The sequence below is a fragment of the Myxocyprinus asiaticus genome, chromosome 6, assembly GCF_019703515.2.
Source record: "Myxocyprinus asiaticus isolate MX2 ecotype Aquarium Trade chromosome 6, UBuf_Myxa_2, whole genome shotgun sequence".
In the NCBI taxonomy this organism is placed as follows: domain Eukaryota; kingdom Metazoa; phylum Chordata; class Actinopteri; order Cypriniformes; family Catostomidae; genus Myxocyprinus; species Myxocyprinus asiaticus.
Window position 1 is genome coordinate 32,830,438 of NC_059349.1, and position 243,793 is coordinate 33,074,230.

A 243,793-nucleotide genomic window follows, 5' to 3' on the forward strand; every position below is an offset into this window, starting at 1 on the left:
TTACTTACCTGCTGCTGAATGTAAGCTGCCCTGACCACAAGTATATTTACAGTGTACAGAGCGAAAAGCAAAAACACTGGTAACTTTAAAAATCAAAAAAACCGTTTAGGCAAACATGGTTGTAGAAATATTAAGAAAGTACTAAGCGGGATCTTATGACTTAACAGCAGGAACAGTAAATTAACAGTAGCGAAAAAGAAAATTAGCTTTTGAAATTTCGAATGCTGTGAAAACACGCACAGATTTTATCCGATGATTAAACAAAACCTTACTTACCTGCTACTAAATGTAACAGCCCCAACCACGAGCGCATTAAAAGTGAATGGAGCAAAAACTGAAATGCATTGATACTTACAGTGCATCCGGAAAGTATTCGAAGTGTTTCACTTTTTCCACATTTTGTTATGTTACAGCCTTATTCCAAAATGGATTAAATTCATTATTTTCCCTCAATTCTAAAAACAATACCCCATAATGACAACATGAAAGAAGTTTGTTTGAAATCTTTGCAAATTTATTAAAAAAATAAAATAAAATAAAAAATAAAAAAAACCCACATGTACATAAGTGTTCACAGCCTTTGCCATAACACTCAAAATTGAACTCAGGTGCATCCTGTTTCCACTGATCATCCTTGAGATGTTTCTACAACTTGATTGGCATCCACCTGTGGTAAATTCAGTTGAATGGACATGATTTGGAAAGGCACACACCTGTCTATATAAGGTCCCACAGTTAACAGTGCATGTCAGAGCACAAACCAAGCCATGAAGTCCAAGGAATTGTCTGTAGACCTCCGAGACGGGATTTTATCGAGGCACAGATCTGGGGAAGGGTACAGAAAAATTTCGGCAGCATTGAAGGTCCCAATGAGCACAGTGGCCTCCATCATCCATAAATGGAAGAAGTTTGGAACCACCAGGACTCTTCCTAGAGCTGGCCGCCTGGCCAAACTGAGCGATCGGGGGAGAAGGGCCTTAGTCAGGGAGGTGACCAAGAACCCAATGGTCACTCTGACAGAGCTCCAGCATTTCTCTGTGGAGAGAGGAGAACCTTCCAGAAGAACAACCATCTCTGCAGCACTCCACCAATCAGGCCTATATGGTAGAGTGGCCAGATGGAAGCCACTCCTCAGTAAAAGGCACATGACAGCCCGCCTGGAGTTTGCCAAAAGGCACCTGAAGGACTCTCAGACCATGAAAAACATCCAACCTGATGGAGCTTGAGAGGTCCTGCAAAGAAGAATGGGAGAAACTGCCCAAAAATAGGTGTGCCAAGCTTGTAGCATCATACTCAAAAAGACTTGAGGCTGTAATTGGTGCCAAAGGTGCTTCAACAAAGTATTGAGCAAAGGCTGTGAATACTTATGTACATATGATTTTTTATTTTTTAATAAATTTGCAAAGATTTCAAACAAACTTCTTTCATGTTGTCATTATGGGGTATTATTTGTAGAATTTTGAGGAAAATAATGAATTTAATCAATTTTGGAAGAAGGCTGTAACAACAAAATGTGGAAAAAGTGAAGCGCTGTGAATACTTTCTGGATGCACTGTAAATTAAAATGTAATGTAATTAGGCTGACATAGTTTTTAAACTCGTGATGAGCTTTGAAATTTGGAACATTGATAAAGCCCCAATGCTTGAAAGTCCCCATTGATTGAAACATGGTCCAAACAGAGATAAAAGAATAAATGATTTACGGAGAGACATATAATATGAATTTCTTCACTGTAATGATGCCTGAATGAATAAAACATAAATATATTGTGAAATTGGAATCACGCCCCTGTATGACTTGATCATATAAGATAGCAAAATGCATTGCTGGTAATGAAATTATCTGATGAAATAAGGAATGTAATGACGGCGCCTACCGCTAGGTGTCAGAGGCATGTGACAACAGTGGTGCTTCCTTATCTGAACGGAGTGATGAGACCCTGTACAATAAGCACTGTGCATCATGACATGCATGAACAATAGATCTTTATTCCCCGATAGGGGTACAGTCGGGCATGCAACACGGTGAATGAATATGCATTTTGAACCTTAACTGAGTTACCCTCATGGCGATCACACTGTGAACGTGTGATCACCAGCCATAAGCTATGAGAGCCAAATGCTCTATTGAAATGAAATATTGGCTCTTGATTTTGATATTGATGCAGATAAGGGTTATGATGAAAAGACAACATTGGCAACAGAAAGCCTAGAACGATAAACCATCCTCTGAATGCATTTAATGGATTTGATTGAGAACTTAGCTTATTTCTGATGGGAATCAGCTGCTGCCTTGAGACAATGATTTTGATGGACTTGGCAAGGAGCGTGCTCCTTCCGCACCGGGTCATGCATTCCGATTGCGGTAGATGCGGTGGCTCTACTGAGGGAGGTCTCCTATGTGACTGAGATATGGATGAAGATCCGCGTTTGCTGATGCGGGGCAGAAAGTTGAGGTGAAGCTGCGGCATCGTTGGGGAGGGAAAGCGGGCTTCCCAAGATGTTATGTGAACTGGTGCACCTGTGGCCTGGAGAGATCGGAGTTGACGGAGATGTTAACATGTCTATTATCATTCCAAGTGGGCCGCAATCCCACTGACAATCCGGAAATTGGAGACGCATGTTGCGGCGAGGAGCTGCTGATCCTGGATAAAAGGTAAGGAGCAGTGACTAATACATGTCCAGAGCTGGATGTTAGCTCATCAGGGAGCGATTCTGACTCGATGTCAGATGTAGTGAGCTATAGAATGATGTTGCCCTGTTGACACACTGAAACAGAAATGTGATAGATTGTGAACAGGCTTATAAAGCGATGGCTGACGCATGATTGGCTAGAAGTAACCTAGCTAATGGTGCAATGATGTACACCTGTGAGTCTTCTTGCTAGAACTACGCTGCGCTTACATTTCTTGCTCTGTTTTCTAAATAAAATTTTTTTTATTGATTCACATATTGAAAACAGAAAAACAAAACATATATACACAGAATGGCCCCACCCTGGCCCCAAACAACATCCCAGTGGTCATACATGATTATAGACACCCACAAAAAAAAAAAAACATATATATATTAATCACATCCAGAAATGCCAGATATCTGCCCCATTTCCCCACAAACAAGTTCAAATTCCCCAGTCTTCTAAATGACCCTTCTTCAAAGGCTGCCACCCTCCGCATGTCCAAGCACCACTCCTGAAATGAGGGTGCTCCAGCCAACCTCCATCCCCTTTAAACTATCTGTCTGGCGATCATGACACTGGTTAGGATCCAACTCTTTATGTGTCTATGCTCTACATCGATGACCGCCCCATTGCCCAACATACAGAGTCTGGGGCAAAATGAAACCCGAGTGCCCAATACATCACACACAAAACTCTGAACCTTCAACCAAAACTCTTGGATCTTAACACACCCCCAAAAGAGATGGGGTTTCCATCCTCTGATTGGCATTGCCAGCATGTGGGTGTGTCTTTAAGACCAAGCCTATACAATCTAGAGGGGGTCCAATAGAATTGATGTAAAATCTTGAATTGTATAAGGCGCACCCTTGCATCTCTAGATGCAGACTTGACGTTTTTAGAATCCTAGCCACACTCCCTCCTCCAATACCAAGTTTAAATTTTTCTCCCATAATCTCTTCATAGAAGTTAAAGCTCCAACCCCAGACTCTGAATTAGCAGGGAGTAATACACTGATGCCTCATGACCTTTTCCAAAAGCAGTAATCACCCCTCCCAGAGTGTCTGCCACTTTAAGGGGGTGTACGCTACTCCCAAAAATTGTACAGGGCAGGTGGTGCATCTGTAAATACCTAAAGAACTGACATCTGGGAATCCCAAAATGTTGAACCAAATTTTCAAAGGATCTCAACACTCCAATCTCATATACGTCACAGAGCGTAGTAACCCCCCTCACAATCCACTCTGACCAGCAAAAAGGGGACTTATTAATACATAATTTAGGTTCAGCCATAAGCTCGAGGCAACATTTAAATAAATGTCCAAATTAAACACTCTGGACACTCTTGTCCATACTGAGTGCAAATGCGACAAAACCAGGGAGGGGCTCTCTCAGGTGGAAGTGACCAATGAGCCAAATGTCTGAGACTGAACGCATAATAATAAAACAATATCTTGGGTAGGCCTAGCCCACCATTGTCAGTCGGCCTAAACAGCTTACTGAAATGTAATCTGGGACGTTTCCCATTCCAAATGAAGGACTTTGCTTTGCTATCAAATTGCTTGAAATAACAGAGGGGGAACATTTATAGGGAGGGACTGTATCAGGTAGTTGAATTTTGGAATACAATTCATTTTAATAACATTAACCTTCCCAATCATCAATAAATGTAATGAAGCCCACCTGCCCACATTGCTCGAAAACCTTTTTATTAAAGGGTCAAAATTAACTCTAACTAAATCACACAAATTTGCTGGGAATAAAATACCCAAATACTTAATGCTACTAATATAATAATACCTAATAACACTACCCAACAATAACATAATAATACCTAATAACACTACCCAACAATCAAAAATAACTTGTTTAAATGACTGGCATCCTGTTGCTCTGACCCCCATCATCAGCAAATGCTTTGAGAGACTAATCAGAGATTATATCTGCTCTGTGCTGCCTCTCTCTCTTGACCCGCTGCAGTTTGCTTACCGCAACAACCGCTCCACTGATGATGCCATTGCATCTACAATACACACTGCTCTCTCCCACCTGGAAAAAAAGAACACTTATGTGAGAATGCTGTTTGTAGACTACAGCTCAGCATTCAACACCATAGTGCCCTCCAAGCTAGATGAGAAACTCCGGGCTCTGGGCTTAAACAGCTCGCTGTGCAGCTGGATCCTGGACTTCCTGTCAAGCAGATGCCAGGTGGTTAGAATAGGCAGCAACATCTCCTCATCACTGACCCTCAACACTGGAGCCCCACAGGGCTGTGTTCTCAGCCGACTCTTGTATTCCCTGTACACACATGACTGTGTGGAAACACATAGCTCCAATGCCATCATTAAGTTTGCTGATGATACGACGGTGGTAGGTCTGATCCCTGATAATGATGAAACAGCCTACAGAGAGGAGGTGCACACTCTTACACACTGGTGTCAGGAGCACAACCTCTCCCTCAATGTCAGTAAGACAAAGGAGCTTGTGGTGGACTTCAGGAGAAAAGACAGAGAACACAGTCCCATCACCATCAATGGAGCACCAGTGGAGAGAGTCAGCATCTTCAAGTTCCTGGGTGTCCACATCACTGAGGAACTCACATGGTCCATCCACACTGAAGTCGTTGTGAAGAAGGCTCATCAGCTCCTCTTCTTCCTGAGACGGCTGAGGAAGTTTGGAATGAACCGCCACATCCTCGCACGGTTCTACACCTGCACTGTAGAGAGCATCCTGACTGGCTGCATCTCCGCCTGGTACGGCAATAGCACCGCCCACAACCGCAAAGCACTGCAAAGGGTGGTGCGAACTGCCAGACACATCATCGGAGGTGAGCTTCCCTCCCTCCAGGAAATATATACAAGGCGTTGTCTGAAAAAAGCTCGGAGGATCATCAGAGACTCCAGCCACCCTAGCCATGGGCAGTTCTCACTTCTACCATCAGGTAGGCGGTATCGCAGCATCAGGAGCCGCACCAGCCGACTTCATGATAGCTTCTTCCCCCAAGAAATCAGACTTCTGAACTCTTGATCTCCCACGATCAAATACATCAGCACTGCACTTTATTACCCTTACTCTTATATCTCACACCGGACTGTCATAAATTATATTATTATTATATTATATTCTCTCTTAACAACTGACTATCAACCGACAGCTGAATGTCAATACAGTACAATACTGTACATTCTATATATACTATATATACTTTTTAATATATTTTTATTTTTTATTTTTATTGAATAATGTGTATCTATATAGTGCGTATTGTATACTGTACAGTGTATGTTATTATTTGTATATTGTTGAGTGTAATTATGTGTATATCAGATGTTTAAATTGTGTTGTGTTAATTTGATGTTATTGTAAATTGGTACTGTCTCATCACTGTCACGACTGCTATGTTGATCGGAACTGCACCCAAGAATTTCACACACCATTGCACTTGTGTATATGGCTGTGTGACAATAAAGTGATTTGATTTGATAATGCTCTGTTTGGGCCACTGAAATGTGCCTGGCTGAAAAGCCGTTATCGGGCAGTATGCTGTCAGAGCCAAAGCTTCGGATTTAGACCAATGAACTCTGTATCCTGAGAACTTAGAAAAGTTAATAATTATAAATTAATAATTCTGTGGAGGCAAAGCATAGATCTAGAAGGGTCAGAGACGAATAATAAAATATAATCTGCATAAAGCATCACCCGCCATCACCCCTGGAAAATCATCCTCCTTTCTTATAATGGCTGCTAATGGTTCCAGGGCAAGACAGGACAATAATGGGGAAAAGGGCAACCCTGCCGGGTGCCCCTATCCAGAGTAAAGTAATCTGAAATTATTCCATTTGTTTGTACCGCCACTACCAGTTGTCTATAAAGTAACTTAATCCATCCAATAAATGTACTCCCAAACCCGTACATTTCCAAAATCTTAAAAAGATAATCCCATTGTACCATATCAAACGCCTTTTCTGTGTCAAGTGAGATGGCAGCAACCGGAGTCTGATCATTCACCACTGACCACATGATATTGATTAAACGCCTAATGTTATCAGAAGAGTTGTGGCCCCGAATATACCCCACCTGATCTACAGTTGTGCTCAAAAGTTTGCATACCCTTGGAGAATTGGTAATATATGTACCATTTTTAAAGACAACATGAGTGAGCAGGCAAAACACATTTCTTTTATTTCTTATGGGATTCATATTCAACTGTAGGTTATAACAGAATGGCACAATCATAAAATAAAACATGGCAACAATGAAAAAAATTAAATGACCCCTGTTCAAAAGTCTGCATACCCTTAGTTCTTAATACTGTGTATTGCCCCCTTTATCATCAATGACAGCGTGCAGTCTTTTGTAATAGTTGTCTATGAAGCCTCAAATTCTTGCAGGTGATATAGCTGCCCATTCGTCTTGGCAAAATGCCTCCAGGTCATGCAAAGTCTTTGGTCGTCTTGCATGAACCGCACGTTTGAGATCTCCCCAGAGTGGCGAGAAGGTCCAGAACCTTCACCTTTTTCTGCTGTAACCACTGGAGGGCCAACTTGGCCTTGTGCTTAGGGTCATTGTAGTGCTGGAAAGTCCAAGAGCATCCCATACGCAGCTTTTGTGCAGAAGAATGCAAATTGTCTGCGAGTATTTTCTGATAACATGCTGCATTTATCTTGCCATCAATTTTCACAAGATTCTCCGTGCCTTTAGAGCTCACACCCCCCCAAAACATCAGTGAGCCACCACCATGCTTCACAGTGGGGATGGTATTCTTTTCACTATAGGACTTGTTGATGTCTCTCCAAACATAGTGCTTATTGTTGTGTCCATAAAGCTCTATTTTGGTCTCGTCACTCCAAATTACAGTGTGCCAGAAGCTGTGAGGCATGTCAAGGTGTTGTCGGGCATATTGTAACCAGGCTTTTTTGTGGCATTGGCACAGTAAAGGCTTCTTTCTGGCAACTCGACCATACAGCTCATTTTTGTTCAAGTATCGTCGTATTGTGCTCCTTGAAACAACCACACCGTCTTTTTCCAGAGCAGCCTGTATTTCTCCTGAGGTTACCTGTGGGGTTTTTTTTTTTTTTTTTGTATCCCGAACAATTCTTCTGGCAGTTGTGGCTGAAATCTTTCTTGGTCTACCTGACCTTGGCTTGGTATCAAGAGATCCCCGAATTTTTCTCAGTGCATCCACGTGAGAGCTAACAAACTCACTGACTATTTATACACAGGCACTAATTGCAATTTAAAAAGCCACAGGTGTGGGAAATTAACCTTTAATTGCCATTTAAACCTGTGTGTGTCTCCTTGTGTGTCTGTAACAAGGCCAAACATCCAAGGGTATGTAAACTTTTGATCAGGGCCATTTGGGTGATTTCTGTTATCATTATGATTTAGAAAGGGGCCAAACAACTATGTCATGATAAATGGCTTCATATGATCACTATCCTTAAATAAAAGACAGTTTTTTTGCATGATCAGTAATATTTTCAAAATCAATGCCAAAATGTAACAATTTCTGCCAGGGTATGCAAACTTTTGAGCACAACTGTATATGTATAAGAGATGTCATAACTTAATCAGTTAGCCAAAACCGAAAAACTCATCACTGTCACGATGTCTCATCACTGTCACGACTGCTATGTTGATCGGAACTGTACCCAAGAATTTCACACACCATTGCACTTGTGTATATGGCTGTGTGACAATAAAAGTGATTTGATTTGATTTTATTTGAAAATTGTGGACAATATTTTAACGTCTAGCTGGATCAGGGAAATTGGATGGTAACTCTTACACTCGCTTGGATCTTTGTCCTTTTTAAGAATCAGACTGATCCGGGCTTGCGTCATGGTTGGCGGAAGCTTTCCATTCTTTAATGATTCCGTATAAACTTCTAGCAAATGTGGAGCCAATTCCGTTGCATAAGATCTAAAAAACACAGCGCCAAAGACATCTGGCCCCAGAGACTTGCCTGTAGGCAAGTACCTCACCAAGCTCCTCCAAGGTTATCTCAGAATCAAGATAATGTTTTTACTCATTCTTCAGTTTAGGGAGTTCTAATGGTTCCACAACATTTCTAATATCTTCATCAGTAGAAGAAGATGTGGAATCACAACCCCAATTCCAAAAAATTTTGGACAGTATGAAAGATGCTATTAAAAACATAAATTAGTCATTTGTAAATTATAATCACCCTTTGCTATATTGAAAGCTCTACAACTAAACATTATATGATGTTTTTCCCTGTGAATTTCATTTTTTTTTTTTTTTTTTTTTAAATGCACAGTAATTTCAAATCAGATGATTGCAACGCGCTCCAAAAAAGTTGGGACAGTCGAGTGTTTACCACTGTGAAACATCACCATTTCTTCTAAAAACACTTATTAAGCATTTGGGACTAAAGACACAAGTTTGTTGAGTTTAGAAAGTGGGTCCATCCATTCCATTATGTAGGTCTTTAGCTGCACAATTGTACGGGGTCTTCATTGCTGTATGAACATTGCACATTCCCAATTGGAGACAGTTTAGGACTGCAGGCCAACCTACCACCCACACTCTCTGCTCACACAGCCATGCACTTTTGAAATCTGGGCAGTATGTGGTTTGAAGTTGTCCTTCTGGAAAATGCAGGGACATCCCTGGAAAAGACGGTGCTGGATGGCAGAATTTTTTACATATCTGTCTGCATTAATGGTGCCCTCAGAGATGTGCAAGTTACCCATGCTATGGGCACTGACACACCCCTGACCCATACAGACACTGGCTTTTGGACCTGATGCTAATAACAGCTTGGATGGTCCTTTTCCTCTTTGGCCCAGATAACACAACGGCTGTGTTTTTCAAAAGCTTTTTTAAATGTGGACTCTTCGGATCAAAAAACGTGGTTCCACTGTTCTACTTTCCATCTATGATGAGACCGAGACCAGAGAAGTCAAGTCTTAACTTGCATCTGTGGATGCAGTGGCGAGTGGTGTTGACTAACAAAGGTTTACTAAAGTTATCCCAAGCCCATGTTCATGATATCCATTACAGATGAATGCTGTTTTTTAAGAGTGACATCTGAAGGATCAGAGATCACGCACATTCAGAAAAGGTTTTCGTCTTGCCCTTTACACACTGAGATTTGACCAGATTCCTTGAATCTTTTAACTATATTGTGCAATGTAGAGGGTGAAATGGCCAAACTCCTTTCAGTTTGTCTTTGGGGAACATTGTTTTCAAAGTGCTGGATTATTGGCTGAAGCATCTGTTGGCAAATTGACAAGTCTTGAATGATCCTTGCACTTGAAGGACTAGGCTGTTTTTGGAGGCTGCCTATATACTATGACACGATTGCCTCACCTGTTTAACATCTTCTGTTTCACATCACCTTGTTATTTCAACTTGTCAAATTGTTATTCTTAAATTGCCCGTCTCAACTTTTTTGGAGTGTGTTACAATTGTCTGATTTGAAATGACTGTACATAAAAAAGGTAAAACATCATATTATATGTAGTTGTAGTGATTTAAATATAGAAAAGGGTGAATATAATTTACAAATCACTCCTTTTTGTTTTTATTAGCATTTTTCATACTGTCTCAACTTTTTTAGAATTGGGGTTGTATAAAGATCAAGATAGAATTCTTTAAAGGCGTTATTAATATCAATGGCCGAGGTAAATATTTCACCACCAGCAGATTTCACTGAGGGAATGGTAGAAAAAGACTCTCTCTGTTTTATGTATCTAGCCAAAAGCTTCCCTGCTTTGTCCCCCAACTCAAAGTATGACTGTCTTGCCCTGAATAGCCAAAACTCCACCTTCCGTGACAAAATAGATTATATCTGTATTTCAATTGGGTCAATTCTCTGAGGCCATCAGATGACATTCGGCACTTCAGCTCTGCCTCTGCACTTTTAATATTCCCTTCCAACTCCACGAGTTCTCATGCTTTGGATTTTTTGATGAATGAGGCATACTGTATGATCCGACCCCTAAGAACCGCCTTAAGTGCCTCCCAAGCCACACCCACAGAGGGTACTGAGGACCAGTTGATCTCCATATAAACACTGATTTCAGCCTTTAACATTTGCTGTAATTCAGGATTTTGCAAAAGAGACACATTAAAGCGCCAACTATATGATTTATTTTTCTCTGTATGTGGCAACATCTCTAAACTCACCAGGGCGTGATCTGAGACTAAGATGTTTCCAATTAAGCAGTCAACAACAGATGAAATGAGGGACTTAGATATATAAAAAAAATATATTCTAGAATAAACCTTATGGACTATAAAGAATGTATAGTCCCTACCAGATGGGTTCAAAAGTCTCCAAATATCTGTAAGACCAAGATTTTTACACATCCTTTAAAGCGTCAATGTTGCTCTAGGGGGCTTACACACTTTTGCTTCACTATAATGAGTCCATCAATAGATTAAAGTCTCCTCCCAATATTATATCATGAGGGGTGCCAGCAGCTTACAACATCCTTTCAAGATCTATAAAAAAGCCCTGATCATCAGTGTTAGGTGCATAAATATTAGCCAAAATCAACCTTTGCCCCTGAATTTCTGCTAAAACAATAATGACTCTTCCTAATTTATCTTTACTCTGTTTGAGGCCTTTGAATTGTAGATGTTTACTTATCAGTGTAATGACTCCCCTGCTCTTACTTGAGCCAGCACTAAAGGAAACATGCCCACCCCCATATCTTCCCAAATTTTTCAGCTTCCTGCAGTGAAAGATGTGTTTCTTGAAGAAACACTATATCATATTTCATACATTTAAGAAAAGAAATAACCTTCCTTCTTTTTATTGGGCGCCCCACCCCATTCACATTCCACATGGAGAGAGGCATTTTTCTAATTTTACATATTAGAAAAAATTTATTGTGTGTCAAAAACAAAATGATAAAGACCACATTCCAACATTAGTGCAACAGTCAAACCCCGAACTTTCCCCAGAACGAGACAAACAGAAAAAAAGAAAAATGTGCGCATTAACCCCGCACATGACAGCGCCAACCGGCGTTCATCCCTCTAAACTCAAACAGTCCATGTACGCCTACAAGAGCCCCCACGACAACTTTGCCGTAGGATTGCTCAAATCCGGTGTTTCTATACAAATTTGTGAGAGAGAATTATATAACAGAAGAAAATCTATAAAACAAACTCCAGCCAATAGGCAGAATAAACACAAAGAACGTGTAGATTTATCCACATAACTGTCCTGAAGGTGTGTTCCTCTTTTGCGCTAGTGGAACCAGCACAAAAAAAAAACAACAAAAAAAAAACAGGCTGTCAAACGAATGTTCAGTGAGCTCACTGTTACATGAGTGCAGCAAATGACCTAATCACTCCAATGTCCTGCAAAAAAATACTCCACAAAACAAACCCAGCCAATAGGAGGCATAAGCACAAAGAACGTGCAGATTCATCCACAACACTGTCCGGAAGGAGTGTTACAGACCCACTCACTCCACTGACTCCATGAAGGACATCGCCCTTTGGCAACATGTAAATACTTTGCGGCCATCCTTAGCATCTATTCTAAACCTGGCTGGGAACATCAGTGCAAAAGCGACTCTCCGTTGATGCAAGAGTTTCTTGAAGGAGTGTTACTACACAAAACAAACTCAAGGCGCTAGGTTGAAACAAAAAAGGCACCCAGCTTCCTCGGACGGTCAAGTGAATGTTCAGTGAGTCAAGCCCACTCGGCTGCAATGTGAGAATCACACAATGACTTACTCAATCCACTGACTTTATGAAGGACAATACTTGTTGGGGACATGTAAATACTTTGCGGCCATCCTTAGCATTTATTCTCAATTTAGCCGGGAACATCAGTGCAAAAGCAACCTTCCGTTGATGTAAGAGTTTCTTGCATTCCTTGAATTGATCACGTTTCTCTCTTGTCGAATTCGCAAAGTCTGGGAACAAGAAAATGTTGTGGTTCTTCCAAGAAAGCCTTCCTTTACTCCTCGCCTCGCATTAACAAAAGATCTTTATTGGATGATCTCAGAAATTTGGCCAGAATTGATTGGGGCCTGTCTCCCTCAGCGGATCACCGAGCCGGAACCCTGTGAGCTCACTCGATTTCCAGATTATGGCCTGTTATGCCGAGCAGACTCGGAAAGAGCCCATTCAGAAATTCCACCATATTCTGACCCTCGGCTTGCTCAGGAATTCCAGCAATTCGAACGTTGTTCTGTCAGTTATGATTCTCCATATCTTCCAACTTTTCCCAAACGCGTTCCAAGTCTGCCTTGGCCGCTAGCGGTTTAGCAGCTAATTCCCTCTCTGATGACTCCAGATAATCGATCCATTTCTCAGCATCCGCCACTCTTGTAACCACCTCAGTGAATTTCGTCTCCATGGCAGTGATCGATCGACGTATTACAGCAAGCTCCTCCATGTCCGCAACAACCTTCGTCAGCATTGCTGACATGTTCATCAGTTGTCACCGAATTTCCTTCACCTCACTGGTCAAATTGACTCCCGGGCTTTCGGCCTGCTGCTCGGGGGAACAGTTAAGAATCAGGGTGTATCGAATCTCACCAGTTTATGACACAAAAGGTATTAAAACTAGCAAAGTGCATAGAGCTCGCCATTCACACGTCCGAACCTCACATGGCGCCACGTGACTCCATTTCTCGCTCTGTTAAAGAAGTGTGATCTTTTCACTTTGTGCAAACTTTTCAAAAAACAAAACAACAACAACTGGTTTTTAGAAATAGAAAATCTTTTTTTGGATATCAAGTATATTTCTTCTGCTGTATACAGTTTTGATGCCTTCGAATTTAAACTAATATCTACCTATTGTATTTTTAGGTTGTTGGTTTAAATATAATATGAATGACAGATACTGACACTGTCGCTGCTAATGTAACTACTGTACAATTTTATCTAGACTGTGAGGTCTGGAGCAATAGAGCTGTTCAGCTTGTAGACCAAAAACCCGGAAGAGAATTTGCAGTGGGTTCCCTCTGGATTTTCCTATGGGTTTTTTTTTTTAATGGGGGTTTTCAACTTATGAGTCAAATCTGTGGTCTGCGGTAAACATTACTTGACAATACATGCACACCTAACATCTTCTGGAAGCTGGTTCCAGCTGCAGGTGGTATAATAGCTAACACTGTCTCACCCTGTTTTGAGTGAACCCTTTAACTGACTTGTCCTAATGATCTGAGAGGTATGTTAGGTTTATATTCAACAAGCATATCTGCAGTGTATTTAGATCCTAGGCCATTGAGTGATTTATAAACAAGATTCTTGTTCATGCATTCAGGTCTTGACTGGATACAAAACATCTAATTCTCACTAAATTGTTTAGAGGATAGTAGGCTGATTTAGTAATTGCTTTGATGTGACTACTGAAACTAAGGCCTGACTTCAAAATGACACCAAGATTCCTTAATTGTTTGTTTGTCTTTAGACCCTTGGAGTCAAGGTATGTGTTCACCTTGGTAATTTCGCCTTTATTGCCAAATACAAGGACCTCTGTCTTGTCATTGTTTAACTAAAGGAAGTTTCAGCACATTCAACTGTTCTTTTCATCAATCCACTGGCACAGAGAATCTTGGGGCTCTAGTCATTTGGCAATAGGGCTAGGTAAATCTGGGTGTCATCTGCATAGCTATGGTATGCAATGTGGTTCTTTTTCATAATTTGGCCTAGTGGGAGCATATACAGATTGAACAGGAGTGGTGCAAGAATTGAGCCTTGTGGGAATCCACATGTCACTCAAATTAATAGTTGCCTATGTTCACATAGTAACCCCTCTCTTCTAGAAATGACCTGAAGCAGCTGAGGACTATCACAGAGAGCCCTACCCAGTTTTCCAATCTGTCTAGGAGAATGTTGTGGTCAACAGTGTCAAAGGCAGCACTGATATCTAGTACTATTAGCACTGATATTTTGCCTGATTCAGTATTTAGCCTAATATGATTATGTATCTTTGTTTTTTTTTTTTGTTTTTTGTTTTTTCTTCTCCCAATTTGGAATGCCCAATTCCCAATGGGCTTTTAAGTCTTTGTGGTCACGTAGTGATTTGCCTTAGTCCAGGTGGTGGAGGACGAATCCCAGTTGCCGCCGTGTCTTAGATCGTCAACCCGCGCATCTTATCACTTGACTTGTTGAGTGTGTTGCCACGGAGACATAGCACGTGTGGAGGCTTCACGCCATCCACCGCAGTAACCACGCTCAACTCACCACGCACCCCACCGAGAATGAACCACATTATAGCGATCATGAGGAGGTTACCCCATGTGACTCTACCCTCCCTAGCAACCGGGCCAATTTGGTTGCTTAGGAGACCTGGCTGGAGTCACACAGCACACCCTGGGATTCGAACTAGTGAACTCCAGTGGTGGTAGCCAGCATCTTTACCACTGAGCTACCCAGGCCCCCATATCATTAAGTATCTTTAAGAGTGCAATCTCTGTGCTTTAATGCGGTTGGAAACCAGACAGGAAATTGTCCAAGTGGCCATTTGTGTTTAAGAATTTGTTCAGCTTATTGAAAACAACCTTTTCAATGATGATGCCTATGAAAGAAATATTGGTCTGTAGTTGTTTAATAGAGTTATCCAGATTGCTCTTTTTTAGAAGGGGCTTGACAACTGCAGTTTTAAGGACTTTGGAAACGTGCCTGAAAGGAGTGAGGTATTGACTATTTGTAACCTATCTTTTTTCAGACAGTTAAACACATGGGATTAAATTATAAAACCCCATAGGAAAATCCAGATGGAACCCATGGCGAATTAGACTTCTGGGTTCGCCTACAAGTTATGTAATGGCTGAACAGCTCTATTGTAATATTAGTTATGAAATAAAAATGGTTACCTACAACAGTATATTAAAATATTAAATCTTTAACATGCACATTGAACATTATTTCACAAGCGTGAAGATTGTTTAGGCTATTACTCATCACCTGATCAGTATGTTTTAGAACAAAGGATTATAATAGACAATAATAGACTATAACTATAATAGACATAACTAAGTATAGATAATGTTCACATAACTTAAACTTGCGCTTTAGACACACTATTCCTGACAGCTAAAAGAAATTATTAAGGTGAAAACTATTCACATATTGAAATATTACTTTGAGGTGCACTGTAAAAAGTGTTTTGACAGGTAACCTAAAAAATGTGCTTCATGTGGTAACATCTAAAAAAAATTTTTTCTAGACAAAAGGAATTTAATGGGTTAAATAATTTTAAACATCAAGATCTTTGAGGTAACAATTACAGGTAAACACTTTTTTCAGTGTGTGCTCACCATAACACTCTATAACACTTAATGAATAAATGATTGAATGAATGTTACATTTATATAGCACTTTTCTGACACTACACTCAAAGCGCTTTACACAGTGAACAGGGGACTCTCCTCAACCACCACCAGTATGCAGCATCCACCTGGATGATGCAACAGCAGCCATAGTGCGCCAGTACACTAACAACACACCAGCTATTGATGGAGAGGAGAGAGAAATGTTATCTTTTTCACTGTAATTATATTAATAGTACAGTTACTTTTGACACATACTGTATGATTCATATACCAAGAGATGGCATGCAGATTTGAACTAGGCTTTGAGTTATGAAGTAAAATGTAAAAACACACTTAGTGGTCAGCAGAGGAAAGACTTGCCTACTTTCCATGTAGCCTTAGTCTATTCCAGTGTTGCCTCTGTTGATGTCTGTGCAAGTCCACTTTCTGTCTACAAGCATTAGTGTCTGGAAGCTGGTAAGAAGCCCCATTATGACTTACAGGTACTCTAACAAAAGCTCACGGGTCAGTTATCAATTCTTCCTTCAGACCTTCACTGGTACAGAGCAAGGCCTTGACCATTCTAAACACCTTCCAAACTGCACAGGCAATTCAGGTCAGGCAAGTCAGACAAGGTTCACCTGCCAGTTGTAATGCCTTTTAGAGTTACAAGTACACTCTGGGGATGTAAACCTATTCAAAATATGGCACCCTCAGTTCACTTATCTGCTAAATCAAACCATTTACTTGCTGTCTGCACAGTCTTATGCTGACTGTGCCTTTCTTGGAAAATGGACATTTGAGAACAGTGGTTATTCATTTTAGAGTGCTATCTAGCCTATAGATTTCAAGATGAGTGGCAGGGGAGATAAATCAATCAGATCTAGACTGCTATTCTAGTTATGATCTCTTCAACCTGTTATTTCCACTCACCATCCACATTAAATGTGTGTCCTAATGGTTGGGCATTTTTGAGCTCTTTCACTTGCAGGGCAGACCATGCTAGACCATGTACAGCAAAGCATGTGTGTTATGACTCTCTTGTCGGGAAGATACCTGTATATCATTGGCATGTCCCTGTATGAAATTATATAACATTGGTAACAATTACACTGGTTTACCTACTTCAACCATTGATTGATAGTTAGCTCAAAATTCTCTACACTCCATGGGTACAAGAGGGTGTTTCTTCAACTATGGACTCTCTAAGTCCTGTGGGCTAAGAAAATAAATACCTTTTTCATGCACCCACTAGTAATCCAACAATTTTTATTTTATTTTATTATTATATATTTTTTATTTTTTTCATTTGTATTTTTTTTTTTTGTGCTTTTTTTTTTCTTCTTCTTTTTTTTTTTTTTGCATTTTTTGCATTTTTCTAAAACGTTGCAAATGTTTCCACCACAATGTCATTCCCCCAACATTTCAAATGATATATTGTGTTTAATAACATTCTGTGGTGGACGGAAATGACATCTAAAAAAATGTTTTGGAATAAAATGGCAGACTTCTTTGACTTGCTAAGGCTAATTTCAAAGCAGGCATTTTATGTATTTTAAATACACAGAATTAAATAATTATTTTGCACATTTTGCATAACTCGATAAAGTTACAGCGAAATCACACACTATAAATTATATTCTGTTCACAAGTGATATTTACCTTGATTTTCTTCATAATCACATCTAATTTCATCTAATCTCTCAAGCATGCTCTTCGCTGACTGGCTCTTGGTTATCAAGTACATAAATTCTTCTGTGTAACCTAATAATTTGCACAACTGTATATATTATTATGTCACTCATATTTTTTTTAAATGCAATTATTATTATTTTTGTGATGGATTTTCTTATTTTAAGATTGAAAGTCAGAGTCAGGGACAAGGGGAAAAAATATATATAAAATATGTACATAAAATAAATATAACAAATTAAGACATAGTTAAAAGTTTCCACATCAGTTTATCTGACCTTCATATTACAAAAAGAAAACAAAGTTCTGTTAGTTTTAATAAAAATCAACCCCTGGGACATCAAAGTGCCTATGTTGAAGCAACACACATAAATTAATTTGAGCCAGCTGTGCCTCTTTAAGTGTTTTAATTATGATATTATGGGCTGAAGTTCCAAAACATCATGGATTCAAAGTCAAGGAAGACAGTATAAAATCTACCATGCTCATGCTTGAACTATCAGTCACAGTTTTGAGGCTGTGACATGCTCATTTATTCCCTGCCTATTTATATTTCTTGTTCATTTCTGTGTTCTTCATGTCTACATTGTCTGTTTACATTTGTATTTATTCTCTACTACAAGTTGTGTACTGTTTGTCCTTTTGCATTATATTCCCTGAAGGAACAACATTTAGTTTTCTTTCTTTTTTTTTCTTTCTCTCTCTCTCTCTCTCTCTCTCTCTCTCTCTCTCTCTCTCTCTCTCTCTCTCTCTCATTGCACTGCTATGTTTTAAAAAATGACAATAAACTTGATTTCTGATTGGGTGAGATAATACCTGCATCCACCAATCATAAAAAAACTCAACCAAGAATACACTTCATTAACAAAATTGTTGGTGATAAAAACATGCTTCTTCAAATTGAAATGTCCTCAGAGATGTTATCTTTCTTGAATATTCAATAAAAAGACCCCTTGCAAGAATCGGTCACGAATCAAACATTGATTTTACATTTTGACAAGACTGCATGGCTTTGAGCGTATCGTAAGTCACCCTATCCATTCCACTAGCTCTGTTATCTGTAAATTGTGCAACTCAGATTCAAACTCTGCTCAAGTAAAAGGAGAGGTAACAGGTACATAAACCAGAATACTTGTCAATATATCTGTTTGCCACAGTGGGGGTAGAAGATAGTTCCCAGATAGTACACATATACATCTCTGATAATAGTTTAGGCAAGTGTTAAAACCACAGAAAAAGGTTGTTGTAATGACAGTTTCTTCAAAATGCTGGTAAGGCTTAACACTCTAAGTCCAAATGTTCTTAAAGGAATAGTTCAACCAAAAATGAAGATTCTGTCATCATTTACTCACACTCGTGTTGTTCCAAACCTTTCTTCTATGGAACACAAAAAGAGAAGTTTAGCAGAATGTTCAAACTGGTCTTTTCCATACAAGCATACATTGATCAGTAGAATTGCTTTTCTTTGTTGCTGTTTCCATAACTATTTTTGTTTTAAGGGAACAAGTTGTTAGCTCTCCGCCCAACCCCCAACCTGGAAGACCAGGATGTGCACTTTGTCTGGCCTTTACTTTTTGACCTGTCCAGCTTCCGTGACCCTACCAGGAGACCAGCTCCTGCTGGAATAGCAAGCCAGTAGGCATAGTGGGCAGTAAGTATAGGTTTATCAGGGGCTGTCAAGTTCCAAAAAGACCAAAACGCACCATAGAAGTACTATAACAGTAGTCAATAATACAATATATTTGGGTAAGAAACTGTAGTCTTACAAATCTAAAATGTAATTCATTATTCACTGAAAATCACGCCTTTCAATATAGCAAATGTTCTCCCAAAAGCCTGCTGCACCACTATAATTCCTACATTGTTATGAAGATCAAGGGTAACTTTGATTCATTCTCTAATTTCAGGGGAAATTTTACCAGCATTAAAATAGCTGCAATGTTAGCAAATGCCCCTGTTACATGGAAATTTTGATCCATAAACTAAACAAGGTAACAAATGTCTAACAAATGCAAGAAAAACTACTTACTCTCTGGTATATGATCAGCAGTAAAGTAGTTGTTTTTCTCCATGTCAAAGGGGAGAAATTTGTCCATGATCTTTTTATTGGAGCCTTCGGTTAAATTGGCAAGCTTGCAAATATATCAGACAATGTTCCACTTTGCATATAATAAATGCCCATGTGCAGTGCAAACCTATTGGTTTATTACAATTTCAAATTTCATTGCAATAATGAACACTTATAAAATGCTATGTCAGGAAAAAATATGCTTACATGCTGATATGGTAACATCTAAATTAAATGGTTTTATTCAAGTGAAAAATATTTAATATTCAAATATTTAATATGATTTTGATACCCACATCTGAAGACATGGATTTAACTATTGGAGTCATATGGATTGCTTTTATGTTTACTATATGTGATTTTTGGAGCTACAAATTTCTGGCCACCATTCACTTGCATTGCAAGGACATACAGAGCTGAGATATTCTTCTAAAAATCTTTGTTTGTGTTCAGCACAAGAAAGAAAGTTATACACATGAGGATGGCATGATTGGGTGAACTGTCCCTTTAAGGTTTAGATGAATGGGAAAGATCCTTAATGTACCAATTCGAGTTGCCACTTTATACAAAGTAACTCCAAATAAATAAATCTGATATATGTTTTTGATATGAAATAATTGGTTAAAATGCAAAAATAGATCAGACTGTGTATGCAGGATATTAAGCAAATGATATACACTCACACACACACACACACACACACACACACACACATACACTCTCAGCTGTCATGTCTTGTCTTGTAGACAACTATTAAGGCAGACAGTTATAGAGCGAGGGTCGAGGTGTGTGCTGGTGTGTTTATTCAGTGTGATTGAGCTGGTGAGAGAGAGCTCTCTGCCTCACACCTTACCATCCGTCATCAACTCAGCTTTCCTGCACTCATCAGACGAAAGAACCCCTGGCTCAAATTTCATAATCCTGCTCTTTGCATGTGCAGGCACGTCTCAAACCCACGAGAACACCAATCTCATATAAATTAATCCATTGATCCTTTCTGTGCACATCAGTCGCAGGACAATTTAGAAACAAATTTATAGGATGTCAAGTGCGGTGCTCAATACTCTAAATCAATAATTAAAGAGTGATTTTAAAATGAAAAAAGGACCAAAAAAAATTTTTTTTATTATTATTTTTTTTTAATAAACCAAAGCAGCTATTCTTGGATTATGATCAGAGAAATCTGGGCTCTTTTAAAATGACTACAACTAATATCCAGTGGCAAATACTGAGGCTGAATCTTGTGTGAAATGACAGGCAGACTAAAGAGGTAGATGCAATTTTAAGCCTTTTTCATTTTGGTCCTCAAGATGAATGTTCGTCATCAGCAATCAAAGGTGCCTACTGTACATCCAAAAACAGCTTTGATATGACTTTAGGATTTTCTTTTCACTTTATGTCCTTCCTTTATTTCTTTGTAATGCATTTATAAATTGAGAATTAACATACCAGTAAACACCAGTATATGATATCCTTTTAGCAAAGCTTTGGACTTCAAGCTTTTGGTCTAATTTCTGTTTATTGTGGGAACACTGCAGTTCAAACATGCATTAATAAAGTGCTATCCAATCATATTTATCATGTATCTTTTATGTATTCAGATAATTAACACATTCTATCTGGGGACTGAAAAAGATGCAACCAATTAAGATTAAAATTTGATGCAACATTATATGATAAGCAAGCTGCAATTATATTTCTTAAGGTTAAAATAAGCTTGTTAGTTGCTTTGATTAAAAGTTGTGAATGCATTGAAGCTGGCTGAGTTTTGTGAAAAAAAAATTAAAGAAATGAAATCTTTAATTTGGAGCAAGTTCATTTAATCCGACCAATCACACAGCCAGAGTAAGAGTATATAAACAGCTGCTTATCTCTACGTAGCTCTGAGATTTTCCGGCATGGAGAGTTTCTGGCATTCGGCACCCCCCATTGCCCACGAACAGACCCATACAAGTGACTCATCGGATTGAAACTATGCTGCAAAGCATTTGCCTTCCTCAGAACTGCTCTTCTGTCTAAATCATCTCGTTTCAACAGAAGTTGCCACTGCAGCTCATTCGTTTCACAGCATCGACTGCTACCACTTTAAGTGCTACTTTTACTCTGTCTTTCCTCCTAATCTCTATTCGCAGGAGCAGATCATTGTGTGAAGCTGCTTCCGCAGCTGGCTGCTTCGAAGCTGTACACATGTGAAACAGCTCTCTACGACTGTTCATATGTTCTCATCTAAACTTTCCACCCGGAGTGGCCCGTTCGCGTGCAGCTGCTTCCGCAAACTGGCTACTTCGGTGCCTCATACATGTGAAACAGCTCCATGCGTATGCTCATATGTTCTCTCATCTACTTTTCCACCCACAGCGGTCCATTGCGAGAGCTTGCATCCGTGCTGCTCTGGCTTCACGCTATTCAAGCACTATTACCGCTCTATTCGAATGCGTGAAACAAAGATTAACTTTTTATTTCAACTATCATGTTAACACTCCCAGCGTTTCAATCCAGTTCTCCCGCACAGGTGATTCCTGCTAGCCTCATTACCTCACTGTGCAGTTCGTTTTGGGCGTGATCCATTCAGTTTCTGTTTGTCAACTTCTAAAATGAATATCACGATCGTTCTCCCTTCAAAATGCCCTTCGGAGCTCGAATTCGGCTTCGCAAGAGGCGGATCACGCGCCGCGTCCCAACTCATTCATAATCATTCCGCAAACTCATCTCGCCTCTCAATATTCAAGCTCGCCGCACAGCCCCGATAACACGAAGCAAGCGCTGCTACAAACTTCCACTCATCTCTACACTATAACATAACTTTCCCTCCTCCCATCAGGATAAACGCTTCACGCAGGTAAAATCAATCTATCATTTTCTTTTACAGACAGTCTTCTCTACTTTTGCCTGAATCATTGGATTGCAAACTTTTATTTACAAGCTTGACCATACAACTTAATTGCTGCATGATTTTAAAAACGTTCAACAATCTGTCATAATTTTACGCTCCACCCAATTTAAAGTAACCCGAACAATTCAGCTCGGCACCTTGCTTTATACTCCAATATTTCAGTTTTTCGGTAGAATTTATTACAAGTCATCAATATAAACAAGTCGTTTTATTCACCACACTACTGCAAATGGTGCTCTTATAGTATAAATTAAATCCAACTCTCAGGCACAAACTCCTACGATTTCATACATCCTCATCAAACGAGACGAGTCACCCCGTGCCAGTAATATAGAGTCATAAAATGACTCGCATTACATTGGAAAACAATCTACAAAGCTCCAAAGCATACACGTAAGTTAATAAACATCAGACTACAGTATTCATCTGGGCACTCAGTTTCAGGTGCTTCTAATTTTATGATAAACCAACTTTAAATTATGTTGTTCGTATGCACACGCAAGCATGTTTCCTGACATTGTCTTACATATGTTCCCAACATTTAATCTAGCAACTATTACGTTCAGGCATCCGTAGACGCTATGTTTACCACATTACCATGTTTTCTGTTGGCTCGACACATCCCTAAGCAGCACAAATGTTCTGTCCAGGTGCCGCAACTGTGGCATCTTTCGGGCCGTGCGACTAAACCTCCCACTACACCACAAACAGTGCAATGCACGGTCCAAGCGCCGCCACTGTTCACGTGCCACAACCACAGCACATCTTTCAGACCACGCGTCTCAGCCTCTATGGCTCCGTAACCCATATTATGTCACTCATACCAAATGAACCATCACCCACCTAGCAACTGACAACAATTGGGCTGTTTCAGGTCTTCCCTAAACAGTTTACTATAAGCCTGCATCTCCGCATCAATCAATTTAATTCGAACAAAGCCTACCATTCGCCCTCACGTCGAATGCCATGCTCAATCCAGTCATACCGCAGAGTGAGTTCTTGCTTAATTACAGCATAAACTTTTCACATGAAAACATGGGCTCTTACTGTTAAAAGCCACATGAGTCCATGCTAGAGGATTCATCCGTTTATCCTACCATCAAATGCTATGCAGGCCCACACCTGCAGATCCAGCCGCTCACAGCTTCGAGCGAGCTCAGTAAAATTTAGCATAAACATTCTCACACGAATCGCATGCTCTCCCATTAAATGCTGTGCAGTCGTGGATTCACCCCATTCATATCACAAATGCCCATGCAAGCATTCATCCTGACATTACCCCACACATGTTCTATACGCCTTAGTTTTTCCATGCAACCTGTTCTCTCTGACAACATCTAACCCACTACCCCTTCCTATCCATGGGCCACTAGAGCAGATTCCCACGTGAGGCTGCCTCCAATGGAGAACCCCACTCCAGACCCATTCCCCTCTTCACTTTAACCCCTCCTTTCTACCATTTAATTTCCCCAAACACCGCAAAAACACTAGACGCAATGTTCATCGTTGGCTTCTTCGGCTTCCTTTGCTGTTCAGAAATCACTACCACAACTAAATTTGACCTAAGATTTCACCCCACCATTTCAGACCTTCATATCATAGACAACGAGACAATCAGATACTTTATCAAACAAAGCAAAACAGATCAGACCAAAAAAGGGCATCCGATTTTCATTTTCAATCTGCCAACTCCTATCCAGCCCTTCCAATCGTTAGCACACTATCTTCATTACAGAAAATCCCTTACCAGAACCCCTCTCGATTGCTTTTTTAGATGATAAAAACCATGCAGTTTCCCGATTCTGGTTCCAAAAACACCTCAAATCCGGCATCCCTGAAAAACTATACTCTAGCCATTCATTCTGCATCAGTGCCGCAACCACAGCAGCCCAAAAAGGGCTGCCCGGACAACCAGTAATCCTCTCAGCAGTCCAAACTGTCCTTTGTAGTCTTCTGATGTCTGATTTCATAGCTGAACCAAACCAGACAGTTACTGAAGTGCAGAGGACAGACTCAATGACTATTGAGTAAAACTGTATCAGCAGCGCCTGTGGCAGGTTGAATTTCCTCAGCTGGTGAAGGAAGTACAACATCTGCTGGGCCTTTTTCACAATGGAGTCAATGTGGGTCTCCCAATTCAGGTCCTGTGAGATGGTAGTGCCCAGGAACCTGAATGACTCCACTGCTGCCACAGTGCTGTTTAGAATGGTGAGGGGGGTCAGTGTTGGGGTGTTCCTCCTAAAGTCCACAATGATCTCCTCCGTTTTGAGCATGTTCAGCTCAAGGTTGTTTTGACTGCACCAGACAGCCAGCTGTTCAACCTCCCTTCTGTATGCAGGCTCATCATCATCTCGGATGAGGTCGATGACAGTGGTGTTGTCTGCAAACTTCAGGAGCTTGACAGAGGTGTCCTTGGCGATGCAGTCATTGGTGTAGAGGGAGAAGAGTAGTGGGGAGAGCACACATCCCTGGGGGGCACCAGTGCTGATTGTACAGGTGCTAGAAGTGAGTTTCCCCTGTCTCACAAGCTGCTGCCTGTCCGTCAGGAAGCTGGTAATCCACTGACAGATAGACATGGGAACAGAGAGTTGGTGTAATTTATTCTGGAGTATAGCTGGGATGATGGTGTTGAAAGCTGAACTGAAGTCCACAAAAAGGATCCTTGCATATGTCCCTGGTCTGTCCAGATGTTGCAGGATATGATGCAATCCTATGTTGACTGCATCATCCACAGGCCTGTTTGCTTGATAAGTAAATTGAAGGGGATCTAGAAAGGGTCCAGTGATGTTCTTCAGGTGGGCCAACACCAGTCTCTCAAATTATTTCATGACCACAGATGTCAGGGCGACAGATCTGTAGTCATTAATTCCTGTGATTTTTGGTTTCTTTGGGACAGGAATAATTATTGAGTGTTTGAAGCAGCATGGGACTTCACACTGCTCCAGTGATCTATTGAAGATCTGTGTGAAGATGGGGGCCAGCTGGTTAGCACAGGATCGAAGACACGCTGGTGAGACGCCATCTGGGCCTGAAGTCTTCCTCATCTTTTGTTTCTGAAAGACTCGGCTCACATCATCTTCACAGATCTTAAGTGCAGGTTGAGTAGCAGGAGGGGGGAGGAGGGGGGTTGCAGGAGGTGTTGGTGTTCGTGTGAAGTGAAGGTCAGAGTGGGTGTGCGGTGTGAGATTGGGCCTTTCAAATCTGCAGTAAAACACATTCAGGTCATCAGCCAGCTGTTGGTTCCCTACAGGGTTGGGGGTAGGAGTCCTGTAATTTGTGAGTTGTTTCATGCCAACAAAACTTGTTTTCAGCTTCTCAGAGTATCTTCTTTTATCCACTCTGATTTCCCTGTTCAGTGTGTTCCTGGCCTGATTGTACAAGACTTTATCCCCAACCCTGTAAGCATCCTCTTTGGCCTGACAAAGCTGCCTGAGCTCTGCTGTAAACCACGGTTTGTCGTTGTTGAACTTTAAATAAGTCCTAGTAGGAATGCACATATCCTCACACAAACTGATATATGATGTAACAGTGTGAGCTCGTCCAGGTCTGTGGCCGCAGCCTCAAAAACACTCCAATCCGTGCAATCGAAGCAGGCTTGTAGTTCCTGCTCTGCTTCATTGGTCCATCTCTTTACAGTCCTTACTACTGGCTTGGTTGATTTTAATTTCTGCCTGTAGGTTGGAAGAAGATGATCCAGACAGTGATCAGAGAGTCCCAAAGCTGCTCTATGGACAGAGCGATATGCATCCTTTATTGTTGTGTAACAATGATCCAGTATGTTCCTGTCTCTGGTGGGGCATGTAATGTGCTGTTTGTATTTGGGCGGTTCACGTGTTAGATTTGCTTTGTTAAAATCCCCAGGAATAATAATAACTGAGTCTGGGTATTGTTGTTCTGTGTCTGTGATTTGATCAGCCAGCTGCTGCAGCGCCGCATTCAAACACGCGTTTGGCGCGATATACACACTCACCAGAATAAACGAGGAAAACTCCCGCGGCGAGTAGAAAGGTTTACAGTTAATAAAGAGCGCTTCCAAATTAGGACAGCACATCCTCTTTAATGTTGTTACATCTGTACACCAACTTTCATTGATGTAAAAGCATGTTCCGCAATGGCTTCACTCAGCCAGGTTTCTGTGAAGCTCAAGGCAGCAGAGGTTGAAAAGTCCTTGTTTGTGCGGGTGAGGAGATGTATTTCGTCTGTTTTGTTAGGAAGAGAGCAGAGATTCGCTAAGTGATTACTTGGCAGCGCTGTTCGAAATCCGTGCCGAAGGAGTTTGACCAGTGCACCGGCTCGTCTCCCTCGCCTGCGTCTCTTGAACAGCAGAGCTGCGCCGCCAACTAAAATGTCTAGCAAAACATCTGAATATTCAAAAACCGGGAAAAGATTGTCTGGTACATGCTGTCGAATGTTCAGCAGTTCGTCTCTGTTAAATCTGACTGGAAAAAGATACTAAACACAGGACATACAAACAAAAACAACAAAAGAACTGAGGAGCTCCACACCGAGGCAGCCATCCACGGCGCCATCATGATGATCAATGATGTTGATGTTCATGATGTTCCCGACCAGGGCCAGGAGGGGTCGCTTGATTATATGTGTCAACCAGGCCGGCGCCACCATTTGGACTCAGCGGGGGTCTCTCCAGCCAGTCTGGGGGCCCCCGTCTCAAAATGCTAGTTGGGCCTGCCACAATGCTCAAAGGCCCTCCTGTTCGAATTGCAGCAGTGAGTTCTCCTGTTCAAAAGCAAGATAACTCATGTTAATTCATATCATGGGCTCCCCATTCGAAATGCTAGGAGAACTCCCCCATTTGAAATGCTAGGAGGGCCCCTCCATTGTGTCTGAAGGGGGAGCCAGGTCAGTCAAGACTGGCTAGGATCCACGCCTCCGCTCATGCCGATCCTGCCCTTTCACAGGGGAGCCCCCGTTGCAGACTCCTCCAACACAATCTATTCTAGGGCTCTCCCATTCGATCAGCAGCGGGGTCTCCCGCCCGAACACAGCACGAGCTATCCACATTTATTCGTATCGTGCTCATCCATTCGCGGCCGGGTTGACTCCCCCGTCGACTGCTGTGAGCGCCCTTCCTGTTCAAATGCTGGCTTGGCTTGCTTGCTTGAGCGGCTGCTGATTCTCCCACGGAGCTTGCACCGTTCTCTGCAAGAGCCCATCCATCGAACCAAGCGCGAGGCTGCCTCCATCCATCAGGATCAGCAAGTGCCCCCCCGCCCCCCCCATGCATCTTGTTGATTTCGGGTTTATCTTTTGAGGGATAAGATATTCCATATAAATCACATCCCCTTCTAAATCCAAGGCTCCACAGCCAAAGACTCACTGTCCTTCTTTAGTTACTTTTTGGGGGGTATTCCAGCTCAGGTCACGTCTCGAGCCCTTCGCTCCAGACAGCAAGCAACATGTGTTTACACTATCCTTAATACAGGATTACATTAACTGTAAACTACTGAAATGTAGTTTTATTAACATGGTTCGGGAGGAGAAAGTTCATTTAATCTGACCAATCACACAGCCAGAGTAAGAGTATATAAACAGCTGCTTACCTCTACGTAGCTCTGAGTGTTTCCGGCATCCCACCACCTCCCCAACTCCTCCTATCTATTCCATCAATACTAATCCAGTCGGGTCAAGTCTCAAGCCTCGAGCCTGCGAGCCACACATGTTTATACTATTCTTAATACAGGATTACATTAACTGTGAACTACTGAAATGAGGAGAGCAACTACACTGGAAAAAAGTTAACCTAAAAATGTTATTCACGTGTTAACATCTTTCATGTGCTAGCTAAATTAGCTGGTTTAATTCAAAAATTTTATTGAACATGTCTGAATCATCCTGATTACATTAGGTTACACCAACAAAACTAATTTTAAGCATTATATCAGGTAGAAATACAGTATCTCCTTCTATCACGATCTTGCAGAGATAACAGAGAGGCTCAGGACCCAAGCGCAGAGTAATAATAAGGGAATTTATTTAATAAAAAAACACAAACTCCCACAAGGGGGAAAAAACAAAAAACATAAACTACCCCAAAGGGGAAATCACATAGTAAATAATCCAGGCTGGGGTAGGGGAAACTGGAGATAGGACCGACCGGACCGGGTAAGGATGGGGGAATAAACTGACTGACAAACTAGACCAACAAACACACACGACCGACTGGAACAAACACATGACGAACTGGCACTGGACAGCAGACAAGAGGAGACTTAAATAGGGAGAGAAATTAACAGATTAACAAGACAGGGCAGGTGTGACTAATAAACTAATAATGGGCAAACAAGTAGGCGGGTATGACGTAAGACAGAGAGACATGCGGCGATACAGAAACAAAACAAAGCCACATGTTCTCACAAGACGACAAAACACCTGAATGGCATGAGCACAGATCGGCAAGACAATAAGGCAATATATGCTCATGCCAACTGACAAACAAGATGAAAGAATGCATAGTAGCGCCAAACAAAGCGATGCTATGCATTCTCACACTAAACAAAACCTGAGCATACATCGCGAGGCAAACGCCACGCGATGCACGCAACAGGCAACAAAAACAAGACAGGACATCTGTGCGAGAGATCGGCCACACACAAACCCGAAACCTCAGACTGAAGTGTCCGAACCTCAGCACAACGTGAAGACAGCTTGCAACCCGGGCGCGCAGCACAAAGCGAGTGCAACATGCATCAACAGTTGTGAGAAACAGACTCAAAACATGCATGAGTTTGCGGATCCCGATACAGACCAAAACCGAACCAGACAGGAAGTCAGGATTCAGACATATCATGTACTCCGGACATGAAACAAGACAGGGTGAAGAGCGCATGGCAGAGAATTGAACCGAAACTGTGCACTCACACAAAGACAGACAATGAAACACAAGACAGACATGGGACAATGATGCCACGTTCCTGTCAGACAAAACCCCAAACTGACAGAGTGACAGGACCGTGACACTTTCACCATGAAATGAAAAATTTCTCATCATTTACTCACCCTTTCTTTCTTCTGCAGAACACAAAAAAAGATTTGTAGAAGAATATCTCAGCTCTCTAGGTCCATACAATGCAATGCAAATACAATGGTGACCAAAACATTGAAGCTCAAAAAAGCACATAAAGGCAGCATAAAAGTAATCCATACAATACCAGTTGTTTAATCCATGTCTTCTGAAGCGATCTAATCAGTTTTGTGTGAGAACAGGCCAAAATGTAACTCTTTTTTCACTGTACATTTTGCCATTGCAGTCTCTGATCATGATTTCAAGCTCAATTACACTTCCTTGTGCTTGACGCATGTGCAGAGGCAGTATAATCGAGCTTGAAATCATGATTGCCAAGGAGACTGTAAATGTGAAGGTTTATAGTGAAAAGGGAGTTAAATTTTAGTCTGTTTTCACTCAAAAATGATTGGATCGCTTCAAAAGACATGGATTAAACCACTGGAGTTTTATGGATTACTTTTATGCTGCCTTTTATGCTTTTTATTACTTGCATTGTATTTTTCTGAACTGAGAAATTCTTTTAAAACATCTTCGAAAGGGTAACATCACGTTTCTCCTGAAGGTAACAACTGCAGGTTACCATTTTTTACAGTATAGAAGCTAAAGGCTCAATAGTAAATTTGGTGTTTGGTGTCAGTTTCAATATTTGTGATGTCTAGCTCTGTGGAATCTTTGCAACCTCAATAAAAGAATGTTTATATCTCATAAATATGACAAAACATTTTGATTTATTCACACTTTACTGCATCAGTACAGTTTTATTATATAGACTGAGCTTTTTATCAGACAGTCAGTGACCGAAAATACAGTTCATTGCAGTGTATGGTAGTATAATATATTTATATTAGTTATTAATGTTGCTGATGACCAGATTTTGATCAGCTTAGATAGTAAAATATTTAAAAGCATACTCTGATACCATTAGTTTGGATTGATGCTGTTCTTTAGATAGAATATTTTAATTGTAGAGAATGAGTACTTCATCTGTCATATTTTTTTTAGCAACAAAGCACAAATAGGCACATCATAACCTTAATTTAAAGTCATTATCTTCTATTGTCATTTTGTTAATCGAATCATCACTTGTGCAGTATGAAATGCATCAAATGAATTATTTTGCCTGTGATACTTTGAAATATGGGCAGCACACAATTTAGCCACCTTGAAATTCATCCAAGCTGACAGTTAATCTGGCTTGATAAATGAGGTTGAGTATGTCTTTTGAGATTTCTGAGATTGATAAAGATCTTGTTTCTTGTAGGTAGCTCTATTCTATAAGAGATTTATGAGATTGTTGCCTTAAAGCAATATTATACCAGATTCCAAGTACTTCTGTATAATTCTTTTTTTTTTTTTTTTTTTTTTTATAGTCCGAAAGTGCTGCTTTTTTTTTTTTTTTTACTTCTTTTTACTGTTCAGTATCCTGATGGCTTGGACTTTTAAACTGGAAGGCTGGCCTTTGTTAAGACCTTTTGTAAAGATCATCAAGAGGCACAGAGTCTCTCCCCATCAATAGGTCAGCCATAAGACAGTAGACAGCGAAGACTGTGACGACTATTGTGAGCATATATGATGGAATCCAAAGAGCAGCAGGGATATTTCCTCCCCAGTGGTGAGAGGGCCAGTTTCAATGGACAATCACTGTGAGAGATTTTCTGCTGGAGACAAGGGACACAATGGCTGTGTAAAGACAAGTACATTCACCAGAGAAATGTTACTCTGTAAGAAAAGAGTTTGTGGCAAGCCCGAGCCTTAATTGATGGCAGGAGGCAAAGATAATGTTTTAAAGCGATCGTCTCAAGCATTTTGTTTTATTATTATTATTTTCCTTGAGGTTCACTTATAATGTTAGCATTGCACAAAACACATTCATAATGTAGTATCACATGACCTTTTTCAGTCCTGTTTCTGGCATCTGTCTGAAATGCTCTGTCTCTGTGTTATTTCCCCTTTAAGACTTCAATATAAAAGCCCAGTGTTATGATTGGCTAACATCTTTAAAGAGCAAATGCCCCCCACCATAACATGTGTCGAAAATGTTTTTCCAAGTATAAAGGAATGAAAACATGCAAGCGGTTTACAAAATCCCCTAAAAGCTCTCAGTCCAGGCTATCATTAATAGCTATACTGTACAGCACTTGTGATTTTGACCTTGGCATGATTGTTGGTGCCAGATGGGCTGGTTTGAGTATTTCTGTAACTGCTGATCTCCTGGGATTTTCATGCACAACAGTCTCTACAGTTTACTCAGAATGGTGCCAAAAACAAAAAACATCCAGTGAGCAGCAGTTCTGCAGATGAAAACGCCTTGTTGATGAGAGAAGTTAACGGAGAATGGCCAGACTGTTTCGAGCTGACAGAAAGGTTACGGTAACTCAGATAACCAATCTGTACAATTGTAGTGAGCAGAATCTCAGAATGCACAGCATGTTGAACCTTGAGGCAGATGGGCTACAATAGCAGAATACCATGCCATGCACTTTATTAGCACCATAGTGTTCCTAATAATGTGCTCAGTGAGAGTATGTCCAAATTTATATGAAGCAAGCAATCAAACTACTACAGTTGTTTGACTGAAATAATAGAAAACTCAACAAAGTTGGCACACTGTTCCTGCCTGATATAAGTATTATAATACTTATATCAGGCATAAATAATTTGGTGATAAAATAATGCTACACAAAGCTAACAACAGTAAACATAATCAGTAGAGTTGGCACTGCTCCATCTTTCAATATAAGTTTCTTTGCAAAGCCTGAATCTTGGTTCCCTATCTGTCACTCACTCGACGTTGGTGTCGATGTAGTGACACTAGGGGTCACTCTTGGGAGCCCGAGACACCTCTGGTCTTTGATAAAAGGCCAATGAAAATTGGCGAGTGGTATTTGCATGCCACTCCCCCGAACATACGGGTATAAAAGGAGCTGGTATGCAACCACTCATTCAGATTTTCTCTTCGGAGCCAAACGGTCATGCTCGCTGAGCTGAATACTACTGTTCATTCACCTGCTGGATCTGATGGCGCATTTCAGCGGCTTCTCCCTCCTCTGCACTGGTGCACTGCAGAGAACGCCCCTGGGCGCTTCGGCAGAAAAACTAGAGAGTATATTTTCTGAAAGAGCATTTTTCCCCTCTAAAAGAGTATATATTTCTCTAAAAGAGCGCACACACGGAACGTCTTTTTAAAGAAGCGTCTTATTAAAGATGCTTTTCCGATTGTGTGTTATTCCTGGTTGTGCTCGTTATCTCTCGCCTTCTAACGGTCACGATCACTGTCTTTCATGTCTGGGCACTGCTCACGCGGAGACAGCGTTCGTGGATGGTCACGTTCTCATTGCGAGAATATGTCAATGGCAACGTTGCGGTAGTGGCTCGCCTTCGTAAGAAAGCGAGCCACCCCAGAGGCTCCCGCCTCGGTCCTTTTACCCACGGGTTTGAGGCCAGCGCGGCTAGCACTGGGGCGATTTGACCCCAATGGGACCGCCTCCGCCGGGTATCCCCCCGCGGACCTCCCATTCCCCAGCACGCTCGTCTGCCCCGATCGGGCTTCCGGGTGAGTCCGCCGGCTCGTCTCACGGCGAGTTCGACCTCTTATTCGGAGCCCACGAAAGCGATGAGCTCTCGAGCGCAGCATCGGAGGGTGGGCTCGTCCAGTCGGAAGCCTCAGCTGGGCTCCTCCCTTCGGGGTCGATCGCCCACTCACAGGCTGACGCGGAGATGACGACATACTTTCCCGGACAGCCGCGAGTGTCGGTTAGAGTGGATTTCACCGCTCTTCCCTGAACCCTCGTGGCTCTGTGATCGGTTCCTGGGCTCGCGGCGCCGCTCAAAGCCATGCCCCGCCCCGTTCCTTTCTTCCCGGAAGTGCATGAAGAGCTGACAAGGTCGCGGGAGGCACTTTTTACTGCCCGGTCCCGATCTTTTCAGCTTCCCCGCTCTCACTACCCTCGATGGTGGGGCGGCCAAGGGTTATTCGGCAATCCCCCGGTGGATAAAGGCGCTCGCGGTGCACCTATGCCTGCAGAGCGCCGCCACCTGGCGCAGGTGCCCAAAGCCCCCGTCCAAGGCCTGTAGGTTTACATCGTCTCTGACAGTCAAAGCCTACGGTGCCGCTGGACAAGCCACCTCCGCCCTGCACGCCATGGCTCTCCTGCAAGTCCGCCAAGGCGCTAAACAAAAACTGCACAAGGGTAGTTCCACTACCCTTTGATGCAGGAACTGCGCTCGGCGACCGACCTCGCTCTCCGAGCGACGGAGGTCACGGCGCGGTCTCTCGGGCGGACGATGGCCACACTAGTGGTCCAGGAGCGCCACCTTTGGCTCAACCTGGTCGAGATGGGTGAGGCCGACAGGACACGATTCCTTGCTGCCCCCATTTCCCAGGCGGGCCTATTTGGCGACACCGTCGAGGACTTTGCCCAGCAGTTCTCGATGGTAGAGCAGTAGATAGATGCTAGCCGGCTTATCCTGCCCTGGCGCAGCTCAGGATCCCGCACCCCATCTACTCATCGCAGAGGGTGTTCCCCCTGCGGTGACTGCACCGGCTCCGCCGCAGCCCGGCCCCGGCGTGGAGCCCACCGCAGGAAGCCGGCACCGAAGAACCCACGGAGGTCTTCGAAGTGCCCCTGAGACAGGCGACCCAGGGACAACGAAACCCGCTGCTCTGGAGCTGGTAAGCAGATCTTCGTCTTTTTGTTACCTTTTGCATTTAATTGCGCTGCATGCCCAAGTGGCTGCAGTACTCAAGAGCTCAGCAAGAGTGGTTTCCTTGTTTCCTGGGTCACATATCCGGTGTGTACGGCTGGCATCACGACCACCGTCCACCACTCCATTTGGCAGGTTGGCGCTCCAGCGGTGGTCTCCCGCCCTGAGCGCCCAGCTGTGGCACAAATCCGCCCCCGATGTGACAGTCTTCACGGGTCACGAGGACAGACCTCTTCCTCCCCCACCCCAGGCTGTTCTGGGGGTGGTCACAAGGAGCCAGGTAAGTGCTTCGATGTCCTCGGACTCAGCACGGCCACGATGTGGTGTGGCACCTCGAGCTCCGCCCCGCCACGAGGCCCCACCTGCCGGTACATCTGATGACGTTGTCCCTTTGGTCCCCCTTGCACGGAACTTGGATGCATGGCTTGCGCTTTCCAGTCCGCTGCGCGATTCACTTCGCCGGGCATCCGCCCTGGTCCAGCGGTGTCCACTTCACCTTGGTGAAAGACGGAAACGCTGCTACCTTGCGAGGAGATCGCTACCCTCCTACGGAAGGACGTGATAGAACCTGTCCCTCCAGCCGAGATGAAGAAGGGGTTTTACAGCCCCTACTTCATTGTACCGAAAAAAGGTGGTGGGCTGCGGCCAATCTTGGACCTGCGAGTACTGAACCGGGCTTTACACAGACTCCCATTCAAGATGCTGACGCAAAGACGCATTCTAGCGAGCGTTCGGCATCAAGATTGGTTCGCGGCGGTAGACCCGAAGGATGCGTACTTTCACATCTCGATCCTTCCTCGACACAGACCCTTCCTGCGGTTCGCGTTCTTTGTATCAGTACAAAGTCCTCCCTTTCGGCCTGTCCCTGTCTCCTCGCGTCTTTATGAAGATCGCAGAGGCTGCCCTTGCCCCGTTAAGGGAAGTGAGCATTCGCATTCTCAACTATCTTGATGACTAGCTAATCCTAGCTCACTCTTGGGACATGTTGTGCGCACACAGGGACTTGGTGGTCTCACACCTCAGCCTACTAGGGCTTCGGGTCAGCTGGGAAAAGAGCAAGCTCCTCCCGGTTCAGAGCATCTCTTTCCTCGGTTTGGAGTTGGACTCAGTCTCTTTAACAGTGCGCCTCACAAAAGAGCGCACCCAGTCGGTTCTGGCCTGTTTGAAGGCTTTCAAACAGAAAACAGTGGTTCCACAAACTTTTTCAGAGGCTCCTGGGGCATATGGCATCCTCGGCGGTGGCCACCCCGCTCGGGTTGATGCAAATGAGGCCGCTTCAGCACTGGCTCCAGACTCGAGTCCTGAGACGGGCATGGCGCCACGGGACACACCGCGTGGCCATTACGTCAGTCTGTCACCGTCTTTTCAGCCCTTGTTTTTATGAGCAGGTGTTCCCCTAGAACTGGTCGCCAGGTGCGTCGTGGTCATGACAGACGCCTCCAAAATGGGCTGGGGCGCTGTTGGCAACGGGCACGCAGCCGCCGGCCTCTAGACGGGTCCGCGGCTGTGTTGGCACATCAACTGCCTCGAGTTACTGACAATTCTGACAATTCCCAGCCCTGTCGTTGCTGTGTCCGGTGCGTGCTTTACGTATCTATTTCGATTGCACGCAGAGCTTTAGAATCTCTGAGCAGCTCTTTGTCTGCTTTGGTGCACAGTGGAAAGGAAGTGCTGTCTCCAAGCAGAGGATCGCCCACTGGCTCATTGACGCCATAACTATGGCATATCTCGCTCAAAACATGCCGCCCGCGGTAGGGCTACGAGCCCATTCTACCCGTGGTGTAGCGGCTTCTTGGGCCCTGGCCAGAGGTGCCTCTCTAACAGACATTTGCAGAGCAGCGGGCTGGGCAACACCCAACACCTTTGCAAGGTTCTACAACCTCCGGGTGGAACCGGTTTTGTCCCAGGTAGTGGCACGCAACACAAGCGGATAAGCCCGGGATAGCCGGCCGGGTGTATCGCTTGCACATAGCGCCTTCCACCTCCTTTTGAGCTGAAGACATGCGCTGTTAATTCCCAGTAGTGTTCACAAAAGTTGTTCCCTGGTTGACTTCCTCCGAGCCCTGTGGCAGTCGAGTTTTCGGAGAGACTCACTGCCGGCCCAGTACACGCGCTAAGAGCCCGGTTCTGGGGTAAGTGCTCCGCATGTGGCGGTTCCCTGTAAGGCTAACCCCATGCGATCTATATCTTCCGCTAGTTCGTTCCCCTACTGGCAAACTGCGTCTTCCTTGGGCAGAGCCCCTTAGTCTCCATGTTGTAGTAACTCCTCCCCCATTGGGCAGGATCTACCTTGAAGGCTCTCCACATGGTTGGAAAGAGCATGTGATTGTATTCTTCCACTTAAATATACCCCCCTCTCTTGGGGCGAGGTGTGGTCTCCGCGGTGTCCTCCCCTTGGGAGGGACACCCCCCGACTAGACCTGGCGGCCCAGTCAGATAATCCCCCTTCTTTTTTAGGGAGTGGAAAAAGAGAAGGGGAAAGAGGCCACGACTGCGTTAAGCCTGTCTCTATCTCTGGGTAGTCGACTTGTCCCCAAAAAGGGCCGTTCGACACTCATAACTGTGTTGTTGGAGGTTACGTGTCGACCTGGTGCGCTGGCTATGAGGCACACAGCAAGTCTGCCCACCACACACCGCCAGTTCACGTAACACAGTTCAGCCTTGTGGCGTTTTGTATAGGGACCCCTAGTGTCACTACATTGACACCAACGTCGAGTGAGTGACAGATAGGGAACGTCATGGTTACTGGTGTAACCTCCGTTCCCTGATGGAGGGAACGAGACGTTGATCCCTCCTGCCACAACGCTGAACTACCCGCTGAAATGGCCGGACCTTATATCGGCTCCTCAGCGTAAAACCTGAATGAGTGGTTGCATACCAGCTCTTTTTATACCCGTATGTTCAGGGGAATGGCATGCAAATACCACTCGCCAATTTTCATTGGCCTTTTATCAAAGACCAGAGGTGTCTCGGGCTCCCAAGAGTGACCCCTAGTGTCACTACATCGACACCAACGTCTCATTCCCTCCATCAGGGAACGGAGGTTACACCAGTAACCATGACGTTCTCAAAGAATCCCTAAAGAAATGTGCTGAAAAAACATATAATCCCATATTGACGCATTCAGGAACATTGTTTGAATAAGCCACTCATTCCTAACTTGGGATCATTTGAAAGGCTATGAAATTTTTCCACAACCAGAAACACAACAATATTTGGGGATCTAACTCGACATCTTAATATTTTCGCTGGTTAAAAGCTAACTACAACAGTACCACTTTCACTGTTGGATTACAGCCATGATGATTACACATGTTGTGGAGGTACTATTTAAATAAATACCACATCCTGTCTTCACTGTGTGGCCAATTTCAAAACAAGTTGTGTTTGCAGAGTAAAAACAATAAATGCTCTTTTTTGCAACCCAATCTCACAGAATAAACGTCACTACAGTATAACAACATTTTCGCAAACTGAGTTTTACTTGCCGCATTTTATGTTTCAACGCAGTTTCCTCCTAAAATTCACACTAGAGGTGCTACAACAACTGTGCATTTTATTCACTTTTACACAAATCACAAATTACAGCGGCTGATTATTAAATTTATTTTATAAACACGTATTTTTTGCTCTGTTTCTCGCACACTGCCATGTTATGATATCGAAATACTTTTACTCTAAAGCATCATTTAAAAAAAAATCTTCTATGACAGACACACCTACATTTACACACTCATTCAAGTGTGATTAACTTTCGCGGTAGCTCACCTGATAGACAGCCAAGCACAAAGGCTGACAAGTGAGCCGAAAGTGTCATAGAAGTGACATGAAATGACATGGTTGCTTCAGAAAACGTGCTTTTTTATCAGAATCAGAATCAGAATGAGCTTTATTGCCAAGTATGCTTACACATACAAGGAATTTGTCTTGGTGACAGAAGCTTCCAGTGCACAAAAAATACAGCAACAAGACATAGATAATAGTAATAATAATAATAATAATAATAATAAAATAGAATAAAAATAAAAAGTGGATAGAAAATAAAGTATATATAGAAATACACATTGACAATATATATATATATATATATATTGTCAATGTGTATTTCTCTCTATATATACGTATGTACAGTATACTGTACAAATACAAATTTGCGACAAGAACACTATTGGTTAGGTTTAGGTGTTGGTTTAGGGTAAGGATGTCTGGTTTGTTCACCTCTCATTTATCTTTTAGGAAACTATTGGTTAGGTTTAGGATAAAGTTTTAGCTTAGGGAAGTGTTTTACTCATTAAAACCTCCATCTAAATTTCACCTTAAAAACCTTGTCTGATTGCCACATAATTTCACTCGCTTTTAGCCTTTTATTATTAACCTCTGATTATTACAAATTATTTTAAATGTTCCTCTGACCTATCCAAAACCAAATATGCAGATATTATTGAAGCTTTAACCATCTGTTTTACTACAATTTAGGCATGCACTTTTTGGAAATGTGATTGTTCGCCATAGTAACGATGTTTCTGTTCAAAAGTCAATTTGTAGAATTTTTTTATAAAATAAATCAAAACAAGCAACTGGCAGGAGTGCATTTTTAGTGTATACACTTGACAGATAATCTTAGCATGTGAAAATTAATTGCATTTATTCATGTTTTATATCTGGGGTCTTTTCATGAAGAACTATTGAAGCATGTTATCAAGTTGAAATTTTAGTTAGAACCAACATTTGGAGAAGTCACGAACTATAAGCCTGACTACTTCAATGTAATTTATAATTTTCAAGCTATTAAAATGGCTTTGGGCTTTCACAGACCCGAAACAGAACATGTTGATGTGTTAATGTTTTGCAATATTGTAATGTTTGAAATTTTGTAGCTCTTAAGATTTTTTTAAGCTCTTAAATGACCATACTATTCCAAGCCAGCAACACTGTTGTGTTTGCCTCCTGTTTCAGCGTTAAGGGGGTGGACTTGAAATTTGAGAAACCAGAGGTATCATCGCCCTTATACAGTGTACAGTTAAATAGGCTGAAGTGTTTGTGTCAGTTAACTGCTGAACATAAGGCCTGGAGGGGAACAAATGGGTAACAGTAGCTTCATATTCATTGCCAGCATAAATGTTGAGATTAAAATTTCATAATCTGTTTTAGTGTAACCCTGCCCACATGCTCACTTCATGTTTGTGGAGGAGATGTTGTCATGTTCAGGAAGTTTTCCAGAGGGCTGATCATATTTTAAACAAACCTCGCCCTCTAAATTTTTAATATACAAAGATTCATAAATTAATCTTTCATTATCTGCAGTGTAAAAGTTGGAGCATTCTGTTGTTACCTTAATGAGCTGTTACATGCAGTTGTTACCTGATCTAACCTTTAAAAAAAATATTTTCATTGGTGTAACCTAATTTAGTCAGGTTGATTTGGTCATATTAAATTATGCTTTTTCTTGAATCAGTGTTAATTTAGATGTTACCACATGAAGCACATTTAGGTTACCTAAAAAAACGTCCTGGTTACTTGCGTAACCTCATTCCCTGATGGAGGGAATGAGACGTTGTGTCGATGTAGTGACACTAGGGGTCACTCTTGGGAGCCCGAGACACCTCTGGTCTTTGATAAAAGGCCAATGAAAATTGGCAAGTGGTATTTGCATGCCACTCCCCTGCACATAGGGGTATAAAAGGTGCTGGTATGCAACCACTCATTCAGGTTTTATGCTGAGGAGCCGAGACAAGGTCCGGCCATTTCAGCAGGTAGTTCAGCGTTGTGGCAGGAGGGACACAACGTCTTGTTCCCTCCATCAGGGCATGGAGGTTACGCAAGTAACCAGGACATTCCCTATCTGTCACTCACTCGACGTTGTGTCGATGTAGTGACACTAGGGGTCCCTATACAAAACGCCACAACTGGCTGAAATGTGATACGTGAACTAGCGGTGTGTGATGGGCAGACCACTGTGTGCCTCGTAGCCAGCACACCAGGCTAACACGTAACCTCCCCCAACATAGTTATGAGTGTCAAACCGCCCTTTGGGGACAAGTTGACTACCCAAAAGATAGAGACAGGCTAACCCAGTCATGGCCTCTTTTCCCCTTCTTTTTTTCCACTCCCTAAAAAAGAAGGGGTATTATCAGACTGGGCCACCAGGTCTAGTCGGGGGGTGTCCCTCCCAAGGGGAGGACACCATGGAGGGGGGGATATTTAAGTGGAAAAAATGTCACATGGTCTTGACAACCATGTGGAGAGTCTCAAGGTAGATCCTACCCAATGGGGGAGGAGTTACTACAACCATGGAGACTGGGGCAGAGGAGCTCTGCCCAAGGAAGACGCTTTTGCCAACAGGGAAATGAATTAGCTGAGGATATACATCGCATGGGGTTACCTTACAGGGAACCACCACATGCGGAGCACCTACCCCAGAACAGGGCTCTTAGTTAGCACGTGTACTGGGCCGGCAGCGAGTCTCTCCGAAAACTCGACTGCCACAGAGCTTGGAGGAAGTCAACCAGGGAACATAGTTTGTGAACGCTACTGGGAATTAATGGTGCACGTCTTCAGCTCAGAAGAGGTGAAAGGCACTATGTGCAAGTGATACACCCAGCCAGCTATCCCGGGCTTATTCGCTTGTATTGCGTGTCACTACCTAGGATGAAACTGGTTCCACCCGGAGGTTGTAGAACCTTGCAAAGGTGTTGGGTGTTGCCCAGCCTGCTGCTCTGCAAATGTCTGTTAGAGAGGCACCCCTGGCCAGGGCCCAGGAGGCCGCAACACCCCTGGTAGAATGGGCTCGTAGCCCTATCGGGGGCAGCATGTCCTGGGCGTGATATGCCATAGCTATGGCGTCAATGAGCCAGTGGGCGATCCTCTGCTTGGAGACAAAGCTTCCTTTCCGCTGTGCACCAAAGCAGACAAAGAGCTGCTCAGAGATCCTAAAGGTCTGCGTGCGTTCCAAATAGATGTGTAAAGTGCACACCGGACACAGAATCGATAGGGCTGGGTCTGCCTCCTCCTGGGGCAGCGCTCGCAGGTTCACCACCTGGTCCCTAAAAGGGGTCATGGGAACCTTGGGCACATAGCCCGGTCGGGGTCTCAGGATCACGTGAGAGTAGCCCGGACCGAACTCCAGGTCCAGGTCAACTTTGCTGACACAGAACACTTGCAGGTCTCCTACCCTCTTGATGGAAGTGAGCACAGTCAGGAGGGCAGTCTTCAAGGAGAGTGTCTTAAGCTCAGCTGACTGCAAGGCTCAAAGAGAGCTCTCTGTAGACCCTGAAGAATTACAGAGCGTTCCCATGAGGGAACGAGGCGCGGTCTGGAGGGATTCAGGGATTCAACCGCTTAGGTCTTCCACGTCCCATCCAGGGGCCATACATGGAGATTCCAGAGGTCTGGTCATGGGTGCCAGATGGTGCCCCATCCCTGAGAAAGAAGGTCCTTCCTCAGGGGAATTCGCCGGGGGGGGGGGGGGGGGCTGTCGTGAGGAGTGTTAGGTCTGAGAACCACGTCTGGATGGGCCAGTAGAGTGCTACCAGGATGACCTGCTCCTCGTCCTCCCTGACCTTGCACAGAGTCTGTGCAAGTAGGCTCACTGGGGGAAACGCATATTTGCGCAGGCCAGGGGGCCAGCTGTGTGCCAGCATGTCTATGCCGAGGGGGGCCTCGGTCAGGGCGTACCAGAGTGGGCAGTGGGAGGATTCTTGGGAGGCGAACAGGTCCACCTGTGCCTGTCCTAATCGACTCCAAATCAGCTGGACCACCTGAGGGTGGAGTCTCCACTCTCCCCTGAGGGTAACCTGCCATGACAGCGCGTCCGCTGTAGTGTTGAGGTTGCCCAGGATGTGAGTGGCTCGCAGCGACTTGAAGTGCTGCTGGCTCCAGAGGAGGAGACGGCGGGCGAGTTGTGACATACAACGAGAGTGCAGACTGCCTTGGCGGTTGACATATGCTACCATTGCCATGTTGTCTGTCCGAACTAACACGTGCTTGCCCTGGATCAACAGCCGAAACCTCCGCAGGGCAAGCAGAATTGCCAACAACTCGAGGCATTGATGTGTCAATGCAGTTGCGGGCCCGTCCACAAGCCGGTGGCTGCGTGCCTGTTGCAAACAGCGCCCCAGCCCATTTTGGAGGCGTCTGTCATGACTATGACATGCCTGGAGACCTGTTCTAGGGGAATACCTGCCCGTAGAAATGAGAGGTCGGTCCAAGGGCTGAAAAGACGGTGACAGACCACCATGATGACCACGTGATGTGTCCCACGGCACCATGCCCATCTCGGGACTCGAGTTTGAAGCCAGTGCTGAAGCGGTCTCATATGCATCAACCTGAGCGGGGTGTCTACCGCTGAGGATGCCATATGCCCCAGGAGCCTCTGAAAAAGTTTGTGGAACCACTGTTTTCTGTTTGAAAGCCTTCAAACAGGCCAGCACCGACTGGGTGCGCTCTTTTGTGAGGCGCACTGTTAAAGAGACTGAGTCCAACTCCAAACCGAGGAAAGAGATGCTCTGAACCGGGAGGAGCTTGCTCTTTTCCCAGTTGACCCGAAGCCCTAGTAGGCTGAGGTGTGAGACCACCAAGTCCCTGTGTGCGCACAACATGTCCCGAGAGTGAGCTAGGATTAGCTAGTCGTCAAGATAGTTGAGAATGCGAATGCCCACTTCCCTTAACGGGGCAAGGGCTACCTCTGCGACCTTCGTGAAGATGCAAGGAGACAAGGACAGGCCGAAAGGGAGGACCTTGTACTGATATGCCTGACCCTCGAATGCAAACCTCAGGAAGGGTCTGTGTCGAGGTAAAATTGAACGTGGAAGTACGCGTCCTTCAGGTCTACTGCCACGAACCAATCTTGATGCTGGACACTCGCCTGAATGCATCTTTGCATCAGCATCTTGAATGGGAGTCTGTGTAAAGTCCGGTTCAGTACTCGCAGGTCCAAGATTGGGCGCAACCCACCGCCTTTTTTCGGTACGATGAAGTAGGGGCTGTAAAACCCCTTCTTCATCTCGGCTGGAGGGACAGGTTCTATCGCACCCTTCCGTAGGAGGGTAGTGATCTCCGCATGCAAGGTAGCGGCGTTTTCGTCCTTCACCAAGGTGAAGTGGATACCGCTGAACCTGGGTGGGTGCCTGGCAAATTGTATCATGTAGCCGAGTCGGACAGTCCAAAATAAATCCTCACTGATCAAGGCACTACCTTTATGTCACGAACACTATGTGAACTATACAAATTGTTAGGTATTGAATCAATTCACACCAGTGTTTACCACCCACAAACAGATGGGTTGGTGGAACAGTTTAATAAAACCTTAAAAAATATGATTCGCAAGTTCGTACACGAGGACGCTAGAAATTGGGATAGGTGGCTCGATCCCCTGTTATTTGCAGTGCAAGAGGTCCCACAAGCCTCCACAGGGTTTTCCCCATTTGAGCTACTGTATGGGTGTTGTCCGCGCGGCATGCGTGACATCATATGGGAAGCTTGGGAGGAAGGACCTTCAAACAGTAAAAATGAAATTCAGTACATTCTTGATCTTAGAGCAAAACTCCAGACCTTGGGTCAATTAACACAGTATAATTTGCTCCGAGCTCAGGAACGTCAAAGTCGCTGTATGACAGGGGCACTCGACTATGGGAATTTGCACAGGGAGATAAAGTGCTTGTATTACTGCCCACCTCAAACTCTAAATTACTCACCAAGTGGCAAGGGCCCTTTGAGGTCACACGGTGAGTCGGAGATCTCGATTGTGAGGTTAAGCAAACGGATAGGGGTGGAGCATGTCAAGTTTACCATCTCAACCTCCTAAAATCATGGAGGGAGGTGGTCTCTGTAGCCCTAGCAATGGTAGTCCCTGAGAGGGTGGAGCTTGGGCCAGAGGTGACTCTCAAACCAAATTCATTCACCCCAGTCCCTTGTGGAGACCACCTCTCACCATCGCAGCTCACAGACATGGCCAAGTTGCAAACGGTATTTGCAGATGTGTTCTTGTCTCTCCCCGGTTGCACAAACCTCATAGAACACCATATCGAGACCACCCCTACGGTGGTGATTCGTAGCCGCCCCTATCGCCTTCCTGAACACAAAAAAAAGGTTAAGGAGAAATTAGAGGCTTGATATGGCGTGATAGAAGAGTCGCACAGCGATTGGGCCAGCCCGGTGGTTCTGGTGCCTAAGAGCAATGGGTCGGTCCAGTTCTGTGTAGACTATCACAAACTGAACGCAGTGTCTAAATTTGATGCGTATCGAATGCCTCAGTTTGACGAATTGCTTGATCGGTTGGGCACGGCTCAATTTTATTCAACACTAGACTTAACAAAGAGTTACGGGTAGATCCCTTTAAAAAGCCATATCTTGCTCTTATCTTATCTTTTTTTTTCACCAATTCATGACCCTTCTGTTCGGTTTGTTCAGGGCCCCAGCCACATTTCAGCATCTCATGGACAAAATCATCAGACCCCATACAGCATATGCCGCTACATATTTAGATGATATTATTATATATAGTAATGACTGGCAGCATCATATGCAACATCTGAGAGCTGACCTGAGATCGCTGCGACAGACGGGTCTCACGGCCTACCCGAGGAAGTGTACAATTGGGCGGGTGGAAGTTCGGTATCTGGGGTTCCACTTGGGCCATGGGCAGGTGCGTCCCCAGGTTGACAAAACCGCAGTGATCACGGCCTGTCTGAGGCCCAAGACCAAAAAGGAAGTGAGACAGTTTCTGGGGCTGGCTAGCTACTACCGAAGGTTTGTGCCCAGTTACTATGACATCAACCACTGACTGATCTTACTAAGGGGGCCCCCGACCCAGTCCAGTGGACGGAGTCGTGCCAACAGGCTTTTCTAAAGATAAAGTCTGCGCTTTGTGGGGGAGCGCTTTTAAATGCTCCTAATTTCTCTCTCCCCTTTATTTTGCAGACAGATGCATTGGACAGGGGGCTGGGGGCAGTGCTCTCGCAGGAGGTGGAGGGGGAGGAGTGACCGGTGCTGTACATTAGTCGTAAGCTCTTGCTGAGAGAGTCTAAGTACAGCACCGTGGAGAAGGAGTGTCTGGCGATCAAGTGGGCTGTCCTCACACTCCGCTACTACCTGCTGGGGAGGGCCTTCACCCTCTGTTCAGATCACGCCCCACTCCAATGGCTCCACCGCATGAAAGATACCAACACACGGATCACCCGTTGGTACCTGGCACTTCAGCCATTCAAATTCAAGGTGATCCACAGACCAGGAGCGCAGATGGCTGTGGCTGACTTCCTCTCCAGAAATGGGGGGGAGTTGGCAGGCTGGATATTGCCCTGGCCTGAGTCGGGCGGTGGGGATATGTGGGGATGGGGGTGTGGTAGTGTGTCTATCGTGTGTGTCTCGTCACCTGGGTTGTATTTATCTCTAACACCTGTCTCTTGTTATAGTGATGACAGAGGGAGACTCAAAAGCCGCACCAACTCACCAGTGGAGATAGAGAGAGAGCACGAACTCGACGCTTACCGAGTGTTTCCATGAACTGACTGAGTGTTTAAAAAGAAAAGTTTATTTTGTTATCTAATTGAGTGTTTGAACCTACATGAACAGACGGTGTTCAGAACCTGAGGCCGAGAAATCAAAGTCTTGCCTGCACTGCTTCATTGCCTCCTGACTCCTCCATTGCCCAAGAGAACAGAACTGATAATACAATTGTATTTTGTGGACTGCCTGTATAAACAAAGTAATGTACATGTTTACTATTTCATAATTACTTTAGAGCTTTTCTTTTCATCGTCTTTATTGTGTTTTGAGGATTGATCTTGAGCTTTGAAATGGGATATTTGCGGGGCTTTTAGTGACAAAGAGCCTAAAATCTGATGGGTTTTGTTTAAAACCCAGCCATGGTAAAATTGCAGCACAAACACATACAGTCTCACTGGCATTTAACTAGAACCCTCTCTTTGTCACTTATGCACACTCCACACTACGTAACACTCATGCTGAAACACATAAACTTATGAAAAAGTAATTCATGTAACAACTTCCCCAGAACACCACAAAATGCGGTTGTAATACAGTGAGAGAAAGGGAGGGACAAAGAGAAATTTTTAAAAAGTAAGAAAAGCTAGAAGGTTGCATTGGCATTAAAGCCATTGTTGTTCATCCCCATTCTGTTGCCACCTCCAAAGTGATTAAGCATGCAGTGAGCTGAAGGCATGGCGATTAGCCACTGTTACTACATGTCAGAACAGGACAGTGTGTGGGACTCTGTGGGACACTGGTAAGCTCAGGCCATATCGACCCACTATGGAAATCCCACTAATAAGAGTCAGGGAGTTAGCACACCCGCCCACACATCTGCAGTCAGACGCTTATACTGATAATGCAATGTTCTCATGGGGTGGGCTTGCGCAGGATATGGCCAAATTCATTTCAAATGTTTTCGCAGATATCTGCAAATACTATTTTCCATCACAGTTACAAGGTAGTTAACAAGCTTTCTGTTATCAACACAAAGAATCAACACACTTCTAAATGTTACATAACTTCTTTTTGAGTTTAATTTTCTTCACACAAATTCTGATATTGATATACCATTTCAAAACAGCCAAAGCATCTTCAGTTTTTAAATGCAAATAACTGCAGAGCTGTTGATTTCTTTCATGCAGAACAATGATGTTTACAGAGAGATCTTGAAAGTCCTAATAATAGAAGCTTAGACACACAAGTCATCTTCACAATTTCATTTGCATTTGGCATTATACACTAAAAAATCTTAAACTGTGCAATCATTATCTGTAGGAGCTATTTCTATGTGATCTGATCCATAAAAATTACTTTGTTTTTACCTACCCTGCTGAAAAAAAGCAGTTTAAACCAGTCTCAACTGGTCTCCTAGCCTGGTCAGGCTGATATTTTGGCTGGTTTTAGAGGAGTACTTTTCAGCTGGTCAGTCACCCAGCTGGAAAACCAACTTAAACCAGCTAAGACCAGCAAACCAGCTTAGGCTGGTTGACAGCATGTTAATGTAGTCAAGTAAATTCTCCCATTTTGAATAATATTTTTGACTAATAATAATAATTGTAGTAATAAAAATAATAGACTTTATTTGAATATAGCACCTTTAAGGGTAGCTTCTCAAATCACTTTATATAGGAAAAGCAAGATATAAAAATAAAAAGGATAAAGAAAAGAAGATAATATTATGTCCAAAATGTAAGCATGTATATAAAAATATATATATATTTTATAATAAAACAGAATACAAAAATAAAGCAATCAAGTAAAAGCTTTTCAGAAATAAGTTTAAAATAAATAAATAAATAAATAAATAAAAGATATTCACCACAAAAAGCACATTTTTAGGTTACATGACAGAACATTTTTTATAGTGTAATTTCATTGTAAACCCTGCTCCAGTGTGTAGACCAGCCTGCAGCCAGACTTCCCCACTGTGTCTTTCCCTCTCCAAGTGGTTTGATTCGATTTCAGTGAGGGACTTATACAAACAAAAACAAAAAATTTGGAAGTACACTTTCTTTCAGAAATGCAATGCCTTTCAAGTTTACTCACCCCCCTGCCTGATTATGTCCCTGTGAGCCCCTCAACATTCACATCTGTGGGAGGAAAATTTGCGACTTGCGCCCCCTTTCATCTACTTATTTATTTATCTTCTGATGCCCCCACAGATAAATGTATTATACATTTATTAAAGGAGTAAGGGATTATTTGTCACTGTCATGGTTGTTTATCTGGGAACTGGATGTGTCATAAGGTTGCTAGCGTGTTAACATATTTGATGTCCCAAGTGGGAGCCTCTGACATACGTGTGCTTAATGTTTCGTGCAGTTAAGTGGTGTGTAAAGTCATTTGGCAAAAACAAGCGCACTTTCTCCTCTGCTTGCAGGCACAGCTTTGTGCTGTTCTTATAAGATCTGCTGATTTCATACCCTCAGATCCAGCAAGACATATTATAAAGATATGACTATACTATTATGAAGAAAAATCCAGCTAACACTTTACAATAAGGTTCTATATGTTGACATTAGTTAATGCATTAGGTATCATTCTTGACAATGAACAATAAGTTTTACAGCCTTTATTTATCTTGGTACTGTTCATTTATTAGAAGGCCTACATGTTAGTTCATAATACTTTAATGTTAATGTATGCAACTTTTAATGTTAAAAATGTATTAGTTTGTGTAGAAATGCTGTAAAATAAATGTTTATTCACTGTTGTTACCTTAAAAAGTAATTTCTACTCAGTCTAACCCTTAAAGATTACTTTCGTTGCTGTATACTAATGAAGTCAGGTTGATTCAGTCATATTATGTAACATTGTTTACTTGAATAAAACCAATGAATTTAGATGGTACCACATGAAGCATATTTTTGAAGTTACCTGGCAATACATTTTGGTAACACTTTACAATAAGGTTCCATTTGTTAAAATTAGTTAACTACATTAGTTAACATGTAATGAACAATACTTTTGCAGCATTTATTAATCTTGGTTAATGTTCATTTCAGCATAAACTAATACATATTTCATTTTAAAGTTGTATCCATTAACATTATTTAATGCATTATGAACTAAAATCAACTAACAATTAACAATTGTATTTATAGGGGGCCTGGGTAGCTCAGCGAGTATTGATGCTAACTACCACCCCTGGAGTCGTGAGTTCAAATCCAGGGTGTGCTGAGTGACTCCAGCCAGGACTCCTAAGCAACCAAATTGGCCCGGTTGCTAGGGAAGGTAGAGTCACATGGAGTAACCTCCTCGTGGTCGTGATTAGTTGCTCTCGTTCTCAATGGGGCACGTGGTAAGTTGTGCGTGGATCGCGGAGAGTAGCATGAGCCTCCACATGCGGAGTCTCCGCAGTGTCATGCACAACGAGCCACGTGATAAGATGCGCAAACTAATCAGAAGCGGAGGCAACTGAGACTTGTCCTCCGCCACCCAGATTGAGGTGAGTAACCGCACCACCACGATGAGGACCTACTAAGTAGTGGGAATTGGGCATTCCAAATTGAGAGAAAAGGGGATAAAATAAATAAATAAAACAATTGTATTTATATAAACTAACATTAACCAATATAAATAAACACAATGTTCATTTTTAGTTCATGATACCTCACTGTAAAAAAAAGTTGTTTTTTCAACTTAAAAAAGTGTTTGTGCTGCCTTACAATTTTTAAATTGTGTCAACTTAAGAGGGAAAGCTGTTTAAACAAAACAAAGTTGACTTAACTCAATATAACTTGTTAAACAACCTTAATGTAATTTTTTTTCTCCCCTTTTCTCCCCAATTTGGAATGCCCAATTCCCAGTGTGCTCCAGGTCCTCGTGGTGGCGTAGTGACTCCCTCAAGCCGGGTGGCGGAGGACGAATCTCAGTTGCCTCCGCGTCTGAGACCGTCAATCTTCACATCTTATCACGTGGCTTGTTGAGGGCGTTACCGCGGAGACATAGTGCATGTGCATGCTATTCTCCGCGGCATCCACGCACAACTCACCACGCGCCCCACTGAGAGCGAGAACCATATTATAGACCACAAGGAGGCTGCCTCATGTGACTCTACCCTCCCTAGCAACCGGGCCTATTTGGTTGCTTAGAAGACCTGGCTGGAGTCATTCAGCACACCCTGATTTCGAACTCGGGGTGTCTTAATGTCATTTTTAGGTAAACTTGACTTTCTTTGTTTAATCAACTTTATTCTAATTCAGTTCAAATTGAATACAGAAGTTAAATTACTTATATTATCATTTAATATTATTGATAACCATACTGTATGTTGCTGATGATCAGTTGATGATCAGAGACCAACATCTTATTCCATATCATATTCAGATTTAAGCTTGTCAGGGAGACACATATGGGCCTCAACACTTTATACGCAAATCACAATGATGCTGACAATCACTGAACGCGCCATTGAGTAAAAAGATGAGCTTAACTTGACAAATAACTGAAAGTGACAACAATCACAACAACCAACAGCATACATAAAAGCAGTAAACAGTAAAAAAAAAAAAAAAAGACAGTAACACCGCAATTTTCATTATTTATTCATGCTGGACATCCGAAAACATGAAAAGGTGTGATGTGCGTAGTTCTCTTGACTTATATTTTTGACTGAAGTTCAAAAACGTATCACAAGTTTAAACGTATCAAAAACTTGGATAATTGAGTTTTCTCAGCAAGATCAATCCAGGAGTTATTCTAACCCTACATTTTAAGTTATGATAATTAAAAGGCAAAATCATTTTTTACAGTGACGTTAACAAATGGAACCTTATAGTGTTGTTAGTTCACGTTAACTGTTGTTAAACTGTAGAACATTATTGTAAAGTGTTACCAAAATTCAGCTCTTACAGTTAAGACACATGTAGCTTATGAGCAAATGGGCGCTCAAGAATGATTAATTGGCCCATTATGCAGTTGTATTTTAAAGCAATATTATTATTAATTCAATGTATTCATTTATGCATAAAGTTAGGAATGTTCTTTTTCTGTCTGCTTATTATTTGTTCCTCTGTGTATGTCTGTCCATCTGGTCATGTTTGTTTTACTGTCTCTCTATGAATTGCCCATGGGTATTAAAGTAGAACCACCTGAAAATGTGTTTGTAAGTGGATTAGATTGTCTGTCTTTGTGTTGTATTTGTTTGTGTGCGAATGAGAGAGGTGAGGGAGACTGTGTTTGTGTTATTTTGTCTGTAAATGTCTATCTCCTCCTTCTCCTCCTCCTCCTTGGAATGAATCATCTATCCGTTGCATTTTGAGAAAATTGTAAGTCAGGACTAAGCTGAAGAACACTTTTAAAGCTTAATTTTAGATTTAAGAATTTCACACCCGCTTCTTCATACTGCACTGATTGTCTTGGGTGTTTCCCTTTCCTTTGCCCATTTATAAACATACAGGTACTGTTTCTCACAGTGTCTAATCAAATGAGACCATCATGGTAAGCTTCTTCTGCTCTAGTGTATTACACAGCTTTGAGCATTGGTGAACTGTTAGATCTAAGAACAGTTCTCACTTGAAAGTTCACCTGGTTTTCACCTGTTTTTTTTTTTTTTTTTTTTTTTTTTCTATGCAAATTAGAGCTTTCTGGGAAGTTCAGCTTTTCAGTAAATATTACAAACACCAAAAATGGAACAGCAGAATCTACACTGTAAAAGGGGTAACCTTCAATTAGTTTTGTTGGTGTAACCTAATGCAGTTAGGTTGATACAATGATGTTAATTCGTGATTGTATATTGAGGTGTATAATCGTCAATCTCTGTAATGAGATTTTGTTAACTCACCCAGAACGTCCATTTTCTTTTTATTATTGAGCTTCAAGAAAACTTTAGTCTTTATTTGTCTAATTGGGGTATCACTGTTAAAAATGTTTTGTCAGATAACCTAAAAAATGTGCTTCATGTGGTAACATCTAAATAAACTGGTTTTATTCAAGTCAAAAATATTATTTAACCTGACAAATTCAACCTGACACATTAGGTTATGCCAACGAAATGAATTTTATTAAATGAAGATGAAATACAGTATATCTTTAAGGTAACATTTTTATGTTACCACCTTGTACAGTTTAGCCACTAAAATAAATGACTTAAAATGCCTCAATGCACCAATCAGAGAGTGATTATTCAAATGAAAAGTGTTATTATTGTAAATAAGTTCATAATGCAGGAAAGATTTCACCAGAGCGAGCTGCTGGATCTGTGATGGCCAGTTGCTTAGCAACGCTACCTCATGGCCATCTGTTGAGCGTGCTGTCAAAGCCCCTCTTAGATCACGCAGGGGGGAATTCCTCTATAGTGCTACTGAGCTGTGGTAAATGAAGAGAGATATGCAGCAGACATGAACCTCGTGCAGTTTCAAAGTGACCTTACGTGAAATCTCCACACATAAGACTCTGTCCAGCAGCTTCAAAAGTTCCCTTGACAATGAAGGTGATTGTTTCAGAGATCAAACATCTTTGTGTTGTTTGTTGGGGTTGAAGGGGCGTTGGGGGTGTTGTCATTTATCTTGCATCAGGAGACAAAACCTTTGTGGATTTGAAGGACACATGTTGGTAAAGTGCCTCTGAGAGGCTGCTTTCCTAAGTGCATCCTTATCAATTATTTACATTGGACCTGAAATAAAAATGTAATATTCATACAGACAAATGTCCTTTTTTTGCCACTCGTCCCTCGGAGATTGGAGAAAATGTTATGCATTTCCGCGTTAATGAAACTGATGCGGAGAGCTCTGTGGTCGGTCTCAGAATGAGTTTCATCACAATATTCTGCAGTCTTATTATCTTACTAATGAGAAGATTGCTTCCACACTTGTCCCATTTTGTTGTTGCTTTTGTGGTTTGTTTTAAATGAGCCACCTTGCTACTGAAAACAAGTAACATCAAGTCAAAATCTTTATGAGCCATCGCTGAGAGGCCATTTCAGGTGTGGTAGCTATCATATGTGGAATCTTTTGCATTTCTCTAAGACTACGTCCACATTAATCCGGAACTTTTTCAAACATTTTCCAAAAGTTGATCATCCACACTGGAACATCTGAAAACACTTAAATCCCCTTACTGCACATGCCAAAAAACAAAAAACAAAAAACAAAAAAACATAGAAGTGTGGCCCTGCGTCATTTCAGTCAGGTGTATTTATTTTCCGCCTCTTTGATTTTTTGAGTCAATAGTGAGGAAATGCACAGATTTTTTAAACGGACATACGAAGAGGTGGAATTATTACTGCTTAAAATCCAAGAATATAAAGTTGCCAAGGCAGGTGAAAATATAGACTGGGCAATGTGCAGGTTACACAAAATAACATTTATCTTTAACAGTGCTATGCATGAGGATAGCATGCAGGTACAACAACGCCACTAAAACGTGAGCCGCTATCTTGATTGTTTTGGGTTGAATGGATTAAATGACTGTGTCACATGATGACAAAAATGTCATTGTTTTCAAACATTTCCATTTTCCCAGTCCACACTACAACACAAATACGCTGTTTTCAAATTCATCCATTTGGGAGAATGTTTTTGAAAAGTTCAGTTTTCGCTGGACAAAAACTCCATCTCAGTGTGAACGGAAGGCCAAAACATATAGAAAAAGATGTGTTTTCAAATTTAAATGGATTAATGTGGACTACATCTACATGCCCATAATGCAACCACATACAGTTTTTTTATTGCTTTGCTAGCCTGCTGTTTTCTCAGGTGGTGAATTGTCAAAACTTTTTGGTACAAAAATTCAAGCACATTTTAACACAGCTAGTTGTTTATTCAAAACTTTACATTTTGTTTCATTAGAGTAAATATTTCCTTTCACACAACCATTATTTCAACATATGTTTATTGTGACTTGTAAAGAAAACATTTGGTTTATTCACCATTTGTCATTTTAACAATGTTTCATTTAACAATTTTCAAATTGCCCTTGGAGGTGCTAAATTAGGAAATGCATCACCAAAACGAATTTACATAACATCAATAAAACCTGTAATATCTATACTATGTGTAATACACATTGTATAGATTTTTTGTTTTTTGTGGTCACGCCCTTCTTTTTAAACTAGAAAAACTTATGCTGATGAATAACAAAAAGTGTGTTTAATCAAGTGCTTATCAAAGTTGCACTCTTCATTTGAAAATAAAATAAAATTAACAATGAAGTTTTTGCCACTAGGCCTACATTGCCTGTTATTTTCTATATAATTTCTGTGTTGCAAATATATATAAAATAAAGCATTTAAATTATGTACTTTTTGTATTTATTCAGAAAATAGACATTTCAGAACTTCCCCACACTTTAAAAAATACTGGTGTTATCAAAAGATTTGATCAATGAAGACATTGTGCATACTGGCTTAAATTAAATTTCTAAACAGCAGTCAGATGTTTTACTGTATTCAAGACTGAGAGAACCAAATGATAATTTTTTTAAGAATCAACCATTGAAAAATGTATATCGGTTGACCACTAATCTGAATATAGGGGACTTGTTCCCCTCAATGTCTATGGTCTTTACGGCCCTGCTAGGGCACCCTCTGTGTTATTTAGCAGTTCCAAGGGATTGGCACCAGAAAATTTGTCACTTAAAACTGAGTTTTATTTTATTAAAACTCATTTATTTAAGGGCTCAGAATGGACACAAAGCAAGAACAGCATGACATTTAAAAATTATACTTATCCCTTCACATTGTGGTCCATGTTTTGTGCTTGCTGCTACTGTTGCACAATTACTATTTAATGACACACTGTGGGTAATCTTTTGTGATTTTACTCACAGTTTACTGACATGTGAGGACGTGAGTGGAGTCAAAGTATTAAACGCGTAGTTGTTCTTTGCCGTAATAATTGTTCTGCCTTTGTCTTCGTCAATAGAGCATTAGTCTGGAAGTTTTACAGACCTTATGATGTGACAATACATTTTACCAAGTAATTTTGAGGCAACTAAATGCCTTATATTGGCATTGGTCTTCCTATAAAGATCAGTCATGTCTCATTAAACTTGTTTCTGAATTAATGGTGAAAAGCAACTTTTACTTACATTCACGACAAGAGCATATCTGACTCTGTAATTCGGAAGTAGAGTGAATTGTCTTTGATACCAGTTCCCTCTGTGTCACTGGCAGTTATTAGACTCAGGCCTGTGTATGTTTGTTATGTAGGCAGTGAGTGGGATAACTAAAGAGTTCTCTGTATAATTAGATTTCACTTCATGCTCTTGAGCACCGAAGATTCTCTATTCTTCAGAATAGGAGAGAAAAAGTAAAGGAAAAAAAAACTTTTTATTGCTTGTTAGCTCATATATGACTATATGAAAAGTATAATTTTTCAATGTGGTTTACAGAGGAGGAATTTAATATCATGAGGGGTCTAAATGTATATAACATTCTATCAGAAAGGACTCTGGATGATTGGAACTATTATGAATGTAGAGAAACATATAATATTTGGCGTAAGCCCCATCCTACTCAGATACTCAGATACTTGCTTGAACCATCAGGTCCTGCTGGAGGTGATGACGGCAGGGGAGCGGGGCTTACCCCTGCCCAGGACAGACCTAAACTGGAGATGGGGTGGAGGTGGGTGAAAACAATGGAAGTAAGCAAAGAATAGAGACAGGTTTGTAGGTTTATAAAGCGGAGGCTGTATTGTGATTGGATGAGATGCCTGATTGAAGGAAAGTCTAAGGTTCGGAGACTCATCGGAGGTGAGCTTCCCTCCCTCCAGGGCATATATACCAGGCGGTGTGTGAAAAAAGCTCGGAGGATCATCAGAGACTCCAGCCACCCGAGCCATGGGCTGTTCTCACTGCTACCATCAGGCAGGCGGTATCGCAGCATCAGGACCCGCACCAGCCGACTCCATGATAGCTTCTTCCCCCAAGCAATCAGACTTTTGAACTCTTGATCTCCCATGATCAAATACATCAGCACTGCACTTTATTACTCTTACTCTTATATCTCACACCGGACTGTCATAAATGATATTATTATTATATTATATTCTCTCTTAACAACTGACTATCAACCGACAGCCTGAATGTCAATACAGTACAATACAACCTACTGTACATTATATATATTCTATATATACTTTTTTTTTATTGAATAATGTGTATCTATATTGTGTGTACTGTATATTGTACAGTGTATGTTATTATTTGTATATTGTGTTGTGTGTAATTATGTGTATATTAGACTTTAAATTGTGTTGTGTTAATTTGATGTTATTGTAAATTGGTATATGTCTCATCACTGTCACGACTGCTATGTTGATCGGAACTGCACCCAAGAATTTCACACACCATTGCACTTGTATATATGGCTGTGTGACAATAAAAGTGATTTGGTGATTTGATTTGATTTGAGGTTCCAGAGTCTTCCTGCCAGAACTACCGCTTACGCTTCCATTTCTTTTGATATTCCTTATCTATTAATTTAACAAATGCTTTAAGTTTTATAGCCTTATAGTGTTTTATAGCCTTATGGATATGTAATTATCAGTTATATTATAAAATAAAATATATTTAAAAATGCTTTTAATTGATTAAAAAAATAAAGCTTTACCGGATGTTTTACCTTTAATTGAATGCTTGTGATTCTTTCCTTGGTCACTGATTGCATCTTAATGCTGTTCCATCATGCCCTTCTATGCCCATGATTAGTATGCCGAAAAGGTCCCATCTGTCGAAGTGGGGTGACTGGTCTTAGGGTGGTGGGATTCCCCAGGGGACACTGGGATTAACTACTAACACCAGTGACACATGGAGCCCACTAATAAGGGGAGTAGAGTGCACATGCTTCCCACAAGACAAGTGTGGTGACAGCCAGCACTGCCCTACACATACAGCCACCCCCCCCCACCCCCCCCGACCACATCTCTATTAGATTTACTGAGGGGCTGCATCTGCTCTCTGACACAACAAAGGATAGCACCCTAAATTATGAGGGGGGGGGGCTGGCTGTATGTGTAGGGCAACTGGGTGTGACCATGTGACTATATGCCACATTTTGATAGGCCTTGGTCATGGGCCCCAGGTGTGAACATGAAAGCCTGATTTAATTAACTTTCAGGGAGGGACTGACCCCTCATTTGTATGTGTATGTTCTGGTCCCCTAACATGTAAGTTGTTTTTTATGCACCAAATACAAATTGTTTTGAATTGTCAGTAAAGGTTTGCTTTGTTTTGGGGGTGCCCCCCCCCCCATATTTTTAGAAACATTATTTCCATTTTTGTGTTTTCTGTAAAGTTTGAAACATTTACAACCTACCTGCCAAGTAAGTGTTACATTAATGTCTTAATTTAGCCTTTTCGGTTGCAAAAAATCTTTTCAAAAGACAGCCTTTTTAAAAACAACTAATTCAGAAACATGTTACTATATCTATATTTTTGCGTCTCAACTTTATGTATCATGGCAGTTTCCTTGTGAAATTAACACTAGGTGCTATAACAACAATGACTTTTATTCCCTTTCACACAAATAATGAGTAAAAGGGCAGATTATCAGTTCATAAATAGCTTTTTGTCCTGTTCCTCACACAATGCTACCTTATGTCTTCAAAACACTTTTATATTATACACTGTAAACCCTAATGCTCAAAATAATTAATTGTTTTTAGAGTAGGGAAAATGAAATCATACAAATTAGTTCAAATAAATTAACCTTGATGAGAATTTAGAACTTTCTATTTCTTCTGAGTTCACAAAACTGACACTTTTTTAGTAATATGAACTTAAAAGGAACTTAAATTTAACTGAAACTGGGCAGGGAATTTCCCAGCATGCTTTGCATGGCACTTGAAAGTGAAAGTAAATGTTAAAATTAAGTGTTTTATAATGTGTCTTTGTGCAAGATTAATTTAAAGGGGGATACTTGTTAGTGTTTAATGAATAATTGTGTTATTTAGAAGAGTTTATGTTATGTTAAAGATTTTTGGTGGTTACCATTACGGTGAATAGTGGAGCTTGTGCTTAGGTTGGGGTCAGGTACTACTAAATATTCTCTTACAGTATATTGCTTTACTTGTTAAACAATTGCTATGCTAATCTTAGCATAGTGATTCCAGTTAGTAAGCATTCAGCATGCTAGTGTTCACCAGTGTTGTCTCCCTCTGAAAATCTCCAGAACCACCCTCAAAAGTCTAAATTATTAAAAGAAAAGTCACTAAATAAGAAAACTCACTAAATATAGGCCTATGTATGTATGTGTATTTTATAAAAAACATATAAAATGGGCACAAAACTGACAGCAGCAGCTTTAAAACAGGCTTTACATAAATCTTCTAAGTGGTAAATTGATTGATCCAAGTTCAGCAATGTAAAGGGCTAAGGTACATTCAGTCTCAGAAACAGACAATTTACTAGTGACGCAAATGAGTCCATACGCACCAGCTATTGATTGGAAAAGGGTTTTGTACTCGCGATGTGCTTAGTGATCAATGCATATTTTGGTAGATCTGACTTCTTAACACATAGTATGACTTTGTGTGTTTAATAATTAATTATAAAAGTATATTTAAAAATAGCCAAAATAGCACCTTGTCGCAAACATCATAAGTTGCAGCAACAAAAATTGCTAAATTTGGTGACAAATTCCCCAAATTGGCAACACTAGCTAGTTCTAGTTAGGTTCCCTCTACTTAGTAATTTTAAGTTCAGCCAAAGAGTTAAATTGAAAATTAAGTGCCATTAAATGTGAGTTAGTTTACTGAATATTGTAAGTAAAGGGCAATTAACATAATCTGAAAGTTCTATTAACTTAAACTTGGGAGTTTATTAAAATGATTGTCTCAAATTATTTTTATTAAGTTAGTTCTGCTAACTTATTAGGGTTTACAGTGTTGCACATGTCTTTTTAATGTTTGCATATTATAACCAACTACATTTACAGACTTGTTGGAGCAGTAGCTCAATTGATAGTGTGCTGCACTTGCAATGCAAAACACTAGGGTGTGAGTCCTGAATAACGAGTCGACACGCGAGCCGAAACTGTCATTGCAGCAACAAACAAAAAAAATGACATGGTTGATTCAGCAATTGTATTTTACACATCAGATTTGCTGTTTATGACACTATCGGTTAGGTTTAGGTGCATTGATATGTGTAAGGACTGTAATATCATTTCACAAGAATGTTGCCACAGTCACATTATTTTCATGAGATCATGCTCTCCAGTCTAGTTTCTTCACAAAATGCCCAATACCTTCATTTTAAAGTAAATGAGAAGTACTATGTAGTCTGTTGGAATATCAGTAACAAAATGTTTGCCTGGAAGCAAATGTACATTTATTCATCTCAGTGTTACATTCAGTTTATCACCCCCTGTGCTGACTTTTGGGAGAAAATGTTCTTTATTATCCAACATCTCACTCACAGTGTATCGGTAATCTGTCACACGTGAGTGGATATCTACTATGGGGGCAGTCCCTGAGGACTGGGCTATTACGGCTGATATGAAACAACCTCCCATGCAACATGGCAATCAACGCCAGGTTTTGGGCTAGATACATGCTGAGCATTTACTTAATTAGGATTTATGCGTTCCTGTATAAATCAACCAGAAATAGTGTTTGTGCAAGGTTGGGTGCTTTGCCCAAAATAGGAACAAGCACTTCTGATTTTATGTTATTAAGACTGAAACAATGTTCCCTCATATCTTGTTTACAGTCTAAGGCACTTAGAAGTGTGTATTAAAATAGAACTTTGCTGACAAAGGGTGTTCATGAACAAGGGATCAATATTTCTGCCTCTGCTTTAAACTAGGGGCATTTGTCTTTGTGGTTCAAATTGTTTAACCCTGTCTGCCAATGTATTAACTAAGCATTGACTTGGGGACCATTGTGACTCACTCAAAGTCATCCAGAGAGAAGCTTTAGGTCTTTATTTTCAAAAGGAAAGGCAGTCTTCTGTATATCCCCATAGATTTTGTGATGTTGGGGTCATTGATAAGAGGCCAATTGTCACATTTAACAGAGACATTTAAACTCACACTGCTGTCTAGCAATAGTGATCTAATCGATGCTAATGAAGCTGGCCACATTCCACAGAAACATCACTGAAGGAAACATTGTCCCACAGTACCAATAGCTGGTTATTTATAAATGGCTTATTCATTACATAGTTATTACATTGATAAAACATCATTAATGTTTCATATTAAAGTATTATATATATTAAATATAATTTAATATTTAAATTAATTTTTATTTGTAAAGAGGTTGTAGATGATTATGAATGTGGAAACATGAGGCGCAGACCTCATTTGTTTTTTTTCCCATGTTGTCAGTTGTAAAACTTGATTATCAAATGGCTTTAGTGTTATGATAGACACAACTAAAACATAGCTTAGAGGAACATTAGCTCTGCTGCAGGAGCTTTCATGTTCACATGTCAGTTTGCATCAAATGATAGACAGCTATTGCTCCAATCTTTGTTTTGCCTTTAACTGACAGTCAGTTAACTCACAAGAAGAGACCAAGTTAATGTGAATTTCCTTCGGCAAGATATACTTGGATCCAGAGCTGGCCTGGCCTGTATAGATGATAAACGGTAAAGCCCTTCAATTTTTAACACCCAAATCAGAATAACGGCGAATACCAAAACAAAAACACATTAAGGAAACAATGAGCTCTTAATTATCACCACATAACAAATAACTTACAGTGACAATAACAAGAACATGAATAAAGCAACAAACAGTAAAGCAGTGACACAGTAATTCACATCATTTTTTCATGGCACGGTGCATTGGTGAGATTTTAAATGCTGCAATATTCCACACCTTGCCCCAAAATGCTCACATTTGACAGAAAAGGAAAAAGTTTAGTCTGTTGCTAATTTTTGTCTTTGGTGTGTTAATGTTATGTTAGAAACAGCATGCCTACTGATGCCGTAAAGATGTCAAGCAGAGTGAAAATATGTGCATTTAACCTGCAAACTAACTAAACTTTCCATAAATATCTGCTCTTTAAGATGTCTGTGTGTACAGTTTTAACTTAAAAAGAATTGTTGAGCAAACTTAAAAATTCAATGCAACAAGATGCAGTAAGATTTTTGAGTTCTCTCAACAATTGTCCTCATTATTGCTTATAGTCAGTGTGAATTTGTTTGTTCATTAAATGCAATAATTCTTGTTGAGAGAACTACTAATGTGTTGTTCAGCCAACTACCAATTTGTAATATGAGAACTTTAATTTTGTCACCATATCAATTACTTTTATATGAAGTTAACTGAAATCTTTGCCTCTGAAGGGAGGTCTGTCTTGATAGGCTCTGTCTTGCAAGGCTTTTGTTTGGTTGCACAAAATCTGTTTTAACTTAGATTCATTTTTGTACATAGTCATGCCCCGATTGTTGTTAGTTCACATTAAATCCATAAACACTTTGACATACACACTGGCCAGATAATCTAAAAATGTACTTTATAACATCAAAATTAAATGGTTTTATTTGTCAAAATTAATTAAATGTCAAGTATTTAAGTGCTTTCTCTTGCAGTTTTTCTCAATTGCTAAGACACATTTCCTGAAACCTATAACACACTTCTCAAAACGATAACCACAAAATCAAAACTACAAACTCAGTTGTTGAAATCTCAAATTTTTAGGACAAAATCAAACACTCTATTCAAAACTAATTCAAACTTTCCCTTCAAATGGCTCACAAAACTATCAAATACACTGATTCACTAAACATTCATTACACACTCTGGGATATTTTAAAAACAATACAATAACAACATCTTCAGTAAATTAAATAATTAATTATAACACATTTTGAGCAAAACTTAAACACTGTAAACTTCAAAATATATTCCTGATTACAGAATGTTACAGACAGTAAAGGTGCAATACATTATTTTTCTGTTTTTGATGGAGGATTTGATTTTTGAACAGCAACAGCGAGAGAGAGAATATTAAGTTGGTATCACTTCGCATTTTCTCCTGTGACCCCTAGCGGGGCATAGGCTGCCTACAAGTGTTCTCCAGGCATCTCGATCCTGGGTCAGTCACTCCAGCTGTCCCCAAGTGAAACCCATTTTCTTGGTGTCCTCCTCCAGATCGTGGCACCAGGTGTTCCCTGGCCGGCCTCTTTTTTCTTTTCCCCTGTGTGTTCCAGGTGAGAGCTGTGCTGGATGCAGATCTGAAGAGGGTGTGGCCAATCCATCCCCAATGCCTTTGGAGGATCTCTTCTTCCTCTTCCTCTCCTCAGTCTTCTTTAAGGTCTCTGCCGAGATCTACTCCTTATGGTTGTACTTCTTGGGGCCCAATACTTCCTGGCATTTTTATGTTATAGCCTCCTTTAATCCCTGCAACTCCTTGTCTATTGTCCCTTTCTCTAACTCTTGCAGGATCTAGAACTTTTTGAAGAGCATGACCTTGAACTCTTCAGACTTGGTTGTCTCATTCAGAAGCGTGGTGTTATATCCCTGGCATTCTTCTTGCTGTGTCCAATTCCTCCTCAGCTTGAGCTTCAACCGGGCAACCAGAAGATGAGTGTCTGAAGCAGCATCGGCTCCTTGCTTGACGTGCACATCTTGAAGAGGTCTCCTGAACTTCTTCCCGATGCACACATGGTCGATTTGGATCTCCATCAACATGGTTGTTGATACCCAAGTAGCCTTGTACATCCTTATGTGATGAAAGAATCTCTTGCCGATAACCAGGTTGCTTGTGGCACAGCGTTCGATGAATCATTCCCCATTGTCATTCATCTCGCCCATACCCTGCTACCCCATGACCTCTTCGTAGCCACTGTTGTTGCTGCAGATCTTGGCATTAAAGTCGCCCATAACAACGACAATGTTCCGTCCAGGGCAGCTCTGGATGGTGGTCAGAAATATGCTGTAGAACTCCTCTCTGTCGTCTTCCTCGTGACCCAAATGAGTATACTGTGAAGAAAGTCACATTTATTGTTCTTGAGCATCTTTCCGCTGGGCTAGATCAGGCCAAAGAACATCATCAACATCACATGCAATGTTAGTCTGGGCCAGGCAGTGGGGGAAGAACACTTTGATGTCATCAAAAGCCTTCTCTATTGCATGCAAAAGGTTTTCTCAATGGTAATAATTTCTAGCATATACTTTTGAGAGCCATGCCAAGAAGAACTCCTCTATGGGGTTGAGGAATGGGGAATATGGTGGGAGAAAAAGATTTAAAAATCTGGGATTGGCAGTGAACCACTTATACTCTGTAGCAGTGCTGTGGAAACTGACATTGTCCCAGATTACAATGTAGCTTTACTGTTGAGACTGGCCTGGCTGTATCTGTTCTTGCTGAAACAAACGATCTTGGAGATCATCAAAAAATGTCAGCAGATGTGCGCCATTGCATGGAATCAAGGTGGCATGGTTGTGGAGTACCCCATGTTGGCTGATGGCAGCACACATTGTTACATTGCTGCCACAGTGACCATCCTCATTTGCCCGGTGGCCAATATTGTTCCACCCTCTTCTCCTCCACCTCTCCCTCTTCCTCTTCCACCTCCATCTCCACCTCCACCTTTCCCTCATCCTCTTCAAACTCCATCACTCCTATTCCCTCTCCATCTTTATCTAACTTAACCTCTCTGTGTTTTTGGAATCCATTTTTTTCCTAAGCCAGTATACTCACCTGTAGCCTCTTTTTTTTTTAATTCTGAGACAACATTCTGATTGGTGTGTGAACAATCTTGCTTAATAGTGTTCACATGGTGAGAGATGTTGTGATGACATTGTCAAGGTTTTTGAATGCTATTGCTTTCTACATGCTCAAAAATGCTGGATTTGTGTTGAGTTTTGAAAAATGTCTTAGATGTCTTCATTCTTGTTTTCCCATGCACACGAGTGACTGCTCCAAACATGTTTATGCTAATCGAAGGAGGCTCCATATTAATGGGATAGAATTCAGTACTAGAGATGTGGGTAAATGGCTGCAGAAGGAGGGAGAGACTACACGAAGAGAAATGACAGAACCCACATCATAGCACAGGCAGAAATATGTCCTGCTGTTGGGATGCTTGGATCTGGCCTCCTTAGGGAATGTAGTCTGTCTTTCACAGGTGTGAATGAGGAACCTTATGGAACATTGCCCCTTCTCAGTCTAATTCTCACTCCGTCTAGCTTTTTTTTTTTTTTTTTTTTTTTTTAGCTCATTTGTCAAAGACTTTGCTGCTTACCTTTGCTTTAGTAAAATAGCATCTGTTAATCTGACAGGGTATGGCTGACAGCAACATGTTTTCCTCATATTGTTTACAAAGGGAGAAAACATATTTATCATTACATATACAGCAGTATACCCTGTTCAGGATAATATCAATGTTTTTATTAAATAAAATCATTTAAATTCAGTTTTTATATGATAAACATTTCATTCATCAACAATGAGAGGGAAGATAAAATACTAGATAAATGAGACTATTTATCAAGTCTTTTCCAAGACTAGTCAAATAATGCAAGCATTAGCATCACCCAGAAGTGAAGTATAATTATTTACAGTGGTGAAGTACATTAAAATAGCACATAGAGATTTGTTTGTTTGTTTGTTTGTTTGTTTTGTTTTGCTATTTATACGATATCTGTCATACAAATGATAAGAAGTTTAACAGTGCAGGTCAAAATCCTCTGTGTTTGCTCTTTCACTCAGTTCTCCTCATCTTCCTTCATTATTTATATCTTTGTGTGCATGTGAGTAATTGGTTGACCTTGACTTTTGCCCTAAACTTCCTGCTGACAGTTATGCTTGATAAGTAGAGATTATTTTTAGGGCCATGGACTACTATTGTTCCTCCTGTATGCCTCCCCTTCCCATACTTCTGTATTGACAGGTTGAATTTATTTCTAGTCTTGAGGGAATGTGAAGACTTATTTTATAATTATGTATTTTCCCTTCCCCAGAACCTTAAAGACCCCATGAAATCCCTTAAGGAGTCCAGTTTTCTTTCCTGTGTTGACACATTTCCTATATAAGTAAGGAGGATATATATATATATATATATATATATATATATATATATATATATATATATATATATATATATTTTTTTTTTTTTTAAGTTAATTGTCTTTAGTATACATCACAGTCATGAATCATGATTTGCTTCTTGTTATTGGTAGTCATAAGTAGATTGTATGAGAGGGTGGGACATTTTCATTCTAGAAAGCATTTGATTGGACAAAAATTCTGAATTTAAGCGGTTTTCACATGACTCGTATCGGGGCATCAACGCAATCGGGTGCATTTTCCAAAAGCATCGTTAGTGGTCGCAAGTTCCATCGTTACCAATGTAGTTCAATGATTTGGTGTTTCTCGAAACTGTAGTTCCAACAAACATTCTTAAACAGCATCACGAAGTTGTGTGGTTGGAACTACCTCTTTACTCTTTACCTGTGGTTAGAAGCATAGCTCCTTGTTAGTTTCACCAAGGCTTCTATATCTTTTTTCCATATATATTTTTCAGTCTGTCAAGCCTTTGACCAAGTTTACATGCACTTAAGAAAAATGCTTATCCAGGGTTTTTGCAGAAAATGTTGTTCTGAAATGTCACATAAATGCGAATGAGGCCATTTAAGGGATTAAAGGTTGTTAAGAGAAAGCGCTTTAACACACACGGCTTCTGTCAGAGAACATGGCTTATGTGTCCATGTTAATGCATTAGTGGCTTTCCTATAGGTTTTTGAAGAGTGCACATGTGTGTATGTGCTCAAGTGTGTTGTTGGAATCCTGAAGTCTGATGTAAATGGAAACCCCACTATTGCAGCACAAGGTATCTGTCACATTTACATGCTTTGTGTCTTTAGCAGCTTTTGTGCATTTAACAGCTTTCTGGAGTACCAGTAAATAAGCTTTTATAATTTGATATCCACAGAAGTTATTACTTCATCCCCGGCGTAACATCAGTAATGACAGCTCTATATTGTTGAACCAACGTGGTTCGAACGATGGATGTGCTACATAGTTACTACAGTTTTGGGAAATACTCGTGACTAGCTAGGTAGATTCTCCAGCGATGCATGCAATGATTTTCTTTGGTAATTGGGGCAACATGATCACACATGAAGTCGGCATGATGTTTCCAATAGTTTCGGTACCCTAGGATCGACTGTATGCCGACGCGCTGACATGCAGCATTCTTATCAGACATGTTTGCAGTGGTTTCGCTGTATTTATCTTTCCACCTGGCGTGATTGGCAGCACATTGCATCATCTGTGTGGGAGACTAGGGTTCAAAGCCAGACGGTAACGATGTTTGAATAATCAATGACGAGCATGATACGGAGGTTTTACTTTTCCCTCTAACATTACTTTTTTACTCCACTAATGGTTAAGGTTTGGGTTTGGGTTGGGGGGTAGAATCTATAAATATAAGTGTGACGAGGAGGAGGGCGGGGACTACACATGCCCGGCCCCCAATCGGACTAATCAGCCGAGGAGAGGGATAAGTGCAGTGGGATGTGGCAGTTCGAGAGAGAGAGAGAGAGCCACACATTCATATTTATGTCTTTTTTGTTTCATTAAATATTATTTTGACCATTCAGATGGTTCCCACCTCCTCCTTTCTCATTTTAACCTTGTTACAATATGATTTTCTCTTCATTGTATAACGTCCTGTAAAGCTGAAAACAACTTGCTTCACTACTAGCTTTTGGCGACCTCTCCTGGACATAAATGGAACTCACACGTGCCGGGCAGTGTTTAAAAATTTCGGTCAACGTATACCAATTTTGACAAAAGAAAAGTCGGTCTACTCTTTCCGATTTCACTGTGAGATCAGGCTGAATTGGGGAGGTGTTTTTTTTCTTACATAAGCAGATGTGGTGAGATAAGTGGGTGGGTCGCCAAGAAATGTCTGGATTATTTCACTCATAAAAGAAATTGGGGACAGATGCTCCACACAGCTATCACAGAAAGAAGTGTCTGCTTCCCTGATGGAATGCTGAGTCACTTCTCAATTCCCCTTGTTGAGGGATGTGCCAAGTACATACGTATTTTACCTCTCATCAAAATCAGGAAGCAAACAGTAATGTTTCCAACACATCTTCAATCCTCCGAGAAGCCCACTCTCTTTGGATGTCTTTGTCTTTGGCAGCCTACCCAATGAGCAGCCTACCTCTATCACTGTCAAAGAAAAGCTTTTCTGCAAGAAGACGGCTGTAACGCTCAGCTGATATTGGTATGAAAGTTTGTGGGGGGTGAGCTAAAAAAGGCGAGCAATACTTTTTCATCTCCTTGAGCAATGAACTGCAGATACAGGAGGTTTGTCATTGATGGTGGGTTTTTAGCTGTTCTTGGTGGGTTTTAATGTTCTGGGAAAGTTGGGATATACATACACAATACAAAGCTGTGCATGTTTTTCTCTCTAAGGAGGCTTTATTTTACAGATTTGCCAGAACAAAGAGGGAAAGTTACAAGCTGTGAATCCTTAACTTCATCAGCTCAAATAAACTGATGACCGAGTACAACACCATGGACAGTGCCACAAGCTTTCCAACATTCTTATTTTTACTGCTCCTGGAAATATGCAGATGGAGAGTTTGTTTCAATCACCTCCACATAATCAACAAAGCAGTCATGACCGACAGTAAAGTGAAAATATAACTCCAGAACGTCTACAATGTAAAAATAGGTGTGACTCATCTGTGATGTCTTAACATAGGACCCACACACTGCAAAGCTCAGTCTGTTGTTTCAGGTAAACTTGCATCTTCTGCCACTCACTGTTTTGACATCTTTGGTTCTTCCCACCAGGCTTTAGTTTTCCCCTGTTCTTTCCTGTTTGATTCTTGCATGGTATCCGTCAAACTCCCGGGGCTTAGCAACACTTAATTTCCTGGTATCATCCACAAATACAGCACTTTTCCCTTTTGCATCAGGGTTAGGAGCCAATACCTGGTTGCATCATTTACACATAATGAACATAAAGCACAGCTTGATAAAAAAGAAGAGAATTCCAACTTCAATTCCAGAATTCCAGCTTCCAGTACTTCTGTTTCAAGAAAAAACATTGCATTTAGGGATAATCACCAGTCAGTGTCATTGTGAGTTACGTGTCATTGCTCTCTCCTCTGTGAAAGTGTGCCCCACCAATTCCCAGAGGAAGGCAGCGTGTCATAGTCAGCTTTCTGCTCTTTGGCAGATTTGACAGCAGTACCAGCTCACTAAGAGGGACTATTGAAACACCAAGCTAGTTCACTCCTGACCAGAGTGGAGGAAGACCAGCCCCTTGGCCTTTCAGTCGACACTTCTGAATGATTGATAGTACTGGGGTGACTGCATTATCTTGTAGGTTGCCTAGTCTTTCACAGAGTGACCTGCTGGGGTGTCGCTTTCTGAGCCTATGGTTTGACCCACAAACAGTGAGTTAGTAGCTACTTTCTGGTGCCAGAACAACACTTTTGGCTGTGCTTAAAATCAGTGGAGGCTGTGCCTCCACAAATATTTATTCCACATGAATGTAACACCTACAATTAAATGAACGGTTCTAATTAACAGTTGTTCCAATCAGGGCTTAAATTAGGCCGGGAACCAGAATCCCTTTCCGATAACAGGGAGAGCTCATCAGTGTACGGGAGCATAATTATTAGCAAAAATTATGATAATAAAACCTAGTGCAATCTTTTATCGGTTTGATCAATTTTGTTTTACACATCAGCCTCCCTGGAAAGTTCCCTCACAGTCTACCACTGCTCAAAATAAAGCTAAAGTCGCACAAAAATATACATTTTTCTTAGGCACCAACCACCCACCCCCACCTCCCCAATTACCAAGGCCACAGATTTACATTTGACATGTTGTGTGACTCCAAATTACTCCTTAAGGGAGCATGTTCAGGTGCACACACACACACACACACACACACACACACACACACATGGGCATTGGTATAAGTCTGTCACATTTCACAAGCAATGTGGGGCATACAATAGAAAAGACTGGGGGTGAGTGTCATTCTCAATGAAGTCACCCTCTTGGAAAACCATCTTAGCCCCCACTTCACATCCATATACGTGGCAGCTTCTGCACCTCAGGAGTATGGTGATGGGGCAGCAAGAGGGGGTATATAATTGGGGTGGGGGGGTACAAGTACAGGGGGGCAAGTACGGGGGGGCAAGTACAAGGCTAAGATGGAGCTTCCCAGCATGATTCCTGTGGGGCTTCTGATTTCACAGCTTTAATTGAAGGAAGGAGGGCTCTGCTGTGAGTTGGTTCCTTCCTTTGAGGCCCCTCTACAAACAGACTGGTAATTTTATTTTTTTAACACAGCCTATCCTTGGAGTAGAGACGGCTGAACCTGGAAAAAATGAATGTGCAGTTTACAGAAGATTTTGTATAACAAACAGATCTGAAAATTCTTCAGATCTGTAACTCTTCAGGCTCAGCTAAAGCTATGTCATGTAGTAGTATATAGAGTATAATCGGAGATGTGTTGTCTATGGTATTCCAAATAAATGGAGTGAATAGTCAATAGCAAAATCACTTAAAGTTTTCTCAGTCAACATCAAACACCCATAACGTAGTACGCATGCTCGCCTAGAAATACACAAACACACGTATACACGCAGTCCTTTGTGGCCTGTTGCTCAGCAACACTTCCCTGATTAGGTTAGCTGACTATGGGAGCAAGGATCTGCCATCTGAATGGACCACCAGATCAGATAATGGAGTTGGAGCCACACCCTCGGACCGGTCCCACGGGTTGAGTTCCTCTCTCAGCCTTTGTCTCTCAGTCAGAGTGAATGTGTACCAGGGCAACACTACTATACAACAGGGATGTCTATTTATATACATGATAGCTTGAGAGCAATCATGGAAACTCCCACTGTAGAGCGCAGAAACGTCCCTGTGAAGACTCCTGTGGAAAACTGAGGAATTGTGTTTTCTTGAGTGTTATTTGTTCCACTCAGAGGAACGTGTTTAGATTTATTCTATAGTTTAATATGTGTTGTATCCTTAAAATAGTCCTTGTGGTTTCCTTATAGGCCTTTTATATTATTTAGTAGGGCAAGTAGTGTTTCCATCATCATCTAGTAGGGTTACAAAGTGATTCCATTAGCACTTGTCTCCAGATCCCCTTTGAGAAGCAGGATTCTCAATGGCTTTTTCAGAGCACAGTTATCACTAGTGCCTTACAGTTTATTATGAGATAAACAACAAGTGACATCTTGCCCACTATGACTGCACACATAGCGATTGACTAAGGATGTCCTCCCAGAAGGAGACATGACTAGAGGATGGCTGGAGGCAGGAAAGAATTGTGTCAGAAGTATGAGAAGAGACTGTGTAGTGATGTCTCTACTGACTCTTTAAGTTGAACATGCTTTCTTTCTGGATGGACAGAAGAGAATATTGTGATCAGAGGAAACTTCTATACCAGTGATGATCATTTATCTGTCTGTAGTAAACAAGGCCTATGGCCAAAGTTATTTGTAACATATACTTCTATATCAAGAGCCCTGACCTGTTGACTATGTCTCTTCTAGGTTGGTGTTTCATTGGCTTAAATGGAAAACTGAATGTCATTTTAGTCTTTTTTTATTGTATTTTTTTTATTTTATTTTTTATTTTTTTACAAATCAAGCTCAGTCAACGGCATTTGTGGCAGAATGTTGATTAATACAAAAAGTAATCGACTCGTCCCTCGTTTAACCCTTGAATGCATACTTGACATTATTCCTTCCCCTGTACTTCATCCTTTTTTGTGCCCATACCTCTTTAGTATTCCTCAATCTCTCTCTTATAAATACAAAATAATGCCAAAATTGCCAAAAATCTAAAATGTTATAATGGTTTAAGTACCAAAAGTGTATAGGGTCATTAGAGACCCCAGGTGTTTTTTTTTTTTGTTTGTTTGTTTGTTTGGCACATCTATAAATTATATTTGTATGATTATTTCACTATATAAGTTTACTATAACAGGATATTTATTTCTTTGTTTATTACAAGAGAAATAAATACTATATTCATACAAATAAATATGTTGATTTTCTGTGCAACAATGGTGAATTATCAGTATTACATATGCGTGTACACATACATGTTATACGTGCTATTTCTTACTCAAGGTGACACTGATGTTTCAGTGATTGACTTGATTTACATTTGTCACTGCTATTTAATGAAGAAACAACATGGAGGTAAACTATAGCAAGTACAACACATGAAAAGAATGAGATGATTATTATCATTTGGGTGTACTACTGAAATTATGTAAATTGTGCATCTATTCATCTGTGCATAATCTGGTAAAAGCTGTAACTTTTATCACACTAAAATCATGTTAACTCATATAATGTTTACGTCTTGTGGCGATACATTCGAAACAGTGTGTATTATAATGTTTATAGTCTGTGTCTATTCACTTCTGTTGTAAGTGCCTTTCTGTACCCATAAAAATAAATGAGATGAGTCAAAATTATGATCAATACTATAATTATTATTTTTTGGTTATTAGCATTATGCAACAAATGCTGTTGATTAAGCTTAGTTGTCATTAATTTAAACAGTCCTTTAAATATTCTTTTTGAAGCTTTAGTTTCACTTTGTTTTGTGTTACTTTTAAATTCTTACCTAAAGTAAGATTTGACAAAGTGACAAAAAATGTACTGGATGGTGACAATGAAAATGTATAATGTCTGTTTCATTTTTAATAACTCACAGACTTACCTCTTTAGTTGACTGGGAATGATTCCAGACTGTACCTTGAGTGGCAGTTTTCAACCATGTGTAAATTTAATGTATCTTCAGTGCTTTGAGCCTTGATCCACCTTAATAGCTGGACAACACAGAACTTGTGTAATCTCCTGTCACCACTGTAGTTTTGTTGATAGATATGGCTTACATAGCTGTTCATTGAATTGAGTAGTTTTGGTTTTTCAAACATATGTGAATGTTTGTGTTTGTATTTATTTATAGTACAATAAAAATGGTGTCCATGTATGCTTATGTATGCATATGTCTTCCTGCCAGTGTTTAAGTGGGTGGTTCACTGATGGTTGCTTGTGATCTAGCTGCCCAGGTTTATTGACATAATGTTCTGAATATTGTGAGTATCGTTAAAGTCATGTCACAAACACTCAGCTCACCCACAGTGATATATAGAGATACAGAGTATCTGAATTATACTAATTACACATCTTGAACAGCAGTGAATTTGCTCTATCATTAGTGTCACAGCATGAACCTCCTTGAGTGGTTGTGTGGATAAAAGTGGCCTTATCAATCAACACACGAACTGTGTGTTCACATGGGCTGAGGCATTTATAGCGGAACGTTCCAAAGATTAGACATCAATTAGAAAGTGTTGTTTACAAAAATTTATTCATACAAATCTTACAACACTTTTTTTAACATTTAAAAATGTCACCCCCTAAGGAGTTATATGTATGTGTTAATAAGATGATGTCACTTGCTAATAATCACTTGTCACAAATAATGTTTCAGGTATAGATAAAACTTTCACATTAAGGCTTTTGGCGCTTTCAGAAATGTACACAACAGGCTGTGCTGTGGCCTGGGTTCCATCAGGTTTTCCGCTCACTGTCAAAAAACCCTCAAGCAATGCAACAAGAAACAACACAAAACCTATCTATTCTTCATGGACCTCTACACAAGTTGGGCTACAATGTGATAGTTACTGAGTAGAGCGAAACAAAAACACGTGCTTGCCACATTTACACATATTCATCAGCTTAAACAATCCAGACAATTAATACTTTTACCATGTACACCAGGTCAGTAATAGATTTGATCACAATATATGCTGGCCATGCTTTTCAGCTCTAATTAAATTATTCGTTGAACCAAGTTTCAATAAAAGGAGAGGGAAAGTAAAGATGAAGTCAGTGAAATGAAACCTAATAGTTTGCAGCATTGTAGGGCCACTAAAATTGCCATCCATGATAAGTGGCGATTTTTTTTTTTTTTTTTTTTTTTTTTATCATAAGTTGTCACAAGGCACCTAAGCCAAAATTCATATCATATTTCATAACATCATTATGTCCACACATTTACACATACATTCACTCACCCACCCACCTAATACAAACACACACAGTCCTCTCAGAGACACATCCATACTCACATGAAGCCTGGGGGACAATGCCAAATTGAAGAAAGATTGATTTCATGCCTGGGACAACGGTTTACATATTGAATTAGTGGATGAATAAGACCTGATTTCCACATCAGGAAAAATATACTGAATGCAATGCAGGCGTAAACAAAATATGTATGAATAAAAAAACAAAAAACAAAGAAAAAACAGAAAAACCACTAGATGATTTTGCAGTGTGTCCCTTCCATAAGTCTAGTGTCTGTCCCTCATCTGTACATACAATACAAGAAAAAGTCTGTCTTGAACATGCAATAGCTCTATCTGGCCATAAAGGTAATGAAAATAACAATGGTCAGTACGAGTTTCACAAGGCCTACCCCCTTGTTCTTACTGGTCTCCTCATTCACTCTGTCTCACTTTCCCTCACATTCCCCATCAGCACGAATTACAGATAAGCATTAACACAATTTATTCTAAGTCTACAATGAGGTGTTGAAATTGTTATGCATACTTTATTCTATCTCAGCAGAATTAAGGAGCAATTGTAGCCTCTAAGACAGTACCACCACTGAAGAAGGTTTCACAACTCATGGACATGAGGGTACCATCCACTACATTTGCTGCAGATTACACAAATGGAGAGATTTCACTGGGTTTTTTTTTTCTTCACTGGCACATTTTTAACACAGTCTTAACACAAGATTTTAATATTGTGGTGTGGTTAAATTATGTCATTATTTCAGCCAATGACTGATATCGGTTTAGTCTAGCTACAGTGAGCATTCACAGCTTCTGCGTTACAAGGTGTAAGATCCGCAAGTCAGAATCAAAGCTATCCAAAAAGGTTTTGAAAACATGCATGAGAGAGCAACACGCCAGTTCCACAACACATTTTAGGGGCTCAATGGAGGATGCATTTAAGAATGTTAGGGCTTGTTTGGTTCTGTTCAATTCAAAATTCAAAAGCGTCTTCCTCAGAGGTGGATCTATTCTGATCGCTAATGGAGGGACCAATAAAGTGAGCATGGAACAGATTAGAATGGAAAAATGTAACTGCATGGGAAACAAAGAAGTGCAAAGGACATGCATGCATACATTATAAGTATAGCATGCAGAGAGATAAAAAAGAGATATAACTCAGTGAATTAAACAGTAGAAAAAAATCCAAAAAAAAAAAGTATATCAACACTACAGTTACTCCAGTGTCATGATTTCCAGTCAGGCATTCTGGCTACTGGCTCCAGTCATAAAACACAGGTGAGACAATCACATTCCATCTGGTTAAGACAAGGTGATTTGAAGTACATTTCACAAATGTGTGGGCTAAGAAAGAGGGAATGAGCCAGCTACTATATATATTCCTTTCCAACTCAGTCACAACAGAAACAGCCCTGTACTTTACAGAGCATGTCCCATTTCATCCCTGGGCAGACTTTGAATAAAATAAGATTATGCTTTTTTATCAGATTACAAAAATAAGTATAACATTCAGCACTTTGATTGTCTTTTTAAAATCTATTTATTTTCTGCATATGATGATGAATTTGAAAAGATATCAGGCGCATAAACTTTCAAGGTGCACATTTTTTTCTTCTTCTTCTTCTTCTTCTTCTTTTTTTTTTTTTTTTTTTTTTTTCTTATGGTTTTTGTTATCTTTTGCTTTCAACATTTATAGCTAAATACATGAAACTAAACGGTTGGTCCACAAAGTATAACTGTGCAGTTTCAAGTGCTTTTGTACAAAAAGAAAAACAATGTTATTAGTAAAATATTCATTTTAATGGCTTTACTTCATACATAAATACATGTTTAAGGAACACAGGCGCGATCCACTGATTAATCAGTTATATCAGAATGACTTTGATTTTGGGATTGAATGTACACATGGGAGGGCAGTCGGGAGTAGTTTTGTCAGCGCTACAAATAAGCATATCGGCGTCCTTTGTTTTTAACTCTCTGTCTGTACCTTCGTCCCAGGACCGCTGCTAAATACTTTTTGACAGCCATCTGTTTTCGGTAGCGACTGTAAATATCGGTGAAGATCCCGTCCGAATGCCTTTTTGATAACGGTTCCGATTCGTCCTCCTCGCTGCTTCCTCCGCTGCAAATAAATGAACTATTATTAGTCTTCTGTCTGGTATAGAAAATGTGTTAACAGGTTTCAGTACACAATAAATTCTCATGGCGATGCAAACATATTTTTAAATTCTATTGTCTATTTAAAAAGTATCATACTTTTTTTTCCCGTTAACGTTACAACGAATTATATTAGCTACAAATCGAAGTAATATCCCGCAGACAAGCCTCATAAATTATGCATGTTGGAAATGAAATGTATTCTGGCAGATTGCCTCTCGACAGTTTTTCACTAAAAAATAGGCAACATTTTCAAGTAGCACATACAATTACAAAACACTTAATTTATTATGTTTCATCTATGAAAAGTTCACAATGAAATTCCACGCCCTTGCGAGCCCACAGACAAAGGAAAAAAATAAGACACGAGAAAGTCAAGACAAGACATCGAGACCACCTCCATTGAAAATAAGAGGGGGAAAGCAAAGATGACGGCAGATAAGCGCTTAAAAATGCCCTTACCCTACGCGAACTGCCATCAGAGAATGCAGATATTTTCGTGCAGATAACTGAACCAGGATGTCCCTCAAGGCTCTATCTAATAATCCATCTGCATGCCTTTCCGTTCTGAGATAAAACGCCAAACACATAATATCAGTGATGAAATACCACAGAACACCTTCAATTTATGATTTTTTTTTTTTTTTTTTTTTTTTTTTTTGCAGAGCAATCAGTCTGATTTAATTATATAGCCTACCTCTCTCGGTAAAACGCGAAACACTACTTTCGATTTCCCTAGTAAATCTGTCAATCGATCCGTCTACCTATCTATCTATCTATCTATCTATCTATCTATCTATCTATCTATCTGTTTGTCTGTCTGTCTATCTGTCTGTCTGTCTATGCTATGCTATGCACTTTGATACAAATATCAACAGCAAGAATAACAAAGAAAAAAGCAAAGGGAAAAAAGCTGGGAATCAAAACGAACAGACATAGCGGAACAACATAAATAGACAGAACGACTTTGTTCTCAAATAAAGCAGGTGTGAAATAATGTACCTTTTCTCTGGTGGATAGTATAGAGTGTATATGTCATCCGTGAGAGATGGAGGACTACGTATAGCAATTTGATCAGTGCCAAAAGCCAGGTCGCTTAACGAGTTTCCGTCTTCGTCAAATACATCATTCTCTAGTCTGAAATGAGAAAATAAAAAAATAAAAAAAAGATTCAATGCATTGAATAAGTCCCTATTTAGTCACCAAAGTAAGATGTCGACAAAAATAAATAAATAAATAAATAAATATGCGTGTTTTATTTATTATTAAATTGTAGCTACCCTAAATTATAAAATTGTTTTAGTACGAAATATGAATAAAATAAACAGGGAGATGATTTAAAAAAACAATCATCATATTTAAAACAGGTTTATGGATCGAACTGAATCTTAAAAATCATTTCAGTGACAGTCAAGTTAACAGACTGTCTTATCATTGTAATTTTATTTGTTTATTTATTTTTTTATTGTATTTTTTTTTGGGGGGGGGGGGTAAATGAGAGAATAGTCAGTGCCTATTTTATATTAATATGGAATTTTAATAAATCTCTTGTTTTCAAATGAGAGATTGTTTTAAGGCGACCTTTCGCAGTTTTTCTTTTAATAATGATAACGTTTTCTAGCCTATAAGCTATTAGATAAAGCTTTGCCCCAAAACGAGTTTTGATGTTGACTTGTGAAAGGTACCAGATATTGTCATTATAATCTTACAACAGTAAAATTACAGGTCTCGCACTGAGCATTCTCATTCGTTTTCCTTCGGTTTGTACAGTGACGCCACTGTACCGTCATCTTACTGGCAACCCGTTACATTCATTGGCTTCTCATTTTCATACAAGCTGCACTGCATCTGCCTGTCCCGATGGAGAAATTCCTTCTTAGCAATGCGAATGCCCTCCCACATTGCTCTTGCACTGTAGCCTTGCGTAAACACTCGGGGGGAAAATCTCATTAGGCTGTTACTATTTGAAGCCTTGAATGGAATAATACAACAAAGCCCATCATTTTCTACTTTAGTCACACAATTATGAGGTTTTATTATGGATAAACCCCTTTTCCTTTTTTTCTGAGTACCGTAATGTTTGAGTGAGGAATCCGGAGATTATTCATTTCATCAGTCGAGTATTTAGACTGGAGAATAAAACTCCTCGTAGGCTACTGTCCGTAATTTTTGTATGAAATAAAATCCCAAACGTTCAGTAGAAAAGCATACAGATACATATACATATACATACCTCATCTTGGGAAAAGTCATCCCAATAGGCGTGCAATAAGCGCTGTAGTGCATCATGATTCCATAGATGAGCAACGCTAAAGTCGCTTTACTAGATCTGGCCATGCTGTAAAGATACAAGAAAGTTAAATCAATTAAAAATATGTCATTAAAACACTACAGACACGGCATTCGTTGGTTATTCTGACGCGTTATAGGTAGCTATCTATATTCGACATAAGTAACATGCAAATAACTTATTGTTAAGAAAGCTGATAAAAATCCAGACCGGCAAAACAGGACCAATATTACTTTTTTAATCGTATTTTCCGTTCGTAAGATGACATTTGAAAAGTTTAAAGAATGCCATGCATGCGCAACAGAATCCTTCTCGCGATGAGCCAAACGACAGAACCGGGAGAAAAAAATAAAAAATAAAAAAACGAAAATCCAGGTGTGTGGGTGTCTTCGTATCATAAATCCTTGGTTTAAACCGAATAAAAGTGTCTATACCCGCAAATTGAGGATTGTAACCTACCTATTGCAGAGTAGGTAGATAGAAACGCTGCTAGATGCGACTCGGGTGCGGCTGTGATTGTGTGAGAGAGATAGAAATCTTTCTCACGGCACCTCTTCCCTGAAGCGCCACCGTCCTTTTCTTATGTGCTCGTCAATTCAACCCCTGCACTTGTCTTTTATACAATAACCAATATAAACAAAATCACGTTGGCAAACAAAACTTCGTTGAAATCAGCTGCGCTCGTTTGTCTACATGTCTTTGTTCAAAACTTTTTCTCCTGTGGTCCGATTACCTCGGATTTTTATCCAAGAATAGGGAGTCTTGCCTTTTTTCAATAAGTCACATTAGGTATGCCATAGACGTCATCAACCCTTCCTCCCGGGATGTAATAGTAGGCTACCGTTCCTTCCTCGTCGATGAACGAGTCACAGACATAAACCTCAAATGGAACTTTACTCAAAGCGTAATTTCTGGAGAAAGGACCGTTTACAACTTTTTATCTTTTCTTTCTTTCTTTTTTATTTTTTTATTTATTTTTATTTTTATTTATTTATTTATTTATTTATTGTTTGTTTGTTTGCAACTTTACATGACAATGTCAATTAAGATCAACTGTCCGTGGGTGGTGAGGTCCCAACCCACATCAGTCACTTCATACAGACACTTATTAGCACGCACTGTTGAGCTGAGCAATGAGTAGACAATAGAGGTTGGACACGACAACAAAAAGATCCATGTTCAAAAATGCCACATTTGTCACAGGATCAGAGGCTGGGAGCTGTCCACCACTGTGGTTCTGAAATTTGCTCATGAATGAAACCACAGTCCACTCGTATTTGACTTCCCCTACTGGATTATTCTATACTGACTCAAATAGACTGTTTGTTGTTCACACAATTCCTGATAGGCCTACTCTTTACTTTATGAAACAATTAAAAGACAAGCTAATGGCACATGCGTCATGGTCTGTTCTTAGTTGAACGGAAATGAATGCATTTGGCATCTTGTTGCAGTATGGAATACAAACATATAGGCATATTTTCATCTTCCACTTATACCCTAAATATATACGTATGTAAGTATCTTTATATCAGGCTAACAAGCAAGGAATTAGTCAAGCAATCTACTTTTGTTTTAGTATTGTGAACAACCTGGATTCCTGATGCATTGACTTGCTTTTTCCCGCACACTTGTGACGAACACTAGAGTCGTGCTCCACCTATTAATGTAGTTTGAATGAATTCATATGTGCGTTTAGTGAACTCTGACGTGGTATGACGAAACTAGAAGTCATCGCTAGGTATGTATACTCACTCCTCCCGTTCATAGTGCGTGATTTAGTTGAAGAATGAATACGCGCGTTTTTACCTCAATACTGCCACCACGTGGTTCTGATTTGAAAGAAATCACAAAAGCTTCCTTGTTCCCAAATTTTGTTTTCAGTAGAGCATGAGCAGCTGTGGACGAGGTACAGCCACGAGAAACGTGATTGTACTAGCATGAATCATGTTTTAGCTATGCCTTATCGTGTTTAGCATTTGGCCATCCAAATACAGCATTTATCCAGTGATACAAAATTACAGCATTTATCCAATGATACACAATAACAGTATTTGAGTTTGTTTCTCTAAAATGGCTTTTTCATTTCTCCCCAGGTCAGTATGAATGTGTCGTCTATAAACATTGCTAATAAATGACATGTTAATATGCTCAAGACAGAACTTCATGAACACCAGATTCCTGTCATTTTATTTCTGTATCTGGAAATTAGCATGGGCCTTACACTATTCTTTAGTTTTCTGGGTATGGTTGAATGCAGGTATATTGTATTTGCAAAGTGTGTATCGGTCCTATTAATACTGTCAGGGTTGGGGAGTAACGGAATACATGTAACGGGATTACGTATTTAAAATACAAAATATAACTGTATTCCACAATTTAAATCATTGGTATTTAGAATACAGTTACATTCAAAAAGTATTTTGATTACTGAAGAGATTACTTTGCATTTTATTGTCATTTGTTTCATTTAATATTTAGTCCTTTCAGATGGAAAACATTTATACATATAAATGATGCGATCCAAAGTGCATTTGAACAGCGGTGAAACACTTTCTTATGAAGTGTTACATTCATACGAGCAGACAGAGAAGTAAGTTTGAAGTAAGTTTGGAGAACAAGAAATAGAAATAAACCTTGTGTAAATTGTCAGCTTTACGCTAAGCTAAAATGCTATTTCTAGCCATTTTTCATGCACATGTTACCAGGCATGAACATATTTTTTTTATCAAGATAATTCACGTTGGATCATAATTTCTTTTTTTCTAGTAAGACCTTTGATATTAGGGCAACAATCATATTCTTGATAATAATTTTTGTATTGTTTTCCTGTAAAAAATCTAAAAATCCTTAAAACAAGATCAGTTTGATTGATCTTGTTTTGGAAACAACACTGCATAAGATATTTAGGTTTTTCAGAGAATGTATTTTTAACATGTGTATTTTGTCTTACTGTACTGGCAGAGTTTTTATAGTCAAAACAAGTGAAAAAATCTACCAGTGCTGAAGAAGTAATCCAAAGTATTTAGAAGACGTTACTGACCTTGAGTAATCTAAAGGAAAATGTTACAAATGACATTTTACAGCATGTATTCTGTAATCTGTAGTGGAATACATTTCAAAAGTAACCCTCCCAACCCTGACTACTGTATATTATTTTAATACTCTTTAGATGCCAAGACTAGGGTGTTTTAAGGTCACACATAAAGACACATTTGCAGGAAAGTGAGGAAAAACATGAACTATGAACTACTGTAAATTAAGCGTCTAAGAGGTACCGGAACACATGCTATTACGGACATTGTGTGAGTCAAGAGGAATAATTATTTACAGTAAAGCTATTATGTTGCTTCCTCTGGGTATACTACTGTAACCAATGAGATTACATATGTCAACTGGGAGTGTAAGTATTGATGTCCTTAATTACAGCGGGAGGCAGTTACTGTTTCGTCACAATGTCATTTAAATTGTCTAAATGGTGATTTATGGATTCCCCAATGAATGGATATGCCCTCTCCATGACGTATATATGTAGGCCTGCCTATAATGCTGTTGCTTTTGCTTCTGGTTATTATTCTGATTCAATTTATATAAATGATTATATAATATTTAAATTATAAAATAAATTATATACAAACATTTTATTAATAATTATTATATATTATTATTAAAGTTACATTTAGGTGTGTAGAGTTTTAAAATGCCACTAATCTGTGCAAACACAGGTAGTTAATGGTCAAAGACAAAAGTAGGAGTATTTTCATTTCTCTCCTGCTTTTTAGAAGAAAAATAATAATTAATTCCCAAGTTTATTAAGACATTTTGCAGGAGAATAAAAGGCCATCAGTCTGTCAGTTGAAGCTCAAACAAAGGTAAATGATGATCCAACAGGACATGACCCAAAGCACATTTCTGCTCACTGAGTTCTGACCTCAGCCCGATCAAAATTTTACATGAACTCAAGAGAGCAATTAATTCTAGACATCCCAAGATTATTGGGATGAAACAGTTTTGTAAAGGGTAATGGTGCAAAATTCCTCCTTGTCATTGTGCAGGTCTGATCTGTGAATACAGGAATCATATGGTGAAGGATATTGCTTGCATTGGTGGGTCAACCAGTTATTAAAGGTGCACTCAGTAATGTTTTCTGGTTAAAAATGCTTTAATTTTGAAACATATTTATAAAATCATGAGCACTCACATAAGATGTAGACACCAGTCATATCAGTAACCTTATAAAAGCTGTTTTATTCTACATGGGGGCTGGCATGTTCAGATCACATGATTAGCTGAATACTCACTTAACCCTTAAGTGCATTGGAATTTCACCAAACACTCTTACATCTGGTCCTTTGATACCTGGCACTTATATCTATCACAAATGGGTCTTCAAAATGCCCAGATAGTGTACATTTTTCAAAATATATTCAAGATAATTTGAAAATAATGTAATAAAATATATTTTGATGTTTTATTTTTAATGTATCAAAGAGATCATAGAACTGAAAAAGTAGATCCGCACACTGTAATACTATTCCCATTTATTGATTTTAAAACAACAACAACATTTTGATCAAAATGATGCAACAGTATAATGACCCAAAGCACCCTTCTAGTGTGGCCCAATCACTGAGCCACTGGCGAAGATCATTTTGATCGAAACGCTATTGTTGTTTTTAAATCAATAAATGGGAATAGTACAACAGTGTGCAGATCTTCTTTTTCAATTCTGTTTCAGTGCTTTTTGCCTTGATCCGGTACCTGCTGAAGAAGTGTTGGATGTGTGTGCATTTTCCCTCATTCAAAGAGATACAATTGCAATCAAAATTATTCAAACCCCCTGACCAGCAATACATTCTGGTGATGTGAATTAAAACATATCAACTAAAACCTCAGTAAACAAAGAAAGTTTTTAATACACATTTGAGTGATTTTGAGAACAAAGAGTTCAGTTTACCCAAATTTTAAAATAAAAAATAACTAATTCTCTCCACAAATGTCATGTCAAAAATATTCAACCCCCAAAGTCAATCATTTGTGGAGCATCCTTTATCCTTAATAACAGCAAATAAATGTTTCAGGTAAGTGATCTCAGGCTTCGGACACCTCTCTATTAGAATTTTTACACATTTCTCATGAGCAAAAGCTTCCAGCTCATTGACATTCTTTGGTTTCTGTGCTGCCACTGCTTCCTTGAAATCCCAACAAAGGTTTGCAATGGGATTTTAATGATGGACTGAAAGGGCCATTTAAGGGCATTCCACGACCTATCCCTGAACCAGATTTTGGACAACTTGGATGTATCCTTGGTGTTATTGTCTTGCTGGAAAGTCCAGTGATCACCGAGCTTCAATTTACACACTGAAGGCATCAATTTTTTTGCCAAAATGGCCTGATACCTGAAAGAATCCATGGTGGCAGTCACATAGTCAGGATAGTTGTTTCCTGCAGCCGCAAAACACCCCCATAACAGGACTAACCCACCTCCATGCTTGACTGTGGGGATGGTGTTGTTCTTGTCATCACCTTGTCATCTTACTCCAGACGTACTGCTGACCCATTGGTCTAAAACTCATTTTCAGTTTAGTGTCATACATCTATAAAACCTTCTTCCAGGACTCCACAGGTCTTTTCTAATTACTTCTTGAATATTCAAGTCAACATTTCCCTTGGTGAAGTTTTGCTTTCTTCCACAACCCAAGAAGGTTGCTGTTGTACCATATTTAAAAAATGTATGAATGGTGCTGCCAACTTTGTCTATTGGAAATTGAAGTGCCTTGGAAATGTACTTTTAGCCATGACCTTTCTTGTGTAATGAAATTATCTCCTCTATTAGCTTTTGAGACAGCTTATTTTTAATTGCATTATTTGCATAGAAATACATTTTTGCTTACAACGCTAAACTTAAATTTTAAAACTTAAATAAGTGCCATTGCAGATTGATGACTTAATTTTGTTTTAAAACAATTACTTGTGTAGCCTTACATATTTAAGAAACAGCTACATGCAATAGGGGTTGAATAATTATGACATGGCTGTATTTAAAAAAAAAAAATCCTGCTATTTAGAAATATTAGGTTATATATTCACACTATGACTTTGAATGTGTCACTCAACTGATATAGGTGTCAAGTTTAAAATTTCTGGGTCATCAGAAAAGCTTACCTTTGTAAATCCTTACTGTCTTGGGGGGGGGGGGGGGTTGAATAATTTCGATTGCAACTGTAATACAACAAATCAGGACAAATCTAGAACAGGATTCACTACTTTCACACTGAAATTTTATGAGACGCAACTTGCTGTCAAACACATATTGAGCTACACATAACACAAAAGATATAAATAAGCTACACATATGTATTTTCTCAGGCACTTTTTGAGTCTAAATAGACACACAATTTGCACAATTTCAGTAGTGCACCCAAATGACAGTAGTCATATCATACTGTTCATGTGTTAAACTTGCTATAGTTTACTTCCACTTTGCTTCTTCATCAAATAGCAATGTCAAATGTAAATCAAGTCAATCACTGACACCATTCACCATTGTTGATAGTTCATTGTTGCACAGAAAATCAATGTGATACAATATTCATTTGTATGAATATTGTTCTCATGTATCTTGTAATAAACAAAGAAATAGATATCCTGTGATAGTAAACTTATATAGATATGAAATAATCATAAAAACATAATTAATGGAACTGCAAAAAATAATGACCCTATAAACTTGACTTTCGGCACTTAAGCCATTATAAAAATAAAAAAAGTGTTGCAATTTTGGCCTTTTTTTTAACACTGTTTATAAGAGAGAGAGAGATTGAGGAAAACTAAAGAGGTGTGGACATAATAAAAAAAAAAAAAATGGATGAGATGCAAGGGGTGGAATGAGGTCTGGGGTTATACAGACCCGAGATACGTGTTTAAGGGTTAATCTCAGTAACCGCACTGTTATTGGACGTTTTCACTAATGAATTAAATGAATCATGGCTAACTGTAAATAGTGAATTTCACATAGGTAAAACTGAGTTATTCAGTTTGAATGATGCTGCATCCATGTCCTAGGTGTCAGTGTAAGTCCAAGATGAACTACAGTAGCCCTGCATAATAACTGGGTGCACCTTTAAATCAAAGGGTTTACTTTTTCCACCTAGCACTGAGAATGTTTCTATAGCCTGTAAACAAAATAGGCTTTATGATGCATACACAATGAAATAAGCGATATATATATATATATATATATATATATATATATATATATATATGCGAATATAGATACATAACAGAAATGGAAAATCTAATGGGTCAATTCTGTTAGTTTAGGACAGGTGCAATCCTGACATTTTACAACAATAAGGCTGTAGTGTGATAAATCTCCACTTGATGTCAGCATTTACCAACGGAGTAAGCTTTCAGTTTTCGTAGTCACCAAATGGTGTTACAAATTTACTTAGAATTTTCAAAAATGAATAATTAAATTTTTAACGAATACTCAATTGACATTAGTTACTTTAGTTAATGAAAAAGTTTTAAAGAAAAGTGGGGGGAAATCAGTAGTTAGTTGTTCATCTTGTTACGGGACACAGGCCCTCTGTCCCAACGTAAACGAATGCTAGAAAGCTGCAGTCATTTAGCCCACAGGCAGGGGGCGCCATGAGACTAATCCAAACACTGGACGCCAGGAATTGGCCAGTGTTTTTACTAATCCAGGCATATAGAAAGCTGTAGGCTATATTATCCTTTAAAAGATCACTGACTCAGGTTCTCTTCTCGACTTGACAAATGAGAAACTGGGATTTCTTGCTTTTACCCATTCCCGGTGGCGGCCATATTGTGGGATGCGTGGTTGCAAGTTAAACCCAATTCAGAGCGGAGGGAGGAGGCACATCTGCGGGAGTCCGTCATGCGTCCTAGAGCTGTCTTTTGTCGTGTAACATAGCCACACAATCTCTACCGGTTCCGGTTTAAAGGTTTTTGTTTGCCAGGGTTGATTACTGTTAGCCTACTATTTTTATACTGTAGCAAAGGAACACAATCAAGTAACGTGACTGGATTAATAATTTCTATCACGGATTTCCCTCTGTTGAGCACAGCAGTTATTGATCTCGTCTCGTGAGGTGTTCACATGGTAAAGGAATGGGACAGACTGTGATTTTCAAGTTTAACACAAAAATACCACACTGAGTGCCCCCCCGAAACAATTATTGAGGACGAAGTGGTCGGGAGGCGTATGTAACCTCAAGAAAAGAGAACCGAATCGGGAAAGGTAAGGAAACAGATTCGTGCTCGGTTCCTTTCTTGAAAGTCGAGTCAAATGGCCTAGTCTTCGAACGCATTTGATTTTGTGTAAAACGAGTCGGGTAGTGCTTGAAAACAACAGCGGGGCGCTTAATTCTGCGGGTTTCCCCTCAAGTTGAGAACAAATCTCTGCAGCGGACACTTTTTAATTTTGCCGAAACTAGTTTTATTTCTCGAAAGAAGTTTTCAAGCCGTCGAGCAATCGTGTTTGTTTCGGCACAGCGCGAGAATGAAACGTGGCTCCTCAAAGTTCCCACCTGAACTAGATTTCCGTGGAAACGATATTCGCGAATAAACACGGGTTCTTACGAACATCAGAACACCAACCTACGATTTAGTCTCATTTCTGTCTGTTTACGAGGAATTTCGGACACATTTCAACAATGCAGGCCTCTAGTTTACCTAGAAGTCACAGGGAACATTGAACGATTCTTGGACGAACGCGCCTGAATTACTCACTTTGATACATAGTAACGTTTCTCTCTCTCTTTCGATGAACTGTAACATTTCTTATTTTTGTGTTTTTTTTTTTTTTTTTTTTTTTTTGCTTTGAATGATCCATGACTTAAAACGGCCCGTGGACAGTTGTGAAATATTAACACTGGTGCCGTAACATAGATTTGTAACATACATTTCAGTTGTTTACACTGAATAATTAATGCAAGCATGTCATAACAAAGCAGTGTTTGTGGTTTCATGCGTGCGCAAGCGCTAGAATAATCCTTTTCCAGTAATCCTTCTGTGAGCGCAACCACTGCCCCACTGGCTGATGCTGACTTGACTCTCAACGAAGGGAATGATGCCACCCTTCAGGTTCCTGATCTGTTTCCATTCGATCCTGTATACCACTTACTATCAGTGCGTGCAGAGTATGTCATGTTGAACTTATAAAAAACCGATTCTATCTAGTAAAGATGATTTGCATGTTTGATTGCATATGTGAATTTTCCATTTTAATTTTAGAAACCGCAGACACACCACATGACTTGACTAAACCAGAACAACATAAAGCAGTGGGGAGACTTTGAAAATGTTGCATTTAATGGATTTTAGACTCATAACTATGGATATAATGGAATTTTTATTTTCTTTGGTTGTTTTTGAACTGGATATGAGAAGTGTGTATAGAGTGCAATGTTGATGTCGGAATAGTACATGTTAAAAAGGCCAGAAGTGTAGTGGTATATACTGGAAATACATTGATTAAAACTTCTGTCCCTCTGAGTCTAGGCTATACATCCCTTCTCCTCATGACCATCTTTTTCTGTCCTCTCTCACCCCTCACTCCAGCCTTTGACAGGCACAGCAGGTGGCTTTTGTGGTATGAATGGACTCGGAAGGAAGTTAGTCCCTCTACTTGCTTGGCTGTGATTGGCAGCAGCAACAAAATACCATGGTGATTAGGCCATTCCGCAGTGCTTCGAGCGTGACAGAGCAACTACAGTGTTACACTTTATGTTCAGCAGCCAGTCTTAGCCAAGCTCAGTATTTACAAACACAGCATTTTCACTGAAAACCCACCTTTAATAGTACTCAGGGGCACTAGTAAGATTTTTGTGCTATTTAGAATGTCGGGGCTGTCTGGCCTTATGAGATGTTTGACATTCTTCATATGCTATAAAGTAGGAACTTATCGGTTTAATTTAGGTGCTGCGATCCAGTCAGCCTTGTTTATGATGTATCCAGTGCTATGATGCGTTCGAGCTGCGCTGTACAATTGGGAAGCACATTTAGCGCTTAAAAAGCGCTTTTGAGATAAACCACTGAACGTCATAAGGGAGAACCCACACACTGGATCATCTTTTATTATCAAATAAGAGCAGTCTTCATTTTAGCTAACCAGTGCGAAGTGGCAAATATATCACACAATCATGCATTAAAAGACTCCGGGGTTCTGCTGGGCCTTCTACAGCAGAATTAAAACTTACTTGCAGATCTCTTGTAGAACAATCATTTTATATGTAATACGTTTGTTGGATTGCATTTAAGGAATGTGCAGCAGCCAGGTCTACAGATTATGAGAACACAGACTGTGATCAAGGCTCAACAATAAAGCTGGCCCAGAGTCAGTTTGGTGGAATTGACACTTGCCCAATGTGACCAGTGCTGCGTTGTATGTATATACTTCTTATATTCATTGATCTTGAAAAGAGGTTTAACACCTTGCATGATTTAAACTTGTCACCAAGCAATAATCATCTAGCTGTCTAACATAGATGAGATTTTGTTGAAATTGCAAGAATTACTTGGAATATTCTTGGAACCATTAATAAGAAGGGGCTGAAAATTACAAACCAATCAGTAATGTTTTACAATGTAGGTCATTATTTTCTAGTAGGGATGGGAATCGTTAGGAATTTAATGATTCCGATTCCTCTTAACGATTCCGGTTCCTTAACAGTTTCAGTAACGATTCCAGTAATTCTTTTAGTACCTTTTTTAAAAAGAATTATTTGTAAATGAGAAATGCAATTCTTTTGTATTTACTACCCTCTGCTATCTGTAACCAAATGATGAGATCCTTTCAGATTTCTACAGAGCAGATATAACAAATCAGAAATAAATGTAATACAGTTCAGTTTGTAGACTTTTAAAAGACATAATTACAATCCAGTAATAGATCCTAACTATATTTTAAATAAATCTAAACCAACAAGAAATGTAATGGCATAATTCATTAATTTATTATTTTATAAAATTCCACTTATTACAACAACTCTCAAGAATCTCTAATTATACATTGTCATACTCATATGATTAACTGCACTGCTTGATTTAAGTCTCACAGGTCAAAACAGTAACAGTTCCAGAGACAGTTTAGACTGTGTTTTGTAGCTAATGTTGTACTTCAGGCTTGTGAGATTTCAACAGTTCTTATTTAATTTTGAGTTTACTCAAAATTAACTTTCACATCAGTATAAGTTTACTTGTATACTGGACTATAAATGGAAGCACTGTATGTTTTGCGCTGTGGATTCAAAAGAACCAGCTCATTAGAATGATTCTTTCAGGAATCGAACGATACCTAAAGTAGGGCTGCTCGATTATGGCAAAAATCACAATCATAATTATTTTGGTCAATATTGAGATCACAATTACTTAACACGATTACTCATTGACTTTGGAAACATAATGCATTTTTTGAACTTAAAAAAAAAGTATTTTTAACAGTGGATTTCCTTGAACTGGAAATGTAAACTGCACTGGGCAGGGGATGAGGCTATTGTCAAATGCTAATTATTTTGTGTTACATATGGTAGTCAAATAAAGGAAAGCCTCCATTGCCATCATTTACAGCAGGGATGCTTACACTTCTATGGAATGAGATCTACTTTTTCATCATGTTATTGCAGCAAGATCTACCATGTACAATAAAGGCTATATATTATGACAATACCAAAATTTCAGTAGTCGGTAGTGGAATTTAATGATTCTCAATACCAGCTTCAATACCGCAACAAATAATAACACTAACTATCTAATATGTTAATTATGGAAGAATGGTTTCAAGTTCTTAAATAATTATTCAAGACTAGTAAACAGTTAGTAATAAAATAACAATAAAAAAAACAGCAGTGAATAGAAATAGATTAAAAATAATAGAACAAAAAATACAAATTAAGAAAATTCAGTGCTTTTTTAACAACTTTTAAAGTTTTTAACAGCAGTTTCAAGTATTCAAGTAAACATTCAGAATGAAATGCTACATAAAACTACTACTGGTCTTCACTGTATGATTATAATACATTAATACTTTTTAAAGCTACTAAAGTTATTCAGTCAAGAACAGTGATTGTTTTCTCGTTTTTTTGTTATAGTTGTTTGATTATAATGACACACTACAATAGACGGCAGCAGGTCCTCTTTTTTTTCTCCGCTGTTTACGTTAGACATCACTCTCTGTGTTTACATGAATACCTCACCAAGATGGGCTTTTTGGCTGACTTTTGAAATGTATTTGACCATTCTGGTGTGCATTAGTGCGAGCATTTTCGGAACACGCGCATGTTCAGCACACACACATACGCTGCCTGTCTATCAAACAGGGCGGAGCTGTTACTAGATCACAGGCGAATTATAAAATTACGTGCTCTGGATTACTTTCAACAGCAGAATAAGAATATGACCTTTCTAATAAGTGACAGGCCTAAGCTATCACAAATATAGCCAGTTATTTTTTAGTTATTGACATTTTAATCAGTCTGCGTGTCCAATCGGGCAAGTAAAATTGTCTTTCACTTGCCCCTTTAAAAATTAACTTGTCCCAGACAAGTGGACAAGCGTTAATGTCGAGCCCTGATTAAATATTGTATTCAGCATTCTCCGATAACAATTGTTTCTTCTGCAGTATAGCTCCTAAAGTAAATGTACATTGTTTTAAAAGAGTTTAGATATTATTTTGGAAAACAAGCCAAAAAAGACAACTCAACTTATTTTGTTCCAGTGCATAATGGGCTAAATCCATCTTTAACTCACAAAAAACAAACTTTCTCTTCTTAATAGAGCTGCGTATCGCTGATTTTCTTAATGATAAGATACACACAGTTAACGTGACATATTATGATTCACTACATTGCGAGCCATCACGTTATAATCTAGCTGCAGTAACCGTGCGCAAGTGACAAGCGTCCCCACGCCAGAGTGTGCATCAGCCAGGAGAAGATTCAGTCTCATCCCCGGTCACTTAACGCAAATCATTGACGCGGAGCTGACCGCACAGAGAAATGTCAGTTTCGGAGTTTATTATCATAACCCGCTTTCTTATTGTTTGAATTTTAATTAAGCATGCTTTAAAGATATAACGTCGGGGTGTTTCATTGCGAAGCAGAATGCAGCACAATAATCATTTTATCTCGATTATTTTGTTTTCATAATCGTTAGAAGTCAAAATCGTAATTGAAAATAAAATTTGATTAATCGGCCAGCCCTGTCCAGAAGCGCATATGTTGTGTGCTGTAGATTCAAAAGAGCTGGCTCGAGATCAGGAATCAAATACACTGGTAGAGCTGTGTGTTTTACTCTGTAAACTGAGTCAGTAGAGGGCAACAGAGATGTGCTGTTGGAAACACTGTCAGAGTATTTCAGGATGGTGTTCCAGCCGCGTCGGCAGAAAATTGCATGCAGGAGAACCGTTAATGGAACCGAAAGTAACGAAGATCATACGATTCCAGTATTTTTTAAAGAATGGAACCGGTTCTCGGTTCCCAACCCTATTTTCTAGCAAAGCTCATTTTTTTTTTAAATTAATTTATTTATTATTTTTTTTTTTTTGTGGAAAGAAAAATTATTTTTTGTGGTGCATGTACCATTGCAGATAGTGAAGTGAGTACACATTCAAACTAACGTGTATGGCTCTGTGGAATGGGGGATTTGTTGCCCTTAATCCATTTGATCTGACTAGTGCTGACATGGGGCCCTGTGTTTCATGTCATGTGGCATTCTGCTGCAAACATGCCTGACCATCACTTACCATCATCACTATACAGCCGACATGATCAAGTACCCATGGCCATCTCTTCTTCTCACTCTCTGCAGTTAAACTCTCATTAGAGCAGTGGGGCTGACACTTCTAACCGAGCACTTTCAAAGCCTCTCATCAGCACTGAAGGGATAATGAGACATCTCAAATCTCATAATTAGGGTGTTCATATCGAGCACCTCAGAGTATTTGATTAGAATGTGGGTCAAATGATCAGTGTGTAATATGATTTACCCAGGGTGAAGTGGAAGCGTCATTATTTCTGATATAGCGAGAAAAGCACAGATGACATCAGTAGTTCCAAGGATAGATAACTTCTTTTTCATTTTGAAACTGCTTATGTACTTTACATGCTGTCAGGAATTCGATGACCTCAGTTAGGTACTCTTGGATTAAAAATGGAGTGAATCACAGAAAGCTTCAGGGAGCTTGTGTAATCCAACCTCATTGGATTCAGTGTGATTCCGATTCCTGGTAACCTGGAATGTATTATTATTTTCTGTGGTAGTCTATCGATTGGATTGTATATTTTCAGCAGCTATTTTTATTGCTGTAATCATAATTAATTGAATTATTTGATATCCCTGTAATATATCTTGGGCCCTTGTGCAGTTGCTCAGCTGTTCTGTTCATAGACTGCAGTCAAAACCTCATGTGACCAACCTGCTTATCAGTTTGGCTTGATTTACACTGCCTAACAGATGTGTGACCTACAACAATTGAGCATGCCCAATGAGATTTATGACCCTTTGCCTGACCTCATTGACTGTAAAGGTCTTTGTAATGGATAACTATAAAGGGTACACACCCTGAAGCCCTGCTTCTCTAGCCTTCTCTAGTAACAGGCCCAGACAACAAAGGTAATACCATAATTGATGTCAATGAGCTTCAGTAGTTTAAAACAGTACTTTTGGCCTTTATTTTGCTCCCCAAAACTGCATGAATTGCTTCATGCTCATTTTTAATGGTTTTTTGCCTTTAAATTATCCTCATAATTGCACCTTTTCCTCTTATAATTCCATAGTTCCAGAATAGTTATTAGCAATAAGACATATAGTCAAATGGTATGGATTGGGTTTAGGTCTTCAGTTGCAGAACCCTTCAAAATTATTGTTTGGCAGTACTTACAGTTGACCCATGATGTTTGAGAACATATGTTGAGGGGAAGGGAGTTTTACACACTTTGAAGGGCAACTTTATCACCCATTTGTTCAGTCTTTTTTGGGGTATCCCAAAATAAACCCAGGATTTACCCCTTTGTGTTTTTCTTTGTGCAGAACTTGAAGGATCAGATTTAGACCAGCTAAGTAGACATGCTTTGTGTTTGTGTTGCCATCAAGATATTCCTGTGTTTTTAAAATTATTTTATGATGTCATCATGCATCAAAACCGGCATTGATTGGGCACTTTGGCATTCTTATGACCTCACACGGTTTACACTTAACACTTATAATAGCTCTGCAAGTAAACCTTATGTGGGAACATCGAGGTCCAATTAAGTGCCAGCAAAATCACCTTGCTGTCCTCTTGGAGATTAGACAGTGGAACTAGAAGGATTACATACTTTCAGGACTCAGATCAGGAGATTTAAAACGAGGAGCCCCTTACACTGGGGCATTAGACAGACTATGTAGCCCAAGACAGACCACTGGCATTAAAATAAATGGGAGAAATTGAAACGTCCAACGGATGCAGAAAAGGAAGTCCCGCCCTGCAGGCAAAAGAGACACTTATATTTTAGATACAGACATCGCTTGTCAGTCAACTTGAGATTGAGAACAGGCATGCGCATTAGCTGAACTAGCCTGAACAATTGTGTTTTTTAGCATGATCTAAGCTAAAGCACAATATATGATACCATTGTTGTCATGTTTTACTGGCGATTTTAAAAATGTTCTTTAATTGTTATCTTGACAAACTGCTTTAAAGATTTCGGCCTTTCCCTATTCAAGTAGACAGGAGCTGTACATTTATGCCACTTGTTTACATAGAAATAGCTGCCCAGCCTGCCCGGGAGCATTCCAAAGATGACCGCCAAATACACTGACTTGCCTTGAATGGGACTTTGCCTCAGATCCATTTATTCTGGTCTTATGTTTAGGCAAACCACACAGTGAATAATCACTAAGCAGCTCTTAAAGCTCATAATGAGCCTAAGCTTCTATCCTGTGGTAGTGTTGGGGAATATAAGATTAGAGGTAGACCATTATATCGGTTTTACCAATTAATTAGTGCTGAATGTTGCTTTTTGGAACAACCGGTTATCTGCAGAAAATCTATGGCGAATTTTGGCAAGGTTTTATTTTATTTTATTTTATTTATTACTTTGTGTTCCTCTGTGGCCGGCACTTGAGGATGCAGTTAAAACACCTTGGTTCTACAGTATTACAGCAGCATCTAGAGCTAAAATAACAAACCTCTAGTTAAATAACTATCACTAACAGACAATATTCGTCCATATTTTTATCCTCCCTTCAATGCAAATTTGGTTATTTTAATTTGACATATCAAGTGTTCTTAATTGAAGCAAGGGCGTGAAAAGAAAAATGTGACTATATGGTAACGTACCCTGTCAGCACATACATTTAGTCTCCAACTATATATATTGTGAATAATAATAATAAATAACCTCATATTGTGAAATATGTATATACAAATTGTTAAATTGGTGAAGCTAAATTTGGTAAATGGTTTAATATAGAGCATCGCAACAGAACCAAGTCTCTATCATTTCAAATTAAGAGTCCTGAAATAAGTGAGTGTATTTTGGGCTTGTTCATAGTCCTGCATTATTTTCCAAATCCTAATTTTTTTCTAGTTAATATTGGGATTTTAATTTCACCGTAAACTGCATCTGGGATTTTATTTAATGTGGACTCTCGTAGATGTCTGTGCCCATTATTATTATTTTTTACATTCTGTAAATCGATTTTAAAAACTATGAGCCGATTAATCGGTTATTAGCCTTTTTCACCACCTTAGATATTAGTATCAGCAAAATCCACTGTTAGTCAACCTCTAGTAAGATGGTCTTTAGCTTTCTCTTTAATACGAATATTGGCCTTACACAGATTGTCAGGTTGGTTTTAGGGCCTTGTTTTTTTATGCTTTTGTCTGTATAACCCAGCTTGCTCCATTTAACCTTAGTGACCGCTTTAAGACAAACCATTTGTATAAATAGAATATTGTACTTGTTTGTGTTTGGCTATACAGTGCAGAGTTCATTTGAGCATGGAGAATGAAGCCCATCCGTCCATGTCACTGATGTGTGTACACACATATAATGCTCTTTCAACCCTCTATAGGGACAGACCTTCCATTGTATGCCAACAATCCTCACATCTGCGAATGACATGCTGTCTCTGCCTCTCATCACCCTCCTCCTCTGCCATATGCATATTTCTGCCATATTTCACCCTTTTGCATATATACCCTTCCCAATCTCCCTGTCACTCATGCAGCTTTTCACATAGAGGGCTGTTTGCATTAATAGAAAGCCCACCATACCACATTCAGGTACAGGGTGGTATGGTGTTCTTTGCTAGTATGGTCTTCTCTGATAGGACACAGAGGGAGAGGCGAGTCATTGACAAGGTTTGGAGCTCATCCTCATGTCTCTCAGCCTCCTCTATCAGCTCTGTTTGCTTGTCACACACTGAGCAGCAAGTGGCTCTCTTACAAAGCTCAGATTGTGCTCAGAGGCCACATGCTCTGTGCAGTTTTTAGTCTGGGTTCAACAGCATTGTAGAGTGGTGCAATGTGGTGCGATAAAACTTAATCCCTTCCATCATAATCATCTAAGTTGTATACACTGCAAGCATGTGACATCACTACTGCAATCATAATGGGAGTGATCTAGTTTTGGCACATCATGACTCATGCCACTCGCTCTTAGTGTAGATATGATGTCATCAACATTGATTCTAGCAGAGGTCAATGTTCTCTGAATTGAATGAAGCTCAAGGTATAAATGTAAATCTTCCCCTCATTGAAAGGTTGCCACAGTCTCCTCAGGCACAGCCTTTGAAAGTATTATATGGAATTATGGCTATTGGAAGCAGATGGTGCAGTACCAAGTTTTATACGAGTCCATCAGAGGTCAGGTTACTCCCTGCCAGCGACTTCTCTGAGCAGGGATTGACCAAAGCCTGTGCTGGCTTGTTTATAAGGAAAACGTGTAGCACACATCATAGGCTTAACCTGTCCTGAGGAGATGACACCTTTCTGCTTCCTCCCATGTCTCCTCCCTCGTCACCAGTCAGAGGTGTGGAAACAGCACGTGTCAGGATTGTTCTTCTCACTTTAAGCTTAAAAAAATCTTCCGTTCATTCTTTTGCTTTTTTTTTTACTTTTCCCTCTTCATTTTGGATGACACAACCTCATCATCGCAAACTTTTTTCTTTCCACTCTTTCTGCTCTTCATGCTTGTTATTTACTTTTCTTAGTTTTTACACTTAAATGGTCATGAAGAATCTCAAAAAAATGTTTTTTTGAGATGTTAACAGATATGTACAGGTTGCACATCATTGAAATCAATGATGTTTATTGGTAAGGGGAAAGTGGTTATTTTTTCTTTTTATTGAGCCATTTCGTTCTTCAGGTTTAAAAACAAAAGTTGAAGAAATGTCTCAAAATATGAGGTATATGTGTAAATTCTGAGTTGTGGTTGGTAGTAGAGTACACTAATTCGTCATTCGATTCTGAGCATTTCTCCATATGATTCATGAGAAGGAATGTTTCCATCCAAACACAGCACTGCCTCATGCATGAGCTGGCATTACAGCAGAGAATTCGAACTCATTCAGGTGCAAGACTTCAGCAGCACTTGCGAAACAGAAATGAGAGGAGCTTTTACACAAAACTCCATAGTGAGATCGAAATCACTCAACAGAATGGACCGCAGTGCGTAACTGCACAGAAGCAAGCATGTTTGGGCGGCCGCAGATCTGCTTCTCTAGCGCTCCAAACATGAAGCAGCTGTTTATGAGGGGGCTGTTCTGTTTAGACGGCACGCTTATCCATTGCGGCTTCTCCGTGCGTTTGATCATGGACAGAATAACACAATGTCTTGTTCAAAAACAGAAGACAATGATGAAAACGGAAAACACTCTTTTTTTGTATCCTTCACATCATGCGAAAGTTTCCGGGATCTAGGCTTGCATGGTTTACCTGCGTTACGTCATGACAGTGGAGTTGAAATACTGTTGTCTGTGTTTGTTTCTCTTCTGTATTTGAGCGCATGGCTCTGTTGTGTTTTCTGTCTGCCATGCGTTCTGCTCGGGTTTGGGCTTTAACCAGGAATGCCTCATTGATCTTTCTCAAAAGGTTGAATAAAACATCCAAATCTTTTTGCAGATTTGCAAACTGTTCTATTGTCTGCACTTTTCACATGATTGATATACAAACATTCTTAAAGCAAGATATATTTACTTGACAAGTAAAATAGCAGAAGATATTAAGTCTTGTTTTCTGAGAAATCTAACCAAATTTAGTGAGATTTATGCTTTAAATAACTCAATAAATAAACTATTTGCCAATGGGGTAAGAGAAATAAACTTAATTCAAAGGGAAAACCAGTTTTATTTTTCTTACCCCATTGGCAGATATTTTTTCTTGTTTTAAGCATAAATTTCACAACATGTTATCAGATTTCTCTGAAAACAAGACTTAAATATCTTTTCATTTTGCTTAAGTAAATATATCTTATTTTAAGAATGTTTAGATATTTTTACTGAAAAACGAGACAAAAATACTAATTAAGAAAATAATTTATAGCAGTGTAGCTCTCAACCCCCTTCCGTCTTTTTTCAGTCTGAGGTGTGAACGATTAGTGCTGAATTGGGGGGTTTCATGACACTTTAAAGCCCCCATGAAATTGTTTGATGAGTGGTGTCTTCCTGTGTTAACGTATTTCATGCTGAAAGAGGAAGTTTGGACATACTGAGGCATTGTCCCATTTTTTTTTTTTTTTTTTAGTTACATCACAGCCATGAACCATGATTTGATACTTGCGAGTCAGCGGTTGTTGGTACTGGGTGAGTGACATTATTCTAGAGAGCATCTGAATGGACAAAAATCTTTAGTGCAGGATGAATTATCAATTTTTTTGGTCTGTTTTCCTGGAACAGAGCGAGACTGTACATTTTAAATACATATATCTGCTAAAAGGGATTTTTTTTTTTTTTTACGTTTAGGAGTACTCTAAAATATAGATGACTTCAAACGTAATAGACATGACTTCAGTAAGTATGGGAATCATTAGTAATTTAACAATTCTGATTCCTGATTGCGGTTCCTTAATGGTTCCATTCTTTTAGTACTTTTCAGGGAGAAATATTTGGAAATAAGAAATGCAATTCTTATTATGTTTCCTGTCCTCAGTAGCCTGTTACTAAGTAATGAAATCAATTAATATTTTAACAACAGATTCTTGCAAAAGGTGTGTTTACACAGTATTTTAAGATATTTTATTAATTCATTATTTTTTTTTAAATAAAATACAATTACAAAAAAAAAAACTCAACGGATCCCTAACTACACCTTCATTTCAACAACCATCCAATAATTACTCTAAGTATCACAAGCCTTAAATACACAAAACACGGTAACAACTGTTGGTTCATTTCAAGTGATACATGATGAAATTATTGAATTGCGGTTCAGTAAGTTTATTATTCACTAAAAAGTAACCCGTGTAAGAGTTATTCGGTCATGCATGTTTAGGAACTGTTGATAGAACCGGCAGCCATGAAAATGTTTTGTTAATATATATATTTATTTTTTTATTTTTTATTTTTATGGAACTGGTTCTTAGTTAACAACCCTAGTCTTCAATTCTTGAGTTCTTGTTTGATCTTCTCTACCCCTCTCGAACACTAAGAAGAGCTCACTCTATATCTGGTTGTCTGTCATCATCTGTTTCTGTCATATACAAAAATGAAATTTATCGGTGTACTCTGTGTGGTGGCCCTGCTGTGCCTTGGAACTATCTTCTCAGGGCCACCTGTTTCTTCAAGGCCTTGCCCACATTCCTCATTCCCCTGCACGTGTGCCTGCGCCATGCAGAGAGCGGCTCAGACAAAGAGGCCTGGCAGAAACACAAGTTGGGATGGGTTGTCTGGAGATTATACTGTCATCTCTCTCAAACTCTTCCTCCAAGGGCAAAGCCCTCCTATCATATTGACCAAACAGAGCAGTCAACATGTCCAGAACTCCTTGTTTACTGTAAAGGGGTGTGTTCTTGTGGGTTGTTGGAGGCATGGATCAGTGACCTAGTGAGTTTGGCAGTGTTGCTTGAACAAAGCCTGTGTGATTAACTCTGAGATGTTTTGGTGGCTGTGCATTTCTATGGAATGACGGCTAATCTGTTGAAAGCGGTTTTGATTTGGCAAGTAAGAGAAAGCAGATGCCTGTACAGTTTTGTGGTCTAATTTGAGCTTTTCCCCAGAATAATTCCATGTTTGTCCTCTGTTTATGCCCATTCTCATCCTACTTGCTAAACCTTTCACCATGTTTATTAAAATGTAAAAACAAGCAGTCATCTGTGAACTTTTTCCTTTCAAATCATATTTTGAGCATCCACCTCAATGATGAAGTTTTCCGTGCTGAAAAGTCAGCTTATCTGCCTTTTGATGTTTCAAGTGTGCAACAAACAGACCAAGATTGTAGCCAACTCGCAGCAACTTTTGGTTAGCTATGTGCACAACTGCACGAGTATGTGTGAGAATAGAATTTTGTGATTGTAGCTACAGCTTAATCATGTTCTTACATGAACATGCAAGCCACTGTAATCAAGCTTATCTCCTAGCATTCATGAACACAACGGATGTAAAGATTAGGTTTGGGATTCATAACTAGAATCATTAAATTCCCATTCCTAGTCAAAATTTACACTGAAACATTACTTAAACGTTAAGACATTTGTAAACTTAAAAGATTAGTTCTTTCTGTCAGAAAAACAACTGTTTGTTTTTTCAGAGGATCAACTTGTGACCATATATTTGTCATATTCCTGAGATTGCTGGCAATCTCAACTCTTGGATGTGATGTGTTTTACCACAACCTCTAGCAAAGTTTATTTTTACTGCTGCTGTTACAGTCGCTTCTTTTGCAAAAATGTAAACCGTCATGACTGCTAATAAATGTTAACTCCTCTCTCGACAGGCTTGACTATGGGCTGTGTCAAGAGTAAAGAGGACAAGGGTCCTACACAGAAGTACCGACCAGATCCCACCAATCCCACCCCTGGGTCACACTTGGGTCTCTACGGACCAGAACCCACTCAGATCGGCCAGTCTCCTTCCGTAAAGGGCCCCACAAACAACTTCAACAGCCGCACGTCTGGGCTCACCCCATTTGGTGGCTCCTCCTCTGTCATCACACCATTCGGTGGGGCCGCCTCCTCTTCCTTCTCCACTGTTGCCGTGAGCAACCCCTTCCCCGGTGCCGTCACAGGTGAGTGGATAAAAAAAACGATAAGAGCACTGCCTGTATCTCTGTGAAGTAGTTTTGTTCGAGGAAACAAGAATTCCTAAGAAACTATATCAGATCTTTGATACCATGGCTTGCCTCATGGATCACAGGGTTTGTCATTCTCCATTCCAGGGTTTGTGAGCCCTAGAGCCCTAAACAAAATTTGTGACTGGAAAGAAGCTCTTTATTGCTTTACTACATCTACTGTATTTTCCCCTATAAATCAACCTCTTATTCACTTGTCAAATCAAATATCATCTACCCTGACTGCGGTCCTAGCTCATTCAAAAGCTCAGGGACTTTGGGTCACCATAAGGAGAAATGTTGTTTTTGATGTTTGGTTGCTTGCAGATGGTAAGCACTTTTATGGAATAATAATGAATAATAAATCTCTTTGACTCAAAGGGGCTGGTTATAAATGTGATGTGTGTCTACACCAGAAAAGAGAAATAATTAGATCTTTGTCTGTGCTTTGTAAATGGAGTAGTTGTTATCAGTTGGTTTCTAAATAGTGTAATTATTGCACCGTGTCCTATCACATGACAAGTGCTGCTCACAGATCTTCTTTTATAGGCCGCTTTAATATAATAGCCCTCGGTTGAACGCTCAGTCCAGTGTGGCCTGATGGAAATCATCTCCAGGGAGAATCTGGAGAGTTTATATCAATGTCAGTCAAGTACTTGTCAATGTCAGTGAGTGGGCAGAGTACATTACTCTGCATACTAGGGCTGGGAACCTAGTACTAAATTTAAACATTATGGTCTAAAGGCGCTCTGGAACCACGATAACTTATGTGGCGCCTCATGTTTACTCACATGCGGGGAAAAGAGGAAACGTATTCAAGAACAGCACAGAAAGATTAGATATGGTGTAATCAGCACTGTTATTTTGTTGCGCTGCTCACTAGAGACGATGAGAGGGCGCAACCGCCACCGTGATGTCTTATAGTCCAGATGGAATCAATCCCGGAAAGCGGTGACTGGCATAGTGGGGACATTAGCAACTTCATACAGTCTGAGGCTGCGTTTCCACTGACACGGAAGAAATCCGCTCAAAGCCACTCCCAACGCTAGGGAACAGCTTGCCCCACACTGCTGTCAATTCTACAATCCACCTCGCAAGCGTGGCACTCCGCTTCCATAGGAAGGAATTGATCGCACACCTTCGCTCACCACATACAAGTGGAAACGTACGATAAGAAAGCTGAAGTGCTTGCGTTTTTAGCAACATGCACCTGATCGTCTAGGCTAAAAATCGAAAACTACTCAATAGCTAATCATCGATATCTTGGAGTTTATCACGATAAATATCAAGATTGTTTTATTGCCCAGCCCTAGTAGAAAATAGATACATATTTGGTTTGCTCATGTGGGTGGGCATGAAACACACCTTTCCACTGATTGGTTCATCATCAGTTCCTCAATGCAGTGCAACAGAATGATTATCCACTGCTGCTCAACTTTTAATGCAACTACATATTATCTCTCTCTCATTAAGCAACTGGACTAAGGAATGTCTGTGACACAAACCGTACTAGTCAGGGAAGGGTCTATAGACAGGGCTTCGTGCCAACATTCTTCTGCGTAGGCATGGGTTCTGCAACTCGTGTGCCAAAGAAATATTAGTTGGCTGTTTTAGAAATAGCCTATCGATGTCCCTTGCATCTGCACACAAAATTTCTTAGCCTACATCTCAGACACAGCCTGTTTTATTTAGCTGACGGCTATCAAAATCTCTATCAAAAGGTGTGGCGAAGCTGCTTACAACGCAATCCATTGACGTTGTAGTGAAGCACAGACCAGTATGTGGATTGCATTGGCTTTTAAAAGTGTTTATAAAAAGATTGCAGATACATTGTCCAGGTTATTACATAACTCAGATGTTTGAAGCGCTGATTGCTGTGTAGGTAGGCATTACGAATAATGTAGTAGGGTGACCAGTCCCGAATTGGAATTTTTTTTTTTTGTCTCATTTCACTTATTTGTCCATTTTTTTTTGTCCAAGTAGAACGTTAGTATCACTAAAATAGTACTCTTTGGCGCGTTTCCCAAAAAGCATCAAAGTAGTAAAGATTTTGTAAATTAAAGAGGGATTTTAACTGCTCTAAAGTCATAAGTACAACTTAAATGTATCTTTCTCGCATTTTTACAGTTTATCAGAGAATAAGGAACGTGTAATAACTTGTATTGATATATTTGGATCATTGGAAAGCCATAGCCAGAAACAAGACTTTGGGTGTGCCAAGGGAAAACTATGTTCAAGGACTGAAGTACAAAATAGTAAACAATTTTTGTAACTTTAACAACAATTGGCATTCACAAATGTAAAAAATGTTAGCGCTAAATTTCTTTTCCATTTAGCTCCGTGTTACATTATAATGAATTTATTAGCCTAAACAAATTGACACTTTTATCAATGGAGTTGGTAGGCCTGTTAATGTATCCAAATATTAGGCTTAATATTTAGTCATAAAATGTGATTAAATTATTTTAGAATGTTACCTAATTATTTTCCAAAATCCAGAAGGCAAAGGCACAGGTAAATGAAGGGACAGTTTGCACTAACTGACAAAAAGTACTACCCCAGGTTTTACTAATTCAAAAACGTAATTTGGGAAAAGAAAGAAATGTGTGGTGTATTTTATGAAATAGAAAAATGACAATACCATGTGCATTGAGTTTCCAGCAAAAAAAAAAAAAAAAACTTTTGGCAACATTAGAGACCCTTATTATGATTCACATTGCATGCGTTCACATACATATATTTCTATCATTAATCTCTATAAAGTTGAGCATCAATCTGAAACCCCATCTTACCAAAGTCATCATTATTTATTTAATTGCTGTGATTGTCATTAACATTCGGCATCTTGACAAGGTTACATATAATTTCCATGTGTGTCAGTATTTCTACATTATTGTCATGTTGAGAAGACAAACTCCTGGACATATTAGCCAAGGTTTCAGCATTGGACCGAACAGCTCCCGTAATGAAGCATTTAAGTTCTACTTTATAACAAGCAATCTAAGTGCTGTTTTGGGAAACAGGCATACTCCTATGTAAAATAACAAGCGGCTTTAATTAAGATGATCATAAAAGTTTAAGCTGCAGCTTATATATAAAAAAAAAGATAAAAAAAAAAAAAATGTATGTCTGTCAATTACATTTCTGATTTTAAAAATCCTCGACTGTGTAGAAGTCCTTGGTTTTTTGGAATTATACTTCAGCACCGGACATTAATACGCAGATATTGACATAGTTCAGGAAACGCAAATAAATAAATAAACAAGGCTCAGTTTTCACAATGGTACAATATTAAATAAAAAAAAAAATATGTTCCAGCAAATCATATTATTGGAATAATTGCATCTGATATATTAATTTAATAAACTGTGGTCACCCTACTTTATTATGCCTATGTCTGCCTACATGGCAATCAGTGATTCAGGGCTGGTTCTAGACATTGAGTTGCCCTAGGCAATTTCTTTTGGAGGCACCCCGAAACTTATTTTTATTATTTAATGTGGCATGACATCAACAAAGTGATAGCTCATTCAAATAACTGCTTTAACCATCTGTTTAAAGCAGTACTCTTAACTGTTTTTTGTTGTTGTTGTTGTTAGCAAGCTTTGACAAATCTAATCAAAAGTCAAGTAGTTTTCGACTAGAGTTCTTCCACAGAGGTGTTCATTATTGTAGCCTCTAAACAACATTTTGTTGTCTGATAAAGTGATAAAAACCTGTGCACCTCATAAGAGCTGCCAGCCCATCTGAATGGATTTTCTGACAGCTCTTGCAATTTATGCTGCAATTCACATCATGCTTGCTGTGAATGGTCTGTGGCCATTTCATGCTGTCTGAGACTGAGACTAACACTTTGTATTGACCAAATTAAATTCACCTTCAAACATTCTTGACTTAATTGTTTAGTGTTTTACAGAAACTAAAATAGAGTGCAAAATAATCAATCCTATATCCATACTACATTTTGAAATAATAATAATGACATATTTGCATTACTATTAATATTCATGTTCAGATAAATTCTAGCCATTTCTGAAACTCCAACACACCAAAGAATATGAATTTTCCTATTTCCTGCTTTGTATTAAACACTACAAGAATGAATACAACCATTTTAATAAATATTTTTATTAACATTAATTATAAATTATATTCATTATAATGTTATTATATTAATTATACATTATCTGTCGACTACTAATATGAAAAGTCTTTTAGAGGAACACTTGGCATGGTTTTTCTACAAAAAAAACATGTAGAATTCAGTGTTACTGTGTCAAAGTTCAACATCTTTAAGCTTGTTCTTTTCAAGTCTCACATCTAGATAAAGGACTCGCATGCATGACTTGATGGGCAAACAGAATAATATTTTGATTTTATTTGATCGCCTCTCAATTTCTCCTGCTCTTGTTTTTACGTACAGTTCATTAAATTATGGATTGCGTCTCTTGAGTGCAGCTACGTGATACAGTGCAGAGGGAGCATTACCCCCACCCAGAAGCCGTGTCCGAGATTTTGCGATGGCAAAATAGACATCAGACGCATTTTGCACGTTTTTTTGTTGCAACGCTGTCAATATGCTACATTTGTGGATTTTCCTAGATAGACAAAGCTTATCGCTCACATGTGAATGGATTCAAATTTCTAATCGCAAGTTTTTAATTGCAGATGTGAGCGCACTGCACAGCTCTGGGCCTTGTTTTACAAAAGCATTGTAAGACTAGATCGTAGAGTACATCTTACGATTCATCTTAGTTTTGCTTATTTTCAAAGCCATCGTAACTTTAGTAGCTACTTGAAAATGCTCGTAGATTTACAAGTGCTCTGGAGTAATCCTACAGAACTAAGAGCATCTTAATAGACAAGGGCTGGGTTTCCCGATAACGTTGCAACTTAAGTTTTAAAAATCATCTTAACTGATGTTGCTCGTTATTTTACGATAGAGTAATGCCTTTCCCAAACCAGCTTGTAGATTGCTCGTTACAAAGTAGAATTTAAGTGCTTCATTACGGGAGCGGTCCAGTCCAAAGGTGCTGATCAGTTTAGCCAGTATGTCCATGAGTTTATCTTCTCAAAATGAAAATATGTTGGAAATACTGACAAACATGCAGTTGTTTGTGACCTTGTCGAGGTGCAAAAATGTATTACCTAACTATTACAGGATTTAATTAAAGAAATTAGGCATCATTATCCAATTTGTTACTGCCTTGTAAAAAGACTATAGGTGAGCCAGTTTGAACTCTTGGGTGCAGTTCCGATCAACATAGCAGTCGTGACAGTGATGAGACAGTACCAATTTACAATAACATCAAATTAACACAGCACAATTTAAACATCTGATATACACATAATTACACTCAACAATATACAAATAATAACATACACTGTACAGTATACAATTCGCACTATATACACATTATTCAATAAAAAAAAATAAAAAAATATATAAAAAAGTATATATAGAATGTACTGTATTGACATTCAGGCTGTCGGTTGATAGTCAGTTGTTAAGAGAGAATATAATATAATAATAAAATAATTTATGACAGTCCGGTGTGAGATATAAGAGTAAGGGTAATAAAGTGCAGTGCTGATGTATTTGATCGTGGGAGATCAAGAGTTCAGAAGTCTGATTGCTTGGGGGAAGAAGCTATCATGGAGTCGGCTGGTTCAGGTCCTGAAGCTGCGATACCGCCTACCTGATGGTAGCAGTGAGTTCATGGCTCGGGTGGCTGGAGTCTCTGATGATCCTCCGAGCTTTTATCACACACCGCCTGGTATATATTTCCTGGAGGGAGGGAAGCTCACCTCCGATGATGTGTCTGGCAGTTCGCACCACCCTTTACAATGCTTTGCTTTTGTGGGTGGTGCTATTGCCGTACCAGGCGGAGATGCAGCCAGTCAGGATGCTCTCTACAGCGCAGGTGTAGAACCGTGTGAGGATGTGGCGGTTCATTCCAAACTTCATCAGCCGTCTCAAGAAGAAGAGGCGCTGATGAGCCTTCTTCACAACGACTTCAGTGTGGATGGACCATGTGAGTTCCTCAGTGATGTGGACACCCAGAACTCTCTCCACTGGTGCTCCATTGGTGGTGATGGGACTGTGTTCTCTGTCTTTTCTTCTGAAGTCCACCACAAGCTCCTTTGTCTTACTGATGTTGAGGGAGAGGTTGTGCTCCTGACACCAGTGTGTCAGAGTGTGCACCTTCTCTCTGTAGGCTGTTTCATCATTGTCAGTGATCAGACCTACCACCGTTGTGTCATCAGCAAACTTAATGATGGCATTGGAGCTATGTGTTGCCACACAGTCATGTGTGTAAAAGGAATACAGTAGTGGGCTGAGAACACAGCCCTGCGGTGCTCCAGTGTTGAGGGTCAGTGATGAGGAGATGTTGCTGCCTATTCTAACCAACTGGCGTCTGCTTGACAGGAAGTCCAGGATCCAGCTGCACAGCGAGCTGTTTAAGCCCAGAGCCCGGAGTTTCTCATCTAGCTTGGAGGGCACTATGGTGTTAAATGCTGAGCTGTAGTCTACAAACAGCATTCTCACATAAGTGTTCTTTTTTTCCAGGTGGGAGAGAGCAGTGTGTATTGTAGATGCAATGGCATCATCAGTGGAGCGGTTGTTGTGGTAAGCAAACTGCAGCGGGTCAAGAGAGAGAGGCAGCACAGAGCAGATGTAACCTCTGATTAGTCTCTCAAAGCATTTGCTGATGATGGGGGTCAGAGCAACAGGACGCCAGTCATTTAAGCAAGTTATTTTTGATTGTTTTGGAACAGGCACAATGGTGGATGTTTTAAAGCATGTGGGGACTACAGACAAAGAGAGGGAAAGGTTGAAAATGTCCATAAAAACACCAGCCAGCTGGTTCGCGCACGCTCTGATGACGCGGCCCGGAATGCCGTCTGGGCCCGCGGCTTTGCGGATATTCACCCGTCGGAAGGATCGGGTTACATCCGCTACAGAGACGGAGAGTGAACTAACCTCTGTAGCTTCAGCCGCGAGAGCTCTCTCCGCGAGGGCGGTGTTATTTCCCTCAAAACGAGCATAAAAAGTATTTAGCTCATTCAGGAGAGAGGCAGCGGTGTTCATGGCGGAGTGTTTATTCCTTTTAAAGTCCGTGATGATGTTAATTCCCTGCCACATGCTTCTAGAGTTAGTGGTGTTAAACTGTCCTTCAGTCTTGTTCCTGTACTGGCGTTTTGCGGTTCTGATAGTTTTTCGGAGGGCATGACTGGCTTGTTTATGCTCCTCCGCGTTCCCGGAATTAAAAGCGGAGGTCCGCACATTAAGTGCCGCGCGAACATCGCTATTAATCCAAGGTTTCTGATTCGGATAGATCCGTATTGTTCTGGTCGGAACCATGTCCTCTACGCACGTTCTGATGAAACACATTACACTATCAGCGTAAAGCTCGATGTCGTCATCAGAGGCAGACCGGAACATCTCCCAGTCCGTGTGATCAAAACAGTCTTGTAGCATAGAATCTGATTGGTCCGACCAGCACTGGATCATTCTGAGGGTGGGTGCTTCCTGTTTCAGTTTCTGCCTGTAAGCGGGCAGAAGCAGAATGGAAGAGTGGTCCGATTTGCCAAATGGTGGGCGGGGGAGGGATTTGTAGCCATCCCGGAAGGGAGAGTAGCAATGGTCCAAAACCCGGTCCCCTCGTGTGTTGAAACTAATGTGCTGGTGGTGTTTTGGTGCGACTGATTTTAAACTGGATTTATTAAAGTCCCCGGTCACAATGAACGTGGCCTCAGGGTGTGCGGTTTCCTGCTCACTTATACTCCCATACAGTTCCTTGGTTGCTCGGTCTGTGTCGGCTTGTGGGGGAATGTACACAGCTGTGATAATGACCGCTGTGTATTCCCTCGGTAGCCAGAATTGTTGACACAGAAGCATGAGAAATTCCAGATCAGGAGAGCAGAAAGACTTGATAGAATGTACGTTCCTCTGATCACACCAGGATTTGTCGATCATAAAACATACACCACCTCCTCTGCTTTTACCTGAGAGGTCTTTCGCTCTGTCCGCTCGGTGCACGGAGAACCCCGTGGGTTCAATGGCTGAGTCTGGAATCTCCGCAGACATCCAAGTTTCCGTAAGGCAGATAATGCAGCAGTCCCTTGTATCTTCCGCGGCCATGCTACCCAGACAAAGGGCTCCGCTTGCGTGTTTGTAAACAGCGGGTCGGCATTGAGAAATTTGAAGTCCGGTTTACGGTGTGAAATTGCTGAACCAATGTCCAAAAGTGTTTTTCTGTCGTAGACAATAAGGCAGACAACATCCAAGATAAAAAACATAAGAATTGTGAACAAAACAAACAAAACACTACTATGTTGTGTCGGAGCTCGCAACACAGCAGCCATACTCGGCGCCATCTTGAGTCCAGGAATTAAGGCATATTTATTTAATTTCTAAACTGCGTGGTCACATTACTCACATGTTGTCTTAATCTGTTTAAGAACATCTTTCTATTGCCATTACAATTATGCTTATCAGTGAAGGTTAATATAATGTTGTACTGTAAATGTAAATGTGATAGGTCATGTAAATTTAGACCTATCATGTTGCATGACTGTGGAGACTGTTTATTGATTTCATAGCGATTTTTTCAACACATTTTTATACTCTGAAATAGTTTACAATGGCTTTCCAATGATCAAAATATATTAATACAATTTATTAAATGTCCCATTGTCTTTGATATACTGTGAAAGATGCCAGAAAGATATGTTTAAGTTGCAGTCAATAGACTTAAGTGTGGTTCAAGAGCGTTAATTTATAAACGTTTTTACGAACTACTTAGATAACGATGCTTTTGCGAAACATGCCTTAGAGATTAAGTACTAAAGTGCTACTAATGTCCTACATAGTGCTTCAGGAAACCCAGCCAAGATTAATAATAATAATTCATAAAATAGATATAAACGGATGATGTGGCAAGCGCAAGTGTCTAGTTCACTTTCAATGAGAAGCACGTGGAAAGCGGCAAATCGAGGTCTGTTTTGCTAGCAGTGCGCAGGCAGCACGCAAGCAGTGGTCATACACCAAAAATCCTGCCGCTTTCACGCGCACGGATCAAAAATATATATATTTTTTTAAATCATACATTTTACTGAGCTCATAGCACACTGCTGAAAACGTGGAAGTGGAATTTCCAGAGTTATATTATGCCTCAAATCTCGTAGAGGTTTTAAAAAGTTTGAGTTGGTTTGCCTGGTAAAATAAAGTGTAAAAATTAAATTTAGCTAAAAAAAAAAAAAAAAAAAAAGGAAAGGAAATTAACAGAACTCAGTGGGTGTCATGAAGCTCTATGCTAGTCATAAACCTTACACAAAGTATTTTACTTAATTCTAATGAAATTATAAATGGCAACAAATAAAACATGATTATGATTTGCAAAATAATAAGCAGATCACAGACATACACAAATCAACAATAAACACAAATGCCATTTATCATTCATTTATGTCATGTTTTATCTCAAATTTCATGTTCTCATCTGATTATGACTTAACTGAACAACTAATGATTTGATATAACTACTATAAAATATACACAGTTAAAGAAACAATGTGAGCCCATTCTAAAATCTGTTTGGGCCAACTGTATCTAAATTTTACAGTAGAGTGTTGCCAGGGCACTTCTCAATCAGGTGAGGTAAAATAGGTACAGACTATTTCTTTCACATACAGTTGAGATTAGAAGTTTACATACGCTTAGGTTGAAGTCATTAAAACTCATTTTTTTAACCACTCCGCAGATTTCATATTAGCAAACTATAGTTTTGGCAAGTCATTTAGGACATCTGCTTTGTGCATGACACAAGTAATTTTTCCAACAATTGTTTACAGACAGATTGTTTCACTTTTAATTGACTATCTCAATTCCAGTGGGTCAGAAGTTTACATACACTAAGTTATCTGTGCCTTTAAGCAGCTTGGAATTGTGGACCTCCACAATTCATCCTTGTGAGCAATTTCCAAATGCCTGAAGGTACCACATTCATCTGTACAGACAATAGTACGCAAGTATAAACACCATGGGACGACACAGTCATCAAACCGCTCAGAAAGGATACGCATTCTGTCTCCTAGAGATGAATGTAGTTTGGTGCGAAAAGTGCAAATCAATCCCAGAACTGACCTTGTGAAGATGCTGGAGGAAACAGGTAGACAAGTATCTATATCCACAGTAAAACGAGTTCTATATTGACATAACCTGAATGGCTGCTCAGCAAGGAAGAATCCAATGCTCCAAAACCGCTATAAAAAAGCCAGACTACAGTTTGCAAGTGCACATGGGGACAAAGATCTTACTTTTTGGAGAAATGTCCTCTAGTCTGATGAAACAAAAATTTAATTGTTTGGCCATAATGTCCATTGTTATGTTTGGAGGAAAAAGTGTGAGGCTTGCAAGCCAAAGAACACCATCCCAGCCATGAAGCAGGGGGGTGGCAGCATCGTGTTGGGGGTGGGGTTGGGTGCTTTGCTGCAGTAGGGACTGGTGCACTTCACAAAATAGATGGCATCATGAGGAAGGAAAATTATATGGAAATATTGAAGCAACATCTCAGGACATCAGCCAGGAAGTTAAAGATCGGTCGCAAATGGGTCTTCCAAATGGACAATGACCCCAAGCCTACCTCCAAAGTTGTGGCAAAATGACTTAAGGACAACAAAGTGTATGTAAACTTCTGACCCACTGGAATGTGATGAAAGAAAGAAAAGCTGAAATAAACCATTCTCTCTACTACTATTCTGACATTTCACATTCTTAAAATAAAATAGTGATCCGAACTGACCTAAGACAGGGAATGTTTTCTACAATTAAAAGTCAGGAATTGTGAAAAACTGAGTGTAAATGTATTTGGCTAAGGTGTATGTAAACTTCTGACTTCAACTGTACATTGCAAGTCTGCTGCTGCCTCTGTGTGCGTGTAGGTGACATTGTGAATTCTTGTTGATTGTAACTATGGCAATAGCCGCCCCTGAAATCGCGACTCTAGCACCACCTTGACTGCACAAAAAGCTTCCACTAAAGCGGCAGCCGCGTGGCAATTTTACCGCTTGCCGCATCCCATGTGAAACGGCCTTTACCTTTTTTTCAGACTTCTGGTCGATTGTCTGGCGTAATCAATGTTGATGTCTACACCGGGTGCGCAATGCGCCATGACAGCTTGTAGCTGTCTACACTGGATGTGTCAAAGCGAACGTTCTAAAAGCTGTTACACACTAGCAAGCTTTTAGAACATTCGCTTTTACGAGTATCTTGTTCATTTCCAATGAAAGGCATGCGGAAAGCGGCAAATCGCAGGTGGTTTTTCTAGTGGTACGGTGGCGGCATGTAAGCGGTGCTCATGCACCCAATATCCTGCCGCTTTCACGTGACCGGCTCTTCGTGACAGGTGCCCTGAGAGGTAAAATATTTAATCTTTTTCTGAGCCTCTGCAGCAGTCATTGAATTCACATGAATGCCTTATTATTCACAGCCAATCATACAACAATTTACTGAGCTCATATCAGATTGCTTAAAACATGGAGGAAAAGATACATGTAATTAAAATTACCAAACTACATGATCCTTTGAAAATCTCATGAAGAGAGATTATTTTAAAGCCAGGTCTTGGGAGCATATGAGTGCACAAGTAGATTTGCCAGGTTAAAATAATCTGCAAAATGAAACCTAATTTTACAATGAACTGATTTCAGTGGGTGACATGTTGTCAATGCTAATCATAAACCATTCCCAAAAATATTTCACTTAATCCTAATGAAATTATAAACAACAAATAAAAGTAAATGCTACTCTAAATTTGCATCAGGTTTTCTTGTTGGCAAATCAAAGATAGACAAATCAACAATAAACACAAGTGCCATTTTTATTTTATCATTTGTTTATCTCATGTAACAACCGATTATGATTCAACTGACTTCTATTATTTAACTGACTATCTGCTGATTTTATTTAACTACTATATGAAGTGCAACAGTTAATGAAACAAAGTGAGCCCAGTTTAAAATCTGTGGTCAACTGCATCTTAATTAAACAGTTTTGACAGGGCACTTCTACTTGAGGTACGGTAAAACAGATCCAAAACGACTTTGGATAATGAAACTTGTTTAATTATGTTTTTAGTTTCAGGTTTTAGTTAATACAAATGTGTGTATGTGACTTGGCACAATGGAGTTCTTGTTCATTGTAATATGGCAACGGCCGCCCTGAAACCGCAAAGCGAGCACCGCCTACACTGCACAAAACGCATGTGCAATGAGGGAGCGAGAGCTTTATATCTCTTGGCATTTCTTTTCATTTATGTACGTTGTTTTGCACTATTTTCTTTGTATGCCATTTCTTTCTAAGCTGCCATTGCTTCTAAGCACTTAAAACTGAAACGGAGAGCACTCCCAGCCAAGTGCATTGATCATGAGAAACAAAGGCTGCGTGCTTTTCCGATAACTATGGGTCTTAGCTCTTAAGAGCATTCTCTACATGCGAAGTTGCGAACGTTCTTTCCCTTTTCTCTTGCGTTTTCCAAACCTGCACTTAACACAAACTTAAGTGCTTCTTTGCTGTCCATTGTGAAGTGCTGAAATCTGACCGTATAGTGTCGCTCATTCATAGATTTGTGCATAACTTTATAAATGCTTGTAATTTAGCTCACTGAGAAATGTTAAAATGTATTTTCTTAAATAATCAAACGAATTAACTATATAATTAAATACATAGTTTTGTAATTTTTTTATTTTATTTTTTTCTTGCTGGAGACTACGCTCTACTGTTTTTACACAATCATTGCTTTGTTCATCAAATGTGTGTTTGCAATGTTTCATTTATCATTTATGGGTTGACCATCGGGGTGCAAGCTTCTAGGGTCTGTGAAGATATAAAAAGTATAAAGAGGTTTACGTGTTGGCAGGCCTATTTCATGTGCACAATAAGGCGGTGAAAGCATTAACATAGGGTAAATGTACAAACATTAACTGATTAATTGGTGATCTGCGCTTTGCGCCCAAACTGATCATCAGTGCATAACAATGTGTGCGTGACAGCGCCCTTCTGTGTCAGAGAGGAAGATAAGAGTCTGTAAAGAGAAGGAATATGGGAAGACGCACCAAGACAGACAATTCCCCGCAGATACAGTATAACATCGACATCATTCCTTCTGAATTTAATATCATGCGACCACTTTGTACCAACTCGTGCACAAAGGTAGGCCTGTTGTTTATTGATTTAGGCTTTTATTATTTTTATTGTAATATTTTATTTTATTTTCTTGTTTCTGCTAATTTCTTTTCAAATTGAAAACCAAACCATCAAAACGTACATGGCTGTTCTCTCTGTCTGTAGCTTTGGTCTTCAGCAGTCAACACCCGATCGCATTGCACCACCTACTGGTGAGAACGAATAGCATCAGATTGAGATTGTGCATCAGTACTCTGCTGCTTTTCCTGCAGTTCCCAGATGTGGAAGTTTGAATTTCCAACCGAATTTGAACCACTGAATTTGAGGAAGCTAATTTTGTTAAGCGAAATGGAACAGGCTGAAATTTACCTGTCGAAAAATCTAGATGGTATTTTCAAATGAACTGAATATTTTGAAAACAAACTTTGGAAGGTGAATATTTATTGTTTAAATTTTAATAATGAAATTAGTTGTGAAATGTTTCCAAATTAAATATTCAATGTTTAAAAATACAACCATGTTAAATTCCAGCTGCCCAAAATGCAAGCACTGTAAATTCAACGCTTTTAAATGCAAGTACTGATAATACAATGCATTTATTTTTTCAATTAGAGCAATTCACCATGCTTATATGCTTCAAAGACTTAAGTCATAAATTTAGCTCCATAGATTAGGGGTGCCCCAATCGATCGGCCACTGATCTAAATCGGCCGATCTTCGTCTTAAGTCTGTGATCGTCAATTGGCCGATTGTGCCTAGAATCAGGGCCGAACTTTTTTGCAGCATGCAGGGAATCACACATACAATGCTACTCTAAAGAATGAGCACTTTCTCAGACCTTGAAGCATGACAGTGTGGTCTCTGGAGGGTGAATTGTTGGCAATACTAAGTATTCACAAATGTAAACTTTCAGACATGCTGCTTTTCAGGTCAATATGCCATTTTGTTTTTAAAATTTTTTAAGAATTACACTGCATCTCTTACAATGTGTAAGAGTTGCCCATTTTCTAGAGTCATTACGGTAGTAATTCTGACTGTGAGCACGGAGAGGATAAAGAGACTGCAAACGGGTATAAAAACGAATTAAACAACAAATAAACATGCGTATACAAATCCGAGTATATGTGATGTAACATGAATCGTGACAATCAGACGGTTTAAGCGCTAGAGACTGAGCGATCATGAGCGTTTTCAGCTTCACTCCCTTCAGTATGCTCACTCATAGTGTCAGTCAAACATGTGGCACTCAAGGTCCTCTCAATATCTCATCAGTCACTTAATCTCAGCACTATTCTGTGAGGATCCCAATTTAAATCAGATCAATGTTGGTCACATTACCACTAATCACAGCAATTACATTTTAACCATAATGGCACCAGGTCTTCACGCATTTGCTTAATAATTAGTGATTTGTGTTCACTAAGCAAAACACCAAAGACCTTAAACAAATCATAGATATTAATGATTTCTCACTGGAGAAGTTTTAGAGCTTGTAATGGATATATTTTTCTTATTTTTGAATGCATCTCTGCTGTGTGTGTTGCTCTCATGGTTTTTGATTGCCAGTATGTCACAGTGACCTTTTGATATTGACAACAGAACTATTCATAACTGTTTCAATACAAATAAATGTTTGCAGTTCACAATTAATGTAATTTTGGTAACTTTATAAAAAGGTTCCATATGTTAATATTAGTTATTGCATTAGGTATGATGAACAAACAATGAACAATATATTTTTACAGCCGTTATTAATTATAATGTTAGTTAATAAAATTACAATTGTTCATTGTTAGTTCATGTTAGTTCATAGTGCATTAACTAATGTTAACTAATACAACTTTTGTTTTAAAAAATGTAATAGGATATGTTGTAACCAACATTAAGTTCATTAGTTCATGTTAACTACAGTAATGTTGTTAAATTATGTTAACAAATGGGACCTTTTTTGTAAAGTGTTAACATCATTTTACTGTGTGGGACATAAACATATAACTGCACAATATAACTTGCAAAAATGTGGCAAAGGGCACTTATTGAAAAATCGGTATCTGTATCAGCCGATCTTAATGTTAAAAAATCGAAGATCGGAATCGGCCTCAAATTCCCTGATGAGTGCACCACTAATGTTGATTACCACAAAAACTTATTTTTACTTGTCCCTACTTAAAAAAATATATATATAAAAAAAAAATAAATAAAAAAAAAAAGCCAAAATCTGGGTAATAGTGAGGCACTTACTATGGAAGTGAATGGGGCCAATCTGAAAATGTTAAACTTAAAATAGTATTTTTTTTAAGGAGGGACAAGTAAAAATAAGTCAAAAGTATAGACACAACACATAAACAGTATACGTGTTAACATGATTTTAGTGTGATAAAAACACTTACTAACCTTTTCTGTGTAAAGATGCATCCAATTTTGCAACTTTGTTGCCATGATGAAGTAACATAGTCCTACAGTGACAGTAAAATTACAATTTAAATGACTTTAGTGCTAAAATAATATGCAAGTTTTAACAGAAGAATTAATTTGTGCTTTTGTAAAATTTTAATCTTCACATTTCTGCCTTTCAACCCTTCCAAAAATTGGACCCATTCACTTCTAAGTGCATCATCGTTACCTCAATTTTAGCATTTTTTTTTTTTAAAGAAAAGGTGGGATGAGTAAAATGTTTTTTTTTTTTTTTGTGGTGATCAACATTATGCCACAAAAAATGTCAATTCAGTTTAACTCGTATAAGGCTTGTAAGACTTCAGTCAGGCAGCGGTTGTTCATATGACAATGTGTAGTTAAAGACACACATTGAGTTTTTATATAAATCAGTGGATTTATATAAAAAACACTGAATGAATAAACATAATTTATCCAATAACTACACACACACACACACACACACACACACACACACACATATATATATATATATATATATATATATATATATATATATATGTGTAGTTATTGGATTACATTTATGCTTCTAAAAAGTCTTAGAGAAGTTGTAAAAAGCCTGTGTAACATACCTTTTGAAATAATTACTTTTATTTCTGATTTGGTATATCTGGTCTCTCGAAATCTGAAATGATTTCATTATCTGGCAACAGACTGCTGAGGGCAGTAAATTCAATAAAAAAATAAAATATATATATATATATATTCCTCAAACGTAAGAATCGTTAATAGAACAGTTAAGGAATCGTTAGTTAATCGTTAATAGGAATCAGAACCAGAACCAGTACTGTGTATCAGCACACTGTTGGTGCCAGGCTGCCTTGAAGCCATATTCTCATAAACTTGTGAGAATCGCTATGGGGAGGTATAAACACCTGAAAAAGAATAGGAACTCACAAGGCCTACAGGATGGTGACTTAAAGAAATATCTTCAAGTGTATGAATTAATGAATAACCCCATATGGTGAAAACCAGATGGAAGTTAATCTCAGCCTGAGAATCTGTATGAACCATATAAATACACACAATCTAAATGTAACCCTATTTAACAAAATGTATTCCTTATTGGAAGTGCTTGTGGGGTTTAAGTGCCTCGCTCCCTTGAGGAATTGAAAAATAGAACATGTCTGCCCATGGAGGAGCCAGCCTCCAGGGGGTGGAATACCAACGTAGTTGCTACCTTAGCGTCGATGTGGTGAGATCCACGTCCAGCCGCTCTTGGAGGAGTGCAAGGATCTCAGCTATAAAGCAGTTCACTGAGTCTTCGCCACGTGAAGAGCACCAATTTGTAAACACATGCCACTTAGGGCATAGAGGCTTCTCACAGACAGTGCTGTAGCTTGCAGAATGACATTCACCCTGGCGAGGCATGGCATTTATATAAGCTAGCACTGTCATGATGTCTGATCGAATCAGAACATGGTTATTCGCTACCTCGGAAAAGCCTTCAAGGCTAGAGACAGCTAGTATTTCCAGACGACTGAAGTGCTTTGTGCCGAAGGCTGGCCGCCTGCCGCACAGTGCGCCTCAGCCTGATTCTAGCATCTCAGATCAAAGCCCGCCATCTTACTTTGAAATGGAAGACATTGGCTGTAGAACCTTTGTGTACGGCGCAGTTTGGAACAAGCTCTTTCGCATTCTTTGTGAGGAGATTGTGAGTTCCTGCGCGCAACATAAGCGCATCCCAAGCCGGGACCATCCTTTATTAAAACATAACACACAGAAGCAACATTCTATGTAATATCCCAGTCCCAACTAACACCGGCCAGGAGGGGGAGAGAAATGAGAATGTTTGTATGTCTCGTTTAGGCATCATGAGTGCTTTTCTCTTTTTTGTAAGAATCATTCTTTATTTATCATCACACAGAAACAACATTTCATGTAACATCCCGGCAAACACTGGTGCGGAGTGAAAGCGTGTGATGTGTGTGCGTCTCGTACAGCGAATGCTTTTTCTTTTATGTGAGAACAATCACATGTGAACACCACACACATAAACATATTTGTGTATCATCCCAGCGAACTCTGTTGGGGAATGAACAGCATATGAATGTGTGTCTCAATATTTGCGACAAGCACATTTCAGATTAGTTTATGTGAACACAGTACACAGAAACAGCCTGCGTAAAGCCTCCTGGCAACACCAGCAAGGAGGGGAAGCGAACAGTATGTAAATGTGCTTGTGTGTCGAGCATGCGCACTGGTAGTGTATATATGGAAAGGATGCAATATCTCCTGCTGGAACACTGCGGGAAGTGGGGGTGTCTCGCTGAAGCGCTGCGTTGCTCAACAGTGAGCGTCTGAAGCGAAGAACCTGTTCACCGAGAAACGTCTTCGATGGCGAGGCAGATAAAATCTTTGCCGGAACACTTCAGGGGAGGAGTGAGTCTTTTTATTGCATGCGCTGAGTGGTACCGGCAATGAGTTGTCCTGTCTACACCTGCAGAGAAGATCCCATCTGCTGAAGTAGTGTATCTCGATGGCGAAGCATGGAGGGCTTTCAAGACGAGAGATTCTGTCGCTGTCTTGAAGGAAGAAAATTCTGAAGAAATGGTGGTTGCGCAACTGCTTATATAGGCCAACTGCACGCCTAAAGGGGCGGGGCTCAAACACCATTGCCGATCTCAGGATTGCCGTTATTATAAAAGGGCTTCAACTAAGTCGTCGGAAGGAATTCCCCGTAGCGATTCTCGCAATGAACTGTATCAAAAGGGAACCCATTGTGTATGTAGTCAAGACAGGGAAAGCTGGCTAATGATAACTGACTGCACAGACAACTGAGCCAGAAACTAAATCAATGGACGCTCATTCAGCATGTCAATAAATACTTAACTAAACTCTTAAGTGGCTGAAATAGAATCGGATTCTTCAATTTTGAATGAAAAATTAAGTTACTTGGGACATTTCTCAATGCATCAGCAGCTAACTAGCTCTTGGTATACTTTTATTGTGTCTTTGATTTGTTGTTGATGTTACACATTCAATCTGTATTGATTTTCTTGCAGGCGGTGTCACTTTCTTTGTGGCCTTATATGATTATGAAGCCAGGACATCAGATGATCTGTCCTTCAAGAAAGGCGACAGATTTCAGATCATCAACAACACGTGAGTTCCTCACTTCTGCTCGTACGCTCACATACACCCTGGGGCAGCACAGGTTGAGTGTATCATGCCGTGGTAAAGTAGATGATCCAGCCACAAGAATTGAATTGTGCTGGATTTATGATGTGTTTTTTTAGTTTTGTTTTTTTTTTTCTTCCTTTTTTAATCCATCATTGTGTTCTAAACTCATAGAGGGTGAAATCTGTCTGGGTTAATGCGTTTCCATAATGGGCCATCTGTACAACCACCAGCCAGGTTTAGCTTTCAGTAAATGCTCACAGCTCAAATTCACCTCTTGTCTGAGTGTGCAGGTAGGTTTGAGTCTTATTGTAAATTAACCAGGGCTCGGGACAAAATATGCCCCATGAAATACAAAATGTGGTGGCAAAAATCCCTCCATAACATTTATTTGTAACATCTGATATATTTCTTAATATTCAATTCTAGTCATAGCTAAATACAAATTATCGCATAATTTGAGTTTCAAATTGAGAATTTATGTTATTGAACAGACTAAGTTGAGGTCAAAGACAAAAGGATGAAAAACGGTGTATTTAAACACCCAGCATAACCTAATAAATGTTAAAAATGCCCCTGAAAATCAAATCCATGGAGCAGATATCATCTATTAAGGCCACTGCACACCTTCTACGAAATCGAAGAACGAATGTGTGTGTGATGTCATTAGAACAAAATCTGGCCAAAATGAAGATGTTTTTGCATTAGTTTTGGTAGTTCGTAACAGCTCGCCAGGGCGAACTTTCAGGAAAACTTCTTACCGGCTGCTAAACACCTTACTGCCATTGGTCCACATCATAGGTAGGTGTGTCCTGGAGCTCCACCTACTTTGAGAGCGACAACTAATTCCCATTCAGTCAGTTAAGATAAGCCAACATGAACACACTGGCGTGCAGAGCTGGTGCAATTTATCTACATCTGTACGTTCGTTCACAGTTTTCCAGACCATCACATGCAATTTTTGTTTTTGTTTGTTTAATTAGTCTACAAATGGAATCAAATCAACTCAAATACTCTTAAATGCCTATCACTCTGTTGTTTGATATACTGCTTTACTCATGTGCCATCTGTAGCCAAAAGCCATTAACACATTTGCCAAAAAATTAGGATATGCCTCTTATCGTTATTCTTTTGTATTCTGCCCACTTTTATACACCAATTTTTGCATTAGTATCAATGTCGTCATAAATTACAAAAACGGAGTGTAATCGGTGCATATTCTGGCCACGTATAGCATGTTGCCGTGTTTTCGCCATGATTTCAGAATGTAAACAAGACAAATTACACATTTTCTACTGCCTATATTACTTTAAATCATCACCGATGAGTGATCTCATGTGAATTCTACTCATAGAATGAGGCATAAAGTCACTGATAACACATTATAATGTCACATTAGTTAAGGTTTTACATGTAGTCATGTGCATCCTCATTTTTACATGCTCCTCTAAACACCTTCCCCAGCAGCGTGGGAGGTGTCAATGTTCGCAAACAGTACATAGTTTCTGGACTGTTTCGAACTTCTCCGTGAGTGTGCTGGAGCCTTTAACGGAGAAGGGGTAATTAACCCAAAATTTTGTCCTCATTTACTCTCCCTAATGTTGTTCCAAACCTGCATGACTTCTTCAGTAATACAAGAAAGGTGATGTTAGACAGAGTGTTAGGCTCAAGTCACCATTCAATTTCATTGTATGGAAAAATATGCTGTGAAAGGGAATGGTGACAGTTATGTTAACATTCTGCTTAACAACATCTTTTGTGTTCTACTAGAAAAGTAATTAAGGGGTTTAAAAAAAGATGAAGGTGAGTAAATGATGACACAATTTTCATGTTTTTGAATGAACTATCCCTTAAATTTCTTAGACCACTCATGACCTTGACATTTTAATCGCAAATACCTCAATTTCCTTAACCTCCCTGCATTTTTACTTGGTTGATAACTCAGCTGGCAGATACTTGTTGCTAAATTGTTTTCAGTTTGCAGTGAAGGACATGAACCCAGATAGTAAAGCAAGTTGTATCTATGGTTCACCTACAGAGAGGGAGACTGGTGGGAGGCACGATCCATCAACACCGGGCATAAGGGCTACATTCCCAGCAATTACGTGGCCCCTGCCGACTCCATCCAAGCAGAAGAGTAAGTAACTTTTCTCTTCCTGTGCTTATCCAATCATCTCATCCCTTCGCATCGTAATTAAAGGACACACATACAGTACGCCCAGAGCTCTGGTGCTGACACACACCAACAAATGCATGACTGCACAAACAATTTTTTCTCTCTAACTTATTCGCTTTCTGTCTCAATTTCAGTGTTGCTCTGTCACCCACATAATTTCTCTCACTCGCTCCCTTCTCTCTTTTTCATTCTTTTTTAATTCCTGGTTCTCTGAACAAACTTTGCTTTTATTCTTCATGCTGCTGACACATAAATATACTCGAAGTCCAGCCCCTGTTGCTGATACATGCAAGACCAATCCTGCAGAAAGCTTGTGTCTGTGCCAATGCTCAGTGCCATGACACAAGCACTTTATGAAACATTCAAAAAGGAACATCATGAAGGAACTAAATCCAGACTTACAGCAGAAAAAAATCTAGATTTAAAAATGAAAAAACATAGACTTCAAAACAGGTCGTTTTTCGGACCTCACATTGAAAAAATATTTGCCAACATTTTCAACTTTTGTGTAGTTTATTTGCAACAGTGTAAATACCTTTATATTTTCCATAACATTCAATAATCCACTTTAGCATTACTGGGCAGTTTATTTATTGTCATTTGCCTCACAGATGGTACTTTGGGAAAATGGGTCGTAAAGATGCTGAGCGATTGCTGCTGGTTCCTGGTAACCAGCGAGGCACTTTCTTGGTCAGAGAAAGCGAGACCACTAAAGGTAAGGGAATCGCTATCTGTCTTAAAACATGTTCAGCTCTGGACTTTTTCTGGCCTACACCTGGTTCTCCAGGACAAACTGAAGCATACATATTTTCAGCGCCTCTTGAATGTGTTTCTGTATGAACATCCATTCCTTCCTCTTATCCTGGCAGGGGCGTACTCTCTCTCAATACGGGACTGGGATGAGATGAAGGGAGACAACGTGAAACACTACAAAATCCGAAAGCTTGACAACGGTGGCTATTATATCACCACTAGAGCACAGTTTGAGACTCTACAGAAACTGGTGAAGCATTACACAGGTTAGCACATTCAGCTGGGTCAAGATTTTGAGTCCTACGAAAAATATAATCCATTTGATTTATAGTCAGGGTTCCCAAGGCAAGGGAAAACTTGGAATTTTTTTCTATTGTGTTTTTTTTTACAATACAAATTGTTTCAAAGAAGTATATCAGGGAAATATCGGGGGATCTATCTGTCTGTCTGTCTGTCTTGTATACATCAATTCATACATAAATGTGTTGCAATTTCATCAACATAGAGGGTTTTCGGTTTCAGGCAAGGCTGAATACCACACATGTGGAGATGGCAGGGTGGTGATTTGAAGCTTAGAGGGCTCTCTGTGACTAGCTGTAACAGGTGCCTGACATCTGCTGTGAGAAACGCCTCCCCGGTCACCCAGAGTGCCAGTTAATCTTGGCTTAGATTCCACAGGAGAATGTCTAAGAAGGGTTTTACAATCCACATCTTATGATCTTATGAGAAGTTACATGACCGTCCAGCCACACTGTTGTTGTAGATTACGTCAGTCCCCACAAAGCAAAACCCTCAGATTCTTCTAATTGTGGTCTTTGAAAGCCATCAGCCCAGTGCAACATTTATCTCAGTGTTAGGGCTGCACAATTAATCGAAAAAATAATCGAGATTACAATTACAGCTGTTGCAATTAACTAATCATGAAAAGTGTCAATTACATCATTCAATTTAGTTCTATTCCTGTAGCCTCAAGATTTTCTATTTTCAATATTTTTTGCATTAATGCAATAGATAATCAGAAAATCTGTTTAAATTAGTCTATTAGCATAAAAGAAACAATGACCTAGCATTCTAGTATTGTTGTGTTGCACGCTTTCTGTGTATAATTTATTCAAAATGTAAAAACAAAATTTAAAACACTTTTAGAAAAATGTAAACCGCCTTTAGGTTTTTATGCAATAAAACAATTCCGGAACAATTCTCAGCTTGTTTTGGATGTGTAGCCTACATCAAGAATATGGCATGCAGTTGCCCCACAAAAAGTATTTTAATTTAAATGAATATTCGCAATTACAATATCAAGCGAAATAATCGTCAATTATGTTTTTCGTCATAATCGTACAGCCCTACTCATTGGTTAAACTCTCAAAGGTCGATTGCTTAACACACTTCTTTTAGGGTTGCCAAGGCCATGAAAAACCTGTAAATATCAGGTAGTTATAAAATTGTGTGTTCTCTGCATTGAACAGTCATGTAAATAAAAAATTAAAAAATCTTAAGTCATTGACATTTTGGGTAACACTTTACAATAAAGTTCCATTTGTTAACATTAGTTAACATAAATTAACAATGAACAATACTTTTACAGCATTTATTAATATTGGTTAATATTTCATATATTAGTACATCAAAATTTTTAACATAGCTGTTCATAGTCAATGCACTAACATGAACTAACAATGAACAATTGTATTTTTATTAACTAACATTAACAAAGATTAGTAAATACAGTAAAAAAATGTTGCTTATTGTTAGTTCATGATACCTAATGCAATCTAAAATTAAAGCTGAAGTATGTAACTTTTCTGTTTAAATACTTTCTCCTATCCCAGCTAAATATGCAGAGACAGCTATTAGTAAGCCATGCATACGTTAATTTTCTCAAAAACTGTAAACATTATCTTTCTGTTGTGCTCTGAAATTTGCTCTGTTGTTTTGAACAATCCACTTAGACCTGCCTCAAAAACGTTACTCAACCAATGGCATGAGTTGGGGGCGGGACTATCTCTTTGTTTGACCAACGGCAGATGGGCCGTATTCAGAAAGCTGTTTTGAAAAAAGTTTATTTTGGCAAATCCGTTTGATGGCGCTAGTGTCGCAGGAATTACATACTTAAGCTTTTGTGAATGGAACCTTATTGTGAAGCGTTACCGACATTTCTATAATGAACAGATTTGTTGAATTATGCTCAGCTCTTAAAACATTATATCAACTATATATTGTTTTTGTAGAACCTTTTCAGAGTAAAACATGCTCTCAAGCCATAGTGGTGTCTGATTTGTGAGTGAATCATTCTCGAGTCAGTTCTTTCCAATGAATCGTTTCAACTAGTTCATAAATCTGAAATATTCAGTAGCCAATTGGTTGAATAAAATATATCTTTTTTTATTCCTTATCCAATAATTACAAGTGAATGGTTAGGTCATGGACAATTCACTGACATTTTTGGGAGCCCTGTTCCATCCTGTTCTGATTAGAGTATTTCATTGTGAGATGTTTATATCAGCCTGCCCACTTAGGACACTGTTTATAAAAGATTCTGTGAAAGTAACATCAAACATTTGATGTAATAGTAACATCCTTTCTGTTTAGATTCATCTTATCTTATAAACGTCAAGCCTTAATGAAAGGCCATCAGTCATTGTCTTGCTCTCTCTGTGTAACCCCGTTCTTAAAGATTAATCAGTTTGTTGAAAGACAGTGATTAATGGGTTTTATAGTTGGATAAGTGAATTAATGACTTTTGCCTGCACTTTGGTCATTCTGTTGTCCTGTTATTTTATGGTCCCCCATTATTTAAAATGGGGGACCATAAACACCTTATTTAACTTCTACAGCTGTTCTCTCACTTGCTATGGCATCATTCTCTCTGACATTGGTCTTATAGGCGTCTGTGTTTGTGTGTGTAGAGCATGCAGATGGGCTGTGCTACAGACTGACTGCGGTATGTCCGACGGTGAAGCCCCAGACTCAGGGTCTGGCTAAAGATGCATGGGAGATCCCAAGAGAATCACTGCGTCTGGAGCTCAAACTGGGTCAGGGCTGCTTCGGCGAAGTCTGGATGGGTAAGACAGACTTGCACACAATACACGAAACTCAAACTAATGGCCAGTGGCACAAATAGGCCACATACCCAGTTAGCTATAAGGCTAACAGGCCTGATTGGCACACCAAACACATACAGTGGCCCCAAAAGTATTTGGACATACTTAAAATGTCTGAATGTCATGCATTAGATATTAAAATATCATATCAAGTGGTATCTGCAAAGAAATGATGATAGATTTTTATCAAAACCAGCTTTGCTTTTTGTAGCCATTTTTGCAAATACTTCTAACCAACTGGCATCGGGGTTATTTTTAGTGGATGTATGAAGTCAGTTCCTCACAAGTTTACACAAGAGCCCTTGCAGAGTAACCACAGATGTAGTTCCTCACATTAACTGTGGACATGTCCCACTAAATTTGACAACCATAAAGTGTCCAAATACTTTGTAGTATACAGATAATTGTTATAACATTTGAAAAACTAAGAAACTGTTGAACATGAAATGTTTGCCTTTGTGTGCTTTTGCTATCTTTAAAATGAATGCCACTTGGTTTGATAGTTTGTTGTCTAATGCAATGATATTTCGTACATTTCTAAGTGGGGCTTAAGTGTCCAGATACTTTGAGGTCAATGTACATCAATATTGTTATGGGAGCACATAATAATAGCACATATACTTGGAATTTCAGATGCACATCTGTTGTTGTTTTTTCAAATGTGCTGTAGTTTGAAGTGAAATGTTATTACACTGGAGAGAGGTGTGAGTGTGGGTTATTAAGGACTGGTGTCGTTTTGCAATTGCACTCATTGTGTTTGTGCATGTGTTCCAACATGCATAATAGGCTGCACATAGCTGTTTTGTCATGAGCTGGCAATATATGCCAACCGCTTAATCAGGTTTTCTCAAAACTGTCTACCTTGGACTGGCAAAGCAACATTCTTCACCTGTTTTGTAAGATTTTGTTAGGAACTGCAGTGGCCTCTTGTGTTTTATTATTATTATTATTATAAAAAAATTTCAGTGTTCCCACATTTCTTGCCATGATGAGAATTCTCTTACATGATGTTCCACATATGTTTTTTTCTTTTATCAAACAGGAGTATTATAGTATATTATATATATATATATATTTTTTTTTTTTTTTAATTCAGGTGTAGCACCTCTGTTTCCAAAACAACCGTATTGTTTTTGTGTTAAGTCATAGACAGAAGTAAATGTTTTTGTCCCATAAATCTAATTTTAACCACCTCGATCCCTCGATTTCCACGGCAACAATGTTTTTGCCACTGCCAATTTCTCTGTTCTGCTATTCTGGTAATTATTTTTGATGAACTAGTATTTAGGCTTAATATTGTGATTTTATTTTTAAAATCTAAGAATCAATACTTGTATTAATACTTTGGAAATGCTTTTTCTGGATTATTAACCCCGATTACAAATTCTTTGTTTTTGAAATAAGAAACTGAGTTTTTTCTTTGGGAATTAATAAAAAAAATAAATAAATTGTTTTATTGGAAACAGTAATTGTGAAATAGGATTGTTTTCATCTTAGAAAACAAAGAAAGATTAAAGTCTGAAAGCACTGGAGGCTTTCAAATTCTAATCCTTTGAAAAGAACCCGGTTAATTTAACCTACTGTATTAAATAATTTTTTCTTTCTTTCTGCACCTCTCATTTGTTCTTTCTATTTTTTTCTTTTGTTTCTAGGAACATGGAATGGCACAACTAAAGTAGCTATAAAGACTCTAAAGCCTGGTACCATGTCTCCTGAAGCCTTCCTGCAAGAGGCCCAAATCATGAAGAAGCTTCGGCATGACAAGCTGGTGCCCCTGTACGCCGTTGTGTCTGAGGAGCCAATTTACATTGTCACAGAGTACATGGGCAAAGGTAAATCGCACCTAGTCTTGTTCTTTGCTGTTTATTTACAAATGAGCTCCAGACAGTTCAAGGTATTATGTATTACATTTTCTATAGTATGTTTCCCGGGGCTGCTTGGCTTGAGGCAAAATTAATGTCAGTAATGTGTGTTGCGCATAGTCCATGTAGATGTTTCCATAATCCAAGATGACGTGGCCATGACCAGTGAAGCGCACATGAGACTTAATTACTGCTCACAGTTGATTCCAATGGAGTTTGACATTACCACATGTTGCTAAGCCTATGCTAATAAAAAACAAAAAAATACAATCACATGGACTCCTGTGGTCCTGACAAAAGGAAGATGTTAATTATATATATATATACACACACACACACACACACACAGTTGAAGTCAGAATTTTACATACACTTAGGTTGAAGTCATTAAAACTCATTTTTTAACCACTCCACAGATTTCATATTAACAAACTATAGTTTTGGCAAGTCGCTTAGGACATCTACTTTGTGCATGTAATTGTTCCAACAATTGTTTACAGACAGATTGTTTCACTTTTAATTGACTACATCACAATTCCAGTGGGTCAGAAGTTCACATACACTAAGTTAAATGTGCCTTTAAGCAGCTTGGAAAATTCCAGAAAATGATGTCAAGCCTTTAGGCAATTAGCCATTTAGCTTCTGATAGTCTAATTGGAGTCAATTGGAGGTGTACCTGTGGATGTGTTTTAAGGCCTACCTTCAAACTCAGTGCCTCTGCTTGACATCATGGGAAAATCAAAAGAAATCAGCAAGACCTCAGAAAAATAAATTGTGGACCTCCACAAGTCTGGTTTATCATTGGAAACAATTTCCAAATGCCTGAAGGTACCACATTCATCTGTACAAACAATAGTATGCAAGTATAAACACCATGGGACCACGCAGCCATCATACTGCTCAGGAAGGAGATGCATTCTGTCTCCTAGAGATTAACGTAGTTTGGTCCGAAAAGTGCAAATCAATCCCATAACAACAGCAAAGGACCTTGTGAAGATGCTGGAGGAAACAGGTAGACAAGTATCTATATCCACAGTAAAACGAGTCCTATATCGACATAACCTGAAAGGCTGCTCAGCAAGGAAGAATCCACTGCTCAAACCGCCATAAAAAAGCCAGACTACAGTTTGCAAGTGCACATGGGGACAAAGATTTGGAGAGATGTCCTCTGGTCTGATGAAACAAAAATTTAACTGTTTGGCCATAATGACCAAATCAAATCACTTTTATTGTCACACAACCATATATGCAAGTGCAGTAGTGGGTGAAAGTCTTGGGTGCAGTTCCGAGCAACATAGCAGTCATGACAGTGATGAGACATATACCAATTTACAATAAACATCACATTTACACAACACAATTTACATATCTAATATACACATAATTACACACAACACAATATACAAATAATAATATACAATGTACAGTATACAATACACACAATATAAAATACACATACACACAATATAGAATACACTTTATACGATAAAAATAGTATATATTGTATATATAAAATATACAGTAGGTTGTATTGTACTGTAATGACATTCAGGCTGTTGGGTTGATATTCAGTTGCCAATGTGTTAAGAGAGAATATCATTTATATTCTCAGAGAGAATATAATTTATGACAGTCCAGTGTAAGATTAATAAAGTGCAGTGCGGATGTATTAGATCGTGAGAGATCAAGAGTTCAAAAGTGTGATTGCTTGGGGGAAGAAGCTGTCATGGAGTCAGCTGGTGCGGGTCCTGATGCTGCGATACCGCCTGCCTGATGGTAGCAGTGAGAGCGGCCCATGGCTCAGGTGGCTGGAGTCTCTGATGATCCTCCGAGCTTTTTTCACACACCGCCTGGTATATATGTCCTGGACGGGAGGGAAGCTCACCTCCGATGATGTGTCTGGCAGTTCGCACCACCCTTTGAAGTGCTTTGCGGTTGTGGGCGGTGCTGTTTCCGTACCAGGCAGTGATGCAGCCAGTCAGGATGCTCACTACAGTGCTGGTGTAGAACCATGTGAGGATGTGGTGGTTCATTCCAAACTTCCTTAGCCGTCTCAGGAAGAAGAGGCGCTGATGAGCCTTCTTCACAATGGCCTCAGTGTGGACGGACCATGTGAGTTCCTCAGTGATGTGGACACCGAGGAACTTGAAGCTGCTGACTCTCTCCACCGGTGCTCCATTGATGGTGATGGGGCTGTGTTCTCTGTCTTTTCTCCTGAAGTCCACCACAAACTCCTTTGTCTTGCTGACGTTGAGGGAGAGGTTGTGCTCCTGATACCAGCGTGTCAGAGTGTGCACCTCCTCTCTTTAGGCTGTTTCATCATTGTCAGTGATCAGACCTACCACCGTCGTATCATCGCCAAACTTAATGATGGCATTGGAGCTATGTGTTGCCACACAGTCATGTGTGTACAGGGAATACAGGAGTGGGCTGGGAACACAGCCCTGCGGGACTCCAGTGTTGATGGTCAGTGATGAGGAGATGTTGCTGCCCATTCTAACCACCTGGCATCTGCTTGACAGGAAGTCCAGTATCCAGCTGCACAGCGAGCTTTTTAAGCTCAGAGCCCGGAGTTTCACATCAAGCTTGGAGGGCACTATGGTGTTAAATTCTGAGCTGTAGTCTACAAACAGCATTCTCACATAAGTGTTCCTTTTTTCCAGGTGGGAGAGAGCAGTGTGTAGTGTAGATGCAATGGCATCATCAGTGGAGCGGTTGTTGCGGTAAGCAAACTGCAATGGGTCCAGTGAGGGAGGCAGCACAGAGCAGATGTAATCTCTGATTAGCTTTTCAAAGCATTTGCTGATGATGGGGGTCAGAGCAACAGGACGCCAATCATTTAAGCAAGTGATTTTGGATTGCTTTGGTACAGGCACAATGGTGGATGTTTTAAAGCATGTGGGGACCACAGACAAGGAGAGGGAAAGGTTGAAAATGTCCGTAAAAACACCAGCCAGTTGGTTCACGCACACTCTGACTCAGCCCGGAATGCCGTCTGGACCCACGGCTTTACGGGTATTCACCCGTCGGAAGGATCGGGTTACATCCGCTACAGAGACGGAGAGTGAACTAACCTCTGTAGCTTCGGCAGCGAGAGCTCTCTCCGCGAGGGCGGTGTTATTTCCCTCAAAACGAGCATAAAAAGTATTTAGCTCATCCGGGAGAGAGGCAGCGGTGTTCACTGAGTTTTTATTCCCTTTAAAGTCTGTGATGATATTAATTCCCTGCCGCATACTTCTAGAGTTGGCGGTGTTAAACTGTCCTTCAATCTTGTCCCTGTAGTGGCGTGTTGCTGTTCTGATAGTTTTGCGGAGGGCATAACTGGCTTGTTTATGCTCCTCCGCGCATCAAGTGCCGCGCAAAAATCGCTATTTTTCCAAGGTTTCTGGTTGAGGTAGATCCGTATTGTTTTGGTCGGAACAACATCCTCTACGCACTTTCTGATGAAACACGTTATGCTATCAGCGTATACCTCGATGTCATCATCAGAGGCAGACCAGAACATCTCCCAGTCCGCGTGATCAAAACAGTCTTGTAGCGTAGAATCTGATTGGTCCGACCAGCACTGGATCATTCTGAGAGTGGTTGCTTCCTGTTTCAGTTTCTGCCTGTAAGCGGAATGGAAGAGTGGTCCGATTTGCCCAATGGTGGGCGGGGGAGGAATTTGTAGCCATCCCGGAAGGGAGAGTAGCAATGGTCCAAAACCCAGTCCCCTCGTGTGTTGAAACTGATGTGTTGGTGGTATTTTGGTACGATTGATTTGAAATTGGCTTTGTTAAAGTCCCCGGTCACAATGAACGCAGCCTCGAGGTGTGCGGTTTCCTGCTCACTTATACTCCCATACAGTTCCTTGACTGCCCAGTCTGTGTCGGCTTGTGGCGGGATGTACACAGCAGTGATAATGACTGCTCTGAATTCCCTCGGTAGCCAGAATGGTCAACACAGAAGCATGAGAAATTCCAGATCAGGAGAGCAGAAAGACTTGATAGAATGTATGTTCCTCTGATCACACCAGGATTTGTTGATCATAAAACATACACCACCATCTCTGCTTTTACCTGAGAGGTCTTTTTCTCTGTCCGCTCGGTGCACGGAGAACCCTGCGGGTTTGATGGCTGAATCTGGAATCTCCGCAGACATCCAAGTTTCTGTAAGGCAGATAATGCAGCAGTCCCTCGTCTCTCATTGGAAAGAGATCTGCGCTCTCAGCTCGCAGAGCTTGTTGTCTAGAGACTGAACATTTGCCAGTAGAATACTGGGTAGCGGGGGTCGATTTGCGTGGCGTCTTACTCTGATGAGAACGCCGGCTCTCCTTCCCCTTTTCCTCCTGTGTTTCCGCGGCCGGGCTGCCCAGACAAAGGGCTCCGCTGGCGTGTTTGTAAACAGCGGGTCGGCATTGAGGAATTTGAAGTCCGGTTTACGGTGTGCAATTGAAGAACCAATGTCCAAAAGTGTTTTGTCTGTCATAGACAATAGGGCAGACAACATCCAAGACAAAAAACATAAGAATTGTAAACAAAAAACTGCAATGTTGTGTCGGAGGTCGCAACGCAGCCGTCATACTCGTTGAGAGATTACTCAGTTCTGTCTGGTGAAATGGGCCAAAATTCCAGCAACTTATTGTGAGAAGCTTGTTGAAGGCTACACAAAACATTTGACCCAAGTTAAACAATTTAAAGGCAGTGCTACCAAATACTAACAAAGTGTATGTAAAGTTCTGACCCACTGGAATGTGATGAAAGAAATAAAAACTGAAATAAGTAATTCTCTCTACTATTATTCTGATATTTCACATTCTTAAAATAAAGTAGTGATCCTAACTGACCTAAGACAGGGAATGTTTTCAACGATTAAATGTCAAGAATTGTGAAAATTTAAATGTGAGAATTGTGAGTTTAAATGTATTTGGCTTAGGTGTATGTAAACTTCTGACTTCAACTGTATATATATATATATATATATATATATATATACACACACACACACACACACTGGCGACCAAAAGTTTGGAATAATGTACAGATTTTGCTCTTATGGAAAGAAATTGTTACTTTTACTAACCAAAGTGGCATTCGGCTGATTTGAAAAAAAATTTCAGAACTTCTTAACCTACTTAAAGAGTTCTCATAAAAAAAAAAAATCCTCCATGTGCTGCAATGACAGCTTTGCAGATCTTTGGCATTCTAGCTGTCAGTTTGCTCCTGGGTCTTCTCTTTACTGTTTTACATGAAACTGGTGTTGAGCGGGTAGAATTCAATGAAGCTGGCAGCTAAGGACATGAGGCTTCTATTTCTCAAACTAGAGACTCTGATGTACTTATCCTCTTGTTTAGCTGTATCTGGGCCTTCCACATCTCTTTCTGTCCTTGTTGGAGCCAGTTTTCCTTTGTCTTTGAAGACTGTAGTGTACAACTTTGTATGAAATCTTCAGTTTTTTTGGTAATTTCAAGCATTGTATAGCCTTCATTCCTCAAAACAATGATTGACTGACGAGTTTTTTTTTTTTTTTCCATTTTTGACCTAATATTGACCTTAAGACATGCCACTCTATTACATACTGTGGCAACTCAAAAACAAACACAAAGACAATTTTAAGCTTCATTTAATGAACCAAATAGCTTTCAACTGTGTTTGATATAATGGCAAGTGATTTTCTAGTACCAAATTAGCAATTTAGCATGATTATTCAAGGATAAGGTGTTGGAGTGATGGGTGCTGGAAATGGGGCCTTTCTAAATTTGATCAAATATGATTTTTTCAAATAGTGATGTTGCTGTTTTTTACATCAATGATGTCCTGACTATACCTTGTGATCAGTTGAATGCCACTTTGGTGAATTAAAGTACCAATTTCCTTCCAAAACAGCAAATTCTGTACAGTATTCCAAACCTTTGGCTACCTATGTATGTATGCGCGCGTGTGTGTGTGTGTGTGTGTGTGTGTGTGTGTGTGTATGTGTGTGTATATGTGTGTGTGTGTGTGTATGTGTATATATATATATATATATATATATATATATATATATATATATATATAATTCTTTTATAAGATTTTTCAGCTATGTCCCTTCTTTTTGTCAACTCTGTCAGATATTTATGAAAATATTTAAAACTCAAAGTATCAAAGACAGCCTTCATTCTGAAGGTCTTCTTTCCAAATGTTACCTGTGAGTCCAACAATGTTCAGTCAGTTTGAAACCGCCTTGTATTCTCAATTCTCTCGTCATTTACGCACCCTCGTGCCAGCCCAGATGTGTACGACTTACTTTCTTCTGCTGAACACAAATGAAGATTTTTAGAAAAATATCTCTGCTTTGTAGGTCCATATAAGGCAAGAGAATGGTGGCCAGAACTTTGAAGGTCCAAAAAGCACATAAAGGCAGCATATAATTTATTCACAGGACTCCAAGAATTTGAAAGTGGAGATTGAGAGTAAAAAGGAATTAAATATTGATCTGTTTCTCAACCACACTTATCAAATAGCTTCTGAAGATATGGTTTTAACCACTGGGGACTGGATTACTTTATATGCTTTTTGGACCTTCAAAGTTCTTTCCATCATTCACTTACATTGTATGGACCTACAGAGCTGAGATATTCTTCTGAAAATCTTTGTTTGTGTTCAGCAGAAGAAAGCTATACACATCTGGGATGGCATGAGGGTGAGAAAATGATGAGAGAATTTTAATTTTTGGGTGAACAATCCATTTAATTGCAGGGGATTGCTAGATTTGTCTTAGTTCTTTTAATTGCAAATTACAATTTATGGAGATTTTATAGTTGTTATATTTATTTAAACTTGTTATATTTATTGACAGGCTAACATTGCTTAAAATCTCAGGGGGTACTTGGAAGTAAATAATTTAATTCATAGGGTTTCAGCTGACAAAAAATATTGGAAACCTCAGTTTATAGAAAAAAAACTTTTCACTGCCACCCATGTTGGTAATGTTGAATAAACAAAACTACAGCTTTATTCTCTGCACCACTGTCTTTCAGGGAGTTTACTGGACTTCTTAAAGGAAGGTGAGGGCAAATACCTCAAGCTGCCCCAGCTGGTGGATATGGCTGCCCAGGTGAGAGAGAAACCCAACTATCCATGACTCCACGATTAAGCCAGCCAGCTCTGTTTTCCTCTGCCGCATTTAGTAACACACAGCTGGCCAATCTTCAGAAGCATGTCATGAAGAAATTGAATGAGCCGGCTTCTCCTCGAGTGGCAGGGTTTAAGTTTCAGCCTCCATCTGGCTGTCATATTTATTTAATATCTGATTTGACATCCTGCTGCCCGTGTGTTTCTCTCAGGCACTATGATCCTCATTTCCCGCCTAATGCCTGGAGCGCTTAACAGCCGCTCCTGTGGGGCCACTTCACTTTAATGTGTCTACTCAATTCTGCTCTGTTCACTTAAAATGCTTGCGCTTGCTCTCTCATGTTCCTCCCTCCTCTTGCGCTGTCTCCCTCTCCTCCCTAGACTCCCATCACTGCCGCATTGCTTGGCTGGAGCTTCAATCTCCCTCTCACATCTGAGCCTCTAAGGGGACGTATTGAATGCGAAAAGCATTTGGACAGTTTTTCAAGCTCATATACACTGCCTGGCCAAAAAACAAAAAGTCACCATTTGGATTTAAATAAGCAGATACTTAAGACCCTATGATTGGATAATTATTGGAGTGATTAATATGTTTCAACTGGCAACAATTCTTTTAACCCTAACTGATGCAGTGTATAGCTTCATTTCTTAAACAGCCATGTCAGAAGACGTATCCTGTGGTTGTGGAAAAGATAATACTGTGTTTCAGAAGGGGCAAATTATTGGCCTGCATCAAGCAAAGAAAACGACTAAGGAGATTGCTGAAATCACTGGAATTGGGTTAAGAACTGTACAACGCATTATTAAAACCTGGAAGGATAGTGGTGAACCGTCAGCTTCGTGGAAGAAATGTGGTCGGAAAAAACCTTGAATGATTGTGATCGGAGATCACTAAAACACTTGAAGTCACATTGTAAAAAATCAACAGTAGAACTCACGGCTATGTTTAATAGTGAAAGTAAAAGCATTTACACATGCACAATGCAACAAAAAATTACAGGATTGGGACTAAACAGCTGTGTGGCCACAAGAAAGCCACTTGTTAGTGAGGCTAATTGGAAAAAATGACTTCAATTTGCTAGGAAGCATTAAGATTGGACTGTGGAGTCCAGATTTACCCTATTCCAAAGCGATGGGCGTGTCTGGGTAAGAAGGGAAGCGCATGAAGCGATGCACCTGTCATGCATAGTGCCCAATGTACAAGCCTCTGGAGGCAGCATTATGATCTGGGGTTGCTTCAACTGGTCAGGTCTAGGCTCAGCAACGTTATGTGGCAATAAAATTAAGTCCGCTGAGTACCTGAATGTACTGAATGACCAGGTTATCCCATCAATGGATTTTTTCTTCCCTGACAGAACAGGCATATTCCAGGATGACAATGCCAAGATTCAGCAGGCTCAAATTGTGAAAGAGTGTTTCAGGGAGCATGAGGAATCCTTTTCACACATGAATTGGCCACCACAGAGTCCTGACCTTAACCCCATTGTAAGTCTTTGGGATGTTCTGGAGAAGACTTTATGGAGTGGTTCGACTCTCCCGTCATCACTACAAGATCTCGGCCAAAAATTAATGCAACTCTGGATGGAATTAAATGTTGTGATGTTGTGTAAGGTTATCGAAACAATGCCACGACGAATGCGTGCCGTAATCAAACCTAAAGGCGGTCCAACAGAATATTAGAGTATGCAACTTTTTTTTTGGCCAGGCAGTGTATGCTGTTGTTAAAGGGAAAGTTTAGTAGTTTACTTGCCCTTGTGTCATTACCAAACCTGTTTGACTACTTGCTGAACACGAGCTTAAAAATGTAACACATTTGCCTGCTTTGTAGATTTTGCCCACTAGAAGCAATTTGTAGCTGCTGAATTCAAATCTCATCATTGGTTAAACCGTGAGTGTTTAGACCCACTCCATAACTAAAACAAGTTATGCAGTTCCCTTATTATAGCTGCTCATGTGCCTCCCTTAAATGAACCCATTAATGCAGTGTCCCAGTGCTCAAAAATAGAACTTTCATGAATGGATCTGACAGGTTGGCTTTAACAAAGGATGCTTGGAGTTGCTCAAGGCTTGATTTCCTGTCTTGTCTAGATTGCAGATGGCATGGCCTTCATTGAGAGGATGAACTACATCCACAGAGACCTAAGGGCTGCTAACATCCTGGTGGGTGACAATCTGGTCTGCAAGATAGCCGACTTCGGCCTGGCCAGACTAATTGAAGACAACGAATACACTGCTAGACAAGGTATGTGTATGGAAATGCGACGTAAACTCTCACTTTCTATAGAGCGCAACAGTGCCCGTCCACTTTTTCAGCTGTCTGGGTTCCGGAAGTATTTTCCCCATTCATTTCAACCATAGACTTTTAATAAAATCCTTCATAAAAGAGTTGTGAGAGAGAAACAAACCAACCAGCTCCGAGGTGAATCACAAAAAAGTATTTGAAAATCGAACATAAAGACAAGGGTACAAGGCTGTGTACTTACCGTCATTCATGAGGGCACAAACTACAATCCCATGAAGCATTGTGAATGATGTCATTGAATAAAAAACGATGGGAATATATAAAATTATTGAATTTAGGTTGTTGATTATAAGTATAGAAACAATATATTTGAAATTTATTGCAAAATATCCTGATATGTACAAATATATAAGTAGTTTAAGGGTGAAGGGAGACTGTCTTGATTACGTCATTCACAGTGCATCACGGAGCGCAGTCGCTCCGAAGGCATGTTTTATGGGTTTCGTTGGCCGCGGTTGTCTGATTGGTGGATTTGTCTCTACTGTACCATGGGTAATGTAGTTGTTAACCATGAATCCACTATCAAACACGATTTTTGAACAATGAAGTTGAGAGAATACAGAAGGATGGCTTCAACAGAAGCATATACCATCGACGAAGAACCTCATAGCTCACAGTAGGTCTGTCTTTAAAGTTTTATAAGATATCTTTGAAAATCAATTTGTATATGGGATAAATGAATACGATTTTTACTTCCGGTACCAGACTGTTGTGCTCTTACTCAATCCCTTGTGGTTTTAAAACATAAATGTGAACCCAACGCATTGTTGATTTTCAATTAGAAACTATTTTAATTTTTTATACTGAGACAGCCACAAAACCAGACCTCTTTTATCAGCGTTAAAAGAGGAAATGTTCATTCACATAATGTGCTTGGTTAAATATATAACTTACCATCTTTTGCCTGGAACAATGCTGCTATTAACAACATAAATTACAAGGCAATCAGCATCTAATCATGCAAAATTACCCCAGTGTCTGAATTCAGTATCTCCCAGAATGCACTGCGATTGTGAAGAATAAGCATACTTGCCGGTACATGGTACATAAATGGTGGATAATTATTTGTCACCGCAGAAAAGCTTGACAGTGCAAAAGCCTTAGGGCAGTGAAAAATGAGATCTCAGAAACTGCAAACTTATTCATTGTACTTTCTGAGAATATTTGCAAATGTCTCTCTGATCATCTTTGATGAATTATGTGTAGCAGGGCTCTATGATTGTACCTTAAAAAACGTTTCACATAATCACTGATCTGACACTGATTGGGTTCACATTTCTCTGTGCAACAATGTATCTGCTCAGCCCCTCGGTCTTTCCGCATTTTTACTTCTCTCTCTTTCTGTTGATAATGACCCATGTTGGATGGACAGGCTGTCTGAAATATCGGTTTTGATTATCTGATTTTGTTTATTTGCGTCTGGCCCTCAGTGCACTCCCACTTGAGAGCACCTAGCAGGTTAAGTCCGAGTTGCTGTACTGAATGCACTATAAGTGCGTTATTGTGCTTCCTGATTTAAGTGTAGCTAATCACCCAATCCAAGAACAGTAAACCGTTATTATGAACACCTGGCATGAGGAATTATATGAAACATTGAAAAAGGTTTGAATTGTGCCTGTGTCATGTATAGACACATTTCTCCATCATTTCTTGTCCTCTCTACATTCAATATCAATTAAATGGCAAAAGACCAAACATAATACCATTCAATTTGGTACCACTCGAATCCAGTGAATTAAGTGATATCATCGACAGGGATGTTTAAAAATGCTGACAAATGCTTTGCTTTAGTAATAGCCATTGACTCCACTGCAGTAATTTAGAGGCTGTGTAACAGTGCCATTGTTCCTTTAGGAGCCAAGTTTCCCATTAAGTGGACTGCACCAGAGGCAGCTTTGTATGGCCGATTCACCATCAAATCTGACGTCTGGTCATTCGGTATTCTGCTGACTGAGCTGGTGACTAAGGGCAGAGTGCCATATCCAGGTGAGAAGAGAAACAATACACATTAAATACTAATTCTGTCCCAGATTCATGTCATTTATCATTTACATAGCCTTGTGTAGATTCTTAGATGTAGATTATTTTTCAGAATCAGAATTGCATTATAATTTACCTGCATGTTACCTTAAGTAAGTTAAACTGCCATATCTATTGAAAGCAATAATTCAGCCAAAAATTTAAGTTGTTTCATTATTTACTCACCTTCAATTCCGTTCCAACCTTGTATATGCTGTTATTTTTCCTCTGGTATTCAAATTAAGAATGTTTGAAGAATCTTTGGACCACTTATTTCCATACAACAGCGGTTCATATAGATTGTCAAGCTCCAAACTCCAAAAAAAAAAAAACACCATGAAAGTAGTCCATATGACCGATTCACTCCATTCCAAGTCATCTGAAGCTTTGTGTGACAACCAGACTGAAACTGATGTAACTATTCACTGTATGGACTACTTAAATGGTGGTATTTTTGTTTGTTTTGTTTTCTGAAGATCTTCCTTACTCTAGACACACCTGAGCCAGCTAATCAAGGTGTTCGGGTTCACTCGAAAATTACAAGCAGGTGTGTTAGAGCAGTGTTGTGACCAAACTCTTCAGTTCGGTAGCACCCCTGGTGTAGACAGTCAGGTCCAGTCTGAGAGGACCAGAGTCCACTGTGCCACCTGCTGGATTAGAGTAGGACTGCTGGGTGTGTTATTACTACTCAGAAAGAGCCATCTGTCAGAGGCAGGCATGAAGGACTGACTGGGAACCAGTTCTTATTTACCACCATCTGTCCATCTCTCCCTGCACTGGTCCCTCATGAGGCCCAGCTTGTCATTTGTTGTGCTTACCTAAAGCCTATCACCGATCCTGCACATCAAAAACAAAGTTCGGCATTCATCAATCATTTAGTCGTACACTATTAGATCAGTCCATTATTGATGAGCATCTGTTTCCATGTGGAGTTCTAGATCAGGCTGGATTTATGTGGTAAATTCACTTAATGTATATGTAAGATCTGCACTGGCTGTCAAAAGGTTGTAGATTTGATCCCCAGTAATAGCAATCCTTGAGGCATCAACATTTTGACTTTGAGCAAGGGACCACGAGTTAACTTAAATTTACTCTCACCCTGCGTTGACTATGCAGACTTCCGTACAATATAGTATGCCAGAAAAGATGTCAATGGAGTAGTATGTCTGAATCCTCAGTATTTATAAAACAGGCAAGAAATACCTTTGTGTTAATGTGGATCCACTAGACACTTAATTATCCCATAATACCACTGGAGCTGTGGAGTCGTCATTTCCAAAACACTGAATTCAAATAATGGTTGAGAACCTAGAGTCAGATGGTTATTTTCTACTGTAAGTGCTATATATACCAAGAAAGTTGTTCCTTTTGGTTAAATTGCCCTTGAGTAATTTATTTTCGCAGTTGTTACTACATCATATATTTGGGTCATGGGACAGTGCCTACGTTCCCATATGAAGGATGTCCAGTAGAGGTCGACCGATAGTCTAAGTTGGTGGAAAAGGCTGATAACCAATTTATTGGCCGATAGTGTTTCAAATTGGTTAATAGAATATTAGAAGAAAAAAAACAAAACATTATTAGCCTTTCCTTACTATGATGTGCTCAGACATAGAGGCTACATAAAATCCCAGATGCAGTTCATTGTGAAACCAAAATCCCAACATTAACCAAAAAGGTTTGGAGCATAATGCAGGAATATGAACAGGACCAGATAAATGCTTATTTCAGGATTCTTATTTTGAAATGACAAAGAATTGACTGTTACAGTGCTCAATATTTAACTATTTACCCAATTTTTTCATTTTATAGCCTAAATAATCACCAGATTAAGGATTTTGTATACATATACAGTATATATATATATATATATATATATATATATATATATATATATATATATATATATATATATATATTTCACCAGATGAGTATTTTTATAATTATTCACAAGAAATGAAGTTGGAGACCGGATGCATGTGCTGACGGGGTACATTTCCATATAGTCGCATTTTTCATGCCCTCGCTTCAATTTAGAAAGCTGGATTTATCTTATCAAAATAACCCAATTTCCATTTAATGCTGCACTTTGTAACTTTGTGCTCTCTAGCGACATCTGTGGTTCAAACTTAAAATTTCTAGCAATTTGCAGAAGAACACTTTACGTCTGTCGTGTTTCTGCACTGCTCTTCTGGCAGATGAATCTCATGACTTGAGCTTACCTGGTAATCGCCTGTGTGTTATCGTTACTGGGAGATATTCATAGCCAGAGTCCTAACGTGTATTTTCATGTTGATATTATGTTATACGGTTAAACATTTAAAACTGAAATATTACTTGCTTTGATGAAGATAAACAAAACTCTTATTTACATATTTTGAATTAATGAATTTTACACTTATAGTGCTTTTCTGACACTAAACTCAAAGCGCTTTTACATAGAGTACAAGGGACTCTCCTCAATCACCACCAGTTACCAGTATATATTAATATGATTATTCGAGTGTTTATTTATTATTAATATTTGTATTGTACTACACTGATCAATTTAAGGGGTGATACTCTTGAAATGGCTGATACGAGTTCAATGGAATACTTTATTATTGTGATATCATACTGTACAGACTCAATTGATAAGGCAATTGAACGTAATACAATAGTTTATGCACTGCACACATACATCCATACATCCATCTTCTATAGCCGCTTGTCCAATGTAGGTCTATCACACCCTGGACAGGTGGACAGTCCATCACAAGGCTAAGACACACAGACATACACATTCACACCTAAGGGCAATTTAGAATTTTCAATTCACTTAACCTGCATGTTTTTGGACCCAGAGGAAACCCATGCGAACATGGAGAGAACATGCAAACTCTACACAGAAAGGCCCTGGGTAAGCCAAGACTCGAACCAGGGACCTTCTGATTGTGAGGCAAGAGTGCTACCCACTAACGATTACAAGAAGTTAATTTCAGAAGTCATGAATAATAGTAAACATGTCAATGTAACTTCACCAGACAACGTGATACATCGCAATCAGTTAACACATGAGTAATGTTCGATTCATAAAAGCATGACAATATTAGACAACCCTACCAAACAACATATCCAAGCATTATAGCAGGTAAACAACTTTGCCAAATGGATAACAGATCAACATCCATCCAGATTGCTGCAATGCTGTCCTGAACTGTGTGAGTGTGACTGACTGAACTGAACTGTGTAGTTTCCCCAGCCGAAACACGAGACAGCCAGTACATCTTTCCTATGTTTACGGACATTACATAATGACGCAAGGATGAACGTCATAAGCCACCCATTTTGCACCAAATCCGACCCGACAGCTTAAAATACAAATCATTTTTAAAGGCTTAACGTAGTGAATTGGGGTAAGTTAAGGACATTGTTTTGAACACTTATTGTTTATGTAATCAATCAATAATGGCAATTTTTTCATTTTTAACCAAAATTTGTTACATAGTGCAACTTTAAGTTTGGATAAAAATATGGATGAATATTGTCGGTCAATGATTGTTTTTAATTTACCTCTAGAGGTCACTGTTATATTGAAGAACCAACTAGCTGTTGAATTCTCCAGCGCCGGCCACAGAAGAACACACAGGAATACAAAATAAATCAGTACAGATTTTTGCTGATAACCGATAGTTCCAAAAAGCAACTATCGGCACCGATTAATTGTAAAACCGAGGTATCGTTTTAACTGTAATATCTTGCATGCCTAAGAATGTGTGTTTTAATGGCCGAAAAGTACTTTCTTCATCAGATGTTTATGATGTTTATATACTCACATACACTAAATTGGACGAAGCTAATGTCTGCCAAAGTGAAATGTTTCATTTTGATATTGGATCCCACAATCTTCTGTTGTATGTGCTTATGTGCCAGTCAATTCCTGAGGGCTTTTTGACAGAGTTTGCACAACTTGGGTTAGAAGTCCAAATAGTACCATAATGCTACCATGGTTTTTGGGCATTGTACTATGACAATACCTCAGGATTAACATGAATTTCAGGTATAAATCACTGATACCATCACTGTACCATGGTACCATTATTTATTTATTTCATATAGATACTTTTAGATGATTAGAACTGGTATCATCGGGAAAGTATATAATCTGTAATATGACAAGGCTTTCCTTTCATAGTCTTAAACATTTCCATTCAAGACACAGGAGGACATGCAGCAGCTTTCTTACTGTCCACTTATGCAAGATCTATTGATGAGTTTATTAAGCCTTCCTGTTGAGTCATGCTTGCAAGTCATTGCGGTGCAAATTAAAGTGGGCTGAGCTTTGAAAGATCACTCAATGGATCTTGCATGCATATAGTCACAAATAGACAGACTATAAATTGTAAGGAATTTAGTTGATGTGTCTTCGCCTCAGTAGCCAATGCTGTGATTCACAGGCACTGAGTCCAGGAAAAGTCTCCTTCCTCACAGAAGGTTCTCAAATACAGCCAACCCACTGCTTTAAACTTCCTTTTCCTCTCAAATAGCACCAGACTGTCTGTCCCTTTTTGCCTCAAATCTCTCATCCTCTGTTGATGCACCCAAATTGTCCACTGTAATTACGCACTCCTCACATCCTGCCTGAGACAGTCTGGCCCCCTCAACAGTGGTTGGTTACACGAACTGACTATAGATCAAACATTTTTTTTGCAGGCATGGTGAACAGAGAGGTGCTGGAACAGGTGGAGCGGGGCTACAGGATGCCGTGTCCTCAGGGCTGTCCGGAGTCGCTGCACGAAATGATGCGACTCTGCTGGAAGAAGGAGCCCGACGAGCGGCCCACATTTGAGTACATCCAGTCCTTCCTGGAGGACTATTTCACCGCCACTGAGCCACAGTACCAGCCCGGAGACAACCTGTAGAGACCCTGCAGGACCAGAGACTCACCATCACGTGCTAATAAGCCACCAGGATGGTTTCAAAACCCATTGTGGCACCTCCTCCCTACAGCTCCCCTGCACACTTGTCCTTTAAGAGATGTTTTTGTTTCTTTTTTTTTTTCTTTTCCTTTCCACCCAGTCAAATTTATAAACTTGATTAGAGCATTAAACAAGGAAAAAGATCATAGCATGACTTTTTTTTCTGGATTTTCTCTATTTGAGGATGTGTGTGTGGTGGAGGTGATTGGATCGGTGTGTGTTGGTTAGAGGGTTTGGAACAGGACCATATCACACTCCCAGAGCTCTGCTGGGGTAATACCTTGCACTGCAGACAAAGGGCGCTGTGAGGGAAGCAATGAGCTTTGTACTAATGGCTGGTTCACAGTTGCACAAAATATTTTTTTATATACATTTTTTTCTCCTCTTTGCCTGTATACTTTTTCACATGAACGCTAAATCATATTGTGAAATCAAGTCCTTTTTATTTTAATGTTGATTTTTTTTCCCCCCTCATTTTTTTGTTTTGTTTTGTTTTTAGTAGTAGTTGAGTAGGTTATTAAAAGTGACCAATAACTGTGGTTAAATCTGTTGGTGCTAACAGAGGCAGTTGGGACAGGACTGTGGAAGTCAGAGAAAGACAGGACATATAGAGAGAGACTGATGGATGAGAGGGCATTAGCCATTTTGAATGTATGAGAGCTTGAGTTTGGAGTGAAAATATTAGAATTTATAAGACTGATTACAGGGACAGATTTTTTTTTTTTTTTTTTTCTTAAACACTTTTAAAGCAAATCATCATTTTTATACTTTCATTTCATCTAAATCTATTAAGACTTTGATGAGAACTTGAAATCATATCCTGGAAGATTATTCATATTTTAAAGCTTTTCATTGGGCATTTTTGAAGACCTATTGCCATTTCAACCAGCTGCTATTTTTAAAGCAAAAAGTCAAACCTATTGCAAATGTACAAATCTTGTTTTTGTCTTAAGGTCTTCAACTGTAATTTGGCAGAGAGACCACTGATTAAAGAAACACTAGGTCAGACCAGTCCAAACATCATTCTTTATGCTGCTGTCAAGACCCGACATTTAAACACTAAATATCACAACAGTAATGCCTAAGCCTCTTTTTGACGAACATCAGCAGCAACACTGCCAGGTTTATGTTCATCGATCAGTCTGTGGTGGCACATGGGGTGGGGTGGGGTGGGGGAGGGGTGTTGTTCCTATCATCAGGGGGATTGGGGGGGGGGGGGGCATGGTGGTTGTTGGTGTTGAAAGAATAACTAAATTGTGCCAAGACAAAAAAATGACCACTGGGTGGTGTCTGGCCACCCCTTAGCTCCGCCCTTGTTGCCAACCTCATGCACACTCAAATAAATGAATGACAGAGATTTATTGTTCATTCACAGATTATTTCATATATGACATTTGCAGTGTTTCTTAGTAGAAATGGTTTCTTCATCCTGATATGCAAATGTGAACTTGCTAAAATGATTTTATGCAGATCCATTTGTTTTGTCTCTTTTGCAAGTTTCTTGAAAAGCAATCAGATGTGCAGAAAGTTGCTTGGCGCTTCCTCTTTTTTTTTTATCTGTCACCATGACGAGGTACATGTTTGCTGCTGGTGGAGGTGTTACATTTAAGACTTGTTTTGGCATGAACACTGTGAAATATTCAGGTACTGCAGATTAAGAACATTTACCAATGAAAGTTTTGATGGAATCAGTAGAATTTGCCTTCCAAACTGAGCGCAGCAAAAATGCTTTGAAGGAATATTCAGGGTTCAATCAACAGGTCAAGTCAAAATTCTCTTTTGTGGTAAACAACATTATGCTACAAATGCTGTTGATTGAGCTTAACTTGTACTGAACCCAGAATATTTCTTTAAATAGCTTGATCAACACTGCTTATTACTGTTCGATGTCATCCTTGATCCTTGAAACTGAAAGATGAAATGGTACAAGTAGGTCTTAATATTTGAGTCAGTGGGTTTATTTCATCCATGACAGGGAACTGAATGCACTTCATATGAATGAAAAGACAGTTATCTTGTGGGAACATTTGGAGGGCTAATTTGTTACTTTGTTTCTTCTCCCTTTTGTTGCATTGCTTTCCATGTCTATAGAGAGGCCTTGCTTTTGTTCTTATGTATGTGAGCTCTTTGTATCAGGGACCTTATTGTCTCCTTTGTCTTTATCCAGGACATCACCCACACATATTTTTCATCAACACCTTCTGTTTTAAAAGGGCTACAGGCAAGTTTGTGCAAAACTCTTATCAACTTTATTTTTTATTTTTTTTAAAGAGACAGAGAGAACTCTGGTAGGGTGTAAGGTGACGGTCTACAATAGAGAGTTTTAACTAAATGATGAGGACATTTGTTGTGAAAAAAAATGGTTACGATTACTAATCTGAAAAATTTGTACAGAAAAATAAAATAAAATTTTACATGCTTTTAACTAGCTGTGGATGATTGCAAATCTCTTTGTTTTGCACATTCTGCACCAAACAGGTACAGACATTCTGACCCAAATATAGAAATTAGTAAAATTGGTTTATCAGTTGATCCTTAAACATTTTATTATTATTTAGTGGCTGAAAGAGAGCCTGCTAGAGAATTAAATGAAAAATGAATGCAGGTTTATGGTCTTTATTTTGTTCAAAGTGAACACATTTATTGATTAAGTCCAGTAAATCAAATGGTTTTGCACTAAAAGTAAGTTACTCACCCTTTTAGGGAATGGTTGTTAAAATACACCTGTTGACAATCAGAATGTGAAATATTCCTGATAGGACTGATACATACTGATATAGGTCATTAAACACCAATTATGTGACAAGAGTCAATTGCAGTTACTCTGAGCTACATGAGAACACCCTAAAATGAATGACAATACATAAAGAGACATCGACTATACATTGTTTTTTAACTAAACATTGCATGGAATACAAGCAGACATGCTTTTAACAGGACAGAGATTACCAGTCTGTCCTGTTTAGTGCTGGGATGAAAATTAGACTTCTAGTTTCATTACACATCATCATGCCTAAAAAAAATACAAATAAACACTTTTAGAGGCAAGAAGAAGCAAGCCTGAACCGATCATTATAGTCGCTGCCAAGTCTACAGACGATCTGTTATCTGTTTCTTTGTTTCTCTTGCACAAACAAACCTAAAAACATTTATCTGATTAGACTATGGGGTATTCTGGTCACACTTTATATTAGGTATCTTTAACTACTATGCACTTAAGCATTTGATACAATGTACTTGTTGTTATGTACATATGTTGTTGCATTGTACTTGCATTTAAAGTACCTGCATTTAATTACAAATTTAGTTACACTGTTAACCTTACCTCTAACCCTAAACCTAACCCAACCCTTACCCAAAACCTAACTCTAACCCCTAAGCCCAACCTTCACCCTACCCCTTCTCCTAAACCTACCTGTACCTCAACCTCAGTAGCAGCAAATGTGAATCTTGTGAGAATTTTGCTTAACAACATGTAGTTACACAGTAAATACATTGTTTTATGTATTTTAATGTCAGTGCATAGTGGTTAAAGACACCTAATATAAAGTGTGACAGGTTTTTAATTTTTTTTTTTTTTTTTTTTTTTTTTAATGGATTTAGGTAAGAATGTAAACTATTACTTAGATTTACTGATTATGGTTATGCTGGTAAGTGTATTCAGGTGTAGTACTGTCATGTTGCCTGATGTGACTTTAATTGGAAAGTGTCTCACCTGGCCATCTGTTTGTACATGCCCAGAGCCTCCTGTGCCACATATTGGATGAAGGCAGGATCCTGCAGTTTAAGACTAGCAGGTACAGTCAGGGTGAGAGTGGGAGAGTTCAGGATATCCACTTCCACTTTAGTGTCTGCTGATGGGGTGTTGTCGCCCTCTTCAGGCTGTGCCACCATCTGACCACACATAGGTTGTTTGGGATTTAGTATGATGGATTATCTGTTTTTTGCTACCTAATTTTGATAGTATTTCACTAAGCCTGATGGACTGATACAGGTATTTGTACAGTAAGTTTTACTGTAACCTCCAATCCAGACCCATTTCTTTATTTCTCCCCTTACAAAAATAACTGGTGCAGAGATGGTATCAGATAGTAATATAATGGTACTTCTAATGTAAATAGGTCAATGACTTGACGCAATGTTTTATTGTTATTATTATTATTATTATTTTGTCTGAATCCATTAGGTTTTTCAGATATATGTTAAAAATGCAATTCACACACACACACACACACACACAAATACTTAAAGGAATAGTTCAACCAAAAATGAAAATTCAGGGAGGACTCACATCATTTACTAACCCTCATTTACTGAAGTCCTCACAATGCAAGTGAATGGGTATCAAAATTTAAAAAGCTCCAAAAGCACATAAAGGCATCATAAAAGGAATCCATACAACTCCAGTGTATACCTGTAATCCATATATTCTAACTCTTAATAATTCTTCTAATTCATATCTTATAACTCCAGTGTATAAGTAATACATATCTTCAGAAGCGATATAAGTGTGGGTGTGAAACAGATCAATATTTAAGTCCTTTTTTACTATCAATCTCCACTTTCACATTCTTCTTCTTTTGTTTTTGGCAATTCACATTCTTTGTGCATATTGCAACCTACTGGTCAGGGAGGAGAATTTATAGTAAAAAAGGACTTGCATATTGATCTGTTTCTCACCCACACCTTTAATATTGCTTCTGTAGATATAGATTTAACCACTAGAGTCATATGGATTACTTTTTTTGCCTTTATATGCTTAAAAATTTTGGTACCCATTCACTTGCAATGTGAGGACCAACAGAGCTGAGATATTCTTCTTAAATCTTTGTTTATTACATATACTGTGTGTGTATGTATGTATATATGTGTATATGTATATATATGTATATATATATGTGTGTGTGTGTATATATATATATATATATATATATATATATATACACACACACACACACACACATATATACACTATATTGCCAAAAGTATTCGCTCACCCATCCAAATAATTGAATTCAGGTGTTCCAATCACTTCCATGGCCACAGGTGTATAAAATGAAGCACCTAGGCATGCAGACTGCTTCTACAAACATTTGTGAAAGAATGGGCCGCTCTCAGGAGCTCAGTGAATTCCAGCGTGGTACTGTGATAGGATGCCACCTGTGCAACAAGTCCAGTCGTGAAATTTCCTCGCTACTAAATATTCCACAGTCAACTGTCAGTGGTACTATAACAAAGTGGAAGTGATTGGGAATGACAGCAACTCAGCCACGAAGTGGTAGGCCACGTAAAATGACAGAGCGGGGTCAGCGGATGCTGAGGCGCATAGTGCGCAGAGGTCACCAACTTTCTGCAGTCAATCGCTACAGACCTCCAAAGTTCATGTGGCCTTCAGATTAGCTCAAGAACAGTGCGTAGAGAGCTTCATGGAATGGGTTTCCATGGCCGAGCAGCTGCATCCAAGCCATACATCACCAAGTGCAATGCAAAGCATCGGATGCAGTGGTGTAAAGCACGCCGCCACTGGACTCTAGAGCAGTGGAGACGCGTTCTCTGGAGTGACGAATCACGCTTCTCCATCTGGCAATCTGATGGACGAGTCTGGGTTTGGCGGTTGCCAGGAGAACGGTACTTGTCTGACTGCATTGTGCCAACTGTGAAGTTTGGTGGAGGGGGGATTATGGTGTGGGGTTGTTTTTCAGGAGCTGGGCTTGGCCCCTTAGTTCCAGTGAAAGGAACTCTGAATGCTTCAGCATACCAAGAGATTTTGGACAATTCCATGCTCCCAACTTTGTGGGAACAGTTTGGGGATGGCCCCTTCCTGTTCCAACATGACTGCTCACCAGTGCACAAAGCAAGGTCCATAAAGACATGGATGAGCGAGTTTGGTGTGGAAGAACTTGACTGGCCTGCACAGAGTCCTGACCTCAACGAGATAGAGCACCTTTAGGATGAATTAGAGCGAAGACTGCGAGCCAGGCCTTCTCGTCCAACATCAGTGTCTGACCTCACAAATGCGCTTCTGGAAGAATGGTCAAAAATTCCCATAAACACACTCCTAAACCTTGTGGAAAGCCTTCCCAGAAGAGTTGAAGCTGTTATAGCTGCAAAGGGTGGGCCGACGTCATATTAAACCCTATGGATTAAGAATGGGATGTCACTTAAGTTCATATGCGTCTAAAGGCAGATGAGCGAATACTTTTGGCAATATAGTGTATGTCATGTATATATGTATATGTATATATATATGTATATATATGTATATGTATATATATGTATGTATATATATGCTTAAATGTTTGAAATTAGTTCTGTAGACAAAAATATAATTGTGCCACCATATTAATTTACTTCATTATAAATCTAAAATTTAATAAAACAAATAAAAAAAAAAAGGTTTTTGAAATTGATGACTTGGACCAAATAATCAAGAAAAGCAGCCAATAAGTGCCCAACATAGATGGGAACTCCTTTAATTCTGTTTAAAAAGCATCCCAGGGTGATACCTCAAGAAGATGGTTGAGAAAATGTCAAGAGTACATTTCTGAAAATTCTAGGCAAAGGGTGACCGCTTTGAAGATGCTAAAATATAACACAGTTTTGATTTATTTTGGATTATGTTTAGTCACAACATAATTCCCATAGTTCCATTTATGTTATTCCATAGTTTTAATGACTTTACTATTATTCTATAATGTGAAAAAAAAATTATAATAAAGAATGAGTAAGTGTTTCAAAATTGTTGACCGGTAGTGTGTATGTATGTATATATATATATATATATATATATATATATATATATATATATATGAATTTCATGTGTTGGAAGCAGGAAAACTGGGCAAGCGTAATGATCTGAGCGACTTTGACAAGGGCCAAATTTTGATGGCTAGACGACTGGGTCAGAGCATCTCCAAAACAGCAGGTCTTGTGGGATGTTCCCAGTATGCAGTGGTTAGTACCTACCAAAAGTGGTTCAAGGAAGGACAACCGGTGAACCGGCGACAGGGTCATGGGCGCCTAAGGCTCACTGATGCACGTGGGGAGCAAAGGCTAGCCTGTCTGGTCCGATCCCAGAGAAGAGCTATTGTAGCACAAATTGCTAAAAAAAAAACTTAATGCTGGCCATAATAGAAAGGTGTCAGAACACACAGCGCATCGCAGCTTGCTGCGTAACTGCAGACCAGTCAGAGTGCCCATGCTGACCCCTGTCCACCGCCAAAAGCGCATACAATGGGCACGTGTGCGTCAGAACTGGACCATGGAGCAATGGAAGAAGGTGGCCTGGTCAGATGAATCACATTTTCTTTTCGATCATGTGAACGGTCGGGTACACATGTGTCATTTACCTGGGGAAAAGATGGCAGCAGAATGCACTATGGGAAGAAGGCAGGCCAGCGGAGGCAGTGTGATGCTCAGGGCAATGTTCTGCCTGGGAATCTTGGGTCCTGGCATTCATGTGGATGTTACTTTAACACGTACCACCTACCTAAAGATTGATGCAGACCACGTACACCCCTTCATGGCAACAGTATTCCCTGATGGCAGTGGCACATCTTTCAGCAAGATAATCCACCCTGCCACACTACAAAAATTGTTCAGAAATGGCTTGAGGAACATTACAAAGAGTTCAAGGTGTTGACTTGGCCTCCAAAATCCCCAGATCTCAATCCGATTGAGCATCTATGGAATGTGCTGGACCAACAAGTCCGATCCATGGAGGCCCAACTTCACAACTTACAGGACTTAAAGGATCTGCTGCTAATGTCTTGGTGCCAGATACCACAGGACACCTTCAGAGGTCATGTGGAGTTCATTCCTCAACGGGTCAAAGCTGTTTTGGCAGCATGAGCAGGAGCTACACAATATTAGTCAGGTGGTTTTAATGTTGTGTCTGATTGGTAAAATGACCTGCCTAATATTGTGTAGGTCCCCCTCGTGCCACCAAAACAGTGCCAACCCACATCTCAGAATAGCATTCTGAGATTGTTGTGCGTGAAAATCCCAGGAGATCAGCAGTAACAGAAATACTCAAACCAGCCCGTCTGGCACCAACAATCATGCAACGTTCCAAATCACTGAGATCACATTTTTTCCCCATTCTGATGGTTGATGTGAACATTAACTGAAGCTCCTGACTCGTATCTGCCACACGATTGGCTGATTAGATAATCGCATGGATGATTGTTGGTGCCAGACAGGCTGGTTTGAGTATTACACGCACAACAATCTCTAGAATTTACTCCGAATGATGCCAAAAACAAAAAACATCCAGTGAGTGGCAGTTCTGCGGATGGAAATGCCTTGTTGATGAGAGAGGTCAACAGAGAATGGCCAGACTGGTTGGAACTGACAAAGTGTACTCAGATAACCACGCTGTACAGTTGTGGTGAGAAGAATAGCATCTCAGAATGCTATTCTGAGATGTGGGTTGGTGCTGTTTTGGCGGCAAGAGGGGGACCTACACGATATTAGGCAGGTGGTTTTAATGTTGTGGCTGATCGGTGTATATATACAGTGCATTCAGAAAGTATTCAGACCCTTTAATTCAGACCTCTTTTTCACATTTTGTAATGTTGCAGCCTTTTTTCACATCAGTCTACACTCTATACCCTAAAATGACAAAGCAAAAACCAGATTTTTGATAACTTTGCAAATTTATTAAAAAGAAAAAACTGAAATATCACATTGACTTAAGTATTCAGACCCTTTGCTATGACACTTGAAATTTAGCTCAGGTGCTCTGGATCATCTTTGAGATATTTCTACACTTTGATTGGAGTCCACCTGTGGCAAAATCAATTGACTGGACATGATTTGGAAAGGCACACACCTGTCTATATAAGGTCTCACAGCTGAAAATGCATATCAGAGCGAAAACCAAGCCATGAGGTCAAAGGAACTGCCTGCAGAGCTCAGAGACAGGATTGTGTCGAGGCACAGATCTGAGGAAGGCTATAAAAATAAAATCGGCTGCATTGAAGGTTCCCAAGAGCCTTAAATAGAAGAAGTTTGGAACAACCAGGACTCTTCCTAGAGCTGGCCGCCTGGCCAAACTGAGCAATCGGACGAGAAGGGCCTAGGTAAGAGAGGTGGCCAAGAACCCAATGGTCACTCTGGTTGAGCTCCAGAGATCATGTGTGGAGATTGGAGAAACTTGCAGAAGGACAACCATCACTGCAACACTCCACCAATCTTTATGGCAGAGTGGCCAGACGGAAGCCACTCCTCCTCAGTGCAAGACACATAACAAAGCACCTAAAGGACTCACAGACTGTGAGAAACAAGATTCTCTGGTCCGGTGAAACGAAGATTGAACTGTTTAGCCTCAATTCCAAGTATCATGTCTGGAGGAAACCAGGCACTGCTCATCACCTGCACAATACCATCCCAATGGTGAAGCATGGTGGTAGCATTATGCTGTGGGGGTGTTTTTCAGCAGCAGAGGCTGGGGGACTGGTCAGGATTGAAGGAAAGCTGAATGCAGCAAAATACAAAGATATCCTTAATGAAAACATGGTCCAGAGCGCTCAGGACCTCAGACTGGGCCGAAGGTTCACCTTCCAACAGGACAATGACCCTAAGCACACAGCCAAGACCACGCAAGAGTGGTTTAGGGACAACTCTGTGAATGTCCTTGAGTGGCCCAGCCAGAGCCTGGACTTGAACCCAATTGAACATCTTTGAAGAGACCTGAAAATGGCTGTCCACCGACAGTCCCCATCCAACCTGACAGAGCTTGGGAAGATATGCAGAGAACAACGGCAGAAAATCCCCAAATCCAGGTTTGCAAAGCTTGTCGCATCATACCCAAAAAGACCTGAGGCTGTAATCACTGCCAAAGGTGCTTCAACTAAGTACTTGGTTAAGGGTCTGAATACTTATGTCAATGTGATATTTCAGTTTTTTATTTTTTAATACATTTTGCAAAGTTATCAAAAATCTGTTATATATTGTTGTTGACTCAAGATGGCACAGAGTATGGCTGCTACGTTGCGACCTCCGACACAACGTAGTTTTTTGTTTATAAATCTTATGTTTTTTGTCTTGGATGTTGTCTGCCTTATTGTCTAAGACAGACAAACATTTTTGGACATTGGTTCTGCAATTGCACACCGTAAACCGGACTTCAAATTCCTCAATGCCGACCCGCTGTTTACAAACACGGCATCGGAGCCCTTTGTCTGGGCAGCCCGGCTGCGGAAATGCAGAAGGAAAAGGGGAAATAGAGCCGGCGTTCTCATCAGAGCAAGACGTCGTGCAAATCGACCCCCGCTAACCAGTATTCTACTGGCAAATGTTCAGTCTCTGGACAACAAGCTCTGCGAGCTGAGAGCACGGATCTCTTTCCAACGAGAGACGAGGGACTGCTGCATTATCTACCTTACAGAAACTTGGATGTCTGCAGAGATTCCAGACTCAGCCATCGAACCCGCAGGGTTCTCTGTGCACCGAACGGACAGAGCGAAAGACCTCTCAAGTAAAAGCAGAGGTGGTGGTGTATGTTTTATGATCAACAAATCCTGGTGTGATCAGAGGAATGTACATTCTATCAAGTCTTTCTGCTCTCCTGATCTGGAATTTCTCATGCTTCTGTGTCGACCATTCTGGCTACCGAGGGAATTCACAGCGGTCATTATCACAGCTGTGTACATCCCGCCACAAGCCGACACAGACCGGGCACTCAAGGAACTGTATGGGATTATAAGCAGACAGGAAACTGCGCACCATGAGGCCACGTTCATTGTGACCGGGGACTTTAACAAAGCCAATCTCAAATCAGTCACACCAAAATAACACCAACACATCAGTTTCAACACATGAGGGGACCGGGTTTTGGACCATTGCTACTCTCCCTTCCGGCATGGCTACAAATCCATCCCCCGCCCACCATTTGGCAGATCAGACCACTCTTCCATTCTGCTTCTGCCCACTTACAGGCAGAAACTGAAACAGGAAGCACCCACCCTCAGAACGATCCAGTGCTGGTCGGACCAATCAGACTCTATGCTACAAGACTGTTTTGATCACGCGGACTGGGAGATGTTTCGGTGACAACATCGAGCTTAATGCTGATAGTGTAATGTGTTTCATCAGAAAGTGCATAGAGGATGTTGTTCAGACCAAACCAATACGGATCTACCCCAACCAGAAACCTTGGATTAATAGCGATGTTCACGCGGCACTTGATGTGCGGACCTCCGCCTTTAATTTCGGGAACGTGGAGGAGCATAAACAAGCCAGTTATGACCTCCACAAAACTATCAGAGCAGCAAAATGCCAGTACAGGAACAAGATTGAAGGACAGTTTAACACCACCAACTCTAGAAGCATGTGGCAGGGAATTAATATCATCACAGACTTTAAAGGGAATAAAAACTCCACTGTGAACACCGCTGCCTCTCTCCCGGATGAGCTAAATACTTTTTATGCTTGTTTTGAGGGAAATAACACCGCCCTCGCGGAGAGAGCTCTCACGGCCGAAGCTACAGAGGTTAGTTCACTCTCCGTCTCTGTAGCGGATGTAACCCGATCCTTCTGACAGATGAATATCCGTAAAGCCGTGGGTCCGGATGGCATTCCGGGCCATGTCATCAAAGCATGCGCGAACCAACTGGCTGGTGTTTTTACGGACATTTTCAACCTTTCCCTCTCCTTGTCTGTGGTCCCCACATGCTTCAAAACGTCCACCATTGTGCCTGTACCAAAGCAAACCAAAATCACTTGCTTAAATGACTGGCGTCCTGTTGCTCTGACCCCCATCATCAGCAAATGCTTTGAGAGACTAATCAGAGATTACATCTGCTCTGTGCTGCCTCCCTCACTGGACCCATTGCAGTTTGCTTACCGCAACAACTGCTCCACTGATGATGCCATTGCATCTACACTACACACTGCTCTCTCCCACCTGGAAAAAAGGAACATTTATGTGAGAATGCTGTTTGTAAACTACACAATAGTGCCCTCCAAGCTTGATGTGAAACTCCGGGCTCTGGGCTTAAACAGCTCACTGTGCAGCTGGATCCTGGACTTCCTGTCAAGCAGATGCCAGGTGGTTAGAATGGGCAGTAACATCTCCTCATCACTGACCCTCAACATTGGAGCCCCACAGGGCTGTGTTCTCAGCCCACTCCTGTATTCCCTGTACACACATGACTGTGTGGCAACACATAGCTCCAAAGCCATCATTAAGTTTGCTGATGATACGACGGTGGTAGGTCTGATCACTGACAATGATGAAACAGCCTACAGAGAGAAGGTGCACACTCTGACACGCTGGTGTCAGGAGCACAACCTCTTCCTCAATGTCAGCAAGACAAAGGAGCTTGTGGTGGACTTCAGGAGAAGAGAAAGAGAACACAGCCCCATCACCATCAAGGGAGCACCAGTGGAGAGAGTCAGCAGCTTCAAGTTCCTTGGTGTCCACATCACTGAGGAACTGACATGGTCTGTCCACACTGAGGCCATTGTGAAGAAGGTTCATCAGTGCCTAATCTTCCTGAGATGGCTGAGGAAGTTTGGAATGAACCGCCACATCCTCACACAGTACTACACCAGCACTGTAGAGAGCATCCTGACTGGCTGCATCTCCGCCTGGTACGGCAATAGCACCGCCCACAACCGCAAAGCCCTGCAAAGGGTGGTCCAAACTGCCAGACACATCATCGGAGGTGAGCTTCCCTCCCTCCAGGACATATATACCAGGCGGTGTGTGAAAAAAGCTGCCCTCACTGCTACCATCAGGCAGGTGGTATCGCAGCATCAGGACCCGCACCAACCGACTTCATGACAGCTTCTTCTCCCAAGCAATCAGACTTTTGAACTCTTGATCTCTCACGATCAATATACATCAGCACTGCACTTTATTAATCTTATATCTCACACTGTACTGTCATAAATTATATTCTCTCTTAATAACACACTGGCAACTGACTATCAACCGACAGCCTGAATGTCAATACAGTACAATACAACCTACTGTACATTATATATATTCTATATATACTTTTTTTTATTGAATAATGTGTATCTATATTGTGTGTACTGTATATTGTACAGTGTATGTTATTATTTGTATATTGTGTTGTGTGTAATTATGTGTATATTAGATTTTAAATTGTGTTGTGTAAATCTGATGTTTATTGTAAATTGGTATATGTCTCATCACTGTTATGACTGCTATGTTGCTCGGAACTGCACCCAAGAATTTCACATGCTATTGCACTTGTGTATATGGTTGTGTGACAATAAAAGTGATTTGATTTGATTTGATTTGATGTATATATATATATTTATAATCATGAAAAATGGGTTTTAAAACATCTGTATTCTAGGAGCAAGAGAAGTATTTTGTATTAAATATTTTTAATTTCTTGATATATTTAAGGCTTGATGATGCGCAAATATGAATGCAGGGATCTCAAGATGTGTTTTTCTAAGCTTCAAACTATGTTTAACTTGACACAGCGACCTTAAAATGGTATGTTTATGACGCAACACAAATGAGACACTACAAAAGCATCTGACGCAGGTGTGCATTGACGCGTCCTTAGAAAAGGCCTAATAATAAATATATCTTGGACTGATTGACGAATTCAATTGCAAAATGGATTGTGTTGTGTAAAATGAATTTTAGGCCAATGATAGGCAGATGACATAAGTTCAATAATATGGAAATAAACAAAATATTGCATACTAAGCCACGTTTTGAATTGTCTTTTTGGTAACACTTTACAATAAGGTTCCATTCATTAATATTAGTTAATGCATTAGGTATCATGAACAAACAGTTAACAATATATTGTTTACAGCATTATTATCTTTGTTAATATTAGTTAATAAAAATACAATTGTTAATTGTAAGTTCATGTTAGTTCAGAGTGCATTTACTAATGTTAACAAACACAACGTTTGATTTGAGAAATGTATTAGTATATGTTGAAATTAACATTAACATTGATTAATAAAAGCTGTAAAAGTATTGCGCATTGTTAGTTCATGTTAACTAATGTTATTAACTAATGTTAACAACAGAACCTTATTGTAAAATGTTACGTCTTTTTTAATGCGTTACTCGTGTGCCAAAATGATGTAATGCATTTTAATTATCTACAGTATATTATATTTTTTTTATAATATTTTATTTATAATGATTTAAATATAACTATTTATAAGTATTTAATCATTATTATTGAATTATTGTTATTTGAGGGGCTTTCTAAGCAAATATTTATATATGTGATCAATTGCGATTAATTAATTGGCATACCATGTAATTAATTCTATTAAAAATGTTAATCGATTGACAGCCCTAATATATATATATATATATATATATATATATATATATATATATATATATATATATATATATATATATATATATACTGAATATATTATTTAAATTTTTTGTAGAAATTGCCATGTTTTTCAAAAATGTATGAAACCAACATGGACACATACAATACATTGTTACAAACTTTTTTAAACTAGATTTTTAAATGATTTCTCATTTTTGTCATCGGACAACCTTATTTGTCAACTAATGGTTACCATTTTCATGTACCATGGTATTTACATAATGCTCCAAGAATTCCATTTCAAAGAATTCCATGATATTGTCATGGTACATGTAATTCCATGATAATTTTTGGTAAAGTTTTGTTAGTGTCTCACCGTGGCAATGCTAAAGATGCTCTCAGGGGTGGTGTTGTTGGCAAGCATGGTCACCCAACCAAAGTCAGAGGCCATGCTGCTGAGCCAGTTGACAGTGTCATCAGTATGACGTCGCACAATGCCAAGCACCTCCTCATACTGCTGCTTGGAGACCTCCAAAAGCTGAGAGGCCTCGTCTAGCTCCACATGCAGCTCCTTTACATTTTGGCATTCTAGTACTCCCCCCCAAAAAAAAAACACAAATAAGCTCTACGTTTTTAATTATAGGGATAAAAAAAAAGAAAATTCTGTCATCACCCTCATGTTGTTCCAAACCTGTATGACTTTCTTCTTCCAAAATAGTATATTAGTCTCAGTCATCATTTACTTTCATTACATCTTTTTCCCATGCAATAAAAGTGAATGGAGACTGAGATGATCTACCTAACGTCCTTTTGTGTTCAGTGAAGAATGTAAGTCGTACAGGTTTGGAACAACATGAGGGTGAGTAAATGACAACAGAATTTTCATTTTGTTTGCACTATCCCTTTAACAATAAGACTGGTCAGTTTTTTTTTTTGTTTTTTTTTTACTTAGCAATGTTAGTGTTTTTGTTACCAGTAAACAAGGTTCCCTGGCAGGCCTCACACTTGCTCTGCAGCTGCCAGCACTCTGAGGACTGCCTGCGTAGATCTCTGCACAGTCTTTTGTTATGCAGGAACTGAGGGAAGACTTTCTTCTCTAGGATAAATACACAAATACATAAAAAGAAAGTTAGCTCTTAAACTCCATACATGCTTATTATTGCATTAGCATAGGTATTTGGATAAAGCACCTCTCTCTTTCTCTGTCTCCTTCACAGTTTCATGTAGGTCACTGAATACTTGTGTGATCACTGCCCCAAACTCCTCCAGCACACTTCTGCCAAAGTCAAAGAAGGACTCCATCACATCATCCAGGCCCACTCCCTGTAGGAAGGAAGAATCTAGAGCCTCGTTTGCAGGCTTGATCCCCAGATCGCTCTCCCGGCTCTCCTGGAACTCAGGGCTGAAGGCTTTGCGCAGAGCCTGGTCCAGCTCATGGTGGAAATGGGAGACCAGCACCATGCTGCGATTGACCAGGGTCCCAACCTTAGTGAGCAGGTTGCTGAAGGAGTCCTCGATTCTCACCACTTCCAGGTCAGGGATCTCCGCACTCTGGTTCAATGCTATCTCATCCTGAGGATCACTAGGGCCAAAGCGAGAGCTCAGTCTTTGGAAGAAGTTCTGTAACTGTGGAGAAGAGAAATGTAATATAGTATAATAGTAGCCTATATTAAGTTAATTCCTTTGTATCACACTTTCTACAATAGATACAAAAAATGTAAGCACAGAAAAAATATGGAGCCATTTTGTTTCTGCTCACAGTATGACACAGTATTTTGAAAGAAGTTTGTGTTCAGTTTAAATGGTACAGGTGAATAAAGATTCTGTACTTTATTAGTGAAGATGGCAAAGCCACTGCGGCAGGTGTTGGTATAGAAGCTCTTACAGGTGTCCTCTAGACAAGGTCGACATTCCTCCCAGGAGGATTTCAGAGACTCCTTACACAGCTGTTCAGCTTCATTCAGCTTTTTTACTACCTCCTGGGCTATCTCTGCTGCCCCCTAGTGGTAAGAGAAGATATTAGATAGATGGATGGATGGATGATATCTCATAATAATAATACATTTTCAAAGATGATGTGAACATAATATTGTCCTCTCTCCATTTAATAATTATTTGTCACATTACTGAACTGACTCTTGCATGTGACCACAAACCTTCTTCTTCTCTCCACTCTGCCTGAGGGACTTCATGAGATTTGTGTGCTTCTCCTCATTTTTGGCCATAATCTCCTTCATTTGTTTGATTCCATAAAGTGCTTTGCTCACCTCCTGATCCACCAGCTTCTCGCCTTCCATAGACAGGCCTGAAAGACCATCAATACATAAAGGAGTGAGCGCATTTTCAGGTAATTTAGTTCATTTGTTCCATATCATAATTTCTGCCAGGATCTGCTGTCCCTAGCTTAGTATATTCACTCGAACAGGAGTGGAGCACGTATTTATGATATTCAGCACATCAAGACTCACGTTTGAGAGTGTCGGCAGAAACCATAGGCAGGGTGGTATCAGGGGTGCAATGAAAGGCCCCCAGAGATGCCAGTATAATCAGAGAGAGGATCAACAACCTCATCCTCAGCAACTTTACGTTTTAATCTCAGATGATAAACAAAAGCTGTTAAAGAAACAAATATTATTTCTTTTATACTTCATTTTATTAGCATACCCATCTGAATGATACATTTTAAACAACTGTTTTTTAACTGAACAGTGCAAGAGGACAAAGATATATTTTTAAAAAAAGTTTAGCTAATACACTGTGTTAAAACATCTTAAAGAGATGAAAATTCTGAAAATTACAAAGCCATATGACTGTCTTCAGTGGAACACCAAAGGAGATGTTTTAGGCAGAGTGACACACCTCAGTCAACATTAATTTTCATTGGATGGAATCTCTGGCTAACATCTCAGTGTGTGTTCCACTGTGAAGGGAAGCTTAAACTGGTTTGGAACAACATGAGGGTGAGTAAATGATGACATCATTTTCATTTTTGGAAATGATCCCTTTAACAGTAGTTTGAACCGTCTTTTTTATCCTCCTCTTGCACACACAGCATGAGTCTCAGTGCTGTCTCCCACAGAGATGTGTGTAGTAGTAACACCAGTGAGTAACCACTGAGTGGCACTGCATCTCTGGAGGAGATAGATCAAATTAAATTCACTGCTTCCTTCCTGTATATATTTCTGTCATGCCATCTTTAGTTTTTTCAGAATTGTAAGCCATTATTAAGCCTGCATCTAGTCATTTCCAATATATAAGATGTCCAATTGCTCTCCAGAAGTGTCTTTTCCGGGATTAAGAAAAATCGGACAAATTAGGTAGGGTACAATGGGGCTAAAGGCACACCTTAAGGAAAATTTGCTTTTTTTACTGGTCACAAAGCAGGGCCGTTTCTAAGCATATGGGGCCCATCCCATGAATTGCAGTTACATTGTCCCTTTCCTCTTGGGAAACAAGGGGGGCCCCTATAACTTTCTAATTGAGCCATAACAGCTGCATGAATCTTACTCGCAGATTTTAGTAGATTTAAAAAGAAAAAAACAAACTTTATTTGCACTTATACCGCTTATAGCTACAAACGGCCCTGTCACAACGTGTACCAAGATTGGAAAAAAATAAATAAGTAATTTAAAAATAAATAAATAAATAAAAAATAATTATATATATATATATATTGAAAATTGATGGAGCAAAAAAAAGGTGGTGGGGTAAAAAACAAATGACAAATTATTATTTTGTCTCACAATAAATGTCTCAGGGATTCACTTTAACTACATTTGCAATATTTTAAAAATTATTAATAAATTAATTAATACAATTACCTCAAAATTCAACTTTATACATTGCATCCAATGATCTCACGGATCAGGAATATTTTTGCAGTGTATAGTGACAAACGTGTTTAGGAAAGCACTGTGGTGGTTTTTGTTGCTGTTTAGTGTTTTTGGAGATAATAAAATAATTTTGCCTTCTACCCCAGTGGGCCTTTAGCCCTGTTGTACCCTAATTAAAGGCATATTCCTGGTTAAAAACAAGTTACGCTTAATCAACATGGCATTTGTGGCATAATGTTGATTACCACAAGAAATTATTTCGACTCGTCCCTCCTTTTTATAAAAATAAATAAATAAAAAAGATGAAGCAAAAATTTAGTTTACAGTGAGACACTTACAATGGAAGTGAATGGGACAAATTTTTGGAGGGTTTAAAGGCAGAAATATTAAGTTAATAATTTTATAAAAGCGCTTGTATTCATTTTTCTCTTAAAACTTTTTTATTATTGTTTGAGCTGTAAAGCTGTTTAGAATAAAGTTTTTACAGTCATTTTAGGGTTTACTGCATCATGGCAACCAAGTTGTAAATTTGGATATAACTTATATTCACAGAAAATATTAGTAAGTGTTTTTATCACACTAAAACTATGTAAACAGGCATTTTGTTTATATATTGTGGCTATACTTTTCAAACAGCGAGTATTTTAACATTATACATGGACTGGGTCCATTCACTTCCATTGTAAGTGCCTCACTGCAACCCAGATTTTTGCTTTATTTAAAGAAAAGTAGGGACAAGACAAATATTTTTTTGTGGTAATCACCATTATGCAACAAATGATGTCGAATGAGCTTAACTTGTATTGAACCCGTAATATTCCTTTAAAATGATTACAGAATGTGGCCATAAATTCACATTATCAACCACAGAGTCAAAGATTGTATATACACTGCATCATAAAAGTATTGTGACTATTAATTAAACTGTTCCCTTAATTTGCTGAGCTGTGATGTTGCCATACTTTAGATTTGGCATAGCCTACAGTGCAAACCAAACTGAGAAGTGTATTGTTTACAAGATCAGTGAACAAATATATGAGGACATGAAAGGTGTTTTATTGAAAGACAAAGCATTCTAGATATTAAGCCTCAGACTACAATTACAAGATCCAGAGATACATTGCAGAAAATCAGTACTGTTAAATACTGAGAGATGTGTCAAAATTCCACCAAAATATGGGTTTATTTGGACTGAGAAGCTTTGCCCCGTGGCCATCTGTTGTATAAACCTGACACAGCAAAGTTCCCATATGGCAAGTTCAAGTCAAAAGAGAATGTTGTAAAGCTGTCACGTCTGATGTGTATATGTCTGAATGCTGGCAAAACAATCACCCTGAATCAATGCAATCCAGTTTGAGGGGATTATACAATAGTGAATGCATTAGTGAAAAGGAGGATGTGCTTTTAAATCCATAGAATCACTGCCTAAGTCATTAACCAGTAAAGGGCCCAGCTAACTTTATACTGTTCATATAAATTTAGCTCTGGCATATCTGTGATCATTATATCCTACAATTATAAAACCTCATCATGGAGTAAATGTATATGTCTTACTGCTTATATTCATTACTGGGGTTTTTTAATTTATTTTTTTTTAGCCTGCGTTTGTTTACTATTAGGTCATCAATACATCAACATTTTATATTTCATGTGTAGCATATTTAATTTTCTTCGATAGTAAAATACATTCTAATGTTTGTATTTTACAAAACATTTTACAGTACTAAACCAGTTAAATGTCTCAAAGAGTCATTGTCCCATGATCAATGAAGTTTATCAAATGAAAATAAATCATACTCAGTTTCAGATAAAAAGGATTTGATTTGACTACAATCTATAGGCTACAATAGATACAAAATCTAAAATTATGACAAAGGAGGAACTTACCATAAAAGTATTTCTGATGCCTGACTGCACAGTGTATGTGATGGTATAATGCTCTTTGCTGTGTAGAAGGAAGGTGTGCTGTTTATTGGTATCTAAACGGTTCTATTTATGCTGTGTGGAACCAGAGGTGATCCAATTAAAGCATTTAGGTTGAGGCTGAGACGTAATCCAGCCATCAACATTAGCGAAAACAACCTTTTGTTTGGCCATACTCAGTGCATATATTTTACATACATGCATGCCTTTCCTAAGACCATAGAAAATCATTTTAATATGTATTTATTCTGTTACTATGTGGTCTAATTGTTAAATATTGTGTTATATGGTTCTTACTATAGTATATGTACACAGTCTGTGTAACAAAGCTAAATCGGTTGTAATCAATGTATAAAACAATGCAGGAATATTTTTGTCAGGCCCACATTCCCCTTACGTTTCTCATTAGCACACCATGTCCTCTTAAATGTGCCCTCTCTTCTGGCATCTGACCCTGGAAATAGTATTTTCTAACCTCTAATGAAAAACAGCAATATGGGCCACTGGTTTGTCCATCTTAGCTAAATTCAAACGTACCATATCACTCTCTGGACCTGTCGCACTCCTCTAGTGCCACAGACCTGATGGCTGGCACACTGAGGGTGAATTACATGTAAATTCTTCGCAATGTTCAAGCCAAATCTATGCCCTTGGTTGGTCAGTATAAAATGATATAGACAGATATTTTCCATAATCATAGTTTCCACCAAGAACTTACTACATTCATTGCTTCTACTGTAAGAAAAACATTAAAAATGGGATTTCCTTCAAACTCTGGAGGAATCTTTCTGAATCTTGATTCTGAAAACATTTTGGACAGTGGTAGCTAATACCAAGTTATCACAGTTTTATTGTACTAACAATAACTGTAACTGCAACTACATTTTTGTAAGGGTAGTTTGAAAGCAAAGGGTCAGTTTGATGGTGAATAACATTGGATAAGGCACCTGCTTTGGCACAAAAGCTGCACAGTACTTAAGAGGGAACATAAAGTAGGTTTAGAGCCCAGCAGTAGAGCTGTAATACGTTAGTGCTTAGGCTTGTTAAGTTGGAAAAACATTTCTGGCCAGTGCGGCAAAGTCTTGTGTGGCGCAACGGATCACACGATTCTGAACAATCCAGCGGGATGTCAAATAATTAATCACGGATCCCTGCGGCAAAGGAGTTTAGTTAGAAATACAAAGAACAAATTGAGCTGCGCGCTTATTAAAACAGAAGGGAGCGGAACAATTGTGCAAGCAATTCTGGGCAACAGTAAACACATGCAAAAGACTTCTCACTTGGCTGCTGATGTACATAATAGATTTATCTAAAAAAAAAAAAAAACGAAAACTGATGAAAACGGCTAGACCACTCGCGCCACTCGCACACACTGTCCTCGCCTGTGCGCATCGTCTGCGCATGCGCTGGCCATTGACCACAGTGTGCATGCGTCGATCGCATTTTTTATTCGTTCGTGGTCAGAAAAGTATACTAACAAAGGCGATGCGGTCGACCGGGCATGAGGCGATCAGGACCATGCAAAAACAAAATACACTTGGTCCTTAACAAATAGCAAGTTGATGGTTGATTTCATGTTTACTAATGTTTAATGAAGTAAGTATAAAGTTAATACATCTGGTACTTAATACATTTAAAATTAATAATTTGATTTATCAAAATATGCAATGAGTAATCCAAAAGTAATCTAAATTACGTTACTGATAATAAATTTGTTATCAGTACCGGAATATATTTTAGAAGTAATCTTCTCAGCACTGGCAATAAGTAATCCAAAAAAAAAAATCAGATTAGAGTACTTAAAACGTGTATCTGAAAAATTTAATTATTGACTAGTTATTGTTTTAGTTATAATTTGTAATCAGCACCAGATTACATTTCAGAAGTTATCTTCCCAACACTGTATACAGCTGTTAGAATGATTAATCTCTCATATATTATAACAGGTAAATTTGATAATTTACTTTTACTGTGATTACAGTTATTCACAAGAATATACTGATAATACATTGTTATAATTCATTATGATTTATTAAGGTGATATAATACATTAATAAGGCATAATAGAAAGAGATAAGCCTACCACCAGGTGATTTTTTTTTTTTTTTTTACAATGAATGGTGGGCCTTCTTAGCATGCCTGCAACCCATAGCACATTTTTAGATTAAGCCTAGGAAATGTTCAGCCTTCACGACAAGGTGAATAACAGTGCAAAGTGTATGAAGATATTTGAAATGATACGTTTTGCATAAACCCTTAAGAACATAGTTTGAGAGTATTTTCTGATATGTTTCTTATTACAGATTAAGAGTTTACAGTATACTCAAATCCCAATTATAACCAACTAATGCAACGTGTAAGACCCTCCCATGTGCCAAGAGGAAGTTTAACTCCAGATGCACAGCAGAGTCAGACGTTCCTCAGTGAGGTGAACTGAAGGCTGCTTTTCACCTGGTTTTCCTTTAAGAATACACGAGATTTACTCAAAGTAGAAAACAAGTGGACTAACAGACACCCTACGGACCCTCAACTTCTCTCTGGTTCTCGGGTTGCAGCCAGCAAGCATTAGAGGCATCCTTACCTCAACTGCTTTTCCATCGTGAATCCATTCTAATGGAGAGAGAGACAAAGTTTGCCTTTTGAGCAAAAGTTAGTTGTAAAGCAACGCATCGAACATCCATTCAGTTTGGTTTCCCTTTTTCTTTTACAACTTTTGCTTTGTCACAGGAGTTCAGGGGTGCAAGAACTACTCCGCATGTTTCAGGTGGAATGCTCGCATCTGTAAAACTTTAGGACATTTTGCACACTGTGGAGGAACTACAGAGGCAGGAGCTTCCAGAACAAGAAGTTTGTGCTTCAGCACTATATTTGAGTCTGCGTTATTGTCATGAGACTGATGTGAACGTTTGGCTCGGAACGGAACCGTGTACATCAGTTTTTCCACAATGAAGGGTAAGCTGCAGCACAAATGTGTGCTTTATAATTGTTTTCTGTTGACACTTTGTTGATAGGCTACCATGCCTTTGTATCTATCCATCGAATCTAATCCATCCACGCGTTTCCCTATTTAGTTTTTTTTTCTTTTTTTTTTTTTCTTGTTGTTGTTTTTCCCTTGTGAGTGAAATGCCTGTTACTCCAGCGCATGAAACATCTGGTTGCGATTAAACTGCTCGTAGTATCCAAGGGGCCGTTCATACCGAAAACGTTTGCAGAACAGAACGCACGTTCTTTTTTTTACTTGACACAGAGTCCAAAAAACCTGAGACACGAAAAAAGGGCGCAGACGACCACAAAAACACGTTGGGTGTGAACGAGCCTTAATGTTGGTCGATTGTTTGGCAAAGCTGCCAGAAGACAGATGAATAACATGATCCATACACACAACCGTGTGTTGCTGACCCGGCTATTGTGGGATGTTCGCTGACATTGCTTTCTTTACCTTTAAAAAGTGTGAACTATGTTAAAAATGACAAATGTGTAGATGCCGTTTTTGTGAGGTTTGAAAAAAACGTGTGCATTCTCATATTCTATAAATGCAAGTCAAACAACAACGTTTTAAACCCCTTTTAAAAGTGTAATGTGCCCTTAATTCTAAGGTTGGTGTGCAGAAGTGGAAAATAAGGAGTCAGGGTTATATAATTAAAATGAAAAGGTCCACTGTATTTTCAGAGGCCATTGAAACTTCTGAGATATTCTAAGAGCCGGTATTTGTTCTTTCTTCTTTCATTAAAATTGCACAAGAGAATTAATAAGTGTGACATGGAGAGTCATTTACAGTAAGAGACCCCCCCCCCCCCCACCACCACCCACCACCCCTAAAAAAAGAAAAAAAACATGTTCAATGGCCAGATGCTCTGACAAACATAACTTTACGTAACATTTTTGTGCTTTGATTATGAGTTATAATTATTGCATAACTCATAATCGAAGCACAAAAATGTGACATGAAGTTATGGTGCTTGTCAGTGCATCTGGCCATTGAACATGTAAAATAATAATGCTGCCATCTAGTGGAAATAACAATTCACAGCTCAAAGTGATATGATTATGCATGCAGGCTGTCATTCTTTTCTAAACATAAACATTTAAAGAGATATTTTAAAACTGACATTTAAAATCTCACTTCATCATGCAATGCAATTAGTTGGTTTCATTAAAGCAATTTCCAAACAAATCGATTCTGAATGTAAATTTGAACTAATTGTCACCATGTTTGTGTCAAAACAGTAACAAACAGTTTTCCTGTTGGTTGTCTGGATGTAGGCCAAACTTTAAACAAACAAGAAATCTATTTTTGGTTAATCTTTTGGAGAGATAAATGCTTGTTTTTAATATATCCATAAAATAATTTATTGAATTAACATATCAGCTTTTTTTTTGGGGGGGGGGGGGGGTGGAGAAAAGAAAGACATTTCATTGAAGCAATTTCCAAACAAACCACTTCTGAATGTGTATCTAAGCAGGAAGTTGTTGACTGCTTGTCACTATGTTTATGGCAAACAGTGACAGTTTTCTCGAGTGGTGCCTGGATTTAGGCCAAACCTTTTGGTTAGATAAATGTTTATTTGTCCATTAAATAATTTAATGAATGAACATATTAGAGATTAGTAAACAGAGCAAAAGGCACACGGAAATAACGTAATAAGCCCATTTAGACCACACACAGAGAAATGCTGTTGTTCTAAGTTAGGGGTCACCTTAGGTCTTCCGTGATACTCCTCCATACATAACATTCTGAACCTTAAAAGTTTTATTTCAAGCAATATTTCACTTCAAATTTCATGGTTTTGTGAAAATATTGGTTTTTGGGTGTGTGGGAGTTTTGTTCTTTAGCTTTTCCCAGAGATGTTGTTATTTTCAGGAAAAGGACTGAAATAGCCAACAGCATCAGTCGACAAACACACAGCCAGACCCCATTTCTTTGTCCTGCACAGACTGTTTTCCACTCTGAGGTTTCTTGTGTATATCTGTCCAGTTGGATGGTTGGACCTGAGGTCACACTCTGTGGGGTTCCTTAATGGCCTGTTCCCCCTCCCACCTACGGCTCTGACTCTGGTTTGGTGTCAGCGGAAGGGGTAGTGGGCTTCAACTACAGAAACATGTGTTCTTTCTTTATTTTCTCTGGCCTTGGACAATGACACATAAAACCGCCTGGAGTCACCCCTCTCCTTTCCCATGAGCATGGCAGCCACATGATAGAGCTCAAAGTGCTCCCAGGCAGGAAGAGGAAGTAGAGGAAGTATCGTTAAGTTAAAGGGTTAGTTCACCCCAAAATGAACAATTCTCATCATTTACTCACCTTCATTGCCATCTCAGATGTGTATGACTTTATTCTGCAGAACACAAACAAAGATTTTAAGAAGAATATCTCAGCTCTGTAGGTCCATACAATGCAGCTAAATAGTGATCAGACCTTTAAGCTCCAAAAATCACATAAAGGTCAGATAAAAGTAACCCATAAGTTTTCAGTGGTTAAATCCATATCTTAGGAAGCGATTTGATAGGTGTGGGTGAGAAACAGATCTATATTTAAGTCCTTTTTACTATAAATCTCCATTTTCACATTTTGAAAGTGAAAGTAAAGATTTATGGTAAAAAAAGAAGATATGGATTAAAACACTGGAGTCTTATGGATTACTGTTATGTGGCCTTTATTAGATTTTTTTGAGCTTCAAAGGTCTGGTCACCATTCACTTGGACCAACATAGCTGAGATATTCTTCTAAAAATCTTTGTGTTCTGCAGAAGAAAGAAAGTCATACATATCTGGGATGGCATGAGGGTGAGTAAGTGGTGAGAGAATTTAAATTTTTGGGTGAACTATACCTTTAACCAGTGAATCAGAGCTTATTATCTGTGCTTTATAATGTTAGGTGCAAGCATTCTCTTGCATCTTATACATGTGTATTTCGGAACTGTAAAGAATATTGTATTTTATCATTCCTGAAATATTTGGACATCCTTTGATTATCAGGCATACAGAGATTACTATTCTAATATCAGTGTCATTTGTCATTTTGCAGACGACTTCAATGATGAAGAGGAAGTGCAGTCTTTTGGCTACAAAAGATTTGGTAAGTGAATTGCAGTGCCTGATGACTTTGGAGTCTGTCCATGGCTGATAGAGATGTTAATACACACAACAATCTTTATTCTTCCCCATATATCAGCTTTAAAGTGTTTTCAGTGTTTGAAAGACAGATCAGATCTGATTTACCTTATAATCAGGAAAGCTGATTATAAGTAAAATGAGGTCATGTCCTGCATCTACAGCAGTTGTTTTTTTCCTTTAAACATGTGCTATTATCATTAGCCCAGCAGAGGGATGTTTTAGTGAACATGTTGGGGTGAATATGTGCTGTGGTTTTTGATCTTGCAGTCAAGGCTAATTCAAGGCTAATTTCTGGCAGGATTTGATTGCAAAGTTTGTCATATTTTTCTCTCTGACACGTTCAACCTGAATACTCTGTTAATAGACATTTTTGAAAGACTATGAAGAGTTCTTTCTGTACACAGTATAACTATATATACTTGTATGAGTGAATTTTTACTAGTAATACAATGTTGTGCCACATATTACTGACTAGACTTAGAAACCATGGTGACTGGCAGTATTACAAAAATGTGGAGGCATTGATTGCTGAGGGAATACATGTTAGTCAGGTTTGTGTAAATCGTCTGCCCTATATCAAACCTTCTTCTTGCTAAGAAGTGCCTTTAGTGTTTATTTTAGCCACAGCGACTTCCCAGAGAGCCCCCAACAACAAATGACATTAACTGTGTAATACGGTAGTCTATTACCTATGCATTAAGGCATTTGTAAATCTTTGGTGGTCTGGAATTGGTTTCAGGTTTCTGGTTGAGCCACCACCATCCAACTAGCAGTTATTAAAGCACCATGAGTTATTCCCCAGTTTGACTTAGATTTAATTAATACTATCTATATCATGCAAGCCTAACAAGAGGAATGATGTGCAGCTTGACCACTGAGGCAGAGAAATCAGTTGATAAAGAGCATGAACATAAGGAGTAGCTCCTAAAAGTGGTTGGACTTAAGCCAACAGTTCATTTTTTAACACAGTAGAAGAATAGTACTAGGGGAATCTGTCATGCACCTCATGTGGTTTAAATACTCTAGTGGAGTGTTAACACATTTGTGCTTTGTTGCCAAACCTAGTAAGTTGATTCGCAGTCAACCACATAGACAGCACCGTAACCGAAATGGAAACTCAGATGTAACTAATTTGAGATGCTCTTTATAGGCAGTTACACAAGAAACTCACAAGAAAACTCTGAGACCAGCTGAGACTGTTGCTAGCAATTAGCCGGCAAAGTTAAATTAAAACAAAAATGCTTTGCTTCCTAGAAACCATTCAGTACTGAATTAAAAAAGTTATAAATGGCATTTCTCTCTGATCCTTCCACCTAGTTGTATTAAAACTTCCAACATGGTCGCTTAGATCATCTTGATGCATTGAGGAATTATCTTATTCACGATGATGCATGCTGTGTCTCAGATTCTGGCCAAAATGTGTCTTAGGAGGCAGCACATTTAACTGCGTACAGCCTAATATGACAGCCTTCATGTTGGGGGCACATTTTGAATGCTTATTTATTTTTTTATTTTTTTGGAGGGAGAGCCACACTGTAACAATATTTTGTCAGATCAACTGTGCTTCATGTGGTAACATTTAAATTGTCTGGTAAAAAATTTTGTATCCTTGTGCAACCCTGTGACACATGCGTTGATGTTGTATTGGCTTCGCTATACGCAATGCATAATTTAATTTCATTTAAACCGAATTATCTCAGTTCAGGACACTCTGGGATTCAGTAATGGTTTAAAAGAGTCATGTGCCAAAACAACATGGCGCCAACCACAGTGGAGTCTGGTAATCTGGTAAGAAACCTAATTATGTTTTTACATTGTCAAAAGATTATAGTCTCTAGTTTTATCAATTTTTAAAATGTGAGTGATTTTATCACGAAACACCACGCTGCTAAACACAGTGTACACTATTGTGGACAATAGCGCTAGTTTTCCATTAGAAATCCTATATTTACTGTTTTTTTGTTTGTTTGTTTTTTTGTTTTTATGTTTTTTTTTTTTTTGCTTTCAGAGGCTTTATATGGAGTTAGGAGGCATTTCAAACTGTTCTGAGACCAGTGCAAACAGACAGCACACTGGAGGTTAAGTCATTCACTAAACAAGGAGTAAGGGAGCATCCTATAGCTTTCCTATGAAGTGCATTTAATCCAAACTTCCTATCTAAAGTTCAGTTTCAGACTGCAGATGATTTTTGAACCACTCAACATGATTGGCAGACATGGGACAATGATAATCAGCACTTAGATTCAGAATTTATCATGTATAATTTTATTTTAACATGGTTGGCAGTGATTGGACGATGCTGGCCATGACTTGTATCAGAATTAATTATGCTAATTTCTCATTGGTAAAATGCTTCAGCACTGGCTATAACCTGTTTGTTTGATAGTGCAAAGAGAGAACATTGCAATTTTGTTGCCAAAGTAGAACAAAACATTGTAACCTAAAAGTCAAATGAAATCAATTAATTTGCATTTGTATAGTTTTTTTATTTGTGCTTCTCCCAATACACATTGTTCCAAAGCAGCTCGACAGAAAATCAGCTGTAATGACTGTAATGTCTTAAAAACATAAATAACCAACACTCCTGGAAACATAATAAACAATTTGATAAAAAAAAAATAAAAAAAAATCTGACTTTCTATAGCTTGGTATTTTTTATTTATAATTAACTTAGTCCTGCCGTCCAAATATGTAGACATACATTTTTAGGAAAATGATTTAGTCCAGAAAAACCCCTGCAATGGTGAATGCAGGGTAACTCTTCACAGTACTTAAAGGTGCAATGTGTAATTTTGTGTTATAAGCAGCACCAAACGGAATTATAATTGGTTGTGTTTAGAAAACCTGTTTGACATCAGTCTTTATTTTTGCTATTCTGTTTGGTGCAGCTAGTGTTCAGTAAATACACCACACTGACAGGGTTTGAAACGCTTGTGTCTCTCAGAGACAAATTGATTTATTTCATTTGCCCATTTGGGGGAAAAGTATGCAAGTTCATTTGCTTGGCTTGATGGCTGTGAGGTGGTTGTGGGGAAAGTGGATAGATGGGGTGAAGTATCTGAGAGAAAGTATAACAGCAGTGTCAGCGCTGGAGTGTGGGGCTGGTGGGTTGCAGGTCCACCAAGGAGTGTCTGCCCTCTCAGTGTGTACATTGCATCCCAACACACTCCTTTTTGCTGAGCTAGTGCAGTTATGGACAGAAAGGCATGGAAACTATTCGAGCCCCTTCTGTCTGTGGCATAACCAAGTAATCAAAGCTGTCTGTATGAGTTTGATTTGAACACATTTTCACTGTTAAGTTCAATATCTTCTCCTTCCCTCAAAATATGAAGGCTCTGTCAGATATTTGGCAAAAGTTACTTTTTATCCTCCAATGGAAAAGAAGGGATTCTTGTTACTGTTTTACAAGCCATCAACATGGATATATGGTTTTTCTGATGTTTTTCAGTGCCACCCGGACAGAGCACTGGATGAGGAAGGAAGGAAAAGTAAAAAATACAGAAAGAAACTCTTTAAGTTCATTTTGAAGAGAAATTGGCAAAACTGCAATAAAAAAAAAATTCTGACTGTAAAATACCTGAGCTGTTCTCCATTTCTGGCAATATTTGATGATGAAAGTAATGGTAGGTTGTAGACATATGTGGCCACATTCTTGTTGTTTACGTGTTTTGTAGTGGAGATGCATTTGATATGGTATATGTTTGAGACATACATAGTGGCTTTCATTTGGCTCAATTTTATTATTACTGAAGAATGTTTTCAGAGTACTTGCTTAATGCACCCCCTAGGGTCTTCATGCGATTGTGTGCTTTAATGCTGGTTTGAAATATGACATGCTTATGTTTTCAATATGTGTGCATATACAAGGATGATGGAGGTAGAAGGAGAATTAACATTTGTCTGTCCTCCAGCCCGCAGGGTCTGCAAGATAAGCTGTCAGGTGGTCTGCAGGATTTTATCCTTATCTCAAGCTTTCTGCAACCTAGATTAGGAGAATGGTACACAGATCTCCAACAGATCTGAATGCAGCCTCTGCACAAATCACTAGTTCCCACCAGGGGGTTCATGGCATGGGTCGTAAGGGTTCTGAAGGGGGCATAAGTAGGCAATGGCTTGGGTCAGTGCTTGAACAGGCCAGTGGAATTTGAATCTCTAAAACTACCTTTGCTGAAGCTCTCAGTGGAGACCTTTTGGAGATAGTAACAAATGTAGCCACACAAATCTGAGCTGGCTTTGCTCAGAACAATTCTTTCTACAACAAAGTAGTTGACATAGTGACAAAGAAGGTTTAGATGCTATGTCAAGAGTAAACTTGCTTGTATATGTTGAATTCGCTTGTTGTTGAAGTTCCTCCAGACCATTGACCAGATCCATGCTCCTCAGAAGTCGAGCCTGTGGATGACAGGAAACAGATCTGGGGTGGTGGTCTCCTTGTGTAAACTAGGAATGCTACAAAACTCTCCCTCTCAACTCTTGACAAATAGATATAAATTCACCTTCTACAGACCATCTGTTGGGCTCTATCATGATTTATTCTTATTTGAAGAGAACAGTGAGACTTAACCCTCCTGTGATGTTCGGGTCATTTTTGGCCCTTTTCAGAGTTAAAATGTGAAAAACTAATCTTAATCTTGCAATTGGTCAAAATGATTTTGGATTATCCATAACATTGAATAAATGAATAATAAAAATAAATAAAAATTTTATTATAATTTATACAATTAATACAATGTCAGGTGTATTTGTGGTTACTAGGGCATTGCCAACACACTCTCACGGCGAAATTGTCAGGACTTCTCTAAATTTGACTAATTCGTATGATATCGTGCGACAGCACTCGTTTGAATTCCTACGACTTTCACTACAGCCAATGACGTCGCTGGACATCATTTCCATCTAATACGCGATAATTACTTGCTTCTGTCACACACAACAGCTTCCTATCAGTTTACACACTCTACTGATTGGTTAAGTTTAGATAAGGGGTTTGGGTAAGGGCATAATATTAATAAGTACGTTCTTAACGCCTAATGCGCAGAACTCACGCTTACTTCGGCATTAGACATCCAGGAATTTGCATGTGATGAAGTTGTACAAGTTTATGCGAACAACATTGTGTGAGACCATACGAAATAACCAACTCGTAAATTACGTACAACGTTTCATGAGATTGGGTTGGCATTGCTTGGGTGTGGCTAGGGCATTACTGGATGGATGCTACAGAGTATGGTTTCTTACTGGCTTACGTCAAAAGAGACCATCCCCATGTCTCTATGATGTCCTGATCCCTAGAAATGTGGGGGGACCTCTTCGTTGGAAGTCTATGACATTTTTCAAAAAATGTTCATCTGCCGTGCAGACATTTTAATCTTTTAGAATGTAAACCATTATTCTGTATTGTCTGCAACAGATACAATGTGTAAGTGTTCTAATTATCAGCTTATTTGACTCAAAATTAAGCAGTTAAGGATCTACTGTAAAAGAATAGTATCACCACTGATATATACAGTAGTTGACACTCTTTCCTAATGAAATATTACAGTAAAAGCTTGTCTTCTGTTTGAAAAACAAACCGATGGCCAGTGTTGAGTAAGTTACTCAAAATAAGTAAATCACTGCAAATTACTAATTACTTCTACCACTTAATAAAAAAGTAATAACATTACTAATTATTTTACTTTTAAGATACTTTCTAAATCACTTTTCTTAGAAAAGTTTTTGGTTTTCCGCTCAAATTCAGAATGGCTATATTTCGTCCTCATTCATTGTCACACACCCTTCAGCTTTCAAAGAATCGCTAACAGACGTTCATTTATATTCAATTTTTAAATATATTATGCATATAGGTATTACTTTAGCTCAAGTAATGTACTTAAAAGTAATTACTTTAAGTCAGTAACTGTAATTTGATTACAAGAATTTAAAATGTAATGCGTTACACTAATTTTTGACTAAAACGTAATTAGATTACAGTAACTAGTTACTTTGTAATCAGATGTACCCAATACTGCCGATGGCAATGTTCATGTGTATGACCAAAAGGGAGTTCCTATATATTCACTGTACTCTACCGGGCCTTTTTAACCTGAACTGAATGGTTATTTGGAATTTTCTCCAAAACAGAAGGGTTTAAGGGATAGTTCACCCAAAAAAAGAAAATTATGTGCATATTTATACACCCACATGTTGTTCCAAACCTGTATGACTTTCTTCTGTAGAAGAGAAAAGCAGATGTTAGGTAGAGTGTTAGCCTCAGTCACCATATATTTTCACTAGAACCTTATTCCATACAATGAGAGTGAATGGTGACTGAGGTTTCTGCTTAACGTCTCCTTTTTTGTTCAGTGGGTTTAGAACAACATAAGGGTGTGTCAGTGATGACACAATTTAAATTTTGGGGTGAGCTATCCATTTAAATTTGGGTCTGTTCTCCATAGGTTAAGTCAGTGGCCTTTTGGGATGTGTTTGCCCACAAACAGTACCCCTGTAACAAGCTGTCATATGAGATGGTGTCACACTTAAATGATGGATGGAGCTGGGGCCTTTGCTGCTCCACAGGGTCTGGCATTCATAAAAAAAAACAAAAAAAAAACACATGTCAGTGATGGAGACCAACTCTTTTCTTTTAGCATTACCAATAAAAGACAGAGCCCAAGTGCTGCACTGTGTCTGATATATTAATGAAAGTCTTTTGGCTCACAAGTCAGCCAAAATCAACTCTCTGCTTCCTGACCTGAAAAAAAAAGAGGGAGAGTGAAAGAAAGATGTGTATTTTCCTTCGCTCGACTCGGAGTCGGAGTACTACTTACTGGCAATCCCTTTTACACAACTGGCCAAGACAGAGGCACAGTGCCTTTGTTTCTTAAGACTTTGATTACTTTAGCTGTCGAGGGGACAGCCACACAGTATTATACGTGATTGTGTTTCATTTTTTACTTTTTTATATAATTTAACCCAGATAAGAGCACATAAATTATACTGACTTGGATTTGTTTCAACTAGTATTGTACAATGTGTTTGGTGGTTCAGCTTGAGCAGTTTGTGAACAGTTCATCTTTAGCAAACACCAACTTGAGTCTTTTAATGAGCTCGCCTTTGTGAAAATGTTACGGCACAAGAGAGGAATTCCTTTCTCTGACAGTTGACATTTAGACAGTAATTACCTATGGAACATCTAGTTTAATTGGATATGGCTCCAATGAGTATTGCAAAATAATACAACAAAACATCCATTTAATTTTTGTAGGGTTTTTCTTCAAACATAATGAGTGTTTACATTTTCCCTTGTGGGAAGAGTGGTACATTTTTTTCCTAGTGTTTGCAGCACTTTGTTCTGTTACGTTTTAAGCATGTCTGGCATGGAGGTTTATTAAAAAGCTCAGTGGTTTTATTGGCTGTGTAAAGTTATGAAGCTTGTGAGCACTCTTGGGTGACTCTGGCTTATGTCAGGCTAGGCGTAGTTGCTGCGGTAACGGACAGCCTTCCACTGTGATGACTGTTGATTGCTGAGTCAGGATCCAGGCTTTGTGGTCGGCCACCCACTAGCATGAACCTTTCCCGTTCCAAACCCCCTAACCTACACTCCCCTCTAACCAGATCACATAACTGTACTTCTGCTAGAACATACTATGCACAAAGGGTAAAGGGATTGTTCACCCAAAAATAAAAATTGTGGGACTAGGGCTGGGCGGTATGGCAATATATATCATGGCAACGGTATAAAGTGTCAACCGGTAGAGTTTCTGCAATACCGCGGATGTTGCGGTATGTAAATATACATGTGTGCAGCACTTTACCTGCACGTGAGGCTTCGAGTGAGACAGACGAAGAAACATGGAGAAAGATGAACAAACAGAAAAAGTCAATTGCTAAAACTTATTAAAAGAGGTGTGACATCCGTGGCGTGTACATGGTTTGGGTTTATAAAAGCCGACATACGTCTTTTTCTCACGGTCTTGGATGAGAGTGCTCTCTCGATCGCGTGTGCACACATACAGCGTGTGAGCAGCGAGAGAAATTGAAGATACGTTAAAGGGATAGTTCACCCAAAACTTAATAAATTCTCTCATCATTAGTTCACCCTCATGCCATCCCAGATGTGTATGACTTTCTTCTGCAGAACACAAACAAAAGTTTTTAGAAGAATATCTCAGCTCTGTAGGTACATATAAATTACAAGTGAATGGGTACCAACATTCTGAAGCTCCTAAAAGCACACAAAGGGCCCGCATACAGGTAATCCATATGACTCCAGTGGTTTAATCCATGTCTTATGAAGCGATCCAATCGGATTTGGGTGAAAACAGCTCCTTTTTCACTATAAATATTTATCAGCAGTCTACTTGGCAATCATGATTTCAGCGATCGCTTCAGAGGATATGGATTAAACCACTGGAGTCTTATGGATTACCTTTATGTGCTTTTAGGAGCTTCAAAATGTTGGAATCCATTCACTTATAATTTATATGTACCTACAGAGCTGAGATATTCTTCTAAAAATCACCATTTGTGTTCAGCAGAAGAAAGAAAGTCATACACATCTGGGATGAGGGTGAGCTAATGATGAGAGAATTTTTATTTTCATTTTTGGGTGAACAAACCATTTAAGGTGGTTAAAATGAAAACTATTACTATTAATTTTACTTAATAAAATCTATTACTATTGCTGATGCCGTCAAGCTTTCCTAGCTGCTGTTCAGCCAGCTGCTGTTTGTGAACCTTGCAAATCTACTATATAGTCCCCAAAAGTTTCCAGTATCCAATAGAAGACTAAATCCAAAACAAATATGTGATGGAGGGGTTTACCTCCGAATCAAAGAAAATGCTTACATGTTAAACATATTCATGTTTCTTATTCATGCGTAATTGTTTGGGCTGGATTGAAAAGCAATTCAAAGTAGATACAGTGCATCCGGAAAGTATTCACAGCGCTTCACTTTTTCCACATTTTGTTATGTTACAGCCTTATTCCAAAATGGATTAAATTCATTATTTTCCTCAGAATTCTACAAACAATACCCCATAATGACAACGTGAAAAAGTGTGTTTGAAATCTTTGGAAATTTATTAAAAATAAAATAAAAAAAATCACATGTACATAAGTATTCACAGCCTTTGCTCAATACTTTGTTGAAGCACCTTTGGCACCAATTACAGCCTCAAGTCTTTTTGAGTATGATGCTACAAGCTTGGCACACCTATTTTTGGGCAGTTTCTCCCATTCTTCTTTGCAGGACCTCTCAAGCTCCATCAGGTTGGATGGGGAGCTTCGGTGCACAGCCATTTTCAGATCTCTCCAGAGATGTTCAATCGGGTTCAAGTATGGGCTCTGGCTGGGCCACTCAAGGACATTCACAGAGTTGTCCCGGAGCCACTCCTTTGTTATCTTGGCTGTGTGCTTAGGGTCATTGTCGTGTTGGAAGATGAGAGCTCTGTCAGAGTGACCATCGGGTTCTTGGTCACCTCCCTGACTAAGGCCCTTCTCCCCCGATCGCTCAGTTTGGCTAGGCGGCCAGCTCTAGGAAGAGTCCTGGTGATTCCAAACTTCTTCCATTTACAGATGATGGAGGCCACTGTGCTCATTGGGACCTTCAATGATGCAGACATTTTTCTGTACCCTTCCCCAGATCTGTGCCTCGATACAATTCTGTCTCGGAGATCTACAGACAATTCCTTGGACTTCATGGCTTGGTTTGTGCTCTGACATGCACTGTTAACTGTGGAACCTTATATAGACAGGTGTGTGCCTTTCCAAATCATGTCCAATCAACTGAATTTACCACAGGTGGACTCCAATCAAGTTGTAGAAACATCTCAAGGATGATCAGTGGAAACAGGATGCACCTGAGCTCAATTTTGAGTGTCATGGCAAAGGCTGTGAATACTTATGTACATGTGATTTTTTTTCGTTTTTGATTTTTAATAAATTTGCAAAGATTTCAAACAAACTTCTTTCACGTTGTCATTATGGGGTATTGTTTGTAGAATTTTGAGGAAAATAACTAATTTAATCCATTTTGGAATAAGGCTGTAACATAAAAAAATGTGGAAAAAGTGAAGCTCTGTGAGTACTTTCCGGATGCACTGTATAACAGATAACTATTTGTCAAAAATAACATTTTATTTATTGATAAAGTTTTTTCATTGCAATGGACATGACAGGTCTATTACTTCAGATATATATATATATATATATATATATATATATATATATATATATATATATATATATATATATATATTTTTTTTTTTTTTTTTTTTCAATTTATTTATTTATTTATTTTTTAAATGGCTCTTTCATTATTATGAGTTACTTTCCATAACATTGTGTACAGCATACTGCATACATATAGCGTTATCGTCCAAAAATGTCAAGAAAATTGCAATATAAATTGTTGCTTATATTGCCCACCCCTATATTTAACATAAAAAGAGACATTTTTACCCAGTTCATGCCATGATATTTACAGTGACATAGTTCATAGTGACCATAGTTGTCAAGCCCCAGAAAACCCCCCGCAAAAATTTATCATAAAAAGGATCATAAAATATGACTTGTGCACTATATTCCAAGTCTTTTGAACACATACGATAGGTTTGAATGAGGAACAGACAAAAATATAAGTCATTATTCACTGTTTAACTTACCCTACCAAGGAGATAGCACCTTGCCTGTGGCTGCGTTTGCATCCGGAATTAAAAAATTGGTAACCACACATGAAAGAACCAAAGGTGTTTTGGTGTTAATTATGTAAACACAGCTTTTTTATATGGACTAGGCTAGACACATGCTTTTTAGATTTATGGTAAATAACAACTTTCGGTCTGTTCCTCAAACAAACATTATATGTCTTCAGGAGACTTGCATTAGTGTGCACAAGACAAGTCACGTTGACCATTTTTTATGTTGCTTTAATGGTGTTTTTTCCCCCGCCCCATTCTTTTGAAGTTTGACAGCTTGTTACTATGAACTATTGTTGTATGGCAAGAGCTGTGTAACAATTCTTCAAAGTTTTCTAATTTTGTGTTCCACTTGGTTTTGAACAAGAGGGAGGTCAGTAAATAATGACAGAAATTTTATTTTAGGGTAAACTATTCCTTTAATAACAGGATAAAGTGTTTCACAACTTTATAAATTGCTTAATGTTTATGTTAGGTTTTGTTCTGTTTGAATTTGGATGCAAGAATTGTTGACTATACTCTGAATTGTGTCATTATATCCATGAAGGATAATTGTTTAGTGCTGTAATTTACTGTATTCAAGGGTCTCTTTTGCCTTTTTGTTGCCAAACATGTTCTTTGGCAAACCCCTTGACAAAATGAGATCATGCCTCTGAGACTGAAGTTGAAAGAAATTTCACCCCATAACTGTGCTCGCAGCAAACAGGAAATCATGCAGAAACTTTCAGTTGACATCAGATAAAATGACTTTACGCTGTGGTCATCCTCTCATCATTCAAGATTATTTTTAAGTTTTATTGAGGCAACATGTTCATAACAATTCAATTATGATTCAAGCATCTCCAAGGAGAAGTATTACATTTATATGACTTGATTCCAAACCCTAAAAATATTCTGCACTAGCTTAGAGGGTCTTTTCTCCCCCTCTGTGTGTCATGAAAGTTTAGGGCCAGATTCCAAAGCATTACAATGTTCTGCATGAGGGGCTGTTTTGAATCTCCATGGGTACATCTACATTAGATGACATCACATTACTGTCAAGAGCAATGAGCCGTATTGAAAATCAGTGCAGGCAACAGACCCAGTGTTCTACTCTCCTCTCAGTTGCTTATAAAACCTTGACCATAAAAGATTGAAAGCAAACTTTTTATTTTATTTCATAATATGATTTCTATCACTGAGGTCATTATTATGAGTCCCTCTAGACTCTCTTTAAAGTACGTAAATGTTTTAGCCCTGAGGCTGTTATGTTGAGTTGCATTTGAAATTGCCTGTGTTGCATACTTGCAACTTACTTCCTACTACACAGTACTGTATATATACTGTATATTGCAGACTATTTAAAATTTTTTAAATGAAATAAATTGATGTAAAATTCAAAATTGGTAGCTCAACGCCAATGTCATGGGTTTGATTTCCAGAGAGCTCACATTCTAAAAGCATCTACATAAATATATTATATATTATACTGTATTTCATTAATGAATGCACATACAGTATTCATTAAAACTATCTTTAAACTGTCTAGATGAGCTAGAACCTGCTATATTCCCATTAGAAACATGGCAGTCATTTTATCAATCACTACTTTCACATTCTTCTTTTGTTTTTGGCGATTCACATTCTTTATGCATATTGCTACCTACTGGGCTGGGAGGAGAATTTATAGTGAAAAATGACTTCACCTATCATATTGCTTCTGAAGATATGGATTTAACAACTGGAGTCTTATGGATTATTTTTATGCTGCCTTTATATACTGTATTTTTTGGAGCTGCAAAATTATGGTACCCATTCACTTGCATTGTGTGGACCAACAGAGCTGAAATATTCTTCTAAAAATATTTGTTTGTGTTCAACAGATGAAAGAAAGTCATATACATCTGGGATAGCATGAGGGTGAGTAAATGATGAGAGAATTTTCATTTTTGGGTGAACTCTCCCTTTAACTCCCATTGCTTCCACCATGTTTTCAATAAAGACGATGCTGGAATTGAATGATGACATCAGTGATGTGTTAAACAGTTCACTCTCGGGCCACATGGCTGTAGATCAGATTCAGATCTAGGACCTAGCTTCAAGGCTTTGGATCTAGAACCACATGAAAGCCAGTGGCAGACCAATTCTGATTAATTTTGCATATCTGAATGTTAATTTGAATTTATTAAAAGAACACATGGAATCCAATCTAACCTCCCCTGCTACATAGACCATCTTACAGTACCCCAGCATGGTCTAGGCTGTTTTATGCTGGTTGAATGGTGCTCTAACTGGTCGACCAGTATAGCCACGCTGTTCACCAGAAGCTGGCAAGTCAAAAAGCTGGCAAGTCATCAACTTGTGTATTTGTGTATTTTAAACTCACTTGACGTGGTATTGACACCCAGGGGAACACTATCCACAATATTCCTGAATCCCATGACACTTTGCGGGCAGTGTGGGTGGAACTTCTGGTTAAGTGTGAACAATCGTTATGTTATGTACTAACGCAGCATTAAAAATGACAGAAACTTGAAAACAAATTATTAAAGCGAGGCGATATTGTTCTTCCTTACCTATCTGTTAATAATTATGGATTTCAGGATGATGGCCAAATATCACAAATAGAAGCATTTTAGTTATTTTTTTGATTCTTTATCCATCGATGGAAGAACCTGAGCAGACTAACCTGAAAAGCTTCACAGCTGTAAAGTTGGACATGTTTTGAGAACTGTAGATAATTATGTTTATTTTAAAGCATATATTAAGTCTTGTCAGAACCTGAAGAGTTTGTTGTACCGAGATTATGTACTTACTGCAGAAACAGGGGAGGTCCAGACAGCAGGATGCTCGTGAATTGCAAGACTCAGGCGATGAGACTGTCATGCTGCCATTTTTCGGATAAAATACAATTATTTTGCAGGAGATGAATGTGTAGTAAGCTAAATCTAGCTTTATAATTGTCAATTTACATACTTAATCTCTGTATCTAAATGCTATAACCTACATGAAATGTTTTAGTGTTGACTGAACAACTGATCCTGTAGATTTAATTTATAGTTCTTGTGTAGGAAATAATGATGTCTTAGCAGCCACACAATAAACTGTACTGTACAAAAAGAACTACATGCAATACAAATAAACATATTTATTTGGACATACATTATAAACATTGTACACAAAAGTTCAATGTTCTCTGCAAAGCAAATATAAAATAGTATGTATTATTAAAAGCACTGTACAAATAAATTTAATTGATATTGAATTAATGTCCACACTGTTTTCCAAATCACCATTCTGCAAAGACACTCAAAACTCATGGTGAGAGTGCGTGGATGCCGCGGAGAATAGCACGAATCTCCACACGCACTAGGTCTCCGCAGTAAAGCGCTCTACAAGCCACATGATAAGATGCGTGGATTGACTGTCTCAGACGCGGAGGCAACTGAGATTCGTCCTCCACTACCCGGACTGAGGCGAGTCACTACGCCACCACGAGGACCTAGAGCGCATTGGGAATTGGGCATACCAAATTGGGGAGAAAATCCTACCTGCATGTTTCCTCACTCTGGAGATGTACAGGTCTTGGAGGGTGGGCAGGGGGGCACCAATAATCCTCTCAGCAGTCCTGACTGTCCGTTGTAGTTTCCTTCTGTCTGATTTGGTGGCTGAACCAAACCAGACAGTTATAGATGTACATATGACAGACTAAATGATGGCCTAATAGAACTGTGTCAGCAGCTCCTGTGGCAGGTTGAACTTCCTCAGCTGGCGAAGGATGTTTCTGGATGTCTATCGTAGCTGGACCGTAACGGTGGATAATATAAGTAATCCCCGCTGTTGACTTCTTGCCAATAAAGTGAAAAGAGCACACAAACAGTCTATTCCAAGCTTTTTCAAACAGATGTTCCTAAGTCAATCCTTCTGTAGGCAGCCGATGAAGGAAGCTGCATCTGGGACTGGAACGCTTTGCTTTGCAAGTGGTTTCTGATCATAACATTGCAGTTTTTAGATAAAACTTTAGTTTTGCTTGATTATTAGGATAACAATTAACTGCACACATTGTCCGGGGAATTTTAAAGACATCTTACAACATTTAAAAAGAATCTAACCTCATGAAATGCAAGCAAGCAGAGACCGTCTACACACAAAACGCCAACCAATTGCACTTCCGCAAGCCAACCGGAAATTCCGCCCACTTAGCGAAATACATTGGATTTGATGAGAATATTGTGGATAGCATCTACTGTAGATACTAGAAAATGACTACATTGCCACAACACACAGATACAAACTAATCACTTGTAAGTAACACTACGGACAGTCATTCTAAAAGACTGGTTTTGAAAAGCATTTTCTTCTGTGGTCCAAATAGGATTTGAAAAAAATCACATTCACATTGCTCACAAAAAATTATCAAATTCTGCCTTCTTTTGCACCATGTATTGTGAATGTAGGTTCCTGCCCCATATGCTTGTGAGGGAAGGGGCTACAAAGGAAGTATCTCTCTCTTTTTAATCCCCACTATACTAACCTACTCAGTAGGAAGAGAATACCCAAGTGGGTGAATGCTAGGACTTTGCAATTCTCTACATAATGCTACTGCATTTCAAGGAAAGGAACATTTGTTTTTCAACTCAGAGTTGAGTAACAAAGCTGCTTTGCATTTGTATTGAGCAATGCTAAAACAACAAAATAAATATCACAGATCTTGTGTTGGAATAAGACCAAGCTGAGCTTGTTTGACCTCACTCATGTTTGTGCCAGAAAAAGTTGCAGAATTTTGCATATACCAAATCCAAAAATGTCTACTTTGCTGTGTTTATATGGAATTTTTTAGACATCTCAATCAATCATCAATTTTGATAAAAGTGTCAAGACAGATGTTGTATTACATAACAAGATGAAATCTACCATTTATTATTTTTAACTTCATGAGTTAGTTTCAGGTTGTGAGGCTCAGGTTAAGTTGTAAGGAATGGTCACAATACTGCTAAACCATTAAGAAAAAATAGCAGGAGAATAAAGGGTTTAAAGCACTATTTGTGCAATAAAGCAATATCAAGAGCAGAATCTCTCTTTGAGCTCATTAGCCAGAGGCTCCTGGTTTTGGATTTTGATTTCCTGTCTCAGATTCTAAGTGGGATCTGCCTGTCTGGCTGGCTGTGAATTATCTTTGTTTTTGTCTCCTCACATTTTCCATACATCCTTTTTATGATTTCCTCTTTAGGTTGTGCTTCTTTGATAGTGCCTTTTTACAGTAATTCAATACAGATGAGTATTACAGGGCCAGGCATAATCATCTATAAGCTTGCCCACAGATTTAAAGGGATAGTTCACCCAAAATGAAAATTATGTCATCATTTACTCACCCTCATGTTGTTCCAAACCTGCATTTCTTTCTTCCTTCTGAGGAACACAAAAGGAGATGTTATGCAGAATGTTACGTAAATGATACGGGTTTGGAACAACATGAGGGTGAGTAAATGATGAAAGAATTATTATTATTTTTTTAATTTTTTTTTATTTTGCAGACTCTCCCTTTAACCAGACCTTTGTGTTATTAAATGGCTGGTTGTAACAATCACGAGGTATCAGGGGCAGATTATGACTTGCAAGGGCCCCGGGGGAAGTGACCATACCTATACCCTATTTCCTTCAAAGACTATGCCCTCCACTGTGAGAACTTTGGAGGGCTGAAAGGTATGGGGCTCAAAAATATGCAGGTATAATAATTCATTGTATATAAAAAAAACATTTGTTCGACAGCACCTTTCACACAAAGAATAAAGCTTAATCCTATAAAGCCTAACATTTGAAATAAAATCAAAATCATATATATATATATATATATATATATATATATATATATATATATATATATATATATATGATATATATTTTATTTTTATAATATTTTATACATCAGGCTTTACGGGTCATTATGCTCCTGAAACCCAGCAATTTTTTTATTGGACTTTTGTTATTTAAGTTTCTATTAGCCCATACTTGTCACAGTAGTAAATCTTGGTGTATCTTAAGAGGACACCCTGGGCTTTGCACAGATATCAAATGTTTGGGAGTTTGACCATGACAACTTCCTTTAATTGGTCTATAGATATGTATGACATTACAATTAAGCAATCAAATACAATGTAAATACAATATATTTTCTTTCAAAAAACAATTATTATCAAACTCTATTTTGAGGTTTAAAAAAGCTAAATTGAAATTCTGGCTCAATTCTTTTTTTAAAATTAGAAACAGGGAGGTAAAAGGGTCCTATAAGAGGGCTGGGGGCCCTCATAGTCACAGGGCCCTATTGAAGGGGCCCTGTATAGGCTGTGGGGGCCACATACTGTATTCAAGCTTTTATAAACAGTTGTTTTCATAGTTGATGGACCACACACATTCAAACCCGCCCCTGGGCACTGGCTCCGTTGGCCATTTCCGTACTTCACCTATGCTAGGTCTATGTCATCCCATTCCTTCAGAGTTTCACAAGATTTCTAAAAGTACACATGGCCTTGATCACATAAGGAAATAATTGGAGCTAAAAAAAAAAAAAAACAGCCCACACATGTCCCTGTGACAGTGCAATGTCTTACAAAAGAATTTATTGCCTCTCTCTAAAGTCCAGAGAGGATTTATTCCCATTTCTGCCTTTTTTTGTTCCTGATGTCATAAAAAGACTGTTTGAACCAAAAATGTTACAAAGACGTTCTTTGAATTGCTTTGCATTGATTTGATTGAATTAAAAGTAAGCAAACGAACAAAGACACTTAAATGTAAACAGTTGGTTTTAGCACAAATAAAAGTGAGCAGAAATAATCTACAGAAGAATTATGACCAGCATATTACCCACATCAAACCATGATTACAGGTGTAGTTTTCAATGTAGATTTGATCTCATTACTGCAGTTAGCAATATACTGAATCTACATCATTTACTCACCGTCATGTTTTTCAAAACCAAAAGGAGAAGTTTTGCAGAATGTTAGCCTTAGTCACTATTCACTTTAATGAGAGTGAGTGGGAATCAAGAGCAACTTCCAAAACACACTCATAACAGAGATGGCTGAACATCACATTATGACAACTGAGTTTTGGGGTACTTTGCTGTATATCAATCATTGGACAAAAGTGTGAAGAGTGAAGACGATAGAACAGTTTGCAAATCTGCAAAAAGATTTGAATGTTTTGTTTAAATTTTTTAGAATTAAAGGAATAGTTCACCCAAAAATGAAAATTTGCTGATAATTTACTCACCCTCAGGCCATCCAAGATGTATCTGAGTTTCTTTCTTCATCAAAACAGAATTTAAGACTTTTAGGATTTCATTTCAGGCCTCCTCTAAACAATCCAAGTGAATGTACTCCATTTTTTTGATGGTCCAAAATGCATATTTAGCGTGCATCAAAATAATCCACACGACTCAGTTGACAAATAAAGTTCTTCTGAATGCAAAACAATACTTATATACTTTTTAACTACAAATATTCGCTTCCGTACATCTCTGTGACGTGCGCTCATGAGAGGGATGATGTAAGCTTGTTGGTAAGGTCACGCATCACGTGGAGGAGGAGTCAGGAAGCGCGTCATTGTTTACAAGAGAATCTTGTGCCGTTCACAAACCAAAACAGTCCAAAACAATTTAAAAACAATGTTAAATAAAAAAAAATAAAAAATCAATCCCAAATAATAATAAAAAAAACCCAATGTAAACAATGTCTCGCTTCCTGACTCCTCCTCCACGTGACGCGTGACCTTACCAATGAGCTTACATCATCCCTCTCATGAGCGCACATCACAGAGATGTACAGAAGTGAACATTTGTAGTTAAAAAGTATGTAAGTATTGTTTTGTTTCTAAAAATAATCAATGGTTTGCGTTCAGAAGAACTTTATTTGTCGACTGGAGTCGTGTGGATTATTTTGATGCACCCTAAATATGCATTTTGGACCATCAAAAAATGGAGTACATTCACTTACACTGTTTAGAGGAGGAGGCCTGAAATGAAATCCTAAAAGTCTTAAATTCTGTTTTGATGAAGAAAGAAACTCAGATACATCTTGTATGGCCTGAGGGTGAGTAAATTATCAGCAAATGTTCATTTTTGGGTGAGCAATTCCTTTAAGTGAGAACAGCACTAAGAGCAGACATTTCCATCAAAATAAGTACTGATCTGAGGCTTTACATTAATTCATAGATATTTATTCTTACGAGTGTTTCAGGTTTAATACAAGTTCAATTCTATTCTATTGTCAGCATTTGTGGCATAATGTTGATTAAGATCTAATGTGGATTTTCTTGATAGAATTAAGTATAAAATATACTCACGATTCATAACAGGTGAACCCGCTGCATCTGCTGTTCAAATGCTCCTCAGATCGCTTCATTTAAAAAAAATCCAACTGAACAGACTAAATATAAAGTAAAACAAATGACAATAAAATGCAAAGTAATCTCTTCAGTTACAAAATACATTTTGAAAGTAACGGTATTCTGATTACCAGTGATTTAAATTGTAACTGTAGTGGAATACAGTTACTCACATTTTGTATTTTAAATACATAATCCCGTTACATGTATTCCATTACTCCCCAACCCTGAGCATAATACCTGTTAACATGACTCCAGTGTGATAAAATCGCTTACTGACCTTTGTGTAAAGTTATCAAGTGTTTTAACTCCATTGTCATGATGACGTAATGCTGGTATAAATCCCGGAAACTTTCCAGCCTGATCTCATGAAATTTACGTGACAATGGCAACATTTTTGGCGGGGGGCACCAAAAGCAAGTAAAATGATGTTGAAATCAGACAAGGTTTTTAAAGGGATAGTTCACCCAAAAATGAAAATTTGCTCATCATTTCATCACCCTCGTGTCATCCCAGATGTGTATGACTTTCTTTCTTCAGCAGAACACAAATGAAGATTTGTGGAAGAATATCTCAGCTCTGTAGGTCCATAAAATGTAAGTCAATGGGGGCAAACATTTTTAAGCTCCAAAAAGAACATAAAATCATCATAAAAGTAATCCATAAGACTCCAGTGGTTAAATCCATATCTTTTAAAGTGGTATGATAGGTATGAGTGAGAAACAGATCAATATATAAGTCAGTTTTTACCATAAATTCTCTTCCCCACCCAGTAGGTGGTGATATACTCGAAGAATGCAAATCACCAAAAACAAAAGTAGAAGAATGTAAAAGTGAAAGTGAAAGTGGAGAGATATAGTAAAAAATGACTTAAATATTGTTTATAACTATTTCTCACCCACACCTATTGTTTAGCTTCAGAAGTTATGGATGTAACAACCGGAGTCTTATGGATTACTTTACTGCTGTGTTTATGTGCATTTTGGAGCTTCAAAATTCAACATTTAGAGTACCCATTCACTTGCATTGTATGGACCTACAGAGATTAGATATTCTTCTAAAAATCTTTGTTTGTGTTCAGCAGAACTTTTATTTTATTAAAACAGATTTTAATAACTTTTTATATTAATGAGGCGAGCAGATTATGTTATATGCTATTTATTACATCATGGACACATGTAATTAACACAAGTAAAATAAAACATATATAGATATATAGCAAAATTCTTTAAAAAAAATGGTTCTTTAAAAAAATAAAAACTGCGATATACTATTATTATAATAACCATACATAGGCCAATATGTTTTTTTGGTTTTGTTTTTGTTTTTTAAGATTCACACTTTTAAAAGTAGACCATGTACTGCTGTAGAATGCACGACTATAAAAAATGACAATTTTTAATTCAAATGTATATTTTGAGAAATGAAAAAAAAAAAAATAAAAAAAAAATGGCCATTTATAGAAAGATGATGATCTGTTTCTTTTGTCACTGTCAAAGACTGTCTTGACACACTGGCCACCTAGTGTAAACACACACACACACACACACACACACACACAAACTTGTTTTTATATCATTGTGGGGACTCTCCATAGACTTCCTTGCATTTTATGGATTTTATACAGATCTAACGATAATTTCTATCCCCTAACCCTACCCCTAAACCTAACCCTCACAGAAACCTTTTTGCATTTTACAATTTCAAAAAAACATTGTTTAGTATGTTTAATAAACCATTTCCCACATGGGGACCGCTGGCTGGGCCCCACAAGGTAGGTGATCTCAGGTTTTACTATCCTTGTGGGGACATCTGGTCCCCACAGTGTAGTACAAACATGTACACACACACACACCAGAGATACAGTGCTCACAAAACAAGACATTTATGTTTAATACTAGCTCCAAAAGCACTTGAATGAGACATTATCTATTACACTCTTTTCAGAGTTATTTTTAGGTAAGTAATGCAAATCACAAAAAAATTAAGCATTTAGTTATTGCAGGATTAACCTTTTTGCCTGTTATTACTGTTCGTGACGTGCATATATCTCTGTTGAGTTCATTTGTCACCCAACAGTCGGTTGATTCGCACTATGGCAGAGACAAGCAAGAGAGACACAGTGCATGTTTAAAGTAACTGAGAGTGAGAACAAACTGTTATCAACACGCACGTGAAGACTGACCCTGCACTCATGTTATATAAAGTGGCTTATAATCAGATTTATATTTGCAGATTTGTAGTTTGTCCGTTTGCTATTTCTTTTCCTCTATAACAGTTCAGCAGTTTATCAATACTGAGGTTTACCGTAAATGCTCTAGAAAATGTATACAAAAAATGTATACACATTAACTAATTGTATGTGATGACAACATCATGTGGGCCACAAAAATATTTTTTGCGGGCCGGATGCGGGCAGCGGGCCACCTGTTGAGTACCATGGCCCTAAACCAACACCTAAACCTGCCAGGACTCTGGGCTGATCAGCCCGGTTCTGTCTCTGTTTGTCCTTGTGATGCCCCTGCCTCATGTGTTTTTTGTTTTGTTTGACTGTGCCATGTGCTGACTGTGATCACAGGGTTTCCTCACAGGGGCAATGTCTGATTGCTTGTCAGCACAATGAGCCACACCTGTTCCTCATTCCCCTTAATTAGTTTGCTCCCTATTTATTCCCCTGTTGTGTGGTGTCCTGTGCCAGATTGTTGTTTGCCCTAGTACCTTCAGCATCCAGCAAGTTTTTACTGTTGGTTTATCTTGCCCTGATCTCCTGTTGGTTCCTGATCTCTTGGCCTGTTTAACTACCCTCTCTGCCTGTCCTTGCCTGATTCTGCCAGCCCGATTTCCAGCCTTCCCGGTATTTGATCTCAGCCTGTCGCTGACCCTGAGTTAGCCTGCCCCATGCCTGGTTCTGTTTGCCTTGCCCTCCTTGTCTCCTTGGTTTGGATCCCAGCTTCTCCCTGACTTCATCTAGCCCTCTTCCCAGACTGGTCCTGTCTGCCCTATTCCCTGTCTGGCCAGTCCTCTGGTTCTATCTGCTCTACTGACTCTGGATCCCATCCTGCTCCGACCACGAAACCTGCCTGCTGCTCTGTGGCTCTGTCAGCCTGCTTCACCTGCCTGTCTGCGCTGACCTTGCCTGGCTGTCTGACTGTTTTGTTCTCACCCTATGGGGTTGTTCTGAGTTTCCCCAGATTTATTTTGAATAAACTTCTCTGTGGATTAGTGTCAGTAGTGTTCATAATGATAAATGAGAGGTGAACAAAACAGACATCCTACACCTAACCGGTAGTGTTTTAAAAGCAAATTCGGCATGAAAAACACATTTACTGAAGCAACCATGTCATTTTGTGTCACTTCCATGGCACTTTTGCTTCTTTCACTCAGAGTCCAAATTCCAACACTATCAGGTGTGCTAGAGTGGAAGCTAATCATGTTGGAATACGTGTGTAAATGTAGGTGGGTCTGTAATACAAGTGTTAAAATGTATATTTTTTTCAAATGATGTGTTGGAGTAAAAGTGTTTTGATATAATAACATAGCAGGGTGTGAGTAATAGTGTGAAAACATTGTTTATAAAGTCATAAACAGCCATTGTACCCATGATTTGTGTGAAATGGAATAAAATGCACAGTTGTTGTAGTGCCTTTAGTGTTAATTTCACCAGGAAACTGTAGCAAAATGTAGAAAGTGGCACTTAAAGCTCAATTTGCAAAAACTTAGTTATACTGTAGTACTGTTCATTCTGTGTGGCTTGGTTGAAACTTTCGCACAATGAAAGTATGCAAAAAAGAGAGCTGACTTGAGTTTTCGTATTAACCATTGCCTTCTGTTTTTGAACAAGCCGTCATGATATCCTGTCTATAGCACACAGAGAAGATGCGAAGAAATCGGTGTCGAAACAACAGCCTCCCCTCATAAACATGAAAATCATGTCTGCAGCCAGGAAATGTTCATGCTGGTCTGGTTATGGACTGCGGCCCGCTCTGGTGATTTCGATCTCACCATGGTGTTTACTGTAGGTCCGCGCTGTTCACCAAGTGCTGTTGTTGAACTTGCGGCGACCAGGAACCTCTGTTACGTCCGGGTGTATTTTCTGATTAACAATTTTTATTGATTCATATAGATAACAAAGAAAAGCAAAAAAAAAATATACACAGAATCAACATTTAACCCCCACTATTACCACTCCCCCTCCCAATTCCCAACCCCACCCTGACCTTTAACAACATCCCTGTGGTCACACATGATTATAGACAACGTCCGGGTGTATTTTGAATTCTCAGCTGTAATTCCAGTTCATGCATGAGGCAGTGCTGTGATTGGAAGGAAGTGTTCATTCTCATGAATAATGTGGAGAAACGCTCATGATCTACATATGTACATGTGTACTGTCCTACCAATCACAACTCAGAGTTTACGCATATACCTCATTTATGTAATGTTGCTTCAACTTTTGTTTTTAAACCGGAAGAACGAAATGGTAAAAAGTTAACATTTTTAAAAAAAATTTGGGGGGTGTCATGTAACTTTAAATTAGATTCTTTAAATTATTGGGCTGAGCTTTTTTATTGGACCAGAACTCTTCCTTGTGGATACACCAGTTTTGGAGTATTATAGCCAGTTATGAGTTCATAAGTTAACCCCTCCCTCAAATATACTACATAATTCAGTTCCTATACCATGACTGTGTTTTATAAATTGACCGAAGCAATACAAAGGAGTTCTTTGAGCAAAACATTCCTTGCATCCAAATTGTAAGCTGAGCTGACATTTTAGATGTTTGTACTTCAGTCCCTGGCATGAAGGGATGATCTATCAAATGTTCTCTTACATCCTTTGTTTTTTTTTTCTGTCTTTAATAAGCTCCAGATGCTTGTGGTGGTTGTGCCTATTTAAAGTGTTATAAACCTGTTTGCCATCAAAATGGGGGGGGGGGGGGTTGAAGCAGTACAGTTCAGAGGTTTACTAACATATTGGTGTAGTAATTTGTCTCTGTGGTTATACCCTCTTTTTTTAGAGTGCTTACTTGTTAACATTCCAGAGAGGGGACTTTTAATGAGGGGTGCAGGGGGTATGTTGAGTGGATCCAGAGATGTGCACCAGATACACGAAATGTGCACCAGTGATGCTACATGACTCAATAGCAATTATTTGTGACTGCTGAGAGTGATGTTACCAGATGTTTTCAATGGTCACATAGATCAATGAAGCAAATATGTGGCACATTTATGTGTATATACTCATATACACAATGATATACAATCTCATTGTTTTCGTATAATGGAATAATCCGGAATGACATAAATTATTGCATGATGTTTTTCATCACTTTCATTTATTCATTACTTCACTAAAAATTTTATGACAGATTTAAAAGAGATTAAAAGTGAAAGTACGTTTTTTTTATCTTGAAGGGATAGTTCACCCAAAAAATGAAAATTCTGTCATCATTTACTCACACTTATGTCATTCCAAACCCATATGACTTTCTTTTTTTCATGGAATACAAAAGGAGATGTGAGGCAGAATGTGAGGCAGAACCACTCACTTTGATTGCGTCTTTTTCCATATAATGAAAGTGAATAGTGACTAAGGCTAATGTTCTGCCTAACATCTTTTATGTTCCATAAAAAAAAAGAATATGGAATATGTTGAAAATATAAGACTATGTTTGGAACGACATAAGGGTGAGTAAATGATGGCAGAATTTTCATTTTTGGGTGAACTATCCCTTTAAATGAGTGACTGTGTCTGTTGTTACTAAGTGACAATGTTTGTTGAACTGTTTGTTGAAGCTGCCAATCCATCCTATCTAATTTCAGACTTTCTGTCTTCCAAATGTGTCCAGTCACAAGTTTGTGGCCAAAATTAAGCTAAAAACTAGGCAACATGAAATCAGATGAATAATGGCTGAGGTAATGCTTTTATGAAAATGATACTTAATTCTAACAGCTTTTGCAAATTTGTTGAATTCAGATCATAAGACTATTATAAAGCCTATAATTATTAGTAAATAGCTAATGCCTGAACTCTGATTGGAAAGAGTTAACTGTTCAAATTTGCTTAATTAGTCATTAAAGGAATATTCCGGGTTCAATACAAGTTAAGCTCAATCGACAGCATTTGTGGCATGATGTTGATTACTACAAAAATTAATTTCAACCAGAGACTATTCAGCAGAGATGGGACACTTTTTAAAAAATGAATGGGAGAAATTGGAACAAGTCAATTATTTTTTTTTGTAATCAACATTATGCCACAAATTCTATCAATTTAGCTTAACTCGCATTAACCCGGAATATTCCTTTAAAGGGTTAGTTCACCCAAAATGAAAATTCTGTAATCATTTACTCACCCTCATGTTGTTCCAAACCTGTATGAATTTCTTTCTTCTGTGGAACACAAAAGGAGATGTTAGAATGGTTAGCCTCAGTCACCATTTACTAACATTGCATGGAAAAAAGATGCAGTGAAAGTGAATGGTGACTAAAACCTACATTAAAAAATATTTAATTCTGGGCAGTCAATAATGACAAAATTTTCATTTTTGGGTGAATTATCCCTTTACTCTTCTTTAGCTTTAAGACTGTATGAGGAATAGCTTACAAAATGTTAATATGAAGGCACGACGGGGGCCTGGGTAGCTCAGCGAGTATTGACGCTGACTACCACCCCTGGAGTCACGAGTTCGAATCCAGGGCATGCTGAGTGACTCCAGCCAGATCTCCTAAGCAAACAAATTGGCCCGGTTGCTTGGGAGGGTAGAGTCACATGGGGTAACCTCCTCGTGGTCGCTATAATCTGTGATTCTCGCTTTCGGTGGGGCACGTGATGAGTTGTGCGTGGATGCCGCGGAGAATAGTGTGTGCCTCCACACGTGCTATGTCTCCGTGGTAACGCGCTTAACAAGCCACGTGATAAGATGTGCAGATTGATGGTCTCAGACGCGGAGGCAACTGAGATTTGTCCTCTGCCACCCGGATTGAGGCAAGTTACTACGCCACCACAAGGACTTAGAGCACACTGGGAATTAGGCATTCCAAATTGGGGAGAAAAGGGGAGAAAAAAATAAATAAAATAAAATATTAAGGCATGACATTCAGACATGAAACTCTGAATGGCGCAAGCTGTTTTTTGTTTTTTTTGTACTTGTTATCTGTTAGCCAATCAGCTCGCTCACATGTGACATGTCAAGCCAACCGGCTCATATGGTGTAAGCTGATTGTGCAATCGGGTAGCCAATCAACTTGCATACTCTCTCTTTGCTAACATTTAAATTTGCTGAATTAGGCTGGTTCACTACAGCGCCCTGAAGAGTTTTCTCTGAAACCCTCTACCTCCCCAGCTCCACCAGTCTAGATCTGCCACATGGAGATTGCATTTATGTTTAATTGTGCAGCTGCATGTCACACATGCTTAAAGCAGCATGTCTTGTGTTGTGCAGCAGCAACAGCATGTCCACATGCTTAACTCAGTATGTGTGTATATGTTCTAGCAGTAGCAGCAGCAGCGTAGCAGATCTAGTCTACCAAGACCAATATCCTAACAATGTCAGACCCACATTAACATACTTGATCTTTCCGAGAGTTATCATGACTGAACTATGATTATGAATCAGACAGTCACCCACTCTTAACGTAGAAACAGATTTTTTTACTGAAAACAAATTGCAAACAAGGAATACTGGTGTCTTTTATAGTGTTTGCGAAACCAAATTTGACTATTAGTCTCCCTTGGGAGATTAATCGTTTATACTGTATATTTCAGTCCATGTACCACACTAAAAAAGCAACTCAGTCATGGACTGGTTTCTGTCTGTAGTGTGGAAATCTGTCTTGTTGTTTTCATAGAAATTTCCATCACAAGCGTTCTGTTGAATTGGGCGAGTGTGAGTGGTTCCTATAGCAGGTACAGAGAACAAAAGAAAAAAAGAGAAGTACAGGAATTGTCTTTGATCGACTTTCAGTGTTACCAATTTGGGGAGTTTGTCACCAAATTTAGCAACCTTCTCATGGTTGCTTAGACTTTTAATGATGTTTTGCGACAAGGAGCTATTTTGGCTATATTTAAATATAATAACTTTTTGGCAGATTGGGTGATTAATTATTAAACACACAGGCAAAGTCATACTATGTGTTAAGAAGTCAGATCTAACAAAATATGCATTGACCACCAAGCACATTGTGAGTGCAAAACCCTTTTTTTCGATCAGAGGCAGGTGTGTATGGACTCATTTGCATAACCTAGAAATTTGTCTGTTGCTGAAACTGAATGTACCTTAGCCCATTACATTGCTGAACATGGATCAATAAATGTACCACTTAGAAGATTTATGTAAAGCACATTTTAAAGATGCTGCTTCCATCAAATTACACAGGACCAACTGCACTACCTTGATTAAAAAAAGTGTAAATAGCAGTAAAAAGCATCATAGTGTTAGATGCTATTTGCACCCCGGTGCAAATAATGGCAGATACTATTAGCATTCCTAATTAAATACTAGCATACAGTATTACTGCAGTGTGTTTATTGTGTTTATTTAGAGTCCCACATATTAGAGGCACCCTGGCCTAGACCAACCCCTAGGTGCTATTTACACCTAGTGCAAACAGTCACTCTGTAAAAAAAAATGTGATTGACCCACACTAATTGTTTTATGCCCCTTTTATATGCTTTTTATAATATACACACTCATACGCAGGCCTATTTATAGTGCATTTTCTTATTTGGTGACTTTTTCTGAAAAATAGAGACTTTTGAGGTGGGTTCTGGAGATTTTCAGAGGGAGGAGTTTGGCAGCACTGGCGACTTCCTGAGTACAAATGAAACACAGCTGTTGTACAGGCGTGGATGCGGGCCTCAGCATTTCTCTCTCTCTCTTCATTGCCTGCCACAGCTAACAACCCCATCTCACACATAGTCAAAGCACTTCTCTCATTCTTTCCCCCTTCAACCTTTAATATGATCAAGAAATCTGTAACATTCAGAATCTAAAATCTAGAACAGCAGTTATTTTGTCTTGATCACTCCTCATCTTTAATGTACAGTAATGTACAGAAGGTTTGGGATGTGTTATGTTACACTTTAACTACATTCAGATTGCTCGACTATTTTTTTTCTCATTTGGAATTTCCTGGACCTGAACCAGTCTGGAACTGAACCAACCTTTCCAGACCCTCCCTTAAGCCCTGTAGTAAAGGGCAAGGTATGGCCATCAGATCCAGGGCCCCAAATTGTTTTTCCCTACAGGTTTTTGTATATCATATGAGTTCCAAACAGAAAACATAGACTGCTAGGGTCCATTTTGTCTCGCACATGTATGAGAGGTGACTCAGTCAGTAAGTTTACATGTGCAGTTATAATCAAGCTATCACATGTTTTTGCATAGTTGAGCTCCAGTCTTTATCTGTCTCCAAGTATACATGGCACAATGCATAATTTGAAGGAAGTACATCAAATACACCGGTTTAAATACAGATTGCACATCACCTCTGTCTTTCGAAGCATGCATGCGCTGAATGCAGAGGCCAATTGGGGTCCGATTTAAGTGTATACATGCTGGACGAAGTTACGATACAATTGCATTATCAAGGTCTATTAGTCCGACTTTGCAATAATCAGATTTCCACAAAGATTTAAGTCAGACTAAGTGTTTTCATGACATGAATTATTATTTTAGTCTGACCTAATTAAATTTTTTAAAGTGGATTTAATGTACTGAACATAAACAATGTTGTAAGTGGATGCCCCCCAAAACCTTGCTCTTTTCTTTTCCTGTTGTTTTCCGTTGTTTAATTTAAGTGTCCTTTCTTGGAATTCCAGCAATTCCAGAAAGCGCACATCTGTATTTCTTCAGCTAAATCATCTTTTCCCTCCTGATTTTGAAAGCATGTGTGAAAAAGGAGGGGGGCTTTTTTTTTATTGCGTTTATGCAGTAAGTTGGGAGCCATTTTTCCATCTCTGGTGGAATAGCTTTCATTAGGTGGACAAAACAGAGCAATAAACACTCTAAAGCAATGTAGAAGTGATGCACTCCTTGTTTTTTTTCTCTCTCTCTCTCTGTCTCTTTTGCACATCCCAGTGACCCATAGCCAGAGGTGGTGATATTGCTTGTTTGCATGGTGTCGTTTGGTTATAGATGACTGAGAGTGGGCGGGGCGGTTGGGAGGCTTCTCCTGCTCTCCCCCACACAAACCACCTCACCAAACTCTCAGTCCAAGGGGGTATACATTCCCCACATCCGGGGCCATAGCTTTGATGGCCCTTTGAGGCGTTCTGCCATGATGTTTACACAGATGTGTGAGTCTAAGGACATGCTCCCCAGTGACCTGTCCACCCCCCAGCTCTCTCCTGGGGCTTTCATTTTAGCCTGCCCTGGATGCCATGGCTGCCACTGCGACCATCTGCTGATAAAACCCACATTCTGATAACATTAGGGGGGAGGAAGTCAAACAAGGATGTGAGCCCTGTTGCGGAATGTCTTAACTTTTTCTAGAGATAGTGGCCTGATGTTTATTTGCTAAGCCCCTTGTCTGTATCAACCTCTGCACAACAGGGCTCCCCTTTTCTCTTTGCTTCAACAAGAGAATCTGCTATAACAAAAAAATGCAAACATTTATGGTTGCCTTTCTGTTTATTTCCTCTAGATTTAAAGGGTAAACATATCACCTCAGAAGTAATTTGAACCAGACTGACACAAATCAGTCATTTTCATCCAGGAAAGCATGACACAAGGTCTCTCACCACAGTAATGGTGTAGTTTCAGATTGGCTCGTGAAAACAAGCAGTTATTCTAAGGAACTCACTTCCACCCTCACGTGGCAAAAGACTGTGATCTCTAGCGCTGCTTTGCGTGAAATCACTCAAATATTTGCTTGTCCCTTGAAATTCTGTTTTGTCTTAAATGAATATTCCAGGTTCAATACAAGTTAAGCTCAATCAACAGCATTTGTGGCATAATATTGATTACCACAAAAATGTACTTTTCTTTAAAAAAAAGCTCAATTCTGGTGAGACACTTACAATGGAAGTGAATGGGGCCAATCCGTAAACATTAAAAGACTCACTATTTCAAAATTATAGCCACAAGACATAAACAGTATGTGTGTTAAAATTATTTTAGTATGATACAATTGCTTAATAACTTTTTCTGTGTAAAGTTATAGCCAATTTTACAACTTTGTTGCCATGACGTAATGATGTAATGTCAACAAACCCTAAAACGACTGTAAAAAATTATGATTTATACAACTTTACAGCACAAATAATACATGATTTTTAACAGAAGAATTAATGTGTTTTTATAAAATTATAAGCTTCACATTTCTGCCTTTAAACCCTCTAAAAATTGGCCCCATTCAGTTCCATTGTAAGTGCATCACTATAATCTCGATTTTTGCTTTTTTTAAAGAAAAGAGGGGATGAGTCGAAATTATTTTTTATGGTAAATGACATTATGTATTGAACCCGGAATATTCCTTTAAAGGGAATTCCCTAAGGGTGTTTCAAATGTCTTTTATCATTGTTTTAGATGTTGTTAACCTGCCATTCTATAACAGTTTAATCATAGAGTCTGAAACGTGAGTTAATAACAAGCTCGGAAATCGCGTACTGTCAGAATATGTACTGCATTTGATGAAGGACATTCTTTAGGTATGCAGGTGAGTAGTATGAATAAATTCCGGACATACTTCATCCAGGAAGGTGGGCATTGTCACATGACCTGAATAAATTACGTAATGACTACAACAGTGAAAATAATTGATTTTGGTTTTGTTAAACAAGCACTAATTAAGCAGAAGGATCAACTTTCTTTGTACATACAGTTGAAAAGAGCCGGTTCTCGTGATGACTCATGGTTCTATGCCATTTTTTCCATTTTTACACCATCCAGTGTTTTGAACGTGACGTCTCCTCAGCTCCTGAGGCATTATGGGATAGTGCAGTGTCTAGTGGATCCTCTCTTCATATTAAATAGAAGCAAATACACAAAATATGCTACAAACAAAAACAAAGTTAAAGATGAAGTGAGTTATTTTTGCGCCAGCAAGCATCACCAAATGGAATTGCACATATAATCACTATTTTCAAACAGGCTTCCCCTCATCTTATTGTGGAAAACCTAGGAATTCCTTACTTATAGTTGTCTCTGCATATTAAGCATCAAAAACATAAATACACACATCATCTTTAACGGACCAAAAGCGGCAGCTATTCCAGTTTTTTTCCTGTCAGATTTTGAGTAGTTAAAAATGAGTTAGTGGTATTGATAAGACATGTTGAAAAGCATTTTCATATTTTGATGCAATGTTCTTTTCTATTGCAGGTATCCAGGAGGGAAGTGAATGCACTAAATGTAAAAATGACTGGGCCTTAAGGGTGGCCATTGCCCTTCTGTATGTGCTTTGTGCGCTTCTCACCATAGCTGTGGCTGTGTTGGGGTACAAAGGTAGGAAATCTTGAAACCATTGTCTGCATTGCTGCATCATTCATCTCTTACAGTGTCACATGCATAGTTGTATTGACCTGTTTCATGCGACATCACTGTATGACCGCCATGTTTGTGACCAAAATTCCATTTACCTTCGATGTGCTATGCTGTGGGATACGGCAAAAGCCGGGTAAAAAAAAAAGTTTTTTTTTTTTTTTCTTGTAAAAATGTTTGATCTTTTAAGTGACACAGCTTCATTTCGCCAAATTCAAGCGGCGATGAAGGGGGTGAGCAGGGATAAAAACAGTTGTGGGTCTTTGCTAATTTATTAAGACATATTAGTTATCTGTGTACACGTGTCAGTTATATTTATAACATCATCTATTCGGATACAATGAAACTGGAAATGCACATAGGACGATGTTATTCATAACACCTAATATGTCATAATTGTATCACATTGTATAATAAAGAAAAAAGCAGTACAATGTGAATATATATAGTATATATTCAATGTGTGTATATACTAATGTTAGTCAATAAACAACACACCATAAGATCATGAAGCACAGACTTCACACCATCAGAATGTAACATTAGTCTTATACACTAATATGCCTTGGCTGCTTTCTGTGTTTTCTTCATGAGTAAAAAGCAGCTCTTACATTTATGCAGACATGATCATCACAGACGTTTTATAATATTGTGACCAAATCAGACCAGAAAACAATACAAACATTTGAAACTTCGGAATGAGAGATGTTTACAGTCATGTACCGCTGGGCGTGTGTACTCTCGGGTAACACATCAAACTCGCCGGCGTACAAAGGTAAATCATGGATAAAATATATTTAAATGTCCATGAAAGTCAAATTTGACAATATCTGTGCAGATCTCAGACTTGTATACACCTTTCCTGGGACTTGGCATGGATCAAAAGCGTTTTTTGAGGGATTTTTTTATATCGTTTTACGGTTGTTTTTCCATTCACTGCAATTGTTTCCTCCCGCTGATGGTTACAAATATGGCGGCTGTGAGGAAAAACAAAGTGACGTCACTGAAACAGGTCAATATGTTTGTGTCTTCAGCCAACAATAGAGCTGTTCAGGTTGAAGTCCAAAAACCCTGAAGAGAATTTGCATTTTTAAGCCATGGGTTCCCTCTGGATTTTCCTATGGGTTTTTAAAATGAGTACTTTGAACATTGGACTTGGAGGGCCGTGGCTTGAGACCAGTCTAGCACACAAGCTGACACGTGAGACAAAAGTGTCATAGAAGCGAGACAAAATGACGTGGTTGCTTCAGAAAATGTAAAATCCACATTTGCTTTTAGGACATTATCGGTTAGTTTTAGGTGTTTGTTTAGTACCCTATGGTGTTCCTTTTGTTCACATTTCATATATCTTTTAGGCAGTGGTGTAGTAGTGACTGAAGAGGTGGGCATACTGTGATTTTATCGAGGATATTGTGTATAGTGAATACTTTCCTATTAAGAAATATTAATTAATTTGATATAATGAGGAAAAAAGACATTTGATACAATTACGGGATAACTTGTCATCTGCGAACAGTGTTAAAAATTAGCATGGATGCAGTGATTTTTCCAAAGTTTAATAGCATATGTTTTTATTTAAATCCATTTATATTTTACCTTTTAGCAGCTTAGTAAATATCCAGTGCAAATTATGGTGACACCAGTGCTGCTAGCGCATCAGCATTTCACTGTCGATGCTAGAAATGTCCCGCCCCTTATTGAAACGGAAAATATGATTAGTTGTAAAATACCCAACCACATCTAAAACAAACATTCCGATTGGTCGCTTAACTGAGTCGGACTGTCTATCTATCCGTGCATTCAGTTCAGCGTTCCCGCTGTTTCTTGCATGTTTAGAGAGAATCACTGTACACTTATTTAAAAATAATAATCAAAATATTCTTAATGGTGCAGTGACATCACCTCAGTATAATTTAAAGTTATGGGTCAAAAGCCTCCTCGCTGTTCTGGCGGCCACACGTATCATAAATAATTTTAGGTGGGCATACGCAAAATCATTCATAAGATAGGTAGGCATACGATGTATGCCTGCGTATGCCCTAGATTTCACTGCTGCTTTTAGGATACTATTGTTAAAGTTTAGGTTAAGGTTTTAGGTTTAGGAGGTATGTTTTACTCATTCAAACCTCCATCAAAAAGTCACCTTAAAGGTGCAGTATGTAAGATTCAGAAGCTCTTGTTATTAATGACACCTGTGGCCGTTAAGTGAACTGCAGCCAGCTAATTGTTGCTCGCGCTCGCGCACACACACACACGAGCATCGATCAAAGCAATGATGTAACATAGAAAGAGACAACGTGATTCACCGGCATCATGCTGACAGATGAGGTAGTATAATTAAAATTACACAGTTATGATTGTTTTACTACAAACTTTGAGACTGTATATTATATTTGACTCTCCAGTGCTGGAACAGAGCTAAAACAAAGTGTGGATATAGGTCTGACTATGCGAGACTGTATTTTGAAGTAATCACTTTTCTTTGCATGATACATTGACTGCATTTATACGATAGCCTATGTCGGCGTTAGCTAGCTAACCAGCTTTATCGATAGCTATTAGCTAAATTTGGTGGATGATGACAGTAGCTGTTTATAAAATAGACTGTACATTATAAATATGACACAATTCAGTATTGATGTGATTCCATCACAACTGTCATTTTGATATATCGATGCGCTATTGTTTTATAATAATAGAATGACCAAATTACGTTACACTAATGAATGGGTCTTTTTGCATTATCTTGAACATTGTCTAGCATTCATTTCATGTGTTATTGTAGTTTAGCTAAAATTACACAGATCAATCCTTATGGCACTATATTTCACATGCTTTGCAGTTATGTAAGCTTACCTGTCCAATAAGAAGAATGCCAATTCAGGGTTGGTTTTGATCCCCAAAACCGAACGAAAGTCCCTCCAGGAATCAAATGCCCTGCCCATGTTCACTCTAGTTTTCGCTTGACCATGATCACATTCCCGCTTAGCCAGAAGGGATTTAGTAGATAAATGTTTTTTTTGTTTTTTTGGCTTTCTCTGAGTTTGTGTAGGAGTCAGTGTTGTGCTGGGAGCCGGACGTTTGTTGGATTCCATCTCTAAGATAACGTTACCTAGTGTTGCAGACAGTTGTCGCTGTTGAATAGCGGAAGAGAAGCTATTACTGTCTGAGGCAAGGCTCTCGGTAGCGCGCATAAACGTCACATCCTTTGGATTTTCCCGGCAAAACCGACTCGCTCCCTTCGTATGAAAATCAGTCTACAGGCTTTAATAGGCAACCTAGGAAGTCTGGGAAGGGATCACTTTTTATGATTAGAAAAACCCATAGAAAATTCCCAAGGGAAACCTATGGCGGATTAGCCTTCTAAGTTCGCCTACAAATTGACGTGATGGCTCAACAGCTCTATGCTATTCACAGTGAACAAACGAAAGTGCAAGACACACTCACATAATTCCTGTTTTCTCTTGTTTAGACCAGATATCTGGAAAACCTTTCATTTAGATTCATTAGGATTTTTTCTTATCCAGTTAATTTCAAGAATGTGCCATAATGTAACATCTGCCATTATTTCTGCTTTTCAATGTTGAACTTTGGCTCACTTTATTTCTTAGATTAAGGCAAGCATATTGCGCCATTGACACAGTTCCAAATGTTATCACCCTGACTACCACAGTGGCATATGTTTTCTGTATTAGCCAGTAAAGCCAGGAAACAGAGCTGTGTGAAACAGTTTATTTTGTCTATTGCCAAAAAAACAGGAAAAGATTATACAATATTTAGTACGTTTACATTCCATTTAAAAGTTTCATTTCAGTCTGACTAAAACAATAATTAATTTTTTTAAATGTCACGTAAACACTAATATGAGTAAATGCTGTGGTTATCATAAAATAATATTATGACTATGGAACTGTACTAGTTTGGTTCATTTGCACCCTTTCCTTCACTAAAAACCTTAGTTTCATCATAAGATAAACTCTGTTTCTTTCCATTACTCACAAGAACTTATGCAATGCACCCAAAATCTGTTCTTGAAAACATCTCCTAGCTTATTTACATTTACATTTGATAAGAATTGCATTGTATTGTCCAGATCAAGTCTCTGATTTACATTGAGTCCATATGTCTTGTGTAGTTCTTTAAAGCCCTAATGCTAACCAGATGAGAAGACCATGTAAAGCAGCATGCCTCAAAGCAAACCTGCTCCAGAGGAGATTTTATGCCTTAGCAGCAATTTGTTACCTCAGAAACCACAGGCTAACTGACAGGGACTTTGTGGCATGCTAAATACAGTTCATGTTTCCTTTGTTGCCTGTGCCAGAGTGAATCTGGTCAGCTTTTGGGTGAGAATAGCCAAACTCTAACTTACCAAGAGGCAGTGATGGGTAAGTTACTCTAAAAAAGTAATTCATTACTAACTACTAATTACATTTTCTACCGTGTAATCAGATTACTGTACTAATTACTCTGTCTGAAAAGTAATTGCATTAATTATTATTAATTACTTTCTAAAACCCTTATCAACCTCGACCAGATGAAAAATATAAGGATAGACATGAAATTGTTCTTTTAATTCTTTCAAATAAATCATATAAAATCAAATAAATTATTCATGAACTGAATAATTCTCAATGAAATTTTTCAATGAAAAAGTAATTTAAATATAGTAATTAATTACTTAACAATGCATTACACCCAACACTGCCAAGAAGACGTTGTTAGGAGGGCGACTGTTAAGGTCATTTATAAACTTTCCCTAAACTCTCTACTAAACAACTTCATATTGACAACAGTTTATAATTGCAATTTTCAAATTCAGTCCAGTGAGTCTCCCAATGGTTTTTAATACAGATTTAGGCTGATTCCCTTTGGATAACTCATTCTGTCACTATGAGGCTATAAAAACCTTCCCGCCAAACTCCATTAAAAAATAACCTGTTTTATACAGGAAAATAATGTGGAGAAACTTGCAGTGTTGACCTCCCACTAACAGACTCCCAGTGTGAAAATGACCAGCCAGTCTTTGAAATGGACCTTCATGTTTTGTTTTTCCCCTCCAGCATATATTTGTTTTGTGTTTGGTTACACAAGCCCAGTAAGGAATGCTAACACCCAAGATCTTTGATGTGTTTTAGTTTGCTGGCGATGAAGAGCTAAGTGCTGCATGTCTGAATGAAACATGAGTTAAAAACAATGAGTGCAAATACACTGGAGAGTAAAGATGATGACTTTATTCCATTCATGTTTGACCGGCACTTGTTCAGGAAAATAAACACTTTGAGCAAGAGGGGGTTTTTAATCCATTCCAGCATGCCTCCATGGCTTTGTCAAAGTCTGACCGTTCCAAAGAAAAAGACAAATGTGGCATTTGGTGTTTTAATCACATTCCTCTTACCAAGAGAAGCAAAGTGGAATCCACAGTGAATGCGCCCTCTAGTGTTGAATGCAAACACATAACTCTAGAATCAAGACAATACATGCTGATGTTTATAACATTGTGTCAGGACATAAATGGTTATGACTGATTATATTAACATTTCAGCCCTTAAGCATCTTGAAATTGCTTAAACTGTGTTTTCATTATTGCATGAATCAGGGATGAGACCAAAAATGTCTGCATGAATAGCTATAGTGGTGACAACAAGACTGGTGGGAAGCACCCCAAAGGCTCACAGGAGACACTCAGATAACGACTCCTCAGGATCCATTCCAAATTCCAGAGGAAATTAAATGTCATGCATTTTTTGCTTGACTGTGTGTGTGGAATGTGATGTTCATTCATACTTGTACATTACATTTGAATTTTACTTAATACATTGCAATGTGGTAGAGACAATGAAACATTTAGCTAAGCTTTAGGTTTTTACATTTAGCTTTAATTAAAGTTAACTTTATATGTTTAATTCATATTTTAAGATTTGTTTGAGATCATATCAAAATTAGCAGACACCCTTCAGTGCCACCGAGGCTCCTGTGTTGAAGACCCCTATTGAATCAGGCTTTAAAACTCATGACAATGTCAAAAATAGATATACAAGTATTATTCTACATAAATTAAACTTGTTTATAGTAAACTTCCAAGTCTTGCTACAGATTCAGTCTGACTGGGATTCTCTAATGTGTGTCCCACAGTGGTCCAAAGGATGGACAATGTCACAGAGGGAATGGAGAATTATGGTGGGAAAATCATGGCGGTAGAGACAGACCTCAAAAAGCTTGGTGAGTCCAGTAGATGGGATTTTTCATGTTGCTCTCTAGAGATCACATACTTTTTACCAGTCAAATGTTTGGACACACTTGACTGAATTTATTTTTGTAATTGCATGTGAATTTCTTAACAAAAAATAAATATATATATATATATATTTTTTTTAAATGGATGAGTTTGACCAGAAAGCAAAGGAAAAAACAAAATAGCCAACAAGTGGCCAGCATATAACAGTCCAGTTGGCAAAAGGTGACTACTTAGAAGAACCTCAAATAAAAGATAGTTCTAATTGTTTAAAATTTTGGTCACTACATAATTCCCATACTTACATTTGTATTATTTCATAATAACACATAATAACATAGTAATCTTATCTGATTACTTTTGGATTGTTTTTGGATTACTTTCAATCTAATTCTATTTTATTTTATGTCTCATGCATTTGAGTAGGATAATCATTTTAACATAAAAGTACAAAGAGGACGAAAATGTATTCCATTCTTGCAGGACCCTTAGAGATAACATCCACAAGATCCTTTGAAGCAATTAAGTTCAATGTGTGAGCTGCACACCACTGGCGAGGTAGTAAGAAATAATAATAATAATATTAATAAACATATCTACTTCATTTTAAGTGCATAAAACAATAGAAACATTACGTAAACAAACAGTAATGAACCTGAAATCAACAGCAATGATATCGCCTGGCCAAAGCTAGCAGCTCAAAACTCTGACACACTTACATTTAACCCTTAGTACTTAGTAGTTCATCACCTATTCCTTAGCTGAGGTGCATAATCCTGTTTTTAGTGTAAAAGGAGCACATGCTCAAAATGTACATCTGTGAGAATATTGCGCTTCGGGGTAAGAATATGATGATTTTGATATGAAAATGATCAATAAATTATTAACAATTTACTGCTGTTGCCTTGTTAATATGTAATCATGTAATCTATAAAAAGTAACTGTACTGTGATTACAAGTATTTTAAAATGTAATTTAATCAAATTACAAGTACTTGATTTTGTAATCTGATTACGTAATCTGGATTACATGTAATCTGTTTCTACCCAGCACTGGCGATATATCATACGCGTAAAGTCAGTGGGCATGGGTATGAAGATTAAATATTTTCATACAAGCATGTGCTAAGTCTAGGCGCAAGTGGGTTGTCGAAACCACGCACGCATATCACTAATGGGCTGGATCAAGTGCAATTTAATTCTGAGGTTCTTCTCCGGGTATTGCATCATCTGTGTCCTATTATAAATTAAATTTTATGTCAAGCAACGTCAATATAAATGAAGACAGCCCATTCATAAGAATTTGATTCATGAAATAGTGTAAATGTTCTGTATGCAATGCATCCTCTGCTCTGTTTGTTGCTTGTGCTGCTCCAGACCATGATGTATGTGTTGTATGTTCTCTAACGGCCTCATGGGACTATTGGCTCTCGTCCTGCTCACTCGACCCGCTTTAAATATGCTTTGCTTCTCTCCCATTTTTCATTGTTTTGTAATTTATATTTGTTAAATGTTTCTCTGTTTAATGTTTCATGTTTAATTTCTGTACAGCATCTTTGAGCTTTGGAAAGGCGCTATACAAAATAAATTTGTTAATGCTATTATTATTATTATTATTATTATTTATCATATTGATCTACTGACACAAAAAAAATGGCTAGTATTAAAAGTTGTCAATAGCTCTTTGATATCATCTGCTGGTTGAATATCCCCAAACTGCGCCCAGAATTAGACGTGGTTCTCAAACTATTTTTCAGGAAATAGCAAATTGCGCTTTGTGCTATTTCACTTCATTAACATACAATACACCCACAGATAGCGCAAACACTCCCACCCACACCTGCTTGTGCTTTGCGCTGATACGAAAATTCCAGTTAGAATTAGTACACTCACAAAAATTGGATAAGGCGTAGCGCACAGTCATTGCGCTCAGCGCTGATCCTAGCTCGGTGACGAAAATAGAGCCCCATATGTTCAAACTTTTAAACTTTTGGTAGTTTAACTAGTTTTGCTAGAAACACAAAATTTTACATTTTTCATTGTATTTAATATAAGGAAAGAAAAAGCTTGCACACAATGTCCATAGAGATGTTTCAGCTGTTTTTCCATTGTATTAAATGAAATCTAAATTTGATGTGCAGATGATCAAACAGGAGAGAAGTCAGAGAATGCCACCAGTGAGCTCCTCTCATTCAAGTTGGAAATTCAAACCTTGCAGAATCAGCTCAATAATGTTGCTCTGAGGGCTTCTAGCAATAGAGCTGCTCTTGATGATCTACAGCTAGCTGGTGAGGACATGCAAAGTGGACATCTCTCACTGCGAGATCTGCTGGAGAGCAATGCCAATGTTATCAGCAAAGTCAACCACACCTTAAACACATACAGCGGCCTGATTGATGGACTAAAGACAGACACAGAGCGGCTTCAATCAGATCTTCAGGTGCAGGGCGGCGAGCAGAGCCGAAACACCCACAACCTCAGCACTCTGAACTTCACCCAAACCCAGCAGAGGAACCTAATTAGCTCCCTCCAAAGGTCAGTGGAGGACACCAGCCAGGCTGTCCAGAAACTTAAAAATGATTATCAGACCCTTCAGCAGGTGGCCAGGCAGACCAAAGCGGATGCTGATTGGCTGAGGGAGAAGGTGCAGAACCTTCAGGCATTAGCCGCTAATAATTCTGCAATAACTCGCTCTAATAGTGACACTTTAGAAGATGTGACTTCACAGCTGAACTCACTCTCAGAGCAGGTGCAGAACGCTTCAGCCATCACTGATGGTCATGACCAAAGCCTGCGGGAGCTCATGGACCAGCAGCGAGACCATGACAATGCCACTTCAATAAAGTTCGATGCACTGGAAACACGTCTTGACCGTAATGAGGGGGAGATGGACCGCATAACAGGGAATGTTAGCTTTGCCACACAACTGCTTGGGGCGATCAGCATAGACATCAATGGTCTGCGCACCTGTGCTGAGACAGTGACCCAGCACTCTGACCTGCTGCTGGGGCTGAACAACAGTGTGGCTGAGACCAGGGCAGACGGCACCGAGCTCAAAGCCCAGCAAGAAGAACTCGCTGCCAGGCTTGACCGAGAGGTCAGCAGCCTCTCCATAGTCATGGATGAAATGAAACTGGTTGACAGCAAACATTCGCAGCTTATCACCAACTTCACTATCCTTCAGGGTAAGACCTGAGGCGAGTCCTCTTTTCATTGAAATTAAGACAGAGTCTGCAATACAATGGCCCAATATGGTGACTCATGCAATCTATACATCCTGATTAGTGACACAAATGTTCACCTCTTTAATCTATTATAGCATTTCTAAAACTGAGATCCATTGGGGGTTAAATAGCCAGGGGTCCGTGGAAAATATTCTGAGCTGAATTGAAGTCTAGTTTTGACTACCATTGACTACAATAATACACTATAGATGTTTATTCCAAAATATACAAACATTCTTGTTGAGAATGCATGACTACAAAGTTAATTAAGAGTGTGACTGATTCAACTACATCATTCACAATACTTTATGGAATTGAGCAGTTACGGCCACAATTCCTGTTTCTATGGTAACAGCAATTTCTCTGATAGGTGGATCTAAAACAGTTGGGATTATGAAAGGGTTACTTAGTTCAAAAACGTTTGAGAAACCATGTTATATTATGCATTCAGGATCATGTTGCCTGGATAAATTATAAATGATTTCAAATTATTATTATTATAAATATTTATCAAATTATTATTATTATATTGTTTTTAATTATTTTAAAATTATGATATTTAGAGCCATAAATAGCAACCAAAACATGGCTGTGAGGTCATGCGGGTTGCTGTTATAGGCTGAATCCAAGATGAATCTTTTTGAAAGGTTTTAGTATTATTTTCAGGATTAAGCGCTTTTTGAAATCAAAATCATCTCTGATTGCCAGAACAAACTAGCCTTAAAATAATAGTTACACAAAATTAAAAATTCTGTCATAATTTATTCACCCTCATGTCATTCCAAATCCAAATGATATTATTTCTTATGTGGAATACAAAATTACATGTTTTAATGAATAGTGCGGTCCATCTATTCAATTCAATGTAATTCAGTATTATTCTGTCTGAACATGGGAGACCGGAAACGCAAGCTCATGTGAAGAAATTTCATACAATGTTGCATACTAAAGTTCAAGTTTGCTGAACTCTGAACTGCAAATCTGGATGACGAGAGGACCAATAGAAGATCGAAACGTCACACACTGTCCTCTTGGCTCAATTCAAAGGATTTCAAAGCTGTGTGTTTTTATTGTTGCTAGAAAGTGAGTAGACAGTATTCTCTAACATTTTGAATATGATATTATTGTTAATTGGGAAGTGTTATTTACTAAAACCAGAAGCCCTCACGCATGACATCATATCCTGGTGTGTTGCGTTGTACGAAAAAAATGTGCATGTTCAAAACCTAGTGTGACCATCTCTTGAGTCGTGCATCACATTCCAAGTCTTCTGATGCATATTATAGGTTTTGGTTAGAAACAACCCAAAATGTAAGTCATTTTTTAGTGAATATTTTGAAGTCCATTGCACATTCATGAGCGCTATGAGGGAAGCTTGTTCACCGTGGCTCGCATGTAAACGTAAAAACTTGTGTTGTTTAGCGCTAAAAGCAGTCTTCATTAAAGCATCTCATTTTGTCTTACGCATAAGAAAAATGTCATGCAGGTTTGGAACGACATGAAGGTTAATTGATGAAATATTTCTGTAATAATGGACATTTTCATTCCAGCTTTTTGTACTTTTAGACAGTTATGGTGTAAGTTAATTTATTTGTCTTTCATTTCAGGTCCTCCTGGTCCAAGAGGTCCTCGGGGAGACAAAGGGTCCCAAGGGCCCCCAGGAAAACCTGGCCAGAAAGGTGAAACTGGTGAAAAAGGAGCACCTGGTGTTGCTGGGCCTAAAGGAGAAAAAGGTCCAACAGGGCCTCCCGGTGTGCCAGGTTTCAAAGGTCCACCCGGATCAAGAGGAAGCCCTGGGCCAAAGGGTTCGCGGGGATCAGGGGGAAGGGCGGGGCCTCAAGGAGAGAAAGGTGACCCTAGTATACCTGGTCTGCCTGGAAGAGATGGTCAGCCAGGTCCTCAGGGGCCACAAGGACCACAGGGACTTAGAGGGCCAGCAGGGCCTGCAGGACCAGAAGGAGCCCGTGGGCCTGTTGGCCCCATTGGTCCACCTGGACCTCCTGGATTACCAGGACTTCCTGCACCAGTAGTTTTGCCCCCTGTAGATCCACAAGCCTTTGTCAATCGCCAGGTAGCTCTGCCTGCAAGTGCACCGGGTACAAGCTTTATTCTATTTATTCACACATACTTGATATAAGCAATTTATTAGATAGAGTTTCTATAGAAATATAAAGAGGATTTTGTGTAATATGTATATGTGGTTTTATGTTATACCAAACTAGGTTCTTAAAATGTTTAACACTTTGAGATCTATTTATTGCTGTTAGGTTGTTAACTACAAGTATGTTTATTAGTCAATATACCACAATCCTGAATTAATTTGATATGTCACTAATTTGAGAGTAACTTTTAACCACAAGGGAAAATGTGATAATATTTCTTATGTATTCTTTTAACTAAGGGTGCCCACCTCAGTGGAAGAGCTTCAGAGACACATGCTACTACTTCTCGGTTCCAGGAGAGAAACTGAACTTTGATGAAACAAAGGAACGATGTGACAACAAGAGCTCATCTATGCTCATTATCAATGATGAAGATGAACAGGTAGATCTTAGTTACTATTTTGATCTGTGGTCTCAAATATATGTCATAAATATACTATTAAAACAGTGTCTAAACAGATCACTGTGTAAATATCAGTGTTACACAATGTCCAATTTATTTTGTATCACAGCTATGGATAAAGAGGCAGATTTCTGGAAAAGGCTACTTTTGGCTGGGTCTCACAGACAGTGCAGAGGAAAACATCTGGAGATGGGTGGATGGGAACTTGCCTACCTATACGTGAGTAATTTGATTGTGTATATATATATATATATATATATATATATATACAGGTGCATCTCAATAAATTAGAATGTCGTGGAAAAGTTCATTTATTTCAGTAATTCAACTCAAATTGTGAAACTCGTGTATTAAATAAATTCAGTGCACACAGACTGAAGTAGTTTAAGTCTTTGGTTCTTTTAATTGTGATGATTTTGGCTCACATTTAACAAAAACCCACCAATTCACTATCTCAAAAAATTAGAATATGGTGACATGCCAATCAGCTAATCAACTCAAAACACCTGCAAAGGTTTCCTGAGCCTTCAAAATGGTCTCTCAGTTTGGTTCACTAGGCTTCACAATCATGGGGAAGACTGCTGATCTGACAGTTGTCCAGAAGACAATCATTGACACCCTTCACAAGGAGGGTAAGCCACAAACATTCATTGCCAAAGAAGCTGGCTGTTCACAGAGTGCTGTATCCAAGCATGTTAACAGAAAGTTGAGTGGAAGGAAAATGTGTGGAAGAAAAAGATGCACAACCAACCGAGAGAACCGCAGCCTTATGATTGTCAAGCAAAATCGATTCAAGAATTTGGGTGAACTTCACAAGGAATGGACTGAGGCTGGGATCAAGGCATCAAGAGCCACCACACACAGACATGTCAAGGAATTTGGCTACAGTTGTCGTATTCCTCTTGTTAAGCCACTCCTGAACTGCAGACAACGTCAGAGGCGTCTTACCTGGGCTAAGGAGAAGAAGAACTGGACTGTTGCCCAGTGTTCCAAAGTCCTCTTTTCAGATGAGAGCAAGTTTTGTATTTCATTTGGAAACCAAGGTCCTAGAGTCTGGAGGAAGGGTGGAGAAGCTCATAGCCCAAGTTGCTTGAAGCCCAGTGTTAAGTTTCCACAGTCTGTGATGATTTGGGGTGCAATGTCATCTGCTGGTGTTGGTTCATTGTGTTTTTTGAAAACCAAAGTCACTGCACCCATTTACCAAGAAATTTTGGAGCACTTCATGCTTCCTTCTGCTGACCAGCTTTTTAAAGATGCTGATTTCATTTTCCAGCAGGATTTGGCACCTGCCCACACTGCCAAAAGCACCAAAAGTTGGTTAAATGACCATGGTGTTGGTGTGCTTGACTGGCCAGCAAACTCACCAGACCTGAACCCCATAGAGAATCTATGGGGTATTGTCAAGAGGAAAATGAGGAACAAGAGACCAAAAAATGCAGATGAGCTGAAGGCCACTGTCAAAGAAACCTGGACTTCCATACCACCACAGCAGTGCCACAAACTGATCACCTCCATGCCACACCGAATTGAGGCAGTAATTAAAGCAAAAGGAGCCCCTACCAAGTATTGAGTACATATACAGTAAATGAACATACTTTCCAGAAGGCCAACAATTCACTAAAAATGTTTTTTTTATTGGTCTTATGATGTATTCTAATTTTTTGAGATAGTGAATTGGTGGGTTTTTGTTAAATGTGAGCCAAAATCATCACAATTAAAAGAACCAAAGACTTAAACTACTTCAGTCTGTGTGCACTGAATTTATTTAATACATGAGTTTCACAATTTGAGTTGAATTACTGAAATAAATGAACTTTTCCACGACATTCTAATTTATTGAGATGCACCTGTATATATATATATATATATATATATATATATATATATATATATATATATATATATATACTAAAGTATTCATGAACTGTATTATTGTTACTCCATTATCTATTTATATTATATTCATCCCATTATTTATAGGATCCATAGTAATTTTCCTGTAGCTCAATGGTAGAGCATTGTGCAAACAATGTTATGTGTCATGGGTTTGATTCTTAGGGAACACATGATAAAATGTATACCTTAAATGCACCTGCCAAATGCATAAATGTATTAAAGGGTGGTGTGTATATAGGGGGTGTCGGATATTAATAAGTGATTACAGTGGAACAGGTTAATCATGTGTAAGAATCCTGTTTACATTGAGTCTTGTCTGATTTTAACTTATAGGAAATGGAAACCTGGACAGCCTGATAATTGGAGTCATGGTCATGAGGAAGGGGAGGACTGTGCAGGGTTAATACATGAGGGCAGTTGGAATGACTTTTTCTGCACAGACCGCATAGGCTTCATTTGTGAACGAGCCAATGAATGTAAGTTACAAATTGAAGCCGTTTTGTTTGCATATATTTTTGTTTTCTTTGAAAACTGTTATCTGCTTAGTCATATAATTAATTGTGGTCTTTTCTCTATTATTCACAGCAAAAGTTCCAGTTTTATAGCATCCGTAACTGAATGAGCAGAGAATATTTTGGATTTGACAATCACCAAGACACTTCAGAAGGCTTCTGTCATATTGCCCTCACACAAGTACCACCTCTTTGCAGAAAGTATCTTACCTGATGGACTCAAAAATAAATGGCATGTAGACAATCAATGAGCAATTCAAGACTACAGACTATCACTAAATACACTGATCACCAGTCATGTTAATGTTTAGATAAATAAAAAAGCTGTAATGTTTTGTAATCATGTGATTGTAAATACCTTAAAAATGTTTTAACTGTGTCATTAACAAAGCTGATGATGCAATTATTCCAGTGCAATACAATGAAGCTTTGTAGCTGCTTTTATTAAAATAAAGCTATGCCAACAATAAAGCTACAAATACAGTATGTTAATATGTTTTCATAACTATAGTCCAACATTTTTCCACACCAGAGATTTACTTCTTATGTCTTGGTTATCAATGATGTGATTATTATGAATAAATCTTTAAAAAAACCTTTTGATTTTTCAAATATTTGAATATGCCGTAGCTATGTATAAAATAGTTGTGTATTTGAATACATGTACATGAATGTAGTCATCATAAAAGGTCATGTTTTTATCAGAAATAAAATATAGTTGGGATTTTTCAGTATGTTCTGTTGAAAATGTTATCATTTTGATGAATATGTTTTGAATGTGGAATATCCTATTTTGCAACATCATTTTAATAGATTGATGTATGAGAATGCTTCACCGGTTCATACACTTTGCATGTTCCTAAATTTCCTTTTAGTATGTTCTCATATAAAAATGGTTTGCGATGAAAGTGATGTCCCAGGTTCAAAATTAGTGTGATAAAATCGCTTACCAGGATTACAGGGTTTACCGACGTCATGTGGTCATGACAACAAAGTTGCAATAGGCCTATTGGATATATCTTTAAATAACATGTATAATGTTTATGCCTTGTGGCTGTAGTATTTGAACTGTATTTAACGTGTATTGACTGGCCCCATTCACTTCCATTTTAAGAGCCTTATGGCCCTTATTCACAGTAGCACCATCTTTAATTTTTGACGGGAATGGCCCTGTCTCAATACCCACACTTGCGGTCTTGGCCACTTGAGTGTGCGTGCACGCGACAGGAAGTAAGTGTTCAAGACCGTCCCATGTCTAAAACATGCCAAAGCTCAGTGCACTTAACCCACACTAAATCCACACTAGTGCGAATACCGCTTCAGAGCGGTCTTCCAGGATAAGTATATCCCAGAATTCATCACAATCAGGAGCCACAACCCGCCTACCTGAGTTGATCAGTGTATTTTCAATCTTTTCAACATTAGTTGTTTATTATAATCATAAGTGAAGCATATATTTATTTTAGTATAAATGAAAGTATTCAACATTATATAACGTGTTTGGGATGACTTAATATCAGCATCATAATTAAAAAATATGATTTATGTGTATATTTATATACCTCTTTGTTATCCTTCTCGACCAGTTATCACATTATTTGTTTTGTTCTTGCCTAATACTGCTGGTCATTTTGGTCATTTATCAGACAGTGTGGCATACGATATGCGGCCTAGTAAATGTTGTTTTAAAAATAAAACATTTATCAAATACTACCACAGGCTCTTTCTCATCTTTATGTATTTAAAATATGCTTTTTATTTGTTGTATGTAACCACATACTGATAAGTTGTGTTAAGCAGTATTTGGTCATCTTATATAAATGACAAGCCAAAGCACATCATTTAAATGGTTTGTATTAGTAGCTATTAATGGATCACACAGGTTTAAAGTTTTTATTTGATTAAATTAAGTTTTATGCCTTGTACTGAGAAACAAAGTAGAAAGAAATTGCTTATGTTTCATATTTTACAGCAGTTATGGACTATGCAATTTTACAGTTAAACATTTTTTAATGTGCAAAGTATTGAAAATCAAAATGAGTAAAAAGAATTAACTTTTACAATTATTTTCACACAGTAAAAAAATTGCTTACATATTTTCTTCAGCACAATACATTTCCAACATCCAGTAGTGTATTATTAAATGAAAAGAGGGGTAAAATGTTCAGTTATTTATTATTTTAAGTAGGCTATAACAGTCACGGCTACCAAAAACAATCAGTCTTCAGCTGAGTGAAAAGACAAAAACAGCTGTTGCAACCAGCACCAACATCTCTAAGTCTACAAGTGTCCCAACATGCAAAAAAGTCATAACCACACATGCAATCTTCACGTCTACTTGCACACTAGTGGCCAAACACCGGAAATACGGAAGACAAGTGGGTAAATAGGCAAGACCAAAACCGCAAGTGGGGTTATTTGGACAAGGCCAATGAGAACGAGGCTGTAAGGGGTAGACTTAAATGGGTTGTGCTGGTGTCTAAAGTGTTTTGGATCGTTCCGCTGACTAAACACTGAAAAAAGTCCAAATGTTTCAGTTGTGGGAAATTAGATGTGATCTAGGCGCTTTATACAGCTTATACTGCGCATGCCATTGAAAAGACTGTAAGTCTATCCCTCACAACCTCGTTTTCATTATCATCAAAAATCCAATTTGGCGCTACTGTGAATAAGCTCTATTGTAATTGCGATTTTTGCTGTTTAATAAACGAGGGACGAATCTATATTGTATTTTGTGGTCATCAACATTATGCCTGAAATGCTGTCGATTGTACTGTTGATTGGAATATTCCGGGTTCAATACAAGTTCAGCTCAAACGACAGAATTTGTGGCATAATATTTACTACCACGAAAAATCATTTTGACTCGCCCCTTCTTTTCTTAAAATAATAAATAAATCTGGATTACAATGAGGCACTAACAACGGAAGTGAATAGGGCCAATCCGTAAATGTTAAAATACTCACTATTTCAAAGTATTGCCACAACACATAAACAGTATGCATGCTAAAAAGATTTGAATGTGATAAAATCACTTACTAACTTTTTCTGTGTAAAGTTATAGCCAATATTTCAACTTCGTTGTCATGACGTTGTAATGTCTACAATCCCTAAAACCTTAAAATGTCTGTAAAAACGTCGATTTAAACAACTTTACAGCTGAAATAATACAGAGTTTTCACAGATTAATTAATGGAAGTGCTTTTATAAAATTATAAGTTTCACATTTCTGCCTTTAAAACCTCAAAATCTTGGCCCCATTCACTTCCATTGTAAGTGCCTGAAAAAGGAGGTAATCAACATTATGCCACAAATGCTGTCGATTGAGATGAACTTGTATTGAACCCGGATCATTCCTTTAATTATGCTTTTTTTTTTTTTTTTTAAGAAAGAAAGAAAAGGTACATTTGCATAATAACAAACTTTTTTTTCTATTTTTGTGCTGAAAATGGGAAAAATATATCTAAATTCACAAACTGACATTTTTAAACTGAGCATCCTCTAACAGTCGAAGAGATGTAAATGAATAACAAAAATGTGTTAGCTGCATCATCCCTTGACCACTGAGTCAGTGTACCATGTGATTAAATCATATGATTAACAAGCTATATTTGCCTTCCCTAACATTTGATAACTAATTTTACACAATTCGCCTAAATAATTTCTAATAACATTATCGCACAGTACATCCAGTGCCTCTCATATTTATTTGGATATGACAGATGTTTGTGTGTTTTAACTGTATGTAATATGTGGGTTAGCCCAGAAACACCTCTCTTACCCAGAATGCACTGCTGGAGTGCTGCTAGTGAGTGACTGTGGAGCGGTTTCCATCATCATCATCACTGAGTGTAGTTTTTATTTTATTATGTTTATTAATTCATTTTTAAACAAGTGCTGACAGGGAGACGAACAAGAAGAGGATCAAGCCTCAGATTCCGTTTTGTGCATATCTCGGTCATGCCTCTCTTCACGTCAAATCCCTTTGATCAAGATGTTGGTAAGTTTGAAGAGATGCCAGGCAGCAAGCAGGCGAGCTAACATGTCTATTGTGCTTAGCAGTCCACTGGCTTTCTAGATATTTTCTATATCACACTTTAATTATTTGTGGTATCTATACCAATTGCATTCGGGTGATTTAATATAGTCCACCGCTGGTTTGGCTGTGAAACCTTTAACATAGGAGTTAATGACAACAGTCTCACAGCTAGTACGCTATTAGTCACTTGTTATTAGCCCGATTGCTAGTCAAGTTTGTAGCTGGAAACGCTGTGACTGTTAGCTATCAAAATATAATTTTCTCTGTTTGTATGGCACTGACAGTGAACTAACAATTCAAAGATTTCAGTAATTCAGCCCGAAATGAAGCGTTTTACACATAAGCTAACGGTTCATACGGTGACGCTGCAAATGTTAGACAGTGCCCATCTGTGCCACTCATAAATAATTAGCGGTGTTTCGTTAAAATGCCACCGTTATTCAAGTTATTGCTGGTGTTTTGCTTGCTGTTGCTGTTCCAACTACATGCTCGCATATGTAGTGTTATGAAGATAATTATTAATTGTTCTCATCGTCATGATCGTCATCCTCACCCTGTCCTTATTGAATTATTAGCCTGCGGGTATGGCTGGGCCATTCAGAGATCTTCGCTGGCTTGTGGTATTAAGTTAAAAATGCACACACATTGGGTTTTCATGCCAGCTTGGCATTTAGTTGAAAGGGATAGTTCACCCCAAAACGAAAATTCTCTCATCGTTTTCTCACCCTCATGCCATCCCAGATGAATATGACTTTCTTTCATCTGAAGGACACAAACGAAGATTTTTAGAAGAACATCTCAGCCAGGATTCCCACAAGTCCTGGAAAACCTGGAAATTTGCAATGCAGTTTTCCAGTCATGAAAAATACCTAAATGTCCTGGAAAATAATGATTTGTGCAGGATTTTTTGTTTTGTTTAATAGAACGGTTTGATTTTGTTGTTAATATGGCTGCACCTAACGATTATTTTTTATCGATGAATCTAACGATTTTTTTCGATTAATCTAACGACTAATTTGCTGATTATTCTAAAGATTTTTTATTATTATTATTTGATTAATATAACAATTAGTTAACCCAAAATAAATATAAACAACGTATCTCATTAATATTTCAATATTTTATTAAATCATCTTCTCTTAAACACAAACAAATGTACAAGAAACAAAGTGTGCACTGCAGGGCATTATTCTGCAACAAAAATACCCGTCTTAACTGGTAATCTCCGTTTTACAGTCCAACATACAATCTCTCCAAAATAAAATGTAAGAAAGAACTTGTTCAAATCAATTAAAAGGAAAGTGCAATCTACATTTAGCAATCCAACATCAAAATAAATGAAATAAATGTAAAATTCAAGTCACTTTCAGGAGGAATACCAAAACATTGTGCAACCTCGAGTTTAGTAGTCCAACATAAAATCATTTTACAGTAAAATTAGTGCAATTTGAGTAACACTTAAATATTTTTCTAACAGGAATATCTAAAACTTGTGCATTCTTAATACCTGGTCAGAAAAATAGGCTACTAGACCTCAAATTCAAAAGGATTGCTGTAACACATAGATTAATTTAATCACTGTATGTCAACCCTTTCCCTGAACTGGAGAATCAGTATTTTTACTTGACTTAAAACTTAAAATGGTTAAGACATTGATTTATTTAATCACTGGAGTAATATGCAGTTAAGATAATCATTGGCAATGTAATTTTGCATCAGTGTGGGGCAAGGAAAATAATTGAAATGATTTACAGACTGTAACAGTCACACAGTTTACGCCATTTTCGCACTCATACATGCCCATTTAAGTAAACAGAAAATATAAAACGGCCAAATAACAAAATTAGATGCCGCATGGTGTAAAGTTACGTTAGCAGCGGTGCAAAAATTACTTTTAACATGGGGGCGATGAGGAAACATTTAGAAAATAAATTTTAAGTGACTACTAACAGAAACACATGTTGTAATACTAATATGTCATGCTTGGGTGGGGACAAAACGTAAACAGGACTTATGGTGCTGCCTTGCTGCCGTCTTGACAAAGTGCTCCGGGATGCTTTCGCTTCAATGTTCGTTCATGGCGGTTGTACTGCTGTGATTAGCCATTTCCAATTTGCATAGCTTACACAGCACCACATTGTTGGGTCTCTGGCTAAAATACTCCCACACTTTAGCAAGTTTTTTTATCTGCAACTTGTTCTTTGGGGAATCCATACTTAAACTGCCATTTTAATTGCTCCATTGCGACGCACCGACGCATGTTATGCAAATCTACGTATTTCTGTAATCGATTACGTTGATGAATCGTCCCAGCCCTAGTTGCTAACAAGGTTTTTCTTACATGTACAAAAACATGGTAATGGGACATGGAATAGGAGTCAAATACACAAATTTGTATCATTTTGTTACTGCCGGTGGCTACGCATTGTAAACCAACATCAGCTTTTAACTGTCATAAACGAATCCGTCACTAGGGATGGGCGATACCACTTATTTTCTTTTTGATGCGATACCAATAATTTCAAGTCCAATAATGTCGATACCGATACCAATACGATACTTCTATTAAATACATTTTTTTGCGATTTCTTGGGATACTTCAGAAGACATGTATTAAACCACTAGAGTCTTATGGATTACTTTTATGCTGCTTTTATGTGCTATTTAGAGCTTCCAAATTTCTGTGACCATTCACTTGTGTTGTATGGACCTACAGAGCTGAGATATTATTTTCTAAATATTTGTTTGTGATATGCAGAAAACAGAGAGTCACCCACATCTGGCTAGAGGGCTAGATATGTGTAAAACTACCAAAGCAGAGGATTTAATGTCCGACAATGATCATCTTGTAATGTGTTGTTGATGCGGCGCTTTGATGGCTGTAAGTGCAGCGGTGCATAAATTGACTAAATTTAAAGCATTAAAGAGACAATATGCCTTACTGTGCTGACTATTATACACAGCAAGCTATCATCATGCAAAAATGTTCTCCAATAAGTTGTGCCTCTCAATAATTTGAGAATTGCATCTTGTATTAAAATCACCACCACTGAAAATATAAATATTAGTAGTTGACCCCACTAATTGGATAGTCAGTTGTTGGATGACTAGTTGATTAGTCGACCACTGTAGCACATTCTGAGTGAATGATGAGATGATTAACATTTTTGGGTGAACTATTCCTTTAAGTTCTAGGGTTAGTTGAACCCATCCCTTTGGAATAGGGTAAATCTGGACTCATCAGACCACATGACCTTTTTCCATTGCTCCACAGTCCAATCTTTATGCTCCCCAGCAAATTGAAGTCATTTTTTTTATTTTTTATTAGTCTCACTAACAAGTGGCTTTCTTGTGGCCACACAGCTGTTTAGTCCCAATCCTGTAAATTCTCGTTGCATTGTGTGTGTGTGTGTGTGTGGAAATGCTCTTACTTTCACTATTAAACATAGAATGTGAGTTCTATTATTGATTTTTTTACGATGTGACTTCAAGTGTTTTAGTTATCTCCGATAACGATCATTTAAGATTTATTTTTTACCTCATTTCTTTTGCGAAGCTGACAGTTCACCACAATCCTTCCAGGTTTTAATAAAGTGTTGGACAGTTCTTAACCCAATTTCAGTGATTTCAGCAATCTCCTTAGTTTTTTTTTTTTGTTGCTTGATGCAGGCCAATAATTTGCCCCTTCTGAAACACAGTAACATCTTTTCTACGACTACAGGATACATCTTCCGACACTGCATCAGTTAGGGTTAAAAGAATTGTTGCCAGCTGAAACATATTAATCACTGCAATAATGATCCAATCGTAGGCTCTTAAATATCTGATTATTTAAATCCAAATGGCGATTATTTTTTTGTTTTTTTTGGCCAGGCAGTGTATACACACAGTAATGCACACTGGGAACAGTACACATTTAAGATGCACAGTTACTTGAATATAAAGGTAGCAGCTTTCAGTATACAGAATATGATATGGGAAGATTGTTGTGCACAGAAATTTGTGTATGTGTTATGCAATGATGAACAGGGCACATAGTAGATGTCATTTATCAGTACTGCTTGCAGTGTCTGGTGTTATTCTTTATATAAAATTAATCTCATGACCTGTTTTGTTTACCATGAATGTTACCGTTTTGCAATAGTGCAGTATTTCTGTACATCACAAATAATTACCAAGGCAAGTGTGCTTTTGTGTGTTAAGGTTATCCAAAAGCCTCTATTTGACAGTTTTATTGATCAAAATCAGAATGTATCAACAAATTTAGGTCATGGGTTAACCTTGTATAGTCAGGGTTAGGCTGTTGGTTTCTGTGATGAAGTGTAAAGAAACCTGAGGACTTTCACAGATCCATTCACATCCATTGTGCACATTCATTAATTTGCATTTGAATGTTATGCCTTTCAATGTGCAAAATAACATGAAATGGTTGTCAGTATATGAGAGATAAAGATTTGACTCTATTATTCATCTGCAGAGAAAGCCACAAGTGAGATGAACACAGCTGAGGACTGGGGCCTCATTCTGGACATTTGTGACAAAATTGGGCAGTCTCGTACCGGGTTAGTGAACAAGACCATTTAAGACCTTTTTTGAAAATAATGTCTTTTAATTTATGGGTGCTTTAGTGGGTGAAATATTCAATATTGCTCCTTGTTTTCTGAAGGCCCAAAGAATGCCTGCGATCTATAATGAGGAGAGTGAATCACAAGGATCCACATGTTGCCATGCAAGCACTGACGGTAAGATAATCAATTCTAAATGCTTTCTAGTTGATGAGGTGAAAGTATGCTTCAATTTTGCAGTCATTCAAAGACAACTGATTTCATTTTCTTATTCAGAAAGTAACGGTTCTTATTAAATGTACTGATAAGTGTTCTCTCTTACATAGCTACTTGGTGCATGTGTGTCAAACTGTGGAAAAATATTCCATTTAGAGGTCTGTTCCAGGGAGTTTGCTAGTGAAGTTAGCAATGTGCTAAATAAGGTATGTACTTAATTTTGTTTTTATGTAGACATACTATATGCTTGATTGTTTTGTCAGGTGTAAATCTGATGTTTAAGCCTCTCTTCCCAAGGGCCATCCAAAAGTGTGTGAGAAGCTGAAGGCTCTCATGGTGGAATGGGCTGAAGATTTCCGTAATGACCCCCAACTAAGCCTCATCTCGGCCATGATCAAGAACCTCAGAGAACAGGGCGTCATCTTTCCTGCTGTGGGCTCACAGGTTAGCAGGATCTGTTGGTTAACTGGATTCTACAACATTTCGTAGTTACTCATTATACAAGTATGTAGGGAATTAAATGCATATATGAACTGCAGTTTAAGTTTAAAGGGCTATTTATACCAATTCTATCAATTTTTTTATATAAACAAAAGTCTTGTAATAAACACAACTTCTTCTAGTTATGCTCAACTCTGAAATATATAATTGGCTGGCACAAATTTGCTGTCTGTGAGTGAAATGTCTGTAAAAAATATGTATTTAAATAAATTAAAAAAAGACAGGAAAATCTATGGTCAAAAGGTGTGGAAACCCTGTTTTTAATCATTCAGATGTTGAACAGTTCATTCAGGTATCCAAGCATTTTTCAAAGACTGACAAATTTTTTTGGGAATGGTTTTGAAGCATACAAATATATGTGTGTGTGTGTGTGTGTGTGTGTGTGTATGTATGTATGTATGTTATACTTTTATGCCATTCAGTCAGTTTTTATGTATGTTTGTTTGTTTAGGCAGCAGAACAAGCTAAAGCAAGTCCTGCATTGGTAGCAAAAGACCCTGCAACATCAACAAACAAAAAGGAGGAAGAGGATCTTGCTAAAGGTGTGCACATTAGGATTGTCACAGTACCAGAATTTCATGATTCTTGATACCAATTTTGATACCACAAAAAAAAAGAAGGGTAATATGCTATTGAACACATGGCCTTGCCCTATTTAACAATTTCAATATCAATGTAAATTGATCAATGTAAACAATTGCATGTTTCCTTGAAGTGTTTCTCAATTAAGTAAACTGCTTCTTATATATATATATATAAATGTATATATAAGTAGGAGCCAATGAACTTAGTTACATTTTTTTCATCATAAAATGTAATTTCAAAATTCAATGTTTTGTGTTTTAAAGTTTAATAAAATGTAATCGTCGCTCAGCGAGTATTGACGCTGACTACCACCCCTGGAGTCACAAGTTCGAATCCAGGGTGTGCTGAGTGACTCCAGCCAGGTCTCCTAAGCAACCAAATTGGCCCAGTTGCTAGGGAGGGTAGAGGCACATGGGGTAACCTCCTCTTGGTCGCGATAAGTGGTTCTCGCTCTCAATGGGGTGCGTGGTAAGTTGTGCGTGGATCGCGGAGAGTAGCACGAGTCTCCACATGCTGGGAGTCTCTGCGGTGTCATGCACAACGAGCAACGTGATAAGATGTGTGGATTGACAGAAGCGGAGGCAACTGAGACTTGTCCTCCGCCACCCAGATTAAGGTGAGTAACTGCGCCACCACGAGGACCTACTAAGTAGTGGGAATTGGGCATTCCAAATTGGGGAGAAAAGGGGGATAAAAATCTATAAAAAAAAATTTATCATCAAAATGGTGTCTAGTTAAATTAATTAAAACAACTTTACATTTACATTTAGCAGATGCTTTTATCCAAAGCAACTTACAAATGAGAAACACAGCAAGCAATTTGTCATACAAAGTTCAACAACATCTACAGTGTTGAACTGCCAAGTTTTCAAGGTTGCTGGAGTAGTATAGGTGCTAGCGCAGAAAAAAAAAGTCAGAGGAGTTTTTTTTTTGTGCAGTTAGTTTGGATTTGTTAAGTGCTTGTGAAACAGGGGCTGGTTGCATAAAACTGTTTTAGACTAGTCTTACTAGTTAGTTGTCTAAAATGTTGGTCTTCATTTTTTTCAGTCAGAAGCATAAAAACTTAGATCGAATTTAAGACCAAAAAAATAAGAAGCACACCCCTAGGCTAACTTTTGTTTACATTCTATGTTGCCATGGAAAATAACTGTCTGCTGTGCTAGTGGGGGTTTGAGTTGAGACTTTGTAGAAGACTTTGACTCCAACAATGGTAACACAATGTTGTGTTTTTTTATTATTTGGGTTAAAATCACTAAATTTGTTCATTAGAATCAATTTTGAAGCACTGTGTTCCTCTAATAAGCAAATATTTTCAGCAAATGAACTGTATTGAGCGTCCTCTGTCTGACATTGTATTTTTTAAAGCTGTTCAGTGTCTTTTCCCGCAATGCAAATTAGACTTACTAAAGACAACTGTGAGCTTGTTTTATGCAACAGGCTTTCTATGGCGTCTTTAGCTAGTCAAACTAATTGTTAGACGCAGTATTAAGTTAATGGCTATGTTTATGCAAATGGCCCCAGATGTGTTTTCAGCTGGTTCTTGAATGTTGAGATGGTATCAGCAGATTGTGAGGAGGTTGGAAGCTCACCACAGAGGAACAGAGAAAGTGAACGATCGTGAAATAGACTTTGAGCCTCTTTGTGATGGGACCACTATGCTTCACTCATTCATAGACCGCAGAGAGCGAGTTGGAGCATAGACCTGGAGAAGTGAATTGAAGTAAGAGGGTGTGGTTCCTTTGGCTGTCCTGAAGGCTAGAGTCAAAGCCTTGACATTACAACAAAGCATTACAGTAGTGCAGTCTTGAAATTACCAGAGCTTGGACCAGGAGCTGTGCAGCAAATTCAGACAGAAACGATCTGATTTTCCTGATGTTGTAGAGTGCAAATCTGCAAGACCGGTTGGTTGATGAGATGTGGCCGTTAAAATTAAGCTGGTCATCTACCACCACTCCCAGGTTCCGAGCTGTTCTGATTGGTGTTAGTGTATTTGAACCAAGATACATAGTGAGGTTGTGGTCAACAGATAGGTTGGCTGGGATCACAGTGAGTTCTGTCTGTTGAGCTGATAGTGGTGTTCCTTCATCCCAGCCGAAATGAAAAACTTTAATCAAATGAAAATAGAACAATTACTTTTTTTAAACATACCATTGCATTTTTTATTTTATTTTTGTCTAATGAAGTGCTTCAGTAAAGATCCTCACAGCATAATCTAAAACACTACATTGGCTTTCTTTTTTTCAAATAAAGCGCTGCACAACAGTGCATCACAATGTAAATAAAAACATTGATGAAAACTTCTATTCAGTACAGCAGCACTGCTTGTGAGATATTGCTTCAATATTATAATAATAATCATTATTATCATCATTATTATTATTATTACAGTAAATAGGCCTATTGCATTTTTCTATACCGTAGTAAAATATTTCTGCCGCAATTTCTTCAATTTCTCACGTCTAGCTTTTATTTTGATGTGAAGGCTTTTGCGTTTCTGTGTTTTTGTTAGTAGCTTCACACCTCCAGATAAGCGGTTGGTTACATGGCTCAGTGGGATTATTTAAATGCAAAATGTGATTTAATTTTATAAATATGTAGTCTGCAGGCGCTGCACACTTAACAGTGAATGTTCGCTCTCTTCTGTCTATTACAACACACATGAGGTGTATGAGTGGCTTTACATATTCACTTTGAAGCACGCAGCACATTCAGACTGTATGTTTATGTAATTAAATTACATCCTTTTGTGGTTTAATAATCACACTAGGACATATCATGATTTTCATTTGATTAATTGTCCATTTGTATATTGTCCAGTGTAAAAGGAGTAACTGTGCACACTCTCAAATAAGGTTGTGAGCATTTGGAAGCAGTCTTGTGTCAGTTAGACAGCGTGTGGGACAAAATTGAGTCGGTGCTCGATACTGCCGGTACAGCAGAAATGCTGGTTTCGTTACATCTCTTTTTTATTTTAGTGTAAAATTAAAAGTATGTACTTTTGACATCCCTAGAAGGGGCAGTGATAAATTGCCTTGGAGAAAGAGAAATAAGCTCACTGTTTTGTGCCTCTTTGTCTGACTCTCTTATTCTCAGCAATCGAACTGTCTCTGAAGGAACAGCGGCAACAGCAGCAGCCTCAGGTCTCTCTGTCTGGCCTCTACCCAAGCACCAGCAGCCTCACCTCTCACAAGAGTGAGGGCAGAAAGGTCAGGGCCATCTATGACTTTGAGGCAGCAGAGGACAACGAGCTCACCTTCAAGTCAGGGGAGATCATCACCATCCTGGATGACAGGTGAGTCTCGTTCTGATCGTTGATGGTGCTTTTTTGGATTTTGGGATATTCCAGATCCTCCCAATATATTTTATTTGCAGGCTGTGTTTGAAAACATTCCCTTAATATAATATTTTGAAATTTTGGTAATTTGGTCTGTTTCCCAAGTTTTGCATTTGTTAGCCACTTTGGTCTGTTAAATCTATTCAGCTCTATTGTTGGCTAATTTACAAGGACATTTTTACGAAATAGAAGTACAGTTTCAAATTAGAGAGTTACTCAACATTCAGTCCTCTGTAAGGTACATGGGTTAAGTATTTCTTCTTTGTCACAGTGACCCCAACTGGTGGAAGGGTGAGACATATCAGGGTGTTGGGCTTTTTCCTTCCAACTTTGTGACAGCAGACCTGACAGCAGAGCCTGAGATGAGTGAGTAAAGCTGTCACATCCTTTCTTTTCCAGCCATCAGTCTAAAACCCTGCTTTAGCAGCACTTCTATATGTCTTCCTGTTTGTCTCCTTTTGTATTAATCAGTCAGTATTCTGATACAATCACAAATACTCTTCTCAAATTAGGAAAACACTTTTAATGGTACTTACTTTACTGTGCCAAAGTTTTAGGCTGGTGTGAAAAATTTTGTATAGTGAGGATGTTTTAAAAAAATAATGCTATGAATAATTTTTATTTATCAATTAAATTCATACAAAGGTAAATTTGCAGTAAATAAAAAAACCTAAATCAATATTTGGTGTGACCACCCTATGCCTTTAAAACAGGATAAATTCTCCTAGGAACACTTGCACAGTTTTTTTTGTTGCAGATAGGTTGATACAAGCATCTTGGAGAACTTGCCACAGTTCTGCAGTATGCATTTAGGATGTCTAAATTGCTTTTGTCTCTTCATGTAATCCCAGACTGACTCAAGGATGTTGAGATCTGGGCTCTGTGGGGCTATACGATCTGTTGCAGGGCTCCTTGTTCTAATTTTATTCTATTCTATATAGAAAAGGAGTGTTTGAAAAGGAACATTTTCTATTGACACTAAAGCAGAAGATATCAAATAACCATCTTAAGACAAATGTTTTTGTGAAACTTCTAATGTGACTAAGACTTTTGCACAGTCCTCTATATTTTACAATATAAAACACCTTCAGGTCTTGGCTTTCTATAGGCCATTTCAAGGACGTAAACAATAGCAAAGCAATTAGAACGCTACTGTGCATGTCTGGCCCTGAAGCATTTCCGGTAGCGGCATTTTTATAACCCAGAACTGTCAAAATAAAATGACTTGTGTGCTTTTAGAGTCTAACTAAAACAGAAAAAACAAGATATTTGCAAAAACTGAAAATAAACAATGAGTTGCCAGCTAAACTCTACCTATCAAACTGACTATTAGTTGGCACAAATGTCATTCACCTACCAGAGATAAGATGCATGCTACAGTTGTTAGTTCTGCACATATCAATCCAGCCATCTCGCTTTACTGCAGCGGTTCATGCGTCCATTTCTATTTGCTTTTTCGGAAATCTAAACACTTCTGTTAGTTCCAGGCATCCATGACATTCTTTTACAATCGTGTTAAAGTGACTATGAATGAAGGGTCTCCTGCTGATGTTTCAGATGAGTTTGACAACTAACCGGAAATGTCCAAGCCAAGGGACAAAGGCGTCACTTCCTTAAACAGACGCATAGCCCTTGAAATGGTCTATTGGTGGGCTCTTCCTTCTTTTAGTTGACTTGACCTCCCTCACTCTCCTGCAGGTTTTTTCTCTTTCAGTTTCACCCCCTTACCTCAAACTCACCTGCAGTGTTTCTCTACTCTTAGTGAAAACAGAGAAAAAGACTGTGCAGTTCAGTGAAGACATCCAGGTCGAGACGATTGAACCAGAACCAGAGCCTGTCTACATCGATGAGGTGAGGCTTGCCTATATTGTCTGGCATAGTACTCGGTTTCACTTGCCTCATAAACATAGTGCAAAAAGTGGATGGAAACTATTTAGTTATCGACAAAGTGAAAGTGTGTAAAAAAAGATTTTTTGCTAAATTTGCCGTCTTTTGCCTGTTTCCATTCAAATGGCCTTTTATCTATAAAAATGGTGTGCATGATGACGTCATGCTTAAACACTTTCTCGCATAAGTTTTGGTTTATCGCAAAAGAAATCTGTCCTTAAACCGTTTCCATACAGAAATGTATATCGCTAATTGTTACCTTTCGCCTCGAAGATGTCCCTAATTTTTTCTCCCCTGAAGTTTTGGTAAAATGGGGAGAGTACTGAGGCAATTCATTGAAATTAACCAGCTTACTGTCAATTTAATTTCACAAATAAATGCAATCAGAAGGTGAGGAACTGCAATGAAAAGGGAACAGTTGCCCTTCTGATCGGACTGTAATATTGGTCCTGATGTTACGCCTATCGCAGGTTGCCACCGGTTCCAACCCAAAAGCGAATCATCATGGCCCTGTTCAAGCTGGCAAGCTGCACCAATTAGTGGGGGAAATTTTCGGTCTTAGTATAAGGACCATCCATCGATGTGTATATGCTGTGTGCACAGCTATTAAAGAAAAACTGATGCGGTGTAATATCTAATCTAAAGCATTGCCATCACAACTGCATTATGTCCCGCATATTTGTCCAGCAACTTTTAACGACCAACTGAACTTGATTGTCATCTAAAATTAATTTTAGCATCATAATGCAATTTACATTTTCTGAAGAAGCTCGGCAAATGTGATCCGAGGTAAAGAGGGTCAGACTTAAAGTATTTAAAAGTTTTAAAATGTTCAAAAGCTAGTTTTCTGAAAGAGAAAATGTGTAGAACATTCTGAGAATGTCATTCAGCCGACTTTTTTCGTTTACAGAACAGGGTAAGGCTAATTTAAATTTGTTTAAAGAAAAGGCAAGTATATAGGCCTAACAGTATTATTTATTTTTTTAATTTAATGCTTTATTCGTTTGGTAATTTATTTAATTTAATACAGGGAATTTGGCGGCATTTTTTCAAAAGTAAGCTAAATAATTTATAGAATTGAGTGTTCTTGATGCTTTTCTCTTAGTATTGTGTATTTATTTTTCATTTAAAATATCTTTGTGCACAGAAATTGCATGTTTTTTGTATTGTTGGCTAATTCCATGACTGCCGTCTATTATTCTGAATGGTGTGGAAAAGCAACTTTAATAAATAAACGGATGGCCACCATGATTAAATTAATCACAAAGAGTGTCCATTCATTTGTTTTCCGTGCACTTGTTGATGACAGGTGCATGATATGAGATATTTGTGTTGGCACTCCTGGAAGTGTCATGACGCAGATGTGTTTGCAGCATTGGATCTGTGCAGGTATGCCGTTAAGATCAATCCATAACAGTGCGAGTAATGCTTCACGTACAATAAATTGGCTTTCAAGGATTTATACCTTGTCATCATGATTAACACAGGCTAACGATTGGGGTAAATTCTGTCATGTGACACTACAGTTTTGTGTTAATGCCAATTTTCTCGACAAAAAGTTTCCAAACCAGTTTTTCGCGACATTTAAAGTATCGACATAGAGTTTACAGTGCATCCGGAAAGTATTCACAGCGCTTCACTTTTTCCACATTTTGTTATGTTACAGCCTTATTCCAAAATCGATTAAATTCATTATTTTCCTCAAAATTCTACAAACAATACCCCATAATGACAACATGAAAGAAGTTTGTTTGAAATCTTTGCAAATTTATTAAAAATAAAAACGAAAAAAATCACATGTACATAAGTATTCACAGCCTTTGCTCAATACTTTGTTGACGCACCTTTGGCACCAATTACAGCATCAAGTCTTTTTGAGTATGAGCTACAAGCTTGGCACACCTATTTTTGGGCAGTTTCTCCCATTCTTCTTTGCAGGACCTCTCAAGCTCCATCAGGTTGGATGGGGAGCGTCGGTGCACAGCCATTTTCAGATCTCTCCAGAGATGTTCAATAGGGTTCAAGTCTGGGCTCTGGCTGGGCCACTCAAGGACATTTACAGAGTTGTCCCGGAGCCACTCCTTTGTTATCTTGGCTGTGTGCTTAGGGTCGTTGTCCTGTTGGAAGATGAACCTTCGCCCCAGTCTGAGGTCCAGAGCGCTCTGGAGCAGGTTTTCATCAAGGATGTCTCTGTACATTGCTGCATTCATCTTTCCCTCGATCCTGACTAGTCTCCCAGTTCCTGTCGCTGAAAAACATCCCCACAGCATGATGCTGCCACCACCATGCTTCACTGTAGGGATGGTATTGGCCAGGTGATGAGCAGTGCCTGGTTTCCTCCAGACATGACGCTTGCCATTCAGGCCAAAGAGTTCAATCTTTGTTTCTCATGGTCTGAGAGTCCTTCAGGTGCCTTTTGACAAACTCCAGGCGGGCTGTCATGTGCCTTTTACTGAGGAGTGGCTTCCGTCTGGCCACTCTACCATACAGGCCTGATTGGTGGAGTGCTGCAGAGATGGTTGTTCTTCTGGAAGGTTCTCCTCTCTCCACAGAGAAACGCTGGAGCTCTGTCAGAGTGACCATCGGGTTCTTGGTCACCTCCCTGACTAAGGCCCTTCTCCTCCCATCGCTCAGTTTGGCCAGGCGGCCAGCTCTAGGAAGAGTCCTGGTGGTTCCAAACTTCTTCCATTTATGGATGATGGAGGCCAATGTGCTCACTGGGACCTTCAATGCTGCAGAAATTTTTCTGTACCCTTCCCCAGATCTACGCCTCGATACAATCCTGTCTCGGAGGTCTACAGATAATTCCTTGGACTTCATGGCTTGGTTTGTGCTCTGACATGCACTGTTAACTGTGGGACCTTATATAGACAGGTGTGTGCCTTTCCAAATCGTGTCCAATCAACTGAATTTACCACAGGTGGACTCCAATCAAGTTGTAGAAACATCTCAAGGATGATCAGTGGAAACAGGATGTACCTGAGCTCAATTTTGAGTGTCATGGCAAAGGCTGTGAATACTTATGTACATGTGATTTTTTTCGTTTTTTATTTTTAATAAATTTGCAAAGATTTCAAACAAACTTCTTTCACGTTGTCATTATGGGGTATTGTTTGTAGAATTTTGAGGAAAATAATAAATTTAATCCATTTTGGAATAAGGCTGTAACATAAAAAAATTTGGAAAAAGTGAAGCGCTGTGAATACTTTCCGGATGCACTATATATGCTAGAGTTAAACGGAAAAATCTTATGTCGACACAATTTTAGCGATTAATTTGCGTTTCTATCAGCTATATCTATAAACTTTTGATGTGCTACTCCTTTTGTCGCAAAAAAACCCTTGGATGAAAACATAGTTATAGACAACCTTTATAACCACTGACAAATTTTCACATGAAATGAGTGATACACTATTTGATTTGCTCCAATTATGTGTAGATGCACAGAATCAGATGCACTCATTGGGGAACAGTTGCTTTAAAATTAGTAGTGGTACTGTAAAATCAAATCAAATCACTTTTATTGTCACACAACCATATACACAAGTACAATAGTGGGTGAAAGTCTTGGGTGCAGTTCCGAGCAACATAGCAGTCATGACAGTGATGAGACATATACCAATTTACAATAAACATCAGATTTACACAACAGAATTTACATATCTAATATACACATAATTACACACAACACAATATACAAATAATAACATACAATGTACAGTATACAATACACACAATATAGAATATTGTACAGTATACAATATAATATAGAATAAACATACAATATAGAATACACATTATACAATAAAAATAGTATATATAAAATATTCAGTAGGTTGTATTGTACTGTATTGACATTCAGGCTGTCGGTTGATAGTCAGTTGCCAGTGTGTTGTTAAGAGAGAATATAATTATGACAGTCCAGTCTGAGATAATAAGATTAATAAAGTGCAGTGCTGATGTATATTGATCGTGAGAGATCAGGAGTTCAAAAGTCTGATTGCTTGGGGGAAGAAGCTTTCATGGAGTCGGCTGGTGCGGGTCCTGATGCTGCGTGAGAGCAGCCCATGGCTTGGGTGGCTGGAGTCTCTGATGATCCTCCGACCTAGCCAGAATGGTCGACACAGAAGCATGAGAAATTCCATATCAGGAGAGCAGAAAGACTTGATAGAATGTACGTTCCTCTGATCACACCAGGATTTGTTGATCATAAAACATACACACCACCTCTGCTTTTACCTGAGAGGTCTTTCGCTCTGTCCGCTCGGTGCATGGAGAACCCCGCGGGTTCGATGACTGAATCTGGAATCTCCGCAGACATCCAAGTTACTGTAAGGCAGATAATGCAGCAGTCCCTCGTCTCTCATTGGAAAGAGATCCATGCCGTCAGCTCGCAGAGCTTGTTGTCCAGAGACTGAACATTTGCCAGTAGAATACTGGGTAGCGGGGTCGATTTGCGCGACGTCTTACTCTGATGAGAACGCCGGCTCTATTTCCCCTTTTCCTTCTGCGTTTCCGCAGCCGGGCTGCCCAGACAAAGGGCTCCGCTGGCATGTTTGTAAACAGCGGGTCGGCATTGAGGTATTCAAAGTCCAGTTGGATATAATGGCATGCTGTCATTTGGCATACTGCATGATTGATTGAATTAAGATTGAAATCACAATATGGTCTGTAGCTTTGGTAGAAGTGTTGTGTCATCTAATTTGTTGTTTTTCTGTCAATGTCTTTGCTCTGTAGGAGAAAATGGACCAGCTGCTTCAGATGATCCAGAGTGCAGATCCAACAGATGATCAGTCAGACACCTGTGAGCTTCTGCAGTTGGAGGGTGAGTCTGAAACCACAGCCTCTGTTAATACTAGGGAGCCAATTATTGACCAAATTAAAACCATCAGCATATCAGTTATAATCATGAAAATGGCAATACAAAAAACAATGGTTAATTTATAATTAATTAGTAACACACTTTGTAAAAACTCTGTGAATTCAAATGCACAATCCAGAAATAATAATAGTCAATATGTAGAAGGGTTGGCACTCCTAAGAACATGTAATAAAAATGTTTTGTTCTTTCTCAATCTCACGTTAATGTGGAGAAATACACCATAAACGCACGTGACAGTTGTGAAAGCGGCGCATTCCTAGGCTACATGATAAGTGAAACACTTTTAAACTAGCAGACTTTAGCTTCTGAGACATTGGTATTATATCCATTAATGCTGCATGATTGATTGAATTAAGATTGAAATCGCAATATAGCCTTGTGTGATCACTAAACCTTAAAAGACTGCGTTAAAAAAAATCCGGTCTGCATTTAGCATTTCAGTCAACGCTGTGTGAGCATGTGGCACCCTCTAGCGGTCTGGACAACATAATCCATTATACCACAATAATACAAAATTGAAAAGGGGGTTTTGTTCCTTTGGTTAAAACTTTTTATTTTTTCCATAATATGGTTGACATTTCTGTGGAATTGCCCAACATATGCACTATATGAATTTGTAATGATGTATCATATATAGTGCATACATGTAAAATGTGAGTTCTGTTGTTTTGAACTGCAAAAAAAGAAGTGCAAAAATTTTTTAAAAATACAAAACAACCTTTTTTCATATCAGTTATCATGTTATCATATTTTTTTTTTTTTCTCGGTATCTATTTTCATCTTCTGTTTATCTTTCATTGTGGCTCTCTTTAAAATTTTGGCCTGTCATGTGTTCAACAGATCCAATCCATTTTCAATGGAAATTATTTATTGTTAGAACAGTAAAAAAGCTTTTGTACCTCTTTGTACATTTTAAAATGATAATTCCTTAGTACAACAGTGATCTGATGACAAAATTTAAGTGTCATCTTTAGTGTTTTGTTAAAATTGGTATCAGATACCAGTTAATACATGTTCTGAAGAAGTATGTTGGTTCTTTGTTGCATTTAGAGAAATTCACAATTGTTTACTTTTCTCAACAAGCTGCTTGTAACCAGATGGGTCCCCTTATTGATCAGAAGTTGGAAGACATTGACAGGTATGAAGACAAATTTAAATAATAAAGTCCATTAATCAAAATGTGTTGCAAAGCCTGCAAACAAACATTCAATCATAATCTAGTTAATTGAAATCTGCTCAAACAAATGCATATATCGTTTCCCTTCGATCTCACATGTAATAAATCTGCTTTCAGGAAACACTCAGAGTTGTCCGATCTGAATGTGAAGGTCATGGAAGCTCTGTCCCTCTATGCTAAGCTAATGAATGAAGACCCAGTGTATGCTATGTATGCTAAATTACAGAGCCAGCAATACTACATGCAGCAGACTCAAAACACTTCTCAACAGGTGAGAACCTGCAAACCTGAGCAACGACTATAAACAGAAATCTTGGATTAGCCTTTAACTCTGGAAGAAATTAGACTTTTTTTTGAGACAGTAAAATTATGTCCATGGTGTCTATGCATTTAGTTTGGCAGTGATTAAGATTGAATTAATGGCTATTTGTGCTGTAATGATTTGAGAGGATTTTGGCACTTGTACAGTATATTAAGATCAATAGAGTATGCCTTTGTGTGTATTTTCAGGTGTACACTGGCCAGTCCACTGGAGGGCAGTATGCAATGGGTAGCACAGGAGTACCAGCATACAATGTTCCAATGGAGCAGCTCTCTGCTATGAACCAAACAGGAACACCAATGGCTGGGCAGCCAGCTCCCAGGTAACCACACTTTGGATTGTGTTTTCATTGTTTAAATCTCACATTTTAAATGTTCTTTAATAAATAAGTTAGACCCTCCCATACAGAAATCTGATAGATGGTCATATATGTGAATATTTAAAATATTGGGCATATATTTACATGCGTTGGGAAAATGTCTTACATAAACACTATATGGCCAAAAGTATGTGTACACTTCCTTCTAAAGTTTGGTTACTCCATTAATTCTAGTGAAGACAAATCATAATGCTTCTCAATACAATGGCATTCTAGGGCATTGTTTGCTTCCAACTTTGTGGCAAAAGATGGGGAGAGCCCTTTTCTGTTCCAGCATGACAATGCTCCTGTGCACAAAGTCCATAAAAAAATGGTTTACAGCATCTGGTGTGGAAGAACTTGACTGGCCTGCACAAAACCCAGACCTGAAATCCACTGAACATCTTTGGGGTGAATTGGAACGCCAGCTGTGAGCCAGGGCCCATCGCCCAACTTAAGTGCCTGAGCTCACTGATGCAGCAAATCCCTGCTGCTATGTCACTACAGTATAGTGGAAAGCCTTCCCAGAAAAGTGGATATTGTTGTTATCGCAGCAATGGGAGAATTGATGCTTGTGGTTTTGAAATGAAATGTTCATCAAGCACATATGGTGTCCACAAACTTTTGGCCATAATAGTGTATGAAAATGGCCATGTTGAATTTACGTACAAGAATGTGACTTATTATATCAGTAAAGATCATACATGAACATATACACTCACTGAGCACTTTATTAGGAACATTATGGTCCTAATAAAGTGCCCAACGTGGTCTTCTGCTGTTGTAGCACATCCGCCTCAAGGTTCGACATGTTGTGCATTCTGAGATACTATTCTGCTCACTACAGTTGTACAGAGTGGTTATCTGAGTTATCGTAGCCTTTCTGTCAGCTTGAACCAGTCTGGTGTTTCCATCCGCAGAACTGCCGCTCACTGGATGTTTATTGTTTTTAGCACCATTCTGAGTAAACTTTAGCGACTATTGTGCGTGAAAATCCCAGGAGATCAGCAGTTACAGAAATACTCAAACCAGCCCGTCTGGCACCAACAATCATGAAATGGTCGAAATTACTGAGATCACATTTTTTCCCCATTTTGATGGTTGATGTGAGCATTAACTGAAGCTCCTGACCCTTATCTATATGATTTTACACTGCATTACACTGCTACCACACAACTGGCTGATTAGATAATCTCATAAATAAGTAGATGTACAGGAATTTCTAGTGCTCAGTGAGTGTGTATTATATGTGTTTAACATATATTGCCATATATCATATATCTCTATGGGTTATTATTAAACAGTATTTAACAATATAGGACTTTCAATATTATGAATTTTTGATCTTCAAGGTGTAATACTTCTTTTTCCATCCTTTTGAATTAAAGTGTATTTATTAAGCTTAAATAATTAATACAATTTTTTTGTCATATCTACACATATGTATATTTATCAGCGATGTCCATATGTACATGGGCCAACCTGTAGTCTACAGCCCCACTCCAGGCAGCATGCCCCCAGCTGATGTCCAGTCCTATCAGAACCCAGCCTGTGATCTGACAGGCATGACCCAGACCCCCTACTATACTGTTCCCTCCATCCAGAGCCTGCCTGCTACTGCAGACAACCAACAGAACCCTTATCCTGAGAAAGCTCTCTTATAGGACTTATAGAGACTCAACCTCTCTGATTTCATACAGACACGCACAGATGCAGTCATAAACAAAGAACATTCAGTTTGAAAAGTCACAGACATCTTCTAGATTGTGTTCTCATTTTCTTTAAGACACTACAAACATACCCATAAACACATATTCTGATCATGAAAGAATATGGTGATTGTTGACTACTAACGGGTTGTGTTTTCTCAGACAGCAGTTTAATGAAGGGCTGATTGATCTTTTGCTATTTTGGCTATTATAAGAACATTTTGGTGAAGGTGATGAGAAACACTAAGTTATATGACTGATTTGGTGATATCATTGTAGTTATCGAAGACTGGAAGTAAGTTTCTTACAGGAAAAACACAAAGATAGCATGCAGGTGTTGTACATACAGCACATTTCATTACCAGTATAGGTCCCAAAAGTCCAGTGTTTATCACAGCAGGTCCTGAAGGGGAGGTTTCATCATTTTAATTCTCATCACTGTGTGACTCTGTGTTTTTTGAGTGTGTGAGTGTATGTGTGTGTGTGAGAGAGAGGGAGGGAGGGAGGGAGGGAAGGAAAGTTCAGGCCCACAGAAGTTGTGTCACCTCTCATCCAGAACCATGTAGCAAAACACTGCCACAGTCCTCCTTGACAGTGGCCCATCAACTCAATGTCTTTAATGGGAGAGTTCCAGCCCCCCCCCCCCAAAAGGAAAATTCTGTAATCGTTTACTCACCTTGTTGTTCCAAACCTTTTTTTTTTTTTTTTACTCTATGGAACACAAAAGGAGATTTTTGACAAAATGTTAGCATCAGTCACCATTCGCTTTCATTTTTACATTAACAATCTCCCTAACATCGCCTTTTGTGTTCCACTGTGGAAAGAAAGTCATATGGGTTTGGAACAATGTGATGGTGAGTAAATGATGACAACATTTTCATTTTTGGGTGAACCGTACCTTTAAGCTCAGTTCTCAGTGTAGTGATCAAATGTTTTTAGTGCATTTTTATTTATATTTTGATTGTTGTTTTGCTGTTTTAATTGACAGTACATTAATACAAGAAGGATGTAATATTCTGCCTGTGTGCAGATGTGTATATATATATATGAGCTCACCTCTGTCTTTAGAACATTATGTTCAAAGCAGCTGCTTGATCTGTAGAAAGGGCACATGTGAAGGCACATGTCATGCACTTTTAATTTACCCTTTTCGTTACCCTTGTTTTTGACGTGTCCACTTAAAGCTTCCTCAGCTCTTAGATCATTTTGACTCTTTAACCATGAATTCTAAATTTACTCTGTACATGTTTTCCTTTTATTCTTGTAAATTTCTATACAGATGTTCGAAATACTCATGCAACTTGTCTTGGATTTTGCAACTATTAAAATCCCTTGCCCGCCAGGAATGAATGATAATGTGTAAATGCATCGTAGTGTGTGTAATGATTGACTTAACCTCATCTTATGTCCCTGAGTCCTGGCTAGGGCCGAGACTGACACTAAAGAAAACAAACTGGCTCAGATGACACCCGTTAATTTGAATCTCCTACTATAAACTAAGGCGGTACCCCATCTATGTCTCTATGTAGCTACAGTGTTATCAGAGTAGTTCTTGACACTTCATGGAGATAATTCTGGGAAATTGGAACCCTGGGACCATGGGACAGTTTTAATGTAACACCTTATCATTTGCACATGGAGATGATAGTCCTTAAGTAAACCTATTCCACAGGGAAAATTAATGTTTTTGGTGTATCAGTTCTGTTAAATGTACCCAGTTGTTTGTATGTACTGTTTTAATCATCTTAATTATTAGTATTCACAATAAAACTAGACAAATGTACAGCACATGTTGTGTCTCACTTTTATCTGACTGGTGTGTTTACTCAGTGTGGAAAAGGTGAAAATAAATATCTTAATTTGCTTATTGGTTAAAGGGATATTTCACCTAAAAATGAAAATTTTCTCATTTACTCACCCTCATGCAATCCCAATTGTGAATTACTTTCTTCTGCTGAACACAAACAAAGCTTTTTAGAAGAATATTTCAGCTCTGTTGGTCCATACAATGCAAGTGAATGGTGGCTTTGAAGGTCCAAAAAGCATATAAAGACAGCATAAAAGTAATCCATATGACTCCAGTGGTTAAATCTATGTCTTCAGAAGTGAAATAAGTGTGGGTGAGAAACAGATCAATATTTAAGTCCTTTAATTCAATCTCCACTTTCACTTCTTTTGTTTTTGGTGATTCACATTCGCAGATCGCCACCTACTGGGCAGGGAAGAGAATTTATAGTAAAAAAGGACTTAAATATTGACCTGTTTCTCACCCACACATATCATATCACTTCTGAAGACATAGATTTAACCACTGGAGTCTTATGGATTACTTTTATGCTGCCTTTATGTGATTTTTGGACCTTCAAAGTTGTAGCTACCATTCACTTGCATTGTATGGACCTAAACACTGAGATATTATTAAAAAAAAAAATATTTGTTAGTGTTCTGCAGAGGAAAGAAAATCATACACATCTGGGATGGCATAAGGGTGAGTAAATGATGAGAGGATTTTCATTTTTGGGTGAACTATCCCTATAAGGATCTTCGCTTGTCATGCAAATACAGGGCTCCAGACTGCGACAAAATTTTGTAAGAGGTCGCACTGGTGCGATTACAAAGTTGTCTTGACTCTCCCTGGTGCGCTGCCGTTTTCTGTTGGGTAAGAGAAATATCAAACGGCAAACCGGATCAATTGTCAACATGGCTCAATGGACAAAGCAGCGCAAGCGCAGAACAGGTGTTGTGGCTCGGTCTCGAGCGCTTAACCGCGGGGTTGGTCGCGGAATTTAGCACTGAATTATTTGTTGAAAACCCCAAATGTGATTAAACTAGTTTAAATCATATTAAACGGCCCCGCCATTTTAAACAGCATTACCGATGAAACAGGAGAAAACTGCGCCATGAACAGAAATATTGTAAGGCTTTTCAATCCGCACATCACAAACTTTACAAAAAACTACCATGAATTGACCATAGTAACAACAACTGTGGTAAATGGGCAGAAATGTGGTATATTCATACAAAATATTATTTTAAGATTCATAAGATATTGAGGAGAGCGAGGGAATATAATTTGGCAGGTAAAAATAAATAAATAAATAAATAAATAAATAAAAAAAAAAATATATATATATATATATATATATATATATATATATATATATATATATATATATATATACTGTATTTTGCATTAAATATGGTAAAATATATATATATATATATATATATTTTTTAATGTGTTTAGGTTACTGTTTTTGTTATGAAAAATGCCCTAGTTTGTTTTATGGAACCATAGTTAATGTACATCTAACCATGGTATTAAGGAGACATGCGTGGTTGTACAGTTACCTGTGGTTACAATGGTCTTGTTGCAAATACCACAGTTTAAACTATGGATACCATGGAAGAACTATATGGTATATTTTCATAAAGGCAAGTAGAATAAAGGGCTTTAAAGCATGGACCTTTGTGAAATATGGACCAAGCTATCAATTATGGACCAATTTAAAATGAAAATAATAATAATAATAATAATAATAATAAATAACAATACAGTGACAAAACATTTTTTACAAATTAACAAAAATAACTACAAATTAACAAATTTATATAAATAAAAAAAACGACCCTGCTTTGCAGGGCCCCCTGGTGGATGGGGGCTCTTAGCGGCTGCGTTCACCGCTTATAGCTAGAAACGTTAACCCTTTAAACTTGGATGAGCCCACCAGCGGAAAAAAATATAATCGTCAAAATATTAACAACTACAGTCTTGACCAACACAAAATATGTATCGTTTGAAAGCTTAGAAGCTCTACTTTCCAATGCGTGCAGGCATTATGACCAAAACTGAAAAAGTGCTTTAAAATTTGCAGACAAATCAGAAGTGTTCTGTTTTGAAAATTTATATATATATAAAATGCACTGTACTTATTATTGCAGTCAGTAAAAACATCAAACTGATCAGAGAGCTATTTGTCATATGCTGTTGGAAAGCTCTCAAAGAGTAGATTACAACCAGCCTATTTGTTTTACTCGCAGACAAAAATATAGCAAGTAATAGCAGAGTATATTTCTTTGACAGTTATGTTGGTGTTTCTTGTATGCTGCGTTATCGCTTATAACTTAAACAGAAAAATATACAGAACATTTATTTAGAGGAGGTGATTTTCTTTCAAAGGAGCCCACACACAAGGTAATCGGATTTATAGATCATTAGATAATCCACACGAAGCACAATGTTACATATGACCACCAGGAGATGGCACCATGTAAATGACACAGACTCGATGCAGACTCATGGTGTCAAAAGGCACTCATTCTGTTAAATCTCATTACTAAAATCATGTCTTAATGCTATATACCTTTAGTCATTGTTGTGTTTGCATGTGTAATTAGTTTTTTATGTACATTTTTTTTGTTATATTTGTTTGGATTGGCTTTTGGACACATGGAGACATTTTTTGGACACTATGATCAATTATTTTTGTAATGCTATGAATTTTGATCGCTTTGTTGTATCAGCACAAGTTGTTTCTCATACATTTGACATAATTGGGAACAAAACAAAAGTAGTTTTTCAGATCCACCTTATTTACACCCAGATACAGGGGCAGCGTCAGCGAGTTTTGATTGCTGGTGCTGAAGATGTGCTGAATCATTGACTAGTGGAGCTGAGCTTTGGTCACTAAATATGTGCAAAACCTGGCATGGCCAAGATATTTTATTAATATCAGTTTGCACGTGGTGACAACAGAAGTGAAATCTCTACGCTGCACACTTTCAGGGGTGTTTTCAGCTTTTTACAGTACTGCCTGAAGCACAGGTACAGCAAAACAGTGTACCCTTATTGGGGGTCTGGGGACATGCTCCCCCGAGAGAAACTTTTTGCAACGGCACTAAAGCATTTAATTCTGGTGACTTTAGGTGCAGCATTTTTACCTTTTCACAAGTATATATTTTGTGTAGCAATTAATGTAACTATGGGCTACAAAACATTTATATAAGACTTATTCACACAGCACATCCAGCACTAGTTAATGTTTCTCAAAATCAGATAACTTTAAAAAAAAAAAAAAAAAAAAAAAAAAAGCCTGCTGTGCTGTGGCAGGACCATGGTATTGTGATGGTATCAGATGGTAATACTGCGGTGCATTGATTTACTCCATAGTACTACAATGTGCAATGATACTTTTTGATGCCTGTTTGGTTGGGAAAATGGCTTTACCTTGAGTTGTTCAAAAGCTACACACGCAGGTGTTGAACTTAATAAAAACATTATTCATCGCTATCAAACGAAGGATGCACTTGCAGGTTTTGATTCAAAATATCGCCGTCACCATATGAGCGGGGAGAGCCGTAAGCTGACACCTACATGTGGCAGAATCGTCACTTCTCTTAAAAACAGCCATTTTTATCGTAGTAAACTCCACACATTGTTCACTCCAATTGGATTGTTGAGTGTAAAACATGTTGAAGATTAGTGGACACACACACACACACAAGTGACAGTGTATGTTTTGTTTTATATTCCGTTAACAACCATTTATTTTTCC

At 38.9% G+C, this 243,793-nt stretch overlaps 4 protein-coding genes across 7 annotated transcripts; 2 read left to right on the plus strand and 2 right to left on the minus strand.

Moving 5' to 3' along the window:
* Positions 1-74,311: 74,311 nt before the first annotated feature.
* Positions 74,312-78,038, minus strand: LOC127442001 (glucagon family neuropeptides-like). Of its 2 annotated transcripts, XM_051699630.1 has the most exons (5): positions 77,702-78,038; positions 77,186-77,290; positions 75,955-76,089; positions 75,415-75,519; positions 74,312-74,917 (listed from the first exon to the last, which is right to left on the minus strand). In XM_051699630.1, exons 2-5 carry the CDS (start codon positions 77,287-77,289, stop codon positions 74,734-74,736), a joined length of 528 nt encoding a protein of 175 aa, XP_051555590.1. In that variant the 5' UTR covers position 77,290; positions 77,702-78,038; the 3' UTR covers positions 74,312-74,733. The 2 variants fall into 2 exon arrangements, with proteins under 2 accessions (XP_051555590.1, XP_051555591.1); XM_051699631.1 differs by lacking the exon at positions 75,415-75,519 and having other exon boundaries at positions 77,702-78,014.
* A 6,961-nt stretch (positions 78,039-84,999) lies between these two features.
* LOC127441999 (tyrosine-protein kinase yes-like) lies at positions 85,000-143,695 on the plus strand. Its single transcript, XM_051699626.1, has 12 exons — positions 85,000-85,508; positions 99,183-99,473; positions 118,164-118,263; positions 120,317-120,415; positions 121,066-121,169; positions 121,324-121,473; positions 124,117-124,272; positions 125,964-126,143; positions 133,171-133,247; positions 135,353-135,506; positions 137,421-137,552; positions 142,278-143,695. Exons 2-12 carry the CDS (start codon positions 99,191-99,193, stop codon positions 142,484-142,486), a joined length of 1,644 nt encoding a protein of 547 aa, XP_051555586.1. The 5' UTR covers positions 85,000-85,508; positions 99,183-99,190; the 3' UTR covers positions 142,487-143,695.
* A 1,119-nt stretch (positions 143,696-144,814) lies between these two features.
* LOC127442000 (clusterin-like protein 1) lies at positions 144,815-165,322 on the minus strand. Of its 3 annotated transcripts, none has more exons than XM_051699629.1 (9): positions 165,181-165,322; positions 159,312-159,456; positions 159,000-159,148; positions 158,673-158,843; positions 158,034-158,469; positions 157,817-157,939; positions 157,220-157,431; positions 146,259-146,437; positions 144,815-145,556 (listed from the first exon to the last, which is right to left on the minus strand). In XM_051699629.1, exons 2-9 carry the CDS (start codon positions 159,412-159,414, stop codon positions 145,541-145,543), a joined length of 1,389 nt encoding a protein of 462 aa, XP_051555589.1. In that variant the 5' UTR covers positions 159,415-159,456; positions 165,181-165,322; the 3' UTR covers positions 144,815-145,540. The 3 variants fall into 3 exon arrangements, with proteins under 3 accessions (XP_051555589.1, XP_051555587.1, XP_051555588.1); XM_051699627.1 differs by having other exon boundaries at positions 157,220-157,437; XM_051699628.1 differs by lacking the exon at positions 165,181-165,322 and adding an exon at positions 162,564-162,648 and having other exon boundaries at positions 157,220-157,437.
* An 83-nt stretch (positions 165,323-165,405) lies between these two features.
* On the plus strand, positions 165,406-240,021 carry LOC127442002 (collectin-12-like). The gene is given in 24 exon segments (XM_051699632.1): positions 165,406-165,551; positions 168,622-168,672; positions 200,077-200,199; positions 206,368-206,454; positions 208,608-209,651; positions 211,298-211,786; positions 212,092-212,234; positions 212,365-212,474; positions 214,485-214,550; positions 218,559-218,592; positions 218,594-218,663; positions 223,180-223,264; positions 223,369-223,444; positions 223,594-223,689; positions 223,781-223,927; positions 224,436-224,526; positions 227,663-227,861; positions 228,175-228,269; positions 229,666-229,754; positions 234,528-234,615; positions 235,756-235,810; positions 235,967-236,120; positions 236,360-236,493; positions 237,986-240,021. Coding segments are annotated over 24 exon segments (3,741 nt in total). The 5' UTR covers positions 165,406-165,544; the 3' UTR covers positions 238,194-240,021.
* The last annotated feature ends 3,772 nt before the right edge of the window (positions 240,022-243,793 follow it).

Bases quoted from the DNA above. Each gene is read 5' to 3' on its own strand.
- LOC127442001 (XM_051699630.1), bottom strand. From the start codon at position 77,289: ATGGCCAGATCTAGTAAAGCGACTTTAGCGTTGCTCATCTATGGAATC. The intron at 76,090-77,185 runs GTATGTATATGT...TTCTCATTTCAG, and splicing joins ATGACTTTTCCCAAGATGAG to ACTAGAGAATGATGTATTTG. The intron at 75,520-75,954 runs GTACATTATTTC...GTTTTATCTCAG, and splicing joins TACTATCCACCAGAGAAAAG to AACGGAAAGGCATGCAGATG.
- LOC127441999 (XM_051699626.1), top strand. From the start codon at position 99,191: ATGGGCTGTGTCAAGAGTAAAGAGGACAAGGGTCCTACACAGAAGTAC. The intron at 121,170-121,323 runs GTAAGGGAATCG...TTATCCTGGCAG, and splicing joins AGAAAGCGAGACCACTAAAG to GGGCGTACTCTCTCTCAATA. The intron at 137,553-142,277 runs GTGAGAAGAGAA...TTTTTTTTGCAG, and splicing joins GGGCAGAGTGCCATATCCAG to GCATGGTGAACAGAGAGGTG.
- LOC127442000 (XM_051699627.1), bottom strand. From the start codon at position 159,414: ATGAGGTTGTTGATCCTCTCTCTGATTATACTGGCATCTCTGGGGGCC. The intron at 159,149-159,311 runs GTGAGTCTTGAT...ATGGTCTTTCAG, and splicing joins TTCTGCCGACACTCTCAAAC to GCCTGTCTATGGAAGGCGAG. The intron at 146,438-157,219 runs GTGAGACACTAA...ATGTGTGGTCAG, and splicing joins GCATCTTTAGCATTGCCACG to ATGGTGGCACAGCCTGAAGA.